The sequence below is a fragment of the Solanum lycopersicum genome, chromosome 2, assembly GCF_036512215.1.
Source record: "Solanum lycopersicum chromosome 2, SLM_r2.1".
Lineage (NCBI taxonomy): Eukaryota > Viridiplantae > Streptophyta > Magnoliopsida > Solanales > Solanaceae > Solanum > Solanum lycopersicum.
Genome location: NC_090801.1, coordinates 49,684,769 through 49,973,126, shown reverse-complemented (window position 1 = coordinate 49,973,126; position 288,358 = coordinate 49,684,769). Strand labels below are relative to the sequence as shown.

At 32.1% G+C, this 288,358-nt stretch overlaps 26 protein-coding genes, 2 long non-coding RNA genes and 1 other non-coding gene across 50 annotated transcripts; 17 read left to right on the top strand and 12 right to left on the bottom strand.

Moving 5' to 3' along the window:
- Positions 1-1,241: 1,241 nt before the first annotated feature.
- On the top strand, positions 1,242-1,836 carry LOC101250954 (auxin-responsive protein SAUR50). The gene has a single exon (XM_004233506.5). It carries the CDS (start codon positions 1,325-1,327, stop codon positions 1,613-1,615), a length of 291 nt encoding a protein of 96 aa, XP_004233554.1. The 5' UTR covers positions 1,242-1,324; the 3' UTR covers positions 1,616-1,836.
- Positions 1,837-22,815: 20,979 nt separating this feature from the next.
- Positions 22,816-24,350, top strand: LOC138341722 (L10-interacting MYB domain-containing protein-like). Of its 2 annotated transcripts, XM_069293353.1 has the most exons (3): positions 22,816-22,908; positions 23,315-23,659; positions 23,730-24,350. In XM_069293353.1, the coding sequence occupies exons 2-3, from the start codon at positions 23,315-23,317 to the stop codon at positions 24,165-24,167; spliced, it is 783 nt and encodes a 260-aa protein (XP_069149454.1). In that variant the 5' UTR covers positions 22,816-22,908; the 3' UTR covers positions 24,168-24,350. The 2 variants fall into 2 exon arrangements, with proteins under 2 accessions (XP_069149454.1, XP_069149453.1); XM_069293352.1 differs by lacking the exon at positions 22,816-22,908 and having other exon boundaries at positions 23,186-23,659.
- Positions 24,351-32,196: 7,846 nt separating this feature from the next.
- LOC138342150 (uncharacterized) lies at positions 32,197-33,312 on the top strand. The gene has a single exon (XM_069294345.1). It carries the CDS (start codon positions 32,197-32,199, stop codon positions 33,310-33,312), a length of 1,116 nt encoding a protein of 371 aa, XP_069150446.1.
- A 1,011-nt stretch (positions 33,313-34,323) lies between these two features.
- Positions 34,324-35,453, bottom strand: LOC104646071 (F-box protein At5g49610-like). The gene is made up of 3 exons (XM_069294344.1): positions 35,176-35,453; positions 34,911-35,088; positions 34,324-34,809 (listed from the first exon to the last, which is right to left on the bottom strand). Exons 1-3 carry the CDS (start codon positions 35,451-35,453, stop codon positions 34,324-34,326), a joined length of 942 nt encoding a protein of 313 aa, XP_069150445.1.
- A 2,747-nt stretch (positions 35,454-38,200) lies between these two features.
- LOC138342307 (uncharacterized) lies at positions 38,201-40,605 on the top strand. Its single transcript, XR_011215155.1, has 3 exons — positions 38,201-38,342; positions 38,415-38,525; positions 38,622-40,605. It is a non-coding gene; the product is annotated as an uncharacterized lncRNA (long non-coding RNA).
- Positions 40,606-42,938: 2,333 nt separating this feature from the next.
- On the bottom strand, positions 42,939-44,720 carry LOC101253057 (tryptophan aminotransferase-related protein 4-like). The gene is made up of 4 exons (XM_004233933.5): positions 44,379-44,720; positions 43,690-44,283; positions 43,307-43,587; positions 42,939-43,232 (listed from the first exon to the last, which is right to left on the bottom strand). The coding sequence occupies exons 1-4, from the start codon at positions 44,669-44,671 to the stop codon at positions 43,039-43,041; spliced, it is 1,362 nt and encodes a 453-aa protein (XP_004233981.2). The 5' UTR covers positions 44,672-44,720; the 3' UTR covers positions 42,939-43,038.
- A 28,893-nt stretch (positions 44,721-73,613) lies between these two features.
- On the top strand, positions 73,614-78,255 carry LOC101253354 (RNA demethylase ALKBH9B-like). Of its 2 annotated transcripts, XR_011214599.1 has the most exons (7): positions 73,614-73,904; positions 74,983-76,128; positions 76,689-76,774; positions 77,022-77,332; positions 77,406-77,477; positions 77,577-78,006; positions 78,163-78,255. XR_011214599.1 is itself a non-coding variant. In XM_004233934.5 (6 exons), the coding sequence occupies exons 1-6, from the start codon at positions 73,727-73,729 to the stop codon at positions 77,776-77,778; spliced, it is 1,995 nt and encodes a 664-aa protein (XP_004233982.3). In that variant the 5' UTR covers positions 73,614-73,726; the 3' UTR covers positions 77,779-78,129. The 2 variants fall into 2 exon arrangements, 1 of the variants encoding a protein (XP_004233982.3); XM_004233934.5 differs by lacking the exon at positions 78,163-78,255 and having other exon boundaries at positions 77,577-78,129.
- Positions 78,206-79,369, bottom strand: LOC101251248 (uncharacterized). Its single transcript, XM_004233507.5, has 2 exons — positions 78,938-79,369; positions 78,206-78,800 (listed from the first exon to the last, which is right to left on the bottom strand). The coding sequence occupies exons 1-2, from the start codon at positions 79,298-79,300 to the stop codon at positions 78,498-78,500; spliced, it is 666 nt and encodes a 221-aa protein (XP_004233555.2). The 5' UTR covers positions 79,301-79,369; the 3' UTR covers positions 78,206-78,497.
- A 5,376-nt stretch (positions 79,370-84,745) lies between these two features.
- LOC101253661 (chaperone protein dnaJ 11, chloroplastic-like) lies at positions 84,746-85,210 on the top strand. Its single transcript, XM_004233935.5, has one exon. It carries the CDS (start codon positions 84,746-84,748, stop codon positions 85,208-85,210), a length of 465 nt encoding a protein of 154 aa, XP_004233983.2.
- A 16,208-nt stretch (positions 85,211-101,418) lies between these two features.
- On the top strand, positions 101,419-104,225 carry LOC101253971 (pectinesterase-like). Its single transcript, XM_004233936.5, has 3 exons — positions 101,419-101,865; positions 103,002-103,390; positions 103,811-104,225. The coding sequence occupies exons 1-3, from the start codon at positions 101,430-101,432 to the stop codon at positions 104,099-104,101; spliced, it is 1,116 nt and encodes a 371-aa protein (XP_004233984.2). The 5' UTR covers positions 101,419-101,429; the 3' UTR covers positions 104,102-104,225.
- Positions 104,226-104,665: 440 nt separating this feature from the next.
- On the bottom strand, positions 104,666-104,738 carry TRNAR-ACG (transfer RNA arginine (anticodon ACG)). Its single transcript has one exon. It is a non-coding gene; the product is annotated as a tRNA-Arg (tRNA).
- A 3,220-nt stretch (positions 104,739-107,958) lies between these two features.
- LOC101251542 (uncharacterized) lies at positions 107,959-110,409 on the top strand. Its single transcript, XM_004233508.5, has one exon. It carries the CDS (start codon positions 108,401-108,403, stop codon positions 110,276-110,278), a length of 1,878 nt encoding a protein of 625 aa, XP_004233556.1. The 5' UTR covers positions 107,959-108,400; the 3' UTR covers positions 110,279-110,409.
- Positions 110,410-111,533: 1,124 nt separating this feature from the next.
- LOC101251845 (ferredoxin--NADP reductase, leaf-type isozyme, chloroplastic-like) lies at positions 111,534-114,927 on the top strand. The gene is made up of 9 exons (XM_004233509.5): positions 111,534-111,792; positions 112,000-112,234; positions 112,848-112,981; positions 113,256-113,334; positions 113,488-113,579; positions 113,688-113,765; positions 114,031-114,093; positions 114,177-114,411; positions 114,623-114,927. Exons 1-9 carry the CDS (start codon positions 111,688-111,690, stop codon positions 114,688-114,690), a joined length of 1,089 nt encoding a protein of 362 aa, XP_004233557.1. The 5' UTR covers positions 111,534-111,687; the 3' UTR covers positions 114,691-114,927.
- A 2,765-nt stretch (positions 114,928-117,692) lies between these two features.
- Positions 117,693-125,566, top strand: LOC101252142 (uncharacterized). 19 transcript variants are annotated; one of them, XR_011214595.1, is made up of 8 exons: positions 117,693-117,862; positions 119,412-119,524; positions 120,324-120,391; positions 121,182-121,254; positions 121,627-121,736; positions 121,888-121,936; positions 124,640-124,802; positions 125,156-125,214. XR_011214595.1 is itself a non-coding variant. In XM_069293348.1 (7 exons), the coding sequence occupies exons 1-7, from the start codon at positions 117,727-117,729 to the stop codon at positions 125,161-125,163; spliced, it is 498 nt and encodes a 165-aa protein (XP_069149449.1). In that variant the 5' UTR covers positions 117,693-117,726; the 3' UTR covers positions 125,164-125,566. The 19 variants fall into 19 exon arrangements, 12 of the variants coding, with proteins under 12 accessions (XP_069149449.1, XP_069149447.1, XP_069149448.1 ...); XR_011214593.1 differs by having other exon boundaries at positions 121,829-121,936; XR_011214596.1 differs by having other exon boundaries at positions 124,713-124,802; positions 125,156-125,198.
- A 579-nt stretch (positions 125,567-126,145) lies between these two features.
- LOC101252654 (vacuolar fusion protein CCZ1 homolog B) lies at positions 126,146-138,935 on the top strand. Of its 2 annotated transcripts, XM_004233512.5 has the most exons (11): positions 126,211-126,514; positions 127,711-127,913; positions 128,573-128,666; positions 129,942-130,122; positions 130,220-130,258; positions 130,363-130,472; positions 133,542-133,637; positions 134,735-135,190; positions 136,974-137,129; positions 138,113-138,342; positions 138,742-138,935. In XM_004233512.5, exons 2-11 carry the CDS (start codon positions 127,732-127,734, stop codon positions 138,767-138,769), a joined length of 1,572 nt encoding a protein of 523 aa, XP_004233560.1. In that variant the 5' UTR covers positions 126,211-126,514; positions 127,711-127,731; the 3' UTR covers positions 138,770-138,935. The 2 variants fall into 2 exon arrangements, with proteins under 2 accessions (XP_004233561.1, XP_004233560.1); XM_004233513.5 differs by lacking the exon at positions 130,220-130,258 and having other exon boundaries at positions 126,146-126,514.
- Positions 138,936-144,066: 5,131 nt separating this feature from the next.
- Positions 144,067-148,987, top strand: LOC112941090 (uncharacterized). Its single transcript, XM_026029944.2, has 4 exons — positions 144,067-144,837; positions 144,906-145,739; positions 145,836-147,437; positions 148,930-148,987. Exons 1-4 carry the CDS (start codon positions 144,227-144,229, stop codon positions 148,985-148,987), a joined length of 3,105 nt encoding a protein of 1,034 aa, XP_025885729.2. The 5' UTR covers positions 144,067-144,226.
- A 4,035-nt stretch (positions 148,988-153,022) lies between these two features.
- Positions 153,023-159,057, top strand: LOC101253155 (protein EARLY-RESPONSIVE TO DEHYDRATION 7, chloroplastic). Its single transcript, XM_010318944.4, has 4 exons — positions 153,023-154,088; positions 155,658-155,824; positions 158,033-158,117; positions 158,540-159,057. Exons 1-4 carry the CDS (start codon positions 153,181-153,183, stop codon positions 158,739-158,741), a joined length of 1,362 nt encoding a protein of 453 aa, XP_010317246.2. The 5' UTR covers positions 153,023-153,180; the 3' UTR covers positions 158,742-159,057.
- An 8,603-nt stretch (positions 159,058-167,660) lies between these two features.
- Positions 167,661-172,522, bottom strand: LOC138342149 (uncharacterized). Its single transcript, XM_069294342.1, has 9 exons — positions 172,086-172,522; positions 171,972-172,016; positions 171,391-171,830; positions 171,193-171,342; positions 170,722-170,913; positions 169,975-170,216; positions 168,119-168,144; positions 167,939-168,011; positions 167,661-167,849 (listed from the first exon to the last, which is right to left on the bottom strand). Exons 1-9 carry the CDS (start codon positions 172,520-172,522, stop codon positions 167,661-167,663), a joined length of 1,794 nt encoding a protein of 597 aa, XP_069150443.1.
- Positions 172,523-175,932: 3,410 nt separating this feature from the next.
- LOC138342148 (NAC domain-containing protein 96-like) lies at positions 175,933-176,727 on the bottom strand. The gene has a single exon (XM_069294341.1). It carries the CDS (start codon positions 176,725-176,727, stop codon positions 175,933-175,935), a length of 795 nt encoding a protein of 264 aa, XP_069150442.1.
- A 3,609-nt stretch (positions 176,728-180,336) lies between these two features.
- Positions 180,337-181,365, bottom strand: LOC104646073 (uncharacterized). Its single transcript, XM_069294340.1, has one exon. The coding sequence runs from the start codon at positions 181,363-181,365 to the stop codon at positions 180,337-180,339; it is 1,029 nt and encodes a 342-aa protein (XP_069150441.1).
- Positions 181,366-184,340: 2,975 nt separating this feature from the next.
- LOC101254272 (uncharacterized) lies at positions 184,341-184,961 on the bottom strand. Its single transcript, XM_004233937.2, has one exon. The coding sequence runs from the start codon at positions 184,959-184,961 to the stop codon at positions 184,341-184,343; it is 621 nt and encodes a 206-aa protein (XP_004233985.2).
- A 6,495-nt stretch (positions 184,962-191,456) lies between these two features.
- LOC109119478 (uncharacterized) lies at positions 191,457-191,942 on the top strand. The gene has a single exon (XM_019212027.2). The coding sequence runs from the start codon at positions 191,457-191,459 to the stop codon at positions 191,940-191,942; it is 486 nt and encodes a 161-aa protein (XP_019067572.2).
- Positions 191,943-212,197: 20,255 nt separating this feature from the next.
- On the top strand, positions 212,198-214,740 carry LOC101253750 (NEP1-interacting protein-like 1). Its single transcript, XM_004233515.5, has 5 exons — positions 212,198-212,744; positions 213,123-213,301; positions 213,982-214,065; positions 214,157-214,324; positions 214,417-214,740. Exons 1-5 carry the CDS (start codon positions 212,573-212,575, stop codon positions 214,537-214,539), a joined length of 726 nt encoding a protein of 241 aa, XP_004233563.2. The 5' UTR covers positions 212,198-212,572; the 3' UTR covers positions 214,540-214,740.
- A 242-nt stretch (positions 214,741-214,982) lies between these two features.
- LOC101254058 (premnaspirodiene oxygenase-like) lies at positions 214,983-216,800 on the bottom strand. The gene is made up of 2 exons (XM_004233516.5): positions 215,815-216,800; positions 214,983-215,735 (listed from the first exon to the last, which is right to left on the bottom strand). The coding sequence occupies exons 1-2, from the start codon at positions 216,712-216,714 to the stop codon at positions 215,124-215,126; spliced, it is 1,512 nt and encodes a 503-aa protein (XP_004233564.2). The 5' UTR covers positions 216,715-216,800; the 3' UTR covers positions 214,983-215,123.
- A 4,672-nt stretch (positions 216,801-221,472) lies between these two features.
- On the top strand, positions 221,473-226,053 carry LOC101254357 (rac-like GTP-binding protein ARAC1). Its single transcript, XM_004233517.5, has 7 exons — positions 221,473-222,084; positions 222,620-222,707; positions 224,109-224,218; positions 224,312-224,375; positions 225,195-225,259; positions 225,364-225,429; positions 225,522-226,053. Exons 1-7 carry the CDS (start codon positions 221,986-221,988, stop codon positions 225,621-225,623), a joined length of 594 nt encoding a protein of 197 aa, XP_004233565.1. The 5' UTR covers positions 221,473-221,985; the 3' UTR covers positions 225,624-226,053.
- Positions 226,054-234,871: 8,818 nt separating this feature from the next.
- On the bottom strand, positions 234,872-241,797 carry LOC104645982 (uncharacterized). The gene is made up of 2 exons (XR_740216.4): positions 241,384-241,797; positions 234,872-235,369 (listed from the first exon to the last, which is right to left on the bottom strand). It is a non-coding gene; the product is annotated as an uncharacterized lncRNA (long non-coding RNA).
- Positions 241,798-245,731: 3,934 nt separating this feature from the next.
- Positions 245,732-253,463, top strand: LOC101254660 (protein FREE1-like). The gene is made up of 10 exons (XM_004233518.5): positions 245,732-246,873; positions 247,109-247,195; positions 247,297-247,428; positions 250,319-250,450; positions 250,579-250,644; positions 250,740-250,850; positions 252,090-252,182; positions 252,603-252,636; positions 252,790-252,860; positions 252,983-253,463. The coding sequence occupies exons 1-10, from the start codon at positions 246,268-246,270 to the stop codon at positions 253,058-253,060; spliced, it is 1,410 nt and encodes a 469-aa protein (XP_004233566.2). The 5' UTR covers positions 245,732-246,267; the 3' UTR covers positions 253,061-253,463.
- A 5,715-nt stretch (positions 253,464-259,178) lies between these two features.
- On the bottom strand, positions 259,179-259,616 carry LOC138342146 (uncharacterized). The gene has a single exon (XM_069294339.1). The coding sequence runs from the start codon at positions 259,614-259,616 to the stop codon at positions 259,179-259,181; it is 438 nt and encodes a 145-aa protein (XP_069150440.1).
- A 16,612-nt stretch (positions 259,617-276,228) lies between these two features.
- On the bottom strand, positions 276,229-277,839 carry LOC101254969 (bZIP transcription factor 27-like). Its single transcript, XM_069293344.1, has 3 exons — positions 277,200-277,839; positions 276,853-276,934; positions 276,229-276,540 (listed from the first exon to the last, which is right to left on the bottom strand). Exons 1-3 carry the CDS (start codon positions 277,712-277,714, stop codon positions 276,463-276,465), a joined length of 675 nt encoding a protein of 224 aa, XP_069149445.1. The 5' UTR covers positions 277,715-277,839; the 3' UTR covers positions 276,229-276,462.
- Between the last annotated feature and the right edge of the window lie 10,519 nt (positions 277,840-288,358).

The window sequence follows — 288,358 nt, the reverse complement described above, 5'->3', positions numbered from 1 at the left end:
ACAAGTATAAACCAAAGGGTTCCACTTTATAAATTCAAAAGGAACATGAATCACTAAATTTGGCACTTCTCCTACCGACATTTCTTTATATCATAATCCTAATTCCTACACCAACCACTTTTTTTTTATATTTTTTTTTATTTTTAAGAAAAAAGAAATATCACAACTAACTATTTGTTTCTAAACATTCTACTATACAATTATTTCATTTTTATGACTTTTTACTGTGCAAGTTTAAGTTAAGCTAGTAAATTTACTATTTTCATATTAATTTTTTTAATGAAGAATGCTCAGTGTTTTTCTTTCACATATATTTTGATTGAATTAGCATGAAAAGAAAAAAAAAACTAGTAATTGGTTCTCTTACTACAAACTTCTACCTAGTTATGATGTCAAATAAGGAAAAACAATAACGGAAACAAGTGTGAAATAAGAAATTTTCACCTAAAAATTAAATTGCGGGGAGACTTTTTTTCGTCCTTTTGATGTGTGGTGAATATTGGCCTCACGACCTAAAATTAGATTAAAGTGATTGGTTTATAAAACAGAACATTTTCGTCCATTTAAATGAAGTGGTAACTAACGAGGTCGTGAATGTGGTGAAAAAAGAACTATTAATTTATTTTTAATCAGAAGTCTCAATTTTATCATTTTTCTTTAAATATCAAATCATTTTTTTTTATCTATCTATATGAGACTTTTCATCATGAATTTAAATTTGATCGAATTTAAATACATGAATATCGAATTTACACTTGCCATCCCTAACACTTCAATGTTTGAAAACTTTTTATAGTATCACTTTAAACAATGTAAAAAACGTACAAGCCCCTTGCCACGTCCCAATTCCCTTGGGTCAACGGCCCCTACCCCCACCCCCACCCCCCCTTCAAGAGATTACATGCATATTAGTCAATATTAATTAACTTACTCGATTTGTGCCATGAAAATCTCATTTGTATTACAAGAAAGTATATGGTCAAAACCACCTAAGCTAATAATCTTTTTATAATCTTTAAGAACGTTTTACTAAAATAATAATCAAATCGATCATTCTGAATTCAGATCGAATCAAATTCTTCTATTAAGTATATATTAAAAATTTAATATCTGATACAATAATATAGTTTTATACGCGTGAAATAAAAAAATAATTTTAAAAAAATATTAAAGTTGGACTTTTGAGGCTAAAGAGGGGTGAGTGGTCTATTTGAAGTTACCACCCCACACAAAACATCCATAGCCCACATGCCTTTGTTCTTCCAATAAATACACATCTATCTCTCTATTTTTTTTCCCAACACACAAATTAAACAATTCTACTATGGCTTTAAAGAAAGCAACTCAAACAGCAGCTCTTAAACAAATCTTGAAAAAATGTTCTAGCTTTGGGAAAAATGAAAATGGGCTACCAAATGATGTCCCAAAAGGACATTTTGTGGTATATGTGGGAGAAAATAGGAGTAGATATATTATTCCAATTTCTTGGTTGACACATCCTCAATTTCAAACTTTGCTTCAAAGGGCTGAAGAAGAGTTTGGATTTAATCATGATATGGGAATTACTATTCCTTGTCATGAACATGATTTCTGCTCTCTTATTTCTAACTTTTGATCGATCAGTGCACTAAATATCTCGCTATATGCACGGAATTCGAGAAGGGAAGAGAAGATCTAGCAAATCAAAGTGGATTTGCTAAAAGAAAATATAAGAAATAATTGTGAATACTAGAAATTTTGTATATTGGTTTTCATGTACTTTTATTGTTTTCGTCTGTGGTGTTGAATGTTTACACCCGTCGAATATTCTTGTTTATGAGAATCAAAATTCCTAAATTATTTCTTTCATTGTTTTTTTTTTGCTTATTTTTTACAAGAAGTAATTCCCAACCTAAAAAATTATTGTTTGCTACATTTACTCAAATATGGAAAATATATTGCAATTATAAAAATTAATTTTATTCATAAAGATTGTGAGTATAAATCTTAGTTATTCTTTTTTAATTTTTTTTTGTGATTCGAAGATTGTTAGTAGTGTATTTTTCAATTAGGATGATTTTGGACCTCCTTGAATTTAGTTTATCTGGATAAAAGGATTATGTGAATTTTATTGAAGTGTTTGATTGTCAAGAAGAAGAGTCTCTTTTTGTTTGACCAAAAAAATTAAAAAGATCATTAATAAATAAAAGAAAAACAGATGACCTGTTCAAAATTGACTAAAACCAGTACTCCTTTGTTTATTATAATTGTTATATATATGAGTGGATAATTGAGTGTTCAAATTAATTAATTAATTGATCAATAATTAAGATAAACAATGACGATGAATTGTGAACTTCTCTGAATTATTAGTTGGACCAAGTGGACAAGTTCAGACAATGAGAATAATCAATTCATGAACTCAGTAAAAAATTAAAATCTTATTTTACTTTAAAAAGAATAATGAATAAAAAATTTAAGGATTTTGTTTGAATAAATTAAAATCCACTTCTCAAGCAATTTGGAGAAAGTTTAGCGAAAGTTTGCTTAAGTTTTAAACATATAACCATGGTTAATTAATTCAAATTCACGTTACCTATAATCATTTAAGGAGAACAAAATATTTTCTTCTAATAAGAGTTTCTATGTTCTCCATATTTGAAACCCCAAATCACTAATATATAATTGAGAAAAATTTTCTCATGTACAAAACAAATAAAAAATATGATTCTTTTTTATTAAGATTGTAAGAACATGTATATTCTTTTGATCATTTCTCCAAAATTCATTTCGTAATTCAAAAATCATTAATAATATATTTTTCAATTTACGATATTTAAAATTTATTTGATTTTCTGGCTCCGTTATCACTAACCAATTATTAGTAATACAAATATAACCTGCAATAGTGAAAACACATTCTCTTGTAGCACATGGTTGTAGGACCAGAATGATGAGCATATGCCTAAACATTCTAATCACTAGATTTTGTATTAAAAAACACAAATTATCTCCTAGAGCTGTTAGTTGAAGACAAAGTTTGATTGTAATGGGGACAAAGGTGCACATGCAAACAGTGTAATTAACAAAAAGGCAATACATCTTTCTTCATTAGATTAAGCTTAATAAATAATAAGATAAATTAAATGTAGGATCTATTTTGTATTGATTTGAAAATTTAATGGAATAATATGTCATGCTTTTGGATTATCATATGGAAAATTTGAAGGCACAAACAGCTCCCTAAGTCGTTTGGTACAAAATATTATAACGCACGGATTAGTAATGCAGAAATGTAATATAGGGATTATTTTTTTATCAAGTGTTTAGTTTATTGTTTCTTGTCTAATTTTGTGTTTGAATTAAAATTTTGAGAAAAGGCATAGATTTCCCCCTTAAACTTATATAGAAAAGTCAGTTACACGCTTAAATTATCATGGTGACCTATGACACAACTCTGCTATTTAAAGGTGAATTTATTTAAAAAGGGGTTGGATTAGGTGTTTATGAGTCCGAATATCTTTCCATTTTCATATAAATGTTATGTGGTAAGGCCAAAATGACATGGTAATTCCATGTGGCATTTAAAAAAATGAAAAATGAATTGGATATGTCCAACATGACAACTAACGCTCATAAGGGCATATTTGGACCAAAAGTTGGACGGCGAGGGCATGAGTGAACCAAACTTTAAACGGAGGGTATATCTAGACCTTTTCGAATAGTTTAGGGGCATATTTGACCCTTTTCCCAAAATTAATCCATGAATTAATTATACTTATACATGGACCAAAAAACCTACCAATCGTAGTACTCCCTCCGTTTAAAAAAAGATGACCTAGTTTGACTTGAAACGGAGTTAAAGAAAAGAAAGAAGACTTTTTAATCTTGTGGTTCTAAATTAAAATTATGTCAAATATACCAAAATGCCCTTTAATCTTGTGGTCTTAAACACGCCACGTGGAAAGTTGAAGCTAAACTGTTGCCAAAAAAGGAAATGAGTCATTTTTTTAAAAAGAAACTTAAAAAAATAAATAGGAACACTCTTTTCGAAACGGAAAGAATATTAAATAATATCATGCATAATACATGAATCATTTCTCCTAATACTCCCTTGACAATTAATTACTTCTATTATGGTTTGCAATTGCCCGTTCAAACGCTTTATATTTTGTCATAGAATCTTTTATTACTTTTTCGTTTTAAAATATTTATCATATTTTTTTATTTATATGCTTCATAATTGAGAAAATATTAATTTAAAAAGATGTTTGAATATTTTATTTATTTGTCTTGAACTTTCAAAATAGTAAATATTATGAGATTCAGAAACTATTTTTAAATATTCCTTTTGTCTCAAATAGTGATTTCTAAAAATAATTTTCTGAAATTATCCACAAACCTTGAGAACATACTTCTTCTTTTCTACTTGAATCTGAAATTTATTTGATGATTGGATTACTAGGATAATCTTTTTTTTTCATAAAGTCCCACGTTAAGATGATAAAACTTTTTTATAAAAAATGTGACTCGATACTTGTTGAAAAAATATTTATCACTACCTGATTAGTTAAATGAAAAATCTATTCACCCTTTAATATTATCCAATCATTTAGACAGGTATATATAAAAATAAATTTGTTGTAACATTGTGGGTACCACATAACTTGTATTCAGTCGGGCCACTGACTAGATGGTGACCGACCATATTGACATTTGTTGATAGATAGATAGGCTGCTCGTATTAAAATTGAAAAAATGGTGATGCGTGTCAAATACGTATTCTATCACCTTATATTAATTAATTATAGGTGGGTCAATATGTGGTAGTACATCATTTAAGTTAAAATGTACTTGGTCTTGATGATTCATAGCAATGGGCAACAAGTGTTTGCATGAATTATCTCTATTTTTTAGGTGATTTTTGTTTTTGGATTATTTAATTGGAAATGATGATCGAAGTATATTTTTATATGTGAATGATTTTGGCTAGTAATATTGTGCTAATGAAAAATGATTTCGACGAGAGACTGATTATTGTGATTTGACTGTATTTTGATGTTGATATGTGACTTACTTGTTAATTGTAATTGATGTACTTGTTCATGTGACTGATTTCCTTGGCATTGAGATTGACTTACTTGATTCGTGTATTACGTATATTAAGCCTTGTGATCCGTGTATTGTAAAACTATTAGGTTGAGCTATTTCTGTTCAGGTTGTAGTTTGAGGAGTTTCTGTTGGGATGAAAAGAGTATTCAATTTTTAGCTAGATGTCTGATTTATTAGGTTGCTTGTTGGTTACCGTATTGTTGTTATTCACTCTTTGCTTCTACACTTGTATATTAGGTTCTGAGCCCAAGTGAGTAATTGCTTTTCTTCCCTTTCTGAGGGTTGCTGAAGGATTTAAGAGGTAGCTGCTTGGTGAAGGACCCTCATTTTCCTTGTCTTTATATGTTGTTCTATTTGAGAAACAAACTGTAATTATTTCAATTCCGCACTTCATGTTTTAATAGCTTGTAAACGTGACAACTAAATTTCGAGGGTTTTAATAAAAAGAGTAAGTTTTTCGGTTTATCTTGTTCTTGCTTTATATTTCCACATTTCTTTCATTTTTTGTTGGGTTGAAGCTAAATTATTTTGGTGGGAATAGACGAGTGCCCTATCACATCCTTTTTTGAGTCGTGACAAATGGTATCAGAGCCCCAAGTTCATAAATCTCACGTGTGTACAATTCAAATCTAAATAGAGTCTCAAGGATCAGTAAAAAGAAGTATGTACTTATCTTCAAGAGGTTATGAAGACGGTCAGAAAACTTCCTTTTATTCATCTTTTCTTATTGTGTGGTTACCTTCATTAGTGATGAGTTTTCTTGTTTTAATTGATAGATGTCGAGGACCAAAGGTCCAGAACTTCTGTTTTCACTGGTATAGGAAGGCAGTCCCTAAACTTATTGTTGAGACCCCAGCTAGGGTTGGAGGTCTGAGCTAGAGATCTTGCTCGTAAAATAGCGCCGATTAGAGGTCGTGCTCGTGGAGCGGTACCTTCTAAATGACTGTTGGTACATAGATTGCTCCTGAGATTGTTTTGACAATGGCTAATCAATAGTGTTATGAGAAGTTTCAAAAGATGAATCCACTCCAATTTCAGAGTGATAAGAGTGAGGATACTCATGAGTTTTTGACTTTGTGCATGAGATGCTTGAGACAATAAGTATGGTGGATCCCCGCGGTGTCCAGTATGTTGCACTTCAACTATTTAATCTTGTGGAGTTGTGATCATGTCATTTCTAGCTTGACTATATATTTTAGTAATAATAATAGTTTTAATTTCAATATTAATAATCTACATGGTTTTATTACGTTCAAAAGGATCATGTTAATTCTCATAATTTTTCACAAAATTTAAATTAATTCTATCAATTAATTACATTATTTGCTAAATTTCAAAGTCGATGGCATAGCTAGGAGTGTTTCTTATTAAAATACAATAAATCTCATCTTAACCACCAATAAGGGAGAATATATATTATTTTCCTCCATTTCGAATTCACAGTACACCATCTCCTTTTAAGGCTCACCCTTAAAGAAATCCAACATATGAATGATCTACGATCATAAAATTCTTTATTTAAATTAAAATCATGTCTAATCAATTTAAGACATGACTTAGATTGAATCTAAAGAGAAGTTTATATAGATTATATCAGTGGCGCCACACTAGAGTCATCCTATTGGACATTCTTTGTCAGAAAATTACGTTGTATATATATGTGTCAAATTCTACATTTAAAAGATATATATCTAAACACAATAGTAACGTGTGTCCATTTGAATGAATTAGTTTGTGGTTCGAACCCAAAATTGCACAATATATTTTTGTTATACGTTTGCCTCAAAGTTCTTGATTAGGGAAGGCATATTTAAGTTGATAAGGGTTACTATTGAAGATTTTTTTTTTTTTTTTTTAAAAATCGACAGACAGGTGGGCACGGAAACCAGACAGTATATTTTCCTGCTCATATGTATATCTTTTCCTTATTTTGCATGTTCTCTCAATTTTTTTGTACCACATAATTTGCTATGCCTGGCCAGCCTAGTCCAATGATCTTGCAACAAAATGGTACGTACTTTACTGTACTAACTAATATATGAGTATATTATTGGCTTCTTACTTATTGATATATATATACATATATATATATATATATATATAAATCTGTGATTATTCTACTTATACAATGGTCGAAAATAGCATCTATATCAAACCAACACATGTAATGGAAAATCACAATATACCCTTCTTTATCGGTAACATGTTTGTGAGCGTGCTCTATCATCTATGCTCGGAAACTTTAGTACATGAACTTTTTAGGTCATTTCTAATTATGATTTTCACATGTTTGACTCATGACTCATTCACTATGAATTTCACATGTCTAATTCATGACTCATTAATTATCTACGATTTCCACATGTCTAATCCATGACTAACTAATTACCTACGTACCCGGGGGGCCGGGACTCTGAGGTATTTGGGCCACAAAATGTTGGACAACTTATAAACTCACGTTTTTGTTGGTAGAGTCTAGGAGATCCAAGTGTTGTTAACCATATAACTTATAAGGAAGTCATGAGATAACTTCAAAAATATGCGTTTGTGCCACGGTCTATTAATAGGGGTAGTGTGTTAGGCTCGTGGCTGAATCACATGCAGGTGTGGTCCATTTATTTTCTTTTCTTTTGTGGCCAATTAATAACTGGATAAGGAGAACATATCAACTGCTGAATTATTTTTTTATAGATCTTTTATTTGTACTCTATACCGTTATTACACATTCCTTACACAAGAATTATTTTAGCATTGAATAGCTATATATATCTCCGTTTCACTTTGTTTGACATTTTCAAAAAAAAAGATGTAATTTATATTTTTCTGATGAAAATTTTTGTAGCCATGCAAATGCTATACAATGTTTGAAATGAGGATTATTCATAGTTTTCACGTAATTTTATACAAAATTGATTGTTTTTTCGATAGGATGCCCACGGTCCATCGATTTTGATATCTTGAAAAAATATATTTTTTTTGTAGTAAAGTTTTATAATTATATAATATTATGTCATATTTAAAATCGTAAGATAGTGTACAAGTTTTTTTCCCTTTGTTAAACTATGTCAAATCGAAACAAAGTGAAATGAAAGAAGTTATATAAATAAAAATTTGTTTCTATGTATTTTTTTTATATAAAAATCCTTTAACTAATTTAAAAAGAAGGGAATAGTTAAGTTTTTTGGTTAATCTCATTTTTATCAATGAAAGTAGAGTATCCTCATGTACTATTTTAGTTGATAAAATAGCTTCTTCTTTTTTCTTTTTTTAAATAAAAGATGATAAAATAGCATTAAGAAGAAAAAATAACTTTTTTTTTAAAAATAAAAGATGATAAAATAACATTAAGAAGAAAAAATAAATAAATTACTTTCCACCCTTTTTATCAGTTAAAGAGATTTTAAAATTAAAAAAATACGTAAATAGTTTTTTAAAAATAATGTTCACTGTCTTTTCTTTTTTGTTTCCCTTTTGATTCTCTTGGAAATTTTTTGGAGTTTTTTTTTCTTTTTTCTTTTTGGAGTAAATTGACAATGGCATGTCTCCACATATAAACCTTGCGTGTGATTAATGGTGGCAAATGAAAATTTAAAATAATTGAATCAACAAATGAGTTATTATTCAATTTTATTTTAAAACTTAATTAGATAGAGGTAAGTTAGGCTAAGATAAATAAACTAAATAATAATTTATAATCTAATTGATCACCCAAGTACTCTTAACCAATTATAAATTTTCTTTGTTTTCTTATAAATCATTCAAAGGCCAAATAAAATAAATAAAATTTTCTAATTATTATGTACAAGTATAAAAATATATTATATTAAATAAAAAGTTATGTAAAATATTTTAATAAAGTATTTTGTAGCCCAAAGCAATTTTACTTTTAGATAACCTAAATTTTAATCGATCAATATATATATTGAATAGATAAAAATTTGACGAATCATATTTCTCACAAATTAATTTGGTCACCACCAAATGTGACCCTGTCAAGAAGTTATAGGCAACAAACATAAAGCTAGCTGACAAATGATAAAATACCTGCAAAAAGACAATCTAAAATTAAAATGAGTACCAAATGAAATATGTCTTCAGCTTTGATGACAAGTTATATATGAACAATTCATGCTTTCCCATAGAGCTGCATTAAGATGTTACTTTAGCCCCAAAAGGGGCCGTTTAGTTCGAAGACAAGTTATATTAAGATTAATTATGATAATATAAATTATGTTGTGATAAATTATGATGTGATTAGTTATATGCATGACATAAATTGTAAGAGTAAGTTGTACATTTACAAATATGCTCTCTAAGAATAATTAGTTGTTTGTTTATAAAAGAAGGTTTAAGGAGTAATTTTGTTTTTATTTTACATTTTTATTCTGAAATTAGTATTTCACTCACAAGTAGGAATAACTTATTCAAACAATGGTTATTAATCATGAGATAAGTTATTCTACACTTTGTAACCAAACAAAGAATTGAGGGGTACTAAAAATTATTCCAGGATTATGTTTCTTTATCTATGACACCAAATGACCCTCAATGATTACTATCTTTTGACAGTTGACCTTCAGTTCATACTTAACACTTCATAGTAACTTTAAGTTCATATAACACACATTATATAACTTGTCAAAACTTAGAGTAAGAATTCTATTCCTCTTAATTTCTCTTTGTGTTGCAGTTTTATAGTTCTTTTCATATTAGTTATTACTATTTCTATTTTACGAGCGTTCAGTAAAGTTACATTATTTGTTTTGTCGTATCAAATTTTAGAGAAGTCATACATTTATTTTAGAAGCATTTTATTATTGGTTAAACTGAAAACCGAATCATTAAGGACCAAAATTGATAAACCAAAAATATCTTATTGGTTTAGCGCATTTAAAAACTGAAAAGTAATAAAGTAAATTGATAATACATAAAACCACATTGAACCAAACGATACACAACCCTAGTTCATACATTCTTATGGAGTTTCTTATGTGTTAATTCTCTCGAGGACGTTGTTGTCTAGTTTGAAGGTAAGTTATGCAAATATTAAATGTTATAAAATTGATAAACATATTTTCTAGTGGGTTAAGAGGTAAGTTATTCTTATATAAAATTATATGATGATCTCACGCCTCGAGCATACACTTGGATGTGACCGATACTCGAAAATCATTACTAGTTCCCAAGCGAATACTTAATCTGATTGACTATTTAGCTTGAGATTGACTCAAGCGGATAAAAGCTTTTAAAATAGATTTAAATTAATAGTCTCAAAACTTCTCAACTCAAACAATTCCAAAATGATCTAAAAACAGTAATAATTTGCAAAAATAGTTTGAAAAGGAAATACTGAAAGAACACTCAACACTATCTATCTATCAAGCCTTTTTATTTCAGCATGGATGTTGTTACATGACCTACGACAACTCAAAACTACTTAACTGAAAAAAACAAAAAAGGAGTCCGCCAGAATGTAAAGAGGGCTCACCAAAAGTTGTCAAGGAATGCAAAGTGATCTCAACGAAATGCCTATTGATGATTCTGAAGACATATATCTGATCATAAAAAGATGCGGGTCGAATGACATTAGTACATCGTACGTACTAATATGTAATATAATTGAAGATAAATAATTAAACTGAACCAAAGAGACTGAAATAATTCTCAATTAAATTCAAAGCATAAATAGAGATAAAATCATCTAAAACTTCACAAGTAAAGATATGATAACTCGTTGAAACGTATGTAAAAGTATAATAGAATTAGAATAAAAGGTACTCTTTACTTTATTAGAGAGTTTCTCTAACTGAACCATCATTATGAGCGTTGTGGTGATACAACATCTCTCAGGATGCCAAACTTGTCTCATACATTGTTGAGGTATAAAACAAACTCCACTCATGGATCCACTATAAAGTCCTACTCAAAGGCATCAGGGAGTCGCCTGAAATTTGGTGTGATTCTAGCCCACGTTAGCTACGTGTTTTATGAAAAATATGAGTTGTTTGAACTCTTCTCCATATCGGTGCTCAATATTGATTCCAAAATATATAACTCAATATTGCTCAAGCAAAAATATTCTCTCTAGATTGAAATATATTCTCAAAAGGGCCTCTTGAAGAGGTAACTGCTTTGCAATAACTCTGTCTGAAAACTCTTATTCTTTCATGAAATTAGTGCACTTTGATACATTTGACAGTTGTTTAGTTCTCTTAAATACTACGAAAAGTTATACTTTAAACTTTACTCTTGAACTCACTTTTAAATTCTCAAAATCAATTTAAGGAAAAATGTTTGATCAAAAGATTCTCAATGAAAATTCAGTAAACAATGATCATGTGGAATATAAACATGAACAACAACTCCATGATCTCAATGCAGAATATATAGAAACTCATATTAGAGCTCAGAATTTGATAGCATAACTCATATAAAAAATTCTCGAAACAAGGGTATAACCCTAGATTAAATTATTTCAGGATGAATTTAGATGGTTATCGTTGAGGACAAAATTAGTTTATCACTACGATTAGCCTTACATATCTAGAAAAATAAAGTTCTTGACGAAACTAAAAGAACACTTGCAAAGCCTAGCTTTCTCCCTTGGATCCATGATCTAAGACTTGAAAGCGTTAATGAGAGTAATAAGATTGATTAATATTATTTAGAACCTTATTTAGGTGCAAAAAATTTGAGGTTTAAACTTAGAAGGAATGTGAAAAGACTGAATTACCCCTCTTAAAAAGCTGACTTAAACCTTCCACGGGGTAATCTATAATTGATAGTTTTCTCTACGGACCATATATCTCATCCGTGGATTTCATACTGAATTAAAGCTCTAAACTATGAGTTATATAGAAGTTTATGTGGGCGATAGATTCCATCCCTAGAATTCATATTGAATCTCAAGGCTCAAATATTAATTATATAGGTCCAACCTATGGCTCGTAGAGGTTTCAACAACCAGTAGAAGGAATTCGTAGGTCCCTAACTTAGAAATGTGTTGTGATAGTCTTTGGTAAAACGGTCATAACTTTTTAGTTTGAACTTGAAATGAGAAAAAACTTAGTGACTTTGAAAAGAGGATACATAGAACTTTAATTTGGTAGGTCATAGGACACATAATTCATTATGTGCGGAGATATATGATTGTTTGAAGTTGATCTAAGTAGAGTTTTATATCAAAACTTAATCGGTAAGGAAACTTTCAACTCAACTTTGTGCTAGGAGATTCTAGTTACCTTAATTTATATCTAAATGCATTCTCACACTAAAGAATTGATCTTATTATCTAAGAACAATATAAGAATCACCCAATCCGACCTTACACACAAATGAAGAATGGTTGGGGTCATAGCTTAAAAAAATTGGGGTGTTATAGGTGATTAGCTTGCAATTTAGAAACCACATAGCTAACAAATGTATAATTAAGAGATATGAGGAACCTATGTATTATCTTATGTAGGATAAAAGGTGGAATAACTAATACAGGAATAACAAAACTTTGCATTACTAATACTTGCATAAACTAATACATATTTAGTTAATACGTACTTGCATACATAATTAAACCCCTAGATAACTCTAGTCGATTACCTGTCACTACAATAAAAACAGTTTTTAGCGGCAATAAACATGCATTTTAGTAAGAGTGTTAAAGTCTTTATTAATATTAGTTAATTGTCTTTAAATTCAATATTGTTAAAGACTTGAAAGACATTTACAAAGAGTGTTAATTGTCTCTAAAATAATGTATCTAGCAATAGTTAAGTTATTGTAATTAATTAATTATCGCTAAATATCATTTTTTTTGTATAGTGTGTGCATTACTGATTGCCTTAGTAAAATAATACTACCTTCATTCTAAGTACTTGTCACAATTTCCTTTTTGAGAGTCAAATGAACTTTGACCAAAATTTTAAGGTGTTTTTCATCATATATTGATTTGAGAAAAATTATAGCTTATAGTACTTTTAATATAATTTTTTGAGTATTTAAATTCAATTTTAAAATATCACATTAATTTAATCTAATTTAAGCTTTAAAAATTAATCAAACTAACTTTCAAGAAGCAAAATGTAACAATTATTTAAAAATGAATGAAGTACATTACTAATAAATATGTCATAGCTAGTAATTACTAGTAGGGACCCCTTACTGATATCCGCATTACGGATTCCTTTAAGTTTAACTGAAATCATTACTTTTTTAGTACGCGAATTATGTATACTACACACAAGAGTTGAAATGTATACACATAATATGTATCAAACACACAAGAAATTGATGTGTTACCTTTTGTAGAAGATAGCGATGCCATGTGAAGCCATGTTACTCGATTTTAATTATCTACAAAAAATATAACATGATGGCTGCTAAATCATATAACGAAAGCTCTCACTCGATGATAACCTACCTAACTAACGCCAACAATATTGAACAGCCTTATTACTTGTTCCTCATTGTCAATAATAATGTGTTTGGAAAGCTACATATCCTGCAATATGTCATGAAAGTTGGACTCTTTTATTTTCAACAATCTTTTCAAAGACATGTAAATTTACTGTTACAGTTACATCTACAAACAACTTGTTTATGATATTGATTATTGAGGATTCATACAACCGGTTTCGATTAGTTTTGAGTACAACAATAATGTAATGACCCGCTTGATCATATTTTGTTTTCGTAAAATTTACCGTTTTGCCCTCTTGATATTGACCCGGAGTCTTCTGTGATGAGTTTTGGAAGTTGTTTTGGACTTTGAGTTTGAAGTTGAGATTTGGCAAATTTTGAGTTTGAAAGGCTGGGTTATTAATTAAAAATGTGGTTTTCGACGTCTTTTAGAGTTTTGAGTGTGGGAATGAAATTTCATCGATCCCATCAGTTTCAAAAGATGAAATCTGATTTGTGAGACATGTCGGTTTCATATTAAGTATCTTTTTGAGAAATTGAGGTCCTAAGTTATGAATTTGTGGAATTTTAGCCTTTGGGTAGACTTTAATCAACATTCTGGGTTCAGATGCTCAGATCGGAATTTCTAGAGTTTCGTTGGATTTGGGGGATGATTTTATTTCTACATGAGATCTTTGTTGACTTTTGAGAGGTCCCGAGATCTTTTTAGCCTTTTAGGCGTTGAGTTAGTTTTTTTTTTTTTTTTATAGTTTTCACACTTATTGGGTCAAGGAGACCTCGAATTGGTGTTTGGCGGTTCCATTGAGTCTAGTTAGTCGAGTATAATTAATTTGCATATATGATTTATTTGCTTAGAGTTCCAAACAAATCACGAGGACCCTTTCGATGTTTTGAGACTTGACTATGTTTTTGGTGCTATAGGCTTCGCTTATGAGAAGTAACCGTCGCTTAAACGACCTTCACTAATTAAGCGAAGAAGACTTTGCTTAAGCGTATTCGAACTTTTAGCGGGGTTCGCAAATTGCGACTCTTGAAAGGGGTTTTGAATTGTCATTTTTGGAGTTAAAGCCCCATTTTTTTTTATTTTTGAGCTTGGAGAATCTTTGATGGCGATTTTGGAAAGGTTTTATTCTGCTAAATTTTTTGGGTAAGCTTTCGTGACCCTAAGTCTTCATTTTCCTATGATTATTTATGGTATTTAACGTCAAAATATGAGATTTTGACTGGTAAATGGTCATATTTTCAAGTATTAAATTTCGGACTCAAATAACCTTTTTTTTAAAATTGAGTTTTGAGTTGATTGACCCATTTTTCTAAGCAATTGATGTGGGTGTTGTTGTTTTCAGGTGAATACTTGCTTGTGTAAAAATTATGTGGCTTTGAAAGTGATTCAGGTGAAGACTCAAATCTTTGAAGTGATTTTTGATTGATTTAAGGCAAGTGATGTCCTAAACTTTGTATTCTAGTAGAATTCGTGTATCCCCTTCGTTGTTTGTGTGTTGTGAGTAATGAAAATGAGGTGAACGGATAATTATACATTTGGTAAATCTTAATTAAAAAATAAGGGGTTGAAATTAAAAAAGTTAAGTGATAAATATGATGATTGTCTTGTTGTAATCCTTATTGATTTATTGATGAAATGTTTGATAGCATGAATGTGAATTTGAATTGCATGAATTGTTGTTTCTTTCATGTGGTGTGATATTACTTGTGTGCATTGATCATGAACACAAGTGATAACTTGTTGCGGAGGTCATTTTCGATAAGTGTTTGTGAAGCCGAGGTCATTGTCGACGAGTGATATAAAGTTGATGGAAAATGGTTCCGGCTAGTAATATAAAGTTGATGGAAAATGGTTCCGGTTAGTGATATAAAATCGATGGGAAATGGATATGGCTAGCGATATATAACCGATAGAAAATGATTCTGTCTAGTGATTTGATATAAAGTTGATGAAAATTTGTTCCGCCTAGTGATAATTAAATCAAATGTGTATATTAACTTTTAAAACTAGTAGTATTATATGTTGGACTGTAACTTTAAAATTTAACGGTTCAAGTATTAAGAATATAAAGGTAAAATCAGTCAAATTTATATTTGAGATGCAAATTTCCGTAATAATGCAGCCATCCTTTCGAAATCCTGGATACGCCTTTGATGTTGGACTGAGTTTTGTGCAGGTTGTAGTTTGAGGAAGTTCGATGTGTAAGGATACTCAATTTCTAGCTAGATGCTTTGTTTATTAGGTTGCTTGCTGAATACTGTGTTGTTGGTACTCACCCGTTGCTTTTACACTTGTGTAGATTTCGAGCCCGAACCGGTGTGATCTCTTTCTCCTTATTCTGATTTCGAGGTTTGTCAAGGATTTGAAGAGGTAGTTTCTTATCACTTCAGCAGACCCTATTTCCCTTTCTTTGTAATTTGGGGCAAATTTTGTCAAACCCACAAAATTCTAAGCACAGCGGGCTGCCCCTCATATCATGTTTTCCTATTAACCCTCCCTGCCCCAAATAAACCCGCTCCACCTCGCCGACTTAAGTTTCTATTTTATTTTATTATTTACATATAAAAATATTTTAAAATTATCTAAATCACCATTATTATTGTCAAAATAATTAAACATTTGATTTAAAACTATTTTATAGGCTATTAGCTAGCAAAATTGATAAAATATCATTTTAGAAAGTGAAAACCTGGACAAATTTGGGGTGTGTTTGGTATAAAGGAAAATATTTTGCATGGAAAATGTTTTCCTAAAAAATATTTTCCGGGAAAACAAGTAGATTTTGGATTTATTTTCTCATATTTAGTTGGTGAGTAGAAAATATTATCCGTGTGTTTGATTTATGAATGAAATTAATATTTTAGGGGGTTGAGGGCGGGTGGGGGAGGGATCCTGTAAATAAATAAAATTTTAAAATTGAAAATATTTTTTTAAATTGATATTTTTCAAAAAAAAATGCAGTTTGAAATTAAAGGAGAGTTTTGGAAAATGTTTTCAATAATTTTTTAAGGAAAGTCATTTTCCTTAATTTTAAGGAAAATGAGTTCTTTTGGAAAACATTTTCCAAAACTTTTATTCCGACCAAACTTGAGAAAATTGAAAAACATTTTTCAAAAAATATTTTCCTTCGTACCAAACACACTCTTGAACATTTTCTTTTTCCTTTTAAATGTGTACTACTTAGAAAAATTTAATCAATAATTTAAAAGATACTCAAACCAAATCCCAATTTTAAAAAGTAAAAAAACAAATGTGCAGCCATCTAAGGCAATACTGGAGGAGAACCCCCGATCACATAATTTCCAAAAAGAGAAAATTAATTACGTGGGATGACAAATATCTCTAACTAATTAGTTAATAAGGGTATAGTTTATTATATTTACTCTTGGTAATTATAATTTCATTTTTTACCATAATTAATGAGATCACCACCTCTTGCTTCTTAGTTTTTCATTTTTTTTAAAAAAAAAATCCTTTTTTCTTATCAGATTATAAGTTCTTCAAAATTAGAATGGAAAATTCATCTTCATCTATGAGGATTATAAGAGGTATGCCATTACATGATAATATTGTTGATAATCCACCTTCGTTTTTAATTGAGCTAACTCAGGATTATGGGGTCAATGTAGGATATATGGCAAAACGTAAACAAGTTCAAGTTGAATAATCTGTGTAATTGAGATTAAAAAAAATGACCAAATGACAATTCAGAAAGTCATCAACAATGCGAAATTCGCGGTACTAACCCCCCCCCCCCCCCCCCCCCAACCTATGCCCGAAATCCAAGAGACACATTTATACTATACTAAGGTCCTATTTACCCCCTCACCCCCACCTCCCTCCGGATTTATTTTATAAAATATTTTCTACCCCTTTTCAACCTACGTAACACTAGCTTGAAAAAATGTCAGCACGCGCTAGGCCCACAAGATAGCGTATTTAGCGTTACAGTTACCATTCAATGAAAAAGTAAAATACAAATAAATTAAAAATAAAAAAAATGTTTTATACAAATTAAAATATACATACAAGCTAAAATAAAGACATAGAATGTAAATATGTACACTATTTCCATATAATATTATTTCATACATTACGTTTGCCATATATAAAATTTTCCTTTTGAAAAAATCAAGGCTCTGCCCCACCCCGCACCCGCTTAGAGATTGACCCATCCCACTTCACATAGCCTTTAAATCCATACCTGCACAACTCCATTGCCATCCTTAATCACGATGACCCATCAAAGAACAAGAAACTAATGTCTTACCTTTGTAGAGATAACGATGCCGCACAAGAAATTAATGTCTTACCTTTGTTACTTTTTAAAAGATAGCGATGCCACATATACATTACTTTGAATAACCTAACTAACTAATGCCAACAACATTATTGAACAATCTAATTACTTATTCCTCATGTTAAATGATGTTTTTTTCATGAATAGACAGACCATCGAGAGCACTCAATTTTACACAGGGTCCCTTGCATTAATTTTATAAAAAATATGTTTATAATTATATAATAAAATATTAGTGTGACATTATAATAAATGAAAATATATCATATGTCACATTATGTATCATGTTATGTTCATTGATGGACGTTAAATTTGTGCTTTTTTACTCTGTGGAAGAATGTGGTTATACTGATTGGTACTTCTTATAATGACTAACTCTTCATTTCACCATCATTCTATTTATATGTGTTGTAGCGTTTGTGTTATTCATTTAGCAAATTTACTATTAGTTGTCTTTCTATTTATTGCAAGAAAGATTCCCCCCCCCCCCCCCCCCCCCCTATAAATACCGAGGGTCTTCTCTGTTGAATGCCTTGAATCGGACCCGACGGTATACAATGTTGTTGTATTGGGCCCTTAATTTTCTGTCAATTCTGTATGTTGGGCCCAAGCCTGTTAGGGCGTGGTTTAGCACTATATATAGACGCTATGGCAAACCCTATTCTGTAACTCTGTTTTTGCCTCTCCATAATAAAACTGCTCCCTCTCTTCCCGTGGACGTAGCCAATTTATTGGTGAACCACGTAAATCTGTTGTCTTGTTTTTCTCGTTTATATATTTTCTCGTATTATCTCAAATTTCGCACAACATTCTCTATGTTGTGTACAACAAGTGATGAACAAGAAAATATAGGGTAAAAAGGATGAGTAGTATTGTATTGTGTTTATATTGAGATTACATTAGTGAAAGAGAGAGTTGAGCTAAAAATATTTCAAGTCTTCAACTATATATAAGAGAGTAATTATATGTTGAAGGAAGATATTCATTTTGTGGACTTTTAAACTCTTCAACTAATCAAGAGTGATACTACTGAATTTGTGCAGATTATGCTGGGCTTAAATCTCCTTAAAATTGTTGGTATTATATACACAATAAATTATAGTTGAAAATTTTTAAATGACAAAAAATGAACAGATAATAATTTAGGCTAAGAGCTAGATATTCACACATCAACCAGAAGAGATTTTTATTTTCAATTGTAATTTATAATCTTGTTATATATTTTCACCAACAAAAAGTTATGGTATGTAAATATCTTTGTTATAGTTCGATGATGTCTACACCCACTTATTCATTTACTAGTTCATGTTGGGCACGTACATAGCACGGACTTCCCCTACTAGTAAGAAAAAACGAAATTTTGTCGTGTTAATTTCTTCGCTCAGCAGTAAAAATCACGATACCCTCACAGGATTGGCCTAAAAAACTCCACCAAACTCAAGTGATGTTTAGGTTACAATTCTACAATCCAAAGAGACTAATTCTAGTATAACCTTTTACACTATAACAAAAATAACTTTAGCAATAATAAATATACACATTAATGTAAAGTGTTATAATTTTTTTACTAATGTTATCGGATTCAATATCGCTATAGGCTTTAATAACATTTATAAATAGTTTAAATTACCTTTAAAAATACATATTTAACAATAATTAAATTGTTATCGCTAATTAGTTGTCGATAAAGTTGTTTCTGGTGTAGTGTCACCTTTATAATCAACTAGGGGTGACAATTTCAGCACTTACAAGTGAAATAAAATTATTTTGCCCATATTAAATTAAAAGGATCACACATATTTTCTTTCCTTTTCTAAATGGGTTAGTACGGTCTTCAACTTATTTAACCTCATACAAATGTGGACAAAATGAGTTAACATGAGAGTCCATATTCAGCTCATATAATTGAAATGAAACAGATTTTCAAAAAAGAAAAAATTTAGAGGTCGATTGGTGGAGAGGGGGAGGGGGTAAATTTTTTTTTTTTAAAAAAAATCAGATTTTTTTAAATTTATTTTGAATAACTAAAACAAAGTTTAAGGGTAGGTTGTTGGAAGGTGGGCGTAATTTATTTATTTTTTAATTAAAAACAGATTTTTTTTTTGAAAATTAGGGATAGGTTTGTGGAAGGTGTAGGGGATTGGGGGGGGGGGGGGGGTGTGCCCTGGGGAGGGGGTAAATTTTTTTTGTTTTTGAGAAAACAAAAAAATTTGGGGATAGGTTGGTGGAAGGTGGGTGGGGGGGGATAATTTTTTTTTTTTGGAAAAATAGTTTTATTTTTGGAAAACAAAAAAAAATATAAAAATCACACCCTATACACATTTAAGGCTATATATATCGAGTTATAAACATACTTTTTAAAAATCATTACTTATAGCATATTATTATCGAGTTATAGCATATCAATTAAAAATATATTTAATTAAAAATAAAATATAATCTAATTTAAATACTAATTAATATGTTTAAATTTTTATTTTTAATTTTACAGTTATCTTTTTTAAAACAAAGTCTTTAAATTTTTAAACTAATTAAGTATTAATAGTTTACTATTACCTTTTTGAAATTAAATACTAAATTAATATTATTAGTTTATAGTTACCTTTTTGAAAATAAAAAATAAATTATATATTTTAAGGGATTTGATTTTATCACCTTCCTACTTTACCGTTAGCCAATCACAAGCCACCCCCATCACCAGGCCAGTCGGTGTATACACCATCATTATTCTTCTTGCCCAACACGTCTCACGTCTTGAAGCACTATCCACACAATCTTCCCCAATTCCCACAACTCAAGATCCACAATTTTTCTTCCACAACACTACTGAACAATATTTGAGCGTTGATTTCAAAAATATTTTCTTTTAAGTTCTTATACAATGTCGAAGAAAGTTAGTGGAACAATCCGTAAAAGTTCAAGATTTGTTGAGGGGACATCATCTGATGAATTTCATGTTTCTTCGTTGAATATTTTGACTCAAACTCCACTGCACAATTCCGCTAAAAGAGAGACGGGTAGTTGTTCTGTTAAATCGAAGGTTCAAAAAAACAAAAAAAAATGAGGCAAAGGAAAGAGGATCTCTAGCGAAAGGGAAGAAGAGGAAGGAAAAGTTATTCAAACCTCTTCAGAATCTGATTCTGACTTTGTTGATGAAATAAAAAAGAAAAAATCAACAAATGTTGAACTTGGTCAATCAACAAGAACATCATCAAAAAAGACAGAGTTAGAGATACAAACTTTCAAGAAAGTCAAAAAGTGGTTAAGGTAAGTAAAATGCTTAATTAAAAATTTGGGTAAAATGTTATATGTATGTGAGTATAGTTTTTGATTTTGTTTGACAATCCTATTATGTAGTAATATTCTATGAATTATGTAGGATTGATATAATAGTATTGTCTGAGTAAAATTTATTAGTTTGATAGTCACTGACAATTTTAATATGTATTACTATTGTATAATTTTTTATATATAAATTTGATGTATGAATTGACGTATTAGAATTGTATGAGTATTATTTTGTAGTTTGAAAGTTACATAGTAGATTTTTAATAATCATAATTTGTATTAATATTGTATGATTTCTGTGTGAATTGATGTATTAGTTTGTATGAATTGTGTATAAATGATGTATGAACTGAGATATGCACTGATGTATTAGTGTTGTATGATTTGTGTAAGAAAGTACATTAGAATTTCATTTTATGCTTTGTGTATGAATTGATGTTGTTGTCCGTTGATATGGCAGTGTATGAATGATATTTGTATGAAATTATATATTTCGTTAAAAATCTTAATTTAGTATTACCAATTTTATAGGAGAAGAAGATACACACTTATTGGTCTTCATGTACTAACATGAACGTGTTCGCTGATCTGTTGTCCTTCCTTAGTCAAGATAGGTTCCAACAATTTCTGCAAGAAACACCATTTGATTTTTTTATGAAATACAAAACATAAAAATTCAATGTCAATTGTTGCGTTATATTTTTTTTCTTGAATATGAATGTGTCAGAGATGACATGTTTAATATAAAGGTACTGAATAACACTTTGGTTTAAAAGAATTTGTCACTATAACCAGTCTAAATTCTTTCTTGCACGTTATTAAACACACTGTAATATCAATAGTAAATTAACTCATCATTATTCATTTTTTTTATTTTTCAGAAAACACGTATTAATCGAATTTTCAATTTTAATAAAACTAAGACGTCTATACTGTTCCATGCTGTTGCAAATATGATACCTACCAACACTATAAAAAATAGGTTGAAAATCGAAGGTTCAACCTAACAAATGATCTCGATTTTACTTTGTTAATTTTTTTAGTATGTCTTAAATGCGTTTTTAGTGAAAATAGAAATTTTTATATTTATATTTCTTAATCTTTTTGACTTGAAGTAGGATAAATATTTACTAATAAAAAAATATTATTATAAAAAATGAAATAATATATCTATTTGAAAAAAAATACGTTTTTGACCATGAAGTAACAATAATGACCATTTTACCAACTCATTGACAAAAGAGAAAATTATTAACATTTTTATATTTTTAAGTGATAATGCACAAGTACCCTCAACCTATGCTCGAAATCTCAGAGACACACTTATACTATACTAAGGTCCTATTACCCTCCTGAACTTATTTTTTAAATAATTTTCTGCCCCTTTTTTGTCTACGTGACACTATCTTGTGGGCCCAATGATGGTTGTCTTTTTTTTTCAAATTAGTTCCACGTAGGCTGAAAAGTGGTAGAAAACTACTTATAAAATAAATTCAGGAGGTTAATAGAAACTTAGTATAGTATAAGTGTGTCTCTTGGATTTTGGACATAGGTTGAGGGGTACTTGGGCATTATCCCTATTTTCAACTATTTTCCTTATATAAAACAAAATGGCCAATTAAGGAAGTAGATCAAGGAAAATGTTTTTGAGAGTTGTAAATATTTTGTTTACTTAATACTCCATTTAAGAAGGAAAAGTGGCGCCCAAGTTTAATTTAAAAAGTTGTAAATACAAACTCCTACCTTAGTTACAACACAGTAACTGTAATCTAGGGTTTTGACGAGCCACGTCTCCTCTCATTTCATCAAGGTTCGTCATTTTTCCCTTTCTTCTCACCATTTTATTATTTTTATCAGATGAAAATGTTGAATATATAAGTAAATTTCTTACTTATTTTTTCGTGTTTGATGCATAGAAATAAGTGTATTTATATAGGCAGAGCTAAGTTGGGATTCGTAGGTTCGGACGAACCCAGTAGCCTCTTTGTACATCCTATATTTGGAATAGAAAATTAAATAAAACTATATATGTATACTAATTTGTAAACCCCTAACAAAATTGATTGATGACTCAGTGGTACGGAAGGGGATGTGGATATGCTTTTCTGGCTAGAGTTGTGGATTAAAAAATCCAGAACCCTTGAACTCCTAGTTCTGGCTCTGCCTCTGTGTATGTATCCTTGTATTACTAAAAATTGGTATTATAATTTTTGTAGATGGTTCGTCGTCGCGTCCATGATCCTGCTAAAGATGTCTGGTCAAGTCCTAATTGGCCTCCGCGAATAGAAAAAATGTTTGTTGGTTCATTGGTAGAGGAAATGAAATATCATCTGGATGTAATGCCAAGTAATTTTCATGATCAAGCATGGGAAAATGTTGTTAAGGACTTAAATAGATGTAGCGGTTGGGATTTTGATAAGGCAGAGCTGAAGAAACATCTGACTATATTGAGAAAACGTTATCGAATCGTGAGGCCACTTTACAACCACGGTGGATTTGGTTGGAATAGTCGGAAAAAGATGGTTGTCGTTGATGATAGCGTGTGGGCTGAGTACATAGAGGTTTTGTCTTGACTTCCTTTTTTATTCCCTCCGTCTCAATTTAAGTGTCTTATGAAATAGTATCTTGCAGGTACATCCTGAGATAGCACCATATAGAAAATATGGCTGCCCTATATACAAGGAGTTGTGTCATATTTTTACGAGACCAAAAGCAACCGGGGAATTATCTGTTTCTTCTATGTATCCTCGAAGCAACCCTAGCGAACGAAACAAACGTAAATTGACAGAGCCACCAAAATCCGGTTCCAATAAGAGGAGTAGTGTTGGTCCTAACAATCCAAAACGATCAAAGAGCAGTGACATGGATCAGAATCAGAATCAGAAAGATGATCCGTATTCAATAGCTAGCTGTGTTGTGGCTCTAAACGATACACCAGGAGTTGATCGGAGGCTATATAATGCTGCTATGGACTTGTTTGAACACAAAAATTGGAGAGAAACATTTGTGACAATGAAAATGGATAAAAGATTGAGTTGGTTGAAGGCCATGATTCCTAGAAAAACATGAATTCAGCAAGGACAGGGCAGGGCAGGGTAAAGTTAAACTTATTAGATTTTTTATGTCGTTTTGAATTTTTTTGTTTTTAATTTAAACATTGGTTATCTGGAATGACATACAATTAGGGCCCCCATTGAGATGGGAGATTGAAAATCGAACGTTTACCAATAAGATAAAAATTCAGATAGTCAACGAATTGTGCTGCTACTTTTTTTCCTTACTATGGCTCGTTGCATGATAGTTGTGAATGGAATACACAGTTGATAGTTGTGGTAGAGTTGTATGAAGCAATGTGTTGACAACTTGTATCTATCTTACAAATATATAGCCCAAATGCTAAACTAATTGTGAGCAGCCCAATATCGCAGGATTCTGTAGTAACTAAAAATATATTGAAATGCTTTCATTCAGTTGCTTGGTGTTTCTATAATATTACAAACTCATTCCAAATTCTCTTATCAGTTAAAAGTATTTTAATTCTTTATCGACATCTCCAGTATTTGGTTTTTGCCTATGATTTTATGACCCAAGATAACAAAGTTTTATGTGTACATCTGTACTTGAAAAACGATAGTCTAAGGCATCCACGTTACTTTGTTGAAGTATACTCCGTTAAAAATCAATGTTGGAGAACAATTCACAATATTTTCCTGGTCCCTCTAATCCTTTGCCACCGCACATATACCATGATCAAGTTTCATTAAACGGTGTTATTCACAAAATAGCATATAACTGGACAATAAATATGGGATAAAACCGACATTATGTGCATTGGGTGATCGCGTCTGTGTTCTGGCAACTGTTGGAGACAAAATTTTGATTTGGTCGCTGGAGAAAGATAGTAAAACTGTCTGGAATTGTATCAACAAGTTCCCTACTTTACTCTCACTTATCGGAAAGCCTAGTCATTCGCAGGTAACTTCATGTGTGTTGAGGACATTGGGAACATATTATGGAGAAAGCTCGAGGGTCCTTTTATCGAGTATGACGTATGAAAAAATGAATATACTGAATTTAAGGTGACACAAGTTAGGGACTTTATTGCAAAGAAGGCTTTGTTGTATGTGGAAAGTTTAGTTTTCTTGAAGATTCTGTGGGATTAACAAATTCCAACATAATGATATATGAGTTTCTAGTTTTCCAAATGTGTTTATTAGATAGCAGTTTCTACTTTCTAGTATTGATTGAAGAACATTGCTATTGTTTCTGTTGAAGTATGCTATAGGAGTAAGATTTGAATTTGATGTGGATCAATTTTTCTGTAAAAATGTGATGGTGTATTTCTACGCAACAAGTCATAGTTATCTTCAAGATTTGGTCGCATTATTATAGGTTGATAGACAAGATACAGTCACCATAACTTAAATGTTATCGTGAAAAACTCTTTACTCAACGAAGTAAAAATCCACAACCTTTTCTCATAGAATTTGTCGAAAGAACAAACTCCACTAAACCCAAATGGCCTTTAGATTACAGCTATATAATCTTAGGAATTAACTTAAACACAATATTCTAATAAATTAAAACTTATATAATTTATATATATATAATCTTCTTATTCTCATTTCATAATCTTGACCTTTCAAATTTCTAACATAAATGTAAATAAAAATAAAAATGAGTAATTATTAAGAAATTAAAGTAGATTCATGTATCTTTAAGATTAAATTTCATCTCTATCTTTTTTTATATTTATTTTAACAATAATTCATGTGACTTTTCATGTTTCCATAATTTTGTTCTATAAATTTAACTTTTTCAAGAAGAACTTTTATTTACCACTCCTACAATTCTTGTATACAGGAACTCTAAACATGTGAAATAATGTCACAATTTGAGGTGAAAGTTGTGAGATTCCCTTATGCAGTTACGAGAATAGATAAGAATTCAATTACTGAAGCATCGGAGCTTGATGTGTTAGTTTTATACTTATTTGTAGTAAGAATTATAATAAGACTTTTTTGCCTCTCCCCATATAGTTGAATTCTTGTTTTATTAGCAAGTTGCTCTAAATTCATATTTGTATTTGTTATGCTCAAATGTTCAGTTTCACTATAGAGACAAACAAAATGAAATGCCTAATTATCTTGCTCATGTGTACCTTTTTTTTTTCTTTTCTCCGTACTTATAATTTTTACATATAGATTAATTTTCATCTTTAAGAATGAATGTGATAAAATAGGATGTTTACTCTTTTCTTTTCTTTTTATGGAAAAAAAAGATGAAACATATAATATTAGATTAATGGTGGATAAGTTATGTGTTGTGCGGAATTTGAGATAATACGAGAAAATATAAACGCGAAAAACAAGACAACAGATTTACGTGGTTCACCAATAAATTGGCTACGTCCACGGGAAGAGAGGGAGCAGTTTTATTATGGAGAGGCAAAAACAGAATTACAGAATAGGGTTTGTCATAGCGTCTATATATAGTGCTAAGCTACGCCCTAAAAGGCTTGGGCCCAACATACAGAATCAACAGCGAGACCCCCGTCCTTTCTGTTTGTAGCGGGTCCGATTCAAGGCATTCAACAAATCTCCACCTTGACTTGAATTCTCCGAACAGATTCTTCAGACGCACTATGATAGTGCCAGGCCTCCCCCTCTTCCTCAGAGTTGCCCCGCAGGGCAATTAACAGCTTCTGATGTTGAGCAAGTCCAAACAGTGTTGAAACTTGCTCTGTGGAACCGGCTTTGTAAACATATCAGCAGGATTATCAGCAGTTCCTACTTTCTTCACCTTGATTCTCTTCTCACTTCTCAGAAAATGATACCTTACGTCAATATGCTTGGTTCTCTCATGATGGACTTGATCCTTGGCTAGACAAATTGCACTCAAACTGTCACAATACACCGTAGCCTGATCATGATGCAGACCAAGATCACTAACCAGCCCTTTCAACCAAATCCCTTCTTTTGCAGCCTCTGTCAAGGCCATGTACTCCGCTTCCGTAGTAGACAAAGTCACTGTAGGTTGCAAAGTTGCCTTCCAACTGACGACAGATCCTCCAAGGGTAAACACATAGCCAGTCATCGATCTTCTTGTGTCAACATCTCCAGCATAGTCTGAATCAGAATAGCCAGTAACCAAGCACTGAGTATCACCTCCATAAATGAGACCAACGTCAGATGTACCTCTAAGGTACCGGAAAATTCTCTTCACAGCCTGCCAATGTTCTTTCCCTGGTTGTCCCATGAATCTGCTCACTACACTGACGGCATGTGCTAAATCTGGCCTTGTACAGACCATAGCATACATCAAACTTCCTACGGCACTGGCATAAGGGACTCGTGACATATACTCCTTCTCTTCTTCTGACTGTGGAGCGAACATGGCAGTGAGATGGATATTGGCAGCACTGGGGGTATCAATGGGCTTAGATGAAGACATGCCAAACCTCGCCAAGACCTTCTGAATGTAGCTTCTCTGTGACAAGAAAAGTTTCCTTCTCTCTCTGTCTCTAATGATCTCCATCCCTAAAATCTTCCGAGCGGCTCCCAGATCCTTCATCTCAAACTCAGCACTAAGTAAACCCTTCAGCTTCTGAATGTCATACTTCTTCTTTGCAGCTATCAACATATCATCTACATAAAGCACCAGATAGATGAATGAATCATCATTGAGCCTATTGTAGTAGACACAACAATCATATGAGCTCCGAGTATAGCCCAACTTCACCATATAGCTGTCAAACCTTTTATACCACTGCCTTGGAGACTGCTTAAGTCCATATAAGGACTTCTTCAACTTGCAGACGTGATTTTCCTTCCCTGGAACTTGGAAACCATCCGGCTGAGTCATGTATATCTCTTCCTCCAACTCTCCATGTAGAAACGCTGTCTTCACATCAAGTTGTTCAAGCTCCAGATTCTGATGTGCAACTATCGCTAGTAACACTCGGATGGAAGTATGTCTGACCACTGGTGAGAAGATCTCATTGTAGTCCACTCCCTCTCTTTGGTTGAAACCTCTGGCAACAACCCTGGCTTTATACTTGACTTCTTCTGCTGGTGATATCCCTTCCTTCTTCTTGAAAACCCATTTGCAAGTAATAATCTTTCTCCCCGAAGGCTGTATGACCAGATCCCATGTCTGATTCTTGTGTAGGGACTCCATCTCATCTCCCATAGCGGCAAACCATTTTTCAGAATCAGAACTTAAAATGGCTTCTTTGTAAGTAGACGGCTCAGATATATCTACCTCTTCAGCAACCTGCAGTGCATAACCCACCATGTCCTCAAAACCATACCTCGTAGGTGGCCGAACTCCAACCCTCCTTGGCCGATCTTGAGCTATACTCTGATGGATATCTGATGGCATAGATTCTGGAATATCAGTTTCTGTCTGTGGCTCTTGATCCTCCTCTTCAGGTTCCTTTAAATCGCTCTCGTTCTGAATGACTTGAAACTCCACCTGTTTGTCAAGACTCCCAGTTTCTGACGTAGTTGTAGGCTTCATAATGGTTCTAAGCAGAGAACTTTCATCAAAGACAACGTTCCTGCTCATAATAACCCTCTTTTCTGCTGGAGACCAGATTCTGAAACCTTTCACTCCATCTCCGTAGCCCACAAATACTCCCTTTTTAGCTCTTGGTTCTAACTTACCTTCACTGACGTGATAGTAAGCCGTACAACCAAAAGCTTTCAGATTTGAATAATCAGCAGCTTTTCCTGACCACATCTCCATAGGTGTCTTGCACTGTATGCCTGTATGTGGTCCGCGGTTAATCAAGTAGCAAGCTGTACTAACCGCTTCTGCCCAGAATCTTCTATCTAGCCCAGCATTAGAGAGCATGCACCTTGCTCTCTCCAGAAGTGTTTGATTCATCCGCTCAGCTACACCGTTCTGCTGTGGTGTATTTCTGACTGTACGATGTCGAGCAATCCCTTCATCCTTACAGAATTGATCAAATTCAGACCAACAGAATTCCAGCCCATTATCAGTTCGCAACCTCTTGATCTTCTTCCCTGTTTGATTTTCCATCAAAATTTTCCACTCCTTGAACTTCTGGAAGGCTTCACTTTTATGCTTCATCATGTACACCCAAGTCATCCTTGAGTAGTCATCAATAATGGACACAAAAAATCTGCAGCCTCCCAAAGACTCAACACGGCATGGACCCCAGCAATCAGAATGGATATAATCAAGTGTGCCTTTTGTTCTATGAATGGCCTTTGGAAACTTGTTGCGATGTAGTTTTCCAAAAACACAATGTTCACAAAACTCTAGGCTCTTAACCTTATGACCAGCAAGTAAATCCTCCTTTGACAGAATTTGCATCCCTCTTTCACCCATATGACCAAGTCTCATGTGCCATAACTTAGTCATATCCTTCTGGTGAAATTCTGACGATGCAACATGGGCTGAACCTGTAACCGTGGAACCTTGTAGAAAATACAAAGTACCACGCATGACACCTTTCAGAATCAAATTTGAACCCTTCCAGACCCGCAAGACTCCATCTTTTCCCGACCAGCTGAATCCCTTGCTGTCCAAAAGACTGAGAGATATCAGATTTTTCGTCATCAATGGAACGTGCCTGACCTCGTTCAATGTGCAGAAGCTACCGTCATGTGTCCTTATCTTGATTGAGCCTGTCCCAACCACCTTGCAGACAGAACTGTTGGCCATCGAGATGCTGCCTCCGTCTACCTGCTCATAAGTCGTGAACCACTCTCTCCTAGGACAGATGTGATAGGATGCCCCAGAATCGAGAACCCACACATCTGAATGATGAGTGTGCTCATCCGCAACTAGGGCAATATCTTCTTCAGAATTGGTGTCTTCTTCAGCAACAGCAGCAGACACTGATTGTTTTTCCGATTGCTTCTTCTTCTTCGGACAATCAAATTTCCAATGTCCCTTCTCCTTGCAGTAATTACAAACATCATCCGGCTTTGCACCCTTCGACATCGGCTTATTTTTCTTTCCGCCGTTTTTCCTTCCCTTTCCGCTACTGGTGAACAGACCGGAAGGCTGTATGTCCGTACTTGTGCCGTTAGCCTTATGCCGTAATTCCCTGCTATGAAGGGCCGATCTGACTTCTTCCAGTGACACAGTATCTTTCCCAACAATGAACGATTGAACAAAATTCTCAAACGACATTGGGAGAGATACTAACAGAATCAGGGCAGCATCTTCATCCTCGATCTTCACATCGATATTACGCAATTCTAATAACAAAGTATTCAATTGCTCTAAGTGTTCCCTGAGTTGTGTACCTTCAGCCATTCGTAAACCGAATAGACGTTGTTTCAGAAGCAGCTTGTTGGTTAGAGATTTTGTCATGTACAAACTCTCCAGCTTCAACCACAGACCAGCAGCAGTCTCTTCATCCGAGACCTCCGTGATGACGTCATCCGCGAGACACAGCATGATCGTCGAGTGCGCCTTTTCCTCCAGAATCGCCATCTCAGGAGTAACGACGGCGTTCTTGTCTTTCGACAACGGCGCCCAGAAGCCTTGCTGTTTCAACAAAGCCCGCATCTTGATCTGCCATAAACTGAAACTGTTCCTCCCTGTGAATTTGTCGATTTTCACGTTCAAAGCAGACATCTCGAATTCTCCAAGAACACCGATTAACCGAGAGGCTCTGATACCAATTTGTTGTGCGGAATTTGAGATAATACGAGAAAATATAAACGCGAAAAACAAGACAACAGATTTACGTGGTTCACCAATAAATTGGCTACGTCCACGGGAAGAGAGGGAGCAGTTTTATTATGGAGAGGCAAAAACAGAATTACAGAATAGGGTTTGTCATAGCGTCTATATATAGTGCTAAGCTACGCCCTAAAAGGCTTGGGCCCAACATACAGAATCAACAGCGAGACCCCCGTCCTTTCTGTTTGTAGCGGGTCCGATTCAAGGCATTCAACATTATGTATGACAGAATTAAATTTTATATAAAAATAAGTAGTTATTCATAAATATCCCGATTTTTAAAATATAAATGATAAAAACTTTTTACATCTTACTTTTAAATATTTATAGTTAACTAATTAGTTTAAAGTGTTTGTGGATAAAAATTTAATACAATACTTAAAAGACATTCATTAAAAAAGTTGAAAGGTTTTGTTTTCCTTCACTCAAAATTAATCTTACACTATCTAACATTATTCTACCAATAAAACGGAACTATCAAGAAATTTAATTTAGATAGTTGTTATTTTTTCTTTTAGCTTTGCAAACTTATTTTTTGAATTACAAACAAAGTTTATTTTATTAATTTTCATATTATTATCTCGATGCATTCACTTGGAGGTCAGAAAATTGAACTGTCACAATTAGTAGTAAAACAAAGTAAGAAATCTCAATTAGACATATTTTATTATTAAATAGTATTATCTTTTAAGAAATAATACACTCATGGGTTAACACGCGCAAAGCGCGTGCCCGGAAACTAGTCTATATAAAAACATGTAGGTTATAACTCAAGAACAAAAAGACTCGAAAAACTAATTGTGACCTGCTAAGGAGCAAGGCTTTTTGTCGATATTTGTCAATAATCAAAACAAATTTCAGCTCAACTCAACACTAATAGTGTTATGAACTTATGATATTGGCATATTTAGAGTCAAAAACGATAAAAAATTTGATTAACATTTCACGAATCATATTGAAATGCAAAAAAATTTACAGTAATTTTCATATAATTGTTTAAATTTAAATTTTTTTGTTTAAAATATTGAATTAATGTAATTTAATATAATTTTGAAAATAATCAGATTATTATTTTAAAAATGCATCATGACAACTAAAATAGACCAAGAAAGGATTATAATGGTCAAATTATAACTATTATTTGAAGCATTACTCACTATATTTTAAAACAATAAAAGTAAAAAATTATTTCAGATTTAACTCTATATTAGGTACGTGTAAAAGAAAATTCCAATTAACAAAAAGAAAAAGAAGTGTGTGTATATATAAATAGCAAGGTGGAGTATTCATTTTGTTTCTTCCTACAATATCTTCACTCGCTCTCTTCTTCTTCAACAAAAAATATACTCTGTTTCTTTTCTTTAGGATAAAAATGGCTGCGAATTATACTAATAAACAACTGATGGAGTTTCTTATCAAATCTTTTACCTTTGTGCCTTATGAGGAGCAAGTATTTGGACTTGCAGATTTGTATGGCAAGGAGAAGGTATCTCAGATATTGGGGACGAATAATACTGATCATTATGTCTTCACTCTGTTACAGAAAAAGAAAGAGGATGGTAAGTACTTCAGCAGGGCGATTGCAGGCGGCGTATGGAAAGAATATGGCACAGCTGAATCACTTGAAGATAGTGAAGGATCACAGATTGGGATTATGAAAAAATACCGCTTAGTTGAAGACAATTATGTCTGGACTATGAAAGAATATAGCCTTACTGAAAGTAAACGAAACGAGTTGAAACAAAAATATGAATATACAGCTCATGACGAATTTGTTATGTGTCACATTAGGATGAAGGCCAATTTTCCTGTCAGTTCTTCGTCACAATGTCAAGAAAATCAAGATTCGGCTCTAGTTCCATCTGATGACATGAAAGAATCCCAATTGCCTGCTGTAATTGAAGAAGAATGCTCTGTTTCTGTTAGTCAGAAGAATGCTCTGGTTCATCAAGAATCTCCCTCTGCAAAAGAAGAAGAATACTCTGTTTCTGGGGTTCATCAAGGAACTCCCTCTGCAAAAGAAGAAGAACACTCTGTTTCTGGGGTTCATCAAGGAACTCCCTCTGCAAAAGAAGAAGAACACTCTGTTTCTGGGGTTCATCAAGAAACTCCCTCTGCAAAAGAAGAAGAACACTCTGTTTCTGGGGTTCATCAAGAAAATCCCTCTGCAAAAGAAGAAGAACACTCTGTTTCTGGGGTTCATCAAGAAACTCCCTCTGCAAAAGAAGAAGAATACACTGTTTCTGGGGTTCATCAAGAAACTCCCTCTGCAAAAGAAGAAGAATACTCTATTTCTGGGGTTCATCAAGAAACTCCCTCTGCAAAAGAAGAAGAATACTCTATTTCTGGGGTTCATCAAGAAACTCCCTCTGCAAAAGAAGAAGAATACTCTATTTCTGGGGTTCATCAAGAAACTCCCTCTGCAAAAGTAGAAGACTCTGTTTCTGGGGTGCATCAAGAAACTTCCTCTGCAAAAGAAGAAGAATAAGCATGCTCTGTTTCAGAAGTTCATCAAGAAAGTCCCTCTGCAAAAGAAGAAGAAGAATGCTCTGTTTCATCAAGAAACTCCCTCTGTTAGTTACATCAACTTGTTCTGATTTCTCTCACATTTCTTGTTCATGCGTTAGGAAAATTTAGTTACTTTAGTATGTTTTTCAGTTAGTTAGTTGCGTGAAACTGTAATGGCAAATTCCAAGTCGGTTTTCATCTACAAATTATACTTTATGTTCGACTCACCCCTCCCCAAAACTGCTACACCGTTTTATACCCTAAGTCTAACAATAATGAATAATGCAAAGAAAATTGGAGTTTGGAAATTTTGATGAGTTGTGGTGACAAAATGAAGTCTTGTGAGGTGATCAAACTTATAATCACCAACTCCATGATGTACATAAAAAAAATCCATCGGGATAACAGTGGTGTCCGAGTCCGAACCAGCTTACATGACTAATTCTATTAGGTAAATAGTACCTCCCACCAACACAGGTGCTAGGATTTGAACCGAAATTTGCACCAAAAACTAACACGGGTTCGTTTAACTTGTAAATAAAAAATAAAGATTCAATCTTGTATGACACTACTTTTGTAAGCTCTTTAATTCATCCTGTTGCTGTAAGAGTATAAAGCAAATAAATAAAGGTTTTCTGGGAAAGAACTGAAAAATGACACAACACCTTGGTTAACATCAATTCATCATCATAGAGTTAGTATTGGCTCCCTGTTAGACTTTCACATCATTAGTTAACAAACTACTCTTGTTGACAGATTATATAATCTCTCCGCTGAAAGGTAACAGAAGAAATTGGACGACGCTTTTACATTAATCACCCCAGTATGGATTCACTATAGCCTATATATACACGAGTCGTTATGGTGATAGTCATACAAAATGACTTGTGGTGTAGAAATTCAACATCATATTTTTACATTCAAATCCATCATCCACAAATCAAACAGAAACCATGACAATATTAATATTCTTCAATATATTGCTACCTAATCAATCCCACGGAATCTTCAAAGAAACTAAGCTTTCCACGTACAAAGCCTTACTTGACACCAAAGGCGGAATTTGTATCGACTTAAACTCAGTATATTCATTTTTCCGCACATGATACTCAATAAAAGGACCATCATGATTTCTCCATAGTATGTTCCCATTCTCCTTAACAAATAGGAAGAGACCTACTGTGTAGGGTTTAACATCTGGCCATATAGGCATTCCAATGAGTGAGGGTAAAGTATGAAACTTGTTGATACAATTCCACCTATCTTTCTCCAGCGACCAAATCAAACTTTCCTCGCCAACCGTTGTGAAAACGCACATGCCATCCCCCAATGCATGTAACGTTGGCTGTTCCCCACATGCTTTTGGCACTGCCGTTACAGTAAATTTTTCGTCTACTAGATGGAATGATATAACTTCCCTGTTGTGTGACATCCTGTGAATGACACTGTTTAGTGAAACTTGATTACTGTGTAGGTACTGGTAATAAGAATCAGGGGAAACAGGAAAAGTATTTTGAATTGTTCTCCAACATTGATTTGATTTTTAACGGAGTATAATTCAACAACGTTACAGTATACGTTTATCAAGTAATAAGCACATATAACCTTGTAATCATCAGCCACAAAATCATAGGCAAAACCAAATATTGGAGATGTATCCGAACAACGACTTCTTTTCTTTCGACTGAAAAGAGAATTCGGAATGAGTTTGTATTTTCCAAGTGCAGGATTGAATAATATCATGCTATAGCCAGGACTGTATGAGGTCATAAAGACCAAGCCGCTACATGAAAACACTTGTAAAAAAATATAGTTAATTAAGAATTCTGGGATATTGAGATACACAACTTTTGAATCAGCATTAATCGATGCTTCCGTTGACACAATTTCAAATTTGTATGTACTTGGAGATGGTTTCAAGTGAACCAAGACAAATTTTTGACGACTAATATCAACAGATGAGTTACGTAGATGTGACTTGATGAAGTCGGCATCATCGATACAACAATGCCATGATTTACAACAACTTTTGAATCGTGAAAGAGATTTCACAGGAAGCTGTAATAAGATCGAGTTGATAATATCTGCAGGCAAATAGGGAATTTTTGAGCGGCCGTCCATGTTGCTGATAGTTTTTCTTATAAAAATTACTATTCCTTTATAATAAGTCTAATGCTATATAAGTGTTATTTAACTCCAACTCTAACTCTAACTCTAATTTGATGCTAAACAATTTAAGCCCTTATTCAACTCTAACTCTAATTCTAACTCTAATTTGATGCTATACAATTTAAGCCCTAATTCAACTCTAACTATAATAGTATAATTTAAAGCAACTGTAACTCTAATTTAAAGCGGCTCTTCAAGCAGTATAAGGTAAGTTGACTCTACAATCAACTTCTACCCAAATTATGAGCTTGATATTAACATTTAAAATATATAACTAAATTTATTTATTTATTTTCAATAGTTAATCATGTAATTAATACTTATTAGATTTATTTTAGCATGATTAAGTACTTTTAAATTATAATCATTTTCATTATGACTTATCAATTCACAATATTTATTTTATACGATTTTATTATTATTTTTATTGAATATTTTAGTATCATCATTCATCTCATATTTTGTGTTAGTTTCTTAAGAAACACCTCATATAGTTGTATTTTGATTGAATTAAAGTAATATTTGGAGTACAATTAATTATTGTTTGTACGAACTATGAATACTTTATCGGAAAAATTCAAAAACCCAAAAAACCTCGAAGTTTATTAGTTTGGTTTAATTTAAAAATTGAGAAACTTTCACATAGAACAAACATAAAAATCATATTTGTATGTTATTGCTATAGTTTGCATAATTACGCTCCATAACAAACTTTATGTTTGCTATGACTATTAATATGTATATTTCGTTATATCTATACAAAAGAAACAATTGTTTAATATGTTTCGGTATACATATACAAAATAATCAATCGTATAATTTGTGTTTGTATAAAGAGAGAAAGACAAATGAAAACTAGACAATGAAGGTCTATACTGGTATAATTATAAGTGGATAGAACGGAAATATATGTATTTGAATATGCATATACATTGCGTTTGTATAAAGTGAGAGAGACGAGTGAGAGTGATGAGCGAAATTTGGGTGAGGGGAGAGAGGGGAACAAAGATATATGTATACATACACAATTTCTCTCGCTTTATAAAAACACAATTACAATTGATAATTTGTGTTTGTATAAAAGCGAGGGAGAGACTAACGAGAGTAGGGAGACAGAAACTTAGGAGAGTGGCGAATGACAATAGTTTGCTACGGGTTACAATTAAATCAAAATGTGGTTACGAAACTTAAATCGAATTAATAGTTTGCTATTATATACAATTTTACCTTAAAAAGTCAACATAAAGTTTGATTTGATATTTGAAAAATCCGATTCAACTCGAAAAATCCCAAGGTTTATTTGTTTTAGGGCATATATTATGCCAAAATGAAAATTAAAGGTGATTTTGTTTATGATTGTTAATTACAATCAACGAAGAATAATATTATGTTTTAGCAATTTAGGTTAAATAAAGCATAAAATTCTTATATACTTTTCACAAGCTGAAAGCCTCAATATTGTAACTTAATCTGAACAAATTGTTTAATTACTCATTAATCGAATTGCTGCTTATTTTTCATGAATCATTTGTTAATCACATATAATTTTAATTTTATCTGAATAATTTAATTGTATAGACACCCTCATGTACTCATCACCCTATTGCAATTTTTTTGTTTTACATCTTGCAAAATTATATATTAGCATCAAATTTAACTAGAAGAGAAATATAATAGCATTTGGAAGGTCGTAAATTTCCATTAACATCTTATTCTATTTATATTATTTATTATAAGCATGAATAGAATTAGTACCCATTTAATAGAAAATTTCATTAAATAAGAGTATAAGACCCTACTTTGAATATTCATTCATAGAGTTTAGTCAAAATTTTGTAAATTGTTTACTGCCATAACCTTCGCATTTACTGTTTTTTTTTCTTTAAAAGGTAATTTCAAAATTGGTATGATATGATTTGAAGGGTATTTTTATAATTTAACTAATGAAGCCGTTAGTATCTTGATTTTTTCTTAAAATGAAAAAAGTTAAAATTATCCTACACTAGATTATTATAGCTTGCAATTTTTTAGCGTGTGGAGGATACATGTCAACCAACATGTGAGTAGAGAAGTGAAAGTTAGATGTCTCACAAAATGTAAAAGATAGAAAAATATCCAAATTATCATACATTCATCAACGTGAAAGGCAAAATTAAATCATTGATGATGCAATTCATATATAACTCTTTGTACAATAGATTATTATAATATTCGTATCTTCTATAAATAAAAAATAAAAGTGGGACTAGGAGATTTCTTCAAATACTAGTAAATATGAGACTCTAAGGTTAAAACTTAAGACATTAAGGGTGAAAAAGATATTAGAAAAACTATTAGGGGTGGCAGGGCAATTTGTTAAATTAGTAGATGAAGAAAACGTGATACTTGAAAAAACAGAATTTCCCACCAAAAGTTGCAGTGAGCTTCAATATTGAAGATGAGCACTCCAACTGATGGGAAAGAAGTTGTTATGGAGAAAGGAGAAGCCTCCATTGATGAGAAATACGATGATTGGATTGCAAAAGCCGATGAAATGGTGGAGTGGCTCTATGATTATTACTACATGCATTTCCGGCCAACTTTAGAAGAGAAAATCGCTGATATGGAGTACCAAATCGATATGTGTATCCACGCCCTCAAGGTAAATTTCTTTTATGGATTATCCAGAAAAAAAACGCATTCAATTCAATTTCTCAAGTAATCATGAGAATGAGTTTAGTTCGTGTAGAAAACAGGCAATCAGAATATGAAAGTGCAGTGTTTGAGCTTACAAAAGGAAGGTAGTATAATCCAATTCCTGGTTGTTACAAGGAGGAGGAAGAGCATCTTCTAGTGAATGCTGTGAGTGGAAGCAAAATTACATGGTTTGAACTTGCATTTGGTTTACTTCTTACTGTTAATTTTATCTTCCAGACTAATTTGGCACCATATCTGCTGGACGCTTGGGTTTCCCTTGGCATCTGCTTTGCCTAGAAAAGAGATTACCCTAGAGCTAAATTCTACTTTCAGTTTGTCCTGACAGTGGTAATCTCGATGCTTCTTCAGTTCTTAAATTTTCCCTTCTCAAAACTTTAAAAGTTACCTTTATTTCATAGATTCTTCATTTTTTATCTGATTTAGAAAGAAGACAGCATGACTTTACGGCAACTTGCAGACCTAGAATTGCTGTATGCACGGGGTGAATATAGTCCATATGGTGCGATGCTTTTGTCTTCTTTTACTTTTTCGTAATTTACTTTTCTCCAACGAGAATCTCAAGTGTTCTCACTTTTTAGTTTTAGTGGTTGTTGTTGATCTGTTCATCTGATTGTATATCCATTTAACCGTTGCTGATAATCCACCACATCATATTGGTGAATGCATCAAATATGCCCAAAGGGCACTCGCTCTGGATGACATGGATGGATCTTGTTTATGTAAGACTTGAGAACTGAATCTAGTTAGTCACTCTCAGCTTTGCCAATTCGCCAAAATGTTTTACTTAGTGTTTGTCAATAATTGAATTCACCCGTCCCTAATTGTGTATAGTTAGAAGTAGCATATGATTACGTTAAAGACAGATTAGGTGCAAAAATTACACATTTTGGTACATGGAACCATGACATAGCATATACGCAGTAAGTAGAATTTTATTAAGTGTATCCTTTACTTATGAAAATGTTCTAGTATCTGCAGTAACAAACATTATGATAAATCCAATTTTCAAGTACTTCACTGAGCTTTTTAATCTGGTTGTAGATATCTTAGGAAGTGCATATTTCTCTTCCTTTATTCTGGATGGAGGATGGAATCACGATAGTACTCTACGATCATTAGAAGCATATGAAAAAGCTGTAAGTAGTTCTTACAATCTTGTCTCTGTATATTTATTTCCTTTTATTTTAAAATGAAATTTAGATATACAGTATTAGCTCCCTGTGAGCCTGGCAGGCCTTGTTTTTTTATAAACTTCGAAGTTTCTTCTGATACTCTACCCCATTTCAGGAGAAAACTCATGAAATGAAGTCAAACCCTGAGTTTCAATACGATTGTGGCATTGTAAGTTTATGAAGAAAAACACTGGTTTTTACTGGTGAACTGTTCTATCATATAGGATATTTCTAAACACAAGGTTCTCAATGGTTGCTCATTATAGCCTCATATTTTTATGATTGTGTTATTAAAGAATCAAGAGTTAGGAAAACTAAAAACAAAAAAGTAAGATAAGAGACCTTGTATAAAGTTGTACGTGATGCAGCAAGGAAGGGATATGTTTGCAACTCTATGTTTTTTCTAATTTTATTGTTCACTTTTTGTTAGAATCAAGCATCCACCATGAAAGTGTGCAATGAAGTAACTAAGATTGTGTTGAGAAGAAGAAGAGGAAGAGAAAGAAGAAGAAGAAGAAGAATGAGAGGAATCAGAGAGAAAACGTGACTTGCTTTAACATTCATATGCTTGATTACTTACAAAGAAGGTAAAATGACTATTTTATACTAACTACTTAATGGTAATTAACTAACTAATCAATTTACTAACCAACTTAACTAACTAACAAAAAAACTAACTAACTAATCTGTTATATAACTAACTAATAACAATTTTGTAGTAATTCCTTCAATGCACTGCAATACAACTTGTCAATTCCTCAACACTTTTAGACCGACTTCTTGTGTGAATCACAGATAGACCTTCATTCTTCATCTTAAGTTGCAGAGAATGTCTCAAAATAAGCTTGGCTCTATCAGAATTTGAGAATCATTAGGATTTATGTTGATATATAAAGATCTAAAGGAATGAAACCACTCAAGAAGAAGACACTGGAAACTTAAGAGATAAACAAAAGTCAGTAAAATAAAGGAAAAACACATGATTTGAAATAGAAGAATTCTTTGTAAATAGGAGATACTTTCACAGGATGTACTAAAGGAAGCACACATAACTTAACAGAGAACAAGAAAGTCGGACGTGAAAACAGAATCTTATAATTACTCATTGAATTAATTACCTTTTTCTAGTAGTTAAGAATCATGTCCCCTGGAGAGAAAAGATCCCTTCAATAAAGATCAGTAAAATGACTATTACAAGATATGGAGATATCAGTGACATGTTGATTTTGTCTGGTACGAAATAATCTATCTAGAAGAACACGTGTGTAAATAGGGAAGTACAACTTTGAAAATTAGAAAGACGGTCTATTAAAAGGAACTGATTCAGCAGTATTTACCAGACTATGTGAAAGCTTTTTTTCTGTGCTTATTCTTGTCCAACTTTTTTCAGCTCAAAAGTTCATATGCCTAGTGAAGAAAGAACCAAAAATCTCTAAAGTAGGGTCACCTTTATTCATTTCACATTTTAAATTTGCATATATCATGATATCTTAAATATAGTCTTCACTTTCCACTTCTTTAAAATTCAACGACATGTTGAGAAAATGTGATATTTGTATATTCAGGTGAATACAACAAGTCGCTCATTTGTGTATCAGATGCTGCAATAACAGATCCTTCTCTTGATGTTTTAGTGAAAATGACGGTGCAGCTTCTTGACATATTAGAAGGATTAGTTCAGGTAAGATTATTTGATTGTGGTTATTTTATATAAAGGATCTGTAAGTGATATTCTGATCTGTTGCATTAGGAATGGCATGGTTGACGACATTAAAAATATGAATCATAAAGGAATTGTGTGTGATCAAAGGTGCATTGTTTCCAGTTATATCCAAAGTGCAGGCCAGTGATAACTATTAGGTATTCAAGGAGTCACACTCCTTGCTATTGCACATTAACTTGTCATACTCCCAACATGACATAGCGCAGTCCTTTGATGTGATCACATTTACCTGTTTAAACACTGATTTTATCATCAGAGTTACCAAGGATTGCTTTCTGTTTCCTGATATAACATAATGTATGATGAGGTAGTCCTTTAAGATGGCTTCTGAGATAATCAGTCAATATGTACAAATTTTGCACCGACAACCTTTAGGCAACAAGTACTAATAATAGCTAGGGGGACAGACGTAATATAAATTTGATTTTATGGTATGACAGGAATACCAAAAAATAGTCATGCTTTTCAATGATTTCTAACATTGACTTAATGTGTAGGTTTGAGGGACAGTTAATTGATCGGTTTTGGGAATATTTCTTAAATTAGAGGCTAGGAAACTGCAATAGGAAGCTATAATTATGTGGAATTAAGAGTTATTTGGATAGGAATATTGAAGTTGGGTGTCTAAGTTAGTAATTCAATTTGTGTCTGTGTTAAATAGATCAAGTGATCAACTTGGTAACTCTACTGTGGCTGCTGCAGAAAGCTTGGTTCAAATTCTCCTACTTTTGAAGAATTATCTTCTGAGTCCTTTCCACTTACTACTACATAAAAATAATTTTAACAAAGAGAAAAGGAAAACATATCACCGCATACAAATAGTTGCAGAAGGTCTCAATGCACAATAAAGGTATCGATTTGGAGAAAAATTTAACCATTGAGCGTAAGACATATCTAGAAGAAAAGTAGATGAGGTAATTACCATCTCATGTGCCCTTAAATTGTCCAATTTATTTGTCCAACGAGTTGGGTGAGCAGCAGCATAGCCCTGTATTGAATGAATGGTGTGTGGTGTAATATTTTAGTCGTTTCTTGATAAACATGAAAGATATGATACTGCCTTCTAAAAAATAATGCCTTTAGATTCTTAGTTTTTAAATGTCTTTCTTCTTTTGAGCCGTTAAGACATTATGAATGAGATTGTGAAGGATGAATTTGAATTATGTGATCCTGCTTTTCAGGGTAAGAGTAATGACAAGAGTAAGGGGTGTTGGGTTTAGGAAGTGTGAATGGGAAAAGAAAAGAGAGAATATGAAAAAAGAGGAAACTAATTTTGAGCGAAAATGAAAAGTCATTTACAAAGAAATTAAAAATCATTTCTCTCATATCGGCAAAAGAAAGGGAAATTGTTGTCCTTATATAAGGAAACACTTCCATTACTTCTTAAAGAGCTAAGAAGAAGATGTCTCTCGGCTTCAGATTTGGCAATTGATTGATAAATTTTTGGACAAAATTTATTTAATCAGTTTTTGTTAAATCAAATAAATCCTGTTAGTATTATCTCTTATAAATTTGCGAGTAAGGTAACGTAATATTCTGAAAAGTTGTTACTCTATTACCCTCTGAATTATTATTTTTTGTAATTTTGTGCACCTTTTTAACTTACGTGACATCCAAATATCTCTCATGCGTGGAGCCACAGAGTGTGTCACGTAAGACTAAAGGTATATAAAATTACATAAAAAATATTTAGAGGTAATAGAACCTTAATTTAGTTAGAGTATGTCTATGAATTTTGGTCATAGTTTATAAGATACTTGCGCATTTCCCGATTTAGTTTTAGAAAGTATAATGAATATGATTAGGTTAAAGTAAGATACAAAATGATAATGGATTTTTGGTATTACTAACTAAAGTTGAATCAACAAATTGTGTGTATATAAAGTGTTCCTCTCCTAAGATATAAAATGAATGATCACAGCGACATGACAGCATCGACGATAGATCAGTGTTTAGACACTAAATCTTGTAGTCGTTGCAGCAATAAATCGAAATCATCTCTGCTATTCACAACACTAAGACGAACATAACGATTTTCAACTCCAAATACAGCGCCTTTTCGACCAATAATATTAGCTTCCCTCAGCACGTTGTGACACTCTTCATCTTCTTCCGCTTCACATTTTAACCACGCAAAAGCTGCGTAAAAAAAATAAAAATGGTTAAGCATATTGAATTTCACTTAGCTTGTTGATGCTTCATTAATTAACTACCTGGAGAAGTTGGCCTAACTTGTTTGGAAAATGCACAATGTTGGGAGGGAAGTTGTTCCATTGAGAATAGTTTTGAAGTAGACAAGATCTCCGCGAGCTTTTCCCATCTAGTCTTCATAATTGTATGGGCAAATCGAAATATTTCTCTTCTATCTCCTTGTAACACAACGTTTAAGAGTTTTAAAGCTCTCAATTGAGTTTCACGCGGAATACCATAAGTGTTTAAATCTATGTATTCCACCATTCTTTCGTATACATCTTTGTCTTTGACTATAGCCCATCTACATGTGTATATCAAAGGAAACTAATTAATTTAAAAATTTTAACTCGTATTATTATTATTATATATGACTATGAGTAAGTAAGAGTTGTTGATTAAGTACCCAAATCTGCTACCAGCATGACCAGTGAGCTTTGAAAGTGTAAATAACATGAGATCTTCATCCATAGGACTTGGAATTGCGGTGTAATGTGGCCAATAGTAAGCTAAATCGTATACATGTCTTGCAAATTTTCCTTGAAGAACTGCCTTGTTTAAGTGCCCATCTGGATTGTTTGGACATGTCACAAACTCAATGAAATTAGTTCTACTACTCCTTGTTTTGTTTTTCCAAGACGATGTATCTCCACTAAACTTATACTTTTTCGAATCCAATAGCTCTGTTTGTGATTTGTAAACAGGATAGTAAGGGGCAGAAGCAACAACTTTGGTAGGCGATGAATTGGAGTTGTGATGGGAAAGAGCATACACCGCGGCATTAAGAAGTTGAGTTGAGCCAACGCCGAATACTATGTACTTGTTTGATGTGTTTGCATTTCCTACAGTTTCATGTAACTTGTGTATTACACTCTCCAATTGCTTAGAAATGAGCGAACCATCCTCAAATTCATAGCCCATTCTATGCCATCCAGCTACCATTACACCACTACTCCCTGCATTTTGCTTCCAAAATGGCTCTAAAAACATAGGGTTTCCGCTGCAACATATTTTTTTTTAAAAAAAAAAAATTAGATAACATTGGAAATAAATCAAGTGAATCGCGATCTATGTTTCCAATATATAGTAAATCACCTGTCTACATCAACCGCGCAACTGGGTTTAAAGAGAGAGCAATCAGGGCCAGTAAAGCATGCATTGCACTCACAAATCGGTTTTCCGTCTTCTCTGAGTACTAAGCCGTCTAAATAAGCTCTTCCATGTCCTGAACAACTAATAGACGCAACTTTCTCTGCTTCTGTAGCGGTTTTTCTTGTCCAGCTTAGGTGCGTCGTCTCACTATGAAATATTACCAACACAATACATGTAAAATTGACAATTACTGAAACGCTAAATAACACTTTCCACTTTAAATCTAATGACGACATATTTTAAGATTTTTGGAAACAAAATACCCTTTGTTATAAATGGTGTATCAACTCATCATGTTTTGTTGGATTTATTTATACCAGTCGTTAGGCTACTAGTTAAATCAAATTATGAAGTAAAAAACATGTTTAAGGATCGGGTTAATTTTTTAATAGCATTAGAACATGTAATAACTCCGCATTTCAAATTTATTGTACTTGTTAATGTATAATAATAAACATAGTAATTGAACCTCACATTGAAAACATGCATACGTACGTAATTATTTTAAAGACTATTAGATCTTTAAATATGTATAAAATTATTATACTTGCTAATGTACAATAAACATATTAGCTGAACCTCACATTAAAAAACACGAATACGTAATTATTTTAAAGACTATTAGATCTTTATATAGGTATTAAATTATTGTACTTGCAAATGTATAATAAACATATTAATTGAACCTCACGTTAAAAAACATGAGTACGTAAATATTTTAAAAACTATAGTTAGATCTTTATTTAAGTATAAAATTGTTTGTACTTGCTAAAGTATAATAAACATATTAACAGGGCCGGCTCTATCCTTTTAACAAGGCATTTGCCTTATTTGGGGGCTCAAATTCTTGACAAGATAAAATTATCGTTAAAAATTTTTTTATAGAAAAATTAATTATTTATAATAAAAAATATTTTTACATTTTTTGTACTTTGTTAAAAATAAGAAATAGCAGTGAAAGTGTTAAACAAAGTAAATTATAGATTCTTTTTTATTTCTTTTAAATTTTAGTTTCAAGCATTACTGTAAGTATATTAAAATGAGGTATACTAAGTCATCAACTTTTATAGTCAAATTCTATGATACTTATATCATTACGTTAATAATACATACAATAATTGTCTCAAAATGCTGTTTTTAATAATGTTGAGATTAAATCTTACTTAAAGCTAGTAACTGAAAGAACAATATTAAGTACTAATAATTTTCATCTAAATAGTGTAATTTTTTTATTAAATAAATACGTATATGAAGTATATTTATATTAATTTTAGGCCGTGAATTAAAATTAACTTCCCAAAAATATTTAGACATTCACTACCAGACGCTAATTAAATTCATTCTATAAAATGGACTTACTAATTGAACTATCCATTGAACCTCGCCTTAATATTTTGCGAAGTTTATTATTATTTGAAGACTACTATATTTGTCTTTTTATATATATAATTCTATTGCTTTCCAAAGAAGTTTCCTGGTCATACATAATAGTCTATGTTGTTTTTACTAGACGTAATTAAGTGTGAATTTTTTTAAAATATCAAACAACTTGGAATTAAAAATTATGAAACGCTACGTAGGCTTGATCTACGTACATGCAATTCTTTATTTTACTTTGAGTTCTAACTATGAAGTTTCCCGATCAATGATTTTTCTGTTCTTCAACAATTAAAGAACCACTTAACGAGTGAATACTTAATTAATATAAAATTAAAAAAAAAAGTATTGTTCATTTATGTTATTTCTATTTGCAAAGCAATTTTTCTATGTGTGGTCAATTGTGATTTGATCATATCATTAATTAAATTATTTTTAAAGAGAAAATGTTCAAATATGTTGTCAAATTTTGAGAAAAGACTCATCTATATCATTATTTAAAAGTTTGGTTCACTATGTCATTCAGTGAACAAATAATAGATGAATGAGCGTTTTCTCAAACGAAAATGATATAAATAAACCAAATTTCTAGCGAATGACATATTTAAGCCTCTAAAATATAATGGTTACATGGAACCGGTGACAAAATCAGAATTTTTAATAAAGAAATTTACAAATCTGAGAAATATACACACGAATTAGTGAAAGGAGATTCGATATTTATTATATTTTAACACTATATAATAATATTTTCTGCCGAAGAGATTAGGATGAACCTAACTAATTATATTCTGCCTTTGCCCCTGCATGGAGCACCAAAGTGCTTTCCTGAAGGTTAATTTATGGGGTTACACATAATTCGAGTTGGTTCGAGTTTTTAATTTATTAAATTTAATTAATTATGTCAATAGTCTCTATCTATAAATGATATCAAATTATTAGAAGTTAGATTTCTCATATTTTCAAACTTATTTTGTGGTTCTTTGTGAAGCATTTTAAGACAAAATTTATTTTATTTTTGTGAAATATGATGTAAATGTTATAGTAAAACCTCTATAAATTAATATAGATGGGATCATGAAATTTTATTATTTTATAGTAATATGATTTAATCGATAAATTAATATTTATTAATTTAAAGAATGGATTAAGATTTAGTGAAGGTTAATTTTGATTATATCAAAATCATTGTATCTTACTAATTTAACCTTATGATGCGTGGATAATAAGAGTTTTTAAGATGTACTATTGTAACAAAGTTTATCCTAAGATATTAGAAGACTATGAAGTAGGACAAACTAATCCAGCAAAGATTGATGTTTTGAATGCTATCAATTTTGCAGTCCTTACTTGGACAATAAATATTCAGCACGAGACAATATCAAATTGTTTTCGACACTGTAAAATTTGTTTGGGAGATGAAATCGCACAGAATTTGAAATGAACTCACTTGTGAAAACGTCATTCATTAACTTGAGGTCATGAGTAATGATCTCAGTCACCACAATGAAGTGGATGTCAATAACCTATTGCATTATTTGGGTGAAAGTGATACATGTTCAGAGTTCAAAAGTTTAGAAGAAATTGTGGATACTATCGGATAAAACAATGTTGACGATGAAACTGAAGATGATACTATACATTTTGGAACTAGTTACGCATAAGGAAACACGTATCGCATTCAAAACTCTTCACAATTTTATGGTGCAGTTTGAAAAGACAACATCAAAGCTCTTGGATGCAATAAGAAAAGTTTTGATGAACTTCAACTAGATTTAATTTTTTTTTTACAAAAAAACTAAACATAATAGAATCATATCTCACTAAATTGTCTTAAATACATTTATATTTTTAAATAATTATTAATTTATGATATTAATGGGACCATATATTTATATAGGGGTCTTCTAAAAATATATATTATCTTATCGAAATTGATGATTTTTTTCCATTGGCCCAAGTCGGGACTGGAGAAAAATATTATTCTAGAGAAATTATTAATTTATCAAGTATTAATTTATAGAGATTTTACTGTATATCATTTCATGCAATATATCGTAATTAATTAGATACATATTGAATTAGGTCATAGGTCTAACTCACACCCCAAAAGCTAACTCAAAGGTAGGAGGATTGTCCAAGCCTTATAAGGAGTCCACCAATCTCATTAACCACTATGTGGGACTTTTGTCATTCTTTAACACCCCACCTCACCCCCAGTGCTTAGCATCTGCTGCATAGGCAATTTTGATTTTGGGGGGTCCCAACATCGGGTGAGACGGACCCTGCTTTGATACCATGTTGAAATTAGGTCTCAGGCCTAACTCCACCCCAAAAGTTAGCTCTAAGGGAAGAGGATTGCATAATCCTTATAAGGAGTTCACCCATCTCATTAATCACCGATAATTTATAGAAATTTTATTGTATATTGTTTACATCCCTACTCTGTCAAAATAGGACGAAACGTCGCGGCAACTCGAAAATAATTAATTGATTCAATTTTAACAAAGTTTAAAAATAAACAAGTTTTAAAAAGAGTCGCCACCTAATTTTAGGAAAAAACTAGGAAACCATTAAATGATTTACGAAACCAGTTCGATTCTAGGTAAGGGGTTTAAATTATTCCGAAGGGAAGGGGTTAGGCACCCTTCGGAATCCACAAATATGGTTCCCGACTGAATTCATTTTTTTTCAAATTGAGGAAAGATAAAAAATAAACACACAATATACACAATAAAGCAATAGCTATCGGCCAAAAGTTTGCCTAACGTCAATATTCACAAAATAATGAATGAAATACAATTCAAACTTTTCGAATAATTTCAAGGAGAAGCATCTCCGGGTACCTGTAAAGACACTTAGTAAAAGAGTTAGTGTCAAAATAATATAAATAAAAATAAATAACTCAAATAATAACTAAAATAGAAATCCGTCTTATTAACATGGGAGGCCTTGGAAATCGACGGTAATTTCTTCATCGGCCAATTCCAACAACTAAAATTATATATAAACTTTAAATTAGATTTCCGTCTTTTGAAATGGGAAGGCCTCTAAACCCGACGGATAGATTTTTCATCGGCCCTTTAATAAATATATTTAACATAACCTGAACATCAACAAAACATAACAAACTTATCCCAAGAGAATATGGAAAACAACTACCAAACTAAAATAACATAATTAGAAATAGAAATAACAATAACGTAATATATAAAAATTAAAAATAACATTTAAATAGAATAATAACAAAACTCTGAAAAGTTAAATAATGCTAATATTAAAACTACAATAAACACAAATATTAATTGACTTTTAGAACTACATTAAACTAAAAAAACAAGACAAGCTACATATAATAAACAGAAAACATAAAAGAGCTCGATATTAAATAAAACAAGGCTAAGAAAAATAATTTACCTGGTTCTGGGCAGCGAACCGGAACTCCGAGTTTGAAAGAGACGACTCCACCTCCTCAACTCGAAAAACCACAAAAACACTTTAAAATTTTTAAACTATGGGAACCAAGAATTCTCAAAAATTTATGAGTATTCTTTTGTTTTCCCCTCCAAATCCTCTCCTAAAAATAGTGAATGAAGTGGGCTTATATAGAAACCCAAAAATCCTCAAAAAGGATGAAATACCGATGTGGGACTATTGCAAAATTGAAAATTGTTTGAGAGACAATGTGGGAAAGGCATTTATTTTTTTTTTGTATTTGACTCAAAATGTATGAATTTTAAAATCATCGGACAAAAATTTGCTATTAAATAAACAAAGCTTCAAAATCACGAATTTTTAAAATGTTAGGCCAAAATTGGGTGTCAACAGCTGTCCCTTTCGTTGTGTATGATTGATGAAAGAAATCGTGGACAACGAAAATTGACAAACCCAATTTTGACCGAACACATGACCTTTGTAGAGAAGTGCAGTTGCATTTGGTGGAAGTCAATCCCAGACCTGTCTCCAAAAGGTTCCATGATGTGTTGCGTCCTTGTTGAAGTAGTTTGCACCTATTTTTCTTTTTGTTTTTTTTTTAATTTTTTTTTTTCTTTTTTTCTTCTTTTTTTTTTGAAGGAATTCATCCTTTCAAATGCTCTTGACAAAGATTGAGATAAAACTCGTCAGCTTAAAATGCAATTTAAGTGGAAGACAATGTCTTCACCGTGTCGACACTCAATTTCTCTCCTCGGCATTAACGTCAGTTGACGTTGAGGGATAAATATTTCCTTTGAGATGCACGATTCTTTTTCTGGCAGTGCATGATTGCTTGCAGGGCATGAATATCTTCCCGCGATTTTCAAATTTTGCGAGGAATTGAATCTTCTCGCGATGCATGAAATTTTGCGAGGGATGAAATCTTCTCACGATGTATAGATATTAATCCGTGATGCATGACTATTAACTCGCAATGCATGAATATTAACTAGTGATGCATGAATTAACTCGCGATGCATGAATCAACTCTCGATGCATGAATTGACTCTCGATGTATGAATATTAACTAGTGATGCATGAATTGACTCTCGATGCATGAATATTAACTCTCGATGCATGAATTAACTAGTGATGCATGAATTTTCTGCGAGGTATGGAATCTTCTCGCGATGCATGGAATTTTCTGCGAGGTATGAAATCTTCTCGCGATGCATGAATTTTCTGCGAGGTATGAAATCTTCTCGCGATGCATGAATTTTCTGCGAGGTATGAAATCTTCTTGCAATGCATGAATATTAATTCGCGGTGCATGAATATTAACTCGCAATGCATGAATTAACTCTCGATGCATGAATTGACTCTCGATGCATGAATATGAACTCGCAATGCATGAATTTTCTGCGAGGCATGAAATCTTCTCGCGATGCATGAATTTTCTGCGAGGTATGGAATCTTCTCGCGATGCATGAATTATCTGCGAGGTATGAAATCTTCTCGCGATGCAGGAATATTGACTCGCAATGCATGAATTCTGCAAGGTATGAAATCTTCTTGCGATGCATACATTTCTGCGAGGTATGAAATCTTCTCGCGATGCATGAATATTAACTCTCGATGCATGAATATTAACTCGCAATGCATGAATATTAACTCGCAATGCATGAATTAACTCGCGATGCATGAATATTAACTAGTGATGCATGAATTGACTCTCGATGCATGAATATTAACTCGCAATGCATGAATTAACTCTCGATGCATGAATTAACTAGTGATGCATGAATTTACTGTGAGGTATGGAATCTTCTCGCGATGCATGAATTAACTAGTGATGCATGAATTTTCTGCGAGGTATGGAATCTTCTCGCGATGCATGATTTTTAACGAGGCCTGGATGGCTCGATAATGTTCCAACTGTAACGAGGTGTATGGCTCGAGAATGTTCCAACTGTAACGAGGTAGATGGCTCGATAATGTTCCAACTATAACGAGGTGGATGACTCGATAATGTTCCAACTGTAACAAGGTGGATGTCTCGATAATGTTCCAACTGTAACGAGGTGGATGGCTCGATAATGTTCCAACTGTAACGAGGTGGACGGCTCGATAATGTACCAACTGTAACGAGGTGGATGCTCGATAATGGTCCAACTGTAACGAGGTGGATGCTCGATAATATTCCAACTGTAACGAGGTGGATGACTCGATAATATTCCAACTGTAACGAGGTGGATGGCTCGATAATATTCCAACTGTAACGAGGTGGATGCTCGATAATATTCCAACTGTAACAAGGTGGATGCTCGATAATATTCCAACTTCAAATGAATTTTTGAGATCCTCTCAAAAATTCTGTCCCAATTTCCATTATGAAGAGAAATGAAAATCTTACTGGGTATATGACCGAGCCGTTGTGGCGCCTACGTATCCCATTGGAGCAGGAATCAGGTCAAACGTAGTTCCCCTCTTGTGGATGATGAGTGCTGCAAAGAATCTAAAAGATTATCAGTAGAAAATGCACAATATGAACATGATGGAGTATGCAAATGGTATCCTTTGCTATATTCAAAGCCTAAAACAAGACATATCACATTTTGGGGATGGACAATCCAATGAAGTAAAATAGGCATCTCACATATATAAGATTAACTTAACAACACCTTTTATAATGAACAACTCAAAAGACAATTTTTTTTCTTTTTTTTTTCAAAAAATAAAAATGCGATGAGATAGTCAAATTTTCACCACGATTGGTACCAACAGTTAAGATTGCAGGTAAATCTCTCATTCTTTTTTTTTTTAAGATTGAATTAAGGTAATTCATACAGCTTCAAGTGGTACCTCAAATATACTTAAGGATTGACAAGATCTGTTCATCTTGTTTCAAACAAAGATTTTGAATTGTATCAATCCTTATGTTTCAAGTGCCCTCGCGACAAAGGCTAGTCCTATTTCACACATATTTGAAACAATTGGTTATAGGACATTTTTCAGAGTGCACTCACACTCACAAGAATGTTCAATGCACACAACTGTGATACCATATGCTTGATCCTTACGTAAATCTCCACTAATGTGAGAACATTTGGAATGAGATCATGTAGGGCTTGTCATTGGCTTGTAACGTAGGGTTAGGGATGGGTAGGATATTTCTTTGAGATAAAAGTGACTGAATTCCTCCTTGAGTGTTACACAGAATTTGTGCTCTTAATGATTGGTACGCCTTTGGCGTTAGATCCTCTCCATTGTTCTCCCAGCTTTCAAATTCTTTTGAATTCTCATTTTGAACACTTTCCCCTTTTTTTTCTTTTTTTTTCTTCTTTTGATTCCTTATTCATTGAAGCTTGTCTTTATTCACTTCTTTATTATAATAATTTTTTCCTTTTTTGTTGGAGTATTTTCCTTCCAACCTTTCACTGGTTCTGTAAAGGAATTTTTTTGCCTTTCTTTATTTTTTCCACTTTTTTTTTCTCTTTTTCTCTAGAGTCTTTGCTTCCTTGATTTTGAGAGACTCAATATCTTTGCTTTTTGAAATTTCAAACATTAATCTCCTTTTATAATTTGCACATTCTTTGTGCACTCAAAAAGGTTGGGCCAAGAGAGGATAGCGCTCGTAAGCACTCAAAAGGGTAGTGGTTAAAATGTGGTTGTCCAAATGAAGGTTTCAGGCTCAAAATGGGAAAACTAGGGATTAATGTAATTTGGTAGGCTTTGAAAGGCACAATCGGGTAAAAAAAAAGGCCTACAATCCTTTCTCAAACCAAACATTACTCATGATTTCGCCTCGAAAAACATTCAGGTCAAGTTCTAGATCAACAGTGTAACACAATTGAACTTTGATCAAAATCTCACCACACAATGCACATGAAACATAAGGTTAGTTTTATTCTTATCTTGATTGCATGCAAGAGAATTTTCAAGCATCACAAAAGTACAGATAAGAGGTACCACGAGAATCTATGGTTTACCGCAAAGTCAGTCTTTTCCATCATATCGAATATATTTACATGCTCTTAACCATATAGGTCCCGATCGAGTTGAAGACATGACTCTAACAGTATGTACAAACAATTTTATTTTTTATTTTTTGAAAAATGATTACCGAACCCGAGAAAGGCTGGCTACGTATCTCATTAATATGAGAATCAGGTACGCGTAGTTCGTGCAGATATAACTTTAAAAATATGCACAAACTATTTTATAATTTTTATATTTTTTTTTATTTTGGAGAAGATAATACCGAACCCAAAAAGGGTTGCCTACGTATCTCACCGAAATGAGAATCAGGTACGCGTAGTTCGGCCAGATAAGACATATAATAATTTAAAGATTTAGACAACTCAAAGAAATTCCTAGGTCTAGCCACTAAAAATTTGTAGTCATGATATGTTTTTTTTTCGCACCAATATGTTTTATAGCCTCTTAATCTTCAATATTTATGTTGTCTGTTGAACGTAACCTATGAATTTGTACAGTAATGATTTGTTGTACTCTTTTTGGATGTTTTCTTGGACCTTTTTCTCCTTCCAAATTTCACGAGATCCAAACACTGTTATGACCATCCCCGACTGATGCCGGAGACGGTATTCCTACAAAAATATGAGAAATATGTGAGAGCAGGACCGTCATGCAAAATAATAATAAAAATAAGTGGATGCGACCTCATAGTCAAATACTCCCCTGATTTATCGTTTTGACTTGTTTTTAACGTCTTGTGAAATACAAGGACTCAAATTTTGTTATTCCTCTTGTCTCTTGCGACTTCGGACAAAAAATGATTTCTGAATTTGAACATAAATTAATTTTTCGCTGTACAGAAGAACAACTCAAAATGTAAAAGTGTTAGTTCTGTAAAATATCACACAAATAATGAATAAAACATAAACACATTTTTAATTAAAGATAAACTGAAATATATCACATAGCATACAAATAATTATTGCGCGTCCTATACAAATACGTGACCCTTTTATGCCTAGGGTAGGCCTATCGATTCGAAGGATGTATTACGCCTTTTGACAACTTTCCATTGTCCCCCAAAACACTTAGTACAATTTATGAACAAATTAAATAGAATTATGAAGTCAAAGGAAAAAGAAAGAAGGAAAAATAATTACAAATATTTAATTTCACGTAGGGGTACCATCCTATTCTAAGCCTTTGTCGAAGGGTCTTCCTCTTGAAATTCTTGTCATCTCCGATTGTCAACACCTTTAGATGGAATGATAGCTTCTGAAAACTCGAGTTTGACATAAGTAAACTATTAAAATAGCCTTCTAATTCAGATGGATTGTGGTTTGTCAAACGACGTATACATCCTTCAAATTACACACAATTATGGTCGTCCTTTTAGGCTAGAAGCCATTATGGACTCAAGGTGGTGTTTCTAATGGACTCAACACACCTTGGGTGTTGAGTCATTTTAGGTTGATGCTTAAATTCGGAATTGGTTTTGCTCTATCCTACGGTGAGTAGAATTGGTATAGAAGTGACGGTTACCCGAGTCGGACAGACAACGGGGTGAAGCTAATAAACGACGTTGGATGATCGCAAGCCAACTATTCGTTTATTACTTCCAAAGATTAGACTTGTGTTTTTCTGAAGGAAGCCGTGGTAAGCCACGTAACTTCCTTTGTCCTAATGCAAACTATTTGTCAATTAACGGGAACTATGCAATGAAATGCAATGATAATATACACAAAATAAAATAAATAATAATTAAATACAATATACAAATAATCATCGAAACATAAAAAACAAGGTATAATAAAACAAAAATTTCCTCAATTTGAAAAAAAAAACAAATTCATATTGGTTAAAACCTCTAAACTCCCCAGCAGAGTCGCCATTCTGTTTACATCTCTACTCTGTCAAAATAGGACGAAACGTCGCGGCAACTCGAAAATAATTAATTGATTCAATTTTAACAAAGTTTAAAAATAAACGAGTTTTAAAAAGAGCCGCCACCTAATTTTAGGAAAAAACTAGGAAACCATTAAATGATTTACGAAACCAGTTCGATTCTAGGTAAGGGGTTTAAATTATTCCGAAGGGAAGGGGTTAGGCACCCTTCGGAATCCACAAATATGGTTCCCGACTGAATTCATTTTTTTTCAAATTGAGGAAAGATAAAAAATAAACACACAATATACACAATAAAGCAATAGCTATCGGCCAAAAGTTTGCCTAACGTCAATATTCACAAAATAATGAATGAAATACAATTCAAACTTTTCGAATAATTTCAAGGAGAAGCATCTCCGGGTACCTGTAAAGACACTTAGTAAAAGAGTTAGTGTCAAAATAATATAAATAAAAATAAATAACTCAAATAATAACTAAAATAGAAATCCGTCTTATTAACATGGGAGGCCTTGGAAATCGACGGTAATTTCTTCATCGGCCAATTCCAACAACTAAAATTATATATAAACTTTAAATTAGATTTCCGTCTTTTGAAATGGGAAGGCCTCTAAACCCGACGGATAGATTTTTCATCGGCCCTTTAATAAATATATTTAACATAACCTGAACATCAACAAAACATAACAAACTTATCCCAAGAGAATATGGAAAACAACTACCAAACTAAAATAACATAATTAGAAATAGAAATAACAATAACGTAATATATAAAAATTAAAAATAACATTTAAATAGAATAATAACAAAACTCTGAAAAGTTAAATAATGCTAATATTAAAACTACAATAAACACAAATATTAATTGACTTTTAGAACTACATTAAACTAAAAAAACAAGACAAGCTACATTTACCTGGTTCTGGGCAGCAAACCGGAACTCCGAGTTTGAAAGAGACGACTCCACCTCCTCAACTTGAAAAACCACAAAAACACTTTAAAATTTTTAAACTATGGGAACCAAGAATTCTCAAAAATTTATGAGTATTCTTTTGTTTTCCCCTCCAAATCCTCTCTTAAAAATAGTGAATGAAGTGGGCTTATATAGAAACCCAAAAATCCTCAAAAAGGATGAAATACCAATGTGGGACTATTGCAAAATTGAAAATTGTTTGAGAGACAATGTGGGAAAGGCATTTTTTATTTTTTTTTTATATTTGACTCAAAACGTATGAATTTTAAAATCATCGGACAAAAATTTGCTATTAAATAAACAAAGCTTCAAAATCACGAATTTTTAAAATGTTAGGCCAAAATTGGGTGTCAACATATATCATTTCATACAATTAATCATAATCAATTACATACATACCTATAAATCACTTTAAATTTATTTTTCAACTCAGTTTAAAAACGTCTCATGACCTTGCTATTTATTTAAAATAGAGATGGGGGACACCTAATTATTTTTAAAATTAGGAAATTATTTTGAAAAAGTACGACAAAACATTATTTTGAAAACCAAAGGAAGTAGGTTAATGATTCAAATAATCTCCCTAAAAAGGTAGGAAGCATTTTGAAAAATCCACAAATATAGTTAATTGGTGAATTTAAATATTTTGCGGCTAAAACAGATATATCTTATTTGAAAATGATACTTTGAAAATAGTTTTGTTTATTTAGTACTCTTATTGTTTCACTAGTTCAACTTGTGAATCAACTTTATAGTTTTAATAACAATTTCTGATTTGATGGTTGATATTTAAAACTTCCCAATGTCTATTTAAAGACTACGATTTTCTTAATTGAACTTATTAATACAGGAGAAATTTTCATAAAAGGGTATAAGTGCATGCGTATATTATATTGTTCAGTGAGTTTTTTTGTGTTTTATATAACATTAGTATAATAGTATTCTTTTAATCCGAAATTTTAGTGTAATTGTATCACAGATGCAATTCAGATTGTTGTTATTGAATGTGCAATTCGTTAACTGAATAGAATAATTAAGGTAACAATGTTATAAATTACTTTGATTTACGTTATTGATTTGACGTAGAATTAATTCTAAACGAGATACCAGTAAGTGCCTAGATATTCAAATACAAAATTCAGTGATTCTTACTTCATTTTCTTTTTGTTTATAATTGAAGTATCAAATTTAGTTTATTGTGTGGTTTATCAACTATGTCGACCATTTAAGTTTTAATTCAATATTTCGGAATCTAAAACACAGAGAACAACAATAAAATAGATAATACAATTTGATAATATCATGATACCTTTTCGAATATATAATGTATCATGATACCTTTTTGAAATTTCATAATAGATCATATATCATGATACATTTTTAATACATTACAATATTACATAATGATATCTTGGTATATTTTCAATACATGATATATCATGATATTTTTTCGATACACGAGATATCATGATACAATCGATACATTAAAGCAATCAGATTTCTCTTTGATACTTTATGTATGGATGATTTCCTCTCATCAATAGTCTTGCAATTGGGAGAGGAAATATGTATAGATATACTTACTCTTACTTAAAATCTTTATATGATATAAATATATAACCACAAAAAAAAACATAAATTTAGAAAAAACTTTAATTTGAATTTGAACAAATTTAATGTAAATTGTGCTAAATTAATGTATCACGATGTTATAGAGAAATACTAATAGCATAGGTGAGAGAAAAATGAGAGAAAGAAATTAATGAAATATAATTTCTAATTATACGTGAAATAAGAAATTGGATATAAGATATAACCATATAAATATGTTACTAAAATAATACGTAACTTTGTTAGATAATAATTTTAAAGTAAAACTTTAAAAAATAAATTTAAAACTTATGTTTACCTAATTGTATGGATTTTTCCTATAATACAAACCTCCTAATGCATAGATATGTAGCTTTTTTAATAACTCGAAAGAGACAAATACATGCTTTAAATCATTTTAAGAAAAAGAGAGATATACATGCTAAGAAATTTATTTACAAAAAGTAACAAAAAGTTTTTAGTTGACAAAACATCTAAAAAAGAATTACAAAATATATATGGAATTTTTGCTCAAAGGCTTGAAAAGTTCGCTCAAAATTGTTCGTATAAAATATGTAGATTTTGGTTAATTATTATCTTTTACTATAATTGAAATTTGTATGCATATAATAAACATTTGTTTGTGATTCCTAATAAATTTACAATATATATATTAGTCCGTATTCACCAAACATTTTTTATACATTTATTTGACCTAATAATCAATATTCATTCGCATGTTCAATCAACAAACTATATTAATAGTTATTTTAATCAACAAACATCTTTGTATGGGTGGGATACAAAGATGGCTATGGAATGTTAAATCATTTCCCTAACAACTCTTGAAGTTGGGCCTTTAACTCCTTTAACTCAGCGGGAGCCATTCTATAAGGGGGTATGGAAATGGGGCGAGTACCCAGCTCCAGATCAATACAGAAATCAATATTTCTATCTGGTGGCATACCAGGAAGGTCTGCAGGAAATACATCCAGAAACTCACGGACTATAGAAACCGACTCAATTGAAGGTACTTGGGTAGTATCATCCCTGAGGTGTGCCAAGAAAGCTAAACAACCCTTACTAATCATTCTCTTAGCACGAAGAAAGGAGATGATACGAACTGGAGTGGGAGTGTAGTCACCCTCCCACACTAACGGATCTGTCCCAGGCTTGACCAATGTCACAGTTTTGGCATTACAATCTAAGATTGCAAAGTTTGGAGAAAGCCAAGTCATACCCAGAATTACATCGAAATCAACCATTTCTAAGATAACCAAGTCTACATGAGTATTGCTCCCCATAAAAGTCACAAGACAAGACCTATACACCTTTTCAACTATCACAGACTCACCCACCGGAGTAGAAACACGAATAGGCATGTCAAGCAATTCACAATGTAAATTAAGACCAGTAGCAAATGAGAAAGATACATATGAAAATGTGGATTCAGGATCAAATAATACAGAAGCCATGCAATCACAAACCAAAAGATTACCTGTGATAACAGCATCAGATGTCTCCGCTTCAGACCTCCCAGGGAAAGCATAACAATGGGTCCTATCACCTGTCTGTCCATTGCCCCTACCATGTTGTGCTGCAGTCGCTCCGGCTTGCCCGCCACTCCGGTTGGTTTGGTGACCACCATTACCTTGACCACCACGTCCTCCAGAATGGCGGCCTCTTCCATGACCACCTTTACCTCTGACTATTGGGGGTCTGTAACTCTGTTTTGGACAATATCTCTTAATATGTCCAATTTCCCCACATCCACAACACTCTCTGGGTTCAAGCATAGGTCTCTGTGAGAACGACGGAGTCTGGGGATAACCTCCAAACTCAGAGAAATGTTGATCGGTCTGCGGTGGACGCTAGCTACAGCCTGTAGTGAAGACTGAATAGGTCGGGCTGGATAACCTCCTGAACTCTGCCCTCTGGAGTAAGAACCACTAAACTCACCTCCCTTACGAAACTTCTTAGTTGCTGATGCCATGGTGAAGTCATTTGGCTTCACTCTCTCCACCTCTATCACAAAGTCTACCACTTCCTGAAAGGATTTTGCTGCAGTAGATACCTGTAAGACTGGAATCTGCAAATCTGACCTCAATCCCTTCACAAAACGGCGAATCCGCTCTTGTAGACTGAAGCAAAGCTGGGTGGCATACCTAGATAATGCACGAAATTTAGCCTCATACGCAGTAACCGACATCCTGCCTTGCTCTAGGCTCAGGAACTCATCTCTCCTCCTATCCCTCAAAGTTCGGGGTATATACTTCTCCATAAACAAGCTAGAGAATGATGCCCAAGTCATAGGTGGTGCTTGTGCTGGTTGACACTCAACAGACGATCGCCACTACATTTTGGCGTTCCCCTGAAACTGATAGGTTACAAACTCAACACCGAATTGTTCCACTATGCCCATCTTATGTAGCAACTCATGACAATCAACCAGAAAATCATAGGCATCCTCAGATTCAGCACCTTTAAAGACTGGAGGTTTCAATTTCAAGAACTTACTGAAAAGTTCGTGCTGATCACTTGTCATGATAGGCCCTGTAGTCAATCGAGGAAACGTGCCTATTTCCAATGAGGCATCCATGCGGGGAGCCACAGCAGCTGCATGTTGTACTCCCGGAACCTGAGGTGCTGGTGCAGAAAACATTGGAGGTGTCTGGCCTTGATCAGATAACTCGCTAAGATAAGCAAGAACCTGATTAATCATCTCTGGGGTAGGTTGGGGGGGGGGGGGTTAATTCCTCACTCTGCACTTGTTCATTCTCCCCTTCCTCACCCTCTCTTAATACTTCCTCAGTTGGTGGAGGAGTCACCGCCCTAGTACTAGCTGGGCCAGGTGCTTGTCCTCTTCCTCTAGAGGACGTCCTCCCGCGACCTCTACCACAGCCTCTTGTCACTGCTCCTCTTCGAGCTATAGCCTCAGTGGTTGGTTCAGACGCATCTTGTCTTGCCGGTGTTGGTGCTGGCGCAGTTGTTGCTCTAGTTCTAACCATCTGCGAAATAGAGTGAAGATGGTCAGATACCAATTTGTATCACCTAGATACCAATTGGATCCAAGTAATAGCACGAAAGAAAGAAAGAATGGGGTTTTCCTAAAGTCTTGTAGCCTTTCAAAGAAAAGTAAAGGCGTCCCCCTACCGTTCCTCAAGACTCTACTAGACTCGTTCTTGTGTGATGAGACCAACGAACCTAAGGCTCTGATACCAAGTTTGTCACGACCCAAAACGAGCCGCGAGTGGCACCCACACTTACCCTCCTATGTGAGCGAACCAACCAATCTAAACCCCAACATTTCAACCATAATAAACAGAATATAATGCGGAAGACTTAAAACTCATTAATATAACCAATAAATAACTTCTAAAATTTAATACTTATTATTCCCCAAAATCTGGAAGTCATCATCACAAGAACATCTATCCTCAAATTACTAAATGTAAGAGTATCTAAGAAGCTAAAATAAGTAAAAGAGATGGTCCATGTCCGAACTTCAAGACATCAAAACGCGAAGGAAAGAATCCAGTCCGAGCTAGGAACAATAGCTCACCCTGAAATCTGATATGCTGAAGATTGCTAGAGTTGCGGTTGAGTCGAAGTCGATGGTACGTTTGCTGCATTCCATAAATGACAAAGAAAGAAACATACAAGTAGGGGTCAGTACAAGGCACAAGTACTGAGTAGGTATCATCGGCCAACTCAAAATAAAAAGCAATATATATCAGAATATAACATAAAATCGACTACCATACTCAACAGATAACAACAACAAGTACCATAACCATTGGCCACAACCCAAGCACATCTATGAGGACTCGCGCCTCCACACCATGCTCGTTTGGGAAATAGGTTCTTTAAATTTGAGTATATTAACATAATTCAAGATTCATTCTTTTTACTATCCTGGTATCGGAACGTGACACTCCGATCCTTTACTACTATCCTGGTGTCGGAATGTGACACTCCGATCCTCTACTATCCTGGTGTCGGAACGTGACACCCGATCCTCTACTATCCTGGTGTCGGAACGTGACACCCGATCCTCTACTATCCTGGTGTCGGAACGTGACACCCGATCCACTACTACTATCCTGGTGTCGGAACGTGACACCCGATCCACTACTACTATCCTGGTGTCGGAACGTGACACCCGATCCACTACTACTATCCTGGTGTCGGAACGTGACACCCGATCCATTAACCTCATTCTTTTAGTTCATCAAGCCTTCTTTTATACCAAGGCATCATCATTAACAGAGAGGGTTTTAGGTTTAAGCTTCACAACCTTATCTTTCCAACCCTTTACAATTACATAATCACATCATGCAAGCATACAATTAAGCATATAGAAGACTTTACAGTACTACCCAATACATATCATTCGCTATTAAGAGTTTACTATGAAATAGCATAAACCATAACCTACCTCCACCGAAGAATCGTGATCAAGCAATCTACTTCTCAAATGCTTTGCTTTCCTCTTCGTTTCTCCCTCTCTCGTTCGTTCTCCCCTCTTTTCTCTATTCTTTCTATTTTTCCTTATTCAAACTTTTTTTCTTTTACCCTAATTACCATATAATTAAGTATAAAAGATGCTAAAAGTAACCCATTACTTATTTCAAGGTTATCTCCTTTAACCCCCAAGTAATTGAATTATTAACATTAAACCACTAACTTTATAATCATAAGCAGGAATAGTCGAAAACACCCCTTAAAACTTTTAACAGAAATCCGACCCAGTCAGGGTTACGCAGCCTGTGACGGCCCGTCGTGCCTGCGACGGACCGTCCTGCTGCTTCCGTCACAAAGTTCAGAGAGTCGAATTCATTAAAGAGTCTGTGACGGTCCGTCGTGCCTACGACGGTCCATTCTGCTCTTCCGTCGCGAAGTTCAGAGAGTTGTTCTCAGTACCCAATTTTCCAGAATCTAAGTGTTTTGGAACGAGACCCCCTCGACGGTCCGTCGTGCCCATGACGGTCCGTCATGGGATCCGTCGACCCAGATAGTTATTATCAGAAATAAACTCTGTCGTTACAAAGATATTCTAATAGATTTTTAAAAGAAGTTTCTTGTAAGCAAATATTAATTATTATTATTTCCTATTTAATTAATATATTAAACCACTTACACTCTAATAGTAGTTGTATTAAATCCAAATTTTCACATATACACACCTCTTCTTGATTTCTTGTATTCAATACAATCTTTCACCTTATACACCTCTTCTTGATTTCTTGTATTCAATACAATCTTTCACCTTATATTAATCTTGCTTATTTCGATGATCCTCGATACAGAAGAAAGAGTTCGGGCATTATTAAATATGGGACTATAGAAACGCATTCAGTCATCAAAAAAGAGGATTTGATTGAGTATCGAGGAGTCAAGGAATTTAGGCCAAAATACCAAATGAAAGTAGATCGATTTTTTTTCATTCCTGAAGAGGTGCATATCTTGCCCGGATCTTATACACCTCTTCTTGATTTCTTGTATTCAATACAATCTTTCACCTTATATTAAATGCACATCTTAATTCCTTCCAACTACACAATGTCCAACCTATACTATTGCTACATTTTCACAATAATTGAAGTCATAACATCATATATGAAAAATTGTTTGTGTATTCTAGCGATGTGGTAAACTTGTACTAATGACATTACAGTAATTTTTAGTATTTTTTTCAATTTTATTAATTTTTAAAGCTAAATTGAATTAAATTAAATTACACACACAAAAAACTGTAAAGTCATCTCATATTAATATGGTAATGAAATATATGTTGAAATATTGACTAAATTTCATGTGATTTGCTCTCAAAAAATGAAACATATAAATTATTTATATATTTAAATAAATCATTACTACACGACATATCAAAAAACTGTAAAGTCATCTCATATTAATATGGTAATGAAATATTGGCTAAATTTCATGTGATTTACTCTCAAAAAATGAAACATATAAATTATTTATATATTTAAAATAAATCATTACTACACGACATATCATGAGAATTGTATGTTTCCACTTTCCATGAGATAATATCCATATCTAAGCATATTAAACGTAGATAAAATTTAAATTATACATACAAAATTTTTATAAATAAATAATTAAAAATATAAATATATTTATAACTTTAATGTGGAAGGAAGTTATAATTGATAGTATATCTTGTTAATTATGTGCGGCATTTAAAATTAAAATTTAAAATTTTTCATAATTATATTTTAATATACTTAATCATCTATTGAAAAATATCATTTAACAACTCACTATAGACAAATTATCATTTTTAATCTCGATAAATATATAATATTGAAGGGTTGTAAGGTATTATATATAGAACAATACCTAAAACACTAAACATTTATAGTTTCTTACGATTGGATTGGTATTAAGTCTATTGACTCTTAATTTCATTTGTATTGTTCAATATATGATACCTTACAATTATATTGAATTAATTAATCAAAAGAAGAGTTCTACTCAAGCGTCATGTATAATGCCCAATAGCCAAAGTTTGAAAATGTGTCAAATAATATATATATTATTTTTGTTCCGGCTTAGGATATTTGTTTGATATACATATATATATATATATATATATAAATATAACCCTATTCTTTCCTTTTATTTCCCTTTTTCAGTTGGCGAAGATACAAATTACTTTTCTATCATCTTCGGACAATGAATTCTCACCTCTTTGATTTTTCGTTCGGTGATACGACCATTTAACAATCTCAATAATGAGTCAACAAACTAATATCCTTGAGCATCTTTTTTTAATTCATACGTGCTCACTAGCTAGTTTAATGTTTAATTTCTTTTTGTTATTTGTTATCTTCAATTTTAACATTTTCCTATTAAAATTACTTTTACTAATGTTATTGTAATGTTCTTTTATGTAATTTATTAATTTTTCAAGTCACAAAATTTCTAAGTAAATTCTCAATAAATAATTTTTAGCTGAATTTGTAAGAAAAAGTTCCTAAATATTTTGCAAGTAATAAAATTCTTAAGTAAGTCTCCGAATATTAATCCCCAGAAAATTACGCAACAAATTATTTTCCAAGTAATAAAATTCCTACGTCAATCCCCAAATATAAATTTCCAGCAAATTTTACAGCAATTAATCACTAAATAGTTTCCCAGGTAATAAAATTCCTAGTTAAATTCCCAAATATAAATTCCAACAAATTTCACAGCAACTAATGTCCAAATAATAAAATCTGCAGATAAATTTTTGCCAAAATATCTTCAGAAAAATCTTTAGGATAGATTATCTGGGGATTTTTCTATGGAATAAGAAAAAAAAATTAAAATACTTTTTTGGTTCATTTACCTGTGGGTTTAGGTACAGATAATTTACTTACCATTACTTTTCCTCAGGTAATATCGCAAATTCATGTTTGGCGCAAAATGACGCAAAATTTACCTGCGGAATTTGTTAGGAATATACATTTCGTAGGTAATATATTCAAATATTGAGGAATTTAGAATTTTTCCAAGAAATTCCGCATGAATTAGTTGCGAAAATTTTCCATAAAAATAATCTCATGTAATTTATAATTTTCTTGCAGTGATAACTTTCCAGAAATATTTAGAGATCTACTATCAAACGCTAACTAAATTCATTATATTTAATGAACTGATTATTTGAATCTCACATTGAAAATATACACTAGGTTATTTTAAAAGACTACGTTTCAGATTTTTATATATAATTATATATTAAAAAACTCTCTAACACTAATTAAACCTCGCCTTAAAACATTTTACAAAGTATATATATATATATATATATATATATATATATATATATATATATATATATATATATATATATATTAAATTCATACAAAAATTAACTTCCCAAAATATTTAGACATTTACTACCGAACGCTAATTAAATTCATTCTATCAAATGGACTTACTAATTGAACCTCACATTTAAAACATGCACTAAATTATTTTAAAAGAATATGTTCTAAGTTTTATTTATTATATTAATAAACTCTCTAACAACTATGCATTGAACCTCGCCTTAAAAATATTTTACGAAGTTCATTATTATTTAAACACTACTATATTTGTCTTTATATATATATATATATATATATATATATATATATATATATATATATATATATATATATAATTCTATTGCTTTCCGCAGAAATTTCCTGGTCATACATAATTTCTATGTTGTTTTTACTTGACGTTAATTAAGTGTGAACCCTTTTAAAAGTATCAAACAAACTTAGAATTAAAAATTAGGAAACGCAACGTAGACTTGATCTACGTACATGTGATTCTTTATTTTCTTTAACTTAAAAGGGTCAAAAATACCTTTAAACTATTTAAAATAGCTTAAATATATTCTTGAACTATATTTCAGCTCAAAAATATTCTTTCCCTCAAATTATAGGGTCAAAAAATACCCTTCCATTAGAATTTATGTATTTTGTGAAATCGTTCTAAGAAAATGATAAAATGAGGAAAAGGGGTTCTATGTTTTTTTAGTGAAATCGTTTCTAATATCTACGGAAAACGGAGAAAATTGAGGAAAATTAGGGTGGAACTCTATTGGCTCATGGGCATGCCATGTGACATCCACATGGCATCTAGGTGACGTTTAACCGATTCTGTTTATCAGAAGGGTATTTTTGACCCAATAGTTTGACGGTAAGGGTATATTTGAGTAGAAATATACTTCAAGGGTATATTTGAGCTATTTCTGATGGTTCAAGGATATTTTTTACTCTTTCCCATTTTACTTTGAGATCTAACTATGAAGTTTCCGGATCAATGATTTTTTCTTCTTCAATAATTAAAGGACCACTTAATGAGTGGATACTTAATTAATAAAAAATTAAAAAAAGACTCAAATGTGTTATCGAACTTTAAGAAAAAAAATTTATTTATCTCATTTGATTCGTTAAAAGCATGACTCATTTATGTCATTTCTATTAGAAAAAAAAGTTTATTCATGCCATCATTTGTTAACTTAAAAAAGTTTTGATTTTGCAAAATAGGTTTTCTACACAAGTCAATTATGATTTGATCAGATCATTAATTAAATCATTTTAAAAGAGAAAATGATCAAATATATCATCAAAATTTTGAGAAAATACTCGTTTATGTCATTCTTTAAAAGTCTGATTCATCTATGTTATTTTAGTGAACAAATAATAGTATGAATGAGTCTTTTCTCAAATGAAAATAACATAAATAAGTCAGACTTTTAGCAAATGACATATTTAAGCCTCTAAAATATAATAGTTACATGGAGTCAGTGACGGAGCCAGAATTTTTAATAAAGAGATTCAAAAATCTAAGAAGTAAACATACAAACTAGTGAAAAGTGGTTCAACATCTATTATACATATCTAAATAATAATTTTAATATTATATAAATAGTAATTTTTTCTACTGATAACATTTCTAATTAAGTATATGGTGCCTCCGCTCTGCATGGAGCACCAAAAGTCCTTTCCTGAAACTTAATAATACTCAATTTGCTTTTCCTATATTATTCTATAACTTTAATTAGGGTTATACATAAGTCGAATTGGTTTGAGTTTTTAATTTATCAAATTCAATTAATTATGTCAAGAGTCTTTATCTATAAATGATATCAAATTATTAGAAGTTAGATTTCTCCGATTTTCAAACTTATTTTTTGGTTCGATGTGAAGCGTTTTAAAATCAAATTTATTTTATTTTTGTGAAACATGATGTAAATGCTACATTAATTCATACAATTACACCTAATTTAGTTCACTATGAATTTATTTTCTCAACTCAGTTTAAAAACATCCCATGACCTTGCTATTTGTTGAAAGGGAAAATGTTTAAATATATCATTTAATTTTTAAAAAATGTTCATTTATGTCATCAGTTAAAAGTTTGGTTCATTTATGTCTTATTATTTAAGAAAAGGCTCATTCATGCCATTATTTTTAACAATGATTTTGCAAACCATTTTTGACATGTGACCAATTATAATCAGTTTTTTTAATAAAAAACATAAAAAAATTAATTCAATATTTATTTAGAATTTTGATTTTTTAAATCAAAAATCAAAAAAATTAATTCAATTTTTTATTAGAATTATGATTTTTTTAATTGAAAAATTGATGACATGCCCGAATTATAATTAGCCACGTGTCAAAAAATGATTTTGCAAAACCACTGTTAAAAAATAATGGTATAAATAAGTCTTTCCTTGAACGGTAATGACCCAAACTGTTAACAAATGACATAAATAAATCTTTTCTGAAAGTTTGATGACATATTTAAGTTTTGTCCCTTAGAAATAAAGGAAACCTAATTATTTTTAAAATTAGGAATTTATTTTGAAAAAATACGACAAAACATTATTATGAAAACCAGAGAAAGTAGGGTAATGGTTCAAGTAATCTCCCTGAGAAGGTATGAAGCATTTCGAAAAATCCACAAATATGTAAATTGGTGAATTTAAATATTTTGCGGCTAATATAGATATATCGTATTTGAAAATGATAGTTTGAAAGTAGTTTTGTTTATTTAGTACTCTTATTGTTTCACTAGTTCAACTTGTGAATCAACTTTATAGTTTTAGTAATTATTTTTGATTTGATGGTTGATATTTAAAACTTTCCAATGTCTATTTGAAGACTAAGATTTTTTTAATTGAACTTATTAATAGAGGAAAAATTTTCAAAAAAGGATAAAGTAAATTCAATTTTTTATATATATAATTTTTTTAATTGCAAATAATTTTGTTATGTTTCTAATTATTGACATAACCGATTAACCAAACTGAAATAATCCAAACCAAACAGAGAAAATCAAATCAAACCGAATTTATTTTGGTTTGGATTGGGTTAAACTTTTTCAAAATCAAAAATCAAAAATTCAAACCGAATAGTTTAAAACCGAATCGAAAAATCAAATACATACCCTTATATATTATATTGTTTAGTGAGTTTTTTTGTGTGTGTTTATATTGCATTAGTATTTTTTTAAGTATAAATTATAGGAACCACATATTATAAATACAAAATGACCTTTTATCCCTTTTAGAATTGAAATTACTAAAAATCCCTTAAAATTCAAGGAAGCGGGATACATCCAAATAGCACGGGATACATAAGTCCTGATACATCATATTTTGCATCTGCTGCTATTAATTAGGAGTAATTACCATGATTTTTGTTATTTGTAACTGAAATCACGTAATTAATGCTATACAGCTTGTGTAACTGATTAGTAAATTCAAATTTTAAATCAGATGATCTTCATAAATCAAAATTATTCTTGTAAAAGTTGATCTGCATACTAAGAAATAAAAAAAAGGTTTGAAGATGAATATCTCAATTCTGCTGCGGCATTCTGGAATTTGGGTAAGCGATGTTAATTATGAAGGTTACAAAGTTCATGGTATTGTTGTTGGCCATTCCATTTCATTTGTGAATCTGAAAACGTTGATTTTATCAGAGCTTGAGATCGACACTGTTACAAAGGATATTGAAATACGATACATTGTCGAGGCAAGCTCATGTCCATTGAAAATCAAAAACGACATGGGTGTGAAACTTTATTTCGAAGTTAAAAAGAATGCATCTGGAATCGGCATGTATCCGCTTTGTATTGATACAACTGATAAAATTTTATAAATAACTAGATTCAACAGTGGTGCGTTTTCAATGTAACAGTAATGCTATATGAGTTTGTTTGTGTATGTGAAGTATCATATACATGCATATTATTGAAAATATGTTATATGTTACATGTAGATTGTCTTTTTAGTTATTCAAGTGTACAAAAAAATTGACTTGTTCAATTGTTTACTATATGATTCGTGTATACAGCCTTATGAGTTATAAATTTGATATATTATATTCAACAGTGTTGGGTTTCAATGTAACAGTAATTAAAGATGAGTTTATTTATGTATATTATGTATCAGATACATTCATGTGATTGAAAATATATTATATTTTTCGTGTATACTCCCTTATGAGTTATTCTAGTGTCCCAAAACTTGACTTGTTCAAATGTGTACTACATGTTTCGTGTGTACTGCCTTATGAACTATAATTTTGATGTATTACATTCTAGTGGTGCTTTGCACTGTAATATTAATCTGTGATTAGTTTATTTATGTATATGATGTATCATATACATTCGTATAATTCAAGTTGCTAAATATGTAACTGCAATATTTGTACATGTATGTATTATAACTTATGTATCATATACATCATTTTTATAAAGTGAAAAATACTTAAAACTCAAACAATAATGTATCATACACATTAGATCTTAAGTGTCATATACTTCATTTTGTAAATTAACTGTCAAAAATATTTAAACTAAAACAATAAAATTTTGTACCTTAACGTTATAAAGCAACAAATGTGTCTAAAATAATAACTTGAAAACACATAACATTAATAACTAACAAACTATTGTAATACCAATAAGCTTTTAAAAAAACACAAAAGATAATTGTCTTCAACACAAAACAACATAAAAACTTGTTCATCCTGTCTCAGCTAATTACTAATCTATGTTAACAATGTCATCTTCAGTTGGTGTTGTGAATTACCATCTCCAGATTTACACTCTTCCATAATATTTGTAAACTCACACGATGAAGAGAAAGAAGGAGACTAAAATGTTTGCCCTTAAAAAACTTAGAAAATCTGGTTAGAAAGAAGGAGACTCCTACAAAATATCAAATAGATATGGCTGCAAATTTGTACTTGAATTCAAATTTTGTTAAACTGCAAACGTGTGGAATGGGGAATTCAAATTAGACAATTATACACCTAAAACGTAGGGAAATAAAAAAGGAATAAAAAATAATATGGTAAATTTTAATTGGGGCTGTTAATGGGGAAGTGGGTAGCTTGAAAATAGGATTTTGTTTTAGTAAAGTAAAACTTGCCAATTGGGTGAAAAAAGGGTGGAAAATCCTTATGTATCTTTCATATTTTTTTAATTGGGGGGAATAAGGGATTTTTGAAATTTTTATAATAAGTAGGGATAAATGGTTATTAAGATAATTAAAGGAGTGTAGTTAAGTAATTTTTCCTTTTTTTAATCCTAAATTCTAGTGTAACTGTATCACCGATGCAATTCAGATTGTTGTTATTGAATATGCAATCCCTTGACTGAATAGAATAATTAAGGCTACAATGTGAAAAATTACATTAATTTATGAAATTTATGTTATTGATTTAACGTAGAATATTGATGATAAACGAGATATCAGAAACAATCTGTGCCTAGATAAATTCAAAAACAAAATCTAGCGATTCTTACTTACTCCATTGGCTTCATTCTCTTTTTATCTATTGATGATTGTGAATTGAAGTATCAAAGTTAATTTATTGTTGTGGTTTATTAATTATGCCAAGTTGTCAACCATTCAAGTTTTGATTCAACATTTCAAAATCTGAAACACAGAGAAGAACAATTACATAGATAATACAATTAATGATATCATGATACCCTTCTGAATATATGATGTATCATGATATATTTTTGAAATATCACGATACATTTTTAATAGATCATATATTATAATACGTTTTTGATGCATTACATGATGATATCTTGGTATAATTTTGATACATGATGTATCATGATAACTTTTTGATACACGAGATATCATGATACAATGCATATATTTAAGTAAGCACATATCGCTTTGATACTTTATGTATGGACGGCTTTCCATCATCAATAATCTTGCAATTGGGAGAAGAAATACGTGTAGATACACTTACCGCTAATTAAAATTTTTATCTGATATGAATATATAACCACACAAAAGAACATAAATTTAGAAAATCTTTAATTTCAATTTGAACAAATTTAAAGTAAATTGTGCTAAATTAATGTCATCACGGTATGATGGAGAAATACTGATAGCAGAGGTGAGAGAAAAAAATTAGCCAAATATAATTTCTAATATGCGTGAATAAATTGGATATAATCATATAAATTTGCTGCTAATAATACGTAACTTTATTAGATAGTAATTTTGAAATAAACCTTTAAAAAATAAATATAAAACTTATGTTTACCTAATTGCATAGATTTTTCTTTAATACAAACCTCCTAATGCATAGATAAGTAGCTTTCTTTAATGACTTGAAAGAGACAGATACATGTTTAAATCATTTTAAGAAAAAAGAGAATCGTCGCTATATACGTGCTAAGAAATAGATTAACAAAAAAAAATGGATTTCAGAACATATAAAAAAAAATTACAAAATATGTATGGAATTTTTGCTCAAAGGCTTGAATAATTCGCACAAAATTATTCGTATAAAATATGTATATTTCGGTTGAGGATTAAAATTTTCCTCGTATTTTTCGTATATAAATCGATATAAAATATATATACACTTGCAATTTTGTTCTTTGTTATTGTTGACTTTTGCATATATATGTTTTGTATATATACATGTTGGTTAATTATTATTTTTTACTATAATTGAAATTTGTATGCACATAATATACATTTGTTTGTAATTCCTAATCATTTTACAACATACATACTAGTCTGTATTCACCTAACATTTTTTTATTCATTTAATTGAGCTAATAATTAACATTCATTTTACTAAAAAACATTATAAATTACGTGGGGATTTTCATGAGAATTAGAATGAAAAATCACAGAAACTTATTTTTCTATAAATTTTCATACTAATTACCAAGAAATCTCTATGTAACTCACAGTTTCCTTGTAGTAATTCTCACGTTCAATATCAACAAACAATATCAACATCTATGTCAACCATTAAAAATTAAAATATAAGCGTCTATATATAAGCTTTCAATTTTGAAATTTAATCATTTCAGAATGCTAATTAGAACATATGTTTTTTCTTGTGAAGATGCTAAATTCCCATTTTTTATTTTGCGAATATTTCTTTAGTTTTTTTCTAAAAGCAAGAGAAAATTGTGTAATAATTTCTTTAGGAGATTAAGTTGCATAGATTCCTAAATATTCATTCCCTCTTGGGCATGCCTATATTCGTATGGGTGGGGTACAAAGATGGCTATGGAATGTTAATTATTTTAGGCTTTCATTTTGCTACATAAATATTTGATTAAAAACATGTTAATTTTATCAAGGAATTATACCTAATTAAAATTGTCATAATCAAAATATCCTATGACAATTTCCCATAAGTTGCCACTCTAATTAAAACCTCTTTGGGAAACTCCAAATTCTATTCAAGTTCTTCATTACCCTTTTTTCAAAAAGCATCTTTTTATAATATGGAGTTATTTCCCTGTATTTCTTCACTTCTCATTTTCTATTTCACTATTTTTTATCATCGGTAGTGATTCGGGGAGTTCACCCGAGCCTCCTCGATAAAAAATTTACTATATTTATAAGATAATGTTGAATTTATGTAAGTATAATTTTGAGTTTTTTTTAAAAAATAAAAATTAAGTTATAGTGTAGTGGTAGATATCTATTTAGATTGTGATCATTTTTTTCTTTTACCTTTTAAATTCAAACGTGTTAAAAGATCTCTGCTAATAGGACTAAAACTTTTAATACTTATAAATTATAAGTACTTCCTTGAAATTATATTTTGTTGACTTATTCACACGTTTGTATTTTTATTTTTTAAATCTCTGAATGAAAATTTTGAATTTGTTATTAACGATAGTGAGATTGAATCTGCCTCTTTGAAGGTTTTTTTAAGACCAATTGAATTGAATCGTTATTATGATAATTAGGAATAGGAAACAATTTTTTTTAGGAATAGGAAACAAAAATCTGTTTTTTAAAAAAGAAAACTTCTTCAGAAACTTCGAAACCTCAAACGCCTCTGCGTGCAATGAAAAATCGACCCCTTTTTAGTATATATGTAGTAAATATAACAGACATTTATTTAATTTTTGCTAGAAATAGACTATTTTACTCCTATTTAAGCTGAAACATTAATTAATTGAATAATATTAAAAAATAGAATTTTCATTACAGGTGAGTCGTTCATTGCGTCAGTTCGCCGCTATGCTCGACCACCACCACCGAAGCAGCACGACCGATCGTTTCCTCCTCGATTACAACGCCGATGAACTACGAATCGCCGGTGAATTTCTATCTAACTGGTTCCCCTTTCTCTCCCGTGACTTCTGCAGCAGCTGTACACATACGCTTTCCCATCGTATCCGATCACTCGGACGACGTGGTACTCTCTCTATTTCTATCTTTCTATTAGCTCTCTGTATTAACATTTATGGAATTCGTAATGTTCTTCGCTTCTTAACTGATTAACACAAAGTGCATTCATTTCTCAGCTTAGAGAGGTTTCCTAAATGAAATAATCGAAGAATTTTGATATCTTATTACCACCCACAAGCTCGAGCAGATAAGCTTACGCTGTAAGCTGTAGTTTGGATTAGACACACTCCTATTCGTGAACTAGATTTATGTAGTGGAATTTAGAGCCAGTTTGGATCGACATATTTTAGGTGACTTTAAACAAAAATATGTTTGGGTAAAACAAAGAAGTGTTTTAAGCACTCTTTTTTTAATCAAAATAACAAAAATAAATCAAAAACAATCCGTTAGAATTCCTCATTTATAACTTTTGCACCTAAAAGTGTGACTTACTGGTCAATGGAGTGTGCCGAGCACCATGAGGTAGTATCTGATGCTGGTGGGAGGTATCTTGTGGAACTAGTCGAGGGTATGTGCAAGCTTGTTTGGACACTACGGTTATCAAAAAGGGAAATCTGTGACTATTGACATATAAGCCTAGCTGCCCTAATAGGTATCTTTATAATCCTAGAGTGTTTTAGTCAATTGGTGAAGTAGTTCAATTCATCTCAGTGTTTTTATATAATGTGAGACATGATGATATAATATCATATACTTCTTTCTTATAAGGGACATTGATATATTATAATGCTTTCTTGCATGTGTATCCCTCTTTCAATTATGGAACATTAGTCTTTATGTACTAACTAATGTTCACTATGATACTATATGGAAGAACGTGAACATCTAATCAGGAATCAACACAATATGTGGACTAACCCAAGGCTTTTTACAAAACCATTTTGGATGTCCATGTGGGAAATCATATGACTCAGAATGTATCTTCATCAGAAAGTTGTGAAAGCTAGAAGTTTTGTTGGTGGATAATGATGTGGCTTAACAACTTGATTTTTGTCTTTGACACTCTTATGCTGTGGATAATGATAAAGAAGAAACTATAGATTCAACGAGTTCTCTGATCAGAGAGTTCATTTGTATGACTGCAGAAGCTGTTGGTGATGCAGAACAACTGAAGCAACAAGAGAATTTCGTAGTTTTGACTCCAGAACTTCCTGATTCTAATGCCTGTAATGGTAATCATGACAATTGTTACGGCAATTCACTTGGGAGTTGGCAAGATTGTGCTGTCTTAAATGGTTCTGCAGATACAAACTCATTAGGTAGTTGGAAAGACGGTGCAGTTGTGCAAGAGCCTTTTGATGATGCATTGACATGCAGGAACAAATCAAATAGTTATGTAGGTGGTCGATCACTTGGGAGTTTGAAAGGTTATGCTGACTTAAACGATACTGCAGATACAAACTCATTGGGTAGTTGGAAAGACGGTGCAGATGTGCAAGAGCCTTTTGATGAGGCATTGGCGCCCAGGAACAAATCAGATTACAATGTAGGTGGTGCAGTTCACCCACTTGGGAGTTGGAAAGATTATGCTGACTTAAATGATACTGCAGATACAAACTCATTGGGTAGTTGGAAAGATGGTGCGGATGTGCAAGAGCCTTTTGATGAGGCATTAGCGCACAGGAACAAATCAGATAGTTATATAGGTGTTGCAGATCGCCCAATTGGGAGTTGGAAAGATTGTGCCGACTTAAATGATAATGTAGATACAAACTCATTGGGTAGTTGGAAAGACAGTGCAGATGTGCAAGAGCCTTTTGAGGCTGCATTGGCACCCAGGATAAAGCCAGATAATTATTTAGGTGGTGCAGATCACTCATCAAGACCTGTTAAAGAGGCATCGAGAAGTAAAACTTTCCGTTCATCGAGACCTACAGCAATCTGGAGGATGAAAATGCCATTGGCAGATGAGCTTGATGCTGTAGAGATTAGTGAGTCAAGTATCTGTAGTAGCCAGTTACGTAATGGAAATGGTATGAACAAAGAGGAAACTTCTGTACAGGGGGCTAAGCCAAAAATGGAGTTGTCTATGGAGCAGAGAGAGCACATTTGGTTTTGTAATGTAAAGAGGAAAAAGGACTTCATTTGTTTGGAGAGGGTTAATGGGAAGATTGTGAATATACTTGATGGCTTGGAGCTACATACTGGTGTCTTCAGCATGGCTGAGCAAAATAGGATAGTTAAATTTGTGGAGAAACTTGAGGAGATAGGGAAGAGTGGACAGTTAAAAGGTCAGTATTTCCTTATTAATTATGCAAATCATTTTTTTTTGTTCTTTCTGATAAATGTTACTGTCGTATTCGTGAGCTTTTTGATGAACTAGAGAAAACTTGCTTATGTCTCCTTCGATTTGAGATAGATATGAATATGACTAGTTGTTTTTCTTGTTAAACCTTAGAAAGTGTTCCTGATTGAAAAGATAAGATACCAGATAAGGTAATCCAGTATGTCATTGAGTATGAGATATGGGAAACAAAGTCAAATGAGATTTGAGGCATAAATTTAGGAAGACTTCAACTGTGTGGTTACTTTATTAAGGATCATGAATTTGCATAAATGATTTATGCTACGCCTCAAATTTCAATTCTGAATCTTAATTCAATTCTGGTGGTTTATCATTATGATTTAAGTAATTTTTTTCCCTCTTCAATTAGTTTGATGGGGTTAATATTTTTTGATTGATGGTTGTGGAAAGTAAATTTTCTTTCTACTATGTTTCCATACCCATATCTGTACATTTATTAACCTCATGCACTAGCATGCTCTAACCTAAATGCTTTGATTCTTTTAGAGCGAACTTATACAGCGCCACAGAAATGGATGAGGGGCAAGGGACGTGTGACAATCCAATTTGGTTGTTGTTACAACTATGCTACAGTAAGTCTTTGACATTCTTGAAATTATCCTAATCTCTTCCTCCCCCACCCACAGCCCCAAGTGGGAGGAGAGAAAAGAGGATACGCTCAGAATCATAGGCTGTATACTTTAGATTTTAGGCCATCCCCAGAGAACTTTTTCCTTCTAATTCTTACCTTTTTAAACAAGGTTGTGACTGATATGAGTCGATCATTGAGAAAAAGGGAATGTAGAGATATGATGATAATTGAATTATTTTTTATGGCAGGACAAAAAAGGCAACTCCCCAGGGATTCTCAAGAGTGAAACTGTTGACCCGTTGCCTGATCTTCTTAAGAGCATGGTTAGAAGGCTTGTAAGATGGCATGTATTGCCTCCAGATTGTGTTCCAGACAGCTGTATTGTCAATATTTATGATGTGGGAGATTGCATACCACCTCATATTGACAGTCATGATTTTTTTCGTCCATTTTGTACTGTTTCTTTCCTCAGCGAGTGCAATGTAGTGTTTGGATCAAACTTGAAAATTGTAGGTCCGGGTGACTTTGCTGGTGCAATTGCAATTCCCCTGCCAATGGGGTAAGTCTTCTGAGTTTTACCTATATCCTTACTAGATTTCAAAGACTATTAAATTGTGATAACTTTCCTCCAGGTCTGTACTCGTCTTGAATGGGAATGGAGCTGATGTGGCTAAACATTGTGTGCCAGCTGTTCCTACCAAAAGGTATATTGCTGAAAGTGTATTAACTTTTTTTTTGAGTCTTTGGTTAATCTTCCGTCAACTATTTACTTAAAAATGTCAACATCTCATTATGCACAACAGAATATCAATTACGTTTAGGAGAATGAATGAATCTAGAAGACCAATTGGATGTGCTCCTGAACAGGATTTACTAGGTCTTCAGCCTATATCCCATGAAGCAGATAGATATGAAAAATCAAAAACCTATAAACCATGGCACTCAAAGCAGTTGAGACAAGGACCTGAAAACAGTTGGGAAGACGAGAAGAGAATAAGGAAATAGTAAAGATATCATTCAAAGCCATATTTTCTATAAATAGGGAAAGTGTCAGGGTTTCTATAGATGATTAGACGCATGTCGTGACTATGCAGATTGGTCCATCATCTTCTGCAATTATGAGAAATTTTGGTATTGTTGTGCTCTCATTTTATTTTTCGAACCTGGATATCTTGATTTAGGCTCGATATGTGATCTTGCGAGTTTCCACGTTAATTTGAAGCTGAAATATTGGTGAAAATTGGTCCCATTCTTACTTTAAAATTGCAACTTTTGATTACTTTTGATCGTGTTCAATTTCATATGATGTAATTCTATCAGAAGAAATGCACAAATGATATATCGTTTTTGGTTTAACACATTTCAGTTATCTGAAATTCTACTTTTTAGAGCCTAAGGTTTTTTACATTATGGTGAAGAGACAAAACACAAATTATACTATCGGAGACATATTTTATTAAACATTCAATCGACATTTTAATGATGTTCCCATTGAATTACAAGCATTTAACAACAAAGCACTGTAATTTTGTTGAAGCAAATTCCCAAAGATACAAAAAAACATGGACTTGACAACAAATTATTCTGAATGGTCCAAATGAAATATGAACCAAAACTTACAGAATCAATGTAATTAAACCACAACACCTCAGTTCTTGGTGTCTTCGCAGAAACCACAACAGCAAAAAAAAAAAAAATTAAAATAGCCTTTTTCTTTAGGATGATTAGTCAATCCTTTCTGGTGAAGCTGCAGATTCATCCTCAACTCCTACAAATTCATCGTCACTATTGTACACAAACTTGGTTTTTTTGCCAGCAAATTTCTGTCCTCCTACCGTAACACTCATACTGCTTATTGCTTCACATAGTTCATCAATTTCTTTTTCTTCTTCTTCTTGGTGTATAAAGAAACCAACCGATGATTCTGACTTGTCACAAAAATCCAGCAGTAGAGATCTTGTAACACTCATCTCACTTTCAACACTCTCTTGCTTCTTCTTTCCCTCATACACAATCTTATTCAATATCTACAACACACCATAGAATGTTAGCAATTATTTTTCCCTTCAATAAACTGTTTCTTTCCCCCTTTTAAACCACAATTTGGTACATTCCAGGAGATTCAAAAGTTAGTTAATTAAATTAAAATCATACAAACAAATACCTGAGATATGACAAACTTGTCTTCCACTGGGGATGCTGGCAGCAATTCATTGGTAGAGAGGAGATCCATAAGAGGAGTATTTGCTGGAGTTGGGGCAACATGAAAGATATTAGTCGTTTCCCCCCATGAGATTTGAGCTTCTTCTTCAACCATTTGCAATAAATTCTTCACTTGACCTCTCAACAATGCTTCCCCTGAACCAGGAGTAGAACATTTTCTCCTAGACACTGTAGATGATGGGGTTTTCAAAACCCCTGTAGCTAGGCCAACAATTGGTGAACCATTTGTAATATCAAAAAGAGCTGATTTCTTCGCCATTTCCTTCTTTTCAGATTCTTTAATTGCAATAAGTGGAGTCTCCATTGTTTCGATCAAGAAAATACCGTTAACAGAGAAAGGTATCGTAATTGGGGGATTTTGCTAATATATATATTTATAGGATAAAAGGGGCGAAAATACGACCGTTAATACCAATGCTACAAAACTAGCCGTTGGGACCGGGAGGGGCTGCTATAAAGTCTACAAGCTTCTTAGGCCCATGTAGTTATGTGGGCTTTTGCAAGGGTCAATAGGAGAAACTATTTGGGAAAATTGTATGACATGATAAACTATGCTAAGTAATTAATTATGGACAAATTTTATATATAGCAAATATAAAATTAATAATTTTGTGCACTAGCAAAGTTTTCAAAATTGCATTTCATAGCAAAATTGTAGTTTGCTACGGATGTATTTTTTGTATAATTTATACATTTTCATTGTTCAAATTAAAAAAGGTAGCACTCTCGGTTGGATGAAAAGGGGAAAAAAATCCCAGCAATCACGTGGATTCTGTTTTAGTATAATTTCATTTCTTCTTCGTATCCTTCAACTGAAAGAACCCCATTGTAGTCAATTCAAAAAATCGATCAAGCTATTAAAACTGTCAGTTTATACGAATCGTACAAGTATATGAAACTGTCATGCATATAGATATATACCTATTTAGTGTTTTTTTGGTGAATTGTATAAGTATATAAAACTGTTGTATGTTTAAAAGAATTTTTCAGTTATATACATATACCTATTTAGTGTTTTTTCGTGAATTGTATATTTGTATAAAGCTTTAATTTGTTATATAAAGGCTGAAACTGTTGTATAAATGTATGAACCTGTTGTATGTTTATACGAATTTGTCAGTTCTATACATATACCTATTTAGTTATATACATATACATAAGATAGATTATACATTTATACAAGCACAATTGTATAAGCAGACAATATAAGAGATGAATCAACACAAACACAAAAACAGATACTAAGATAGATTATACATTTATAAAATCAAAATTGTATAAACATGAATCAACACAAACACAAAAAACAATTACTAAGATAGATTATACATTTATACATTTAAACAACCACAATTGAATAAACAGGCAGTATAATACACGATTCAACACAAAATATAAATATAATATATAATCGAAACGTATAAACAATGATTATACAGATACCTTATGATGCTCGAATGACCCAGAACCAACAACTTCATTTTTATCATTATGTATTGCATAAACGTCAGTTTTAACTTTCATTTTCTTACTTGACCCAGCAACAACTCGGCATGATCTTTCACACCTCCATCCACAAATCTAGTTGGGTCATTCCTCAATTTGGATATGATCTTTTGCATGGTGTTCGATTTAGACATTATACCTGAAATCTCCTCAAAATTCTGAATTAGACCCAAGGAAAACGATGGGTGTTCAACATTATTTTCAACATGCAATGGGTATATCTCATGAATCTCTTCGATGGAGATTGGGCATCCATTGTTTGAACCAAAAATCTGAAAGCATTATGAAGTGAAGTTAAAAATTAACTTGAAGAAATTAAAAAAAAATTAACAAAAATTGATAAAGTGAGATGAGTTTTTGGGCAACACCTTAAATTTTTGAAATACTTTAGTAAACTGCAAAGACGTGCTAGAGAAGTTGAAATTTTGAAATTGAATTTGTGGAGTTAATTAAAGAGAAATTGAAGAAAAGAAGAAGAGATTGTATAATATGAAGAGGAAAGAGAAGAAAAAAAAAAGGGTTTTGTTTTGGAAAGGGGGGGGGGGGGGGGGGGATTTTATACAATTCGGAGGGCCCTACTATAGCAAATTGAGCGATATTCCTTTAAAGGTAATAAGTGAAAGGGAAGTTACTGCATATAATTATTTTATTAGTTTGTCATTCCCTACAATTATCCTATTAATTATTAAGGGTATAGTTTAATTTATTTACTCTCAGTGGTTATAGTTTTATTATTTTGCCTAATTAATGGGATCCTCCACCTATTTGTATACAAGTAACAAACTTATTTATGATTTCTATATAATTTTATACAAATTTAATTTTATCTCTCCTATCCTTATTACATATCTTTCTCCTAAAATCACTCCTCCATTCTATTTTGAATTTCAAGGAAGATTTCACGTTCTCCATTTAGTCTTTCTCTCAATTTTCGTAGGTAATCGCTAAAATCAATCCATGAATCTATTTTTTTTAAGTAAAAAATTCCTTCATCAACAATTGTCTATGTATTATACTTCTTAGTTTTTCATATATCTTTTTTAATTTTTTTTTCTTATCAAATTACAAGTTCTTCAAAATCAGAATGAAAGATTCATCTCCATCCGTAAAAATTACATGCTTGAATATTGTGTGTATAGTTATTTGTACATCGAATTATTATATATAAAAATGATCAATAGATTTGTGTTGTTATATTCATATTTTAAGTTTTTTGTATATTCAATCAGTTATATATGTATATAAGTAATTACATTAAAAATTGATAAAATTATTTGTTTTAAATCACAAATTTTTTATATTTTACGTTATTATACACAAAACTGCTTGAGGTTGTATATAAAACTACTATATTCATATTTATATTTATATATATACAAGTGATATTCATTTTATTTACATTCATATATAACTTTGTTTATTACATATACAATTTTTTTATATTTTTATATTCATTTTATTTATATTAATATATAAACTTTTTTTATACATATACAATTTTTTGTATATTCAACTAATTATATTTGTATATAAATAAGTACTTTAAAAAAATCAATACAATTATTTGTGTAATAATTTTTTTTAAATCACAATTTTTTGTATTTTACGTTATTATATACAAAATTGTTTGAGGAATTTGTGTATATACAAGTACTATATTCATATTTTTATTTTATACATATACAATTACTTGTATATGTATATAATACTTACTTTGCAATTTGGTACAAATTAAACAATTGATATTTCCTTCAATTTATTTACATTCTTATATAAACTTTATATACATTAAAGAGTTTAGTTTTTCAGAAACAAGTTTGTATAGTCTTTCTTTCGTTATAGAATTCTTTTTGAGAAAATATTTGATTATGATTAGCTTAAATTATGGGATTATGTAAATGTTTGTTACGTATTTAGGGATACTTTTACTATTTAATGGAAAAGTAAAATATAGTATAATTTTTTAATAAAAAAAACATTTTATACAAATTAAAAGTCAAATAACAAACTAAACTATACCCATAAAATGTAATTATGTAAACTATACCCATATAATGTTATTTCAAAATTCAGTTTGCCATATATGAAATGTTCTCAAACTATTTTGGGAAACTTTGACATACAGCCACATAAAAATAGTTTAATTACTCTCTATAACTATAATTTGATAATTACAATTTGTACCAACATGTTATATGGTAGAGAGAGGCGAGAAAGAGGGGGGAGAAATAGTGAGGGAAAGGTGAATTGTATATTATATATATGTATTTGTATATATGGCAAGAGAGATTGAGAGAGGGATGAAGAGGCGAGTGAGACAGGGAGAGGGAGGAGAGAGGTGAGCAAGATCAGGAGAGGAGGAGAGAGGTGAGCAAGATTGGGAGAGGGAAGAGAGAGGTGAGCGACAGAGGGCAGAGAGTGGGAGAAAGGTGAATTGTATATGCATATAGGTTAAATATTTGTATATTATACATAATGTATTTGGATATACTGGCAAATTATACATACACAAAATTGACTAGTTATACAAACTCGAAGTCAGCCCACATACTTAATGTATAAAGTTAGTCGGGAGTGGTAATCATAATAAACTATAGATGAGTAATTAAATAGTATAAGTTTGTTTAACAACACAATTTCCCCAACTATTTAATTACACAAATATTTCTAAGGGGAATTTTCGCTTATAGTCACTCAAAAATAACTTAATTACACTCAATAGCTATAATTTGTTAATTATAATTCGTAGATACATTTTATAGAGAGGAGAGTGGCGAGAGAGAGAGCGTTGGAGAGGTGAAGAACGAGGCGAGCAAGAGGGGGATAAAGAATGAAGAGAGATGGATTGTATATGTGTATTTATCGAATTGTATATGTATATTTGTCAAATAAATGTATATATATACTAATATACATATGTATTTGTATACCTGGCGAGGGAGATTGGGAAATGGAGTAGAGAGGCGAGATAGATTGGGAGAGGAAAGAGAGAGACGAGCGAAAGAGGGCAGAAAGTAGAGAGGGGCGAACTGTATATGTATATCTGTCAGATAATTTTTTTTACATATACATACATGTGTGTGTGTTTGCGCGCGTGTGTGCGTGTGCGTGTGCGTGCGTGCGCACATTTGTATATTTAGCCAGAAATATGGGAAGAGGGAGGAGACATGCGAGGGAGAAAGGTCAGAGAATGGAGAGAGGCTAATCATATTTGTATGTATGTCATATAATTGTATATATATGTATAGAATTTGTATATTATATATACATGTGTTTGTGTGTATATATATATATATATATTTGTATATTTGGCGAGAAAGATGGGGAGAGGAAGGAGACATGCGAGGAGATTGAGAGAGGGAGGAGATAGGAGATTGGGAGAGAGAGAGGAGAGTGGAGAGAGGCTAATTGTATTTGTATATATGTCATATAATTGTATATATATGTGTATAATTTGTGTCTGTATATGTATAAAATAAAATAAGTGATGTAATTAAAACTAAAATTAAATTACGAGCCGTAATTAATTCAAGTTATACCTATATTAGCTGATAATTAGTATATATTTGTTTTTGTACGTAATTTTCCCAAACTATAATTTGTGTTGGACCAGCCTTTTCCTAATCCAGCAATTATCTCCGAAAAGTGATGTACGCATGTAGCCTCTTTTCTTCAATCATTGTTTTCTATATAACTGTTTTTAATATATATATATATATATATATATATATATATATATATATATATATATATATATATATTTGTTTATTTGTTAAAAGATTTAAATATAAATTTTTAAAAATCAACTTATTTTTCAACAAAAACATTTCTCAAAAATATATCCCCGTTCATATCAAATACTTTTGTCCCTCCGTCTTAATTTGTGTGACATATTTGAGATATTGTGATTTAAATAAATACATTTTTGATTATACATTATTCATTTATCTTTAAAATATTTTAAATTGTTAATTATTGTGATTTATAATATTTTTTTATGTAATTTATAAATATATAAAATTATTTAAAAAATTAAAATTTTCATAAATAAATCTTAAATCAAATTTAAATTATTTGAATCTTAAAACACGAGAATATCACATGAATTGAAACAGATATAAGTGAGTGAGAGTGGTACACCCTTAGATTGAAAATATTTTCTATATATAACCGCTTTTCACATTCTCATTTCATCACCAAATAAAAACACTCCTCCCTTCACTGTGCGGACTCCATTTCTACAATGATTTCTACCTCTTTCCATCAATCTCCACTGCCGACGCCGGCCGATCCGTTTACCTCCGGCGGCAACTCTATGCTATCAAAGTCGTGTGTCAGATTCCGTCAATCTGGTTCCTTCTCCGTTGCTGCGACCAGCTACAGTACTTCAGTGGCCACCTGCGTCCCAGTTTATGTTTCTCCTGCTTCGTTTTACGAAATTCTCGGAATTCCGATCGGCGCAACGATCGAGGAGGTCAAGGCTGCGTACCGGAGATTGGTTAGAGTTTATCATCCTGATGTGGCTGCAATTGATCAGAAGGACTCTTATGCGGATGAGTTCATGAAGATTCGTGCTGCTTACTGCACTCTCTTCGATCCCAATAAACGCGCCCAATATGACCGGTCACTTTACCCAAGGCGCCGGACCGGTAATTTGTATTCTGCAGCCCGTACTCGCCGGAACTGGGAGACAGATCAGTCCTGGTAGAAATTCCGGTTGAGTACTCTTTGTTGTAATTCTCGTGAGGAACTGAAGAAAAAAAAAATAAAGATTTAGAGAAAGAGACAAAAAAAGGATTCAGTTTTTGTTATTGTATAAGAATAATATTGAAGGTTTATAAGTAATGCATAATACTTGGTCCGTTTCATTTTATACGTCTTTTTCACAATGTAATCATATTCTTCTACCTTTATTTAATTTTCTTAAAATTCAAGTTTTTAATCAACGAATTTGAATTAATTAATTAAACTAATGAATATGAATCATTTACTTAGCTTTTCTAAGTTGGTTAAATATATATATTCAAGATTAATAACTTACAAAGATTTAAAAAAAAGAGGGTGGGAGGGGAGGGGGGAACAATATTCTATCCTTAATATTTTTCTTAAGTTAATTTTTCAATAAATGATGAATATGTTTAATTTAAAAAGTAAAATGCATTTGTTGACTATATAAATTTTTGAGTTATTTTTAGAGCCAAAAATTTCACCAATTGATCCAAAAAAAATTTAAATAATTTGAAACTTCAACTTTCAAGATTAATTTTGATTTTTCCTCCATATTTTACTTTTAGTTTGTTTGTTGAGATTTATTTGTTTGTTGATATTTATTTTTCAAAAAAAGTTTTTATAGAATAGTTAATGGAGAGAGTAATTAATCAACGTGTGAAGTATTTCAATAAATATTATTTAGTATTTAGTTTTTTTAGATTGGTCAAAATATATATTTTTAAAACTAATTAATTATTTTATCAAAAATATAATTTTAAAAAAATAATAATTTATACATTAATTTAATAAAATGACAAAAAATAGATTTATTTATAAAATAATTGACATATAAAAAAGAATGAAAGAAATAATATTATCTTACTATTTATTATTTCTTAATTAACGTATAAATTGACTGCAAACAGTTATTTACACTTACAGAGTCACACTGCTAACTGACTATTTATCACACGCTTTGAAAATGCAAATTTTAAGGAAAGTTAATTTCTTTTTTTCCATGTACACTTGTAGTGGCAAGGGCTGAATGCTTGCTTATTTGTAGTTTGTTATTATATTTTGTACATATACGATAATTCATTTCATTTTTACGGTGTAAATGGTGGGATAAATAATTTAAGAATAATTATTTAATATTTTCAATTACGCGCCAAATAAACTAGTCATATATTTTGTTCAATTATTATACGTTATAATTTATACCTCACGTATAACGATTCCATACATATCCATTATTTTTTATTAGGTTTCATTAAATCTAAACAAGATAATTAAAAGTAAGCGAAAGGAGTATCATAAGATACGGGAAACTTCTTTAGCTTTTTTAATATTCATAAGTAAATATATTTCACTCGTGAAATTTTATTAGATGTATTATTATTATTTATGAAAAATTATTTTAGTTTATGAATGTTAAATGATAATTTTATTTATTCATTAGATTTTAAATAATTATTTTTATATTGAATAAAATTTTACTATAATAAAAATGAATAAAATATGAAGTTGTGTCAAAATCATACTCATCGTGCTATGACTATCCCTAATTTTTTTCACTTCCCCTAACAAAGCATATGCATGTGTGCTAGAATTGATGATTATCACATGGATTGTCTCTAATTAGTGGGTATAATTTGGATGCTTAGGCTTCGCCATGAAGAAAAACGAGGTGAAAGCAATGTTGAGCACACTTTATTTTTGAATCACCAATATGTATGGGTCAATCACTATGCAAAAGTCGCCTCGATGTCGATCGATACCGCTTTATTAAAGAGTTTTAACTCTATATATTATTTTATTTTAATTTAATTTATTTTTAAATATCAACATCACTTATAAAAGTTCTTTGATGGCTATAGGTCAAAAGTGCAACATAAGCATAATTCAGAAGTATAAATAATGAAATTTGTAGAGTTTTTTCTTTTCTCTTATATAATAAGACAATATCGAACATAACACATATTTATGATCTATAATATAATAGTATCATTATTTATATATTTGAATAACAGAGTAAAATGAAAATCGACAAATCAATCAAATCGATAATGAGAGTTAATTTTAGAAAATAATCCAATTAATACTTATTTTGGTTTAGAATTTAAAATGTGCACTCAATCATAATCAGAGGAACAAAAGGTTAGTAATAAACATGAATATAATAGGGAAGGTTATGGAAGTGAAAGGTAACAAAAATAATGGTTATAAAAAGTGGAGGTTATAAAGATTACAGTTCTCTTCATAATGGAGATAAGGGGTGAGAGTAACTTTTTTGGTGTAGTAAACATCCACACTATTATCTTTTATAACACCCCTTGGATGTTCATAGATAATATGTCTCGTTAAAACCTTACTAGAAAAAAATCATATGGAAAAATTCCTAGTGAAGGAAAAAGAGTACACATGTCTTCTAATACGCTTTGAATGTTGCCTCCTTAAAAATCTTAACAGAAAACTGATATATCGTGGTTTCACGGTATTATTAATATTTTTTTCCTTAAGTTTAGTGTGTCTAAAAGTTTTTTTGTGCTACTTTTTATGTAAGTTTCTCTTAATTCGCAGGAAATCTGTCTAAAAGATGATTGCGGAGGTTTTTGAGCAAGAAATACAGAAAAGTACCACCTACGAAGCTTGTGACGGTCCGTCATGCTCGTGACGGTCCGTAGGTGGCATCGTAGTGCAGCTGCTGAAGGAAGATGGGGAAGTCTGACCAAGTGTGGGGTTACGGAAAGCATGACGGACCGTTGTAACCATGACGGTCCGTCCTACTGGTTCGTCATGAAGATCAGAGTAGTCCCAGTACCCAAATTCCAAGAGTTCAAGTGTTTTGGAACGGAGACCCTCGACGGACCATTGTGCCTGTGACGATCCGTCATACCTGCCGTCGAGGGTAATGAAGAGAGCAGCAAAAGAAATTGCTTAAGTATGGGACGACGGAGTTCATGATGGTCCGTGACCATGACGATCCGTCGCGAGGTCCATCGATCCATCCGCGTTTTGACAGATTTCCAGCAAATAGAGTCCTTATTTAATTAGTTTTTATTTTTTATAAATAGTTCGAAAAACCTCGTTTTTGAGGTTAGACCCTTGATTATTTTTAGACTCTTGATTATTTTTTAGATTCTTTGTGAGATTCTTGATTACTTTGAGATTCTTGAATATTTTGAGACTTTTGTAATTGATTGTTGGTGACTTTTGCTGATTGATCAAGTGAACTTTCGGATTTTACTCTTTCTCATTGAAGTAATTGAATGAATTCGTATATCATATATTTGAATATTGTGATTATGACTATGAGTAACTAAACTCTATAACTAGGGTTGTGGGAAACATAGGCGAATAATGAGGTAAAACCTAACTAAAATAACAATTCTAGAATAGTGTCTTGCATGTATTGATAATTCTTTCGCTTAGAAGTCTTTTTAACGGATGCCCAACGTTAGAACTCGCCTTAATGCTACTTGCCGGACCAAGGAGGTAGATAATAGGAAAAGAATTATTAACATAGATTTAGTGTATACTATCTAATAGGCTAGTATTGATTGGTACAAGGTAATAACTTAGTCAAATATCGAATACGATGCTTAATATGAGGTAAAAATAAGGGTTAGTATAGCAACACACGTAGCCGGACCAAGGTGCGGAGTGAAATTTTCTAGATGCCGGACCAAGGATTTAGAAATACATAACTTATCACTTTGCATGCAAGATACTATGAAAGAATTGTTATAGTTAGAATTATCAAGTTATGAACCTGTGGGGAACACGTAAACCCTAGTTACTTTTATTAATTGATTAAACTCCAACATTTGAAGCTGTTAGTTGTCTCCTTCAATTTCGCTAGTTATTTTCATTTATTTAAAAATAGAAAACCCCCCTTTTATCATTTTTGCTTTCCAAGGAAGTAATTGACTGAACAATAGTAATAATAGATTGAAGTTAAGTCTAAACTATTTTTCTCGTGGGAATTATCCCAACCTCACTAGTTGGGTTATTTACTTGACACGACCGCTTTACTTCTTATTTGAGAAGTAAGTTTGAGTGTATCAAAAACCCCAATTGGGATAAAACCATAATTAAGAAAAAGAGTACAATACGTATTTTTCTCCCCTCATAAAAACTTTACTTGATATTTCGAAGACGATGCATTCAAATCTTATATCACAACTTCTCAAAATTGATGTTGGCAATCCTTAGTTGAATAAGTTTTCAAGATTATCACTTTAATGAGTCTTTGAACGTATATCTCACCATTTTGTTGAAGATCGTGTGTGAAAAACACTACTAAAAAAAGGCCAAAAAGAGACCTAGAAATGGAGACCTCAAAAATAGGTCAATAATAAGAGACCTCATGAGGTCGCTATTTAAATTAATATCTTTTAATTTTTTTTTAATGTAGGAGAGACCTCATGAGGTCAATTTAATGAATAATTTTTTTTTTTACCTAACTTATTTAAAAATTTTAAATTTTTAATCTAATTCTCATAAAATTGGAGACCTCATGAGGTCTCTAATTTTTTAACTATTAAATTAAATTAAAAATAATAATTTAATTTAATTAAATATTTAAAAAGTTAGAGACCTCATGAGGTCTCTTAGACAAAACCAAAAACCTAGCCAAAATTAAAATAGCTCTTTCTTCCCTCTCTCTTAATTTTTTTAATCGACTGCGCGCCTCTCTCTCTTTCTCACTGACCTCGTCGACCGCGCGCCTCTCTCTCTTTCTCACTGACCTCGTCGACCGCGCGCCTCTCTCTTTCTCGTCGTCGATCGTCGACCGCGTCTCTCTTTCTCGTCGTCGATCGTCGACCGCCTCTCTCTTTCTCTCTTTGTCGACCCTCTCGCTCCGCCGCCAGGTCTCGCGCCGCCAGCTCGCCAGCCGCCGCCAGTTGCAGTCGCCTCAGCAGCGCCTCCATCTCCAGGTAAATTTATTTATTTTTGGTTATTGAAACTAAATGTGTATTGAAACTAACTAAAATAACCTCAATAGTTGAACCCAACTCTCTAACTTCAATCATAGGTAATTTAATATTGCTACAAGATGTTGAAGGCATGAATTTCTTTGAATATAACTTCCATAGCACAGTTGCTATTAGCATTGAAGATCGTTTGTCTTAGACATTCAGGAGCTTTCATATTCAGCTACCAGATATAAAGAAAATTAGAAACCTTTGCAAGAGACAGGTTGTAGCACTCCTAGCTTTATCTTACCAGTTTTTCTATTTCATTCCTTTTTTTGGACGAGTACCATAGATCTAATCTAAGCATAATCCCCATCTGTTCCTCACAGTATACTAGTTTGTGAGTGGATATCACCTTGATCATGATCCTCTAAGATCATTCAAGGAAAACTTTCATGAATCAGATCGATCAGCTGAAAGAAACCACTTCCAATTGGAAGAAATCATATTTATCCCATTTAACGGAGATTGGGAGATTGTTCATGTCAAGAATGAAGAAACCAGGAATAACTATAAAAAGAGTTTTATAAGCTGACTAAAATTCCTAGTTAGAGTGCCTTGGACTAACTGCAATTTTCTTAGAAGAATCAGATTTGGAGATTGTTTTTTTTTCAATTAATAAGAGTTGGGATGACTCATTTACTCTAAATTAAATAAACATTATGAGATGTCTAATCATATACATATAATAATAGTTAGATGTAGAATGATATACATATAATAGAGATGTGAACATGAATCAACAACAATTCCCCAATCCCTAATATTAATCTACATAATTATAAGTCATAATATACTACAAATGAGAACCAAATATCACAAAATTATTTGTTTAAGCATAAGTACCAACACTAGTTGATCCTATTGATGACAAAATTGATTTTCTTTGAAAATTAATTTGTGTCCATCTAGTGTTGACACTTAGCTTTAAATTTAGAAATAATTATTTGTTAAGCTCAAGAACCAACACTAGTTGATCCTATTGATGACAAAATTGATTTTCTTTTGAAAATCAATTTGTGTCCATCTAGTGTTGACACTTAGCTTTAAATTTTAGAAATAATTATTTGTTAAGCATAAGTTTCAACACTAGTTGATCCTATTGATGACAAAATTGATTTTCTTTGAAAATCAATTTGTGTCCATCTAGTGTTGACACTTAGCTTTAAATTTTAGAAATAATTATTTGTTAAGTTTGTAACTATCGTGTTAGTATTAAGTTAAACTAAACTAATTGAACTTAGAAATTTGTTAAGTTAGTTAATAAGTTAAACTTGTTACTATAGTATTAGAATTTAGTTAAAACTAGACTAATTAGACTTAGAAATTTGTTAAGTTGGTTAATAAGTTAAATTTGTAACTATTGTGTTAGTGCTTGACAAATTTAATTTATGATTCTTATGTAGATGGATCGTAGTTGGATGTATAATATGACTAATTTTGGTCGAATGGGGCTAAGACCTGAATTTGTAGAAGGTGTCATTGGTTTTGTGGAGTATGTAAAGACATTAGAGTCCATGTAATAAATGTCAATGTTTGAATTATGAAAAACCAGATGTTGTTGAGCTTCATATCTATCGAAATGGGTTTAAAAAAGAATACACTGTGTGGACTAGTCATGGAGAAATTGATAATAACTTTGATGTATTCCAACATTATGTTCATGGTGAAAGTAGTAGCAATGTGAATTCTAATGCACAAAATTATAGAATTGATGACATGGTTCAAGATGCTTTTGGTGTGCATTCTGATTTTGATTTTGCTAATCAAGGTGAAGAAGCTCCTAATGTTGAATGTAAAATTTTCTTTGAACAATTGGAATCTGCTAGTCGGCCTTTATATGAGGGGAGTCCACACTCACAGTTGTCTATTGCGGTTAGATTATGAAGTATCAAATCAGATTGGAGTGTTCCTCAAGGGGCAATGGACTCTGTGATTGACCTTATTCATGATTTAGTTGACCCAAATCTAGAGATACCTGATAATTTCTATAAGGCAAAAAGGTTGGTATCAAAGTTAGGAATGTCATCGATGAGAATTCATTGTTGTGAAAATGGTTGCATGTTATACTATAAGGATGATATTGATCTAGAATCGTGTAAGTTTTGTGGAAAATGTCGTTATAAACAGACAGCTAGTGGGAAGAAAGTTCCTATTAAGGCAATGCATTACTTACCTCTTATACCAAGGTTAAAGAGGTTGTATGCGTCTAATAGATCTGCTCCTCATATGAGATGGCACCATGAATATAGAAGACCACCTGGAGTTATGTGTCATCCATCGATGGAGAGGCTTGGAAGCATTTTGATAGAACATATCCACAATTTGCAGCTGAACCACGTAACATTTGATTGGGTTTATGTTCAGATGGATTCACGCCACATTCTGTTTCTGCTGCACCATATTCTTGTTGGCCTGTATTTGTAACACCATATAATCTTCCACCCGAGATGTGTATGACCAGTCCATATATATTTCTCAATTGTGTCATTCCTGGCCCTCGGAATCCAAAAGTATTGATTGATGTATACTTGCAACCTTTGATTGATGAGTTGAAACAATTGTGGGTTCAAGGGGTTGAAACATATGATGTGTCTCTTAAGCAGAATTTTAATTTGCGGGCTGCCTTAATGTAGACTATTAATGATTTTCCAGCATATGAAATGTTGTCAGGGTGGATGACAGCGGGAAAGTTAGCTTGTCCTTATTGTATGGAAAATACTAAATCATTCACTTTGAAACATGGTCGTAAAAATTCTTGGTTTGACTGTCATCGACAGTTCTTGCCAATAGATCATGAGTTTAGTAGTATGAAAAATGGATTCAGAAAGAATTCTGTTGAACAAGGCTATCCTCCTCCAATCTTAACTGGAGAACAAGTTTGGGAGAGGGTTCAAAACTTTCCAAAGGTCGCAAAAGAACAACCCTATAAATTTGATGGATATGGTGTTGCACATAACTGGACAAAACATGGTGTTGCACATAACTGGACAAAACAAAGCATATTCTGGGAGTTACCGTATTGGAAGGACAATCTTCTTCGACATAATCTTGATGTCATGCATATTTAAAAAAATTACTTTGATAATTTATTTAACACAGTAATGGATATCACTGGCAAGACAAAAGATAGTGTTAAAGCTAGAATGGACTTACCTGAATATTGCAGGCGAAAAGAGTTATGGTTGCAAGAGAAACAGAACAACAAGTTCTTCAAGCCTAAGACTAGTTATTCATTTACAAGGGATCAAAAGCGTAAAATTTGTGAATGGGTCGAGCAACTTAAGATGCCTGCTGGACATGCTTCAAATTTAGAAAAATGTGTTGATATGGAGCATGGAAAATTACATTGTATGAAAAGTCATGATTGTCATGTCTTCATGGAAACATTACTCCCCGTTGCATTTAGTGGCTTGCCTGATAGAATTTAGAAACCTATGACTGAAATCAGTTTGTTCTTCAAGGACTTGTGTTCTAATACGTTAAGGAAAGACAACCTAGTTCAGATGGATCAGAATATTCCTGTAATTACGAATAAGTTGGAGAAGATTCTTCCACCTGGATTTTTCGATGTGATGGAGCATCTTCCTGTACATCTAGTGCATGAAGCACGCCTTGGAGGTCCGGTTCAATATAGATGGATGTATCCTTTTGAGATGTAAATATTTAACTATTAATATTTTTATATTAATATGTTGTTTAAATCAATGATAACAATGTATAATGTAGGACTATTGGAAAGTCTAAACGGTTGCATGAAACAAAATCATAGAGTTGAAGGCTCAATGGTTCAATTCCATCTTGGTAGGGAGATAACTAATTTTGGTTCTTATTACTTTAAAAGAAGTGTGTCATGCTTTCAAAATAGACCCAATTGCCATGACGATGGTGGTGAGACTATGAAGCCACTATCAATCTTCAATCAACCAGGCAAAGGTTCAAAAAAACGCACAAGGAGGAATCTTAGTGCCATTGAGTTGCAGTCTGCATCTACACATGTTTTATTGAATTGCCCACAAGTTAAACCATTTGTTGAATAAGTTTTTTTTCTCACTAAAATATGTAATTACAAGACAAAACAATTAACTCAACATCCATCTTCTTTGACAGTTACTTTGTGCATTTATATGGCAATGAAAGAGTATTTGAGAATTTCTCAAAGTGGTTTCAAGATTACGTAAGCCTTATAATATTTTCATAATAATATTATTATTAAATAAATTTATATTTAATTGATGCTAATTTCTTACTTTTTAAATATTTATGTGGCAAACACACTACCACATTAGTGTAGTTTAGACTTGTGATAGTTAACTTATGGATCATTTTGTTAACTTTATAATTTTGTGATGAGAATTATTTGTTTTGTGAATACATGATAACGTTGGAATGTATTATATAACTTATGGATATCATGGTTTTTGTTTAATATATAATTATTTTGAAGTGAGTTGCAATTGAGTTGATAAGAGAATATTTAGTCAATGTATTGCTTCAATTGAGTTTTTGAAGCTCTTTGAGTTTGATTTGGGTACTGAATTAAAATGACAGGTGATGAGAAGCCGCAGAAATAATAATTTTCTGCCAGTTTTTTACCAGAAAAAGAGACCTCATGAGGTTTCTTTTTTGCATTAATTTTCCAGATAAAATCATAATAGAGACCTCATAAGGTCTCTTTTTTGCATTAATTTTTCCAGATATTTCATAATAGAGACCTCATGAGGTCTCTAATTACCATTTTCTATTTTATAAATGCAGAAAAGAGACCTCATGAGGTCTCCAATTTGTATTAATTTTTTCAGCTACTTCATAATAGAGACCTCATCAGGTCTCTAATTAACATTTTATATTTTATAAATGCAGAAAAGAGACCTCATGAGGTCTCTATTCTGCATTATATTTTTCGTAAATTTCATTATGGAGACCTTACGAGGTCTCCAAAAATAAATGCAGAACAGAGACCTCATGAGGTCTCTACTTTAAAATAATATAAAATAAAATAAAATAATATCTTAGCGACCTAATGAGGTCTCTTTATTAAAATATAAAATTAAATAATATAATAAAATTGTGATCTCATGAGGTCTCTATATAAAAAATATAAAATTAAATTAAATAATACAATAGTGACCTCATGAGGTCTCTTTTTTGTAAAAAAATCAGATAATTTGTTGGTGACCTCGTGAAGTCTCCGTTTGGCGACCTCATGAGGTGTCTGTAAAAAAGTGACCTGCATTTTACTGACCTAGCGTTGAGGTCTCTTTTTCGGTCTCTTTTTTTCGAAAAGAGACCTCGTGAGGTCTCTTTTCTAGGTCTCTTTTTGACCTTTTTTTAGTACTGAAAGACTTTTAGTGAAATATATTTTATCCGATTCCTTTGATTGTATCCTCCTTTCAATTGAGTTGTATATTATTTTCATATATGGTGACTGGAATATCCTTTGCCAAAGGAAAATCTATTAAGAATCCTTAAAATAATAGATATAATTCTTTCATAAACAAATTATTTTCTTCTTTGCTTATCTTTGAGCAAGTTTCAAGCTTCTTCCTCTCCTTTTCTAATCAAATACCTTTTTTTTCTTTTGAATAAGTAACTTTTCATAATCTTTTACAAATATTTATCTAATATTTTTAATATATACAATATTCTTGGGTGAATTGATATTTATGAAGAAATCTTTTTTGTCACAATAATTCGTTTGTTGTCAAAACTTCTTCGAAAGAAGTTATCACTGTTTCTTGAGAAAAAAATTGTTTTAAAAAACAAATAAATCATTTTTTTCAATAAGTTATAATCTTGTTCTTGAAACAACTTTTTGAAAAAAATTATCTTGGGTTTGGATTATAAATTTTATTGATATAGTGCTTAATTCCTAATTTTTAAAATAAAGAAATTATGCATATACTCGATATTAAAAACAACCAATCTTAATAAATCAATGTTTAGACCTAGAAACTATATCTTAATATTCAGATGCACATTTAAATTCTGATACCTTAATGTCATATTTTAATATTCAGATGTGTATTTACATTCAAATATCTTAATTTTAATAAAAACAAATAATTTTTAGATTCTTGTCATTTTTATCATGACTTGATATATAACTTGGATCACATAAAATAAAATGCCTATAAAAGATATGTTTGGTAGGGGAATGGACAGAGCATGTGATGACAAATCCCACATGTTTCCGTTAAAAAGAAGTAAACATTATGTGATGACTATAAATTTGGATGCATTTATTCTGTTGCTCAGAATATCGATATTACTAGGAAGCATGTTTGGTAGTTGGTTTGGCCGTGAATTTAGTATAAAATTAATACATTATTTAATTCGTAATTTAATAATTTATATAACTATAATAAAAGTATAAATTATAAGTAAATTTATATATTATTTTATAAGTTGAAATAATTAATACATGAATAATTAATTTTTACATAAAATAATATATAAATTTTTTTATAATGTATTTCTATGTTTACTAGTGTAACTTTAATTCGCTACCGAACAATTTTTTTTAATTATAGTAGATAATAAATTTTATTTTAGCAAAAGTATTTATTATTCTCCTGAACTTGAAGTTTTTTATTCGGTGTACACATAAACTTTATTTTGTTTGAATTACCCCTCTGAACTTGTTTATTCATCCAACGCGTGCACCTTTTCTGTCCACCTAGAGTAGAAATTGAAATCACACTCTACTAGGCGCATGATGGAGTGATTTTTTGCCACGTCATAAAGCTACAACAGTAAAAAAAATGTAAAATCTCTATTTTTTTAGTATTGACCGGCCGCAGAAGACATCACCGTCGTCGTCGACATCATTATCGAAGCCCAAGGGCCAGTTCTTCGGGTAGCAAATTTGTTTCTCATCATTGAAAATAGATAAGGATTTCGATTCAGCTGATTGAGCAAGGTGAGAGGAGATGAAGTGTTATGTGAGCTGTAAAAAATCGTGTTGTTTTGCAGCGGAAAGGAGGTTAGAGTGAAGAATTGATTTTGCATCGGAAAGAGAGATGAGAAAAGGAGATACGGTGGTTAGTGGTGGAGATTGACGACGACCGAGAAAGGAGTTGGAATATAATACTTATTTTTTTTGCCATTTTAATTTATCTAGGTGGCTATTATTTATCCAGGTGGAAATCCACATCATCACTATTTTTGTCAACTGACGCGCGTGTTTAGTCACACTAGGAGCAGCAGACAAATAGGTGTACGTGATAGTGGAATAAATAAATTTGAGAGGGTAATTAAAAAAAATATAATTTAAGTATACACCAAATAAAAAGCTTCAAGTTTAGAGGGGTGATAAATAATTTAGCCTTTTATTTTTATAATTTAACTGTATATCTTTTATTTTTAAAAAAGGTTTATGAATTTCATTTGAATAATTTAATAGTGTAAAATAATATTTACTCAAACGATACAACAACAACAATGTAAACACAAACAATATACAAAATATAAGCTCACTTTTCATTTTTTAAGTTATAATATAGGTGCATCCTTCCTTATTTAATTTTATATTATGCCCCTTCCCTTATATACATCCCAATTTTATCATTATATTACTGGTTCAGGGAAGTTTAGTAATTTTTTATAAATTTTGTATGTATTAAAATTTTTATTAAACCTATTTTAGTGTAAACTTAATTATATTATATATTAATTTAAATCTCTATAGAAAATTATAAAATTCGAATTCTAGATTCACATTTTTTCTCGGCTAAAGAGAGTCAAATGGGGGCAGTGGATGGAGACCCAAAGGAACAATATAATAATTAGTGGAGAATTAAGCATGATAGAATTAGTGGAGAATTAAGGATGATAGAATTAAGCATGATAGAATTGTTGAGGAACAAGGAAAAAAGTTAACACTAAATATTATTTATGACGATAATTAGTGTAAGTTGTGCTAGACTTTTCAACAATACTAATATTTTCTTAGAATTAAACAAGTCTACGAACTCCACAAAAAGATGGAGAACAACAAAATTTAAATTAAAAAAAAACAAACAAACAAATCGGGATATGAAAACATTAGAGTATAATTATGTCTTTTGGGCCGACTAAAATAAAAAAAATTTAAAGTATCTAGAAAATTATACGGATAAGTAAAAATATATTAGTTAATTGCTTAACATAGCTATCGTCTGATAATTATGGGTCGCAGCTTAATTTTAATTATAATTACGTTGTCTCTCTCCTCTCTTTCTCTCTCTTGCGTCTCTCCTTTTTTATACATATACAAATACAAATTATACAAATATATATATACAATTATATGACAGAAATACAAATACAATTAGTCTCTCTCCACTCTCTGTCATATCTCACTCGCCTCTCTCCTCTCTTTCTCAAACTCGCTCGTCTCTCTCCTCTCTCCCAATCTCGCTGACTCACTCCTCCTTATTCCAATCTCGCTCGCCAGATTTAAAAATATATATGTATACTAGTTACATATATATAATTATCTCGTAGATATACATATACAGTTCGCCCTCTTAATTCTCTTCCTTCTCTCGACTCTCTTCTCCCTTTCCCAATATCGCTCTCATCTTTCCTCCCTCTCCCTATCTCGCTCGCCAGATATACACATACATATGTATATCCAATATATATATATATATATATATATATATATATATATATATATATACACACACACACACACACACACACACACACACACACGTAATTATCTGATCGATATACATACACAATTCATCTCTCTCCTCTCTATTCTCTCTCTCGATCACCTCTCTCCTCCTTGTCCCGATCTCTCTCACGTCTATCCTCCCCTAACACGTAGCTACGAATCGTAATTAGCAAACTATAACTATGAAATATAATTAAGTTATTTTGAATGGTTATATGCAAAAGTTCCCTTAAAAGTACATGATAAGAATGTAGCGAAGCATTTGAACTATATAAAAAGAAAAAATTAATTAAATACAAATCTTATTTTTATCATTATCTCTAAAATTTCTTTATCATTTAAATAAATTACAAAAATCCCTTCTCGGAGACAAATGATACATTACCTAATAGAGAAATTTAGAGATTATGATACCTTAAATTGTGTATTTATATAATTTTCTTTTATGAGAATTTTACACAAATCATACAGTGTTAAGAGCGAATTACATCATATGCATATTCTTTTTCCGAAAACAAAAATTTCTTAAATTTGGTGAAATCTGGATACATCCTAAAATGTCCTGATACATCATGTTTCAATTTTGGATCATCGCTCAAAGTCCTGATACATCGCGTCTAGGTTTTAAATACATCTCTCAACGTTCCGATACATTACATGTGTCCCGATACATCAAGTAAAGTAGAATAGGAGAGATCAATAGACATTTTCTAATTTTTTTCAAATGATAGAGACTTTTAGAGAATATGGTAAAATAAGTTGTGTACTTAGATAATATTTCTCAAATAGTATGCATACTAACAAAGAGTATTAAAGTTCTTATTGACATTAGTTAATTGTCATTAGATTTAATATCGTTATAGAATTTAACAGTATTTATAAAAAGTACTAAAACATAATAGTCACTAGTAATTGACTCTAAAAAATATATGAAGCGGCAATCTTGTTATATAACGGCGCTAAAAATCATTTTGATTTACTGCACTAAAAATCATATTAATTTTTTTAACATGCATTGTTTTTATAGATAATTACAATATATATTAATTTATTACCACAAAAATTTATTTTGATACAATATAAATAAGATCACATCCAATTATCCAAACACAAGTTACATCTTAAGGAGAGCTATGATAACCTCTTAGACTAAGATTAAACAATCTTCCAAAACGACTTGTCAATGATACATATGAATGCCAAAAATAAATATAAAATACATAAATATATTCTTTTAATTTGATTTCAATTTGTATATATGTCCTTTAATTTTGGTTGTGTACAGATAAATATTTAAATTTGTATGGAATTAAATAAGTAGACATATGTATATATGTTCTACGTGACACAATATACATAGGACTCTAAGTAGGACACAATTTGCTATGCATCACATATGTATCTATTTGTTTAATTTTATGCAACTTAAAGTGCATATTTATATACATCTGAAGTCAAAACATAAATATCAGATGATGTTAAATTAAAAAATACATTTATATATTATGCCAAAACGAAACGACTTTAGTTATACGTGCATAAATTAATTTGACTCGAGTAGTTTACTATCTACAGTTACAAACTCATCAATCAGTTGATGCATAAGTTCCTAACGAAGTTCAGAAAGTTCTAATTAAACAGATGAATTAATTTTATTTAATTATCTGTTTAGCTTTCATAAAAGCATATTATCTTAAAGTGCAACATATATCAGTATCCGTTTCCATTTTCCTGTAGGGTAACTGATGGTTTAATTAGTTAAGTTTCATGAATAAATATATTCTTAAATTAAGTAAGAGCAAATTAATTAGCCATGCTAAAAATGTTACTTAATTGTTGAATACTTGTATTAATTTTCTCCAGATATATATATACACACAGGTAATTCTATGTAATTGTCCAGGATATCAGATTTTGGAGAGTAAGAGATAATGATCCACAATTCCCAGGTAACTTTATTCTTTCCTAATTACTAAATTAAGGCGTTAAGTAAGTTTAACACTTAATTAATTAGGTTATTTTTCTTTTGGGATTGAACTTATATATATATATATATAGATTCTTATCTATTTTGAAAGCTAATTAATACTAGTTAAATTTAAATTTCTAAAGTACCATGAATAAGGATAATACTAAAATAAAATATATATAACTAATATTCTCATTAGCTATGAATAATTACTTGTTATCTTTTATTAAGTGAGCTAATTAATAATTTGGAAATAAATTATAAAAGTTATAAAACAACTCTTCTTTCTTCTCATTTTTCTTTTTTGGGAACATTATTAGTTTATTGAAATTAAATTGGGAGGGGAAGGCGATTGAATCGAACTCTCAACAAGTAAATAAATATTTATAGTCAAATAACTGAATTACTTAGCTCTTATCTGGTCATAGATTTTAATATTTCGTTTAAGAAAATATCAGAATTTCAAAATATGAACAAATTTACATGTCAAAATCGAATAGATATTTAAAGGAAAAAATAAATTCAACTAACTAATTAAGATTTCCTATATTAACATTTCTTTTATACTTTCTCATAAGATGTTTTTCTTTTTTGGTGTTTTTGCATGAAGGAGATACAAGGAAAATATTACATCTACATATATATATATATATATATTCAAAGAAAAGAGATGACACTTGGTTTATTAGCTTTATTATCAACACTATTTTGGGGTTTAGAGAGCCAACCTCCTCCTCCTCCTCCTCTTCCTCTTCCTCTTCCTCCTCCACCTTCGTCGTCGTCGATGATTTTCGATGCTATAGTTGCTCTAGATGGAAGTGGAAGTTTCATGTCCATATCAGAAGCATTGCAAGCTGCTCCAAATAACAGTGATAGGAGATACACCATACAGATTAAAGAAGGGATATATAATGAATATGTTTTTGTTCATAAAAATAAGACAAATATAAACTTTATTGGTGAAGGAATGGACCGTACCATTATTAGTGGATGTAAAAGCAATGGCACAGGATTCAAAACAAATGAGACTGCTACTGTAGGTTAGTAATCTTTCTGTCTTATTTTCAAGATTACAAATATTACAATTGAATAGTTATCTAACATATTTTATATATTCCTTAGAATATTTTTCAATTTTAAAGTCGATAATTATCGAAAGAATGTCCAAAATAGATCCTCATCTTTAGGTTAAGATTCAAAGTCGTCCTTAAATTTTCACATGGAGCATTAATAATCCTCATGTTTGTAATATTGATGCACTTTTAATCCTCCACTAAATTTTTGCCTATTTTTACATTAATTTTGTTCATAATTTTATGTAAGGAATGTCCCATCGTCTTTTAATATATTTAATAGAAATGATAACTCTATGTGGGAGAATGTGAGAAGAAGAACACCTTATTTTGTTTCGTGTAAATATTACTGCAGCTAAATTAAAAATATTTACTGCTTAAAAGAGAAATTTGTACTATTGTACGTGAAATTGTCGGGATGAACCTCTCGACTTTACGTGCAAAACGATTTCAACTAAACAAAATAAGGTGTTTATCTTCTCACAATCTCTCACATGAAATTATTATTTCTATTAAATATATAAAATGACGATTAAACATTTTATACATAAATTTTGAATAAAATTAATGTTAAAAAATATGCAAAATTTTGAAGGAGGACCAAAAGTACATTAATATTACAAACATAAGAGACTATTAATGTTCCATGTGAAAATTCAAAAATAACTGAGTCTTCACCCAAAGATGAGGGTCTACTTTGAGACTTTTCCTTTCATTTTGAATGATGGAGAAAGAAGAAAAAGTTAATTACTTTTTTTTGTTGAAAAAGTTAAATACACAATCGTTTGGAATAATTGTTTTTTTGTCCAATCAAATTCTAAAACTTACTACAATTTAAAGATCTCTTACGTTACTCATATATTTTAATTTACCATAAGTTGCCTATCTTGTTATTCTACAACTATCTTATAGGTAAGTAACATGTTTACGTAAAATTCTTCTCTTTTACACTAGGATTTTTCATTTTTTGTTTGCTCATCCATCAGAATTGATTATAGACGCTAGCTAGGTATACCAACAATATACACAATTGTATACCAAAATATACATCCTTTTTAGGTAAAATTGATACAATAATTTTTTTCGCTGTTGGTTCAAAATAGATATACATGGCCATGGATTCGTAGCACAAGACATTACAATTCAAAATACTGCTGGAGCATCGATGCATCAAGCGGTCGCGATGAGTATTTCAGCTGATAACGTTGCATTTTATCGATGCAAGTTCGATGGTTATCAAGATACACTTTACGTAAAAAAAGGTGTACAATTTTTCAGAGATTGTGAAGTGTATGGTACGGTGGACTTTATATTTGGTAATGCAAAAGTCATTCTTCAAAATTGTAGTATATATGTTAGAAAACCTGAAGATAATCAAAATGAAGTGACAATAATTGCCCAAGGAAGAAAACGTAAACATGAAGATACTGCTATTGTCCTTCAAGGTTGCACGATAAATGTTACACAAGAGGTGCGCGAGCAAGAACCTAAGGTAATATCAGTTAAATTGTGTGATCGTCTCATTTAAAATATAACATTTTAAGATGTTAAATTTTTAGTCAGGGGTGTTTGTTTGTGATTTCACTTGCAAAAATTGACATTTTGTGAGTTGAAGTTTTGTCTTTTTTACTTGCAAATATTGAATTCTAGTAAGATATTGAAATACTTGGTGGAGGAGTATTTCAAGTGAAATATTAATTTATTTTTTTAATTATAATAATGCACAATAGGGTTATAACATATTCATTTTGTTATACATAGTTTTATTTATCAAACCCCCTTTGATATACATAAGGGGAGATTCTACAAAATATATTGCAAGTCACATGACTAAATCCGATATATGCTATTGCATTTTTTCGAGTTCCCTTATATATATTACTAATAAATTTCTGACTCTGTCGCTATGTAGGTACGGGTGTTCCTGGGAAGGCCTTGGAAGAATCACTCGCGAGCGATCGTGATTTCGAGTTACCTAGATGATTACATTGATCCAGAAGGTTGGGTTGAATGGAATGGGAATACAGAAGATATATATTTTGGTGAGTATAATAACAGAGGACCAGGAGCTAATATGGATAGAAGAGTGAAATGGGAAAAAATACTTTCAGAGTATGATGTTACTAATTTTACTGTTCGAAATTTTCTACATGGAAATGAATGGATCCCCTATGAAATCCCAATAGCACTTGATCTACTTTAAAATATATTGTACTATTATTAGAGTATATATGATATTTATATACTCTCTTTTTTTTCCACTTAGAAAATAAATGTATTAGACATTTCTCTATGGCATGTTGTGTACCAAACAAAAATAATAGAAGTGCAAAAAATTACTTTCATCTGTTTCAATTCATTTGACACATTTTAAATTTCAAGATTCAAATAAGTCTATTTTTTACTGTAAAATTTTTAAATATCTTTTAAGTATTTTGAATTATCAATTATTCTAACTTATAGTACTTTTAACATAGTTTACATATATATATATAAATTTCATTTTGAAAATTTGAAGAGTCCGTGAGTAAATTCTCAATCAAACTTAAAATGTTTGACTTCTAAAAATAAAATACGCCTCATAAATACAGCACAGAATATCCATAGCCGATTTTCGTTGTTAAAAAGTTGCATGAAATAAAAAAGTATGATTCACGCTCTAAAAATTTGAAGATCCCATAAATAAGTTCTCGATCAAACTTAAATTGTTTCACTTTCATGAGAAAAAAAATGTGTGACATAAAATATTCTTAGCCAAAAAAGGGTACGACTCCGCTGGGGATCGAACCCAGAATCTCTGGTTTCGTAGACCAGCGCCTTATCCATTGGGCCACGGAGTCAACTTGTTGATGTTCTTGCTACGTTAACACTAATTATGGTAGTTTAGTTATTATATTTAAACTAGTTTAATTTTCTTAAATTAGTCACCAAGAAAAAATTATTTAAGGAATTTAAAATATTATTACAATGTGTAAATTTAAGTTGTAACTTTGTGTATAGTAACTGTAAACGTGTACTAAGAATTGGAATAAATTCTCTTATTCTATAAGTGAGAGTTAGTCTTTAGTAGGCAACACATCGTTAAGTGTGGGCTTCACCGGTCAGCCAACAATATTGTGATTCTAAAATATTTCACAATTACTATTATACAGTATCTTCTTTTCTGTCCATTTATTTTCATTTTTGACGCAAGTTGTATTATTGGGAAAATATTGATCTTTTTACTAAATAAAAAATACTTTAGATTTTTTCCCCTTCAAAGGTAATTACAAGATTACAAGTAAAAACTATATATAATGGTATATGTTAAAATTAATTTAGAAAATATGATCTAAAATGTTTTCTTAATACTAATTTTTTTAGAGATTATCTCAAGTTATTTTTGTATCTTCGTGATTGAATACAACCTAGGAAGAGTTGTACGCCCACATAACAGCCCTTCCGGCCCAAAGGAAAATGCCCAGATCATTAAGGATATTTTTATTTATTAGATTTTAAATAAAATCAAAATTATATTAACAAGAAATCGGAAAGTATAATTAACTTGATGATATAATGAGGAGTCAAAACTAGTGGAAACTTACCAAAGTTTGGTGAGTGTTTTCCTAATTTGTTCTCTAATAATATGGTTAAGAGGCTTATTCAATTAATTTAATCTAGGCCTTTAAATAATAAATATGACAGGTGTTAATTTTTTCAAATATAAACTTGAGGAAATAGAGAGAAGCTATAATGGAGATGATAAACAAAATAATTAATTCCTAATCCAAACTGAAATAGGAATACTTAGGATTTACTTTTCCTAAAATAGAACTACAACTCTATGCTTCTAAACAATATGATATGTTCAAATTATTGATCAAAACAAGACACAAAATTGATAGAGTCTTTATAACATTATTCGTGAAATTATCATAATGATAGAGCATTAGCACACAAGTTCTAAACGCGTTCGATGATTTGTTAAAAACACAAGTAAAAGGGGAAATCAAATTAAGAAATAATTATCAAGTAAATTTGTGAGATAATGCGCACATATTACGAATAATTTTCGACGACATAATGAATTAGAATTTTCAATATTGCCTTTTATATAATTATAAATATGACTTTATAATTAATGTAATTTATTTCTTAAAAAATATAAAATTTCAATAAATAAATGGAAAAATATGAAAAATAAATAAATAAATATACATCTAGAATTTTAAATTTTTTAATTATTTTGACCAACAGGGAAAACACCACAAATATTAGTCAATATTATTTTAGAGAATTATTTTTCTGAATTCAATTACTTGGAGCTTAAAAAAGTGAAGTTGGAAAAAATATTAATTCATTTCACTTTTTCTTAATATTTTTATATGTTCATTTTAATATTAACATACTTATTATTTAATATTTATGTAAAGTATTTCATTCATACAGATCTATGCATTATACAACATTACATTATTTTGATACGTAAGTTGATATATTTATCTAAAGCTATATATATACACATAATATTTTTCTACAACTACCCTTTGTACCCCTATTAAACATCTCGCTTGACTAACACAACATTAATGAGAAAAGACAGGATAATTTTGGGGATAAAAAACAGAAGTAAGAGTGATTTTTCATTTTTTTAAAAAAAAATAAAATTGATCAAAGTGACTAAGAGGGTGTTGGATTGGTTTAAAAGTTTGCCAAAATGAAAAGTCAGTTTTTAACTTCTAAAAGTATTTTAGAAAAATATAAAAATAAGTCAAAATGACTTAAAATAAAGTTAGAAAATGTTTGACAATGTTAAAAATAACTAAAAATAAGTTATAATAACTTCAAACAAGAGTCTGTTTGGCATTGCTGCTAAAAATTACTTATTTTCATAAGCACATGTTAAAAACAACTTTTCAAAGAAATGCTTTTGAAAAAAATAACGTAATTCGTTTTTAGCTAATTCATTTGATATATATTTTTATTAGCAAATTGTATTTGACTAATCTTTTTAAAATGACTTTGAGAGTCAAGTGTCAACTTACCATAAAAAAAGACAAGTATTATTGTACTTTTATTATTAAGATTACTTTATAGTGAGAAACTAGTTTAAATAATTATTAGAAAAAAATTAAATTAAATTAAAATATTCATATTTAAATTTATCAATTAATGTTATATATCTTTTGGAGGGTTAAATCCTTTTATTGTTCTTTCTTCTAATCTTGCAAAATTGTTGTTACCTTTTTCTTTTTTTTTTTCTAATTACGCAAAATAGTACGTAAAATAATAAATAATACACTAACAATCCATAAACCCTAAATAAAATATAAAATTTATTATAGCATAACAGAAAATAAAATTATTAAATTAAATTTACCCAGACATGTTAAAAAATATATATGTTAATTAATTAATAAGATATATTGATAAACATATAAATAAAAGAAAAAAAAATATTTTTCTACTGCTATTTAAAAAAAAAAAAAACAGAAAATTTTAATTTATTCCCAATAACAAAAAAGGTACTTCTGCAACACTCAAAAATAGATCTCCCATGTTTTTTATTTTGTACTTGAAAAATAATTTTTAAAGTCAATGTATTTTTCATCGTAGCATAAAGGGTTCCTCGAAAGGTTGTGGTAAAATATATGTTCGTCGCCTTTTGTCTTGTAGCGTTGGGTCATACCCACGAAGATGTTACGAACCAGATAGTTCGGTGACTTTTCGCTCATTAGTCCTTTCTTGTATATTAAGATTATTTTTTTTACGTTGAATTTAATCTTGTAAAGCCAATTGACTCTCTGATTTATAATAGAATAAATAATATTTTTCTTGTCTTATTTTATGTTACATATTTTTATTTTAGTCAAGAGTTATACGTATTATAATTAAAAATATTTTATAACTATACATATATATATATATAATATAATCGTTTTATACTATACATTTTAATTATTATATTTTGTTAAATTTCGTATCAAAATCGATGTCTCATAAAATAAAATGGGACCAAGAAAATATCTTTTTAAAGTTTTATCAGGATAAGAAACACTTTTTTTTAAGTCAAGTCACCAAAAGCTTTAACTCTTCCATATCCAAACGTCCAATAGAAGTTCATCCACTTTTTTTTTAGTACTACTATTATTTATTAGTCTTGCAAAACACCCAAGTCAAAAGTCTTCGTCATTTATATCCCTTTAAAATTTTCATTTCCTTTTTCATTTGATATTTGCTATAGTAGTACGTACGACAAATCACAAGTTACATCAATTACTACTCATTGATTTCTCATCATTTCTTGGTTTTTGTCGGCAAGATTCTTGATTTGGCTAAATAAAAACTTCATTTTTGAATTTTTCATCTAGCCATACTGCCAAAAAAAAGACCAAAAGTTCCTAATCATATATTGAATGAATGCAACAGAGTTCAATTTGCTCTAAATAAGGCAAAAGTAAGTTTTTTTTGTTTTTTTTTTTTAAAATTTGTGATATATATATAAATTGTTGAATCCCCTTTGATGGCGGATATAGTTAAGCAAATCTTGGCAAAGCCAATTCAATTAGCTGATCAGGTGATTCAGGCAGCTGATGAGGCAGTTTTATTCAATCATGAATGTGCTGAGCTCAAGTCCAAGACTGAGAAGCTGATTGTGCTGCTTCGTCAAGCAGCACGAGCCAGCAACGAGCTCTATCAACGACCCATGAGCCGAATTATTGATGATACTGAACAAGCTTTGGAAAGAGCTATGTCTATTGTTATCAAATGTTGCACTCAGGGACTAGTAAAGCGCGTATTTACCATCATACCTTCTGCAGATTTCCGTAACTTGTCTACACAGTTAGAAAATTCTATTAGTAATGTGTCGTGGCTCCTTCGTGTATCTGCCTCAGCTGACGAGGGTGCTGATAGGTATTTAGGACTTCCTCCTATTGTTACTAATGAGCCTATATTGTGTTTTATTTGGGAGCATATAGCGATTTTGTGTACTGGTTCGGTTAATGATCGATCTGATGCTGCTGCATCTTTGGTTTCATTGGCTAGAGATAATGACCGGAACAGAAAATTGATCATCGAAGAAGGTGGAGTAGGGCCATTGTTGAAATTGTTGAAGGAAGGGAAATTGGAGGGTCAGGAGAATGCTGCAAAGGCAATTGGATTGCTAGGATGTGACCCTGTAAGTGTTGAACACATGGTGAACGCTGGGGTGTGTTTAGTGTTAGTGAAAATCCTTAAAGAAGGTCTAATGAAAGTTCAAGCAGTGGTGGCTTGGGCAGTTTCTGAACTTGCTGCACATTATCCTGAATGTCAAGATGTTTTTCATCAGAATAACATAATCAGATTACTTGTTAGCCATCTCGCGTTTGAGACGGTTCAGGAGCATAGCAAGTATGCTATTGTTGGCAAATCCACGTCGATTGATGCTGTTCTTTCAGCTAGTAAAGTGCACAAGTTGAATGAGGATGATGATAATAGCCACATTCCACATCCTTTAGGAAATAAGAAGCCTACTCAGATGCACAATGTGGTTACTGCCACCACGGATATGCAATCGTCTCCGTTCAATGATGCAAACCAGACATATCATCAGCAGAGTCATTATGCTACAGGGGTCAGTAATAGAGGGCGAGAATCTGAGGACCCTACTACCAAGGCTTATATGAAGGCAATGGCTGCAAGAGCTTTATGGAAACTGGCCAAGGGAAATTCAACTATTTGCCATAGCATTACTGATTCAAGAGCACTGCTTTGCTTTGCAGTACTCTTGGAGAAAGGGGCTGAAGATGTTCAGTATCATTCCGCGATGGCAGTAATGGAAATCACAGCAGTGGCGGAGAAAGATCCTGATTTGAGAAAGTCAGTGTTCAAGCCTAATTCACCTGCTTGCAAAGCTGTTGTTGATCAACTGTTGAGAATCATTGAGAAAGAAGATTTGAACCTGCTTGTTCCATGCATTCGGTCAATTGGGAATTTGGCCACGACTTTTCGAGCTACTGAGACGAGGATGATTAGCCCATTAGTAAAGCTGCTCGATCAACGAGAACCAGAGATTTCAAATGAAGCAGCCATTTCCCTCAAGAAATTTTCGTGCAATGAGAACTACCTTCACCTGAATCATTGCAAGGCAATACTAAGCGCTGGAGGTGCAGGACATTTGGTTCAACTTGTTTGCTTTGGTGAAAAAGTAGTTCAGAATTCTGCATTGCTTCTCCTATGTGACATTGCATTGCACGTCCCTAATAGCGAAGAGCTTGCTGAAGCCGAGGTGCTTTCAGTGCTCAAATGGGCATCAAAGCAGGCACACTTGAACCGAGATGAAGAGACGGAGACATTGTTGCATGAATCCAAAAGCAAGCTGGAACTCTACCAGTCTGGAGGATCCAGGGGATTCCATTGATTGCATCAAAACTTGTATAAGAAAGACCTCAGGGATATGCTATGTAGGAAAAGGCAAAGTATCTGTTACTCTTGTAATATATGAATAATCATTTTTATTGGCTTTATAGTTTTTTCTTTCATTCTGCTCAAGGCATTTTCTGCTCTACTTTTTTTTTTATTAGAATGGTCCTTTCACCAATTTTGACAAGATATAGTAAGTAGTCTTCCAACAATGTTCGAGTCATGGAAACATACAACATATGTCTGCAGAAATAGACCCAATAATGGTCCGGCACTTCCTCAGACGCCACACATAGTGGGAGCTTAATGCACCGAGTCACCCCTTTTTGTATTGGCATAATACATATATTGGACGCTGAACTTGACTTTTTCTTCAAATTTTAACTTTGACCTCCAACTTTCATAATGCACAAACAGACGCTTTAACTATCCAAATTTTAAATAAATAAACGCATGAGTCCTACATGACACAATACACGCAGGACACCACGTAGGACATGTAGGACATGTGTGTCTATTTGTTCAACTTTATACAAGTTTAAGTGTCTACTTGTGCACACTCAAAATTAAAGGGCATAAATGTAATTCAAAACCGAATTAAAAGACATATATATTATGCCTTTTGTATCGGTAAAAACTTCTTGAAGCTTACTAAATGTCAGTGAGCATTTTATCCAACGTTTCATCAGTTGGAAAAATGCTAGTGTGCCCCTAATTATGTGCATATAATAGATATCAAATTAAAAATCTCAAAATGGCAGCCCATAATCTTGAATAAAATCATCTCTTTTTTGCACTTTATGTGACTCTATGACAATTTAGGACATCAACCAAGTTTTATTTGACTAACAACCTCTTAAAATATTTTGAATTATAACTATTACACTTATAGTACTTCCAAAATATGTAGATTTTGTTACAAAAAATTATTGGAAGAATGAAGTGGCGACAAAAAGAAAAGAACCAAACTGTTATTATTCTTGTATGGATCTCCTATTTGTTAACTTTAATGAACATTTAAAAATTAAAGTCGCATTTGTTTTATTTTTTTGTCATAAAAGGTAGTTTGGTGTACAAAATATTCAATAATAATAATATTTGGAGAAGGATCGCACCTCAAGGAGTGTGATATAGACAGTCTACCTTAATACAAATAACATTAGTGATTGCTTCAATAGCTCAAACACGTGACCTATAGATAACTTTTTATGCATTTTTCTTTATCCTCGCATCTTGATCTTCCAATCTCCTCCACACATTAATTCCAAAATCAACTCATCTCTCTAGAAGGATCCTAATTCCCTACCTTTCACCTAATTTTCTTCTTAACAACCTCACTCCCCCAAAAAAGGTTCTATTGTTCACCACTCTCAATTTATTCTACTATTTCTCAGCATCATAACCAATATGGCTGCTGCATTAAGTGCTTCAGTCTCTCTACAATCCTCTAATTCAACTTCTCTTTCAATCAAAACCATCTTCATTTCCCCTGAAAATATCACTTTCAACAAGGTAAATTTCATTTTCTTTTCCTTTTTTCTCGGTGATGATCGTCACACGAATATAAAAGAATTTTCACTTAAGATGTTGTAAAAGATTACTAAGCAGTTCACTTACTACAATTTTATTTACTTTTCTAGTGACTTATACTTCATAGTGTAAAATAATAATTCAAAAAGCTACACTCTGAGTGTACACAAGCTATATTTGTTTGAACAGGTTCTTTTATGCAACAGAAATGTATCAGTTAGTAGAAAAGTGTTTCACATTAGAGCCCAACTCACAACGGAAATACCTGCAAAGGTTGCGAAGGTATCGAAGAAACAGGATGAAGGTGTAGTTGTAAACAAGTTCAGGCCAAAGGATCCTTATATTGGCAGATGCCTTCTCAACACTAAGATCACTGGAGATGATGCCCCTGGAGAAACTTGGCACATGGTCTTTTCCACTGAGGGTATGGAACTTGTTTGTCTGGCTTTGACTTGGCATAGAAATTAGGCCGGCACCATGACTGTGCAGTATGTACCCACTGAAGAACAACCGGCTGATATTCTCACCAAGCCTCTCCCGAGCCGACTGCACGATTACCTCAGTTCCAAGCTTCCGTTCGCTTCCGCTCAGCTCAGCTTGAGGGGATAATAACATATAGTATTAAATAAATAGTATTAAATAATATTAGTATTTACTGTGTACTAATCCTAGTACTATTAGGATTAGTACTCCTTAATCCTAGTCCTATTAGGATTATTAGGATTAGTACTCCTTAATCCTAGTCCTATTAGGATTAGTACTCCTTCCTATCTCCTATATATATCTTCCATGTATTCCCTTAGGTTAATACTTCAATACAATCAATATTCCTTCAAATTGAAATGGAGGGAGTAGTTCATTTAATTTAGTGATTTGTTAAATGAACTTAACTTATATATACTGACAGTATCGAGTATATTTGACACTTCCATGTAATTGTTACTTGGTGGCATAAAGATTATTTTATACAGCTAGTGTATAAAAGTTAAACTCTTTGTAAGATGAGCATTTGAGGTTTTTGTGTTGGGGTTGATCAGGAGAGATCCCATACAGAGAAGGCCAATCTATCGGAGTGATTCCAGATGGTGTTGACAGTAATGGGAAGCCACACAAGCTCAGATTGTACTCCATTGCTAGCAGTGCCCTTGGTGACTTTGGAGACTCCAAAACCGTAAGCTATTAAACTTCCTATTCCTTCAAATATTATCCAAAACACTACATGATGCAGTGATGTAAACATTATTTTCTGTAAGACGTGTTGTCCTGTTGCTATAATTTGTCCTGTAAAGAGTGGTGTTGACCTGTTTGTATACATACATTATCTCATAGAATCGGCGTCCCTCTTAGTAAAGGTTGCCCTATTTGAAATTCAATAACATAGGTTGGTTAGCTAGCTATTATCCTCCGTCTAGTATATGAAATAACTAGAGCTAGGTTTCATACAGGTATCTCTGTGTGTCAAAAGGCTTGTCTACACGAATGACAAAGGGGAAATAGTTAAAGGAGTCTGCTCGAACTTCTTATGTAAGAATCAAGGACTCCCTAAACCTTCAAATAATGTTAGCTTATCATCTCGTGTATTTCATCTTTTCTCATGTACTTGACCTGAACATTTCTTAATGAATATAAGAATATATGCTTAGAGCCCTGCACCTGCTTTGGAATGTTAATATTCAGGTGACTTGAAACCTGGAGCTGAAGTTAAGATTACAGGACCTGTTGGAAAAGAAATGCTCATGCCAAAGGATCCCAACGCGACAGTTATAATGGTCCGCGCTAGCTCCTTTGTTATCACTATTAGGCATTTCTGTGTGATCCCCTTCAATATGACTAAGCATAGTTGTTAATTATTAGACTTTGATCTTTTCTTCTTGCAGCTGGCCACTGGAACAGGAATTGCTCCTTTCCGTGGATTCTTGTGGAAAATGTTCTTTGAGAAGCATGAAGATTACAAGGTAAACCAGAAATCATTAGTATTTTATCTTATCATGTCAATATGAGGACAGAACTGGAACTTATCAGATGAATGTAATGGTGAATCTACTATATGTGATGTATGTGTCAAAGATGAATAATTTCGACACTTTAAAGAGAGTTCAATCTCCATTAATCCAAAGCTTTGACTATGCACCTTTGAGTTTCGTGTTAATTATATGACTGGTAGTTTCTTTTCACTTTATTCATTACCTCCTCGAATGACATGGTTTTGGTTTTATGCAGTTCAATGGTTTAGCATGGCTTTTCTTGGGCGTACCGACAAGCAGCTCACTTCTTTACAAAGAGGTAATTGGAGTCCTCAATGCTTCTTGGATACAAAATTTAGTATTATGTCACAATGCAGGACTAAGATTTATAACTTGTTGCAGGAATTCGAGAAAATGAAGGAGAAGGCCCCGGAAAACTTCAGACTAGACTTTGCTGTGAGTAGGGAGCAGATTAACGAGAAAGGTGAAAAGATGTACATCCAAACCAGAATGGCTGAATATGCTGAAGAACTATGGACATTACTCAAAAAAGACAGCACCTTTGTGTACATGTGTGGACTCAAAGGCATGGAGCAGGGAATCGATGACATTATGACTTCACTTGCTGAAAGAGATGGTAACATAAGTTCAGATATCTCATTATATCATACATACATATGTAAAGGAATTCGACTTTTGTGCACTGTGTCGAGTTAAACTGTAAGGTAGAGTAAGTACTACCTACTACAGTTAAGCCGTCAATGTATATAACTTAAAATGCGTTATAAATGTCTTGATCCATTATACATATCAGTCAAAGCCTAACATTTTTGCATATGTTTTGAAAGGTATTAACTGGGCAAATTACAAAAAGCAGTTGAAGAAGGCAGAGCAATGGAATGTGGAAGTCTACTAAAGTTTTTGGTTTCTTTGTACAAATATGAGCAAAGAGTTAGTTTCTCTGCTCTGCATTCATGTAGGTTTGTAATTCTTATTTTTTTTTTTTTAAAGAAAAAATTCGTATTTTACTTTTTGTTGTGACAGTGTTGTGGGAATTAATGTCCCTTTGAAAGTTGGATTTTAAAGGGGTATGGATGATAAACATACTTCTGGATGAACCTGCATATATATGAAACGTTTGTCCATTTGATCATACTTGTGTAAAGTTGGATGGAAATGTATTTCCTATAATGGCTTGTGCTTTAGTGTATAAACATGTATATCAGGAATCAGGTGTAATACTAATTGAGACAGCTTGTTTGGATGGTTGTTACTTGTCTTATTGTATTGAATTGATTTGTATTGTATTTTTTTGGTTTTCCACCCGATGTTCGGTATTTCACTAGAGACTCGGGCCATAAAGTCCCAAACTGGGGGTCTTGTTTTTCCTTTTTGGTTGTCCACGTGGTGTTTGGTACCTACACCCTGGCCCAACTAAATCCGCATTTGTCCTTGAAAGTCCCACAAGAAGATAAAGCGCTCTCTAACAAATGTGATTTCATATTCAGTTCTTACAAGTCTATCACAACTCTTATTGGTATGCATTGGATTTGCCAATGCATGCTAGCAGAACTCAACTAGTTCAAATAAATTATTAAGAACTTAGTAAGAAGGAATTGGTGAATTTTCTTATCACTAAGAACTTAATAAGAAGGAATTGGTGATTCCCTTACTAAGGTAGTCAAATAAAATTGATTTGGTTCAATTTTTCGATTTTTAAGAAATTTAATGATATTTCTATCTCTCATTTTGTTTTTGGTATTGTAGAAAATATTGTTTTCGTCATTTTTTATATTATTGTCATTTTATTATGAAGGCTATAATTTTTTTGGATTATGGATAAAATGTCCTGGGAAAGTGAATAAAATTTATAAAAAAAATATAATTTTTTTAGGGTAGATCTCATTGTTATTTAGTTGAATAAGAGTTTGGATCCATGAATTTCTTTTAGAAATTGGACTTAAGATGTAAAGTTCAAAGACAAAAAAAAATTGGCGAAAAAGTAACTAAAGTATTTTAAATTATTTATAAAAATTAATATATACATGAATTATATATTAAATTACATTAATATAATACATGAATTACAAAAATTAATATATGCATGAATTATATAATACTAATAGTAATAATAAAGAATAGCAATAATAATAATAATAGTAACGGAAAAGGGTACAAATTGTCTCTAAATTATGTGAAATAGACCACTTATACCTTTCGTTATATTTTGGGTCAAAATGCCCCTGTTGTTATCCTAAGAGACCATAAATACCTCCAAGAGTTAACACCTCAATTTTTTATTGATGTGGCAAAGCACGTGGAACTAATCCGTCCACCTAAGCATTGTCAACTAGGATTAACTACAATAGAACTAGACCTTTAGCAGCGATAACAGCCGCCACAAAAGCCCAGAAAATCGTCACTAAAATTTTTTTAACATTAAATTCTAATTTTGTGTTTTTTTTTTCATTGTTTTAAAAATATCAAAAATAATATCGATTAAGTAGGAGTTTGAAGATAATATTCTTATGTCATATGTAAATGTATAAAATGTATAATGATGCATTATATAGTAGGAGATTTAAATCGAGAAGTAATTTTGATGATTTTTCGTAATAATATTGGATGTTTTTAATATTGATATCTCAAGTTATAAATTTTTGAAAAATTAGGTTGCAATCAAAAATTAATTATCAGATTTTTTTGTTGAAAAAATAGATTTTACTAACGAATGATTGTTGGAGCCTTAGTCGCCACTAAAAATCACTCATAACCTTTAGTGGCAATATTTGAGATTTTGTGGAGACTTCGTCGCCACTAAAGGTCAACTTTTTTTATAGTGAATCTTAGTTGGCAAAGTTTAGGTGAAGAGATTAGTCTCATGTGGCTTGCCATGTCACTAAAAATTGGAGCGTTAACTCTTGAGAGTATTTGTGGTCTCCTAGTATAACAACAGGTTTTTTTTTATCCCAAAATATAATGAAGGGTATAAGTGCTCTATTTCGCATAGTTAAAAATAATTTTGATCTTTTTCCATAATAATAATAATAATAATAATAATAATAATAATTAACTCGGGCCCATTTTTTTAACCATCACCATTAATGGACAGAGTGCAATGGAGTTATTTTTTCCTAGGTTCAAATTTAAGGTATGAAAAAACTTATTAAAGCACTTCCCTCTATTGGGACATACACGGCACAAACTCATATTAGATGTGGATACTATCAACGAATGAAAATAATAATAATAATAATAATAATAATAATAATAATAATAAGGGATAATGCATATGCATCCCTCAATCTATGTTCGAAATCTCACAGACACATTTATACTATACAAAGCTCTTATTATCCCCTGAACTTATTTTATTAATAATTTGCTACCCCTTTTTGGCCTACGTGGCACTATCTTGTGGGTCCAACGCTAGTTGACTTTTTTTTCAAGATAGTGCCACGTAAGTCAAAAAGGGGTACGTAATAGGACTTTGTATAGTATAAGTGTGTCTTTGAAATTTTGGGCATAAGTTGAGAGGGTAATTGTGCATTTTTCCTAATAATAATAATAATAAGAGTAGTTTTTCTAGATAGTCACCTACGTTTGGGAAATTACCAAGGAATATCACGTATGTTTGTTTTAGAACTGCAATATTACCCAATTTTACCTATTTTCCTCAAACTATACTTAACACATAAATACATTATCTTTTACCTACTAGGATGCCATGTCACATTATTTATTTTTTGATGAAAATAGACAAAATTGGATGATATTATAGTCCTAAAATAAACATAAGTGATATTTCTAAGTAATTTTCCAAACATGGGTGAGACTATTTAGGTAAATTACTCTAAAAATATTATTATTAATAATAATAATAATAATATTCTTTTACGTAAATGAAATATGAATACGTTTCTTTTTTTCTTCTTCTCAAAATTATGTGGAAATGTTTCTACTGTTATATATTTGTTTTATTTCATCTTATTTTCCTGCAATAAACCCCGAGTCCAGCTCCGGCGAGACCGTCCTTCATCCGCTCGGCAGTCCGGTTCCGGCTAGACCCAAGCTACCGGCGATCCTCTGTAAGTATCTTTACAGTAAACTCACAGAAGAAAAAGTAAAAGCCCTAATCCCAATTCAACTTTATTTTCTTGTACTGATAATCTAAGGTTCGTATATCCTTGTACAGTGATTTAAGGACTAAACTGAAGTGGATATTTCTATATAGGTGATACATGTTACTTAAGGTGGTATAACTTACTAATTTTAGAGATCACGGAGAAAAGAGCTTATTTTATGCAGGTCATTATATATTAATTACTCTATTAATGACTTTCAACTGAATCAAGCACACAATGCATTGTTATATAAATAAATCAAAGAACATTTTTTTTTTGATAACCAAAAAAATGATGCAAGAACTGTTTTATTGTTGCCTATGATGAAAAAAGAAATGAAACCTTTCATCTGATCATAGAAGCTATTGCCTCTGATGAACATACTGTTTTTTTTAATATAATGGTGGTGCCTGTCAGTTTTCTCTTTCATTGGATACCTGTTATCTCCCAGTACGTGATACTGGGCAACTCTACCCATGCTTTTTGGTCTCTGCTGAATTGTTCTGGTCTTTGGCAGTAGACGAGCACTAGATTCTGAAAGTTTCAGATAAACATAAAGCAAAAGAATTGAATGTAGAGTTAGTGTTTCTTCTTAACAAATATTGTTGCTTTATTGGTTGTACGTAAAAGTATTTTTTTCTTTTATTTTTTGTGTCAGTCATATTGTCAGTTGTACTACAAACTAATTTTTCTACCCAAAAAAGGGGAAGGATAAGAGGAGAAGAGAGACTATCTTTAAAAATTGGTTGTTATTCTTCGATAAGACTTTGAGTTTATACATAGTTTCCCTAGCTTGTAGTCAAATTCATTTATGCGTTTCAACTTCACGAGGAACCTTTTACATACCAAAGCTTCAGAAAAGAAGATGTTTAATACAGATTCAGAAACAAAGTTGTAAGCTCTCATTCTACTTTCTATTTCTTTCTTCTTGAAAAACATGGATTTGGCAGTGAACAAGGACAAATCCTTTAGGAAATCCAAAAACCCTCTTAACGAAAAAAGAGAAAGTTGATATGGAATCTGCATCAAATTAAGTGGATACCCAGATTTTCACTGGTAACTATAAAAATAAACCTTTTCTTTAGGTTTCTGTTTCTCTATGTGATTGGATCCTATACATTGACTAGTTCGTGAGTTGGTTTTACTATGAGTTCAAGACTTCAAGTGGGCCTTTTTGTTTGATTGGATTATGGTGCATTCATTATGTAGAGAAGTTGATCACTCCGTTAATCATCTTTAATTATTAATTTGTTTTTAATTACAAATATTTTGGATATTTGTGATTATTTAGCAATTGAAGTAGGAAAAATGAACGTTTAAATTAAGACTACGTACACTTCATTATTTCGTAATTTTATAGTGTGAAGATGCTAGAAGTGCATGGTAGAGCTAGATGGTTATTCTAAAATAAAGAAGAAACATAATCTGATGTGAGGAGTAGAAAATTTGCATACTTTTGTACAGTTCTGCTAGATTACAAACGGGTTTAGAAAGGTTTGATTTCCTTGATCAGCTATTGACAGAAAGTACCCTAGAGGGTGTCATGGGATGAGAAAAACCAAGGTGAACTTGAAGAGGTTACTTGTAACTGCACCACAACAACAAAATCAAGCAAAGCTTATACATGTATGCACAGGTCATTCAAGTTCAACTCTTTATAGAGAATTGATAGTTGCGTTTGCTTATTTTTCTTTTCATTCTTTCCTGCTCGGGGTTTGCATTATGTGAGACTTGTCGTAAACATGGTAAATTTATCAGCTCATTAATTCGATTGTGCTGGTTTTTTGGATACATATTAATTAAGATATTATATTCATGATTAGATGATTTTAAATTTTTAATCCTTAAACTTTGTGTTCTTAAGGTACATCTTTTTGCTTTGCAATACAAATTTTGTGTACAGTGTTGTACCCCACTTGCATGCCTTCAACTTATTTACCTGTCAATATGTTTCTTGGAGCAATAATATTTTTCTGATCTCGACATGGTGATTAAGATTAGTAGTACTGCAATATCACCATATCTAAGACCAACAGGGCTCAGGATGGCTCGTCCACCTACTGAATATTTCTAGTCATGGAGGATGAGAGATAAAGAGTCATAGTAATACCTCCTTGTCTTCCCTAATCTTCTGAACAATCATGCATCAACTGGTTTTTAATGCCTCTGGTGAAGCCTCTATATTTCAGGAAGCTGATCTTTGCCTTTTCCATATGATGTCTGACGTAGTTTTTATTTGTGAAAGTTGATAATTTTCTGTGCGCACAGCCACAAATTGCGGTATATGTTGTGTCTATGAAAAGCTTTTCAGAAATCATGGCATTGCAATTGCTTATGTTGGGAACTGTACAGTTTTTTTCATCTGATAATTTTTCTTTCAATGGGAATATGCATTTACTTTTTTCTTTTGGTACATCTTTCACAGTATGTTGCCACTTTGAGGGAACTGCTGGAGCAGTTGGCTAAAGAGAGGAATCCTGATGGATTACCAAGGTTTGTATGCTTTATTCTTTTTCAATTAGTTAATTTGAAGAAAATAACATGTTGCTACAAAATTTCCAGGCTTTTGGTTTCCATAACGATGTGACTGTTCTTTATAAAGTCCCTGCCTCCTGTTCGTTTGATTGGAATATCAATTAAATTTAAACGTATGCTTCCTAGACATTTCACTTTACCTGTTACATAAGTAATAAATTGGAAACCTCTTATCATGGTCGATTAGATGGAAAATCACCCTCATTTGATCTCAACTCCACTTACCCTCCTCCTCATTGCACGTATTTTAGATATATTTTTATACAGTGGACTAATATCCTGCCTATAATGAAAAAAACATCGCATCCTGACAGTATGACTAGTCTATCTTGTCTTCTTCTATGGAGGAAGTCATGATGCTAGTATTAGTAATATTTGTACAGACCGTTTGGTCATGTGTGGAAGTAGTTATTTTCTACAGTTTTGATGCGTTTGTTATCTGTGCAATGGACAGGGATGGCATAAAAGGAATTCTTATCTTCATGTGTTTAGATTATAACTTCAGCATATATACTTATAATAACTCCAATTTTTTTCTTTACTGTATGAGGAAAACGTTTTGAACTTCTATAAACAGTCATGTGAGTTTTTCCTGTTTTTTTTTTTAAAAAAACTAATTTAGATTGATTTAATGCTTGAAACATTTTGCTTGAGGGTGTATGTTCTTATTGGATCTCTATTTTTTAAAAATTCACTAGATGCTTTCTTCCTGATGTGTGTTCCATTTTCATGTTGTCTCCCAAAATAGGATTTCAAAAGCCAAGGTGAATGAATATGCTGAGAACATTGAATATGTTGCTGCCAAGTTAGCCGTGCCCACGGTATGCACGTGCTAGTTTCATTTCCTGTTATTTACCATTCAGATTCACATTGCTTTCGTATACGAAAACATATCATATTACAGTATATTTACTGATTTTAACGGAATATGAAAGAGCTGACTTTTGTTTTTATCTGTAGACTGCCCGTAAAGTTTAGTACCTCATTGTTTGCTTTTAGTCCATATTACTGTTACTTTTGTAGTCACACTTCTTTCCTTTCGATGTTTTTAACGTGGTTCAATCTTCTCTTCTGGAGTCACCTTTCAACTTATATTAGATCAACTTATTGTAGACACATGCTAGTAGTTTTTCGAAAATATTTCTTGCTTCTATTATATGATTAACAACAAAATTATCTTCACCCACATCCAGTCTGATATGCATACATCCAATGAACTTGAGGGTGAGATTTCCAGCAGTGGAACTCCTAAAGCAGAAGGAAGTTTGAATTCTGCTTCTGAAGGATTGAGAAGAAGATTTGGGTACTTGCATGATCTTTTTTCATGCATAGCCATTGCAATGTGTCATTTTATATTTATCTCTCTTGACCGTTGTTCTTTGAAATGAAACATAGTCCATTCAAACAATGAGGAGCAATCCCAAGATAACATTGATTTTCTGATCATTCATCAGCTGCAGTTAAACTGGATGACGCTGCACGGACACATATTGAGAAGCACAGGTGCTCTAGCTGTACTACTTTTCTGTGTTAATATCTATAGACAGTTTTGCTTGTTGACTTCTGTTCCACCAAGGGCTTCCCTAATGTTTATATGTTCCTGAAAAGGTACAGCTTGCCATGTGTGACTAAAAGTGATAGTAGATGTGTGCTCTTATGGTGTAGTTGAGCTAGTTAAATAATAATAAGCAGAACAGTGTAAGAATACTCCCCCCCTCCCACACACACAAAAAAAAAAAACTCAAAAAACTCAAGAAGTTTTATGGGTGTATCTTTATGGATGGCAAAGGTAGTTGAAAAGTTGAAGTTAATATTTATAGAAGTAGCTCGATTTTCCATATGCTTCTGTGAACGGAGGCAGATAAATTGGACTAAAGAAGGAGACAATGAAAAATAGGTGTCCATTGTAAATTAGATATAGAGAAAGCATATGACCATGTGAAGTGGTTGATTTCTCTTTAAAGAGATGGATTTTGATAGAAATAGAGGAGTTGGTAAATTATTACATTTCCTAGTTAAGTTTTCTACATTAATAAATATGAGTTATGTTGATTTTTCTTGTCTCGACTCTCGAGGCAGGCAAATCTTCTTCCTATTCCTGTTACTGAAATGTCTTGGTAGAGTATAGGACTAGGCAATGGAGAAATGATGTTTAAGTGGATTTAAGGTAGGTTCAGAGGACAATAACTTAACATCTGTCTTTTAGGAAAATAAAGACAGTAACATAATAACCCACATAGTTTCTATGCCAATGGTGCATTGTTAGTGTGTGAAACAAGGAAATACATATGGTGTTTCTTAAAGTGGCCGACTGGCTTTTAAAGTTGTTTCAGGTTTGAATATAAACCTAAGCAACGTCTGATGTATGGATGACAAGGCAATAAGCTAATACTTGTAAATATATCTGGGTGCAAAAGTAGGAGAATTCAATGCATTCAGGGCTCCTTTTAGGAGATGATCATAATTCTATTGAAGTTTTGCAAGTGTAGGAAAAGTTTGAAAAAGGTTAGCAACTCGAAAGAAAAATAATTTGTCAATATGGGAAAGATTAACTCATAAAAAATTGATTAGACATCATTTGATTAAAGTATAGACAGTTGATTAGACATCCCTCCCTACTTTATGTCTTCATTTCTTGTGCCTGATAATTTTTAAAAATATTTGAACAAAATAAGAAAGAGCATTTTGTGGGAAGGCAATTACAACACAAAAGTTGTCTTAATATTGAAAAAAAGGAAGAGGTGTGTGTGTGTGTGAATGTGTGAGTTCTCTGTAGATGTTTGCTATGTAAATGGTTATGGATATAGAATCAAGAAGATGAAACTTCGTCGGGAAGGTTGTTAATGCAAATTATCGTATGCAGATGAACGTTGGTGCACAAAGGCTATTGTTTCCTCCTATAGATAAGGCTTCATCTGTAGAACTCAAAATTAAGGTCTATTTTAATAATTTTAGAGATGATAAGATAAAATCCTAGACTGGGCATACTCTTTTAGTCCATCTCCAACCCAAAACGAGACTTTACACCAAATCCTGTTTTGGTGTAAAATTTGGTGTTATGGGTCGGAGATGCCCTTATAGGAAATAATTTCTTCAGGTTTTCACTATTGTTACCACGTAGGAAGAATGGAGGATGGGACCTTAAACTCAAACTGCATTGCTTGGATTGGGGAAGTAAAATCAATCTTGTTAGGGATGCTGGAAAGGTAGAGTATATCACAGCGAAAACTGGGTACACTCCACGTAGGAAGAATGGGGGATGGGACCTTAAACTCAAACTGCATTGCTTGGATTGGGGAAGTAAAATCAATCTTATTAGGGATGCTGGAAAGGTAGAGTACATCACAGTGAAAAGTGGGTACACTACCTGAGGAGGTCAAGAGACTCTTAGATAAGGGTGTTAAGGGGCTGCAATAAGTTAAAAGATACTAATCTTTGTACTTACATTGTGCAGTTGCTTTGCGAAGGTGGGACATGTCTTTGAACTTCTTTTGGATGCTAAACAGGTTTAAGTTTGCATATCTAAGCTGGTATGTAAGAAAGATAGGAAAAGCTACCAAGAAGATCCGAAACACCATCCGTTACAATATTGTATGGAATTTGTGGAGGGAGAGAAATAATAGATGCTTCGAGTTCATAAATCTGAAGTCTAATTGTTTGCTGTCTTCGGTTTTTTGGCGTAAGATGAAACATTGAGACTTGTAATAGTGCAGATGAACTAATGAATTGTGTAAGCAACCTTCATTTTTTACAAGGACACAAGTAGGGATCTATTTTGTAAAAAGGGTTGTTCTGAAACATTTACTTGGTAATGATCCAAGTAAAATTGCGTATCTACACTTGTGAGGCCTACTTTTATCACTAAGCTGAGGCACTGCACAGAAGCCAAGGTATTGTGCTTTATCTCCGCAACTAACACATGTGGATAGAGAGTTGTTTGGAAGCATATATTTGAAAATTGAAGATGAGAGATTGGAGATACTCTCTGAAATCAGGGATGATAGTTTGGGGCTTTTAGGAGGCCTAGGTCTCCATCTGGAGTGATGTATGTATATGTGCCTCAACTAGATGTATGTTCCCAACTGTTCTACTACATGATCCATAGTACATCTTCGTCACTACCATATGTTTGTCCAGTCTTTTTCATTGTAGTAGAAAAGTAACCAGAGAAACTAATCACTAATTTATGCAAAAAAAATTTCTCAGAGGGGTGAGATTTGTGAGGTAGAGTCTACTTGATAAACTATCAGATGTGCTCATCTTTTGCAAGAAACTTCAGGAGGATTTGACTGATGAAATGGTCGTTTTGGCACGGCAGCTCAAAGAGAGCAGTCTCATGATGAATCAATCCATCAAAAACACCAAGAAAGTAAGTCTTTGTTTCGTTTCATTTTGCTTAAATTGTTGCGACTTTGGAACTTACTCTTAACAATTTTCGCTTTGAAAAATGATTTTGTGTCTCCAATGTAAACTATTTTGCTTGTTGGGAGGCAATTGAGGCCATTGGTAGCCTACACTATATTTTCTGACACAACAATATTGTATCTATTTATCTCTGATATTACTACATGTTTGAAGATTCTTTACTAATTCAGTGAAAAAAGAAATAACTGGACTTCTGATTCATCTTGTCTGGTTACAAACTCTTAACTTCAGTCTCGGATTTTACTAGTCTCTTTATAAATATTGTCCTCAAAGTTGACATCTATAACGTGGATGCAGATACTTGATTCAACTGAGAAAGCAGTTGAGCATAGCCTGGCAAGTACATGGCATGCAACTTCCAGAGCAATGGATATGTATTCGCGGAGTTTCAAGACAACTTGCTACCAATGGCTTTTGATCTTTGTCATGGTTGCATTACTTATTCGAGTGACTTTGCAGCCAACCCTTTGTGTAACTGAAGATATAATAGAACTCTTGTCTTTTTCTATCTTTTTATAGTATTTACTAGAAGATAACTCATTTGTAGGGACATGTTTAGAGGATAAAAAATTCTATAGATACTGAAAGAGAAATGTAGAACTTTTGCATTACTTTCCTTTCCTTGGTCTGTTTTGGTAGCGGTTGGGAGGCCAAAAATATTTTTTTTAAAGAAAAAAATACTCTTTTTTTTGTTCTCTGAGAAATGAGGTATAAAACTGTTTGTAAATAGAAGCAGAAATAGTTCTTATGCGAAGTAAAAGAATTATTTTTTTGAAGTCAACAATGTCATACCATTTATATACATTTACTATATATCTCTTATTAATTATTAGCATAACTCATTAGTTTTGTTAATTTATACGCATGTGTTTTTTATTTTACATTTTAAATATTATTATTCATAGTTTTACCTTTGCAGCTAACAAATTCTACTTATATTGTGGTGAATATTTCATACTGATTTAATTTGTGAAATAGTCTTAAATATTTTTTTGGTTGATATCTTTTGGTGTAGCTAAATCTTCATGTTAATAATATATCACTATTTAATTATTATTTATGTATTATAATGTATTGAAAATTTGAAATATACTTTTCAATTAATAAAAGTAAAATATTATTAAAGTCTTTTATAATAACTGTATAAATTAATTTTCTTTCAATAAAATAAATTTTATAGTAAAATTCTTATTTGTGATTTAACTTTTTAAAATAATATTAGTTAAACATAATATGTTTATCAAAAGTATTTTTAAAATAAATTAATCAAATGCAAATACTCATAATGAGGAATTTTTAATTACTTTGGACAAAAGAGCTCTTAAGTACTGATTTTTTTTCAAAAATTTATTATATAGAAAGTATTTTTTCAATGAAAATTGGATACTAAATTTTAAAAAGTTAATTTTAGGAAGAAATTGTTAGTCAACAAATGTAATTGCGTTCTGGGTTCACATAAATCCTGAAGCAAAAATTGAACGAACACATAGAGGCATAGAAGAGAGGAAGTTCAGTTGAGTGTCCTTCTTCTTCCTTTTCCTTGTAATTTCCTAATCTGAACCCTAAGCAATCGCAAAATGTCAATCACGACCAAATAATCACTTCCGTTTGTGATCAATCACCAGTGAAAACAACAAGAATATGAACCGCAAATTGGTGAGCTTCCTTCTCATCTTTGATTTATCTTATGGGTTTAGTAAGATTCTTTCTTTTTACCATATCGCATCTGGGTCCTCTTCAATTTTTCCGAATCATAGCTCTTTTTTTTCCTGTTTTATAGTAATATTTTGGTTTTGGGTAAAGTTCCTCAATTTCAATGATAATGCCCTTTGTTATAAAAATTAGGTATGGTTTTTTTTTCTCTCTCTCAAAATTTGGCCTTGTTGATAAATTTTATTTATTTCTACTCTAATATGTGATACTGGGTAACTATTGTTCTGGACTTAAGTAGTTCACGAAAACTAAATCCTGTGAATTTCAGATAGATTTAGTGCTTTACCATATACTGTCACTTTACTGGTTGTATGTTACTGTTTTTTGTTTTTTTCACATTGACATTTTCACAAATATCTCTGAGTCATCATTGATTCCACCATTTTCACCCATCATCGATTCCAAGATTTTCAGTCCCCATGTTGTTTGAGCTAAATAATTTGCCGATTCAAGAGTTCGTACAGAGAGATTTTTGAACTTCTTCTGCTGGGTCCTTACAAAGGTTGAAAATTCGTGTTTTTGAAGTTTGAATTTTGATTGTATGCACTTTTTTTTTGCTACAAAACTTATTTGAAAATTCTTCTTGTGGGTTAAGAAATGAAGTTGAAACTCATTCAAGATCTTGGTTATAGAATTATAGCAGTTGGTTCCTTTAACATTCGAAGTTGCGGTTGATTCCTTTCTTGGAACTGGGACTTTTTGTGTTGAGTTCGATTGCTGTTACTGATTGGAAGCTTGAAAACCAGATTGAAACAGTGGATCAATACCTTGGTTTGAAAATTTGAGTTGAACCACCATAGAAGAAGGGTGGGATTTGTTTGTCTTGGGGAAGGAGATTGCTTTTTTTGTTAGATAAGATACTATAAGTGGTCCATGCACCCGCCCTTTTTCGGTGTGGAATATGCACTTGCTACGTAATTAAAGAGGTGTTTATTAGACACACGTTTGGTTGGTGTGTAAAAGTTCATGTGGAACTCGGATGTGTAAAAGGGATTTGGCTAAAAGCCGAGGGGTTAACTATGTAGAGGCAATGCATGCGTGTTGTAAAATTACATCAATAAAATCTTGTATGATAATTATTCGCTGTGTTTTGTTTGTGAACCTAGTCTAATTTGTGATTTGGAAACTTGGTATCTCAGTCATAGGAAGGAAGCAGATACATGGGAATTTCGGCTGCAAGCTCTGTTAGTGAAGTTATGAAATTGTGCATATTTGATTTGAGAAGGGGTCAACATGAAGGGCAGGAGTTGGACAAGATTTTATATTTCTTTCCTGCTGATTTGCCTTTCCCCACCCAACTCTCTGTGATAGGGCTTAGTGAAGGACTCATAACATTCACCAGGTTTGTTGTAACTGGCACTCACATATCTACACTTGTATCTATTAGTGAGTAGAAATTCATGTGGCTCTTTACCCATCAAAAATAAATAATAAATAAAAGATTCATGTTGTTCTTCGAAAAACTCTTGCTTAAAGATGGGATATCTCGATTGGTTGCTCTGATTTTATATTTTTACATTACTTCTTTAATGCTGTTTCGATAGCTGATCTGCAATGTGATTTTAAATCTGTATTCCTGGATATAGCTTCAGTTCTTAGCTTTAGGGATATGTTTTTCATTGTTCATCTCCTTTCATTAATAGTCATTCTTATCCAAAGGATTCTTCAGCCATATCATTAAGTAGAAAGATAGCTGTGCTCATGTATTCTCATATTAGAGACATTAAAGATGTTTTAAAAATAGAGCTTGATGATTGTTCCTAAATTGAAATTAATTTTCTTAATGAAGAGCAATGGGATTCTGACGTGGCTGGGTTATTTTAAGACCAAGAGTAGTTCTTCATCTTATATTTATCTTCATTTTCTTGCTCTGTAAGGTAGATATTCCTTGAATGTGAACTGAGCCATCTGGATGCTGTTGTCAACTTCTTGCAGTTGTATGCTAGATGGCTCTTCTATGTGATATGATTATCTTTTTTATATTTTTTTCATTCTGTGCAGAATATTCTCTCCAGAGGCTCCATGTGAGGTTATAGAAGCAGAGATGCACTCCCATGTTTTCTATGAGGCAGAGCGTGATATCTGGATGGTGATGGTATGGCCTCTTGCACTCATAATCATTCTTTTTATTCAATTAGTGAACTTTTCTGGCATTTCATGTTACCTGTCATGGTTAAATTGTAAAGAATTTTTTGGTGAACTGGATGAAGGAAAGTTCTGCCAACTATCAGATTAAATAATTACATGCGGTGATCACTGATTATCTGAACTGGTTTTGAGAGATTATATGATGTTGGGCTGTCCTTCTACCTGCTACAATTTGAAAGTATGATCACTATGGAGGCTGGCTATAATCTCATTGATGTAAGCTTTGTTGGATATAAGTGGATATATAACTCACAAATTTCATAGATCTGATGCTACATCCTGCACCATCAGATTTATATAGCATCAGATTTGACATCTGTCAATGCGAACCGAAATTTACTTTTGAATTTGAATAATTTAAAAGGCTTGTTAGAATCTGAATATATAGTGGAAACAAGTCCCGCTCTTATTATTTTCTGAAGTACCATCTTGGTACTGTTTCTAAATAAAAATTTACTTCATCCAACGAAAAAAGTAAAAAAATCTGCCAGTACATCCTGACTTGCTTCTCGGTGTTGTCCTTGTTATACTTGAATAATTTTACTTATGAACAGTTCCAAGACTGTCACATGCAGTGAACTGAAGTCTAGAAGATTGAGGACTAGATTAGGGAGGAGGAAAAGAGAACTAGAGAAGTGGTAACTCAAAAGGAAATTTTGTTCCACAATACTTCTGGTTGAAGTCTAAATAAACTGCCAAACATTATAGTTGCAAAACTTCCGTACCGACCATGGCAGGTCCCTACTTCTTGGTGTGCTCAGACATGTCATAAACGGTCTAAGAATGGAGTAAGGTTGGTCTCGTGCTGGACATAGACATAATAACCTTGAGAGAAACCAGTGCTTTATGGAGTTTATCAATATTTTCTATGCTGTCTATGAGTATAATATCTCTAAAATCATCAGGTGCTTAATGCAATACTATGATTTGTATATGCAGTTGGCTGTGAAATAGATTTCCCAGAAATTCTTTAATAAAATTTGACTGGACAAGATGGAATGAATTAAGCATGACTATAATTTCTTGTTGGTGAAAAGATGAGTATGACTTACCTCTTTTTGATAAGGAAGCTAAGTATGACTTTTTTATGAAAACAAGAAAGGCTTAATGCACACATCTTTTGGACTAACTCAAATTTCCTCATGTTTTATTTTTATAGCAGAAGAAATTTATTATGTTTTATGACGCTTCTGTTATATATTTACTTTTCTGGTGGTATTAGGTGGTGGAAAAAAGTGAATCAGAAGCCATATGGCGGACTGCTGCTTTACGAGATGTTCTTAAAGAAGTTCACTCTCTCTTTGTGATGTTTCATGGGTCCATAAGAGCATTACTTGATAGAGAACCAAGTGGAGGGCTTACCCGGACGCATTTGTATTATTTCATCATGGATTATTTAAGTGGTGAGGCATCATTAGCTACCTTGAAAATATGCATTTTATCACTTTTATAAGAAAATATTCCTCTTCAAGTTATTTCATTGCAAGCCATGATTGTCAGCATTTGAAAAGCGGCCTTCATTGGAATTTAGCTGCTGGGGTAATACTGTAGCTTCTGTATCTAATAAGTTCATTTCAGTTTGTGCAATTTGAACATTAGATTGCATCTTGAATGCTTTGCCTATTAATTTTCCTCTGTGGCAGATTTTCTTTCTGGGAAGAAGCTTCACTTGCCAAATTTCCGTGACTCTTTGAAGGAGCGTGGAATGGTACAGATGTTGACTATTGGGAGGGAGGCAGCACTTGAAGTTCAGGTTTGTCTTGTCAGTTTATTGATTACACTGAAGGCCTGTCCATACTGGGACGAATAGATAAATCATAAATCTGTGGATTTATTTGTTTTGCTCGATTTATTCATTATATTGCTCAGTTCTGTGTCTGTTCTGCTCGTCTTGTTGACAAAAATTGATCAGGTTTGCACGGTTGCTTTGGTTTTCTCTAGTTAGGAGCAAGTTCTGACTTCTCTGTGGTCTAATCTAAAGCCACCATAAGTCACTCTTTTACATGATAGCTTCTGCCAAAAGGTCATGTCATCTTGATGTCCAAGAAAATCCCAGCTACTATCTTTTTAGAAATTGGTGATGTCATTACTGAAACACTTGGTGCTGTTCTATTTTATGAATGCCTTAATAAAGATTAAGTGTTCCAGTCCACGGTGGAAGGTTACTTGGGCATGCCTCTGGGTAGCAATCACAAGGCAGTGGACATCTGGGAGGTATCCTGGAAAAGACTGAAAGGAAATTAACTAGGTGGAAAGCTCAGTATTTATCTTAAGGTGGAAGACTGATCTTAATAAATTCTGTTCTGGACTCCTTACCCACCTATGTGATGTCTTTATTTTCAATCCCAGCAAAAGTTGTAGAAAAGTTAGACAGGCTGAGGAGGAACTTTCTGTGGCATGGAAATAAAGAAGGGAAAGGTTATTGTCTAGTAAACTGGAAGACTGTGCTTCTCAGCAGAGAAAGAGGTGGTCTGGGAATCAGAAATCTGAGGTTGCAAAATGAGTGTACACTGGTGACTGGTGAGAAAAGAGCTCTATGGAAGGAGGTTATAACAGCGAAGTACGGTGAATTAAACCCCTGGTGTACAGAGAATGTTTCTGAACCTTATGGTGTGGGTGTGTGGAGAACAATCAGAAATCTTTGGCCACAGACGGAAGCAAATTTATTTCTCAAAGTGGGGAATGGAAACAAAACAAAATTTTTGGAAGAATGGATGGGTTAATCAAACCTCTCTCAAGGATCTTTTCCCAGATTTGCTCCTCATTTGTGAAAATCCCGAAGATAGAGTGTGTGATTGTTGGATAGAGCAGGGATGGAACATATCATTTAGGAGAATGATTAATGTTTGGGAAATAGAGAGGGTGGCAGCTCTGCTGGGAACATTAGGTGGAATTTCCATTACCACAACAGCTACAGACAGGGTCTTATGGAAACTCAGCACAGATGGGGTTTTCTCAGTCAAAAGTGCTTACAACAGCGGACTACATGAGATGACTAGTGGAACACAGTATCCTTGGAGGTACTACTTTATGAAATGACACAATGATCTTCTGTGAGCCACACGAGGAGCAACTTAGATTCATCAACAATTTTTTTTTTTTGAAGCATCTGTAGGCTTGAACATTAATTGGGGAAAGAGCAGTTTATATCCTATCAGGAATGTGACAAACATTAAGAGGCTAGCTAACATTTTGGGTTGCAAAGTGGAGAAATTTCCCACAATCTACTTAGATATGCCTCTAGGCAATAAACACAAAGATTCGAAGAAATGGGACAGCATAGTGGATAAGACTGAAAAGAGACTAGCCAGATGGAAAGCACAATACATATCCTTTGGTAGTAGACACATCATTATCAACTCTGTCCTAGATTCTTTCTCTCCCAACATATGTTATGTTTCTTTTTCCTTTACCTGCAAAGATGGCTAAGAAATTGGACAAACTTAGGAGAGATTTCCTTTGGCATGGCTGCAAAGAGATCAAAGGATACAATCATGTCAAGTTGGAAGACAGTTTAGCATAGAAAAGATAAAAGTGGTTTGGGCATCAGAGATTTGAGGAAGTATTACAACTACCTTTTGATAAAATGGTTGTGGAAATATACTGAGGAGAGGCAAGCTTTGTGGAAAGGCCTGATTAAATGTAAATATTGGGAGGATGGATTCTGGTGTAGTAAGGTAAGAATTGATGCTTATGGAGTGGGGGCTAGGAGAGCTATTAGAAACTTATGACTCAAGCTAGAACCAAATTTACATATCAAGGTGGGGGATGGAAGGAAAACTAGATTCTAGTGGGATTTATGGATCAAACAGGCGCCCATGAAGGACCCATTTCTTGATTTTTTTATTTTGTGCACTAATTCTGATGCAATGATCAGTGATTGCTGGATAGAACAATGTTGGAACTTTTATTTCAGAAGTCTACTAAATGATTGGAAAATAGAGAGTGTAGCCAAATTGTTGGAGGAAGTGGGGGATTTTTCAGGTACTAATACAACCAATGATGCAGTTAGATGGTCTCACAGTGAGGATGGGATCTTCATAGTTGGCAGGGTATACAAGAAGGAGGGCAACCAGCAAAAAAGCAGATAACAGAGTTTATGGAAATTTTTTTGGAGGAATTCAGCACCAACAAAAGTTTAGTGCATAGTCGGAGAAGGAAAGGAAGGATCATACTTCCTGGGTGCTCTTTATGTGGGAAGATAGGGAAAACTACTAGTCACCTATTCTTATATTGTACTTTCACATCACAAATATGGTCCATGCTTCTCAACTTTTCAGAAGTGAAATGGACTATGCAAGAACATACAACTGATTTCATGAGGTGCTGGATTAGAATAGGAGCTAGCAAGAGGCAGAAGACCTAGTGGAATTTAATTTTACATTGCATTTGGTGGACAGTGTGGAAAGAGATGAATAATAGGAATTTTGAAGATAATATCGAATTTCATTTTCAAGGTTGAATAGAATTGCATTGTATCTCTATATTTTTGGTGTAAAGAGATAGGATTGGAGGATTCGGATCAATTTTTAGAATTCTTAGGATCGTTGTAAGTATTACTTTTTGTTCTTTTCTGATTTTCTAAAAGGTTTCCAGCATTCCCTTAATGCCAAAGAAGATAATGTTATCAATTCACAAAAATAATATATGGCCTAACTGATGATTTGAACTCTATTTTTTATGTCCCCTCTTGATTGAGGTGTGTATGAATCCAATGCCTCAATATAGATTTTGCTAGTAAGGCTAACGTTATTGTGCACATGCCATCATCTTTTGATCTATTGCCATTCTAATTACAGTTTCTTGCATTTGGCATTCGCAGTCACTTGTAAGAGTGCTAGAATCATGTGCTGGCTGCAAACAGAGCTACTCACTGATCATGTTCCAGGATTTGTTGGTGTCCACAACTCTTTCTCCTGTAGGCTTTTCTCTCTCTCCTCTCTCTCTCTCTCTCTCTCTCTCTCTCATTTTTATTTGAACTTTTCTATTTATACTTTGGTCTAGTTAGACCTGGCAGTTGGATCGGGTTAGCTAGGAAACTGGCCCAGAAAATAGACCCAGGAAGGTTAATTGGGTCTGGCTAGTCCAGGCTTAGGTTGGGGCCAGTTTCAGGACTTCTAGGCTCTAGCCCATGAATTGGGTCAAAGGGGAAACTACTTCCAAATTGGACAGTCTGTGATTGGCAGGGAAAAGAACACTACAAAATACAAATCAAAAAATAAAAACTAAAACTGGTAATTCCAGTTTGTGCCGTTGCATCTGTACTGGGACAAGTGAGCTTACTCTCGGGGAATACACCAGAGGTTCTTGTTCACTTAAAAGGTTGGGTTAAAGCTGAACTAAGAAAGTAAGTGGTCAAAAATGATTCTAACACAAAAGAACGAATATGAATGTGCTATCTCACTATATTAGATTGAGATTTCTTTTGTTAACTTTTTGTTTATGAAATTATTTTTTAAAAATTTGTACTTTTGTTAAATCTAATAGTGTAATAGCTACAGTTTATTTTACTTATTTTTCCTCAAGTATTCCGTGTTTTAACTTACAAACTATAAAACAAATACAATGTCACATTTACGTTTTTCAATAATATTTTTTAAAATAATAGATTAATTTAAAAGTTACTGTTTACATTTTTCAAAATAACTATTGCCAAAATCTATTTAAATAGGTACAATGATAAAAGTTTAAATAACTCCCGGCCCTGCCCACCAATGGACCGGTTCAATCGGTTAGTGGTCCTGGTCCGAGGCCGGACCCAAACCATAAGAACTTTTGCCAGCCCAGCGCTAAGTTGCAACCAACTTGGGCTGTTTCAACCCGGACTGGTCCCAACTTAACTAGGCAATCATCCTGGTCAGGTTATGCCAGTTCCCAGATTTATCTTTAGTAACTTTGTTATAGAAGCAGTTGCAATTCAAAACTTATAATGTCTGCAGTGACCAGCTATATATGTAGGATCCTTTAAATGCACGTTTTGCTCTAATCATGAATGGTCACTATTCATCTTTTCAGGATGACCTGATTAACCTATTCACGTACACTGTCATGAGGTTGACCCCAAATGCTCTGTCTGCTGGAGCTAGCTCCTGGTCCTATTTACGCAAAGGAAGTAGTACTTCTAATGCTTCCGCGTCTTTATCGACAAGCTCTAACTCTGTTCTGAACCGGTACAACAACTCACAGGATACTTCTCCAGTTGGAGTTCGTAGCTATCAGGTTGTTAGGCCCTTACAGCATGAGAAATGGTCCAAAGGGAAGGATGCTTTCCTTGTTACTGATATTTGGGGCACAGAAGTTGGCAGCTCGAGTCCTAGCAGTCCAACAATTTGGCTCAAGCAAACAGAGGAGAGGATGTATCTTTGTGCTTTTCAGCATAAGAGCCTCACCATAATACTTCTCATTCCTGTCACATCTGTACACAATGGGGAGCAAGGGTTGTCAGTGGTGAAGCAGCAAATTCTGGAGAATGTAAGTCAATGCAACAAATGGTCTTATTTTCTTGAAAACAAATTGGTCCTTCTTTAACTCACTTCTTGTTGTAGGCCGTTTATTTTGACCTTCACTGACTTCCAAATTAGGAACCTTTGTTTAGGACATCATTCTGTAAATTGGAATTTATAGCAGCAGTGCTTGAAAAGGGTTTAAATTTACCTTTATATCTTAAAACTTTTCTATGACCTCTTTTGAAACATTGAAAGATAAAACTTAGTGGGTCAATTATAATCTTTTGTCTTAATTTTACATTGGCTATGGATAAGGGTTTCAGAAAAAACATCTCTATCCACCAGGTAGTGGTAAGGTCAGCGTACACTCTACTCTCCCCGAAGCCCACTTAGTGGGATTTCACTGGGTATGTTGTTGTTATTGTTCCTATGGATAAGGGTTAGCCTAGTAATATCTGCCTGGTTCTTGTTGATTTTCTGCATTTGGTTAATGTTAACATGGTGGATGTGAGAAGAAAGTAATTGCATAAAGAACTTACCAGTTCTCAGAAAAGAAAGTAATTGCATAAAGTCGCTAGGGAGCTTGGACCTCGTTATACCTCACATCTTCTATATAAGGAGGAAGGTTTCCCTATTTCCTCTTCTTTTGTTGGGGATATATTATATATACAATGATAGATGGTTAGCAAGGGTGGAGGTGGGAGGATGTTGGAGTAGTCGCTGGCAAAACCTAATTTATCTGGTGACAGAATGGACAATCAAGGAAATAAAAGTTTATTGTACTGTTGCAGCTGGGATGAAAAGAAGAAATGAGAAATGCCAATCTCTTATGAGCAGGAAAGTCGGAACTTTTTTCAGTTTATATTGGCAATAGATTAAAAGTTTTCCTTCATGGCGATCTACAGCAACTCCCAGGCCTGTGTATCTCATGGAAGTTTGAGCTGTCATGGATGTAAATCGTCCCACCAATTCTTCATTTTTGTTTCAGTATGTGCAATCTGGCATTTTATTATGTGTCAGACTCACACATTAGGTCAATCTGACTGCAAATATAAAACGGAAGAAATCTATAATATACCCTTGTCAAAATTAGAAGTTACAAACTACTAAATCATTCTGACGTAATTAAGATTGGTTATTAACTCAAATCCTTGGTGTACAAAAGTAGAGTCAGTCGTAGACATTTTGTATCCCATGTTTTTTCTTTAGTGAATTCTTTTGACTAGGTAAGGAGAATAATTGCTTATGCCTCGTCTAAATTTTATTTAGTTGACAAACTTAAAAATTGTATCAACTTAATTTTATTCTAAACTCGACATTTCCTTACTAAGAAGCTCATTGTACTGAGTCCTGGGTTTCTTTCCTTGGTTGTTTCATGCCTTATTTAGTTGACAAATACATATCTGATCTGTATATTAACAGCTTTAGGTTCTTCAGGCCTTCTTAGAAGACTTCGAATAGTGGCTTGTAGTGGTTACTAACCAAGCTAGTCTTGGTTTGACTCCTCATAAGTCGAGTGGGCACAGGTAGAAGTGATAACCACTTGATGCAAGAAGATTCTGCCAAGTTCCCTGTGAAGAAAACAGAAAACAAAGATACGAGCTCAAGTGAAAATAACTGAAATAAATATCAATCATAGTTCTTTTTATCAAGATTATGTTTCTTTGTGTTCTCCGTGGGTTTTCCCTTCCCATTTTCATTTGCTGAAAATATTCTCTGCTTTTGAGATTAATAGTCCACTGGCGAGCATAATTGTGATAGAATGAATCATTATATTGGTCGGTTAATGACATATCTTGTAATTGTAGGCCTCACCGAAGATATTCAAAGTTGAAGAGAAACTATCCCGAGGATGGGGTGGCGAGAACGCATATCATGTGAGTGGTTACCGCTACTTACTTGTGGATGGTGATAAATACATCTCTCGGGCTTCCCCACCTGGAAAAGTAACAACGCTTACGAAGGTTAGATCACTTCCTTTTTCCTTATTTTGGTTGTCAAAGCTTTTAGAATCTCAGTACTATCGAAATTTTGAAGATAAGACATTTATTGGAGTTATAATTGTTATGGGCATAGCTGAACTAAATTGCATCTTTTTGTGCTTGCTGTTGGAAAGCTTGTACAGAATTAAGTATTGGTAAAGTGAATTTACATTAATTTTGGGGTTCTGTATTTTTGGATAATTTGCATTTCGGAGCCATGTAATTGATATGTTGGAGACTTCTTGTTAGCTTCCTTTCGAAGTGAGCTGTTTGTTGTTGCTTCCATGATGCTTAGGTTTTTGCATGTGGCTCATAATGAGTTTTTGGCTACCTTGCACTATTAGTATGAGCTATCTACCACAAGCTAGTAACTGAAAATTATAATAAAAATTAGGCTACCACACAGTCCGCATATTTCGGTGCTTGGTTGCTTTTTATTTTGAAGACTCTCATCCACTTATTGCACTATTAGTATGAGCTATCTACCACAAGCGAGTAACTGAAAATTATAATAAAAATTAGGCTACCACACAGTCCGCATATTTCGGTGCTTGGTTGCTTGTTATTTTGAAGACTCTCATCCACTTATTGGCAAACATGTATTTGGTAGCTTGTTTTAAAGATGTATAGAACCAAAATCTGCTCCTAGAGTTCTTGTATTAGGTATCCTATTAAGCCCCAATTGCCTTTCAATCAATATTTTTGTCAAAGTGATTAAATACACAATCTCTGTACATGTTGAATATAACTTCCTGACGTTTTGCTTGTTGCATGAGTGCCTGTGTTACTAAACATTTACCAGGTGACCAGTTCCTTGTTAAGTTCACAAACATTTGCTTAATGAGAGTTAATCATGAATTGGTAATGTTTTTTTCTCATAGGATGATTTAGCCATGGTGATCAGGTTTGTGTACTGTAATATTAGACTTTAACTGTTACTCAAAAAATTCTGTTTACGTGGGCAGGATTCTTTAGTTTCAATGAGTAAGCTTCGAGAAGAGGTTGACTTAGAAAAGAGCAGAGCTAAATGTGATGTCTCTGGCTGCGAGAAAGACCAAGAAATATGCATTAGAGCAAAAAATGGTGCTTGGGTGATTTCTCGGCTGACACGAGGGAAGGAACTTTATATGGTACTTGAGAAAGCCAATGAAACCCTTCTTTACGCTTCTGAGGCTGTTGAAAAGTTCAGTGACAGGTAAAATCTCCACCAGCAAAGTTTCCAAGCCAAAATCACATTTACTGAAAATTTTCACTTCTAAGTTTCTAACGAACTAGGATTATTTGAACCTACATGTGCATCAATAAGTTCTGTATGAGCTCCCTGTTTGCTTATGTTTCCAATAGGATTTAACTTGCATATATATATATATATATATATATATATATATATATATATATATATATGTATATTAACCTATTGTAGCAGGTCAATCTCCCTTGTTTTTTCAGGTTACGAATTTCATTGAAATTTCTTTCGCGCACTGTGTATAGAATTAGAAGTTACAGTTCCCAGTAAATATATTGCAGTGAAAAGGGTTTGTACCCTATTTTTGGAATATTGTTGATCTCATGTTAACTTTCTTAATATTCACAGGTATTGCAGTGGCGTTTTTTCTTTGTAATAGAACTGGGTAGCCAATTCTTTGTTTTGCAGAGAGACAGAAAGCTATAGCTATCATTTTGTTGTTAGTCCAAATGTGTGTACTGTTTTGTAAGTAAATAAACTTCACTTGTATAATGATGCATTTTTTTGCCCTGTAATTTAAAGTATCGATTTTACCAGTCGAATCTGCACCTTTTTCTGGAAATCAGAGAAGCATGAAGAAAAAGAAGAGAATAAAAGAATGTGGGTTGTCTGCTAGAGCCGGTTGGTCTGATTTTGATATGCTATAATTGAACCCGAGGTACTCAGGAAACATTCTTTTTACCTCCACGAGGTAGGGTTAGGGTAATGATCTATTTTGTACACTCCACCTCTCGAGAATTTCTAGTAATTATGTGATTTTGCAAGTACTTTGCAAATTGGCTAATAATGAAGATGTTTTTAGTACTAAAACCAATTATAAACAAGTTACAATTATCATATTTTACTAATTGAGAAATTCTTTTGGTCCTTTATTGAAAAAAAAAATTGAACCTAAATCATAATTTAAGGGCATAACTAAGCCAGTTGGCTAACCCTGAGAAATATTTTAAAACCTAACTTAGGTAAATCATAAAAGGATGTCATTAGTCCTATTTTTATTAACTGGAGAATATTTTGAAAAAGAAAAAATATCACACATAATTTAAATTTGCAATTTAAATATTAATAGGGGTCATTAGGTTTAATCTCAAAAAGCCTCATCCCCATAGGATATTTTATCGGATATCTACCCTATAAATAGCATAAGATCGTATAAACACAATCTCTAAATGAATACAAGTAGTAGTAACTAAAACTCAACATTTTTTTTTTTTTAGAAATAAAAATGAAAGTATGCACAACTTATTTTATAAATGTTATTTCAAAATTAACTAGTCAAACTAAATATGGTAAAAAGGCCAACTCAGCCTCACCCGACCAAAGGAATTTGAAGGACTAGGGTAGGCTGACTGACTGTTCATTTGAAAGGGTCTGAAAATGCTCAACCCTACCAATCCTAGAAGGGTTGAAGGCTGAGGCGGGCTTGATTTTTTTAGAAAAAACTAATTTTTTCTTTTCAAATTTTAAATTTTATGATGTAATTTTTTTAAAAAAAAACTATTTTTTTTTTCAAATTTTAAATTTTATAACATAAAAAAGATGACAATATTTTCAAATCAAATATGACAAATAATACTAATAAAAAGTTTAGTATAATTAACATGTATCTATAATACGATACACGAGATACATGTATCTAAATCTCAGATACACGAGCCGAATAAGACAGTGACAATCGAGATGGAGGGAGGCGAGGGGGCATGGTTTATATATCCTAGATACAAGCAAATCTGCTTGGACATAGTATAATTGGAACATCCTTAAGTAAATAGTTTTGACCGATAGATCGACCCTGACACGACCTCAATAAAACCTCAAGGGTTAAGGTTTTATATGGATCAAACTTATAACCCCTAGTTTTAAATGGGCTTGAAAAATTATATTTCACCCAAATAACGGGTTGGGTTAGGCCAACCATCACAAATTCTATTTCGGAATTATTATAGGAACAATTATTTGGATGAATATCATTTAATAAATAATTATAGATTTTAACTGTAACGATTCAAAAAAAAAAATTTATAAATAAGAATAAATAAGTATTTAAGGGCGTAATTGTCCTTTCACGTTTTAAATGAATAAATAAATAAATAAATAAAAAAAAAAACAGATTTGTATTTATTTATTTCAAGTGTTATTTGACTAATTCTTGAATTAGTCTCCTAATCCAAATAGTCCTCTCTCTCTCACGCTTCTTAACTCCCTCTCTCACGTTCTCCATCTTCCTCACATTATTTCTGCCATAATATCAACAGTTTTCATGTTTGAAGAACTCACAAAAAAATTTTAAGCAAAAGAAAAAGTAATCAAAACGTCAAGGCTAAGAGAGGTTCGTCGAGAGAGGTATACTTTGAAGTGAATTGGGAGTGGTTTGGAGGAGTTTTCCGGGCAGCAACGTTAAAGTTTGAACATCGATTAAGGTATGAGTTTCTCTCATGGAATTCTTTCTCCAAGAGTACTTTCTTTCGGACGTTTCTTAAACTCTTGAAACTAAGGTTGTTCCCCTTCGTATGCCCTTGTCCTTAGCTCCCTAATGAATTTGTAGGATGGGTATGTTGTGCTGCTAGATTTTTGCATGAATGATGTGTTTAAATTAAATATGAATGTGTTTATGTGCGGGAAATCGCGATAATGATCATCAAAATATGACCGGAAAAAGTTGATGTATGGGTGTGTATAGGGCAGTGTTTTAGGCATTGTTTTGGGGTATATAAGTTGTTTATTTATCATGTATTTTATGTGTGAAATGGGTGTGCAATGTGATGTTCATTTTGATGAAGCATAGTGAAGTGAATGAACCATGAAATCTCCCTAAGAACTAATGTGAAACTTGATGAAAAAGTGCAGAAAAATAGTGGAATAAATTTCCAAAAACATAGAAATAGGTTTAAAAAGAATCTGGAAATTTTTGGATGTCAAAGAATTAAAAAAAAACGTTTTGAGGCCTGCAGGGATCGAACCCAGGACCTCCCTGCAGCTGCCTTAACAAAAAAAAGGATTTAAAAAGGGAATGTTGGGGGCGGGGATCGAACCCGCGACCCCCATTCGCGAAAAAGAAAAAAAAAAAATTAAAGAGGGAATGCTGGGGGCGGGGATCGAACTCGCGACCCCCAGCTATGGGCGGAACGAATTAAAAGGGAGAAAAGGAACGCGAGGCGTGGGAATCGATCCCACGACCTCAGCGCTGAAGGGAGGGCGCAAATAATAGCGTGAGGCTGTGGGGATTCGATCCCACGACCTCACTGCCACTCCCCTATTAAATAAAAAAAAAAATAGAGGGGCTGTGGGGGTTCGAACCCACCACCTCACAGCCTCCTCTTCAGCGAAAATGAGAGGAAAAATAAGGGGGCTGTGGGGGTTCGAACCCACAACCTCCCTATTCAAGCGAATTTAATTAAAAATAATAATAATAGTAAATTAAAATTCTAATTAAAGTTGGAAAATTAATTCTCTTATGTAAACATTGAGATTTAATTTAGAATTTTAATTAAAAATAGAATATTAATTCTTTTATGTAAATATTGAGATTTAAATTGGAATTCTAATTAAATTAGAAAATTATTCTTTCATGTAAATGAATGAAATTTAATCTAGAATTCTAATTAAAATAAAAAATTTATTATTTCACGAAAATGTTGAGACTTAACTTAGAGTTCTAAATTTATGAATATTAGAACTAAAATCAATGAAAAATATAAATGATATCCAAATAATTCAAAATTTGGGTTCTCGTGTCCAAACCTCCGTATTGATACATAAGTCATACGTGAGTGAAATATTCAAGAATAATGTCATCTACTTAGATCAAAAATCAAAGATCTTGGCATATATACAAGATACATAAGTCTTGTAATACATAATCTTAGAAAAACAAGAATTCACTTAACGAACTATAAATGAAGCCTCATGGCTTGTATGTATAGATATATAAGTTTAACATACATTCAAGAATAAGTGAACCTAAGATATACGTAATGAAATGAAGAATGTGGTGACAATCATGATGTGAGGTTAATGCATATGATGAGAGCAATTTTAAATGAGCTTAAGTAAATGTTACCGATACATACTCACCAATGAGAGTGTAAGATAATGAAGAGACCAGTCTCTATGAATACTCTAATAAAAATATTGAGTTTAAAACACTTAATAATAATGATGAGATGAGAAATCATCTATTGAGCTATGATGTCTTCATACTAGAAGCAAACTTCTATGATGTATGAGTTGCATGTAATGGAACTTTATACCGAGCACCGATAGGCTAGCTATGAGTGGTGATGCCTTCTTTCGGGAAGGGCGGAGGTTCACGTAATTCTCATGAGATGAGACTGTCCGGCTTGCCGGGTATGGGTCTCCATACATCTCCTAGTCTTTGAACCTATATTGCCACTATAGGGATCTGGCGGGGTTAAATTCCCATATACGCTAGCATGTTATTGAATCGCTTTGGCCGGTGATTCCACCTCTTTTCGGTGTGGGGAAGACACTGGATTTCATGATGCTCACATGAACTATGTCGGTTAAAGTTAAAGTTCCCAATGAATGAATGAGGCCAGCCTCAAACGAATCATATAAAGAAATGAATGATACCGAAGGTGTTAGGATAGGATAATCAAGAGGTGAGCTAGATTCAGGTAATGACATTAGGTCATTCCTGATCATTGCACAGCAAACCCGATGAAAGTCTTAAACTACATCCTAGGTATAGCTGGTGTTCGCACTGGCCTATGAATGAATTGAAATGAAATACGAATGAATGAGTGAAGCAGACTCTGTGTTTGCTAAAGAAGGCTCCCTAGTTGAGGTCCCATATGTTGAGCCCTCATTTTGGAAAGTCTTAAAGTTAAGTCTATGATAATAAGGTCTCATGGTATACGAATGAATAATATGAAAGAAAGTATGTGTTATATGTTATGTGTTATATGAATATGTTATGTTTTGTGTGCTATACGATAATTATAATGATGCATGTCACTCTCATGGCATAACTTTCCAAATCTCAATTTGGCAAGTCCACTGACTTGACTTCCAAAAATCATGTTGTTAGGAAAGAGCTATTCTTCCTCATGCATGTCCCTGGTGTGTACTTGCATATACTCATACTTAGTACAAGTGTGTACTAATTCCATACGAACATCTACTTTTAGGTGCAGGCACAGGTGGATGCTAGAGCTACAGGTTCGTTGTTGCAGCTATCCGGACATCAGTATTCATCCGGAGTTTGGTAGGTCCTCATGCTTTCGAGGATGCTACTGTTTTACATTCTAGCGTAGTTTTAGAGTTGAGCTAGCGGAGCATGTTCCACTAGCGTTTCTTTCCTGTTTTGGTTCAAACTTTGTATTGGTGCTATTTTGGCCGATATACAATTAATACTTAATGAATTATTCCTTTCAGTTGCTTATCTCTTAAATGTTAGATGGTTGATGATGAACGATTACGAAATGTTAAGAATGTTCAACAAGTATGATTAAAGAATCAAAAATTTCAAATTTTCCGCAAAAAAATTAATCTATGTAAAGCAAGAATGACGTAAGCAGGCTTGTCTGCGACCTCTGAGAGGTCAACGACGCCGGTCTCGTCTGGGGTCTAGATTCCGGTTGTGACAAAGTTGGTATCAGAGCGCTAGGTTAAATTCCTCGAATAATGAGTTCACATCAATCACATTGAGTAGTTTCTAAGTCATGGTAGTGAAGTGCACCACTATCCTGGATTAGAGACTGCATGATGCGTAGGAAAGACTTCCCTTCTTCTTATCTTATTGTGCTCTTCCTAATGTTTAAATTCTTGGTGTTACGAACGTGTCTAACATCAACCTTGCTGTTTTCAGAGAATGAATACCTGGGGAACTAAGGGTCTGAGGACGGGAGCAGCAGCAGCTAGGGGTAATCAGAATCCACCCCAGGCTCCAGCTGAAGGAGTGGCCATGCCAGTGAACCCAGCTGGGTTGACTGATGCGGAGGTGAGGGCATCTCTAGCCCAGATGGCACAGGCCATCACGATGCAGGCCCAAGCTATGACTGCCCAAGTCAACCGGCAGGATGTTCTGAGGGAAAACCCACCGGCTCGCAGCATAGCTGACAGACTGCGAGACTTCACGAGGATGAATCCTCCAATTTTCACAGGGGCTAAGACTTCAGAAGATCCCCAGGAATTTATAGACGAGTTGCATAAGATACTGGTGGCCATGGGGGCCACTGATATTGAGAAGGCTGAGTTGGCTTCCTACCAGCTCAAAGATGTTGCACAGACTTGGTGCAAAATGTGGCGAGATAGCCGTGTCCTAGGAGGGGTGCCAGTCACCTGGGAGCTGTTCAAGACAGCATTTTTGGAAAGGTTCTTCCCTAGAGAGATGAAAGAGGCCAAGGTTGAGGAGTTCATCAACCTCAAGCAAGGATCCATGACTGTCAGGGAGTATTCCCTGAAGTTTGTGAAGTTATCAAGGTATGTACTTCCCTTAGTATTTGATAACAAGAATGATGAGAGTACTTAACTTTGTTGAAATCATCCAGGTATGCTACTCCCTTGGTTTCTACCAGCAGGGAGGAGATGAGCAGATTCCTCACAGGAATCAATGGAGACCTGGAGGAAGATTGTCGGGCTGCGATGCTCCATGATAATATGGACCTTTCTAGATTAATGATGCATGTCCAGCAGGTAGAGGACAGCCGAAAGAGGAGAGGTGTACGTGATGTTAGGAGGCCTAGGCCTCAAGATCAGGCAGGTCCCAGCCATGGAGGCCATAGAAACAATTTTGGCGTCCGCGAGCAGCCCAAATTCAAGAAGGGGCAACAGAGTGCTGGAAATTCTGACCCTCAGAGAAATACAACGCCTAGAGGAGGCAGACCCGAACCCAAGAGGGGCAATGGAGGTGAGATGCAGCGTCCAAGGAAGACTTGTACTAAGTGTGGCCGAATGCACCTTGGAGAATGTAGACAGGGCACTAATGCCTGTTTCGGTTGTGGTAAGAGTGGACACATGGTCAGAGACTGTCCCCAGAACAGAGGTCAGGCTGGGGGTAATGCTCAGCCTAGGCCTACCCCACATAATGCAGCAGCAGCCGAACCTCCGAAGAGGAACAGATTTTATGCCTTGAAAGGTAGGGAGGAGCAGGAGAAGTCCGCTGATGTGGTCACAGGTATGCTGCAAGTATTCTCAACTTCTGTTTATGCTTTACTTGATCCAGGGTCTACGCTTTCCTTTGTAACTCCTCTGCTTGCCCTTACCTTTGAAATACTACCTGAAGTTCTGCATGATCCTATAGTGGTTAGTACGCCTTTAGGAGAAAATGTGAGAACCGAAAGGGTATACAAGAATTGCCCAATAGTTGTGAGTGGCAAGGCTATGTGTGCAAACTTGATTGAGTTACCCATGCATGATTTTGATATTATTCTTGGCATGGACTGGCTTCACAGCCATTATGCTTGCTTGGACTGTCGTAGTAGAGTGGTGAGGTTTCGTTTCCCTAATGAAGAAGAGTTAGTCTGGGAGGGGTACAATCCGATTCGTCCTAACCCCTTGATTTCAAATCTTAAGGCCAATAAAATGATGGCCAAAGGGTTATTATGTCATCTAGTGAGTGTTAATGATTTAGATCATGATGTTCCTTCCATAGACTCGGTGCCTGTAGTAAATGAATTCCTAGATGTGTTTCCTGAAGATTTGCCTGGAGTCCCTCCCCTTCGAGAGATTGACTTTGGTATCGACTTAGAACCTGATACTAAACCAATCTCAATTCCTCCTTATAGAATGGCTCCAGCAGAACTCAAGGAGTTGAAGCTGCAGTTAAAAGATCTCACGGATAAGGGTTTCATTCAGCCGAGCATATCCCCTTGGGGCGCTCCAGTGTTGTTTGTAAAGAAAAAGGATGGGACCCTTAGAATGTGTATCGATTATCGGCAGCTCAACAAAGTCACTATAAAGAATAAGTACCCACTTCCCAGAATTGATGATTTGTTCGATCAGCTCCAAGGGTCTAGTTTCTTCTCTAAGATTGATCTTCGTTCAGGGTATCATCAGCTTAGAGTTAGGGATAGGGATGTCCCAAAAACAGCTTTTCGTACCCGTTATGGTCATTATGAGTTCTTGGTTATGTCATTCGGCCTCACGAATGCACCTGCTGCATTTATGGACCTCATGAACAGAGTTTTCCGTGAATACCTTGACTCTTTCGTCATAGTATTCATTGACGACATTCTCATCTACTCTAAGACCAAGGAAGAGCATGAACAGCATTTGAGACTAACCTTGCAGGTACTTAGACAGCATCAGCTGTATGCCAAATTCAGCAAGTGTGAATTCTGGCTGAGATCAGTGACCTTCCTGGGCCATGTTGTGTCCGATCAAGGTGTAGAAGTGGACCCCAGAAAGACTGAAGCAGTTAAGAAATGGCCAAAGCCTCTTACACCCACCGATATCCGTAGCTTTCTGGGATTGGCTGGTTACTACCGCAGGTTCGTGGAGGGATTTTCTTCCATTGCTGCCCCACTTACAACCTTGACAAAGAAGAAATCCAAGTTTGAATGGACGGACACTTGTGAGAAGAGTTTCCAGGAGCTCAAGGACAGACTCACTTCAGCCCCGGTGCTTACTCTGCCTAAGAGTGGCGAGAATTACACTGTCTATTGCGATGCATCTAGGGTCGGTTTGGGATGTGTTCTTATGCAGGCTGGTAAGGTGATAGCTTATGCTTCCAGACAGCTCAAGGTTCATGAAAAGAATTATCCCACTCATGACTTGGAGTTGGCAGCTGTGGTGTTTGCGTTGAAGTTATGGAGGCATTATCTATATGGAGTACACGTGGATGTGTTCACGGATCATAAGAGTCTCCAGTACGTGTTCACGCAGAGGGAGCTGAATCTACGGCAACGCAGATGGTTGGAGCTGTTGAAGGATTATGATATGAATGTGCACTATCATCCAGGTAAGGCTAATGTTGTGGCTGATGCTTTGAGCAGGATGAGCATGGGGAGTACAGCCCACGTTGAGGATGAGAAGAAGGAGCTAGTGAAAGAGGTACACAGATTGGCCAGGCTGGGTGTACGGTTGGTTGACTCTACTAGTGGAGGTGTATCAGTTCACCCTAGTTCTGAATCATCCCTGATAGTGGAAGTCAAGAAGGGTCAGCATCTCGATCCTGTGTTGATGGAGATGAAGGACTCAGTGTTGTTAAAAATGAATGAGTCTTTTGCTTTGGGAGATGATGGCATACTTAGATACCAGAACCGGTTGTGCGTACCAGATGTAGATGATTTACTGACCAAGATTGTTACAGAGGCCCATGGTTCCAGATATTCCATACATCCAGGTTCCACAAAAATGTATCATGATCTTAAGCAGATTTATTGGTGGGATGGCATGAAGAAGGATATTGCAGACTATGTGGCTAAGTGTCCTAATTGTCAGCAGGTTAAGGCAGAGCATCTTAAGCCTGGTGGTCTGACTCAGATTATTGAGGTTCCGACTTGGAAATGGGAGGCCATTAATATGGACTTCGTTGTTGGTCTTCCGAGGACTAGGAGGCAGCATGACTCTATATGGGTTATTGTGGACAGACTGACTAAGTCTGCCCACTTTATCCCTGTGAAGTCTACTTACAGGGCCGAGGATTACGCGAGACTTTACATTGATGAGATTGTGAGATGGCATGGGATCCCTTTGTCTATTATTTCAGATAGAGGAGCTCAGTTTACTTCGCATTTTTGGAAATCTTTCCAGAAAAGCTTAGGCACGCAGGTGAAACTTAGCACTGCCTTTCATCCTCAAACAGATGGGCAGGCAGAGCGCACTATTCAGACATTGGAGGACATGTTAAGAGCGTGTGTGATTGACTTTAGAGGTAATTGGGATGACCATCTACCTTTGATAGAGTTCTCGTATAATAATAGCTATCACTCCAGCATTGGGATGGCACCGTTTGAGGCATTGTATGGTAGGAGGTGTAGATCTCCAGTTGGGTGGTTCGAGGTTGGAGAGTCATCTATTTTGGGTCCAGAGATCATTCATGAGGCCTTGGAGAAAGTTAGAATGATTAGAGACAGGTTGGCTACCGCTTACAGCCGACAAAAGTCATATGCAGACAACAGAAAGCGACCCTTAGAATTTAACGTTGGTGACCAGGTTTACTTGAAGATATCGCCTATGAAAGGGGTGATGCGATTTGGTAGAAAAGGGAAGCTTAGTCCGAGGTATGTGGGGCCATATGAGATCCTACAGCGCGTGGGTGAGGTGGCCTATGAGTTAGCATTGCCTGCGGAGCTAGCTTCTGTTCATCCAGTCTTTCATGTCTCTATGTTGAAGAAGTGCCTAGGTGATCCAGCATCGATCCTACCTGTAGAAGGTTTGGGGGTTGGTGAAGACTTGTCCTATGAGGAAATACCTGTTGAGATCTTAGACAGACATGTCAAGCGGCTGAGGAACAAGGAGATTGCCACAGTGAAGGTGTTGTGGAGAAACCATCTTGTTGAGGGTGCTACGTGGGAGGCTGAGGCCGACATGAGATCCCGATATCCACATCTTTTCAACTCTTGAGGTTAGGCTTCCTACTCGTAAGACTATAGTTCCTTATCTCTTCATATTTGTTGCTATTGGCTGATTGTACATAGCAATTAAGTTATGATCTGATTGGCATTATGATGTGTAACGGTAGTGTCATTCGGGGACGAATGTTCCTAAGGGGGGGATAATGTAACGATTCAAAAAAAAAAATTTTATAAATAAGAATAAATAAGTATTTAAGGGCGTAATTGTCCTTTCACGTTTTAAATGAATAAATAAATAAATAAATAAAAAAAAACAGATTTGTATTTATTTATTTCAAGTGTTATTTGACTAATTCTTGAATTAGTCTCCTAATCCAAATAGTCCTCTCTCTCTCACGCTTCTTAACTCCCTCTCTCACGTTCTCCATCTTCCTCACATTATTTCTGCCATAATATCAACAGTTTTCATGTTTGAAGAACTCACAAAAAAATTTTAAGCAAAAGAAAAAGTAATCAAAACGTCAAGGCTAAGAGAGGTTCGTCGAGAGAGGTATACTTTGAAGTGAATTGGGAGTGGTTTGGAGGAGTTTTCCGGGCAGCAACGTTAAAGTTTGAACATCGATTAAGGTATGAGTTTCTCTCATGGAATTCTTTCTCCAAGAGTACTTTCTTTCGGACGTTTCTTAAACTCTTGAAACTAAGGTTGTTCCCCTTCGTATGCCCTTGTCCTTAGCTCCCTAATGAATTTGTAGGATGGGTATGTTGTGCTGCTAGATTTTTGCATGAATGATGTGTTTAAATTAAATATGAATGTGTTTATGTGCGGGAAATCGCGATAATGATCATCAAAATATGACCGGAAAAAGTTGATGTATGGGTGTGTATAGGGCAGTGTTTTAGGCATTGTTTTGGGGTATATAAGTTGTTTATTTATCATGTATTTTATGTGTGAAATGGGTGTGCAATGTGATGTTCATTTTGATGAAGCATAGTGAAGTGAATGAACCATGAAATCTCCCTAAGAACTAATGTGAAACTTGATGAAAAAGTGCAGAAAAATAGTGGAATAAATTTCCAAAAACATAGAAATAGGTTTAAAAAGAATCTGGAAATTTTTGGATGTCAAAGAATTAAAAAAAAACGTTTTGAGGCCTGCAGGGATCGAACCCAGGACCTCCCTGCAGCTGCCTTAACAAAAAAAAGGATTTAAAAAGGGAATGTTGGGGGCGGGGATCGAACCCGCGACCCCCATTCGCGAAAAAGAAAAAAAAAAATTAAAGAGGGAATGCTGGGGGCGGGGATCGAACTCGCGACCCCCAGCTATGGGCGGAACGAATTAAAAGGGAGAAAAGGAACGCGAGGCGTGGGAATCGATCCCACGACCTCAGCGCTGAAGGGAGGGCGCAAATAATAGCGTGAGGCTGTGGGGATTCGATCCCACGACCTCACTGCCACTCCCCTATTAAATAAAAAAAAAAATAGAGGGGCTGTGGGGGTTCGAACCCACCACCTCACAGCCTCCTCTTCAGCGAAAATGAGAGGAAAAATAAGGGGGCTGTGGGGGTTCGAACCCACAACCTCCCTATTCAAGCGAATTTAATTAAAAATAATAATAATAGTAAATTAAAATTCTAATTAAAGTTGGAAAATTAATTCTCTTATGTAAACATTGAGATTTAATTTAGAATTTTAATTAAAAATAGAATATTAATTCTTTTATGTAAATATTGAGATTTAAATTGGAATTCTAATTAAATTAGAAAATTATTCTTTCATGTAAATGAATGAAATTTAATCTAGAATTCTAATTAAAATAAAAAATTTATTATTTCACGAAAATGTTGAGACTTAACTTAGAGTTCTAAATTTATGAATATTAGAACTAAAATCAATGAAAAATATAAATGATATCCAAATAATTCAAAATTTGGGTTCTCGTGTCCAAACCTCCGTATTGATACATAAGTCATACGTGAGTGAAATATTCAAGAATAATGTCATCTACTTAGATCAAAAATCAAAGATCTTGGCATATATACAAGATACATAAGTCTTGTAATACATAATCTTAGAAAAACAAGAATTCACTTAACGAACTATAAATGAAGCCTCATGGCTTGTATGTATAGATATATAAGTTTAACATACATTCAAGAATAAGTGAACCTAAGATATACGTAATGAAATGAAGAATGTGGTGACAATCATGATGTGAGGTTAATGCATATGATGAGAGCAATTTTAAATGAGCTTAAGTAAATGTTACCGATACATACTCACCAATGAGAGTGTAAGATAATGAAGAGACCAGTCTCTATGAATACTCTAATAAAAATATTGAGTTTAAAACACTTAATAATAATGATGAGATGAGAAATCATCTATTGAGCTATGATGTCTTCATACTAGAAGCAAACTTCTATGATGTATGAGTTGCATGTAATGGAACTTTATACCGAGCACCGATAGGCTAGCTATGAGTGGTGATGCCTTCTTTCGGGAAGGGCGGAGGTTCACGTAATTCTCATGAGATGAGACTGTCCGGCTTGCCGGGTATGGGTCTCCATACATCTCCTAGTCTTTGAACCTATATTGCCACTATAGGGATCTGGCGGGGTTAAATTCCCATATACGCTAGCATGTTATTGAATCGCTTTGGCCGGTGATTCCACCTCTTTTCGGTGTGGGGAAGACACTGGATTTCATGATGCTCACATGAACTATGTCGGTTAAAGTTAAAGTTCCCAATGAATGAATGAGGCCAGCCTCAAACGAATCATATAAAGAAATGAATGATACCGAAGGTGTTAGGATAGGATAATCAAGAGGTGAGCTAGATTCAGGTAATGACATTAGGTCATTCCTGATCATTGCACAGCAAACCCGATGAAAGTCTTAAACTACATCCTAGGTATAGCTGGTGTTCGCACTGGCCTATGAATGAATTGAAATGAAATACGAATGAATGAGTGAAGCAGACTCTGTGTTTGCTAAAGAAGGCTCCCTAGTTGAGGTCCCATATGTTGAGCCCTCATTTTGGAAAGTCTTAAAGTTAAGTCTATGATAATAAGGTCTCATGGTATACGAATGAATAATATGAAAGAAAGTATGTGTTATATGTTATGTGTTATATGAATATGTTATGTTTTGTGTGCTATACGATAATTATAATGATGCATGTCACTCTCATGGCATAACTTTCCAAATCTCAATTTGGCAAGTCCACTGACTTGACTTCCAAAAATCATGTTGTTAGGAAAGAGCTATTCTTCCTCATGCATGTCCCTGGTGTGTACTTGCATATACTCATACTTAGTACAAGTGTGTACTAATTCCATACGAACATCTACTTTTAGGTGCAGGCACAGGTGGATGCTAGAGCTACAGGTTCGTTGTTGCAGCTATCCGGACATCAGTATTCATCCGGAGTTTGGTAGGTCCTCATGCTTTCGAGGATGCTACTGTTTTACATTCTAGCGTAGTTTTAGAGTTGAGCTAGCGGAGCATGTTCCACTAGCGTTTCTTTCCTGTTTTGGTTCAAACTTTGTATTGGTGCTATTTTGGCCGATATACAATTAATACTTAATGAATTATTCCTTTCAGTTGCTTATCTCTTAAATGTTAGATGGTTGATGATGAACGATTACGAAATGTTAAGAATGTTCAACAAGTATGATTAAAGAATCAAAAATTTCAAATTTTCCGCAAAAAAATTAATCTATGTAAAGCAAGAATGACGTAAGCAGGCTTGTCTGCGACCTCTGAGAGGTCAACGACGCCGGTCTCGTCTGGGGTCTAGATTCCGGTTGTGACATTAACAATACTTTTTATTTTTTTCATTTATAACAATACTATGTTAAATTTGTAATATTTCTAAAAATGAATTAAGTATGTAATATATATGTATTATAACTGTTTTTAAAAGTATATTATGCTTGTTTGGTAAGAGTTGACATATTATATTATAAGTGTATTAAAATGTGTGATAAATATATTTATCCATTAATAAAGCTTGTATTATATATAAACAACAAATTATTTTTATTAATACGAATTAAAAATAGTCAGGTGAAAAAAAAGATAATATTATTATAAATAGTAAATATTTTTTATTTATAATATATTAATGTAAGTTTCGATATATTATTATATTGTCTCCGAATACATATAGCGGGAAATTCCCAAGACAGGTAATTTGGCCAACTACCAGTGACGCGTACTTTTACGCGTTTGGCCAATAAGTACTTTTCTGTTTACCTATTTTTTCTCGAAAAATTTCATCTTCAACTTCACTTTGATCACTTCAATGGCTTCCAAAAACCCTAATTCCTCTTCAATGTATCCACAAGTAGCAGTAGTTGACCAAAATGTCCCTTTCCCTTCATCTACTTCTCGCCAAAACCTTTACCCAACCATTGACATGAACGACCTTGTAGAAAATCTCTTCCCTCAAAATGACCAAACTGCCCCTGAGCGACAACATTATTCACCATCTGCCCCTCCTGAAATCCTTGAAGAAACCCTTCTCGTTATCCCCGGTTCCATTCTTCATTTGATTGACAAGCACTATTCCGTTGAACTCGCCATCGGCGATTTATTCCTACATCGTCTCCGACAAGGGAACAATATCGTCGCAGTACTTGTTCGTGTTGGAAATGAAATCCAGTGGCCGTTGACTAAGGACCTTGCCGCGGTAAAACTCGATGATTCACATTACTTTTTCTCATTTCAAGCTCCTAAAGACGATGAATCGGATAAAGAATCATCAGTCAGTGACTTGGCAAATGACTCGTTGAATTATGGTTTGACGATTGCTTCCAAAGGACAGGAGAAATTATTGAAGGAGTTGGATGGCATTTTGGAAAATTACAGTTACTTTGCCGTGCAGAAAGTGGAGGAAAAGGCCGCGGTAGCATTAGGTGGACCGGTGGCGAAGGAGTTGTCACCGGCGGATTTAAAGTCGGAGAAGAAGAAGGAGGTGTTGGAAGAGAGATGTGCGGTTTATTGGACCACATTGGCGCCCAATGTGGAGGAGTACAATGCAACAGCGGCAAAGTTAGTTGCTTCGGGCTCAGGACACTTGATAAAGGGGATTTTGTGGTGTGGAGATGTTACTGCAGATAGATTGAAGTGGGGGAATGAGGTTCTGAAGAATAGGTTTAAGACAGGTTCGAAGACTGAGGTCAGTCCTGAGACGTTGAAGAGGATCAAAAGGTATGTCCTTTCTAGGATTTTGGCGGACTTTTGCTTCTTTTTCTCTTTGACCGGCTTGATGATTAGCTAAATATATCGACTGTTTTGCAAAGTAAGGTCAAGTATAGTGAGACTACCTGTTGAATTAGTTAATGGGCTATGAAGGTAGAATGTGAAGATAAGTGCTTCAGTTCGTTCTCTTCAAATAGGAAAGCAGGCAAATTGAAGTAGAAGAGATTTTTTGTATCCCCACATCAATACATGACTGCCTGTAGTATTTTATCGATTGGGATGAGTCAATGTCAGTTGAAGGTGTGACTGTGAAAGTGTTGAATCTAGAAAAATTTAGCTTTTTTCTTTCATGCACACAAGGCTTTCTCTTTTTGTTTTCTTGTGACAAACTTTCATTGAGTGATAGGATATTGATGTAAGAGATGGTTGTTTGATATTATGTCATTTGGAGTGATATTTCTAATCTTAGTCATTACAAGGTAATATCGACTATGCCTCTTTTATACATCACTTGACGGATTTACCAAGGTAGGAGTAAGGTCTGTGTACACATGACCCTCCCCTGACCCCACATATGGAATTACATTGAATAGAGAACAAGAAACACGAGGATACAATGGTTTCTAAGTTTCTGAATGTGGAAGGGAATGCAATAATCCACTTTCTAGAATAGGATGATGTGAAATGTTTGTGGTGTTCTAGAGATTTCGCTAATCCAAGTGAACTGTTGAGCTATGAAAGCTTATGTGTGACTTTGTTTACTGTTTTAGCGATAATGTGTTAAAACTACAAATTTGGTTCATCCGAGGGTAATTAGTTTGTATTACCGATGATGTTTCTTGTTACTACAAATACCTATAAATTCTATAATTTGGTATACTAAAACCGTAGAATGAGAAACTGCCATGTTAAATTTTTAATGAATGATAAGTACGGAAATAAGCAGCTCAAAAGATTTTCTTTCGTCACTTCCACTCCTTGAAAGGGAAATTATCATAAGCCTGCTTTGGTTGGTTAGCAGCCAGGGATACTTGTTTAAACCAAAATTACCTGCAAAGGAGAGACTATTCCATGTGCAGCAGATGTTTTTACTGTAACAGGGAGCAGGAAACAGTTGAGCATTTTATCCTACTTTGCAGTTCCTTGAGACAATGGTGGGAATTGTTTTTGAACATTATGGGCGTCTCGGTTATACCACAGAAGATCACTAGTCTGTTGGAAGTTTGGAGAGCTCAAAGAGTAAAGAGAAGTGTGAAATAGATATGGAGAACTATTCTCATTTGCATATTTTGGACTGTTTTTTGGAAAGACACAAGACATGCTTTGATGGTAAAAGACCACAGATTGCTGGAGTAAAAACTTACGTGTATCGATGACTTGCTTTTGGTGTTATGGCAGTACTCTAGATAGGGTGGGATCAATATTTGGATATTTTAGGGGAAATTTGTAGTATGAATGTGGTGGAGATGGTGTAGCTTTTCCTTGTACTTGGTCCTGTACCATCTCGGTACTATATGGATTTAAGCTTTTACCCATAAAAAAAAAAGACCGACTTATTCTTTTGAATGTTTTTTTCAGGGTTAAGAGAGTGACAAAAATGACAGAGAAAGTGGCAGTTGGAGTCCTATCTGGAGCTGTGAAGGTTTCAGGATTCTTTACTAGGTCCCTTGCAAATACCAAAGCAGGAAAAAAGTTCTTTAGCCTCCTTCCAGGGGAAATGGTTCTTGCCACTCTTGATGGATTTAGTAAGTCACGTCTTTTGGCTTCTCTCTGTTCTGACCAATTTTGTGGAATTTGCATGTCTATAAGTTCTGCTTTTTGCTTTTCTGCCCTTTTCTTCCCCAGCTGCTTCAGGTCACAGAAAAGAAATTCAAGTGTATCTTTATAGTACCTATATTATCATTATCACAGTCAAATGGATTAGCTTAGACGTCATGTTTAGACGTATAGGGCCGTTCATAGCTTCAAGGACATGTCTGATGGGAAAGGAATAAACCTTACTAGATTTTCTTGATGTAAATGAACTAAAGTTTAACTGAAAAAACATTTATTAACATTATCATTCAGCAAAATAGCATAGTCAGTGCATATACATCAGCAACAATGAGTGATATTATTCTCCTTTCATTTTTCTCATAATTCTTTTTTTCCCTTTACTCAATAAGCGACCCATTCTTGAAAATTTTAAACCATAATTTAACCTCGTCTCCTAGGAAAAAAAAAGTTAAAATTAAATGACATGAGAAAAAAAGTCCTGTATGCAAGCAGTATACCAAAAGTAGAGACTCGACTATAGGGCATGTTTCTCTACAAAACTTGCACAATCATATTATACAAGCATGTGAACCAAAAAGAAGTTAGAAACAGGAGACTACCTCAAATATACAAAGTAATTTTTACTCCCTTCAAAAGCTTTCCTACTTCTCTCCTCCCATATAACCCATGTAAGAGCTAAGGGGGCAAATCAAACCAACAAGAGTTGGGGGTTTTCTGATCTTGGATTTTTTTAGGTTTTCTTTGGCAGGATTTTCGGTGTAGTCTCCGCAAAACAAAACATGTTACTAATACTTCCAGATATGGTGTCATTAACCACAAAGATGATGAAAACCCATTAAACAAGTACTGTTGATGAGAGATAGTGAAAATGAACATGGTTTGACTTGGGTTTTATTTGAGTTACTAAATGTTTATAGGCTATAATTATATAAAAACTTATTGTGCCATAAAAAATTGTAAGTTAAACCTTGAAAAAATATGTTAAGAAACATGAATTTTGAAAAAGTGTAACAAGTACTTACAAATGATATTGATGGACAAAAGAAAGTTACAGAAGATTAGAATGAATTGTATAAGCCTTTTGTTTTTTTGGTGTAAACAAAATCTGATTGTGGAGATTAGGGGTGCCAAAAATGAACCCAAACATAGGTAACCTGCCCAACCCGCCTATAAGTTTAAGGGTTGGGCTCAAGATAATTTGAATTGGGTTCAATCTCAACCCATTCAAGCTTAACCGATTTTAAGAGAATCCTCAATTGAGCCCAATTCAATCTTCAATTTCAACCCTTTTAAAACTCTTTACTAAGATATGTTCCTACATTGGAAGTATGAATTATTATCTATTTTATACTCCCTCTGTCCCTTTTTACTTGTCCACTTTTGAATTGGCACACCTATTAAGAAAATAATTAATGACGTAGTGAGTTTACTATTTTACCCTTATTAATTATGAAGTGGATGAAAAGTTCTACATTTTTCAAAGTAATTAGTCATTTAATTGTGGGTATAATAGGTAAAAAAATTGTACTTTCTTAATTTATCAAAATGGATAAGTAATTAGGGACAACTATGAAAGGAACAGTGGACAAGTAATTAGGGACGGAGGTAGTATCTTTTAGGACTTACCTATGCATTTGTTTACCTTTTTTTAAATTTTTTTTGAGTATAATTCATTGATATAAGGGGGAATTTCAGTTCATTATACATGTCTCTGGATTCTTGTGGTTTTTAAATTTTTGTCCTCCATGGCAAGAATGAGTTGATCACCCATCGACGATTTAGGATATAATGAATAGCTTGGTGGATGCACTTTTCTGCGTGAAAAGGATGAAGTCAGCCCCATTTGGGCTGTCATACAGACTACTTTGAGTAACTGTTTTATCTTTGGGTCACTGGGGGCTCCTGCTTCCTCCCCCAACCCCTCTCATTCAGGATGCCAGGTGGCATAAGGGTGACAAGAACATTAACTTTATGCATCTTGCTTGTGTTTTAGTTAGAGTACAATATGTATGTTGAGACCCGAAAGATGACGTTTGGTGGTTTCAACATAAGTAAATGTGCTGGTTCTCACAACAATGTAATTTGTCTTTCACAGAAGTAGATGCAATTTATTTGTTTTTTGTTTAAAAGTCTACTTAATTTGGAAGAAGTCTAATGCAGATAATACTTTTTAACAGGCAGAATATGTGATGCTGTTGAAGTAGCTGGAAAGAATGTGATGTCTACATCAGGCACTGTGACGACTGAATTTGTTTCTCACAGGTGAAGCTTAGTTATCTTAGAGTTCTACATATCAGCAAAATTGCCAAAGAAAAATAGATCGTTCAGATGGGTAGTATATGAAATGCGATCAAAGAAAAACTTCTCTTCTCCTCATTTTTCCTACTTTAGCATTGCTGACAAGCTAGATTAAGTTGATCAGTTATCTTGCTAGATATGCTTTTTTCTGTTATTTACTAGAAACCAAAACCAGACATTCATATGGTAATAGACCTCCATCTTTCAATAGCAATCCATTATCATTTATTTTGTCATGTTCTCTTACTCTTCATGATAGTATGGGCATGAGGGAAGGACTCAACTAAAGTGCTATTGCACACTATCAGTGGGGTAATAGACTAAGACAAAGACATGAAGCTCTAATGGTTCAGTTCTGAATTAAAAGTGAACTTTGTGTTTTGTAGGTATGGAGAAGAAGCAGCTAATGCAACCAGTGAAGGGCTTGATGCTGCAGGGCATGCTTTTGGGACTGCCTGGGCTGCTTTTAAGATCAGAAAGGCACTGAACCCTAAAAGTGCCTTGAAGCCCACTGCCCTGGCCAAATCTGCTGCTAAAGCTGCTGCTACGGCTGCTGCAGCTGATAAGAAGGCTAAGAGTTCCAAGTAGTCACTTATTAGTCTGACCTAACCATTGAAGGTGACTCAAGATAACATGCATTGCCTCTGACCTCTTCATATTTTCATGCGTGTATATATACTAGTGAGAGCATCAACCACCTGCTGTTAACTGTAGGCTTCCTTTCTTTTTTAAGATTAAGATTTGGTTATTTGTTATAGTGAATTTGATGAATCACTGGACTCGTAAACTGTAGGTTTCCATTCTTTTTTAACATTAAGATTTGGTTATTTGTTATAGTGAATTAGATGAATTGCTGGACTTGGTGCAAGTAACAACAATTCACATCAGTCATAGTTTAACAAGACTTCCATCTCCTCAGTGCTTCCATTCTAGTTCATATTGACCAGAAGTCATCAAATTTACTAACTCTAATTTTCTTGGTGTTTTTGTTATAAATATGTAGTGTAGCAGATCAGTTAGCCTTAAGTGGTATTAACTACTTGTGGATGAAAACCCATGTGAAACTTGTCCTTGGTGTTTCATGCAGCTAACCATTAATAAATTATTTTTCAAACAATGTGGTTTTATTTTCATGTACAAGACCTTTTCAGAAATATTTTCATAAAAGATTACTTTTCAAACAATGTGGTTTTATTTACATGGATAAGACCTTTTGAAGAAATATTTTCATAAAAGAATAATTCTAAACCAAATTAAGAAACCACAGTGTTAAAAGAAAGATGAAAGTACGTTGATAAATAAAATTTTAAATACATACAATCTGGTAAAGAACATTGTAAGAGTTGAGTTGTATCAACTATTACCAATTCTTAAGCCAGAGATCTGTATAACCAATATAAAAATCTTCATACAAAAGTGGGATAGAATCAATTTCGTCTTCTTGCGGTGGTTCTGGAATGTAAGGAACCATTGTTTTGAGTACAGAGACAGCATGTGCATCAAGTTGTTTGTAGTAAGTAGCAATGTCATAATCAGGAGGAGTTTCTTGATGAACAGAGCCTTGAGGCAATTTTGATTCTTCTGTGACTAAACTAACTTGTGTGATGTTCCCATTTGGAATTACATTAGCAGCAGCACTGATTTGTCCCAAATCTGGAATAAAAACTTTCACAGTTTATTGTGGTCGTGATAAAGAAATTGGAACAAAATTCGACGAAGAATTGACACTCCTTGTAATGCGACATACAACAAATTCCTCCTGAATACGACCACTTTGTATTAATGCGTTTTGTGCTTTATCACAAAGACGATATTCTTTCATAATCCAAACATGATTATTTTCCTCAAAACGGAAAGTTTTCTTGGAGCCAATTACTGATCTTTTCCAGTCATAAACTGATTTACTATTGTCAATTCCTTTCCATGAGCCACCACCACCAACAATTCCCCTGTTGAAGTTCTTACCATTCCCTTTTTTTTCTTTAACTGAGTAAAAACGTGATATTCAACAAATTTATAAAAACACACGATGCTCTGAGACCTTTGCGTTATTAGCACTGACACTCTAACCAAGCTAATGGGCCTCAATATTGATTAGCAGCTAACCATTAATCGCATTTGTTTCCAAACAGAGCAGTTTTCTTTTCATGTATAAGGAAATATTTTTATAAAAAAAAAACCATTCTAAACCACAAAGTATAAAAAGAGAAGTGAAAGTGCATTGACAGATAAAATTAAAAACATATACTATAGGGCAAACAAAATTTTAGGACTTAGAGTTGTATCACCAATTCTTAAGTCAACAGATGTGTATAATCAATATTAAAATCTTCGTAGAAAAGTGGGATAGAATTGGGTTCATCATCTTCTTGTTGTTGCGGGATGTTAGGAACCATTGATTTGAGTTGAAAGGCAGCATAGGCATCAAGCTCTTTGTGGTAAGTAGCAATGTCATAAACAGAGCATTCTACAGAGGGAGTTTGTTGATGAACAGAGCATTCATCTTCTTTTGCAGCAGACACATTTGATTCTTTGAAGACTAAAGTAACTGGGCCAACGTTCCCATTCAAAATACTGTTCGACCCATCAGATGGAATTCCATTAGTACTACTTAATTGTCCCAAATCTTGAAATTGATTCTGAACAAAGGATTCTTGACATTGTGATGAAGAAATTAGCACAGAATCAATAAAATTCTCTATATTATTATTATCCGAAGGGATGATAACCTTAGAAGAATTCACGCTCCTGGTAATGCTACATACAGCAAATTCCTCCTCATGTCGAATTTGACCACGTAGTCTCAAGGCCTTTAGTATATTATCACTAGGACGATATTCTTTCATAATCCAGACATCGTTTTCTTCATCAAAACGGAAGGTTTTCTTGAACCCAATCTTTAATCCTTTCTTGTTGTGAACTGGTTTGCCATTGTCGATTCCTTTCCATGAGCCGCCACCACCAACAATTCCCCTGTTGAAGTTCTTACCATTCCCTTTTTTCTTCTTTAACTGAGTGAACACATGATGACGATCAGTAGTGGTCGTCTCGAATAACTGAGATGGCTTCTCTTTGCCTAATGGAATATGTGCGTCAACTATCAGTCAATGGACCAGGTCTCTTGACACAGCAAAAACAGTGCAGAAGATTAAACAATATGAAGAACACAACACAAGCAGTTTACGTGGAAACCTCCTTGCTCAAGGGAGTAAAACCACGACCTGTTGCACAGGATTTATAACTGTCTTCACTAATCTTCTCAAGCAAAAGTGAAACCCGGTTACAATCAATGTGAGAAAAAGTTATTAATCTCACAATCAAGTAATACCTATTACTTGAAGAGCCTAAGCGGATACCACACCGCCCACTAAACCACCTAACTCTAGATGACTTAGAATTTGACTAAGCAACAAAACAATGTTGCCCACTAAATCAGTTAACCTTAACTGATTTAGACTTTTACAAACCAAAAACAAATATCTAAATCCTTTATAGATTAGGAACAGATTTACAATGTAAGTACATAAACACAAAGCTCTAAATACAACAAAGATTCTTCTTTACTCTATCAGGTCCTTCTGTTGAGTTGAGCAATGTTCTTCCTTGAAGATGGCCTTCTGTTCAAGCTTGTGAATTTTCAGAGAAAATCCAAATTTAATTTGCCAAGTCTTGAATTTGTGTTTGTTGGAAAGAGATAATATAATTTTCCACAAATTCGTTGAAGTCATCCCATTGGCTGAAGGCCTCCTGTTGGAAAAGCTGTGCACCTACCGCATCAGAGATGACAGCTTTTCTGACAGCTGTCTTTTCGTCCTTTTCACGTCACAGTCTTGCGGGTACCAGGTCCCTTGCTTTTGGGTACCAGGTCCCTTACAAACTTCTATATGAGTTCTTGAAAAGGCTTGTTGGCTGACTTCCTTCTTTGGATGAATGAATATAATATGGTGTTTGTCATGCTAAAAGTATCAAACATAAAGAGTTATTATCCGTTGGACAAACACCCTCCTCCATTCTGATTGGTGTAGTACACTGACGCCTTACCAACCTCTGACGTGACAGCTTTACAGCTGTAACCAATTATGTATCTGATGGAGGAAACTCTGCCTGGTACCAGGTCCCTGCATTTGTGAGATACTGAAACATACAATCTCGTCCGCTCTTCTTATTGGTGTAGGATACTTCACGTTTCACCTACCACCTGACATGGCAACTTTTATGACTGTACCTCATTTGTATCTGGACGAGAGCACTCTGTCAGGAACCAGGTTCCCACATTTGTGAGGATCATCAAAACACCTAGAATATAACATTTTCCCCCTTTTTGATGATAGCACACAAATATACCTCACACTGAGTTTATCATTCATCTTATTGTCAGCAGTTCCAATAACAAGGATTTGGTTCCTTGTTAGATCGGTAAGTTTGTTAAATCATCAAAACTTCATATCATGTTCGAGCTATCATCTTAACTCAACTTCGAACTAACATTTTCTCCCTTTTTGATGATAACATACTTATTCACCAGTTCCCCCTATCAAAAAGAATTCTTAGGGTAACTTGAGTTTCATCATCTCGAAGTTTGTCAACTCATCAAAATATCAACATAGCATTTTCCTTCTTTTTGATGATGACATACTTATTCATCAGTTCCCCCTATCAAAAAGAATTCTTGGGGTAACTAGAGTTTAATCATCCCTCAAGTTTGTCAAATCATCAAAACATCAACATATCATCTTCCCCCTTTTTGATGATGACAAACATCTTCTTCCCCCTATCGATAGGACCAGGTCCTCGTCAGGTAGCAAGCATTTATTCCCCCTATCAGCAGGACCATATCTTTTCAAGTAGCTACCATTGATTCCTCCTATCGATGTGACCATGTCTTCTTCAAGCAGTTATAACACTATTGATCTCATACCTTACCTTAACAACTTTCCCCCTTTTGACATCATAAAAAAGGGTTAAAGCAGTAAACCAAGTTGACAGAATTATAGTTCTTACAAATTCATGGCCACTTGGGCAACACAGAGCATGAGTAAAAAGGCATAAAGTAATGAGACAAGTCAGTAGAAACAAGACATTTAACATTCATAAACAAAAGATCAGTCATCAAAGCATTGCATGTATGATTACAGATGAAAACCAGAACAATTGTCCAAGAGATAAATGAGGACTGACATAGAGAGGTAGGAAGAGAAGGGATGGTTTAGAGGCAAGGGATTGAAAGAATAGAATTAGTAGAGCATATCCCTAGCATAAGATTTCAAGAATTTTCTCTTAGCCTACAACATGATGTGCAGCCCAACCTGTATGTTTAACCTTTAGGGCTGCCAATTTTTTTTTTTTGCACCTGGTCCCTCTGATAGTGTTGTTTCAGAAGCTGGACTTTTAAACAACCCATTTCAGTATTCCAGTTAATACGATCAACTGTCATAGCTTCCAACATCAGCCTGAGTTTTTCATAACAGAAAGATTGGTAACACAAACAACTCAAGGCCTCCGAGATGAATAGATCAAAAATTGAGGAACCAAGAAGATTTTCTTTCTTTTTTTTTCTTTTTTACACACCTTCCTCTTCAGAAAACTTTGAGTTCTCAGAATATCAACTTCTCCCTTTTTTTTTAGCATCATCTTTTCCACTTCTTCATTTTTCATGGAGAACCAGATCCCTCTTCACACTTGAAACATTTTCATCAAAGAATTCTCCAGCAAGAATCAAAGGGTTAACAATTTGAAGTGTGTTTAAAAAGAAGAGAAAAGAAAATTTCGAAGCACCTTGATATTTGGAAGGCAACTTGATTTTTCTAGGGAAATAGAAAGAAATATGGAATATAAAGAAAGAGAAAATAAGGTATCATTTTGGCACTCAAAAGATGAGACAACAGTCAGATTCTTGAAGGACAGACATGTGGAAATTTCAATAGCTCTCATGCATAATTCAAACTGCAATGTTAAGATTTCTAACCTTCGAGAAAGGACCAGGTCCCTCTCTGTTGTTTGAATGTCATTGCCTAGATCTATCCTGACCTCCCTTTTTCTTCATCCCCTTTTCCATGTGTGTATACCTACAAAAGGTATGAAACAGAATTTGCTAAAACATACATAACTGAAAAGCAAGGATACCTGCTCCCTTTTCATAGTCATTGAAAGAGTTGATTGCTTCAGGTAGGATCCATTCAAGAAGGTTTTAGCATTTCCATCATCATCTTGATTTATTCAGTCAGATCTTTATGAGCTTCAAGATGTTTCCTGATCCACAAGAGTTGAACCCATCAAGCTGCACTTGCTACATTTATTGCCTCAGTTGATGAAAGAGCAATTTAATCTTGCCTTTTAACAAAGCTTCTCTTCACACAACACCTCAAAGATTGCCTCAAAGATGACATCATTAATATGTACCTGAATGATCAGCAGTTCCTTGCATATTGAATTCAAAGAAAAGAGTTTTTGACATTTTTACCTCTCTTGAATACATTGCTGAGAAACTTGGACAACCGATCAGTTTGTTGGGGAACCGACTATCAGAGTTTGCTTCTTTCAAACTGAGCTTGATTAGCTTCTTCATTCTCCCTTTCAAAATTCACATTATCAGTTTGAACTGCATCATCTTTGTTCAGCACTATCTAGAGAACCAGGTCCCTCATCAGGTTAATCATCTGCATCATCTTCTTTGAGATTGTTGGATTCATGAGGATGTTATTCAGCAAACTCACTATTTAAACCACCTCTCTGATTCTGAAGCAACTCTTCTATCTCAGAAACTTCTTTCCTTGCAACTTTTAAAATCTTCTAGACTCATCAATAAACGCATGATCATTTTTAGTATACCCCTGATAAGCCTGAAGGAGGTCTGATCTGCTTCTCCTTAACATCATAGTCACAACCTTTGTCATTTGCAAATATCATTTTATGCATACTTGGACTAGGTCCCCTGACACAGGTTTGTGCAGAAAAGCAACACTCATGAGCACGTCTCCTTACTCATACCTCAGCATTCATACCTTGAGCACTAAGTTCAGTGAGACTATCACAATGAGCAGTAAACAGATCAGCAATATACATGTTCTTGCATCTCTTTTCTATCAAAATCATCGACTGAGAGAGCAAGTTTGTGACAAAACAGTTATTTGATAAGAGCTTAGCTTCATTTCATTCATCACAAATCTACACCAATAATGTAGCGTTTCTTTCCATTCGCCAAAAGAGACACCTCCACCTTGAAGTGTCTTGAGAGAGAGGAAGTTCAGTGCTTTGAGCATCCACCATTCATGAATCGACACTGGTTGTTGTCACTTCCTCACACAAGAATGTCATATCACGTGTTAGCCTTGGGAACCCACTTCAGTTGAAGTTCCCAGTAAGTGGATAAAGGAGTGATAAGAGAATTCTTTGTCCAGTGAGGCAGATTGATATTTTTCAACTTAGGAACAGAAGCAAGACCAGGTCCCTTATTCTGCAAGTTCTTTTGTTGACCATACACAGGACCAGGTCCCTTCTTCAGTCTATTCCGTGGTCTGGAATAGTTTGATGATCTTTCTCCACAATCTTTAAGCGCAGGATAGTCTCTTTTGCAGCTCAGTTCTCCTTTTATGTTGTTTCCTTGACCGAGTATATTTGTAAGGATCTTAGAGGAATTGGTCCATTTGAGAGATTTTTTCAGTTCCTCTTTTACACGGACCAGGTCCCTCTCTAACTCAAGATTTCTTTCTAATGCAATTTTGGTCTTCATTTCAGCAGTGTGCAACTTATTTTCAAGCTCCAGCTGCAAGCTGCTTGCCTCATTCTTTCCTTTAAAAGTTTTATTAGTTACCCCTTTCATCCTTTTCTTCAGTTCTAGATTTTCAGCTTCTAGAACAAGCATTTGACTTTTAATATCAGATATTTGGGCAACTAATGCAATTTTTCCATCTTGAGAGATATCTAGGTTGTTGTTTACGAGATCCTTCTCATCTTTCATCTCACTTATCAAATCAAGTAATACAACAGCCAACTTTCTCAACTTACTAGTAGAAAAGGTATTCAAGTTTTTCTTGAAATAAGATAGAGTTACCTTTTCATCAGAATCTTCCTCGTCTGACTTTGCCATAAAACCATTATCTGTGTTTTCAGAATCATCAGAATCACTTGAGGATTTTTCCCATGCATTCATTTCTCTTTTTACTGCCCTGAAGAAAACTTCTCTTCTGCTTATCTTGGAACAGACCTGGTCCCCTTCTTTGTCTTCACCATCTGCAGTCTTGACAATAGGAACAGGTTCTTCAAGGAACATGTGCTCATCTATGATGTTGGAGAATCTGGTGCGCATTTCATGAATGAGTTCACCATCATTCATGGTGAAATCTTCAAACTGAGTAGAAAAGAGATCTAGCTTAGATTTCCTTATTTCCTCAGTGCCCTCATAAGTTGTTTTTAACAGATCCCAAATTTCCTTGGCTGATTCACAAGATGAAATCAGATCGTATTCATTTATACTAAGGCCACACATCAATAGTTTCCTTGCTTTATGATTTTTCTGGACTAATAGTCTGTCAGAGTCATTATATTGTTTTCTAGTTTTGGGAATGACTCTTGTGACCTCTCCATCTTTAACCTCCATAGTTGGCACATAAGGACCTTTACATATGACATCCCATACTTCACTGTCCTCAGCCATGAGATAGTCTCTCATCTGAATCTTCCAATATTTATATAGCTTACTATCAAACAGAGGAGGTCTTGCGGGAGACTGATTTCTTTGCTTATCCAGTAGTGACGCCATTTCTCGCAAGAACTTCTCTCTTGGTGTTAACCAGATAGAGAGCACCTGCTCTGATACCACTTGATGGAATATGTGCGTCAACTACCAGTCAATGGACCAGGTCCCTTGACACAGCAAAAACAGTGTAGAAGATTAAACAATATGAAGAACACAACACAAGCAGTTTACGTGGAAACCTCCTTGCTCAAGGGAGTAAAACCACGACCTGTTGCACAGGATTTACAACCGTCTTCACTAATCTTCTCAAGCAAAAGTGAAACCCGGTTACAATCAATGTGAGAAAAAGTTATTAATCTCACAATCAAGTAATACCTATTACTTGAAGAGCCTAAGCGGATACCACACCGCCCACTAAACCACCTAACTCTAGATGACTTAGAATTTGACTAAGCAACAAAACAATGTTGCCCACTAAATCAGTTAACCTTAACTGATTTAGACTTTTACAAACCAAAAACAAATATCTAAATCCTTTATAGATTAGGAACAGATTTACAATGTCAGTACATAAACACAAAGCTCTAAATACAACAAAGATTCTTCTTTACTCTATCAGGTCCTTCTGTTGAGTTGAGCAATGTTCTTCCTTGAAGATGGCCTTCTGTTCAAGCTTGTGAATTTTCAGAGAAAATCCAAATTTAATTTGCCAACTTGAATTTGTGTTTGTTGGAAAGAGATAATATAATTTTCCACAAATTCGTTGAAGTCATCCCATTGGCTGAAGGTCTCCTGTTGGAAAAGCTGTGCACCTACCGCATCAGAGATGACAGCTTTTCTGACAGCTGTCTTTTCGTCCTTTTCACGTCACAGTCTTGCGGGTACCAGGTCCCTTGCTTTTGGGTACCAGGTCCCTTACAAACTTCTATATGAGTTCTTGAAAAGGCTTGTTGGCTGACTTCCTTCTTTGGATGAATGAATATGATATGGTGTTTGTCATGCTAAAAGTATCAAACATAAAGAGTTATTATCCGTTGGACAAACACCCTCCTCCATTCTGATTGGTGTAGTACACTGACGCCTTACCAACCTCTGACGTGACAGCTTTACAGCTGTAACCAATTATGTATCTGATGGAGGAAACTTTGCCTGGTACCAGGTCCCTGCATTTGTGAGATACTGAAACATACAATCTCGTCCGCTCTTCTTATTGGTGTAGGATACTTCACGTTTCACCTACCACCTGACATGACAACTTTTATGACTGTACCTCATTTGTATCTGGACGAGAGCACTCTGCCAGGAACCAGGTCTCCACATTTGTGAGGATCATCAAAACACCTAGAATATAACATTTTCCCCCTTTTTGATGATAGCACACAAATATACCTCACACTGAGTTTATCATTCATCTTATTGTCAGCAGTTCCAATAACAAGGATTTGGTTCCTTGTTAGATCGGTAAGTTTGTTAAATCATCAAAACTTCATATCATGTTCGAGCTATCATCTTAACTCAACTTCGAACTAACATTGCCATACAAGTCTACAAATCGAATTTGATGGCATTCAACAAGCATACCAGTAACAAACTTGAGAAGATACCTAAGGAGTTGTTCCTCATCAATATTCATCATCCCCATATTTTATGGAAACAGAGGAGTAGAAAACAAAGAAGAAAAAGAAGAGAGATTATTATATATAGAAAGAAAATTAAGGAGAAACCGTGTAAACAAGAAATATTTTTATAAAAAAAATCAATTCTAAAGTGAAAGTGCATTTGACAGATAAAATAAAATTGAAAGAGTTGAGTTGTATCTTAACTCCAGAGATTGTGCGTAACCGAGTTTTTTTATGATTGGAGTCTAATTTTAGAAACTCACATATAAATTTTTAGTTAGTGACCGTTATATGCCTTTTGTTGTTTTAGTATTAGTAAGTAGTATTATTTTCTTTAGTTAGTGTTACCATAAAATACTGAAGTCTAAGAATATATTAATTATTAGCTAAGTTTTATCCTCTTCTTTTTATTTAGTTTTTGTTACTAAAAATTTGATTACATAAATAATTTATTTTTTATTTCATTTATATAAATAAAAATATTCATTGGAGAGGTTGATTTCTCCGACCATTAGGATGTGAAAAAATCGAATCGAATTTTTTTTTATTGAGTTATTGTTATTAGGCTATTGGGTTATTGGTTTTTAATGGGCTTATAAAAAAAATTATTGGGTAATTAGTTAATTCAGTATCGACTTTTACGATTGAGTTATTGGGTAAATCGATAACCCAAGAAGAATGTAATAACTTACTATTTTACCCTTACTAATTATTAAATATTAATAATTTAATATATAATTAGACACTACAATTATATATATCAAATTATTAATACACTACCCACTTCACATATAGACCGCTTTACTAGTCTTTATTGCTTACTCAAAACCTAAAGACTAAAGTAAGAGTTCACAATTGTAGCTATTCAATTTAGTTATAGTTTTCGTCTTGTTGGAGTATGTGATTTTAGTTTTAGTTTGTAATTATAGGTTGTAGCATTTGCAAGTTCGTAAAGGTCCGAAATTTGATTAACATAAAAACTTTTATGTTATGTTTTGGTAGTGACATGTAATTATAGCCTTTATACTATATTTTTTCTTACTGGTGCAATTTCAAATTATCTTTTTTGTTTCACTATGTCAAAGCATTTAGAGAAGAGAGAATTCATATAATATTTTACGAACATTTTTTTATTGGGTAAATAAAAAATCGAACCGATAATGACCAGAAACCGATAAAGAATATCTTATTTATTTGTTATTGGGTTAACATATATAAAAATCGATAAATCAAACTGATAATACATAAAATCGAATTGAACCGACCGATACACACGAGTCCTACATGGAACACATCCCAAACCCGTATCCAACTTTTAAATAAATAAACACATAAGTTAAAGGACACATTTATGTATTATGTTTAAAAATAAATAAAGACATGAGAGAACTTATAGAATTGCTCAAAGAAGCTTTAAATCGAACTCAAGTTGAGTATCTTTGCAATAAGTTGGGCATGATCAATATTTATGCTCCAACTGGAAGGAAAGTTACATCCCAAAACTTACATGTATTGTTGCCTGCATAAGAACACATCCCAAACCAACCCTAGATGCATCACAATAGACAGTGTAATTCTCGCCACTCTTAGGCAGAGTAAGCACTGAGGCTGAAGTGAGTCTATCCTTGAGCTCCAGAAAGTTACGGATATCGGTGGGTGTAAGAGGCTTTGGCCACTTCTTAACGGCTTCAGTCTTTTTGGGGTCCACTTCTACACCTTGATCGGACACAACATGGCCCAGGAAGGTCACTGATCTCAGCCAGAATTCACACTTGCTGAATTTGGCATACAACTGATGCTGTCTAAGTACCTGCAAGGTTAGTCTCAAATGTTGTTCATGCTCTTCCTTGGTCTTAGAGTAGATGAGAATGTCATCAATGAATACTATGACAAAAGAGTCAAGGTATTCACGGAAGACTCTGTTCATGAGGTCCATAAATGCAGCAGGTGCATTCGTGAGACCGAATGACAACCAAGAACTCATAATGACCATATCGGGTACGAAAAGCTGTTTTTGGGACATCCCCATCCCTAACCCTAAGCTGGTGATACCCTGAACGAAGATCAATCTTAGAGAAGAAACTAGACCCTTGGAGCTGATCGAACAAATCATCAATTCTGGGAAGTGGATACTTATTCTTTATAGTGACTTTGTTGAGCTACCGATAATCGATACACATTCTAAGGGTCCCATCCTTTTTCTTTACAAATAACACTGGAGCGCCCCAAGGGGATATGCTCGGCTGAATTAAACCCTTATCAGTGAGATCTTTTAACTGCAGCTTCAACTCCTTGAGTTCTACCGGAGTCGTTCTATAAGGAGGAATTGAGATTGGTTTAGTATCAGGTTCTAATTCGATACCAAAGTCAATCTCTCGAAGGGGAGGGACTCCAGGCAAATCTTCAGGAAACACATCTAGGAATTCATTTACTACAGGCACCGAGTCTATGGAAGGAACGTCATGATCTAAGTCATTAACACTCACAAGATGACATAGTAACCCTTTGGCCATCATTTTATTGGCCTTAAGATTTGAAATCAAGGGGTTAGGGCGAGTCGGATTGTACCCCTCCCAGACTAACTCTTCTTCATTAGGGAAGCGAAACCTCACCACTCTACTACGACAGTCCAAGCAAGCATAATGGCTGTGAAGCCAGTCCATGCCAAGAATAATATCAAAATCATGCATGGGTAACTCAATCAAGTTTGCACACATAGCCCTGCCACTCACAACTATTGGGCAATTCTGGTATACCCTATCAGTTCTCACATTTTCTCCTAAAGGCGTACTAACCACTATAGGATCATGCAGAACTTCAGGTAGTACTTCAAAAGTAAGGGCAAGTAGAGGAGTCACAAAGGAAAGAGTAGACCCTGGATCAAGTAAAGCATAAACAGAAGTTGAGAATACTTGCAGCATACCTGTGACCACATCAGCGGACTTCTCCTGCTCCTCGCTACCTTTCAAGGCATAAAATCTGTTCCTCTTGGGAGGCTTGGCTGCTGCTGCACTCTGTGGGGTAGGCCTAGGCTGAGCATTACCCCCAGCCTGACCTCTGTTCTGGGGACAGTCTCTGACCATGTGTCCACTCTTACCACAACCAAAGCAGGCATTAGTGCCCTGTCTGCATTCTCCAAGGTAAGTTCGGCCACACTTAGTATAAGTCTTCTTTGGATGTTGCATCTCACCTCCATTGCCCCTCTTGGGTTCGGGTCTGCCTCCTCTAGGTGTTGTACTTCTCTGAGGGTCAGAATTGCCAGCACTCTGTTGCCCCTTCTTGAATTTGGGTTGCTCGCGGATGCCAAAATTGTTTCTATGGCCTCCATGGCTGGGACCTGCCTGATCTTGAGGCCTAGGCCTCCTAACATCACGTACACCTCTCCTCTTTCGGCTGTCCTCTACCTGCTGGACATGCACCATTAATCTAGAAAGGTCCATATTATCATGGAGCATCGCAGCCCGACACTCCTCCTCCAGGTCTCCATTGATTCCTGTGAGGAACCTGCTCATCTCATCCCTGCTAGTAGAAACCAAGGGAGTAGTATACCTGGATAATTTCAACAAAGTTAAGTATTCTCATCATTCTTACTATTAAATATCAAGGGAAGTAACATACCTTGATAGCTTCACAAACTTCAGAGAATACTCCCTGACCGTCATAGACCCTTGCTTAAGGTTGATGAACTCCTCAACCTTGGCCTCCTTCATCTCCCTAGGGAATAACCTTTCCAAAAATGCTGTCTTGAACAGCTCCCAGGTGACTGGCACCCCTCCTAGGACACGGATATCTCGCCACATTTTGCACCAAGTCTGTGCAACATCTTTGAGCTGGTAGGAAGCCAGCTCAGCCTTCTCAATATCAGTGGCCCCCATGGCCACCAGGATCTTATGCAACTCGTCTATAAATTCCTGAGGATCTTCTGAAGTCTTAGCCCCTGTGAAAATTGGAGGATTCATCCTCGTGAAGTCTCGCAGTCTGTCAGCCATGCTGCGAACCAGTGGGTCCTCAACTAGGGAGCCTTCTTTAGCAAACACAGAGTCTGCTTCATACATATTTCATTTCAATTCATTCATAGGCCAGTGCGAACACCAGCTATACCTAGGATGTAGTTTAAGACTTTCATTGGGTTTGCTGTGCAATGATTAGGATTAACCTAATGTCATTACCTGAATCTAGCTCACCTCTTGATTATCCTATCCTAACACCTTCAGTATCATTCATTTCTTTATGTGATTCATTTGAGGCTGGCCTCATTCATTCATTGGGAACTTTAACTTTAACCGACATAGATCATGTGAGCATCATGAAATCCAGTGTCTCCCCCACACCGAAAAGAGGTGGAATCACCGACCAAAGCGATTCAATAACATGCTAGCGTTTATGGGAATTTAACCCCGCCAGATCCCTATAGTGGCAATATAGGTTTAAAGACTAGGAGATGTATGGAGACCCATACCCGGCAAGCCCGACAGTCTCATCTCATGAGAGTTACGTGAACCTCCGCCCTTCCCGAAAGAAGGCATCACCGCTCATAGCTAGCCTATCGGTGCTCGGTATAAAGTTCCATTACATTCAACTCATACATCATGGAAGTTGACTTCTAGTATGAGGACATCATAGCTCAATAGATGATTTCTCATCTCATCATTAGTATTAAGTGTTTTAAACTCAATATTGTCATTAGAGTGTTCATCGAGACTGATCTCTTCATTATTTTACACTCTCATTGGTGAGTACGTATTGGTAACATTTACTTAGGCTCATTTGAGATTGCTCTCATCATATACATTATCCTCACATCATGGTTGTCACCACATTCTTCATTTCATTACGTATACCTTAGGTTCACTTATTTTTTTGAACGTATGTTAAACTTATGTGTCTATACGTACAAGCCATGGGGCTTCATTTATAATTCGCTAAGTGATTTTTATTTTCCTAAGATTATGTATTACAAGACTTATGTATCTTGTATATATACCAAGATCTTGATTTTTGATCAAAGTAGATTACATTATTCTTGAATATTTTACTCACGTATGACTTATGTATCAATACGGAGGTTTGGACACGGGAACCCCACTCTTGAATCATTTGGATATCATTTATATTTTTCATTGACTTTATTTCTAATATTCATAACATTAGAACTCTAAATTAAATCTCAACATTTTCATAAAATAATAAATTTTCTATTTTAATTAGAATTCTAAATTAAATCTCCATATTTACATGAAAGAATTAATTTTCTATTTTAATTAGAATTCTAAATTAAATTTCATTGTTTACATAAAAGAATTAATTTTCTATTTTAATTAGAATTCTAAATTAAATCTCCATATTTACATGAAAGAATTAATTTTCTATTTTAATTAGAATTCTAATTCAAATCCTTTTTTTTTTTAATTTATTCATTAAATTCGCCTCATTGGGGAGGTTGTGGGTTCGAACCCCCACAGCCCCCCTTATTTTCCTCCTTTTTTCGTTGAAGAGGAGGCTGTGAGGTGGTGGGTTCGAACCCCCACAGCCCCTCTATCATTAAATTATCTAAATGGGGCGAGCAACAGTGAGGTTGTGGGATCGAATCCCCACAGCCTCACTTCTTTTCTTAATTAAATTCGCCCCTCCTTCAGCCTTGAGGTCGTGGGATCGATTCCCACGCCTCGCGTCTCCTTTTTCCCCATTTTTCCTTCCTTCGCACGTAGCTGGAGGTCGTGGGTTCGAATCCCACGCCTCCCACTTATTTTCTAAATTAAGTTTCTCCTCCTCCTTCCCCCCAGGTCGCGTGTTCGATTCCTGCCCCCAGCGATTTTTTTTTTATTTTTTTTTCTCGCACGTAGCTGGAGGTCGTGAGTTCGATCCCCCCAGCCCCCTCTTCTTTTCCTTTTCTTTTGTTTTTTTCGCGGAAGGCAGGGGCGAGGGTTCGATCCCCTCCTGCCCCATCTTTTTTTATTTATTAAAGCCTGCTGCAGGGAGGTCCTGGGTTCGATCCCTGCAGCCTCCAAAACCTTTTTTTTTATTTCTTTGATGCCCAAAAATTTCCAGATTCTTTTAAAGGCTATTTCTAAGTTCTGGAAATTTATTCCACGGTTTTTCTGCACTTTTTCATCAATTTTCACATTAGTTCTTAGGGAGATTTCATGGTTCATTCAATTCACTATAATTCATCATAATAAATATCACATTGTACACCCATTACACAAATAAAATACACAATAAATGCACAACTTATACACCCCAAAACAATGCCTAAAACATTGCCCTATGCACACTCATACATCAACTTTTCCGGTCATATTTTGATGATTATTTTTGTGATTTCCCGCACATAAACACATTCATATTTAATTTAAACACATCATTCATGCAAAAATCTAGCAGCACAACATACCCATCCTACAAATTCGTTAGGGAGCTAAGGACAAGGACATACGAAGGGGAACAACCTTAGTTTCAAGAGTTTAAGAAACGTTCGAAAGAAGGTACTCTTGGAGAAAGAATTCCATGAGAGAAAACCATACCTTAATCGATGTTCAAACTTTAATGTTGCTGCCCGGAAAACTCCTCCAAACCACTCCCAATTCACTTCAACATACACCTCACTCGACGAACCTCTCTTAGCCTTGACGTTTTGATTACTTTTTTTTTCTCTTACTTAAAAATTTTTGTGAGTTCTTCAAGCATGAAGAACTGTTGATATTTTGGCAGAAATAATGCGAGGAAGATGGAGAACGTGAGAAAGAGAGTTAAGAAACGTGAAAAAGAGAGAACTATTAGGATTAGGAGACTAATTAAAGAATTAGTCAAATAAAATTTAAAATAAATAAATACAAATTTGTTTTTGATTTATTTATTTATTTATTCATTTAAAACGTGAAAGGACCATTATGCCCTTAAATACCTATTTATTCTTATTTATATAATTTTTTTTGAATCGTTACAAGTTATGTATCTGATACATAACTTATGTATTGTTTGTTATGTATCGAGTAGAGGAGCAATATTTCTGCGCTTTTTTTTTTGAAGATTAAGATTTGGTTATTTGTTATAGTGAATTAGAGTGAATCGCTGGACTTGGTGTAAGTAACAACAGTTCAGGTCAGTCATAGTTTAACAAGACTTCAATCTCCTCACATTGACCAGAAGTCATCAAATTTGCAAATTCTAATCTTCTTGGTGCTTTTGTTATAAATATGTAGTGTGGCAGATCAATTAGCCTTATGGAACTTGCCCTTAGTGTTTCATGCAGCTAACCAATGTGATTTTATTTTCATGTATAAGACCTTTTAAGAAATATTTTGTGGTTTTATTTTCATGTATAAGACCTTTTAAAGAAATATTTTCATAAAAAATAATTCTAAACCACACTGTTGAAAGAAAACTGAAAGTACATTGATAGATGAAATTTTAAATATATACAAACAATCTGGCAAAGAACATTGTAAGAGTTGAGTTGTATCAACTATTGCCAATTCTTAAGCCAGAGATCTGTATAACCAATATAAAAATCTTCGGAGAAAAGTGGGATAGAATCAACTTCGTCTTCTTGCAGTGGTTCCGGAATGTATGGAACCATTGTTTCGAGTACAGAGACAGCATATGCATCAAGTTGTTTGTAGTAAGTAGTAATGTCATAATCAGGAGGAGTTTCTTGATGAACAGAGCCTTGACGCAATTTTGATTCTTCTGTGACTAAACTAACTTGTGTGATGTTCCCATTTGGAATTACATTAGCAGCAGCACTGATTTGTCCCAAATCTGGACTAAAAGATTTCACAGTTTGTTGTGGTTGTGATGAAGAAATTGGAACAAAATTCGAAGAAGAAGAATTGACACTCCTTGTAATGCGACATACAACAAATTCCTCCTGAATACGACCACTTTCTAATAATGCGTTTTGTGCTTTATCACAAAGACGATACTCTTTCATAATCCAAACATGATTATTTTCCTCAAAACGGAAAGTTTTCTTGGAGCCAATTACTGATCTTTTCCAGTCATAAACAGGTTTACTATTGTCAATTCCTTTCCATGAGCCACCACCACCAACAATTCCCCTGTTGAAGTTCTTACCATTCCCTGTTTTTTTCTTCTTTAACCGAGTAAAAACGTGATATTCAGTAGCAGTAGCAGTATCGAATATCTGAGAAGGTTTGTTATTGCCATACAAGTCGACAAATTGAATTTGCACAGAAACACCAGTAACAAATTTAAGAAGAGAGAGCATGAGTTGTTCATCAGTAAGATTGATCTTCATATTTTACCAACAGAAAGAAAATTAATTTACCCTTTGCCTATGTATGTACATATAGGGAAACTATTTCCCACTTCTTTTATGATTAGGAACTAATTATTTTGTGTTTTACTATTTAAAATGAATAGTTTAACTCTTAATTATAGTAATTTCTTACCAAAAATAGAAAGGATTAACGGTTGGTCTTCATGGTTATTTGTTTTTGGTATCCTATTTCCAACAGGAGAGTATTTCCTCTCATTAATTAGTTGGTGACTATGATAGTTCTATATAGAAAATAACATATATACAAGTGTTGAATAATATTTTGAACTTTTAAACTTAATTTATCTTCTTAATATATAGTTGCTGTTAATTAATTTTATGCCTGTTTTTTTTTTTTGGTAATATAATTGTACATGCTATATATATATATATATATATATATATCGATATGAAAGTGCTGATGTGACAGCCCTCATAGGCCAGCATTAGAATTTATATATTTTATCTTTTCTTAAAGATCTTTTTTCTCTTATTTTTCTCTTGATATATTAGTTAAACTAAATAAATATCCTGATCATTTCTCTTTAAATTCCTCCATTAGTTTCTTTATTATTTTAGGTATATATACGTTATAGTTTATCCCTTTAAATATTTCAACATTTCTCTATTCCTTCTTAAAAGTATTACTAAATTATAATTAAGACATCAATGACCAATATAAGTTACAATTGTAGGTATTGATTACTCCATTACTCTTTTTAATTTATTTATTCAAATGTTAAAAGTTTATAGATTACTATAAATACTAAAACCATGTTTATCTTCACCAATGCAAGAATTTTTTATTTTATTTTTTCTTTCTTCATCATATTTATACTAAAGTACATCACTTTGGTTATGTCTAATTTTATAATATATAGTTTATTTGTTACTAACTTTTACAATGTGGAAGATAAGATGAGCATATGACAATCTTCGGAATTCAAATTCAATGAGAACAATATCTAATTTGTGTTACCAAGGTACGTCACTTTGTTTATGTCTAATTTTATATATATAAATTCTTTGTGACCAACTTATATTGTTAAAACTTAAAAGTGTGGATGAGAAGACGAGTATATGACAATTTTGGGAATTCAAATTCAATTTTGATGAGTACAATATTTCACTCATGTTACTCTTTTTATTTCAGTTTGTTTGATGTCTTTAATTTATAATATTTTTTATTGCTTTTTTCCTCATTATTGATGATTTTAGTACTTATTATTTTGCGCATATTTTTTTTTAAATAATCTTTATTATTTATAATGGAAGACAAGATGAACATATGACAATATTTAGGTATTTAAGTTTAACTTTCATAAAACTCACAAGGAAAAGGAACCCTACATTAATGTTTATGTCCATTAATCTTCAAATGGTGTAGGGAACATTGAGAGTGTGTACAAATTGAATAATTAGAGACTAGGATAATTTTCTTTGGTATTCCTACAAAGATTATTTTGTTTATTCGTTTAATTTTAATTTATTTTAATTTTCTTTGGTACTTCAACAAGGATTATTTGATTAATTTATTTAATTATAATTTATTCCTACACTAAATAGTATTATTGAAATTTCAGGTATATTCATTTTAACTTTGAAGACTTGAATCGTTTTGTTCATTATCTTTCAATTTTTTTTTATAGTTTCAACATTGTATACATTTTATTTTGAATAATGAAATCAATTTTGAGGATTAGGAAATTTCACAATTTTTATTTATGTTTACCTTTTAGAATAATTTAGAAATAGTAACTAAAATATAGGTAAATTTAAAGTTGTATTTTAGTTAATACATATATATAGTTTGGGTTTAATTTATTTGAGTACTTTATATTATTTGCATAATTGAGACTATTTATCTTTCAATCTATTCATTTTTATATAAATAATAGGCAATATATTATAATCGTAGTAAAATTAGTCAAGATAGAAAATGATTTACAAACATTTCATAATCTAAGATTAGTGAAAGATGGAAAAAAAAGTTCATTACTAAAGGAAAGAATAATAACTTTTGAAGGAAAAGAATAAATATTAGAAAAAAAACTGTATTTACATTAAGCTTATTATATTATTAAATTTACTTTTCTTATTAAAATAAAGATAATAAATTTAGGATTTGTTTTCTTCATAATTTCAAAAATTCTTAAGAGATTTCAAACGAATAACTAAGTTGCCATACAAAGAAAAAAATACAGAGGAGTAGAAAAGAAAGAAGAAGAAGAGAGATTATATATTACCGTGTAAACAAGAAACGCTCAACAATTCACACGTTGTAAATATTAGGACTAAGTCTAGTTCTATATATGTACCTTTTGTAATAATGATTAATGAATGTAGTATCTATTATCACCTTAATTTATTGCTTAAACATGATAAATTAATGTGATTTTGATGCACACACTACATGTTTTTTCAAAGAAATCTTTTTTCTCTTTGGTTCTTTTTAGATACTACGATCTTTGTCTCAATTTATGTGACATTTTTCATTTTTCGAGAATCAAACAGTTTAAGTTTTATTGAGAATTTACTTATGGAATCTTCATTTTATTAAAATAAAATTTATATATTTGTGAACTCCGTAAAAATTACTATAATCGTAATAATTGACAATTCAATATATTTAAAACATATATGATTAATTTAGGATCAATGATAGACTTGTTTGAATCTCGAAATTTGAAATGTGTCACATAAATTGAGACAAAGAGAGTATTGTATATTTTATCCCTTGTTCATTTAATGAGAATTATTATGTCTAAGAATCTTCCATTTTCATATCGTTTACGGGAAGCTGGTTAGGATCTTTTGTTTGCTATGGAAGATAGTCAGAGTCGGCCATTTCTTCATTAAACAGGCATGATTGTCTTCAACTGTAACAAAATAATACAAAATGAATATCGGTTTGGGACATGACTCAAAACCTTGAAGCGACCATAATCTCAAACCAAAACTCACTTGCACAAACCAAATTGAGATAATATGCCTACACTGATTGGCACAAAAGAAGTCGAAAATGGCATTCAAAGAGCTTGAGTGAAAGGCTAACTGAGCTTTGATTGTAAAAAGTTCAAGTATGATTCTTTCCATTACCTAAAACCTCTAGTAGCACAAAATGCAGCAACCTCGGGATCATGGTTTAGAGAGAAGCAAAGGTGTCATATATGACCTGCCACGGCACAATTTCGTACCCCCTTAATCTCATGAATAGTTGTTTACATAGTCATTTGCCTTCCCTCGACAACTCGTTTGCTGATAGTCGTGGAATCAAATTGATGAGGAAGAACACATTAAACAAGAATTGTTGAACTAACAAAAGGGACCTCAAACTCTACATTTCAAGCTATTGAATATGCTATGAGGTCTGGAAGGGACCTAATAGAGTTAAAGTTCAGTGATGATAACTTCACAGTGGCCACTTGGAAACATTGTTCATATATCGTCTTACCACTAATCGCGCCAAAAATTAATCAGAAACCACAAACTAAAGGAATGGTGTAAAAGAAAACTGAAATGCATTGACATATAAAAACATTTACAATTCCTTAAAGAATGAGCTGTATCAACCATCAGAGATTATTCTTAACTCCACAGATTTGTATGACCAATATAAAAATCTTCGCTGAAAAGTGGGATGTCATCCTCATCTTCTTGCACTTCTGGAATGTAAGGAACCATCGTTTCGAGTATAGAGGCAGCATACGCATCAAGTTCTTTGTGGTAAGTAGCAATGTCATTATCCGGAAGAGTTTCCACAGGAACAGAGCATTCTTCTACTTCTTTTGAAGCAGACACATTTGATTCTTTTGCGACGAAACTAACAGAGGGAATTTCTTGATGAACCACAGGAACAGAACATTCTTCTTCAATTGCAGCAAAACTAACAGAGTGTGTTTCCGGATGAACCACAGGAACAGAGCAATCTTCTTCTATTGCGCCGAAACTAACAGAGGGAGTTTCTTGATGAACCACAGGAACAAAGCATTCTTCTTGTATTGTAGCAGGCCATTGGGTTAGATTTGATTCTTTGAAGACTAAAGTAACTGGGCGAATGTTCCCGTTCAAAGTACTGTTTAACTGATCAGATGGAATTACATTAGCAGCACTGGATTTCACAGTTTCTTGACATTGTGATGAAGAACTGGCAGGAAGATTCTGTCGAAAGTGATCCGAATTGACTTTCCTCCTAATGCTACATAAAACAAAATCCTCATATCGAATCTTACCATGTAGTCTCAAGTCCTCTAGTAATTTATCACAAAGACGATATTCTTTCATAAACCAGACATGATTATTTTCATCAAAACGGAAGGTTTTCTTGAACCCAATCACTAATCCTTTCTTGTCGTAAACTGGTCTACTATTGTTAACACCTTTCCATGAGCCGCCACCACCAACAATTCCCCTTTTGAAGTTCTTACCATTCCTTTTTTTTTTCTTTAACTGAGTAAAGACATGATGATGATCAGTAGTAGTCGTATCGAATAACTGAGATGGCTTCTTGTTGCCATACAAGTCTACACGTCGAATTTGGTTGCATTCAACAGGAATACCAGTAACAAAATCGATAAGATACTTCAGCAGTCCTTTATCATCAAAATTCATCCCCATATTTTATTGGGGAAAAAAAAAAGAAACAGAGTAGCAGAAACAAATAAGAAGAAGAGAGAAAATTATCAAGAAACGCTTCAGGATTCCTTACCTATATATGTTGATGGCACTCTTAAATGAGCTTTCAAATAATATTGAGTGTTTGAAGTAGAAATTTAAAAGGGAAAAAGGTCTGATATACCTCTCAACTTTGTCATTTAGAAATATATACCTCTTGTTATGAAAGTGGCTCATATATACCCTATTTGTAAACAAATGGCTCACATATATCATTTTCCTCTAACGGAAATGAAAAAATAATAATTTTCAATCTAAATTTTTATTTTTTTTCTAAAAAATATAATCTCATATGAGTAAATTTAATCATCGTCAAACATATTTTTTTGTTTCAATGACTAATTTATAATTATTATTTTGATAATCAAATTTATTTATGTTTCACTAATATTCTTGTAAAACTTATTGTAGATGACTAAATTTTTTTTCGAATACGAAATTAAATTACAATACACACAAAAAAGTAGTTTAATTTTTTTCTCTTTAAACTAAGGAATGAAAGAAAAAAATAAAATAAGAATAAGAAACTCAAATAATTATAATAAAAGAAGTCAAAAAATAATTTATGTATGAAAAAAAATTAAAATATACCTTGAACTTTTATAGAAGAATCATATATACCACTAAAATAAATTTTTTTAAAAATTATAAGTAATAAATATAAATTTAAAACTAATTATTTAAAATTCCGTTAAATGAAGGGTATATGTGAGCCATTTTGTAACGGCAATGGTATATGTGAGCCGTTTGTATAACGGTAAGGGTATATATGAGCCACTTTTATAACGAGAGGTGTATCAGCTCCAAATGACAAAGTTGAGGGGTATATCAGACCCTTTTCCCAATTTAAAATGATCAAAATCTTGGTAAAATAAAATAATTTCTTGGACTACACATTGAGGATTTGATAAATAGAATGTTTATCCATCAATTTATATACACTGAAATGTTTTAAAGTGTCTTTACATGAACAAATTACATCCATTGAATACACAAATCATTGTGAAATCACTTGATACAAATAAAAATTTCATTATGACATCAAGAAAAAAATAAAAAGCTTTTTGGTGAAGAAACTTTATATCTCGAGACATTAATGTACCTTGCCTGTAATACATTTGTTTTACAGTAAGTTTTATTGGCGAGATTCAGCTTCTCTCCAACAAGAAGACATTGAAAAGGTATTAAGAATATATTTAGATATCTTTGAGGAACAATTGATATGAGATTGTGTAGATGTGAGATATTTATCAAACCTACATAAAACCTGATCTCAACAAACTATTTATTTACATATAGACGTACATTTATATCATGATGTTCGATGAAACAAATAATAATTGTCACTTTTCAAAGAATGCAGAAATAATAGGCATAACACATAAAAGGCCATTACAATTATGTAGTCTTTCTTCAAATTGTATGAAGATAGTTTACTTGCATAGTTCTTTTTCCACACGTGATCTTCAACAAATGGTGAAATAGCTATTCAACATATTTGTTCAAGTGATAATCTTGCATATTTTTATTGGTTTGGTTCCAAGGGAGAGGACAAATTATATATTGAAGGAGCTGGATGACAAGGATATTTTGTGGTGTGGAGATGTTAGTGCTGAATGCAGATAGATTGAAGTGATATGGCTTTTCTAGTCATTTATACATAATACAGGCATGTGAACCAAAAAGAGGCTATACCATTGTTTCAAGTACAGAGGCAGCATACGCACCAAGTTGTTTGTGGTAAGTAGCAATGTCATAATCAGATCATTCTACAGACAGAAAATGGTCAAAAATATCTTTGAACTATTCGAAATAGCTCCAAAATATATTTCGGCTCAAAAAATACCCTTCCCCTCAAACTATAGGGTCAAAAATACCCTTCCCTTAGAACTTATGTATTTTGTGAAATCGTTCTAAGGAAATGGAGAAATGAGGAAAAGAGGTTTTATGTTCTTTGGTGAAACCGTTTCAAAATTCTACGAAAAAAGGAAAAAATTGGGGAAAACTAGGGATAAGTTTATTAGTCTACGTGGCATGAGTGGAACTCTATTGGCTCATGTGGCATACCATGTGACATCCCCATAGCATCTAAGTGACGTTTAACCGCTTCTGTTAATGAGAAGGGTATTTTTGACCCAATAGTTTGATAGTAAGGGTATATTTGAGCCGAAATATACTTCAAGGGTATATTTGAGCTATTTCTGATAGTTTAAGGGTATTTTTGACCCTTTTTCGTTCTACCGATGGAGTTTGTTGATGAACAGAGCATTCCTCTTCTATTGCATCACAAAATTTTGATTCTTTGAACACTAAACCAATGTTCCCATTCAAAATACTGTTTGACTCATGAGATGGAATTACATTAGGTGTACTTAATTGTCCCAAATCTTGAAACTGATATTGAGCAAAGGATTGTCCCAAATCTTGAAAATTGATTCTGAACAAAGGATTCTTGACATTGTAATGAAGAAATTAGCTTGCATTCTTTTTCTTCAAGTTTAAAACTCGTGTTAAGATGCATAAAACGCTTATGCAGTTTTTGGGAGGGGTGATTACGATAGGCTCAAGGACGATATTTGAAGTTGAAAAAATTTGTAGATGTAAACCTTTATTAAGACTTGGAACTTGCCCTTACAAACAGTTTAACGCAACTAACTGAAAAATGATGAAAAAATCAGAGTACTAACGTAGTAGGTGCAACTAAACTCTCCTACAGATCGATAGCAGTGAAGAGACAAGAAATGTGAGAGAAAAGGGCATAATCAGAAAAACTCGAAGTAAGTAACAGAGGGAGGAGTTTCTTGATGCCCCTCAGAAACAGAGCATTCCTCTTTGTTTGCAGCAGTCACATTTGATTCTTTTGGGAGTAAACTAACTGAGGGAGTTTGTTGATGAACCACAGGAACAGAGCACTCATCTTATGGTTTCGGAGTGTTCCTAAACATTGAATCAAGTAGAGGGCGAGTATACGCATTGCGAAGAGTTTCTTCATCAACAACTTCTTGTGGAACAAAACACTCATCTTGTTTTACAGCAGTCATAGTTGATTCTTTTAAGTCATCAGATTGAATTAGACCCAAATCTTGATTTTCTTGACATTGTGATGAACAAGTGTCCTTCCTCATAATGCTACATACAACAAATCCCTCATGTCGAATTTGACCACGTAGTCTCAAGTCCTTCAGTTTACTATCAAAAAGGCAATATTCTTTCATAATCCAGATATGATTTTCTTCATCAAAGCGGAATCTTCTCTTGAAACCAATCACTGATCTATTCTTGTCGACAACGTCTTCACTTGCGCCGTATGCTCTCCATGAGCCGCCTCTGCCACCAATTCCCCTGTTGAAGTACTTACCTTTTTTCTTTAACTCAGTAAAGACATAATGATGATCAGTAGTAGTCGTATCGAATAACTGAGATGGCTTCTTGTTGCTATACAGTTCTACAGTACGAATTTCATCGCATCCAACAGGCATACCAGTAACAAAATTTATAAGATACCCAATGAGTTGTTCATCTTCGATATTCGACACCATTTTTTTTTATCGAAACAGAGGAGCAGAAAACAAACAAGAAGAAGAGGAGAAGAGAGCGCGAGTGACGATTTTTTTGCACAAAGAAAGTGAACACTCACTCCACCTTTCTATCTCTATATATAGAGTGTTTTTATATATATATATATATATGTTTTACCAAATCAGACGTACCTAATATATATATTTACCTTTAACTAATTTTATCTTTTATTGCTATAAAATATAGTAAGTAAAATTTAATTATTTTAATGCTTCAAATAATAATGTTATAATTTGACTATTATAATAAATAAAATTCGAGTGAGATTATACGTGAAACAAAGCCAACATATGCTTCTAGACAGAAGTTTGAAATTATGGACAAAAAGCGGAAGAAAAGATTTAGCTAACATTTAATTATAGATTTTTAAATATTCTTGGTAAAATTTTATTTGATTGAAAATTTGGGCGAAATCAAAAAATATGATTTATACACATAAGTTTCAAAAACTATCAAAACTAATTATAAGTTTGTATTACAAGTTAATTTGATCTTCGTTACAACAAATAACTAGTGTCCATGATACTAGAGCAATGTGGTATTTAGGAATGAGTGCAACAAACATCATTTCATACATCGTGAAATGGACAAAGCATATAACTTTGTTATCTTGAGCCGATTGTTCATCATTTTCATCGATAACAATATCATCACTATCATATTCATTGAATATTTCATCACTAGTTTGGTGTTCACGTAAAAAAATTATGTAATAAAATACAAACTACTATATATAGATGGTGTTTTAGTAAAAGATAAAAGTTTGGTGTAAAATTTCAATTTTTAAAAGAACCAAAGTAATGATATTTGAGCCAAATACTAGAAAAAATTAGTATTTGAAAATTTGGGATATTTACAAAAAATATTTGTCAAATAATAACAACTTATATGGACAAAAACTATTTTTCTCCAAATATTAATTAAAAAATCTATGACTAAACAGATCCTTAGGACGTGAGTACTTGGGATAAGAATAATAACTTTGATGTTAAGATTACATTGCCTTAGCTTTACACATCTAGTATTTTATCGACAAAATGATATAACCAGAATATCTCGATGAAACTTGAACAAAGTCTTCATATAAATCAAACATGATCAAGAGATGACAACTCAAGTTGGCCCATGTTACAATGAACCACTACAACAAAAATATCTTTAAGTGACAATAATATATACATTAATAAAGAGTGTTGAAATCTTTATCAGCATTAATTTATTATTATTGGATTCAATGTCGCTAAATATTTGATAAGGGACATATTAAAAAAATGTTAATTGTTGCTAAAAGTACACATTTCGTGACAATTAAGCTATTATCAGTAATTTAATTGCCGCTAGAAATTATTATTAATGTAGTGACCTTTGATTGATTAGCTTCGAAATAACCTTGCGCAACTCATTAAATCTAGTTTTTTCATAAGAAAATTTGAGAATAATTGCTTGATGTAGTCCTTCCTAAATGGTGAATTCATTAACTTCATCTATTGTGAATTCAATGCCTAACTCTCCATGAATGAATTTCATTAATGGTAGATGAATTGGTTTGAAGTTGTAAGACATATGTTGGTTTATGTGTTGATGAATATTATTTTGGAGATGTTGTGGTGGTGTTTTATCCCCATCAGGATGCTGGGACATGGCTAAAACAACCATGAGAGTTATTGCCCTCAAATCTACATGAGTAATGAGAAGAGAGCGTATGTTCATTGTTTTGGCATAATACATAAATGTGTTATTTAATATGGTTTCACTTGACATCTATGTCCTTAAATTTTTAAGTGTGCACAAGTAGACACTCAAATTTGTATAAAATTGAACAAATAAATACATATCCTACATGACATATTACACGTAGGACGTCATGTAGGATGTGAATTGTCACATAGGGCGTCATATAGGATGTGAATTGCTATATAAGACATCGTGTGTCTACTTGTTCAATTTTATACAATTTAAGTGTTTGCTTGTATACACCCAAAATATTAATATATTGGTGTAATTTGTATTAAATAAATTATAAATAGTATCTCATATAGAAGATGAGATATATTTACTTATCCTCTCCCGTATACCAAACAAGTGCTTAAGAATTTTCATAACACTGTCTTGTCTTTGAGTAAGCTAGCCTAATTAACATTTCGGATTAACCTTAATTTAAGTTTTAAGTCCAAGTCTAAGTCTAATTCTATACATTAACCTTTTGTATTCATTTATGACTAATGAATGTATCTATTATCACCTTACTTTACTGCTTAACCATAAAAAATGATTTCAGGAGTTAGTTTTGGCAAAAAGAATTTATTAAAGAACAGAAATGATCTCCGACATAACTCAAAACTCGAGCCTTGAATTTTACCATAAAACCAAGACTCAAGACCCAGTCTTTGAACCTAACTTAGGACCTGACTCGAGGTTCGAGCTCTGATCCAGATCTAGGAGTGATCTTGACCCAGAAGCTGAGCCTTAGTCCTGAACATGGACCCAGTCCCTACCTTGACTCGGAACTCGTGATCCGAGACTCAATTCTAACTCAATAAACGACCTTGATTTGAGACCTTTAATTTGAGACTCAAGACGATAACTTTGACTCATACAAAAATCAACATAAATATCAAGTAATAAATTCAAATTAAAGTAAATCTTAAATATGGATTAGAATTAGGTTAGTATTGAACTAAAGATCACATTAAAATAAGTTATGTTGGGTTGGACTAAAGTGAGTCCAATATAAAATTATTTGTGCCCAACCCACAAAAGAAAAAATAATAAGAATAGTATATCTCCTTCTTTGAAAAAATATCCTCTCAACTTAGAAACTGAAGCACAAATTTGTAAAATTATTTTAGAAAAATTGGGTGCTCTAGAATTAGTGCTTGGTTCATCACTTTCAGTTTTAACATATGTTCTTCTCCATTTTCCTCCACTATTTTATGTGTATCTGTCTTAAACATATGTAGTACGTAGGGGTGTCAAAAATAAGTTTAATTATAGGTAATTCGCTCAATTCATTAAGAATTTTAAGATTTGGCTCAAGATAAAATAAATTGGTTCAATTTCAACTTATTCAACTCTTAATTAATTTTCAATTGAGTCCAATTTAGTCTTCAATTTTAACTCGTTTTAAGAGTTTTTCTTTTGTAATGAGGTAATGTATGTTTCGATATTGAAGGTATTAATTACTATCTATTTCATATCTTTTGGGATTTATCTATCTATTTTTAATTTCTTTTTTAAAATTTTCTTGAGTTGAAATTTAAATTATGGTTATAAAACTTAAAAAAAATATAATAAAATTATTGAGATTAAGCAGATCATACTGGGCGAGTAAAGACCCAACCCATTTGAGCCCAAAATAAACTTGAATTGGTCAGCATCCAATCCAATTTTTATTTCAACCATTTTAGTATTTCTAATTTCAATCTAATCCGTCTATTGTTTGACACCCCGAGTTATAAATATAAATTTGTTTTTAATGCATTCAATGTCGGGTAATTGTAATATTTGTGTATTCACATGATTATCGTGACTGCATCTGCGCAACTTTATTCATTGATATTTTCATTTTTTGAGTTTCATAATCTAATTTTCTAATTGATTATTATATTCATGTATTATTAATATTTTCCATGTTTAGGATATAAATATAATTAGCATTTTGAATTTACAAGAGAAAATGACGACACAAACTTTAAAATATATTTTTATTTCAAGATCTTCTGTAATAAAAAGGTAAGAAGAATTCTCCTTGATATTGGTTGTCTCCATCGCTTTTTGAAAATGTATTTGAAAATAAATTTGCCAAGTACGTACAGAGAACTAGTACAATTATTTTGTACATTTCTGACATTTTACAGTAGGTGCACCTATTTTGAATAATTGAATGACAAAAGAAATAAATACACTTACTTTGAATTATTGAATTACAAAAGAAATAAGTCCAACTACACTTAATTTTAAATACAGTTGAAACAAGATAAATTCTAATATTGGCAACCACCAACTTCAACTTCACTTCAATGGCTGCAGAGAGTGGAGGAAAAGGCCGCGGTGGGATTGGGTGGACCGGTAGTGAAGGAGTTGTCACTCGGCGGATTTAAAGTCGGAGAAGAAGAAGGAGGTGTTGGAAGAGCGATGTGTGTGTATTGGAATGTTATTAACCTGTATTTATAAGAAACAAAAATAAGATAAAGTAGACAGAATACAAAATAATTCGAGTCCATAAAAATTACTGTCTCTTTAATAAATTTAATCCTTTCACTGTATCCGAGGTTATGGATAAATTTTTCTCAATATAAAATGGATTAATCCTGCCTCGAACTTCTTTAATTTCAACGAACTTAAGAACAATAACAAGTCACAAAGACTCAGCCGATCGACGCTTCAATTTTGAGAGAAAAGTATGTGTGCAGAGAAGGAAAAATTCAGTGTTTGAAAAAATGAAATAACTTCCTTTTATAGCCATTTTCAACAAGAAACGTGTTTGTTCAGAGAAATCTGTTCAGACCCGTTTTATCCAAAAAGATGTGTCTTTTGGAAAAAATAATAACTTTTCGGAAAATGTGTCTATTAGAAAAATAACGACTTTTCGAAAAGTATCGATTTTTCAGAAAAAGTAACAACTTTTCTTTTCCCATTCACACTTTGCTAAATCCAACATGGACTGCATTGGCACCGAATATGGAGGAGTACAATGCCAAGGTGGCAAAGTTAGTTGCTTCAGGTTCAGGACACTTAATAAAGGGGATTTTGTGGTGTGGAGATGTTACTGCAGATAGATTGAAGAGGGGGAATGAGGTTCTGAAGAATAGGTTTAAGACAGGGTCGAAGAGTGAGGTCAGTCCTGAGACGTTGAAGAGGATCAAACGGTATGACCTTTCTAGGATTTGGTGGACTTTTGCTTTTTTTGCTTGGCTGGCTTGATTATTAGCTAAATATCTTTGTTTTGCTGTTGTTGTTTAGCTAAAGCTATCTTTTGAGATCTTGACTGTTTTGCAAAGTAAGGTCTAGTATAGTGAGACTACCTGTTGAATTCTTAAATGGTCTATGAAGGGAAGTGCTTCTCTTCACATGGGAATGCAGTCAGATTGAAGTAGAGGAGAATTTTTGTAGCCCCACATCCACATTAATAGGTGACAGACTTAAGTATTTTAATGATTGGGATGAGTCATTACAAGGTCATATTGACTAAGTCTCTTTTATATATCACTTAGACTGTTTTATCAAGGTAGGGATAAGATTTGTGTGCACATCACTCCGCCCAGACCCTACTTGTGGTATAGAACAAGAAATACACATAGCATATAGTAGGAAATTCCCAAGACAGTTAATTTGGCCAACTACCAATGACACCTGTATTTCCCGAAGAACAATATTCATCTAGATCGTCTCCGACAACGGAACAATATCGTCGCTCTACTTGTTTGTGTTGGAAATGAAATCCAGTGGCCGTTGACTAAGGATCTTGCTGCTGTAAAGTTTGATGATTCACATTACTTTTTCTCATTTCAAGCTCCCAAAGACGATGAATCGGATAAAGAATCAGTCGGTGATTCGTTGAATTATGGGTTGACGATTGTTTCCAAGGGACAGGAGAAGTTATTGAAGGATCTGGATGGTATTTTGAATAGTCACGCAAGCCTGCTTGGACTTATGAGATTTTTTGTGTGCATTATGGGCCTCGACCCCTTGGAGTTCTATGGCTGAGTTGTCTATATTGATTATAAGTGATATAAAGTAAGTGCTACTCGCAATAGTTAGATGTAATTACTTTGTAGAATCTAGATGTCCATATTTAGGCTTCTGCATATCAGCTAACCTAACTCCAGTTCCAACTCTTTCTTGTGTGAATGTTTCATGTGGTGCCATCAGGAAAGCTGTGTTTTTATTACATGGAACTCACTGTGTTGTCTTTGCTTTTCTCTTCCTTTATACACGTTATTGAAGATAGTAGTTATTTAACAATTAGTTGTATAATTAGTTGTTAGTTGAGTAATTAGTTACTGCAGAAAGTTAGTTAGGAATATAAGTTAGTTATAACTGATTGTAGGATTAGTTAGAATCATGTACAAAGTGTTGTATATATATGTGTAAAGATCTGAAAGTAAACTCAGTAGTGAAGATTACATTTAACAACATTCTGTTAGTCTTCTTCTTCTTCTCTGCACAATACTTCCTTCTCTGCACGTAATCTCCATTAAAGGAGATAAGCAGCTAAGTACTTGTGCAGCAGAGTCACCATTGAAGGTGCTAACATGGTATCAGAGCGAGGTAGTAAATCAACAACAATGGTGGTTGATCTTGTCATTCCTTACACACATCCTCTTTATTTGCATCCATCGGATACTCCAGGGTCTGTCATTTGTCCTGTTAAGCTAACAGGATCAGAAAATTATGGCTTGTGGAGAAGGTCTATGTGAATTGCTTTACAAGCAACGAGGAAGCTAGGTTTTGTGATGGGAACTTGTACGAAGGCAAGTTTTGAAACTAAGTATCATGATCAATGGGATACCTGCAATGCGATTGTTCTCTCATGGCTTATGAATACTGTGTCTTCTAATCTCTTGAGTGGCATTGTGTATGCGTCTGATGCATCACTAGTTTGGGGAGATCTGAAGGAACGGTTTGATAAGGTTAATCGTGTAAGGATTTATCAGCTACATCGAGAGATTGCTACAATTGCACAGGGGATCGATATTGTTTCAGTTTACTTTACAAAGTTAAAAGAACTATGGGCAGAGTATGATGCAATGGTGATATTTCCAAGCTGTGGATGTTCGAAGTCAAAGGATTATGTTGAGCATTTGCATCAACAACGACTAATTCAATTTCTTGCAGGATTAAATGAATCACACTCGCAGGCTAGGAGGCAAATACTCATAAAAACTTCTGAACCAACTCTTAATCAGGCATATGCCATGATTGTTAAAGAAGAGAGTTAGAGATCTGATGTAAATCATAGTTCTATGGGAATGAAAGCTATAGCTGAAGGAAATGATATTACAGCTCTTTGGACTGCTAAGCATACATCAAAGATTCGATACAAGTCTCAAAATGCTTTTTGTGATCATTGTCACACAAAAGGCCATGTAAAAAATGATTGTTTTCAGCTTATAGGTTATCCACCTTGGTATAAAGGGAAGAAGAAAGATGGATCTAATATGCAACACAATGTACCACCTGTGTTTAAATCAGAGTATGATAGTCGTAATGCAGGGCCTTCTTATGGAAATTTATCATTTTCTCACAATCATAATTCTGCAGGAGAGGTTCACAAGTCTATTGGAGGAAATAGCCAAACAGAAGTTGGAACACATGCTCATGGCTATGTTGGACTACATGGATCTCATAATTGTTCAGGATCCAATGTTACTGCTGATAGGTGTGCACATGGATATGGATCTACTGGACCTTATAATCATGGAGGAACTGGTATTAACATGGCTTTCACAGGCAATCAACTAAATCACCCTAACTCAAATTCTCCTACAACTAATACTGCAGGTATTGTTAACTGCTCAGTAATGCATAATTCATCTAGTCATAGATGGATAGTTGACACAGGTGCAACAAATCATATGTCTTCTACTCCAGATTTGCTTCATGAGACTCAACTTCTGCCTACAACTAAGTTCAATAAGGTTCATTTGCCTAATGGACAAAAAATACCTATTGTTTTTAGTGAGAAGTCTAGACTGACACAGGGAGATATATCTCATGTTCTGTACATTCCAGATTTCAAATACAACTTATTGTTAGTGTCTGAACTGACTAGAGAATTGCATTGTTGTATGGTATTTTATCCTGACCATTGCATATTGCAGGACCTTCACACTGAGAAGGTGAAGGGGACTGGTAGCATGGAAAATGGTTTATACTACTGGTCACACAGTGTTTCTCCTACTATAGCTTCTTCTGTTTCTCCTTCAGCTGCCTTGAGCAAAATGGATATTGTTGACTTGTGGCATAGACGACTAGGACATGTTCCTCACAAGATTCTTCAACAGATGCAAATACCACATATCTCTAATTCTTCACAGTTGACACCTTGTTCAGTATGCCCTTTAGCTAAGCAAACTAGGTTGCCTTTTCCTCAAAGTTCCACTAGATCAAATAATGTGTTTGATTTGATTCATGCTGATGTTTGGGGTCCATATAAGTTTCCTACTTATGATGGAAATAGGTATTTTCTTACTTTGGTAGATGATTGTAGTAGAATGGTGTGGATTTTTCTCCTTAAAATGAAAAGTGATGTATTCATTGTATTGAAAGACTTTCTTCAGCTAATTCAAAGGCAGTTTGGTGGTTATATCAAGATATTTCGAAGTGATAATGGTATAGAATTCTTTAATTCACATTGTAGTGAATTGTTTAGAACAGCAGGCATTGTTCATCAAAGTTCTTGTGTATATACACCCCAACAGAATGGGGTAGTGGAGAGGAGACACAGGCAGATTCTGGAGGTTGCTAGGGCCATTAGATTCCAAGCTAGTTTGCCTATCAAATTTTGGGGTCTATGTGTTCAAAATGCTGCTTATTTGATCAACAGAATACCATCTACTGCATTATCAGGAAGGTCTCCTTTTGTTGTGTTTTTTGGCAGAGAACCTTCTTTACATCATCTTAGAGTTATGAGATGCTTATGTTTTGCTGTTAATCACCACACTAATGGTGATAAATTTGATACAAGAGCTATCAAATATGTGTTCATGGGCTATTCTACCACACAAAAGGAATACAAATTATATAACTTGTCTACCAAAACTTTCTCATAAGTAGAGATGTTATATTTAGAGAAGATCAATATCCATTTCAACACATTCAAAATGAGTTTTGTGACTTTTCTTCTTCTGAGAAATCTGATATGTTTGTTTATGATGATCCTCCTCCTATCCCTTTGCATGAACCATCTGTTATTTCTCCAGATTCAGCCTCTACAACATTTGATCCAGCTTTTTCATCATCTACTCCCATCTCACAACCAATTAACACCTCTACCAATACTGATCTTAAAAGGTCCAACAGACCTTCTAAACCTCCTGGATGGCTTCATGGTTTTGTCCATACTGCTACACACAATCCTGTACATTCCTCTACTTGTTCTACTGCTCATCCTTTGTCCTCATACATGCCCTATGCCTCTATTTCTTCACCTTATTTTCAATCACTATGCAATTTTTTTGCTATAAAAGAGCCTGCTTCTTATGATGAAGCTGTACAGAATTCACATTGGCTTCAAGCAATGGCACAAGAATTAAAGGCATTACATGATAATCATACTTGGAATTTAGTTATATTGCCTCTTGGAAAGAAGGCTATTGGATGTAAATGGGTATACAAGGTCAAGTTTAATGCTCAAGGTGAGGTAGAGAGATATAAAGCTCGACTTGTAGCTAAGGGGTACACACAGCAAGAAGGTTTGGATTATCAAGAGACATTTTCTCCTGTTGTCAAAATGGTAACAGTAAGGGTTGTCCTTTCTTTGGCTGCTATGCATGGCTGGTCTCTACATCAAATGGATGTCTTTAATGCTTTCTTGCAGGGTGACTTAGTTGAGGAAGTGTACATGATTCCTCCACCTGGTCTACTACAACAGGGGGAGTCTGCAGTTTGTAAACTAAACAAATCACTATATGGTTTGAAATAGGCTTCTCGACAGTAGAATTTGAAGCTTAGTGAATCACTTATTGGATCTGGCTTCACTCAAAGTCACCATGATTATTCCTTGTTTACCAAGTGTTATGGTTCTGATTTAGTTCTTATCTTAGTTTATGTGGATGATCTGTTGATTACTGGTTTTTCTTCTCAATTGATTCAAGCCACTAAACATATGTTGAAGACTCATTTCAAGATCAAGGACTTGGGGGAGATGAGATACTTCCTTGGTCTTGAAATAGCAAGGAACAAAGATGGTATTATGGTGAGTCAAAGGAAATTTGCCTTGGATCTTATCTCAGATTTTGGCCTTGCAGGCACCACACCAGCTAGCACACCTTTGGAAGTTAATCAAAGGTTCACTAGTCAAGATTTTGACATGAGTTGTGAAGCTCAGGATGCACATGAAGATGTAGCTCTTAGTGATCCAGCAGGCTATCAGAAACTGGTTGGTAAGCTATTGTATCTCACTATGACAAGGCCGGATATTAGTTATGCAGTGCAGAACCTCAGCCAATTCATGCATAAACCTAAGAAGTCACATATGGAGGGTGCATTAAGAGTAATAAGATACTTAAAAAATGCACCAGGTCTGGGAATTATGCTAACATCAAAGGTCTGCAAACAACTTTCAGTTTACTGTGATGCTGATTGGGCTACATGTCCTATGACAAGAAGATCAGTTAGTGGTTTTGTGGTGAAAATTGGAGATTCATTAATCTCATGGAAGTCGAAGAAACAGAATGTTGTATCAAGAAGCTCTGCTGAAGCAGAATATAGAAGCATGGCTAATGCTGTATCAGAAGTTGTGTGGTTAATAGGCCTATACAAAGAGCTGAAGGTAGAGTTAGAACTACCAGTTAGGTTGTTTTGTGATAGCAAAACAGCACTCCAAATTGCTGCTAATCCTATCTATCACGAAAGAACTAAGCATATAGAGATTGATTGTCATTTTGTTCGAGAAAAAATACAAGAAGGACTCATTCAGACATACCATGTGCCTTCAAGAATGCAACTAGCTGACATATTAACAAAGAGTTTAGGGAGGACTCAACATGATTTTCTGTTATCCAAGCTAGGTGTATACAATTTGTTTGCACCATACAGCTTGAGGGGGAGTATTGAAGATAGTAGTTAGTTAACAATTAGTTGTATAATTAGTTGTTAGTTGAGTAATTAGTTACTGCAGAAAGTTAGTTAGGAATATAAGTTAGTTATAACTGATTGTAGGATTAGTTAGAATCATGTACACAAGTGTTGTATATATATGTGTAAAGATCTGAAAGTAAACTCAGTAGTGAAGATTACATTTAACAACATTCTGTTAGTCTTCTTCTTCTTCTCTGCACAATACTTCCTTCTCTGCACGTAAACCTCCATTAAAGGAGATAAGCAGCTAAGTACTTGTGCAGCAGAGTCACCATTGAAGGTGCTAACACACGTAAAGCAGTGTGTTGTGGTGAGGAAAGCTGCGTCTCTTATTAGCAAACTGATGTCGTCATTGTGGGTGTTGGAGACAAGCAGCTTACTCTAACTCTACAGATTTGTATGACCAATATAAAAATCTTCCCAGAGAAGTGGGATTTGATCCTCATCTTCAGTTTTGATTCTTTTGCAACGAAACTAACAGAACCACAGGAACAGAGCATTCTTCTTCTTTTGCAAGTAAACTAATGCTCCCATTCAACTTATCCGATGGAATTACATTAGCAGCACTGAATTTCACTGTTTCTTGACATTGTGTAACTCTGAAGTCTTGATCATCTTAACAAACAATGGGACCTGGTCCCGTGAGTATCGCATACGGAACAGCTGTAAAAGCTGTCAACTCTGTTATGGTTGGTGAGCACGGGAAAAAAGGACACAACTCTCAGCCAATGAAATCACACTAGGTTGTTTAGCTCAGAGCATATAATCGAGAAACTAACACACACACACATCTCAGAATTTTGGCACTAGCAGCTTTCTCTCTCTTGAGCAAAAGAATAAGCTTTCAAGAAACCTAATAGAGTTATCATGTGAGTCTTAAGTAACTTAGATCGTATTACCAGTTAAAATGATTGGTTACAATGATAAAAATTCTCAAGAGAAAAAGAGAGAAACAAATGATAACAAGTTGTAAAAGATGGAATCAAAATAAAATTGTGGTTGACAATATTTTTAGTTATAATATTATTTTTGAAACAATGCAACAAAATGAGAATTTGAAATCAAAATTTGTCGATAAAATCAATGAAGAGATTAAACAAACGGTCAATCAGAATTTTTTTCATTCAATGAATACAAAAAGGGCCAGCTCTTAAGTCAATACATCTGTAAAATCAATATAAACATCTTCGCAGAAAAGTGGGATAGAATCTCTTCTTGCTGTTGCGGGATGCAAGGAGCCATTAATTTTCGTTCAGACGCAGCATAGTTATCAAGTTGTTTGTGGTAAGTAGCAATGTCATAATCAGGGCATTCTACTTCTTTTACAGAGGGAGCTTGTTGATGAACCACAGAAACAGAGCATTCCTCTTCTTTTGCAGCAGATACATTTGATTCTTTGAAGACTAAAGTAACTGGGCCAATGTTCGACCCATCATATGGAATTCCATTAGTACTACTTTATTGTTCCGAATCTTGAAACTGATATTGAGCAAAGGATTCTTGACATTGTGATGAAGAAATTAGCACAGAATCAATAAAATTCTCTATATTATTATTATCCGACGGGATGATAACCTTAGAAGAATTCACGCTCCTGGTAATGCAAATTCCTCCTCATGTCGAATTTGACCACGTAGTCTATTATCACTAGGACGATATTCTTTCATAATCCAGACATGGTTTTCTTCATCAAAATGGAAGGTTTTCTTCATCAAAATGGAAGGTTTTCTTGAACCCAATCTTTAATCCTTTCTTGTTGTAAACTCGTTTACCATTGTCGATTCCTTTCCATGAGTCGCCACCACCAATATTGACGTATAAATATTCTTAATAATTTTTTAATTTATATGAGTCGATTCAATCATTATTTGTGTATTATTTTACTAATATTCCTTAGTTATCTTACTCAAAAGATCCTTCTTTTTGTGTGTGCATGTATTTTCACTTTATTTATTGGTTTTATATTTTAGTATAAGTTTTTTGGGTTACAATTATTTGATAGATTTTTTATGATAATCTCTGGTATAAACTGAACAAAAAATATAAGTATACTTCACTTTATATTTCATCATCTTATAATATAAATTTATGTAAAATCAATTTATTAATCATTTTTACCCTCATTAACAATGATTAATATGTATTTACTCATTATCATGTCTTTAATAAGTTTGTTATATATGTTTGCGTCCATTTCTAAAATTTAGAGCAAGAGTTCACCACTATGATACATACTATATGCTATAGTATCTTAATTAGTTTATATTTTTTAACATTTTTTATTTTGCAAATAAATTATCAAAATTAAATGAAAAGAATTAATTGACACTGTTAATTTTGCATAAAGTGATATATACAAAAGAATAATATAATTAATAATTATCAACGTTAGATTAGGCCTATATGAATTTATATAACAGTAAAGAATAAGTGTGCAGCGCACGTTCCATACTAGTAAGTGAAATAAAGCCAACATATGCTTTGTATAATATTTTGAGTTTGTTGACCAGGTGGATTAAGGATAATAACATCATTGTGTTACGATATGTCCCTTTAGTTGGATTACTATTTCATATAAAAAGTAGAATATTTTACTTATTTCATCGTGTGTATCAAACAACTGCTAATGAATTTTCAAGACACTACCTCGTCTTTGAGTAAGCGAGCGTAATTAACACTACCGATTAGTGTAACTTTAGTCTAATTCTATACATGTCCCTTTTGTACGAATCGTGATTAATAAATGTATCGATTATCCCCTCCTTTATTAGATGGGCATTTTCTATTTTACACAATAATTAGATTGATCAATTTGACTATTCTATTTTTTATTCATATAAATGCACATAAAATAAGAATGAAAAATAATACAAAGAGTATAGGAGTAGCTATAGTATTGAGAATTGTTCAAATTTTCAATCGTCATACTAATTATAGAGATAAAAAAATTTTAAAAAAAGTTAATCAATTCTATTATAATTTAGTGAATGATCAAATAATATGAGCAATTGTTTTTAATAAAATATCCATCCGGGGACAGAAGGAATAGCACTTTAATTAGTGCTTAAACATAATAAATTAATGTATAACATATTTTTTTCCAACTTTTCTTGTTGGTCCTTTCTAAATACTACATATATTATCACCTTAATTTTGCATACGAGTAGTAACCCTTAATATATAGAGTTAATAAAAATGAACGAGGGTTGTGGTAGAGTGATAAATACTCTTTTATTTTTAATATATATTTGTTTTAAAATAAGTTTATTGGTAAGATTTAGCTTCTTTCCAACAAAAAGACATTGAATAAAACTCAGAACATGAATGAAACGTTCACCAACTAATATCTCATCACTCTTATATCTTTCATATTTAATTTCACTTTCCCAAACCATATATTTATTAACTATCCGATTAAACTCAAAACAACAAAATTGATTCTTAGTCGAAGTCCTCTTTGTTGAATCAAAGAAGATGAACACGATTTGAATCTTTCAATTTTAATTTGATTTGTTGTAAAAGAAAAGAAGATGAAGATTGAGAATCACGTTAGGGAAATTGATTGGCGTGATTTAAGGGATTCAATTTTTTATTCCCGTTTTATATCCAAACTTTAATTAATAATGTATCTGCTCCATCTTTTTTAATGTATCAAATCCCTATTATTATTGTATCCGTGTTTATATTTTCCCTATTATTATTATATCCGTGTTTTATATTTTCGAGGGACTTTTGTCATTAAAAACTTATAAGGGACAAATGGTCATTTTGCCCTGAAAGTATATTATTTCGGTCCTTTCCCCTAATATATTGATTGCCCCAATAACGGGTTGGTCTGGGGGCTAAGCCTGTTTGACGACTCTAAATATCATGTCAAGTGTTTAACTAGCTAAATATGATGATGTATCAGCGGGCTTATTCAGGCTGAACTGAAAAATCTTATTAAGGCTTCCGGTGAAATTGCTCTTGCAATACAGGTCGGTTTCAAAATTCTGGCTTGATATAATATCTAGCCCTAGATTTATCAAGTCGCATCTCAGTTTATAGACGGAAAACACTAACGATAAGTTCGTGAATGGATTGATTTGTCTAACTTGTCGTGTTGGTGAGAAAGAAGACTTAGTTATATGGAATCCATCTATTAGGAAGTGCAGGAAATTGCCTAGTTTTGAATCTGAACTAATAAATGTTCGCTATTATTATCGTTATGGTTTTATATATATGATGAGTTTCATGATGATTATAAGATAGTAGTCATTATCTTTGACCATACGAGATCAAATCGAGTTGAGTTCAAAATATATAGTCTAAGGAGTAATTCTTGGACAAGTGTTGATCATAGTTGTCCTCCAAGTCGGGTTTTTTTAAATGTTTGTGAACCGGAGACTTCATTGGACTACTCTTACTTCTGGTCTCGGATATAATACCAAGGAAATCAGTCGGGACATCGTTTCGATTGATTTGGTTGGGTTTTTATGAAGTATCAAGATATACAATCCAATGGATGACTCGTTCAGTCTAAAAATTATTAACTTTGTTTCTTGTCGAGAGACTGCGGAAATCTACATTGAAAGCCTAGTTTCTCCTTTTCCATCAGAGGACCGGAATAGTGATGCTACAAAAATACAGGTGAAAAAACCACAGATCAGGTAAAGAATTGTAGTAACTAGTAAGTGTTTCACTATGTCCATTTTCCATTTGATTATATTTGTTATTTCAACAACAGAAATTGCATATGTAAAGGACATTTTTAGACCATATAACTTTTGGATTTTGTTAGTCATTTTACCTTTATATGTACTGTAATTATAAGCTATTGTTATATTCATACTGTTTCAGAAACTGCTGTGCTTTAATCAAGTGGTAAGAGTTCGGCTTGTGATGTGTTGAGCGTTAGGCGCACATCATATGTTTGAACCCACTCGTTGACAAATCTTTGGTATTATACACCGAGTTTTCAACTATGTGCAATTGGCCCTCGGATTAATCGTTTCACACTAACAGAAATTTTTTTAAAATCATGAATCTATAACCTTGAAAACAGAGACGGCTGCCCAACAACAGGGCTTGTTTATACAGAGGTGCAGATGTAACGTTGCAGATTACCGGACTGATTTGAACTTGTGAAAGCAATTGTAACAGAGATGCAAATGACTAATAAATCATGAGATGTTCTTCTCTATTCCCTGGTTTTAATGTGCATTAGACTCTATATATATATATAGTACATGTGAAGGCTGTTGATTCCTTATATGACCTGCCACGGCTCATTATCTACAACATTTGCTACTCCCTTAATCTCATGAATAGTTGTCATTTGCTGATGAGTGATGACTAATAATCGTGGAATCAAATTCACGAGGAAGAACACATTAAACAAACAAGTAATGTTGAACCAACACAAGGAACATCAAAGTCTCCATTGTGGAACACGTATTGCATGGAATTAGTGAAGGTGTGCATACGGCATCACCATTACAATTAAAATAAAAAAAGAGGGTCTGCGTAAGGGACCTGGCTACAATAGAGTTAAAGTTTAGTGATGACAACTTCATTGTGATACATGGTTCAAATCTGTCTTACCAAAGTTAATCTAAGAAATCCAATTTGATTTGAGAAAGAAAACTGAAATGCATTGACAGATAAAAACATATAGAATTCTTCATAGGATGAGCTATCACAGATTACTGTAACTCCACAGATTTGTATGACCAATATAAAAATCTTCGCTGAAAAGTGGGATAGAATCAACTTCTTCTTGCGGTGGTTCTTCTGGAATGTAAGGAACCATTGTTTCGAGTACAGAGGCAGCATACGCATCAAGTTCTTTGTGGTAAGTAGCAATGTCATAGTCAGATTCACTAACAGAGGGAGTTTGTTGAGGAACAGAGCATTCCTCTTCTATTGCAGCATATAATTTTGATTCTTTAAACACTAAACTAACTGGGCCACATGGAATTACATTACTAGTACTGAATTGTTCCAAATCAGGACGAACAGAGCATTCTACTTCTTTTACAGAGGGAGTTTCTTGATGAACCACAGGAACAGAGCATTCTTCTTGCATTGCAGCAGGCGGCAATTGGGTCGCATTTGATTCTTTTGCAAGTAAACTGTTTAACTCATGATCACATCGAATCTCAGTTTCTTGACATTGTGATGAACAATTGCCAAGAAAATTCCCTGAATTGACTTTCCTCGTAATGCGACATACAACAAATTCCTCTTCAAGTTGTTTGTGGTAAGTAGCAATGTCATAATCAGGACAAACAGAGCCTTCTTCTTCTTTTGCAGCAGCCACATTTGATTCTTTTAAGACTAAACTAACTAGGCCACATGGAATTACATTATTTGTATGACCAGAATCAATTTCATCTTCTTGTTGCTGCGGAATGTAAGGAACCGTTGATTCGAGTACAGAGGCAGCATAGGCATCAAGTTGTTTGTGGTAATTAGCAATGTCATTATCAGAGCATTCTACAGAGGGAGTTTGTTGATGAACAGAGCATTCCTCTTCTATTGCAGCACACAGTTTTGATTCTTTGAACACTAAACTAACTGGAGCAATGTTCCCATTCAAAATACTGTTTGACTCATGAGATGGAATTACATTAGCAGTACTTAATTGTCCAAAATCTAAATTTTCTTGAAACTGACTCTGAGCAGAAACAGCACCGAATTGTCCCAAATCTTGAAATTGATTCTGAGCAAAAATATCTTGACATTGCGATGAAGAAATCAGTAGAGAATCAACAAAATTCTCTACTTTGTGATCCGAAACCTGCGAAGAATTGACGCTCCTCGTAATGCGACATACAACAAATTCCTCTTCAAGCCGAGTATGACCACGTAATCTCAAGGCCTTGAGTATTTTATCACAAAGACGATATTCTTTCATAATCCACACATGATTTTTTTCCTCAAAACGGAAAGTTTTCTTGAACCCAATCACTGTTTTCTTCTTGTCGTAAACTGGTCTACTATTGTCAATTCCTTTCCATGAGCCGCCACCACCCACAATTCCCCTGTTGAAGTTCTTACCGTTCCCTGTTTTTTTCTTCTTTAACTGAGTAAAAACATGATGATGATCAGTAGCAGTAGTAGTATCGAATATCTGAGAGGGTTTATTGTTGCCATACAAGTCAACAAATTGAAATTGAACAGAGTTACCACTCACAAATTTGACAAGAGAGATCATGAGTTGTTCATCATCAAAATTCATCCCCATATTTTACCAAAAAAAAATGAATGGATTAACACTCCAATTCGCCCTTTGCTGTGCTTTCTATAGAGAGACAAACCGCGTTTTTTAGGATTGGAATCCATTTTTAGAAACTCACACATAATTTTTAGTTTGTGACCGTTGACGAAAAACATCTCTTTTCTTGTTTTAGTATAGTAAGTAATAATATTTTCTTTAGTTAATATCACAGGATAAATCGTGAAGTGTACGAATATATTAATTAGCTAAATTTTATTTTATTTTTTTTGGTTTTTGTAACTGAAAGGTTTGATAACATAAATAATTTATTTTTCATTTCATTTGTATAAATAAAAATATTGTCTTTGAGAACAAATAAAAGAATTGGCTAATTAACTGTAAAAGAGTCCAATTAAATTAAATTTGGGTTAATGATATTTTTAGACAAAAAGTAAAAAGGAGCTTATGAATTTGACATATTGTACACTAACCACGCTCATACTCGTGTTAAGTGTTTTCATAAAATATTAACTGGATTCGATTCAAAATTTATAAAAGACCTATTATTGTCTATTGTTTCTTTATAAGAAGGAATATAGTATTGTGAAGGAATAAGAAGCGTCATAATATTTTGATCCAATGCAGGATTCTGAGTACAAAAATATTTGGTAGTCTATGTATGAGATTATCTAGATACATCATCTTTTAATTGAAATTGAGTTGAAGCATCATATATACAATGCCGATTAAACTTTGTGTGATAAGCGATAATCAAGTTGCTTTAGTGTATTATGGAAAAATTACACATATTGAAGTTGAATGAAATTTATTCATGAGAAGAACCAGGATAACTTCTACTAGTTACGTGAAGACGGGAGAGCAATTGATAACATTGCTCACAAAAGCTTTAAATGAAACTCGAGTTTAGTATCTTTGCAACAAGTTAGGCATGATCAATATCTTTGATCCAATTGGAGGGAGAGTGTTAAAAAATAAATGTAGTTATATTCCTTTTAATATACATTGACACGATATAAGATAACATAATCTCTAAAAATTTCTACCATTTAAATTAATTACAACAATCAATTTTTCCCTCCTCTCTTTCTTTAACATCTGGATACATCGATGCACCTCTATCAAATTAATTACAACTTTATTCTTGAACCCCCGATCACTAATCCTTTCTTGTTGTTAACTGGTTTACTAGTGTCCATGAGCCAACAATTTCATCGCATTGAACATGCAGGCATACCAGTAACAAAATTGATTAGTTGTTCATCATCGATATTCATAACAATTACTCTATCCGTTTCACAAAAAATGACATGGTTTGACTTTCCACGTAGTCTAAGACTATATAAAAAAAAATTGAATCTTGTGGCCCTAAATTAAAGTTAGTTCAAATGTACAAAATTGCTCTTTGATCTTGTGGCCTTAAACATGCCACGTGGAAAATTAAAATTAAAATGTTACAAAAAAAAAGATAATTCTTTTTTAAACAGACTAAAATAAAAAGGAGATCATTTTTTTTAAACAAAGGAAGTAATTTTTATCGAAAAGAAACAAAATAGAAGAGTAGAAAACAGAGAAGAAGTGAGCCAAAGTGAGAGTATTAACAAGAAACGTTGAAAAATTCACACGATACCGTTAACTGACTAATTTTATTGTTAAAGTATAGTAGGTAAAATCTAATTATCTTAATGCATCAAATAAAAGTTAAATAATTTGACTATTATAATGAACAAAGTTTAAGTTAGAGATAAGGACATAAATGATATGTACTCCATGTTTTAAGACACTGTCCTTGTATTAACATATCTATTTTATCTATCAAACAGTAAAATTATTAATGGTGGAATTACTATCTCATATAGAAGGCGAGATATCACTGCTAAGAATTTTTAAGACACTACTATGAATTTGAGTTAGCAAGCTCAATTAGTATTATGGATTGATTTAACTTGGCCGAACTCATAAACAGATATCTAAATTTGTTGGGTTTTTTTTCTTCAGTATTTTAAATACGTCATTTTTTAATAAATCATTGAACCACTCATAATTTGTTCCTTTTAAATAGTGTTGGCTGATTTTGATAAGTTTTTCTATTGTAAATGTCTTTAATTATGGTCGTATTTTAATAATTTTGATTGAAGGAATGAAGACAAATTGTGTGTTAGTTTTATTTGTTTTCTAATGTGTTCAAATGACTTGAAGTAAAACACAATTATTCTCTAACATTTTCACTATCAATTGGACTAATGAATTTTGGAACAACATATGTAACATCTATCAGTAGCCCTCACAAAATTTGGTTCCACATCAGCCAACGGTGTTTAAAAGGAACAAATTATGGATGGTAATTATTCAATAAAAAAATAACATAGTTAAGATACGTGAGGAAAACCCCAATAAATTTAAAAATATGTTTATGTATTTGACCATTTAACTTTAATCTAATTCTATACAGGTGTCTTTGTACTAATCATGATTGATAAATATATTTATTGTATCACCTTAATTTATTGCTTAACCTTTATAAATTAATGCAAACCCTCAAATTTACGGTTAAGAAATAATTGTCTTTCGTATGGATCGTATATAAATCTAATACTCACCTTTCACAAATTATTGTGTTAATCCTAACAAACGATCTCTTTTCCTATCCCTATCCCAATGAGCCGAATCTAAATTTATTATTTTCTATTGAACAGTAGTTTTAGTAAGCTTTGAATGAGCCCCTCGAAAGCTTGATGCAAATAAATGAATTTTTATTCTGTCTCCTTGTTTGAATCTGGTCATTAATTAAATAAAAATATGACGAATAATTAGTTGACTGCTTTCTTTCTGTTACTCTCTCCGTTTCACAAAGAATGACCTAGTTTGACTTGGCACGGAGTTTAAGAGTATAAAGAAGACTTTTGAATCTTGTGGTCCTAAATTAAAGTTAGGTCTACGGGTGGCAATTTCAGCCCATATTAATAAAATGAGCCTATTTTGTCCATATTTAATCGCTTGGATTACTTATATTTTAATTGGTCAAATATGAGTTTCAAAATATTTTAAGAGACTCTACAAATATGATCAAAATGAGTTTAATATGGGTATCCATTTTATCTATATTAGATCACATATTTTCACTTTAACTCAAAATTCTTAACTGTGCTAAAAAAATTAATATTAATTTTTCAGAAATTTGAAACTTAAATGAAAAAACAAATTTTGGTGGAAGGCTAGGGAAGGGTGCCCGGGCGGAGGGGGTAATTTTATTTTATTTTTTTGCAAAAAACATATAATTTTTTTTTGTTTTTGAAGAATTAAAAAAACTTGGGGGTTTAAGGGGGGGGGGAATTTTTTTTTTTGAAAGCAGATTTTTTTGTTTTTGAATAACAAAACAAAAAAGAGAGGGTAAACATATTTTTTTTGCAAAAACAAAATATTTTTGTTTTTGAAAAATAAAAAAAATTAGGGGGTAAGTTGGTGGGAAGGGGGAGCAAAAGGTGCTCGTGGGAGGGGGTAAATTATTTTTTTTTGCAAAAAATGATTTTTTTATATTTTTGAAAAATAAAAAAAATAGGGGTAGGTTGGTGGAAGATGAAAGGGGAGGGGGGGGGGGGGGGTTGGAGTAGGGGGTGCCCGGTGGAGGGGGTCAATTTTTATTTTTATTTTTAAAAAATAATTTTTTTTTGTTTTTGGAAAACAAAAAAATTTTAGGGGGTAAGGGGGTGCCCGGGGGAGGGGATCATACAAGTACCACTCGTTTCTCCACCCTTGCTCTTTCTTACAACACCCTCAACTTGTACCAATATACTTTGATTTCTAACCATTTCTCCTTCCCAACTGCTAACGCTTCTAGTTATATTAAGTCATAACCTAAACATTGCTAATTACATTACTATTAAGTCATAGCCTATACATTGCTAATCACATTACTACTAAGTCATAGCCTAAACATTGCTAACCCACATTAGGTAATCCCACCACCGCTAACATCCTTTCCTACCAATCAATCTTGTCAGATCCTTAAAGTATCTTCACCTTATCTACCCCAACCAATATGTTTTCCCATTGCCTCAATCTCTAGCCATTGTCACAATTCTCCTTAGAATACTTACCCCAAAAAATACCTCAATAAATCACTGTTTTTCGACAAATACACCTCATAAGATATCTACATATCACCCCACACACTCACATACATGCCCATATTTCCATCCAAACTAGGTCATCCCTAGATAGGAACACAATCATCGCAAATATAACCATATCACAATACCAAAATATAATGTCTTCCACATCAACTCATCATAAGTAGTTGATCCTCTCACGGAATCCAAACTCAAACTGATAGTGCACCTACGTGGTACCCGATCTCAGTTAATTTGTCAAAACGTGGCAATTCGAACCAATATTTATGCCGAAATATGGCAATTCGATCCAAGTTATCTTGTCGGAACGTGGAAATATGATCCTCAATCACACACAATCACAATCACAAGTACATCATCAAGATCATACAATTACATCAAAATTTCATGGCTACATCATTCATCGATCTCAGTTACAACCACGTGATCAATCTTGCAACATTCATATACATACAAATATCATAATGAAGCAAGAACATGCATGCATCACACAAATCATGAAATCACAACCATCACTACTAAATTTTCCCCAATTCCTTATCACACAAAAGTCCAATTTCAACAGGGTTCGTCATTAAGGTTTTTAAACCTAACATTACTAAACATTCAACAACTAGTTACTTCAATAGGTTAGACCTAGTGTTGACACTCAATTTTAACCCTCTCCGATAATAATTGAGTTTCGAGCTTCTTAATTTTCAAAGGATTTAGAATAGTTTGGCTTTATAATATTCAAATAATTTTAAAGGTTGTTTCAACTATTTTTGTGGATTTTATCGTATTTTAAATAATAAATATATTTCGTATAATTATATATGTACGTGATTAGTATATTCCATAAATATTTGGAAATCATATTATAAGATTTCTACATTATGAAAATAAATATTTTTGTTAATTTAGTTTAGGCTTGAATTACAGTTTTAAATTTGAAGTAATTAGCATGTATTTAAATCAATTATTTTATAGTTAAGTTAATCATTTTGTTTCTTTAAAATTGAGAAGCTCCTAAAATGGTTGTATTAATTCATCTTAATTACATTTTAGCAACAATAGCAAATTAAATTCAATTTGACTAGATTATTAATTCACTTATCTATATCTTACTTAAGTCAATTCCCTGAATGGTCCCCCAAGTTAAGAGAATTGTCTTAAAATATCATTTATCTTTTTTTAAGACGAAAATATCACTCAACTATCACTATTTCCTCCAAATATACTTGACATTTCAAAATCATCACTCTTTCCTAGTTGGCATGACATGTCATTATTTTTTTTAATAATAGACTAATTTAATTCATTGAATCCATTTAACTAAAATAATGATCATATATTTTTAAAAATTTTTATTAGTTTATTAAGAATAAATTTTCATACTTAAAATCCTTTATTATAATTATACTTTTTATTTTTAGGGAAAATGCACAACTACCCCCTCAACCTATGCCCGAAATCTCAGAGACACACTTATACTATACTAAGGTCCTATTACCCCCCTGAACTTATTTTATAAGTAATTTTCTACTCCTTTTTAGCTTATGTGACACTAGTTTGAAAAAAAAAGTCAATCATCGTTGGGCCCACAAGATAGTGCCACGTAGGCTAAAAAGGGGTAAAAAATTATTAATAAAATAAGTTCAGTGGGGTAATAGGACCTTAGTATAGTATAAATGTGTCTCTGAGATTTCGGGCATAGGTTGAGGGGGTACTTGGGCACTATCCCTTATTTTTATGTTACGAAGAATACATTTTAAAATGTACTATAATTTTATCAATTTTGAATACTTATAAACACTTACATTCAAAAAAAAATATTGATATACAAATCACTCATGAACACTAATTTACATCATATTAATCATATGTTGTATGATAAATCAATAATATTAAAGGTCGATTAATTATTAAAAACATAATTATCTGGGTGTTTTGAAATCCATATATACATACAATATCGTTTTTAAAAAGAAAATAAAGCTTCAGGCTTCCGTCTGTCGCTCAATCCTGCTCTCCGTCCAGCCACAAGACGAATAATTCTATCTGAATCTAAAATTGGTTTAATCGATTAGTCTACTGAGCATTAGAGACAATCTGAAATTTGGAGATTTTGATGCACCAATACTATCTTCATTTAGGTAGTTAACAAAATTTTCACTACAATTAACGAATAATGTAGTATTTGATTGGTTACTAATGGTACGACTATGATTTATAAGCTAAACTTAAAATAAAAATAATGAAATAAGACTGAACTGTATTCTCGCGAGTGGTTCCTCTGACTTGTACCAACTAAACAAGGGCACTCATACGCTTCCTATGGGTACAGTTGATTATATCTTACTTTATGTCAGTTTTTCACAATAGATATACATATATACACATAAATTTTTTTTAAATTAACCAATACACGTACACCCCTATTAAATCATATAAATCCACCTCTGCTTGACATACAATAACCCTAATTCCTAGATCCGCCTTGATATATAATACGTGTATATAACATGAATATTAAAGTGAGATTTTGAAGGCAATAAGAAAAGTTGAAGTAGACAGATGGAGAATATTGGCAGTACGAGGATTTCTCTTTCTTCTTCTGATAAAATAAAATAATAATTATGGAGTATTATATTATATAGTCAATAAATGAAAAGGGGCACGTGGTGCTTTGTGTTCGTTACATGACCAAAAAGAAACAATGCCTTGTTTTGATGGACAGAATATTTGATGGACTTTGGATCATTAATAATTAAATAAAATACCTAACTTTACTATCACCTATCTACCTCCTTCACAAAATATCTCTCCAACTATAAATTCCCCATAAACTATCTGCCCTTCACCAACTCAATAGGGACTTCATATTTGGTAGCAGTAAGTTTTTTATAAATAATATTATAGTTAATAATTTTATTTTATTGTGTATGAATTATGAAAGTAATATTATGTTTAATTTACAATTTGGAAAGTTTCATAATTAATATTTTAATTATGAGTATATACGTATATAAATGAGTAATTGAACGATATTTCGTTGAGATTTGTTTCAACCTTTTGATGAGATTACTCAATCATCCATAATACTATATATCTATCTATTATTGTGATATCATTGAGGTATGTTTCAATTCTTCAATATTATAATTTAAAAATAGTTTTAAAAGGTGTCATAATTTAGATACATTTTTTTAAAAAAAAAATAATTGCAAAATGAAAAAAGTATATTAAAAAAATTCTATTAATAAATAAGATACTTTAATAAATTTCTTTAATTAATACTTGTTTATTTCTTAAAAAAAAAGAGTCCAATCCAATATGATGCTGATAGGGTATCAATATACCAACAAAGTATCACAGATGATTGAGCTCAGTCTTGTATAGTCCTATATGATACTGATATTGTATCTATATACCTACGGGCTATCACAGATGATTAATTCATAGTAGTGATGCTAACGTCATGCCCGAAACAAGAAAGAAGAAAATGAGATAAACGGGTAAACAATTCGGGCCATGGGTCCATTAAAATAAAAAGTTTGAGTTGACTTCAGTTTGGATAAATAATTTTACAATTTGATATATTTTATGTAGTTTTTTCTTAAAACATAAGTAACCACACAATGAGGAAAAAAATATTAAAATAAGGACGTGATCAGTTGATGAAGTGGCACTAAGCATTCTTAGCGGTACGAAAAGAGGGATGGTGATGATATGATATAACGTTAGTATCACTCTTCATGGATTATATCCCGCATCTAACTAAGTCTTTGACTAGAGAATGAGAGAATTTTCACTACCGCTGGAAGACCAGTCATGCTGTGAGCGACACAATTGGAGGTGGGCAAGATGGTGATGAATTGCGATTGGTCTAAACCTTCGACTAGCGACTTATTACGGCCTGTCTGGATGAACCAATTTCTTCTGATATGGATGATCAGGTCGGTAACATAAAGATGGAGGACTTCTACATGGTCTTCTCGTGTGCTCGACTAGAAAGGTGGTTTTGTAGGTGAACGAAATACATTTTTGTAGGCGAGCAGAGTGAAGCAATGAAATTGTTTAGGTAAAAGAAAAGAAAATTGGTTATTATAACGAATGAAAATTTTTATGGTTACCTAACAATGAATTCAAATGATAATATAACAAAAATTAAAATAACGTGATATAAACTAAATGTCCTTAGACTATGTGAAAGGAATAAAAATGTCCCCGTTTATAGTTTGCCTAAAATTGTCCGTACCTTCAATACTTTGGTTCAAATGCCCTTAAGCTATGTGGAAGAAATAAAAATGTCCTCCGTTTGTAGTTTGATCCAAAAATATTCTAGCGGTCAATACCTTGGTCCAAAAATGTCCTTATTGTTATTTAATGGGTCAAAATGCTCATATTCTAAATAAATATATTATTATTTTCTCTTTAACACATTTCAGGAAAAAAATAAAAAATAAAAATATTTCTTATTTTACTATCATTATTTTATCATTATATAATTATAAATTAATGATCGATATACTATGATTTTATTTATATGATATATATTATCTCTCGAAAGGGAACATGAAGTTATTCTATTTTAATTGATAAAATGAGATTAAGAAGAAAAAATGTTTCCTATATTTTTATTTGTTAAAGTGATTTTTGAAGAAAAAAAACAAGAATGATATTCTTTAACAATATTTTAATTAGGAAGAAGATGTGTTTAAAAAGAAAAAAAAATTATATTTATTCGGAAAAGGATATTTTTTATCCATTTTGTGACTATAAGGCATTTTTAAACCAAAGTAACGACGATAATGACATTTTGAAGCCAAATTATAATGGAAGATATTTTTGTTTGGCATTTTTTTTACCATTACTCCTTAAATAATACCTCCCTTTTATCTCTCTGTCAATTTTTCTTTTTTAGTTGTCTCAAAAAATTTTATTTTGACAAATTAAAAAAGAAAATTTTAGTTTTAATTATTTGTCTCAATTAATTATTATTTTCTTAATATATATATATATATATATATATATATATATATATATATGAAAAGTGAAAGAAATAATTAGAGAGTGAATACTTTACATTGGTAACAACCATGGAAAAAGTATGAAAATTACAACCTATCATTTTTGCATTGTTAGCTTATCAAAATCACAATTTATTGGAATAGAAGTTATGTCTAACCTCAAATTGATTTTATGACTTCCTTTAAAGCTTTGGCATCAACAAGCAAACATCTTTTTCTCTATTTTCAAACGAAGACTAGCTCCACTTTTTTCTTGAAATCTTTTGAAAAAAATGAAGGCAGAAAGACTTTTTATTTTCGTCCTTCCTTGTTGGAAGAAATAGAATGGAGTTCCCTTTAGAATAAGTAGTTGATTTATGTAAATCAGAAAAGGCCAAGTCTTTTGTTGTTGATCGTTCAAAGAATCCATGGAAATGGAATTTTACGCATACCCATCTCATGTTTTCCCTCTTACCTCTTCTATTTGTTCGTTTTGTATAAGGGATTTGGTTGATAGGGCTAAAGATTTCATTAGCGTTGCGGTTTCTGCAATCATTGGCAGCGTCTTATCTGCTATCTTCACCTTCTTCTTTGCATTAGGTGGGTATCCGGTATTTCTTTGATTCTGTATTTTCTTCCACCATTTAATTTGTGTATATGGGATTTTCCCAGAGATAGCTTTTTGTATGCCCGGGTTTGCACATATTTGATCAGGGGCGTCTGTTTCCTTGTTGAGATTGTTTCTCTGACTTGAAAATTCAGGGTGTTTCTTCTTAATAGCAGAAAAAAGAAACTTCTTTTGGCGTTTCTATACCTTTTGATTACCAACTCTGTTTAGGATTTTGGTGAATTGATTGACTGATAGATATGTTATTGTGTTCAATGTTTAGGGGCTTGTTTAGATTTAAAAATATGGTTGTTATCTTTCTCTACCTATTGCTAGCTGAAACTAATCAGATATGGATTGGCTTCTTGCAGTGGGCACTTTATTAGGAGCATTGACTGGAGCTTTGATTGGCCAGGAGACGGAGAGTGGATTTGTCAGAGGTGCTGCAGTTGGTGCCATCTCTGGTGCTGTTTTCTCTCTCGAAGTCTTTGAGTCATCTCTGTTACTATGGCAGTCGGATGAATCTGGAATAACATGTCTTGTTTACTTGGTAAGCAATATAGATTCTTTTTCACTAATAATGCTGAGAGTTGGTTCTGTAATATTATAACTTGAGTATATGGGATAATAATAGATGGGCAAATCATGTCCTGGTCCAATATTGGCGTCAATCTACATCCCACTCACGCAAACCAACTACTTACGACACCATAGTCCCAAACTAGTTAAGCTTAGCTATATGACCGCTCTCATTACTATTCAATAATTTTATCTTATAGCAAAACTTAGGTGTTTGCTGACACCAAAAGTTCTCTATATCTCAAATCTATCCATATACTGAAATTCAAATATCTAGATAATGTAGAGGACTCTTCACAAATATGGATCTAATGCAAGTGTACCAACCTGACTAAAAGCTAATCCCAACTAGTACTTTTGCTTCCATTCTGTTATGTTCTTCCCTAGTCTATATGGATTCAGAGGTTGTAGATCTCTAGAGACAACTCCCCTTTATGTGGTTTTAGGTCCCAAAATATTTCAAGTGACCTTTCATCTACTCCTCTATGTCTGCTATTTTAGCATCCACATTTATATGACACTCGTCTTGTAGAATTTCCCTCACATCAACTGAAGAATCAGAGAGACGAGAAAGCATTATTACAATCTTAAGATCATTTTTGTGGCTCTAAGGTATATACCCTTGATTGATGAAACTTTTAAACTAAGCAGATTGATGTACTCACAAGCCTGTTAAGTGGTCGATTGGTTCGTGAGAGGATTGGCCCGGCAATGCTAAGTGCAGTCCAGAGTCAGGTAGGCATATATGCTACATGATTGTTGGCCATCTAAAATGTTGACAGCAACTTACTTTCCCTTCATTGGCTGAGTCTTTCTTGTTGATTAGATGGGAGCTGTTGAACTTGCATATGACGAGGTCCCTAACATTTTTGATACGGGTGTGGCTAAAGGCTTGCATGGAGATTCGGTTGAAAAGATCCCCAAGATTGTAATCAAAAAAGGTAACAACTTGGATGGTTCTGGAGAGAGAGTCTCTTGTTCCGTCTGCCTTCAGGTGAATAACATTTTACACCTTTTGTTTGCTATTTGTCCAGATACTACATTAATTGTTGATCCTGAGTCCATTTCGCTATTATATGCATACAGGACTTTCAACTTGGAGAAACTGTTAGATGTTTGCCACAATGTCATCACATGTTTCACTTGCCATGTATCGACACATGGCTGTTGAGACATGGCTCTTGCCCAATGTGCAGAAGGGATCTGTAATTGCTCCATAAACTATAACAAGGTTAAATAAGTTCTTCATACTTGCTTGTATGGTTTCCTTAGTAGTCTTTCTTCACTTGCCCAAGTTTTCAAGGAAACCTGTGTATTTAGTGGCAAGTATGTGCTTTTTCGAGTTTGGTTGTTGTAGACTATAACTTACCTGTAAATTGAGCTATAATAGTGTTCACTACTTCCACTAAATGGTATTCTCTATCAATGTGTCTCATGTTTGCAAGAAAACTTTTGTCCTGAACCTGATGGCTTAGAAACATTCATGTGCTTTCTGGATTAAGTACATCTTGCAATTCCAGTCAACCGATTCACCGTGAGTATAAATAAGTTGCCCTTGTAAAAACAGAACAACAAAATAAATCATTCAACAAAATTTCCTTTAGCCATAAATAGAAGAAGGTTAGTTGATGCTATAGGCTGCAGTAAATGAGTTCTTGATAAGATTTTTTTTTTTTCATTCAGAAGTTTGTCTTATACAAACACTTAAATACATCATGTAAAACTGGAAAACCTTTATTTGTACTATAATATAATACCCCAGTCCCCAGACAATTACAACTGTTTCAATGTAGTCAAGGATCATAAGGAGTGGCAATCAAAACAAGATCATCCTTTCTTGTCGCAGAAATTCCAGGTGACTCTGTCAAGTCCAAACTTTCATGACTTTGTCCGTTAGGGAGTTTCCAATCGAAGTGATAAAGCAATTGAGCTAAAGGTTGTCCAACATTCGCTAAACCAAATAACATTCCTGGACAAATCCTTCTTCCTGCACCAAACGGAATAAATTGATGATGACTTCCAAGAAAGTCAACGGAACTATTCTCAAATCTCTCTGGTGAAAAGCTTTCAGGGTCATCCCAACTTTCAGGATCTCGTCCAATTGCCCATGCATTAACTATGACTCGAGTTTTGAAAGGTATATTGTACCCATCAATCTTTGTATCCTCCATACATTCTCTAGGGACTAACAAAGGAATTGGAGGGTGCATCCTTAAAGTTTCTTTGATTACTAACTTCAAGTACTTTAACTCATCAAGATCAATTTGTTGAAAACCTTTCTTCTCCTTCAAAACTTGTCTCACTTCAGCTTGTGCCTTTGCTAAAACACTCGGTTTCTTCATCATTTCTGCTAATGCCCAAATTATAGTTGTCGATGATGTCTCAGATCCCGCGGAGAACATGTCCTACATGATAAAAAAAATTAAATAAAACAACTACGATATCATTCAGGTTACCATATCAAGTTTGATATAGAATACTTACGACTAATATTGATTTGATATTGTCATCCGTGATGGGAATTTGAACTTCTCCGCTTTCTCTAACTCTTAACAAAACATCGATCAAATCTTCACCTCCAAATTCACCATTACCCTTTTTACCATCTGCTCGATTCTGTTTATGCTCATTCACTACATTTTCCAAAATTTCATCGATTTTACGATGTGCCTTCAATAATCTAGTTTTCGAACCACCAACGTCATGTAACATTTTCCATGTAGGGAAAAAATCAGCAACACTAAATCCACCTGCCAATGATATTATTTCCCTCATAAAAATTATCAATTTATCTTGGTCACAACATATTTTTCCTAAAGCTGATCTACAAGTTACTGAACTAGTAAACCAAAATATTTTATCTGTAAGGTTGACCGGATGATTATTTGGCATCGTTCGTATAGACGAAACCATCTTCGATAGCTCGTCTTGACGAATCGAGCTAAAGAATTTAACCATCTTGGCACTAAGGAGTTCAAGTATGCAAATTTTACGAATCTGTCTCCAGTATTCACCATAAGGAGAAAATGCTATGTCACTACTATCATAGTGGACTATGTCGGCCACTACAAGTTTCGGCCTCGTTGCAAAAACTAGGTCATGAGTTTTTAGTACTTCCTTAGCCATACGTGGCGAAGAAATGATGACGGTAGGAATTTCTCCGAGTTGTAAGTACATGAGCGCCCCATAGCGTTTTGCTAGATTTTTTAGACCATGATGAGGGAGTGGACCTGCCAGTGCCAAATGATGTAGGCTTCCAATAAATGGTAATTTCCATGGACCAGGAGGCAAATTTAGGTTTTGAGTCTTCCATTTTTTGAATAGAAGAAATGTTGTTGAGAGAAAGAGCAAAAATGCAACAAAGTTTGTGAATTGAATCTCCATTATTTTTTAGTTTGAAGGAAGGAATTAATATTGATGGATATATTGTTGCATTACTAAGTGATCAAGTTATATATATAGTGTCTTTTGTCTCGTTAAATTCAAAATTGTTGGGTTAGCTATTATATTATGTGGCTTGCCAGTTTATTTTGAAGTCTAAATTGTTATTCTATTGAAGTTTCCAATTTTGAAATTTTCTCGAACTACAAAATAATATCACTCAACTCCGTCTACTTTTACTTGTCATGTTGTTCATTTTAAAAGTTAACTTTCAATTTTAAAGTTAAATTAAATTATATTAATTTAATATTTTAAACAAAAAATAAATATTTAAAATTATACGAAATATATTATAAATTGTAATTTTTTATATATCACATTATAAAATATTAGTTAAAATTTTGACTTAAAAAAAACTATGATAATTAAAAATTGATAAATGAAAAGTGAACAGATATAGTACGAGTTAAAGGTGGATGTGTTAGTGTCACCAAATCCGACAAACTTCAAATAGAATATTGATGGCAATAATACGTAGTTGCCTTAGAAAAACTGCTAGCTAGCCATACATATAACTTGGCTAAATATTAGATTGGGGTGAAAAGTAAGTTTTATTAACATTTTTTTTTCAACTTCACGTGTATATAATAATAATAATAATATATTCGTGGAAGGTAAGATGTATGAAGTAAGAATAATAATGTGGTTCAAAAATTTGAAAAGTTGATATAATGATATTAAAATTGTATTGCACCGATTCAATATAATTTGATTACTCATTGCAATACTTATAGTTTTAAGGACACCAAAAGCAAATTTTGATGTTTTTGTACAGATAATAATAGATTTTACAGAATGCAAAAGGTTTAACTAGTGATGTATAGAATCAAATTGAGAATCGAATCTAACCGTAAATCGAGTCAAATTAAAAAAAAAAACTCCTAGAAAACGAGTCAAATCGTTTGCAATTTATATTTCATTGCAAGGACACCAAAAGAAATGAGCTTTCCTAAAAAAAATTAACTTCCAAAAAAGCAATGAAAAAACGTCTTTTTTTTAAAAAAAAAAATAACTTCCAAAAAACAAAAGCAATGAAAAAACGTTTTTTAAAAAACAATAAATATTAACTTCCAAAAAAAAACAATGAAAAAAGGTTTTTCTTAAAAAAACATTTTTCTTTAAGAAATTTGACTTCCATAAAAAATGCGAAGAGAAGACGGTTTTATTTTTAAAAAAAAAATCTCCAAACAAAAGCAATGAAAAAATATTTTTTTTAAAAAAAACTTTACTTCCAAAAAAAGGCAATGAAAATATTTCTTTTTTTTTTTTTAATTTTAACTTTCAAAAAAGCAATTAAAAAAACATTTTTTTTTAATTATAAGGAAGGCTCAAATTGTATGCGCCTTCTAGGGCGCAACCACCATGGGTCAAGGATGTGCCTTACGAGGCAGGCGCAACATATTTGAGCATTATTCAATTTGACCTAATTTTAAAATAAAAATAAATTTAAAAATTTAGACACTTTGTCGATAATTTATTTTGAACAAAATATTAACTTATAAACAAATAAAATTATTTTAAAGAACTTAATTTAGATTGCCTTTTGATAGATTACACAGCCACCTAAACCAAATACCATGACTGTGAAAGAGACAAAATGCATTTTTTTCATGCTAAAGTAAAATAACATTAGGCCTATAGTTTATCAATTAGTTGAACAAGACATGTTTGCAAGTTATCATGGTCTCAAGCAAACCATACTAAACAAACATGCAAATTGCAATCATTTATATATAGGTAGGTATATACAGGTTTACGGTAAAACCTCGTTAAATTAATATTGGTAAAATTATAAAATATTATTATTTTATATGAATTATTTAATTAATAAATTAATATTTATTAATTTAAAGAATATTTTGAGATTAAATAAAGATCAATTTATATCAAAATCATAATATTTTATTAATTTATATATCATAAGTTTTGAATTCGATAAAAAATAAATTTATTATATAGAGAGTACAATGGATACATCAAAATTTGTATCTTACTAAATTAGGTGTCAAAATTATTGAATTCGCTTATAAAAAAATTATTATACGTAAAATACAATGCATGTGTATGATTCATTATAATATATTTTTACCTTAGGAACCAGTTGCGCATAAGGAACACTTATTATATTTAGAACTCACAATTTTATGATGCGGTTCGAAAAGATAATATCATAATTTTTGGATGCAATAATAAAAGTTAGAGATGAGAAACAACTAGAGTTAAATTCTAACAAATAAAAAAAAGTAGAATCATATTTTACTATATATTTATAGTTTTAAAGAATCATTAATTTATAGTACTAATAAAATCATATATTTATAAAGGGATCTTTGGAAAATATATTTCTATCTTATTATCTTATTAAAATGAGTGATTTTTTCTATTATCCTAAGTCGAACTGAAAAAATAATATTATTTTTAAAAAATTATTAATTTAACTTGAGTTCCTATTGGAATGTTTTAATATATTTGTTTGATAAACTAGTAGATTCCTATAAAGGGAACTTTTTCTATTAAAATAACACAGATCCTAGCACATGAACGAAGCTCCTGACATAAATATTAAGTTACACAGAAAACTCATAAAATTTAAATTAATTATAATCATTCATATCTAAATCTAAAGTAATTCCTAATATGTTTATTCTCTCATAAATAATTGCATGTCATATCCCCTATTAATTAAAATAAGGTTGATGATTTCTCTTAACTAATACTAAATTAGTATTATAAACTGCATTGATATCATTAAGGTTGATACTAATACAGTATATTTACTGATTTAAGATTAATTAAGTAAAAATTATCAACCTTAATAATATCATAAAATTGATACTAATTTAGTATCAATTAAAGTAAAATTAGTTGAATATATATAATACAATTATTTAGTGGGGTGTGAATATAAAGAAATACATATTAATAATTATTTTACTTTTACAGATTTTTGCTTAGTTTTCCCCAAGTTATATATAGACTCATATACCAACGGTTAGTATCAAAACTCTTCAAAATAAAAATTGTATCTTTCTCATAATTAAAGATATGTAAGGTAAAATCATCAAGGATTTAATAATTAATGTAGAAGTATATATCGTTAAGTGTGTGGTTATCTCATTTAAAAATTTAAGCTATTAAAAGATTATATTTTTATTAGTTAATGATATTCTTAACACATCCCCTCACGTGCAAACCTAAAATAAGAGACTTTTTTTCATAAATCAAGCATATGAATTTTTTTAATTTAGACGGCAATGAAGTTCTATTTCAGGACCTCTGCCCACTTTAATATCACATTAAAGTTCACGACTATTTTATTTAAAAATTTAAATAATTAAAAAAAATATTTTTATTAGTTATTATATTCTTAACATATATCCAAATATACGAGCATCGTGTATCTTTTCTCATGATTATCAATTATGCAAACCAAGACATAAATTATTCTGGTCTTTTTAATATTGGATGCTAGCTAAAAAGAATAATCTTGTGGCTGATTTGTCGACCATATATATTACTCTATTATTTTATACATATAAGAGGCTGAAAAGTCTAGGGTCAAGCAGGTCGTTGAGTTATTTCTAAACATATTATTTGTTTGTGCAATAATGATTAAATTTTATTTTATTATTTATATTTTATAATGTTATTTTAATTTATTCCTTTTTTTTAGCATGTTATATTTTTAATTTATGAAAAAATATTTTATGAAACTACAATAATTAAAATTTAATTTTTTTAAAAACATATTAACAAAATTATTTAGGCAAAATGGATAAGCTAGAGATACACTTATACTATACTAAAGTCCTATTACCTTCAAACTTCGGCCCCTAAGGTCCCGGAGACGTGATAAGAAACCACTTGGGTTTGTGGGAAAAGGGTTTTGCAGAATACACCCCCCTTACCAACCCCATCAGAGCAAAGTTTTCAAGCCCTTCGGAGGGTCCTGTCTATTGCTACAAAACTTCAATCTTAGCCCGTTAAAAATCTAACTATGATTCCTCTGAACTCATCAAAAGGCTTAAAAATGGCAACTTGCTCTATGATGATCTAATCACTGAATGCATGTCACTAATAGTGAGGCTGTTGAATATATATTACAAGGCTGGAGTACATTTTTCGGGAGCAGAATAAAGTTGCGGATAGGGCTGTTCATGGTTATGATTAACAACCAAGCTAAATCGCAATTCGAATTAAATCGATTAAAAAAAATCCTTTTTGATGATGCACCACTATGGTGAAGGATGAACTTCAAGCGGACGCCACCGGAACACTTTACAATAGGGTTATAAAATACCCGCAATCTCCAGGGTCGGGATGTAACCCAAAACATTAACAATGAAACGCCCATTACCACGAGATAGTCCGAACAATGTTATTACTATTACTATTTCCATTTTAATATAAGTAACATTTTGATTGAAAAAAGTCCTATTATCTCGAATTTATTTTATAAATAATTTTTTATTCTTTTCGATCTACGTGACATTCTCAATCACATACCTCTGAAAAATAGTCAACACGCGCCGGCCCCATAGATCAAAAAGGGGTAAAAAATTATTTATAAAATAAGTTTATGGGATAAACAAGCGCCACATTTTGATCGAACTATGCATTTGAGGATTTAACAAGCGCCACATGAACATTGTAGAGGATAATAAAAGTGATGGTAACAAATGATAAAAATAATATAACAAAAAATAAATATAATTTCGATCGAAAATAAAGAAATAATAGAATATCTTTCTTTATTTAATAACACTAATCTTTAATAAATGATTTTTACTAACTCTAATTTACTTAACAAGTAAAAAAGAAAAAAAGTTTTTGAAATATGATTAGTCGGATGGATTCCATAAAATAAGGATTCTGGTCGGTGTGTGAGGCGGAGAGAGATGTGAAGAACGGTTCAACGGCATAATTTTGCGGCTAAAAAATGCGAGCCATAATATAATGGCATTACAAACACTAGTCATGTCATCATCATCTATTTCTCTCTTGCATCTTTCTTCCCTTTTCTCTTTTACCCATTTCTTCCTATTTTAGGGTTAGGGTTCCTCTTTCTCATTCTTCTTGTTTGTTTATCTTCATTATTGTATTGTATGTACAAATGTGTGATTGAAATCAAACTCCCATCAATCTCTATTTTCTCTGTTTATACAACAATCAGGTCTTCTGCAGAAGATCTGAGAGAGAGGGATACCTACCAAAATGAGCGCATCCAGGTTCATCAAGTGTGTCACCGTTGGTGATGGTGCTGTTGGAAAGACATGCCTCTTGATTTCCTACACCAGCAATACCTTCCCCACGGTTTGTTTTTTTTTTCTTTTCAAATTAGTGTTACAAATTGCGATATGTTGTTGTGTTTCCAATTGTTTATACATGACTATAATTGTATCCTCTTTCCCATTCAAGGTGAAATGAACAAATTGCGATATGTTGTTGTGTTTCCAATTGTTTATACATGACTACAATTGTATCCTCTTTCCCATTCAAGGTGAAAATGAACAAATTGATTTGTGGTGACAATAATTCATGTTAGATGTTATGGCTTTTGCTTGTTGCTACTTTATATTATTGCAGCTTGTTATCCGGGGGCGAAAAATTATATTCTTTATACATGGTTAAAATAATTTTATATGTTGAATCCCTTCGACTACTTCATGTGTATTTCTACAGATTTTGAAACCCCTTATTGAAAATCCTGGCTCTGCTTCTGCTTGTTATCACATAAAGACATCACTTGCAGTGTATCTTTTTTTTCTCGGGGATTCAGTTCACATGATCAAAGCTTTGTATATCCTAACATCAATTTCTTTGTCTCATCTATTACAATGTTTGACAGGATTATGTGCCAACTGTGTTTGACAATTTCAGTGCAAATGTGGTTGTCAATGGGGCTACTGTCAACCTAGGGTTGTGGGATACTGCTGGTAACTACATTAAAAACCAATTAGTACTCCTTTTTTTCTTTGGCAGAAAGCTTATAATTTCTATTTAGGCCAAATACATAGATAGCCTCTCAATCTTGCATGAGATGTCACTTGGACACGATAACTTTAGCTATGACCAATTGAACACTTTTACTTTTCCAAATTGTGTCTCTTGGACACTTCAGTCATCAAGACTTAACAAAATCAAATGTGTAACTTTTACGCTATAAAAGTATGATGAATGACCATAAATATGGACGCATCTCATTTTGAAAAACATACATGTCATCCAAATAAAAAATTAAAAATGGAATATTTCCCTTATCCTAACGTCTTTATCCTACCAAAAACAAACCAGGTAACCAATTGCAAAGGAAATCTTGTGCGCGAAATTCCTTCCACGCCAAATGCTTAATTTAGAGGTTTCGACTGGTTAAGTTGTTTGATGAAATCGGTTGTATGACTTCATATTAAAGTCACACATTTTCGTCCGGCATAATACATAGATAGACACTTCAACTTGACCTCTACTACCTGTTGAACAGCCCAACTTTCATTGTGAGCCATCTAGACACTTTTAAGGGGGGTGCATTCTCAAAATTCGGGTGTTTATGGGGACACTTGAACCAAGTTAAGCTGTCTAGATGTGCATTTTTTTAAGTTGTGTGTTAGTTGTCAGTTGAGGTCAAGTTAAGGTGTCTATCTATGTGTTAGGCTATTTCGTCCTTTAGCAACTGAAAATTGGGGTTAAGAGCAATACCAACATCTTTTCTTGTGATTTCAATCATAATGATCTATTTTTCATAGCTAACATTCAAAAATTTACTTTATTGGGAAAAATTACCACCTTTTTCCATCTAATTCATCTATGGCACAAAAAATCACATTTTTAACTAATCTAGAAAATTCTTGCTGGAAGATGGAGACTTCCTCACAAGCTCTTATATCCTTTGTTGCCTCAATCTTTTCCTTTTCTTACACTTAACTCTTCAACTTTCTGCTATTTTGTCTATTATATTCATGCTTCTTCTGTGCTTCTTGCTTCTCTTCTTCGTCTCCAAGATTAGACTTTTCTTCTTCTTCCATCAATGATCCTCTTACCATTTTATGGACACCCTTTTGAGTACTTTTACAGAGGGTGTATTCAGAAATTTACAAACAGTTCACGTGCTCGAGGCTGAGGTCGATACACATGATGTGCCATATCAGCATCTTGTATCAACAAGATACATTTCTGTCAACTAAAAAGTGTTCAATTGGTTATGGCTAAAGATTCAAGGGGCCATTTGTGTATTTAGCCTTCTATTTATTTGCAGATGTATTCTTATGCATATATTTGCTACTGCCCTTATGTTTGTATTCAAATTTATATAATGTCATCGTAAATTATACATATTACAGGACAGGAGGATTACAATAGGTTAAGACCTCTGAGTTATCGTGGAGCTGATGTTTTCATTTTGGCATTCTCTCTCATCAGTAAAGCCAGTTATGAAAATGTTTCCAAGAAGGTAGTGTAAAATTTCCTTTTTCTCTTTGTTTTATTTTTCGTCTTTGTTAATCGTTCATGGAAATTTATTTTTGCTTTGTTGATTATTTTCCAGTGGATTCCTGAGTTGAAGCATTACGCCCCTGGTGTCCCTATTGTGCTTGTTGGAACAAAACTTGGTAAAGTTCTATTTATACGATATGATCTTGGATTTTTTCGTATATCTTCATGAGGTGATGATCAAGTGGTCTCTGTGATGTTTCCATTTTACTTCTATTTTCTCTGTGATTAAAAAAGAATCTTTCAGAAGGATCTGATCATCTCAGTATAATAGTGGATCAATCTTCATCTTATTTTATAGTGCTACTTCTATCTCCTAATTGGCTCTGATAATGCTCTGATAATCATGTATGTATACTCAAAATCCATTGTGGTAAAAGAAGTCTTGCTGCTCTCTGAGTAGAAGGTACTTTGTTCCCTGTCACAAATACAAGATTTTTAGGAAACTGCTAAAGAGCAAACAGAAGAAATAGTAGACCTTTTGGGCCATGGAAGTAGAAAATGATTGGTGGTGTGGGGTGTGTGCAGCACATGTTCTTGTCCTGTGTCTCTTTTATAAAGTTAAAAGAGTGAACTTTCGTCTATACAAGGACACGTTAATATCGTTGGAATTAAGTTCTCTTTGCCAAAGAAAAAATAGAAAACGAAATACAAATGGCTTTCCTTGAAGTGTACGTCTCTTATCTTTTACTTCGAGTTTATATTCCTATTCAGGTTGAAGGTTGTAACACAACTGTTTTGTTTATTCTTCAAATTGTGATTTTCCTCTTTTAAGAATATATATTCTTTGTTCTGGTTGTACTCATGTTCTAATGTTTTGTTCTTGAACTTTTAGGTCTCATCTTTTTCCAGTTTTACTTTCCCCGTCTTTTTTTTATCATTCAGAGAGGATTATTCATATATTTAATTGTCCTACTTTCCTCTTGCATTGAATTTAGATCTTCGAGATGATAAGCAATTCTTCATAGACCATCCAGGTGCCGTGCCAATTACTACTGCTCAGGTAAGGGTCATTGCGGCTATCCACTCTTCGAGTTTCTTTAGTGGAGTACACTGTGCACCTTGCTTGTCATTAGTATTTAATTTACTTCTTCTTCCAACATTAAGGGTGAAGAGCTGAGGAAAACAATTGGTGCACCTTCCTACATTGAATGTAGTTCAAAAACACAGGAGGTATATTTTGTCTTGAGCTTCTTGTTTCTTGTGCTCAACATCTTTTTGATGCGTTTCATTGAAGTATATGATTTGAAATGTTGTTGCTTCAGAATGTAAAAGGAGTATTTGATGCTGCCATTAAAGTTGTGCTCCAGCCACCCAAGGCAAAGAAAAAGAAAGGGAAGTCCCAAAGGGCCTGCTCAATTTTGTGATCAACAGTTGGTCCGGGGTTATTCCTGGTCACAGTTTTCACACGTTGTAATCTGTCCCCTCACATCTGTTTCTGTTTTCCTTTTTGCGGAAGAAGTAAGAGGTCATTGTATGTCTCACTTGAAGCTGCTGGTGATCTCTTGAAGTGTCAGGTGGCTCGATCTCTTGTTGTATTGCTGTGATCTCTGATTACTGAGTTTCACAACACGCTCCAGGCCACTCTATTTTATCCTCGCTGTTTTGATTTGTTTTATGTATTACTGACTGAAAGATCAATTTAGGAAAACAAATTTTCTCAGCAATGTTGTTTAGCATTTCTTACATTTTTATTTTGATTTAAAAACTTTGGAATGTTGAACACCCTTCCTAGCTGTAGCTGTTCAATTTTTTTCCCCAAAGATCAATCAAGATTCTTCTGCTTTTGCATTTTCATTTTCTGTTGATTGCAAATTCTTCTTTTAAAGTAATTTTGTATTCAGAAACATTCTTTGATTGGGAAATGAATCAAGTTTTAAAAGCTAAAAACGATAGTCATTCATAAGAGGTGATGTTCTTTTTCTTTTTCTATAATGAAGTGTTGTTGATTTAAATTAAATGGCAAGGAGTGACAAAATGGATTGTCTGTTGTTGATTTGATTCTCCTGTCATTCATAACTCAGCTGGATGAGATACAGTGCATGTTTTTATAATAGAGTTCAATGTGTAGCACTAATCTATCTTTTCAAATTACATTCTTTCTCCAAGACTCAGTCATGTTTCATGATTAAGTTACATAAAGTGCTTATGTAATAAATTAAAGCCCCTAAATGAATGCGAAGTAATAAATTAGGTTGAGATGTAGATATCTCAATACTCACAGCTAGATACTAGGCGTTGTGCAATGTTATCATTATGTGTCACGCTTATAAAGAATGTTGTAATAAATGTGGAATATGTAGTTTAATACGATGCAAAATAATGAACTTGGAGTTTAACATGTCGTGAATCAGAATGTCACTATGCAACACGTTGATTTGAATAATTCTGTGATGATTTTATCTTGATTACTGCAATTTTTCATTTGGACAAAAGTTACATTTATTGGTAACTATAAATCAAATTGTAGACATATCATTTAGTGATAAGAATATGATTCGTTCTATTATCCTTTTAAATAATTAAAAGTCCCTCGATTGTGACATCAAGTGCTTAATAATAAGTTAAACAATACCTGCCAAAGGGACGTCGTAGGCTCGTAGCTCTTTGTAAGGGTAAGTCAGAATGCCACTATGTTTGGTTGTTTGAAATTGAAAATTAAAAGGTAGTGATTTTTATTTATTTTTTCCTAAAAACTGTTAAAGATCCCTCAATTAACTAAGTAATTAATTAGGATCCAACCTATTTAGCATTTATTATTTATATCAAGATGGAATCAAATAACCTATCTTCTTTTTTTAAAAAAAAATGACTTTCACTTCTTTGTTTGCCCCCTCAAAATTCCAATATGATTTTATATGTTTGCATTTTTGTTTGATTATATTAATATAGTTCAATCGATCATTTTGAGTTTAACTCATAAAGACAAATTAACAAATAAATCGTGTTCTAACATTTTAAAATTTAAGTGAGTTGAAATAAATTACAAAAAGAATGATTGAGAAAATACATTATAACAATTGGAACTAATGAAGCTAAAGGGTTGTAGTTGCACACTACATGTGCATCCTATAACTACATTCTTGGGATGGAAAAGTAAGGTATGATTAACACACATAATAATAGCATGGTTAAACAGAAAAACATCCACAACACCAACAATACTGTTAAAACATAGCAATAGGCTAACTAATGTGAGGAGCCTGTAGAGTTATACCATCGTCATCAGAAACCGATGTATGAACCTTGTCCATGTTAGCAGTAGTAGTAGCAGCAACTGATGGGTGGTCCGTATGAGTATTTGGCGGTGAAGAAATTGCTCTACGTACACCCTCAACAAATATAGGAAGCATGTGATTCATCAGAATAAGAATGAGCCTGTGTTTGCGGCTCTAATATTTCTTGAGATCGTTCCTGTAAAAGAGTTCAATAATTAATCAGTAAAGAATATTGACCACTCAGTTTACAAAATAAAAGGAGACATGAAAGTCAATATAATTATAGGAAATTGGACATACATGTACTATAGGGGGGGGATTGCTCTCTGATAAAAGATTTTCCAGTATGACCCTGTGTGTGGTCATGCAAATGTTTCTCACTCGGCTTTATATCTCAACCCTTTTCCACAGCCTATACAAAACACATTTTCAAACTGAGGATAAATTGCAAACAAGTTAAATTGTGAGTAAGCCTAGATCCAATAGTGAGACACTGATTCCAGGATCAAACACTCTTAGCAGTATAAACAATCTTTCCACAATTTAGCATCAGAACATGCTCACAAGTCTTTTGCAATGTAGACATGAACTTACAAAAGGATAAAGCTATATCATGTAACTTTCAGATAATGACCTTCCAGTTTCTTAAATGTGTGTGGATGATTCTAAAAGGAGCATTCATGCTAAACTTTTTTTTGGTTGACAACATGCATGCTAAACTTATTAAAGATACCGGAATTTTTTGTCCATGCGACCTGTGCAAGGGAACTAGAGTGAGTATTTAGGGTGTGTTTGGTACGAAGAAAATGTTTTTCAATTATCCCATGTTCGGTTAGTTAAAATGAAGATTGGTAAAAGAGATACAGCAAGGATTCAATAATTCTGACTTGGGAAATCAATGCCATCATAGATAAATCGTTAAATCCAACCAAACTTCACTATCATTCATTTATAATAATATAAGTAATATTAATAATCTGCCAACTGAAGATTTCTCTGCCGTTCCCTTTTCTTGACGCTACCTATTTTATTCTCTCCAACTACACAAACTTAAGATAATTGATTTTGAAGGATATGCATGGTCTGTTAGTAAGGAGTATATTCTTGCCTGTTATTCAGTTTCTTTACTAGTAACACCTAACTACTAGCATTAAGTTTGCAGTTGATTGGGGCAATAGAAACAAGAAAAAGGTAACTAAAAGAAAAGGGAAAGGCGAAAATGAAAGGAAAGATCAAACTGGTCCGAAAAGAAAATTTGAAGACCATCACAGTTGCTTCATGCACTCCCTGTGACATGTCTTGTATCAAAGGGGACCTGGCTATAATGCGACTGCTGAACGGTACAACAATAATGTCAATATGTAACCAAGTAGAGGGAAAACAATTGTAGTATTAAGTTAGAGTTGCAAGGAGGGTAGGCTAAGAAAATAGAGATGAATAGCATTCATCAGTAGCAGGATAAGGAACTGGAAAGCGGACAGATAGCTATCTTATTATATGGGCTACATGTTTTGTGTATAACTCATCCATTGAGTAGTCACAACTGATATATTTTATTTTATCAGTAGCACCTATTTTCATTTGGAATGGAAGATTTATGCTATGCTATTCTAGAGGGAAGAACAAATTGACTTTAAGACCATACTTAAAAGAGAATGTCAAATTAAAGTCTTATGGTGGTGGTGACAAGTAACTACATCAAACATTTTCAAGACCTTTTATACTCTCAAACCGAATTTTAACTTGCACCTTTGGCTCCAACCTCAAACTGGTATTATTCAATTTGCACCTCTCACTTTACAAGAGAGTAACTCAATGGATCATAATAAACATGCAACTAATAGTTGCAGGTAGTAAATTGAGATTGCAATGTCAAAAGATAGAGAATGAAAAAAATCTAATAAGTGTACCAAGGAAAATATATACATATTTTCAGAATGTGAAACCTATAACTGCAATATGCAAAGTTTATGTTAAAGTTGTTCTTCTCCTGATAAATAAACTAGTCTTTCCTAGATCAATAAGCTGTAAGACGATATCTGCGTGAGAGTCATAGCATTGCAAGGATACTCAATGATCTGATTAACGCAGTAAAATTTTAATACATATTTGGGAAAATGGAGTTGTTTCCAGCTACAGAATGGTAACAAATAATACATCCATTCACAGAAAAAAAGGCAATTTACACCAATCCTTCATAATCTAGAGACTTAAAGACAACCTAAGCTTCTGAAATTTAGTTGTACTAATAAGAGCAAATTAGATAGGCCACCTACTTAAAGGCAGTAAGTAAACACAGAAGCAGTCTTACATACTTCGCACCTGATGATATAAACTTTAAAATCTACCTCTAGCTCTTCTAAGATGCGAGCTAAGAACGAACAAATCTTAAGATGAACTGAAAAAGGATTAGATCAAATTTAATTTAAGTTTCAAAAAATTTGTATAACATGCTTATAGGTTAAAGAAAGGATAAAGTCACGAGTCCAACTTTTCTTTGTTCTCTCCTATTTTTTTTTTATGACAAAAGGGAAACTCGCAGCCGCTACCCTTTGGGTGCGCACAAGGTAAAACCACCGGTCCTATGCAATAGTTTGCAAACCACATAAGAGAGATAACCCGCACTAAGCAAGCCCGGTGCAACGAGCTCGACCCAGAAGGCAAACCCCTTACTTTCGTTGGCAAGTGATTTCGAACTTGAGACCTCCCATCCCAAGTCCAAACCACTAGGCCACCCCAAAGTGTCTCTGTTTTCTCCTGTTAGGTTCCCAACCTAAAAATTAGTTCACTAGTTTGTCTTTTCAGTCATAATTTGTGCACCATCATAGTTCATTCCAGTTCTTTACATTCTTGTCCATTAGTTTGTATACTTTGAACCTACAGTTTCAATTGTGCACCTCATCCAGGGAGCTGGAAGTTGGCAAAGTTACTCTTAACTAATTTCTCACCTCCGCATCATGTAAAACTTGGTTTGAATTTCAACATTTTGTTTATCTAGTGATATCGCAGGGGAATAAGATATTGTCATGAATGAGGTAATATAAAGTCAGTTTGCAATCAATACCAACTCTTTTGTACTGCAACTGCTTTTTTTCTTTTACTTCAAGAGGCACATGTAGCTGCTAAAAAATTCACTATTTCCCCTAAAGCTAAACACACATATTCGCAATTTGTGAAATAAACAGGAAATGTATTCTCAGCGATGAAACTACAACTACTGAAGCAACAGCAAAAAATATCATTCTCTTATATACAGAACAGACAGAAATCAGATAACAGTAAATGGCCAAAAATCTTCAGTCTACATCTGTTGAAATTAGACATAATACATATATTGGACCCTAAACTTAAATTTTAATTTTAACGTCCAACTTTTATAATGTACAAACAGACACTTTAACTATTCATCTTTTAAACAAATAAACACATGATACAGTACACATAAGAGACCACGTAGGATAAAAAAATGACATGTTGGACAAGTGTGTCTATTTGTTCAACTTTATACAAGTTTAAGTGTCTATTTGTACGCATCCAAAGTTGAAAGATATAAATATGATTTGAGGGTAAGTTATTATGCCTTTGAAATTATGTCATCTTTCAAGTTACTGTACATTTCAAGAATTGCATACTTAACCCTAAACTAGATCGTTGTAACACACAAGTATCAAAACAATAGACCATTTTAATAACCGGGAACTAGCAAAAATTCGATGTTAGAGTTCTGAAAGGAAGGTGAATTTCAGCAATCAAAGCAAATTGATAAGTATAATGCTACTCCAGAAAATTTACGGAGAGCGTGCAAGCAAGCAAATGTTGAAGAAGGTACCAAAATCACCTGTAAAGAAACTAAATTGAATGAAACAAAAAAAAATATATATATATATATATATACACAGTACCTGCAATGGAAGGTATTTAAATCATAATCGGCGACGGAAAATTGCTATTATACACTTTTTGACAATTTTGTTTTTCTAAAAAATAAAAAAAACTTGTCTCCATTTGATATGTGCAAAAGTTACATTGTGCTTTTTGCTAACTAAATTTTGTACATGATCGTGTCCCTATAACTTAAAAAAGAATTAAGTAGCAAAAATGTGTATTTCTTCACTGTTTCTGAGCATTCCACCACTAACATATAGTACAACTCTCATCACTGTGGGGAATTTGATCCATTGCACAACTCTACAAGTTCAGTGCTCCATTCTTGTTTCACATGTTACTCCATAAAATATGCTTTGCCAGTCTTCACCTGTTGAGTCTGGAACCTAAATACAACAAAAACAGTAAAAGTGATAAAAAATAAGTCACTTTAAGGAAAGAAATTACTCCACTTTATCTAATATGTTAAATAGTTTTCGTTAGTCCCATAACATATTAATTTAATATATAATGAAACTATTTATTACATTTTATTAAGTATAATTTTTTCTTACATTTTGTTAAGAAAGTCTTTTCTTACACTTTATAAAGTAGAAGAAAATTTTATAATTGGAGCAACATTCCTATCGTGCTGAGGTAACCGCTACAAAATATAATAATAATAATAATAAAATTAAAAAATCATATAAATTAATAATTAATTGACAAAATCAACAAATAATTATCGAAATAAAAGTCATTTTTATTGATAGTTTCGTTCAAATGAAAATCATATCGATCGATAAAAATATTTTAATAATGAGTCATGTTAGAAAAATTAGTAAATTGAGTTATCGGAAATTCATCAACACTATTATGATATTCTAATCGGGGATGGACATCGAACGATAAAGGAGAACGTTGCAAACTAGTCTTAGACTCTTTTCTAGCATAGATTTTAAGTATTGTCAACTTGATTTAATCTATGTAGTCATTTGGAACCATCAAAAAGTCTGTCAACAGTTCGTCATTATAAATAGTTCACTCTCCAAAATTTACTTGTCCTTGTGATAAAAATGAAGTGGGGTATTTTCTTACTATAATCAAATTATAATCAGTACTATTTATACTCATTCTTTTATAAATTGATAAAAAAAAATTATGATATTGGACATTGATTGAATATTTAGCATTATGTTTGAGAGAACAATTATGATAAACGGTATTTTCATAATGTATAATTTCGTCATTCCAATAAATCGAAACTCTGGCTTTTGAGGTAGAAGACATTTTTTGTGATGAAATGATGAAAAATAGAAGACTAAATATTTTGAAGATGCTATGTTTGAATGTCCTTAAATAGAGTTTGGAGGAGTTTTCGGAAGAAAAAAAAATACATAATGTAATAATATTTTCCTGTTTTTATGATATGTCAAATCAATATAATTATATGACAAACACTGCAAAAACTTCATAAAGCTTCAAAACGTAAAAAATCTCTCTTTGTAAAACATAATTTTTTCTTCCACTTAATAAAGTGTAAGAAAAAATTCCACTTTACAAAGTGTGACAAAAACTTACACTTAATAAATAGTTCCGTTATATATATATATATATTAAAATATACACGTTATGAGACTAACTAAAAACGTTTAGAATGTTAAATAAAGTAATTTTTTTCTTCCACTAAATCTATTTTAATTACTTTCTAAAATAGTGACTTATTTAGTTATTTTTATGGCTTATTTAGGTTCCAATTATGATTTCATCTCAAAACAAGCCCTTGACTTCCGCAAAATTTCTCTCTAAAGTATGTGACAAGATTAAAAACAATTTAGCATTGATTCTATGAAAAAGAAAGTGTGATGATTTCAATTTTCTTTACTTAATCACAACGTCTTTAATTTAGTTGTGTATCGGACAAGGAGACCTGAAAACTATTTTCATTCTTATTTTGTTCAATATATGTTATCGTGTCTTCGGAGTTGGCCATAACTTTCATGGATTTGGTTCGTATAATTTATATAACATTACATTTGTCATGTTTTTTCATAATCTCTCCTACTACTGTCCACTGTGTTGGTAACTGCAAATAGAAGTTTTTGATCTGGACATAAGATTCCTAAGTACAAGTTCTCCTACTAAACTTCACACAATCTTCATTTTTTGAGTGCTTACAAGACTTATCCGAATTGAAAAATAAACACCAACAACTCCAGCTTCACTAAATAATATATTGTGAAAGGTACGTCGTCATGAATGAAAATCTATAAAGGTACATTCTTTCTTTTTACTTAATAACCTTGGCAAACAAAATATTATGCGTTAGAACTTTTATATGTAAGCTAACAATTGTTCCTGTTCGCTACATGCATTATGTCTTTTTAATGAATTATGTATTTGTTACCAACAAAACACTCTTTCTCTTTAGGTTCGTGTAGTTAGGGAACTTGCCTCCTAAATGGCTTTCACTTAACTCGAATTTGAAAAATCCTTTGTCATCTTATTTCATAGAGTTTTTATCGACTCTTCAAAAATGTCAATGGGTGCATGTCAAATTCATCAAAAGTAAGGTATTTTTGATGAATCCAACACGAGTACGGCATCAAAAGTGAAGAATCAGCACAACTAACTATGAATAATATGTTTGGATGAGAGAATCTGAACTTTTGTCAAATGGCTTTTTGAATAAAACAGGTCTCCCTGATTTGAGTTTATTGAAATGTGATAGTATGTTTGGGTGTTTCAATTTCCCTACAGTATGATCTACTATTTTCTTTCAAGAGAAAAATTATGTCTTCATTTTGCATATGACATGTTTAATGAAAGTTATGTTCAAAATGTTAAAAGAATGATCTATTGATTCTTAATAAATATGTTCTCAACTTCTTTAATTGACATCCTAAGCAATGAATTACAAGTGATTGAGAAGAAACAAAATGAATATGACCTCTTCAACAACAACTGAACAAGAAAGGGTAATAGTAGTAACAAAACCTGAAACTTCAGGCAAGGTGCTGAAATTAACATGGCTGACCCCACTTGGTTTCAGCTTATAAAGTTTTTCTTTTCATGTGTGTGTGTTAACCTCTAATGTAGTCATATCCTTGGCTATTCTTTGTTCAGTATAATTAATAATAGACATCCTTAGTTTTCTAGCTATTATTATGACAACTAAAAATTCATTGTCCTTTGTGAAAATTGGAGTGCTCGAATAAGAAAATAGCTCCAAAGCTAAAAGAGTCCTAAGGTATAGGATAATAAAATTTAAAGAAGTTCAAAGGATAATGAAAGAACAAAGCTCCTCTAAATATACAATAAAGTTTTGCTTATAGTTTCGTCCATTTTCATTCTCAATTCGTAACATTATCAAGTTATTTTTTTGAGTTTGGTGTAATTTTATGGTAGTGATGATATTTCCATATATATAACATGATTTGAACTATTTATAAACCATATACATGAATGATTAAACACTCATATGTTCTCTTTTTGATGTTCACTTTGGTAAATATGGTGAGAGCAAATGTCACTGACTCTTTTATTTCAAAAGAGACATTGAATTTATTTGGTAAATACAAAACTAATACAAGATATTATTTGACAAGTCTACATCATGATTCTATACTACTATAAAATTACCTATGTATTCAACGAGAATATATCTTTTGCAATAAAAATTTCCTACCCTTAAATTCTTTTTTTAGTATTTGAGTCATGCACTTGCCGAAGAAGTATTTGACCTCCTAGAGAACGTGAGAAGTTTCAAATATAAATTTATCATAAGCTAATTTAAAGATAATATTTTTTTTAGAAGGCCAAAAGTAAGGGACAAATAAAAGAGAGGTGTTTTGTGTGTTCAATGTTATATGTTTGGATGTGTATTGCTTTAAAGTATTTGTGAAATACCATTACTGAATTTATCTTCTACAACATTTACGGATCCCAAGGGCGGGCATAACCAAGTACCTGCAGAACAGCTTGAAAGATCAGTCTCTCATCAGCTGTCCCATGGTAATGTAAGGAATCATCTACATGGTTATAAAGAAGTGGCGTTAGAGACGGAGGCAATACTCTGCTTTCTTTGTTTCCATAGAGTACTAACTCATCATGGTTGCCCATGCAGATTGGTATGATCTTTCATGAGATTGACGATTTTAACTGTCAGGTATATCCAAAGGCTGAAGGGATGGTGGAAGTGTCCGCTTTAGAGTTTGTTGCATAAAATGCTTCCTACTTAAATAAAGGTTTTCTTTTGTGGGGTCCATCCCCATGTGTCAATTTCAAAGTTTGATAGAGTTGGTAAGCTATGAAGAAGAAAAAATTGTTTACATGTTAGAAGGATTCGATAAGTAGCAGAATCTCTAAGAGGAGATTCATCTGTGTAGTTGTCTATTTAACACAAGTCTGAATCATCTAAAGAGATATCAATTGGAGAGAATGTAGAACCAATCTGTATGGAAGGAGAGATGATTAAGCTTTTAGTAGCTGAATCCAACATTAATTCTATGTTTTCATTCAATTTTTATCATAATGGAAGACACTCTTAACTTAAAAAGTCACCGTTGCTCCATTATTACAAGATACTCAATTACATGTGTTTATGCTCAAAATTTGTCTATCCATTGATAATATTGACTCTCGTCTTTCGTCGCTCTGCTTATATTAGTTTTTTCTTGTTACTGCTACTTATATAGTGAGGAAGATATCATGAACAAAAACACGCATCTAATAATTACACGAAAATTGATCTAATCTGTGTAATGGCTAACATGGGATATATAAGAACGTACTTAATTATATAGATTACAACTCACACACAAATGCCAAATGCAAGTTCCCGTCATGCTAGACACACATTCTAACTGTCCTTCCGTCTCCATTCTCTTCTTCCATGTCGAATGCCAAACACATACTTATTGTATAAGATAGTTGAGAGAAACAATTTTGCAGCAGAGGTCAGTTCCTCTCCTATTTTCCTTGAATTTTTTGGTTCATGTTATTCTATAAAATAATTCTTCTACTTCTTCTTTTTTATTTTCTTTGATTTGTCGATTTTCTTTACTTAGGGCCCGTTTGTCCATAAATTTTGCAAGTAAAACTTGAGAAAAAACTTGGCAAATTTTGTTTGTCCATACACTTTTTTATTATTTGGCAAATTTTTTTGGCAAATTTTCCAAATTCCCAAATACTAGAAAAAACTAGTATTTGGGCCAAATTTCATTATTTGGAAAGTTTTAGAAATTCAATTTTTACCCTTAACTTTTTATTTTACAAAAACAATATATTTATCGGAAAAGGGCCTAAAATACCCTCAAAGTATTGGAAATGGTACAAAATTACCCTTCATCCACCTATTGGCTCCAAAATACCCTTTCCACCCACCTATTGGGTCCAAAATACCCTTGTCATTCACCTTTTGGTTCAAAATTGACCACTTATTTAACGGTTTTATATTTAAACAATTTAAATATTTTTGAAAATACGTGGCGCTCAACTATATGTTATAATTTAACTTATTAGTATAATTTATAACTCAATCCACTACCTACCCCATTAATAATTAAATCCCTCTAAATTAATGAACCCGTCACATTATTAATGCAAGCTACTGCCAATTGAGTGTTTTCAAAAATTATAGAAGTAAATTATCATACATTCAAGTGGCTAAATAAAAATCACCAATAAACATACAAGTCTGACTATGTTCATCTTAATTATTCTTACGGCTCAATTATGTGATGTTACTTCATAGGTAACTGTTTTTCAAAATAATATATTAAAGTTTTAAAACAAATCATAAATATTTATAAAATTATATTTAAAAAAAAGTGTATAAATCTATTCAGAATGTATTACTTCTTTACCTTTAATTATAAATTTCTAATTCTATTTTGAAAGAAAGTGTCCTCCTAAATAAGCGGCTCAACCTAAATTTAATTGGGGCTCCGATTCAGACTCGAATAATTTTGAATGTCATTTTCAGAAATCTATAATTTCATCTTGTTTTAGTAGTGTTTATGACGATTTTGATATTATAATTGAATTATTAATTGGGTGAGGTTTAGTTAGTAATGAGTGGGTAGTGAGTTAGTTTATAAATTATATTAATAAATTATAATTATAATCAATAATTGAACGCCAAGTATTCTAAAAAATATTTCAAGAGTTTAATTTTAAAACAATTAAAAAAGTGGTCAAATTTGAACACAAAAGTGGATGACAAGGGTATTTTCGAGCCAAAAGGTGGATGAAAAGGGCATTTTGGAGCCAATATGTGGATGAAGGGTAATTTTGTACCATTTTCAATACTTTAAGGGTATTTTAGGCCCTTGTCCGTATATTTATTGACACCAACCAATTCAATTAGCTCCCCATCTGCCAACATTATTTAGTCTTAATGAACTAGCTACTAAATAAAACATGAATTGCATTTATTTATTTTGGTAGATAAATATTACGTTGTTGATGCTGGTCTACGGAACACAAGAGGATATTTGGCTCCATTCAAAGGAATGCGCTATCATTTGCAGGACTACCGAGGAAGTGAAAGAGAGCCTAAGAATGGAAAAGAGCTATTTAACTATAGACATGCTTCTCTGCGCAATGTAATTAAAAGAACTTTTGATGCGTGGAAAAGTAGATTCAGAATACTAAGACAAGGCATGAACAACTATGATAGTGACATGAGAGTGAAAATAGTAATTGCTTGCGCTGTATTGCATAATTTTTTACGTGAACACCAAAGTAGTAATGGAATATTCAATGAATATGAAAATGATGATATGGTTGTTGATGAAAGTGACGAACTATTGGCTCAGGGTAACAACATCGCTTCATCTTCTCGATCATCTGATTCGAAAATGCAAGCTCATCGAGAAGAGATTGTTCATAAAATGTGAGAAGATTATATTAAAGAATAGGTTGAACTCTTTCAGATGAGAAAGCATAGGTTCTTCAGTGATTGCAATATTTATTTCCTTTTGTTTTCTTTTCTTTTTTTTCTCCCAAATTTATATTAGTTGTATTTTTATTACCATGATTTGTACCAAGACCTTTTCACTATACGAATATTTATTGTAATGATTCTTGTTGATTTGTTGCGGAAGTCATAAAACTTGTTACATGAGATTTCTATTGTGCTATGTAATACAAATTTATGGTTAGTTTGATAGTTTTAAAAACTTATGGGTATAAATCATATTTCTTAAAAAAATGAAATATGTTTCCCAAATTCTATGGTCAAACACATGGTAAAATTTCACCCAAATTTTCATCCAAATAATATTTGCCAAAAATATTTGAATATCTATGGCCAAACGCTAGCTTACATTTGCCTATTTTCTTTACTTATAATTTTTCTTTTTGGTGATTACCTAATTTGGTTGATATATGTCTCAATTCTAGCATTCACACTGTTTTATCGAAAATATTATTTTTTTCGTAAGAATTTTGACTTTTCGATCTTTAGAGTCGCCACTTGATTTTTTAAAAAAAATTAAGAAAACTAACGTTTTCAAAAGACTTAAACAGATAAAGTTATTGAAAACATTTAAGAGGTTCGGGAATTCATATTAATATTCTAGGAAGGCGATCACTTTAGCAGGGATATTCAACTACTTGCGATTCATTCCTTATACAAAAAAAAACATACTAGAAGGGCTGTAAGGAATCGGAGTGAAATATGGCATAATGCCTCTCAAAACCTTCTGTAGGAAAATCATTTGCAACTAAACACGCTGAGCTTAATCATAAAGACGATAACAAGATAAAATATATAAAAAAAAAACACAGAGAGGATGAAAGGGGCACAACAAAATGGAGTCCGAAACTTAAAAGGTACAAAATATTAACAAAAATTTCAAAATGATATATAAAATTTTATATTAACCAAAATGGTAAAATCGCTACATCAACAGCGATTTACCTCACCTAAAAAAGCAAAATCGCTGCCTCTACAGCGATTTTGCAAAAGTTGTTTTTTTTTTTTATAAAAAAATGAAATCGCTTTTTTTTTCTTAAAAATCGCTGCCTTTTTAATTTTTTTTTAAAAAAATAAGGTACATCGTTGCTGAGGCAGCGATATATAAAAATATATACATATATATATGTAAATCGCTGCTGGGGTAGCGATTTAAAGAAAAAAAAAATTTTAAAATGAAATCGCTGCCAAGGCAGCGATTTAACATTTTGTAAAAAAAATTAATTTTTTTTTATAAATAAGGCGATTTTGTAAAAAAAAATAATTTATAAATCGCTACCTTGAAAACGATTATATTAAAAAAAATAAATTTAAATCGCTGCCTAGGAAGTTATTTTTTTAAAAAAATGTTAAGGCAGCGATTTTATATAGAAAAAAAATTTATAATATTTTTTAAAATTTAAATATATAACTATAAGAAAATATACATTATTTTAAAATAAATAAATAAATAAATATATTTTCTTTCTAAAAAATGATATTATATTGAATTTAAATTTTTTTAAATTCAAATAATTATATTTTTTAAATAAAAAATTAAAGCCAGCGATTTTATTGAATTTTTAAAAAAAAAATGAAATAGCTACCTCCTGCGATTTCCTTGATATATATATTTATATATATAATTATATTTTTAAAAAATTCAAGATAATCACATGTAAATAGTGTAGATGGATTGTTTGATTCACCTGTAAATAGTAAAGATTTTGTTTTATAATAAATTGTTGAATACAGAGTTCACGTGTAAATAGTATCAATATTATAAATTGTTGAATTATCATTCATATTGCATTCTACTTTTTCAATTTTCCAGCAATCTTAAAATTCTTGTTATTTTTCTAATTCTCTAAAGTTTTTAAAAGCTTTTTCTTTATAAGGTGAGTTTAAATTTATTTTATACTTTTATATAATATATTCAATCGTTTAATACTTATATTAATGTTAATATTTTTTTTTATTTTTTGTGTATAGATATTCATCCGTCAAATGTATACGTACATCCTGATCCAGTAGAGCATGATGTATTAAAAATTCAAGTTCATCATCGTTCCGAAGGAATTTGGATTGGTAGCATAAAAGAAAAGAGGTCTTGCTTATATACGCGTCGTACTGATATTGAATTTTAGCAACATATAAAATATCATTTATTACATTCTCGCATCCGTCAATATTTTGAAAATTGTAGATTTAAAGAAATTCTTGATGTAGGATGTGTGTCGTATGACTCCAGATTAATTTCTGCTTTAATTGAAAGGTGGCGTCCAGAAACTCATACTTTTCACATGCGAACTAGCGAGACTACCATAACTTTACCGTTTTGATTAATATAAAATTTTATATACCGTTTTAAAATTTTTGTTAATATTTTATACCCTTTTAAGTCTCAGACTCCAACAAAATGAATAAATGCCTAACCAACAATATCTAACATGATAAAGTACTAAGTTGGGAAAGAATGATCCCATGTAAATTAAAAAAAACAAGATACCGAATAAGACAGTGACTTCACTATAAAAACTAGCCAAGACTTAAAGGCAAAACTCAGTTTTGACTAAACCATAAAATCATGTCACAACGCAACTTAATAAACTACCCCAAAAGAAATCGAGAACACATTCAAACTGGATCGAAACAACATTTTAAACGAAGGCAACGAGATCGAATGAACCCTAATAAAAAATCAATCAAACTGCGAGACAACTTACATGAAGTCAGATCTTAACAACCCCATCAAAGGTCGATCTAAAACTCTAAAAGAAAGAGAAGGATTTCGAGACATTCAAAACAAGCAATGAGTACCACACTATCTCGGTAAAATGAACAAGTCAATGCCGATTCGGCCAACAATACCCAAACAAAATTAGGATAAAACTCGAAGAAGACTTGAACATAGAACAAATACTAAATCACCTTGACTAGGGAAACAAATATTCATCAAATTTTAACAGATGGGAAAAGATCTAAGACTTCCACCAATATAAAACCTTTAGAACTGGAAGAGCACAGAAAAACGCGATTCGAGTATAATAAATTCAAACAACTGAAAGAATCACGGCTGTTTACCTTGTAGTGGGCAGCGAAACAGGGAAAACACGAGCCAAAGCGAAAAAAAACCAGGGTAAAAATGAGAATTCAACTCCCCTTTTGAATTCGAAAAACCCCTAGGACGAAGGAGCTCCGTAAGGGATTCGACCCAAATCCCGCGATATCTGGAAAAACAAAGAGCGCTGGACGGTTTGGATCAAAGATAGCGTCCTTGCGTGGCTTGATCTCACGCTTGGAAAGACGATTCCGCACTGCCATAGCAGCTGCTCTTGCTGCTGCTGAAACTTGTATGAAAAAGGTGGAGATATACGTTGGGATGCGTCAGTCTTCACACGAGGAGGGCGACGCGCATGCCGCTACAATCTTCTCACTCGCTCGCTGATGCTGAAGACGCGCCTTCTGGAGAGTTGTCCTTTAGAAGTTGGAGCGGACGCGCGTCCTGGATATTTCTCTTGGAGAAAAAGACGTGGCCGGGTTAGGAAAAGGACGGGTTATCGGGTTTAAGGGAAGAGTTGGGCTTGAAGGAGTAGATGGGTTACTGATTTGAATTTGGGCTGGGCAGCTATGGTGGGCTAAATGGAAAATTGATAAAAAAATAAAAATAAAAAAAATTAGTAAACTAGTCAAAATAAATAACATATTTAGTCATACTTTATAAATATTAGCAATAATGTCAAAAATGTCATTATTTTTAAAAATTTATGTGTCCCAATTTTCTTCCTATTTTATCTCTCTTTTTCAATTAATTCTATGTATCCTTTTTTTAAAAAAAAAATTATTCTCTCTCATATTTATCTTTTCAAATTGTTAATTCTCTCTCCCATTTAATTTTTTTTCTCTCTTATGATTATCTTTTCTGATTTTTCTCCAACATTCGTTGCAAATATTTTTTTGCCATATATTTTTGTTGTTTTTTTAATCCAAAATTGAATCAACAAGAATCCCTTTGATTAAGGTATCTCTAATCTTTATCCTATTTTCAGATTTCTTTTCTAATTTTATTTTTGTTTAAATCTTAAAAAAAATGTTGTTTTTATTTTTCAATTTCCGTTATGATTTACTCTCCAATGGCTGAATCCAAGAGGCTTACTAGAGGTATTCATCTCAATCAACCAATTTCTGGTGATTTTTCATCCTTTAATTTATTTATTACTTAACAAATAGTGTATAATGTATGATTCGCTGCTAAAATGAGGGAAGAAAGAGGGTAAGAACATTTACAAGACTCATTGGTGTGCAAACCTTCCTCAAATTCAGAACGCAAATGTAAAATCTTTGTCTACTCGTGAGGATCTTGAAAAAGACGACGAAGATCGCGAACAATTTTCTATTAGTTTGTTTTGTATTTATAGTTCTTTTTTAGAATTTGGTATGCTTTCTTAATTTATATTCAAATCACTATGTATACTATCAATATTTGTATTTATTAAAAATTTCATGTTGTATTGTTTATGAATCTTGTATTTGTCCCTAATTTGTATTCATCTAAATATATGTCAACTAGTTATGTATTTTATTTATAAGAAGAACAACTTTCTATTAGTTTATTTATATTCGAATACAAATACAAATAATAGACATATTAGAATGAATACGACTTAGAAAAGGAAACAAGATTTTGAAAAGAAAAATAAATACACAGTGAAAAATATATACGAATACAAATGTATTTCTTAAATAGCTACATTTTATTTGACATACATATTGGAATGAATACAAACTAATAAAGGTATGTCAACTGAAATTGATATTTTTTTCTAATTTGTATTTATTCTAAATGTATTTCAACTAGTTATGTATTTTATTTAAGAATGAGTACACCAAATATTCAATTATTTCTTTTCAATTTTATATTTCATTCACTTTTTCATCATACTAATTTTTTGTATTTTATATATTATTATACAAAATTCTAAATAAAAACTAGAATAAATAGAAATACAAATAAAATACATATTGAAATGAATACATATAGGATTTTTTAAGAAAAAAATAACTATATAGGGAAAAAATATATAAAAATACAAATATATTTCTTAAATGACTATATAGATAAATTCGGCATACCTATTGGAATGAATACAAACTAATAAAAAACTATAATAAATATAAGAATATATTGTGGAATGAATATAATTTTAAAAAGGTAAAAATTCTGGAGAAAAAAAATTTTAAATTTTATTTGAAAATATAACTGATGAGAAAATTAAGGATGCTTGCCTTTTTTTGAAATATTCCCCTCTTAATTTTCTCCTTTTTGTTATTAAATAATTATATTCTTTAAATAAAAATAAATAATAAAAACATACATAACAAACTAAAATGACATTTTTACTAAATATTGAAGTTGTTGGTAATGAGTCATCTTAAATGCTAAAATATTGACATTTTGAAAAATTTCCCAAAAAAAAGGGCCCAAAATGGTCTTCTAATGGGTTTAATAGATGATAATTAGATGAATGAATCAATATAGATTAATTAGGTAAGCTTCTTGATCTTAACGAAATAAAATAATCAACGTAATTATAAAAAAGACTAACCCGAAATGGTGAACTACTATATGACTAACATAAATGTAAAATATTTTTAAGAAATAAAAATAAAATCTTTTTTTTCAGAAAGATTTTGAATAAAATAGTATACATACATATACACATATATATGTATATATTAAACAATTTAAAATAGTAAAAATTGTTTTAAAATAATTTGCAAAAAGATATTTTGAACTTTATAAATACTAATCATTTTAAACCGTCTTAGAATTAAGAAGCTCGTCAATTAATTTATACGAAGGAGGGTCAAAATTGGGCGTCCACACATGCTATATATTACACTTCCTTTTGCATCTCGCTTGATCTATTTTATAATTTTGCATATGGTCATTGTTTAAAAGTGGAATTTCTAAATAAAAAGAGATTGTATGATTTATATCCTCCATTCGTGTGGTCAATTGCTTTCTTGGAGCTTTATCTATCCAACGACTTTTGAAAAATTATTTTTTTAAGATGTAAAAATATAGTAATCATCCTATTTGTAAACTTATAATTTGGCACTTTAAGTGTGTTCTATCAAAATATCTACGCTTTTGGTTTCTCGCATATGGGAAAAGAAAGCATTTTATTGTTCAACTTCAATACAAACTTTTTTTTCAATATCATAAGCCTTTAACGTTGGGCCCGTGCCATGCCCATCTAGTTTTTATTAGAAAAGAAGATATAAAATATTTTTTCCGATCACTTTTAATTGCTATATTGGGCATCTTAAAAGTCAATTTGATTAATTTTTAAAGTTATTAGATTGCATTAATTTAATATTTCAAACAAAATATTAAGACAAAAAATAGTATAAATTGCAATTTGAAATGTTAGTTAAATTTCTTATCTTTCGACACCTAAAAAAAAGGGCAAAGGACAAATTCACATACTTTCAAGGAAAAATTACCATTTGTCCCTTATAAGTCTATAATTATAAAAATCCCTCAAACTGATACAATAATATAAGCGCTGATACACTAATCTGATTAACGAGATACATAAATTGTTAAGTAAGATACATTATACTTTATACATGATACACTAATCTGATACGTGAGATACATTAATCGTTAAGTAAGATACATTATATTTTATACATGATACACTAATTTGATGCGCGAGATACATTAATCTGATGCGCGAAATACATAAATCTGATGCATAATATACATTAATCTGATGTGCAAAAAAAAGAAACTTTGAAGATTTGTGAAACAAATAGGGGATAATCATACTTAGAGAACTTAAAAGTGGCTTACTTGTCATTTTTCGTAAAAGAAATTGTGATCATTAGAAGTGGACAGAGGAATAATGATAATTTAGATAAGTATTAAAAAAAGAGAAAATTGTATATAATGGCAAACTAATAAATCAAAATTATTGCTATAACCACCCTTTGATTTAATTGTGTCCTTTAGCAAACTATTTGCCAGTCACCTCTCTCCCTCAAACTCTCGCTCGCTTTCTGTCACTTTTATGCAAACACAAGTGTATAAAATCTATTTCTATTGGTATAAAGCGAGAGGAATTGTATAAATACATATATTATTGTTCCCCTCTCTCCCCTCTCCCAGATCTCGTTCGCTACTCTCCCTGATCTCGCTCGCCACCCTCGCCTCTCTCGCTTATACAAACAGAAATAAAATGTATAAATTGTGTTTCTGTTTGTATAAAATAAGAGAAAATTGTATAAACACGTGCAAATACATATATTTTCGTCCTATGCACTTATAATTATACAATAAAAATACTCCCCCTGCGCAGCTTCTTTTGTCTTTTTCTCTTTCTCGTTTTATACAAATTCAAATTGTATATAATTTCTCTCTTTCTTTTTTTTTAATTCGATTCAGTTGTTTATTCCCTGCTCAAGTCTGTTTTGCCTTTCTCTCTTTCTCATTTTATACAAATTCAAATTATATATAATCGTTTGATACACTTATAATTATACAATTCTTTTTATTTCTCATTTTATACACTTTATTTTATATAATTCACTTCAATTGTATATATAGTAAATTATACATTTATATGTTTGCTATGTAGTACAATTATCAAATTTTGCTATAACATGTAAATATGAATTTTATGTTTGATATATGTGAAAGTTGTCATTGAAAAAAGTTAGACAAAATAAATGTAATTATTAAGACAAGTGATGCTATTTCGCGAAAGTTCCTCATATCGGTAACCCGGTCGGCCGGTCCAGTCCAAATTCCATCAGGTGACGCTTACACGCTATTCCTTTCTGTGTCGCCATCTCAACAAACTTAACTTCCCTTTCAATCCACCATTTCTTCCTCTTTTTTCATCGTTTCTTCAACCGATTAATCTCCATCTTCTTCTCCGATCTGTAAATTCTCCAGTCATGCATAACGGCGATGTTGGCTCTTCCTACTACCACCAACCTTACTTACACAACCCAAACCCTAGCTCTACTCCCCCTGATCATCCCTACAATCCCTACGCCTCCGCTCCTCCTGAACCTTCTTCCACTTACTCTGCCTCCGACTACTCCACCACCTTCCCACCTTATTCTCATCAACAACAACCTTACACTTTCCCTCACCTTGATGCTCATCGACAGAATTATTATTATCCTCCGTATGATCAAAATCAAACCCCTACGAGTTACGATTATACCACACAAAATTATGGTTCCTCTCCTCATCATGCAATTGAGGATTATGGATCGTATGGTGATTCCGGTATTTACAAATATAATGGTAGGAAAGATGAGTTGTATAAAGAGAGTCGATCTGAGTCGAATGTTGGGGTGATGTTTGATGATTATGGGAGGCCTATTAATGTTCAAAATCAGAGGGAGAAGCAGGGATATGAGAGTAGTCGTAAAATTGTGAAAGCAACCCCGAAGATGGAGGAACAACAGGATGTTACAGCTGGTGTGTTGAAGTTCCGCGTCAAACTTTTATCTGAAGGGATTGGTCAGAGTGACATGGATGTGCTTTGTCAGGTTAGGAAGTACCATTTTTGGTGTTTGCACAAATAATGAAGTTATAATTGGCCTGCTTCAATCAATAAACTAAACCACAATTACTAACTATTTTAAGTCGTCTATATGAATCCTCTGCATCTACTTTTATGTTGACTATCGTGCCTATGCTTTGGTCTGCATACCACTACTTATTTATTTACTACCTGTTAACCAATTATAAATTCTGAAGTTTTGTATTGAAATTCGAATTCAGATTGGTCTCGATGGGATTCGCTTACTTGATCCTGCTACGAGCCGAACTCTGAGAATATATTTGCTGGAGAATGTGACAAGATGCGAGGTGAGTTTGTCATTTTGATTGTATTACTTCTGGTATACGTTATATTATTTGCAGAGAAGATGCCTGTGAAATAAGTTCATTTATTATTCTTTCTTTGTCAGGTGTTGGATTCATATATATTTGCATTTTGGGCCAAAAACTCGGTTGACATGGAACCTAGACGTATCAGGCTGAAATCAAATAGCTATACGGTGAACAATATGCTGGACACTGTGACAGCCGCAAGTATTCAGGTTAAAAGATCTCATACTCTTAAAAATTTGATCTCATCTTTCTGTATGTTCGTGTTTGATAAATGTCTTGCTTGGGTCACTACATATAACTTTAAGCCCCACAGTTTGTGGAATGTGTTGAGTTACACAAGTTGCTGTCTTCTTTATCTGACTTATTATTAACCTTCTTTTATTTGGCATAAAGGTAAGCCTACTAAAGGGATATCTGACCTGTTAGTCTCTCTGGTGTTAGCACTCATATGTTGCTCTCAAGGTGTGTAATTCATGACCGAAAAATAGCATTTAGCACAAAATGAATAGGCATTACTGAATTTTTCGCACACTATTACTCTGGAGGTAAAGACACAATAAGTGGTGAATTTGAATGTTTAGTTTCTTCTTCCCATCATGGAAGATTTATATTAGTTGGTGTTATCCACCATTTATGCTACAAGAAGTTTTAGTCCATATCAGTGACGTGAGCTTTTAAATCTGAGAGATGTCCAGTTTAGCTACTTATTTGGCATTTGGGGATAAAGAATTCTGGAGGATAGAGACAGCCAGGCTAATTGGTTTGCGAAACAGATGATGAGGTTGTACCGTGTTGAGGTGAAGTGAGGGATGGGTACATGAGTGTGTTAGAGTACCTAAGTAGAGTAAAGGACTAGGAAGGAGGGAATTATGGGGGATTGGCAGGGGAATTGATGGGGTTAAGCTTTTGCCTGTTAGTATTTGACAGCCTATAGCGATAAAGATACTCTACAGTATAGCTGATTCAATCAGAGAGCAACATGGGGAATTGTTTATTTGATTGGTTCTGGATTGGAATGTTCCTGATATGAGGGTTTGATATCAAGTTAGGCTTGCGGCTTGCCACATAGGAACTTGAGTGGTTTATTGTAGAAAGAGGAAACAAGTGAAGATGCGGTGTTACTATCCCTTGTTATGGATCTACCTATGATGTTGTTTCATTACGAGAGAACCTGAAATCTCTTGAGTTTGGAGTACTCAAAAACTTGACTAGTTTTCAGCTTATCATTTCACTAAATGCAAATAACACTAAATACAACATCGGTGGATTTAACCACCCATCCTGCAACAACTGCTACACAGAAATAGGAGAAGTAAATAACTAAAAAGCTATAGTAATCTACTGCAAGCAACTGCTAGACAGTAAAAAAAAATAATTACTCCCTCCCTCCCATTTTATATGAAGTAGTTTGACTCGGTTAGGAGTTTAAGGAAGAAATGAAAGACTTTTAAAACGTGTGGTCCAAAATGAATGATTAGAGATTTGTGTGGCTGTAAATCATTTTATTAAGGGTAAAATAGACATTTTATAGTTAAATTGTTACTTAATATAGTAATGTGTTAATTCTTTTTGGGACTGACCAAAAAGGAAAGTAAGTCGCATAAATTGGGACAGATGGAGTAGCTTATAAGTGAAGTAATCTACTTTCTAATTTCCTTAAATCTTCCATGTGTAAACCATTGTTAGACTAAAAGGGTGCCAACATGCGTCAGTTCCAAATTTGGAAAAGAATTATGCTCGGATACATATAGTAAGGAAAATTGAATGGTGGATATGAGATCCCAAAGCAACAAGAATAGTTTGGATTACTGCATGGCCATTAATGAAATAACATCATCTTTAGGGATGGAGAGCGCAAGACAATCTTTCAAGAGTATAGACTGGCTGAATGAGCCCAACATGAGTTAGCACAATATGTTAGGAGATCTGTAATCAGGACCCGTTAATGGGGCTGCTGGAAATAATACAGGGTATATGTAACTGGGATTTCGATTATTTCTTTATGGCAATATTCAAAGCCTAGAACCTAAATTTGATCCTTAGGAATTGTAAGTATTTGAATTTTTTCTCATCTTTATGGGAAAATTTCATGGCCTATAAACTTGCCCAGTACAATAGAATTGGAAAAGCACAAGAGATTTGGTCTCATCAACGAAAAAGGAGCTTGTGAAGGCTACAAAGTGGTTCTCTAAATCGCTATGGACCGGCAAAATTGGTGTAGCAGGGATGACTAATTTTATTAATCCATAATATTCTGCCTCCCTCCTGTTAGCTAGTGGTGGATGGAGATTGATTAAGTGACCACTTCCATCCCTCCATATCTTTGAAATAACTTTGGAAGTTTGGTCAATTTCATTTTCACTTGAAACAGATATTAGTTCTTTGCTTCCTGGTAGTCTGATTTGTTGGGATATATTTTGGATATGTATGACTTTTGGAGTTAATTGATTAGGTATCTCTTAATGGGTTTGGGGTAACAGTAGAGGGATGATACTGATGTCTGATATCATTTACTTTGGTGGGTCAAGAAAATCCTACCCATAGAGGAATCAGATAGGTGTAAGGTTTGCAACCCCCCCGTCCCCAACCAAGCAAAGCAAAGAGCCACAGCCATTGCCATCTTGGTTTTTAATTGGAAGGGTGTAGAAATTGTACTTCTCATGTAGTACCTGGCTCGATTTTATATGTCAAAATAGGTTAAAGTGGAGTTGATTCTGGACAGTTTGGTTAGCCGTACTAGGTTTTATCCTGTATTTACACAGCAGTAGATTGAAGACTTGAAGTTACATTTGATTGTTCCTCATATGGATGCTTGCTTATCTACTACATTGGAATTTCGATTAGATTTGTAGCTGATGCAACTACTATAAGTAACTGTAAGGTTAATGGATAATTCTTCTCCCTGTTCCGTGCATATTAAGTTTAACTGGTGTTCCTACTCTTCAGATATCGTTCACTTAAACTATTGGATACAATTGAAATTGTTTTTTTTTTCTCAATCTACTGTTGTTGCTCTCAACAAGACATTTAGATAAAATTTTCCTCTGAATACTTGACTAGTCATAACCAATGTACACATGCTTCTATTATGGGATTTAGGTCAAGGAGATGGGTGAGAGTAATAAATCTTCAGATTCAATCAAGGGATCTGAGCAAGCTGCTGAGAAGAAGAAAGGTTTTGCTGATTTGATGAAGTTGATGAGGCCACTAAATGAAGAGAAAGATTTCTGGGTTAGATTTATGGTCAACAAATGCATTAATTTAGTGGTCCTGCTTTCCATTTCTTTCTGTTGAATTGACTACTGCAAGTAGATATTAACAAATTTGTGGCTCTCTTTTACCTAATTATTCTCATGTAGGTTCCTGATGAAGCAGTTCGAAAGTGCACTGCTTGTGCGACTGATTTTAGTGCTTTCAATAGAAAGGTACATTTATTTTGACCAGTGGGGTAAATGTCACATTTTTCGTAATCCCTGTTTTAATTTTCTCTTCTCATATGTCTTCTTTAAATCTGTATCAGCATCACTGCAGGAATTGTGGGGATATTTTCTGTGACAAGTGCACGCAAGGTAGAGTTGCCCTCACTGCGGATGAAGATGCACAGCCAGTTCGAGTTTGTGACCGATGCATGGTATGCGCTAGTAAAATAATGGTTTAATTGCAGGTTTATGGTTTTCATTTATAAAGATATGTTAAATGTGACTTCCTTTTTTTTAATTAATGGGATATTAAATGTGACTTTCCATGCTCTTATAATACTAAAGTCAGACTTCAGTTTGAGTATAAAAATGCTGTTAACACTTCTCACCTCAGATTTTCTCTAACTGGTAAAAACAGACCTATTCCGGATGCTTTTCACTCTTTTTTTAGCACTTGGGGATTTTAGATTCTTGTTTGCAAAATCCTTTGACCATATTACTGCATCTAATAAATTCTTTTTTGCATGAGATCTCAATTTTTCTAATTGATATAAATTTTACACTTCTCTTATCTGGAAGCTAGGATGGGAGCTTTTACGGCATTGGTAGTTGCAACCAAAAGAGTCAAATATGCTATCTTACAGGAAAGAATATAAAAAAATAAAACTAGTGTCCTACTGGACAAACTTCATTTAGGATTTTCCCAATAAAATCGACCTTAATATATATCATTCAGCTCAATATCTCCTAACCTCGCCCTTAAGTTTGTCAGACTGATATGTTTTGAAGCAAATACAATTGCAATTACTACTCGTACAAATTGAATTGAGGTGGATGTGAAAATGCTTTGGGGAAAGAGGCACATAAGGAAGTTTAAATTAGGTCTTAGGCCTTACTCATACCCCAAAAGCTAGCTCAAATGGAGAAGGATTGTCCAAGCCTTATAAGGTGTCCACTCATCTCATTAACCACTAATGTGAGATTTTTTTCATTCTTTAATAGCCCACGTCACGCCCCGTGCTTAGCATCTGGTGCGTGGGCAATTTTGATTTATGGGGCCCCAACATCGGTTGAGACAGGCCCTGCTTTGATACCATGTGAAATTAGGTCTCAGGCCTAACTCACACCCCAACAGTTAGCTCAAAGGGAGAAGGATTGTCCAAGCCTTATAAGGAGTCCACCCATCTCAATAACCACCGATGTGAAACTTTTGTCATTCTCTAAAGAAGCTAATGAAGCTATGGACTCTTAATATCTGATAGTTATTGTATTCTAAAGCTTTTTCAGTCTTTCGTGACAGTGTCGTTCAATGTATTACATTCTTTTATCTGTTATTTTGTTCAACGATTGACCTTCCATATTTTGCATTCCCTTGTGATCTTATGGGTTGCGATAGTCTTGAAACAGTACTTCATAAGATATAACAAGATTGAACTTTCCTCATTTTGCAGGCAGAGGTAACTCAGAGACTCAGCAATGCCACGGAAGCAACAACAAAAGTTGCTGCATTACAAAGTCATGAGGACCTTACAAGAAAACTCAAGGTGAATACTGACTTCTAGGTTCTTTAAATTGTTCATCAGGGCTGTTCAGAAATGTTCTGTTTAGATAGGTAATTGGAAGTGTGTCTTGGAAATCAATTAGCTTAGTCGACAATTATGGAAGTTACATTACTTTGAACATTTGAAGTATGTATTATCAATTTTGAGATGAGCAGTTGGATGATTGAATTGGAGAGAGAAGATGTAAGCAAACAAAAAATTATAATTTTTGCTACTTGAAATTCACGATGTGCTTTAGAAAGCTTCGTGTTAGGGTTGACATAATATTTATCGATGGATTATAAGTTGTTCTTTTTTATTATATTCTATTACTTCTATATATTCGGCCAGTGTGTACTTTAGAAAATTTCTATTGCATCTTCATCGGCATATACTAATTTCTACAATTGAATTCATAAACAGGAGGTGATGGAAAAAACCCGCAAGACTTCAACAGGTAGTATCCACGGCCGCAACAGTTTCTTGTTTAATTTTCTTGAATACATGTTTAGAATGATTGCTATCTGGAATTAGCATGCAAACGTTCCTATGAGTAGTACAAGTTGGTGAATGTTTTCTGTAGGAGCTGATGATGTCTGATCATTTTCAGGTCTTAGTTCTCAAGGATCTAATAAGGGGATGAGAGAGGTAGAATGTCCAACTTGCACAGTCCATTTACAGGTTCAGTACCATAGACCATGCTTTTCTTCCTGTCTTCTTATATTCGTCTCTGTTCCTGGAAAACCTTTTCGATTCTGTCAAACCCAAGAATAATGATTTTTTTACGGAATTTGACTTTGCAGGTTGAAGTGCCAGCTTCTGGATCAGAAACGATCGAGTGCAGCGTTTGCCAGCATCCGTTCCTTGTTAGTGCCCATTGATCTGCAGAGTTTGTTTTTTTATATCCCCGTGTTAAAAGCCGAAGTGTGATCGTCCTTTACTCATAGTTTTGAAAGAGTATCATGGTCTTTATTGAGTGATACTTGTATTGTTCTCTATTTCATAATGCAGATTTATGTACAAAAAAGAAGTGCGGGGGGGGGGGGGGGGGGGTTACAGTAATGTCCTAAACTCGAACCGGGAAGTATAATGATCTATTCATAGGTGCTTAGGGTCATGAATCTAAATTGTTAAGAGTTCATTGTACAATGCATTTGTTTTTTAAGATTCTAGCACTTATCGGGTCTTAAGACATCTGAATCGGTCAGATTTGAAATGGAGTCTGAAATCTTTGGTAATGGTTTATATTTTATATATCTCTCTCTTCACGGATCCAACGACAAAGTGGGAATGGAATGATTTATATTTTATACACCTATGTTTGATGTCACTTAAACTGACAATTATGTTGTCAAAAACCTAATTTGATATGCTTCAATATAGTTGAGCTGCAGAGCTAGTATTAGGAGTTCGGGATACTAAATTTCCTTCTTCTTTATCATGGAGTTGTCAATCTGTTTTGTTAAAGAATCAAAGTTATTGTACTTAATTTTCTAATACAAATATATGGTCTGCTGAAAAGCTACTAGATTTGTTCAAATGTAACTCCGCCCTTGACTTAGCTCTCACTAATGATATTCCCTTCTTGTTCTCTGTTTAGATCTGCTTCAATTAGTTGAGCAACATTTTTCTAATTATGGTCTTTACTTTAAAAAAATATTAAGTTCCCCTCAACCTTTACCTGAATGAACACTAGATTAGTGGCATAATCTTTTTTTTTCCTACTGCCATCCTATATATTTTTAGATGGCCAACAAATGCGTCCCAAAATTTCTAATTTCTTGATCAACGTAATTTAAGGAGACTTGTGCAAAAGATGTATTATTTTGTATAAATAAAGTTGATCATGCCTTCTAAATTCTATTTTAGACTGCAAATCACTTGGATGTCACCTTTGATTTTCTGATAGAGTTCTTTAATTTTATGTGTGTTGCATCGGTAAAGTTGATGTAAATATAAAGTGTAGATTTGGAGTATCTCGGTCAATTTTATGGGACATTTTACCAGATCAAATATCAAATAATTTTTTTCACTAAGGGTTCGAGGGTATGGGTGAAAAGATAGAATTTTTTAAGGTTGAAATTATTTTGTAAAGACAAACTTAAATTTTTTTTTGGAGGATGGATGGGGGAATCGAGGGTAGGGATGAAAAATGAAATTTTGAAGTTGAAAATATTTTTTAAGAACAAACTCAATTTTTTTTTTAGGATGGGGAAAGGGGTATCAGGGTGAAAAAAATAAAATTTTAAAGTTGAAAATATTTTTGGGTGACGGGGGTGGCGGGGGAGGGTGAGGGTAAAGGTAAAAAATATAAGATTTTAAAAATAAACTTAATTATGATAAATTAGAGATAAAATAATTTATTTATTTTTTTATTTTTTTGGGATGAGGGAGGGGGAGGGGGGTTTAAGGGTAGGGAATAAAAAAATTAATTTTTTGAACAAACAAGAATTGTAATTTGAAGTTGGAAGAGAGTTTTGAAAAATGTTTTCCTTAAGTTTCGAAGGAAAGTCATTTTCCTTAAATTTGAGAAAAATTGAATTGATTTGAAAGATATTTTTCAAAACAAAGTACCATAGAAATGGACAAACATGCTTTTTCAGTTGTTCCTTTTATAACCATTCTGAGTGAAGACAAAAAAAAAAGGATTACTATATAAAAAAAAAGTGAGATTATAAAAGTTGTATATGAGTACATGTAAAAAGAAAAGATTTTTATGAAATATATATATTCTTACCTCTTATGCTTCAATAACTTTTATTATATAAAGGAGCAGTATACTTCATTTGTTAAGGAGGACCCCAGTATTTCCATTATTAAAAACCTACAACTGTTCTTCGATATTTGCTTTATGCTACTCCTATTTTCAAAGGGTTTTAAGTATTAAGGTTTTCTATGGATTTTTAAGTTTGATACTCGTATATCAAATAGTATATCTACGGTATAACACATTTAGTAATCGCGTATGTAGGTGTGAAGTATAAGACGATTAAAGAAAAAATTAGCAATATCAATTCTTTATGCACTTAAACTAGACAATGTTAATGGTTGAAATTAGGGGTGTACAAAATTGAATAAAATCACAAATTGAGTTAACTCGGAAAAAAATCTTGACTAGTGATTTGGTATTGGGAAATAAAATTCGACTATATTTGGGTAGGTTTGGTTTTAACTAAAAAAAATCTAACCCGAGACCAAACCAACCCGACATTATATATGTTATTTTAAAATTTATTTTATACATAAAAATATTTACTTTGATATAATATTTCTTATGCTATTTCATGGTTGTGTAAATTAGGTAATAGCATATTATGTAGTCATATTCTCAAGTTATGGCACAAGATTTTGATTTTCATTATATAACATATAATATATCAACTTATAGCATTTCTTTTAATTAAAAATATTGTAAATATTTATTCAGTTAAATTAGGAAGAAAAAAAGAATTTAAAAGTGAGTAATTAAAATTGGATAATCCGTGAATGTAGTTACTGTTTTTAAGTGATAACCAAATGTGCACCTTTTAAGGGAATTTAAAATATATTAATTATAGATATGCTCCTTAATTATCTCAATCAGTTTTTAATGGTAATTTTTATTGATTTTTTATCCTAAAAAAATTCTATTCTGTTATCTATCTTTCCATAAACGTGTTTCATTTTTTTCCCCAGAAATTGGACTATATTCATATATTCAAATTCTGTCATATTGTATCGTTTTTTTTTTTGAAAAAACAATTAAAATTGAAGGTTGAAAAGGTTTATATTTGATTTGATGGAGAAAATTGTGTCAATTTTAATTAAACATGGTGGCAAATGGAATTCATCAGGTTAGTTTTTTTTAATATTTTCGTAATGTTTTTTTCCCCTTGTTATATTGCATATGTTAAATTGATATAATTTTTTTTTGAAACATTAATTCAGTGTTTCTACTAATAAAAATTTCGTAATATTAAATGTATTTTCATGTGTAATTAAAACGAAGAATGATGGTAAATGTGATTACTAGTTAAAATTTAAAATTTTAAAGTTTTTGATAAATTTAGCAAATTTTTTGTTTTTGAAACATTAGAACAAATATCTGACATTTTGTATTAATAATGTATACATTTTGTATTCTAATGTATATAAATAGTGTATGAACAATATATACGAAAATCAATGTTTATAGTTGTACGTAGCTATTATTGATTTGTAATATATATATATAAATTCTATATAAAAAATGAATTAACTGTATATTATTTTTTATATTAAATTGGATAAATTGAGTATGAAATTGTATTTTAGATTGTATGTAGTATTTAGTTGTGTATTATGCAGTATGTATAAAAATTGTTTTGATTTTGTATTAATTTAAAATTCTGTTATTGTATATATAAGTGACTTGTATATAATTTTGTGTGATTTGTGTATTGATTTTTGTAGTAAACAATGTATTAATTGTGTATTAATTAAAATAGTGTATAAACAGTGTGGTAATTGTGTATTAAAATATGTATAAAGTGTGTATTATTTTTTGTACAAACTGTATGAAATGTGTGGTAAAAAGTGTATGATTTGTGTATTAATTTTGTATGAAGTGTGTATTATTTTTGTGAGAAGTGTATGAATTGGGTGGTAAACAGTGACTTGTATATAAATTGTGTATGAAATGTGTGTTAATTATGTACGAATATATTTTTAATTTTATTATGGGATGCACTGAATGTAATTTTAATGTTGTGAAACAGGGAAATACGTCGATGTGATGCCATCAGGTTGGACACAATAGGAAGACAAAAAACACATGCAGTAGATGCCATCAGATTGGACACAATAGGAAGACTTGTTCAAATTATCCTGTACAAAAACAATGATGTCGTAATGTTAAATCTGTGTTTTTGAGGCATTACATTGTTATAAAATGTTTTTTATTGAATAATATTACTATTCATACAAATGTCATACAGTATTCATACAGTTTTCATACATTATTCATACCAGTAATATACATAAATTTGTTTCTGTTTATATTTTGAAAAATATATTTTATAATTTGTCATAATTCATATATTTTTTCATACAGTATTCATACCTGTAATATAATTAATATCTGTTTCTGTTTGTATTTGAAAGTGTATAGTATTCATGCAAAACAAATTTATGGAATAATTTAACATTACTATGTACTATATATCAAATTTTAATATGACATTCATAATTCATATGATTTTCATACATGATTCATACAGTTTCATATATGTTAAATTGATACACATTTAGTAATAATCAGTAATAATTTATATAAAACCATCAGTAGTCATAATAAAAATACAAACAGAAACAAATTGTATGTATATACTGGTATGAATGATGTATGCAAGATGGTGATACACATTTATTAATGTATAATTGTATGATATAATTCATACATTTTTCATACAGTATTCATACCAGTAATATAATTAATATATGTTTCTGTTTGTATTTTGAAAGTGTATAGTATTCAAGCAAAACAAATTTCAACATTACTATGTACTATATATCAAATTTTCATATGACATTCATAATTTATATGATTTTCATACATGATTCATACAGTGTTCATATATGTTAAATTGAGACACATTTAGTAATAATCTGTAATAATTTATATAAAACCATCAGAGTATTCATAATAAAAAAACTGGGAAAATACATAAATTGTTCATAAGTTAAAAAAAAAAAGTACTATGTGCCATGAAGATTTCTACTTCCTGATACGAAATTTTGGAGTAGGATAATTGGTGGGTGTCCATAACTTGTTTTTTATGAGTTCGAGGTCCACCCTTCTTGCTAGCAACTGTTCCTGTAACTTCACTTTCACTGATTGCACCTTCATCATTCTTTGATTTTCCATAATGCCAAAGTAATGTCGCATGTCTTTGACGATGATATGTTGAATCAATATCAATATGTGACATATCAAAAACACCATTGCTCATGTATTCGGCAAATAGAGATGTGTATAAACCACAATCACTGTAATCAAATTGAAAAAAAAAATTAATAATGAATATATAGCAATTTCAATTTAAAATGAATAAAAAATAATGTAAGAAATATACATACTTTGAACTTTCTTCTTGTTGAGGAACATGTGTAACATTCTTGATGCTTAGAGGTTCAGAGTGAGACTTCTGTTGATAATCAGGGAGATTATTCGCATACAAATCAAGCCTTTTGCCATAAAATCCTGTGCTCGTCAGAAATAAAGGAATCATGGTTGCAAGCTTATCAACGGCTTCTTTGACTTTTCTTGAATGAACAGATCCTCCCATCATAAATAAGTGTCTCAACAATTGACATTGGATTTTAATGTGATGCAAATTATAAAAAAATCCAAAAGGTGTTTCATCTAGGAATTGTTGAAACTTATCTTGACCTAAAAATGTCAACAAATCCGCAAACACATTCATGTTAATACATGAAGACAGATATGTTTGTGTCTTCTTCTCCTAAAAAAATTGTAAAAATTAAATACATTAATCATACACATATTCATACACATAGTATACGAAACATAATACATAATTCATATACATAGTATACAAAACATAATACAATATAATCATACACATTTCAAACAAACTTACAACATTCTTTCATACACAATATATTGAACACCAAAAAATACAACTCAAAATATAAAGTATAACTAATTATGGATATTACTAGTAAACAGTACCCAAAAACTTGATAAAAAAAATTCATACACATTTTATATATACAGTGAATCATACAGTGAGTCATACAAAATTCATACGGTGAATCATACACAATTCATACAGTTATCATACACAATTCATACAGTGAATCATATATAAAAAATACATTATTTATAAACAGAAATTTCATACATGGAATCATACACAATTCATACATTTATTTATTTTACACAAAAATTGTATTTTAACTATTATATACCCAAATAACAGAAAATAAAAATAACAGAACATAAAAAAAATTAAAAAATTAACTTTTACTAACCTTTGAACTTTTTTTGGGTTTAACTGTTTCATCTTCTTCTTGTAAATGTGAAGTATCGATTCCAAATGCTCTTGGTTTTTTGGATTTTGATTTTATCAATTCTTCCACAAAATCAGATTCAGACTCTGATGATTCCTCGATTTCTTTTCCTTTCCTTTTCATTCCTCTTTCTTTCGTTGTTTTCTCAGATTCATCTTCTTTTTTCTTTTCTTTCCCTTTTCTCTTCTTCTCATTTTCCTTTGGATGTTTGTTTGTTTTTTTTCCTGTTGTTGATTTCACTGATCTAGATTTAACTTTAACAGATGAAGGTTGAGATTGTGTTTGTGATAAAATTTTGAAAGATGGAGCATGGAAATCGTCTGAACTTGCTTCTTCATTCAATCTTCTACTTTTTCTCGGGGTTTCGTTGCCTCTTTTAGACATTGTGCGGTTTGTTTATTGCAAGATTTGAGTGCTAAAAATGAAAATTTGAATGCAACTATTTGAGAAATCTTGAAGAAGACTGTTAAGAGAGATGAAAATGGTGAAAAGTTAGTCGTGCGAAAATGGAGAAAAGTTTAGGCGTGCGAAAATGGTGAAAAGTTTTGATAGGTGTGCAGATGTAATGATTTTGAAAAGTGACGGGGAAGAACAAAAATTTGGGGAATATAATTTTTTTTTAAGATAACGTTTTACAGTTTTTTAAACATAAAACTGTAATTGTTTTAGATTTTGATAAAATCCCTATAATTTTGTAGTTATCTTAAAAAAGGTAACTAAATAATATTTAATTTAAATTACTTTAATTAAGAGTTTTGTTTAAAAAAGGTAACTTAAAATAATAAGTGTAATTAACTACATTGATTTAAATATGGTAATTGAATTATTTAAATAAGTTAATTATTATTTTTAAAAATTAATGAGATTAATATATTATTTCTTGATATGCTATAACTTGATAATAATATGCTATAAGTAGTTTATTATTAAAAAGTTTGTTTATAACTTGATATTTAACATCTTAAATGTGTGTGTAGTGTTATTTTTATTTCATGGTTTTATCTTTTAATATATTTTTTCAAGTTTAAAACTTAGAATTCGGAATGGTCCAATAAAAATTATAGTTCATAGATGTTGATAATTATAATAAAACTTAAATCAAAATCAAATTAATACTAATGCAAAAGAAAATTAATTCAACACTAAGAATGACAATAATATTGAATATTTGTTCTTTAGTTTTTACATTGGTTTAGATAATTAAAATACATAATCTAATTTTAATTTTCGTTAAATATTTTGTAATGTAACTAATACTTATTAAACTTATTTTTGCATGATTTATCTCATATTTTGTGTTAATTTTTTTTAATAAACACCTTAGATAATTGTATTTTGGTTGGACTAAAGAAATATTTGAAGCACAAGTTAATTATATGTTTGTATGCAGACTTTCCGAAAAAATCCAAAAATCTGAAAAAGTTCGAGGTTTATTATTTGGTTTGATTTATAAATTTAAAAATTCGACACAATGATTTGGTTTGATATTTGAAAAATTCAAATCAACCCGAGGTTGAAAAATCCAAAAAAATATGAATTTTATTAGTTTGATCTGATTTATAAATTTTAATTTTTTATACAAATAATTTAATTTAATATTGAAAAATCCGAACCAATCCAATCACATACGCCTTAGTTGAAACAAATAAAATAGTGAGAATCGAAGATAATTAAAGATTAATTGTTACTCAATTTTATTTTATTATTTTTTTAATTTATAAGACTTTTCTGATCTACTAATTTGAACATAGTATACTATAATAAATAATACATTCCAGGCAAATATCGACTTTGCAGCCAAGCTGGTTGCCTCAATTCACAATCTATTACTGCTTTATAATATTTGGATTCCTCTTGTTTTTTTTTACTTTATCATTTTTTATTTTTTATTTCGTGTTTGTTGTCCATTAAAATTTTATTATTTGAAATTCATGTTATGTAGGTCTCATTTAGAGAAAAGTATTTGCTATGAAGAATTCTTTTATATTCAAGGTTTAAATTTAAAATTTTTGATTAAAAAAGAAATAATTTTATTTACTGTTTCACGCCTATTGAATTTTTTCTGAAAGTATCAATCTTGTGTTAGTTGTGGTACATTAAGCTTGACCATCTCCAACCCACACCAAATCCAAATTTTACACCCAATTCTTAATTTGGTGTAAAGTTTGATATTTTTGAGGTGTTATACCAAATTTGGTGTAACACTATTTATCACACCGAATCATTTTTGAATATTTTAATATTATTTTTATTATATAAACTTTTAATTAAACACTATATAAATGATACGTTTTAATTAAATCTCTTGTATATTTAATTATTTTTTATGTAATATTTTTATAATATTAATTTTAAATATAAAATTTAGCATTTTTACAAATTAATTTTTTTATATATGACCTTTTTAAAAAAAATTATGTCAATTCTACTAAAAATTATAATTAGATATAAAAGAAAATAATATGTTTTATATATGGCAAATGTTTTAGAAGATTTACAGAAAATATAAATGAAATAAAAAATAATATAATAATAAAGAGAGAAAAAATATTTCTTTTTGGTGTAAAATTTGATACAGTAAATTAGAGTTGATTACACCAAAAATAGTGTTAGATCAAAGATGCTCATATTTGATAGTGATAATTATATAGAATGTCAAACTAATAATATAAAATAAATATAGTAGCTACCCTTTGATTTATCTGTGTTTCATAGCAAACTGTTTGTTAGTCCCTCTCTCCCTCATATTCTCGCTTGTCACTCTCCCTTTCTCGCTTGCTATCTGTAGCTCGTCTCTCTCGTTTTATACAAAAGAATTATATAAATTGTGTTTTTTAATTGTATAAAGGTTGAGAAAATTATATTAACGCATGCAAATACACATATCTTCATCTTATACACTTATAATTATAGAAAACAAATATTTCTCTGTCCAAGTTTCTTTTGCCTTTCTCGTTTTATACAAATTCAACTTGTATATAATTTCTCTCTTTCTCGTTTTATACAATTCGATTTATTTGTATATTCCTTGCACAAGTCTCTTTTTGCCTTTCTCTCTTTCTCTTTTTATACAAATTCAAAATGTGTATAATTTTTCTATCTCGTTTTATACAATTCAATTCTATCTTTCTGGCTTTCTCATTTTATACAATTCAAATTGTATATAATTTCTCTCTTTCTCGTTTTATACAATTCGTTTTATATAATTCGCTTCAATTGTATATATATATAGCGAATTATACATATATAGATTTGCTATTGCAATTATGCAAACTTTGTTATATTATACAAAGATAAATTTTATAGTTACTATTTGTGAAAGTTGTCCTATTTGATATCCATCGATAAAACACTATAGAAAAAGGTCAATATGCCACCAAAATTGGTGAATAGACATGCTTATTCTGGTATTTCTTTTATACTATAATTGTGAGTGAAGAAAAATTTAAAGATGATCTCTAAAATAAAAAGTGATATTACAAAAAGTTACATAAAATATATATTCTAACCTTTTAGGCTTTGACACCTTCATTATATGCTTTATTAGTGTAGGAGGACCCCAATTTCTCCATTTAATAGAAAACCTATAAGTATGCTCTTGGAAGATGGGACAATAATATGCTAACATCATTATAAAGTTTCCTCCACTCCCACTCAAGAGAGCTCACCACTATTATCTTGTCTTCTACTTATAATTTGTTCAATTTTAATGTTATATTTGTTATTTTTGATAAATTAAAAAAAAGATAATATTTATCATTTATTATATTATTAATTTATTTAAAAGTCAATTTTTTGAAATTACATCAATTAGTAGAGGTAAAATGATAAATTTTTATATCAAATATTATTTTCTTTATAGGTGTGTCAAATAAAAAATAAAAAAATAAATAAGGATAAAGGACGCATTTCGCATCTCTAAGATTTATTAGTTGCCTATATTTGTTTTACATTATTCTATCTATCTCAATTGTTATCATTTATTTTTTATTTAGTCGATTCGATTCTAAAAAGAATGACATATTTTTATATTAAATAACAATTTAATTTTAAAATATCTATTTTACTCTTAGTAAAATAATTTATAGTTGACCTCAATTTTAAAAATCTTTTTTTTTTAAATTTTTTTATATCAAGTTAAATTACCTCACATGAAATAGTAATCAGGAAATACTATTTTCAAAGGTGTTCTTATCACTCATTTTCACTTTTAAGCCAAGCAAGCATAAGTATCTGCGAATCTGACCAAAAATTTGTTACTAATTCTTCTCTTGTTAATTATCTCAATATACCATTTTTTTACTAGCAATCAAGATAAGTTATGATGAAATTAATTATGATAAGATTAATTGTGATGAAATTAATTATTTTGATATTATTTCTTGGTGAATGTCTTATTTATTGAATAAAAATTGATATGTATTATAACTAGGACAATTCAAAATTAAATTGAAAGTAAACATAACTCGAATAAAATTATTAATTATTGATAATGACTTATTGGTTTATTGATTTTGACAATGTTTTTTTGTGTATGTGTCAAATTTTAATAATAAAGCGATAACAAACTGATAATCATCAATAACCAATAAATTAAAAGTAAATTTTAGGTTTAGCAAACATAAAAATCATATTTGTATGTTATATACATATTAATAGCCATAACAAACTTTATGTTTGTTATGGCTATTAATATGTATATTTTAAATATACATACATAAAAAAATGCATGTATTTGAGTATATTTATATATTTCGGTATACAAATAAATCCTACATTTGTATATTTTGGTATACAAATGGGTCCTGCAGTTGTATATTTTAATATACAAATGAGTTCAACATTTGTACATTTCGATCTATTTATATATATTGGTATACAAATGTGTTCTACATTTGTATATTTTAATATACAAATGGATCCTATATTTGTATATTTCGATTTACAAATAAGATGACAAAAAACATAAAATATTTGCTGTAAATTACATATAAAAGAAACTATGACTATATCATTTAATTAAAATTAATAATTTACTATTTCATATCATTATTTCATAAATTAATATATTAATAATTTTATAACATTTTAGCACATTTATTATTTCATACCTTTTTTCATAAACCAATAGTCATTAAGTCAAACTAATAAACGTGTGTTGATATGGATAACAGAGGTAATAAAATGTTATCTTCCATATTGTAATTAACTTGTTAAAGAACTTTGTTCTACCGATTATCAAGAAAACAGCTACATGTATTTCCATATTGTTTTTTTTCCTTCCATTCATTTTAGTTATATTAATTTATTATGGTACTAAAAATAACTAGTTTAAAATATAATAAATTTATATTTATTTTTTACTTTTATTCCTACTCAATAAATATGAGGAGAGATCAATATTTTAATAGTAGTATTGAATTAAAATTAAAGAGTAAAACAAATTAATACTTAATAATAAAGATATATTAGATATAAAATAATGTTATGTTTTAATTTTACAAATTAAGAAAGTACACATAAATGTATATTTTTAATTAATGAAAATATAAAAATAGAAGGTGGGAGTATTGTTTTGATTCAATTTGTCGTTAGAGTGGAATATGAAGAAAAAAAGAAAAAAGAAAAAGAAAGATAGAAAGAAGGTTAACAGGGCTAGCCATAAAACATCAAAATTTAATTTATCGATTATCGAATTACTACTAAAATTTAAAAATATAATATTAATATTTACTTTTAACTATCAATTACTGAATTATTGAATTTAAAATTCAAAAATATCAAACTACCACTCATATGTGTCAATGACTTAGTAGCACAAGAACACGATAAAAGTAAATTGTGAGATGGTTTATAGTAAAAAAAAATTCATGGACCATTGTTAGTGTTGCACTTGTTTGAAACGTGATTGAATTAGAATATTGAATATTGGGGTACTATTTTTTTTTAATTATTACTATTATTGGATTACTATATTGAGAGTAACTTTTTTTTTTTTTTTTAAAAAAAAGAAACTTACTTTATTCTCTTGTAGTCTCTATAAATTGCAGAGAAGGAGAAAACCAACATTTTCCTAGAAGGGATTGTTTCTTGTCAACAAACATATCTAACACCAGATCATCTAAAAGTGAATTATATTCCATAAAAGTAATATAGTATTAAAAATATATTATATTATATTTTGATGAAAAAAATATTACATTATGCATTGAAAACAAATTATGCATGTATATAAGTATATTACACTATGCATAAAAGTTAATGCATGCATTATCGAGTGTCTTAAAAGGGTAAATCATATAAATGTGCAATATTTAAAAAATATTTATCATTTATGTCAATAAAAATTTTCTAACTAAATATAACAATTTTTAAGAATTAAAAAGTTATAAGGTTTATCTTTTTCGCTTCTTTTTATGCCTGATTTCTCTTCCTCCTCTTTTTTTTTTCTTCTTCGTCGTTTCTTACTGTGTCATCTTTCTGATTTTTACTTTATTCTTCTTCTTCTTTTTCTAATTTTTGTTTAAATAATATTTTTAAATCAGTTTTTTTTACCATATTTCACTAATTTATTAAAAAACATAACGAGAAAAGTAATAGAAAATCGAAAAATTCTCAAATCGAAATTTCAAATCTTTAAAATTATAGAAACTAGTGTTCACCATTGATGGTCATTAAAAAGATTCAAATTTTGAATTCATTATTATAATTTTACAAATTTGTAATTAGTTTGGATAGGTTGTTTCTACAAATAATTGAAAATGTCATTTGGAGTTTATATCCAATTTTAAGAGGATTTCGTTAAAGTTTATAATTGATTTTGGAGAAATATTAGATTGAAACTCGAAAAAGGTGAAGTTTATGGAACGGTATTGCGATGTATTAAAGTTGTATTAGGTATGTTTCATAATTGTATTAATATTGTATTAAAATCACGAACAACGCATTTTTTATACATATTACAAACTTCACTCATTTTTTTTAGTGATATCAACAAAAATAATTTAAGTAACACACTTGTAATACATTTATAACATATGCACAATATATTTGTAATCATATTGCAAGCATCACTCATGTTCTTAGTTATACAAACTAAAATAATTTATAAGACACATATGTTACATATATTATTTATGAATAATACAAATTTAATTCAGTCTATTGTCTTGTCTTTCTTTAGTTACGTTTTTCATTTATTGTTAATTTTCTCTTCTAATTCAACTTTAATATGTGTGTAATAAATTTTTATTCATGTTTAATTCATTATTGACAATTTATTATGTTTTTTCATTTGTTACAATTATATTACTTATCTAATTATTATTGATACAAGTTTTATTCAATTTACGAATCATTGACTGTTTTTTTGTTTGCGACTAGTTTAGATAGGTTGTTCCTACAAATAGTTGAAAATATCGTTTGGAGCTTATATCTCAATTTCAAGAGGGTTTGGTTAACTTTAGAATTGATTTTAGGAAAATATTGGATTGAAGCTCGAAAATAATGAAGTTTAATTTGTATTAAAGTTGTATTAGATAAGTTTCATAATTGTATTAAAATCATGAACAATACATCCTACGTTTAATTTAGGGATAATGCACAAGTACCCCCTCAACCTATGCCCGAAATCCCAGAGACACACTTATACTATACTAAGGTCTTATTACCCCCCTGAACTTATTTTATAAGTAATTTTCTACCCCTTTTTAGCCTACGTGGCACTGGTTTTAAAAAAAAGTCAACCAGCGTTGGGCCCAAAAGATAGTGCCACGTAGGCCGAATAGGGGTAAAAAATTATTAATAAAATAAGTTCAGGGGGGTAATAGGACCTTAGTATAGTATAAGTGTGTCTCTGGGATTTCGGGCATAGGTTGAGAGGGTACTTGGGCATTATCCCTTTAATTTATAATACATATTGCAAACTTCACTCCCTTTTTAATAATATCAACTAAGATAATTTAGGTAAGACACTTATAATATATTTATGTAACATGCACAATACAATTTTAATACATATTGCAAACATCACTCACATTTTAGTGATACAGACCAAAAATAACTTATAAGACACATATAATATCATGAATAATACATTTATAATACGTATTGCACATTTTCCTCTTTTTTACGGCTACCAACAAGGATAATTTAGGTAACACACTAATAATACATTTATAAGATATGCACAATACATTTTTAATAAATAATGCAATCATCGCTCATTTTCTTAGAAATAAAAGCAAAAAAAGTAATTTATAAGATACATATAATATAAGTTTTATTCATAAATAATATGAGTTTAATTCAATTTATAGATTGTTGTCTTGTCTTTGTTAGTTACGTTTTTCATTTATTCATAATTCTCTCTTCTAATTCAACTTTAATATTGTGTAATACAATTTAAAGCAATTAAATTTATTTGCAATTTTTTGATTTATTCGTTATTATTGAATTACTTATTTAATTCATTTTAATACAACTTTAATATGTGTGTAATACATTTTAATTCAACTTTGATATGTGTGTAATATATTTTTAATTCAAGTTGAATTTATTTTGTAATTTGTTATGTCTCTTTATTTTTACGATTAAATTATTTAATGAATTAATTAATTATTGATATAAAATATATTCATTATACTATCATTGACTACTCTATAAAAAAAATTAGAGAAAGAAACAAAAGAAAAAACAACTAAATGAGAGAGATAGAACAAAAAAAAAAAGTTAGAGCGAAAGAACAACAAAAAGAAAAGAGCAAGAGAAAGAGAATAAAATTTAAAAACCGAGAGAAAAAAAAGGAAAAGAGGCGAGAGAGAAAATCTAACAAAATATACAATATACTTTTATATTGCTATAAATGGTAATAATTAAAGAGTATATCTAAAATAAGTAATTATTTTTTAAAAGGGATCCACTCAAGTAATTAATCGGTCTTTTAAAATGTATTCGACTTCATTTTGTAAAAAAAATGCACTATATATTAAAACTGATTATACATGAAATATAGATGTATTAAAATTATATAACTATCAATAGTAAGTATTTTTTAAATATGATATATTTAGGTAAGTTTTTCACATGGTATTTAGTTTATATTTTAGAAATTCACATAACATGTTATAAGATCGTATAAATATTATTTTATGCTGAATAGAAAGAAATAATTAATATATGAATAACTAAAACCTCCATTAGTAATATCTACATAAAATAATACTTAAACTTCTTGATAACTAATTCATATGTTACTAAACCAACTACCAAACGATTCCTCAGAGTTGTTTGATAGTTGATTTGGAGGTAGTCAATATTAAATTCTACACAAGTAATACAAGGTTTGACAAGTTAGAAGATAAATTACTCAGGTATAAAATTAATATCATATTTAGTTTGTAATTTAAAAAGTTTGGATAACATATGATAGGTGTTAGTGAAAAAACTTACAAGATAATAAAATTGCAAGATTACAATTGAAAATAAAATGAAGAAAGTAATCTCTTCAGGCTGAGGCGCGGATATCTCGCTCTCTTTAAGGAGATTCAAGCCCACTGCAGCAAATGTTTTCACCGGTCCAGCAGTAGTCCTCTTTGACTTGTCCCCTCCAGGATACAACAGCCTTTACAAAGTATAACTCAACAACTCTGGACAAGAGTTGAGTCCAAAGCTCCACAAAAAAAGAACACCTCCCTTCAACTAATAAGAACTCTCTTTAGACTAACTCTTTCACTCTTTCTTTCTCTTATGAATTGTATGTCTCTAAAACCAAATGAAGACTACCACTATTTATACTACAAGAAGTCTTCCTAGCAATGAATAGGAAGATAATGGAGGTAGTAAATAGTGAAGATAATGACCTTAGGAGTTACATAGGTTACAATGGGAGTTACATAGGTTACATAAGTTACAATGGGAGTTACATATGTTACAAAGGGAGTTACATATGTTACATAGGTTACAAAGGGAGTAATGGAGGAATTAAGAATGAAATACATTGATGGATAACCAATGCTAATGGATGATGTAGAAGTCATCCATTCTTATAACTCCAAAATAAAGCAATTTAATAGGTTAAATATTAATATTAAAATGCTAATAACCTAACAATCCCCCACTCATTTTAATATTTAGATAAGAGAGTATATCAGCTGAAGGAAGACTACTATGCATAATGAAGGTGTGCTCTGCATTGAACCTCCACTTAGTGAAACAATAACTTTTACTCCAGAGTCGTAGTGGTCTCAGACTTGAACTATGACTGCTTAAGGGAAATAAAATATCACTGCTCACACATAATAATCAAGGTGTTGACATGAGCTTTAACAGCCAGCACGTTATGGCCATGTGCTATCCCGGTTTCATGAGTGCATTTGAGAATAAGCCCCATTCTCATAGGAAGCGACCTACTTCCACACATCACATAGGTGAAATCTGTCGAGAGTGCTCCTGTAAGATTAACACTACACCCATACGGGCTACAGATATTCATTAAGAGTTTTATCAACTCAACCTTCACAAACTACAGGAAATAATGCACTCACATCATAGGGAGGGAAAAAAAATAGTGCATTTTTCACAACAAGTCATCATATGATTAGTTTTTCCCTTTGAACCTGGTTATAGGATCTCTAGTCCCCAGGTTGGGTTTCCTCATATATGACTCAAGAATTTGTAGGCTTCAATCCCATCCCCCTCGATGTGCTCCAAACCTTTTCTCTTGTTAAGGCCTTTGTAAGAGGATCGACAAGATTATCACAAGATTTGACATAATCAACATTAATGGTACCATTTTTCAGATACGATCTTACATTACTGTGTTTCCTCCTTATAGGTCTGGATTTACCGTTGTAATAACGGTTTTGAACTCTATCAATTGCAGCGGTGCTATCACAATGAATTAAAATAGGAGGATTGGTTTTTCAAAATAAGGAATTTGAAACAATAAATCTCTTAACCAACTCGCTTCCTCACTAGCTGAAGCTAAAACAATTAGTTCAGCCTCCATGGTAGAGTTGACAATTATAGTTTGCTTTTTTGATCTCCAACAAACATCACCACCACCTAAAGTAAAGACATAACCAGTTGTAGAACAGGAATCACCTGACAAAGTATTGCAATCCGCATCACAAAAGCCTTCAAGTACAGCAGGATATTTTTTATAGAACAAACCACAATTTTTCGTTCCAATTAAATATCTCATAACTCTTGTTATAGCATGCCAATGTTCATTACCTGACTTGCTTGTAAACCTGCCAAGTACTCCTACTGCATATGCAATATCAGGCCTAGTGCAATCAGTCACATATCTCAAACTTCCGATTATACTAGCATATTCCTTTTGATTTATTACATCATTTTCACTTTCAACAGGAAATAAGTGAACAACTGAATCAAAAGGAGTAGCAACATGCTTGCAATCATGAAAGTTATATTTTTTCAAAATTTTCTCAACATAATGTGACTGGTCAAGGAAAATCCCCTCACATGTTCTTGTTATTTTTATTCTAAGAATAAAATTTGCCTCACCAAGATCTTTCATATCAAAATGACTTCTAAGAACATTTTTAGCTTCATCAATAACATTCATGTTAGAGCCAAAGATCAACAAGTCATCAACATATAGGCAAATGATCACATGTGAATTATTCCAAGACTTATGATATATGCACTTATCACACTCATTTGTCTTAAAACCATTTCCAATCATGCAGGAATCAAACTTTTCATGCCATTGCTTTGGTGCCTGTTTTAAGCCATATAGGGATTTAGTAAGTTTACATACTTTGCTTTCTTGTCCTGCTTCAACAAAACACTCGGGTTGGTCCATATAAATTTTTTCATTTAGGTCTCCATTTAGAAAAGCAGTTTTTACATCCATTTGATGAAGTTGCAAATCAAAAATTGCAGCCATAGCAACTAAAAGTCTAATGGTTGTAATTCTCGTTACCGGAGAATAAGTATCAAAAAATTCTAGGCCTTCTAGTTGTTTAAAACCTTTTGCAACTAGCCTAGCTTTGTATTTATCAATAGATCCATCCGGTTTCAATTTTTTCCGTAAGATCCATTTACAACCAATTGTTTTACAACCCGGTGGTAAATCAACTAACTTCCAAGTTTTATTAGAAATTAGAGATTCCATTTCATCATTTACAGCCTCTTTCCAAAAAATAGAATCATGTGAAGATAATGCTTCTTTCAAAGTTAGAGGGTCATTTTCAACATTAAACACATAAAAATCAGGACCAAAATCTTTTTCTACTCTAGCTCTTTTACTTCTTTGTAACTCAAAATCAACAACTTCTTTATTTTTCAAAGTTGAAGTAGAAGAACTAGGTAGTGACAAAATATTTTGTTCAATCCTTTGACCCCCACTATTTTTAGTATCAAAAGGAAATTTATTTTCATGAAAAATAGCATCAGATTCTACTACAATATTATCTTCAAGATTAAAAAATCTATAGGCTGTACTATTTGAAGCATAACCAAGAAAAGCACAAGTAGTAACTTTCTTACCCAACTTTGTAATCTTGGGATCCATTAGCCTCACAAAGGCTAGACAACCCCAAACTCTTAGATATCCCAAACTTGGCTTGTAACCTTTCCACAATTCAAAAGGTGTCAATTTAGACTTTTTATGAGGCACACAATTCAACACATAACAAGCAGTTAAGATAGCTTCACCCCAAAAATTTAAAGGTGCATGTGACTCAATTAGCATGACATTAGTCAATTCAACTAAAGTTCTATTTTTCCTTTCTGCTACTCCATTAGATGAAGGAGAGTAAGGAGGAGTAGTTTCATGAATTATTCCCAATGATCTAACAAAAGAATTAAACTCATTTGATTCATATTCACGGCCTCTATCACTTCTAATTCTTTTTATTTTTCTTCCAAACTGATTTTCAACCTCATTGAGATAAGTTTTGAAATTTTCAAAAGCATCACTTTTATTATTCATCAATTAAACATATGTAAACTTAGAAAAATCATCAATGAAAGTGATAAAATATTACCTCCACGAGTTAGAATTCCACCAAGTTCACAAATATCAGTATGAACTAATTCTAACAAATCAGTTTTTCTTTCAACTTGAAAATGAGGCCTTTTAGTGATCTTGGCTTTACTACAAGCCTCACATTTTTCAAAATTCTTTTTAACCATTGGGATTAATCCTAAACTACTCATAATTCCAACATAACGATCATTAATATGACACAAACGAGCATGCCAAAAATTAGTAGAAGAAAGCATATAAATAGAAGTAGAAGTTTTATTCATTTCAACATTCAACTTAAACATCCCATCACATGCATACCCCTTCCCCACAAAAATACATTTCTTCACTATTACATATTGATCAGATTGAATAATTTGTTTAAAGCCTGCTTTATTAAGAAGAAAACTAGACATCAAATTTTTTCTCATAGAAGGAGTATAAAGTACATCTTTCAATGTTAATATCCTTCAAGAAGTAAAACACAATTCAACATCTCCCTTCCCAAGCACTTGAGTAGTGTGGGCATCACCAAGCATGATAGTTTTGGGCTCCTCAAAATGAGTATATTTTTTAAACTAGTCTTTGTCATAACAGACATGACGGTTTGCACCAGAATTAACCCACCATCCATCAACATTCTCAACCATGTTTATGTCAGTAATCACCGCCACAAAAGGTTCTTCGGTAACGTTTGCCTGAGGGTTAGGACCACGTTTCCGGAATCTGCAAAATCGAGCAATATGCTCACTCTTGCCACAAACAAAGCATGGCCCCTTTTCTTGAACTTGTTGATTTTGTGCTTGGTGATTTTCACCATTATTTTTCTTGGGAGGTCTACCATTATTTTTCTTGAATTTTTTCTTCTTAGGCTTTAAAGAAGTATTTTTGTGAGTTTCAGGAGTAGCATTATTCGAAGTAATTAAATTTACTTTCGATGTGATGTTGTTCTCTTCTGTTTGTAAAAGTGCATCTTGGCCTCTTGCTTCTTCTTCCATGCGGATTTTCATTATCAAGCTTTCAAAAGAGGTTTCCTTTTGTTTGTGACGCATAGTTTTTTGAAATTCCTTCCAAGAAGGTGGAAGTTTATCCACTATACCACAAACAATAAGGTTATTTCCAATTTTAACCTCTTCGGACCTAAGCTCTCCGACAATCATGATGAAGTCTTGAGCTTGATCTACCACTGATTTGTTGTCCACCATTTGGAAACGAAAAAATCTACTAGCTGCATATTTTTTCGCTCCAGCCTCTTCGGTATCATACTTACTCTGCAATGCCTTCCAAATTTTCTTTGCACTAGAGTAAGTTCTATCATAATTATCATAAAAATTATCAGATAGACAATTAAGAAGATAATACCGACACTTATAGGAATCACCATCGTACTTTTCCACTTTCTCTAGATGAGAAATAGTTTCATCATCATTCATAGTGGTGATGTCTTCTTTATTTGGATTCTTCTCGGTTAAAACGTAAGAAACATTAAGAAGACTTAAGTAGAAAAGTACTTTACCCTTCCATCTTTTGAAATGGTTACCATTGAACCGAAATGGCTTGTTAAGATCTCCCATCTTGACATCCGCGGTTTTTTCAATTGTAGCCATGTTGAATCTCCTTAAAATTGTTAGTGAAAAAACTTACAAGATAATAAAATTGCAAGATTACAATTGAAAATAAAATGAAGAAAGTAATCTCTTCAGGCTGAGGCGCGGATATCTCGCTCTCTTTAAGGAGATTCAAGCCCACTGCAGCAAATGTTTTCACCGGTCCAGCAGTAGTCCTCTTTGACTTGTCCCCTCCAGGATACAACAGCCTTTACAAAGTATAACTCAACAACTCTGGACAAGAGTTGAGTCCAAAACTCCACAAAAAAAAACACCTCCCTTCAACTAATAAGAACTCTCTTTAGACTAACTCTTTCACTCTTTGTTTTCTCTTATGAATTGTATATCTCTAAAACCAAATGAAGACTGCCACTATTTATACTACAAGAAGTCTTCCTAGCAATGAATAGGAAGATAATGGAGGTAGTAAATAGTGAAGATAATGGCCTTAGGAGTTACATAGGTTACAATGGGAGTTACATAGGTTACATAAGTTACAATGAGAGTTACATATGTTACAAAGGGAGTTACATATGTTACATAGGTTACAAAGGGAGTTACCAATGCTAATGGATGATGTAGAAGTCATCCATTCTTATAACTCCAAAATAAAGCAATTTAATAGGTTAAATATTAATATTAAAATGCTAATAACCTAACAATAGGAAAATCTAAAAATTAAATATTTCATGTAAAATAAAAAATGAAATAAGAAATTTGTGAATATTAAACTCCATACAAAATAATATACAAAAATTCTCTTATAATTAATCTAAATATAATATATAATTAATACCTCACATAACTTTTGACGAGCAACGAAACCTACCATTCTAAATAAACTTTTAAACTCACTAACTATCATCACTATACTGCTTGATGGACATTTACTTTACTAAACATCATTGATTAATGCAGATTGATAACACAAATATTAAAAACTCAATAAAAAATATAATTTTTCACGAAAATCACAATTTGTTCCTAAAATCATCACTAGTATCTAGTGATGTGTCATTATTGGAGCAACCTACCTCTTTTTCTTAATGTGGAAAAAGTGTTACAAGGTAGAGATGAATGTACACTCCTAGCCCCTAGGAAACTTGGTAGTACTATAATACCCCACTGGTCCATACATACATTCATTTGATTGGTTTTTGTCCAACCAAAACTTTTTTTGTCGTATTTGAAGAAACAAGATAGGATACAATAGGAGACCCACACAAAGGAACAAAATGAAGAAAAAGGAAAACTCCACCACACATGAAGAAAAAAACAATTACTATTTATAATATCAAATCACACCATGGTCTAAGGTTTCAAAGGCATTTCTTCTTCTTGTCTAGTACACCTTGTCTGTGTTTCCTCTCTTATATTGCTATCAATTATTCCCTCTTATCCCTGATTAATTTTTTGGTTGTTTTTAATTATTTGTTTATTTTGATAAAAAGAATAAAAATGAAAAAAGTCTTAAATATATTTGTACTTTGATCGATATTGTTATAATATATCAAATTTTTAAAATGATTTTTTATTTCTGCATCATTTAATAGTGTATTTTAAAGGTATTTATGTATTCACGTGAACATTATAAATATTGCATAATTACAAATAGTAATGTGTCCATGCTGACACATATAGACCTTTAAAATACACTATCAATAGTGCAAGAGGGTAAAAGATCCTCCATAAAATTTGGTATTGTAAAGACAATTTCAATTAAAGTTGAAATATTTTTCAGATTGTTTTTCCAAAGAAAAATAATTTTTTTTACCTATTATTACCTTCAATTAATCATTTATAAAAATGTAGAATTTCTTGAAACTCTTAAGTTTTTAAATTATTAACTTCACTATTAATAAGGGTAAAATGATACTCTTTATGTCTAATTATTTTCTTAATAGGTTTGTCAATTCAATAATGATCAAGTAAGAGACATATGTATTTACATGATACTTAAAATAAAAATTAAAATGAGTTTTAAATTTTTTCATATTAAAGTAAAGATATAAAAAATATATCAAAATGTATGTTAATCTTGTAATCTAAAGCACGTGAAAAAATAAAAGAAATAAAAATTATCAAAAAATATATTTATTTTTAAATAGAGTAAAAAACAATAAAATAAATAATTTAACTTCAAAATATTTATTTTATATTTAATGAAATTATTTATAGTCGTATTAACATCTATAACTTATTCTAAATCACAAATTTAACAATAGTTTTATTTTAAATCAATTGAGATGTAACTCACTACATGCACAAATGCCCTTTGTAATAGAACAAACGAATGAAAGAAGAACAAAACACAAGGCCATCCCTATCAATGGGTAGCATTAATAATAAGGGCAGAAGAAATTGGCCACGTGATGTCACAACATAATGAAAGTGATGGGCAACAAAAAGAAGATTCTTACTGTTCATTGTCCAAACAAAGTCTCTCAACACAAACATTAAATTAATTAAAACTTAGCTTACAAGAACTAACCAATAGGGTTTTAGATGAATGAAGACAAAACACTACTACAGAAAAATAATCACTTTCTGTCTTCCAAATTTGATCAAAATGCCTAAATCACAAAAAAGATTAACATATTAGACATATTTCATTGTTGGAGATTCCTCAAAATGGGGCTGTTGATGTTCTATTGAGTGACTTCTTTTTTGGAAGTTGAGCACCAGCTGAAGAAGCTAAGCATAACTGACCACATGAAGAGACAAAAAAAATCAGTTTTTTTTATACTCCAGTAGACTTGGAACTCGATTAGATTGGATTAAAAAAAATAACTTTTAAGTCAAAAATAAAAAGTTAAACTGAAATGAAAATAAAAAGTAATGAGAGGTTTACTTTTAGTTTCTGACTTCTTTTAAGTCATTTTTACCTTGTCAAACACTTGGTAAAATAAATTATTTTTTATATTTATCAAAACATTTTCAAAAATAAAAAACCGACTTAAAGTACATTTGATCAATTAGAAAACCACTAAAAACAGCATGTTTTGGAAAAAGTAACCTGTTGCTGCTGCCTCTTGAGCCTGGCATTTTCTTCCATCAAATTAGCTATTTCCATCTCTAATTCATTCGTGTAAGCCTGCAAGTTACATGAAAAAAGGAAATCAGCAAAAAATTCATTAGTTTGTACAGCCCCATTATAGCACAATGTTTCGGTCTCAAACAAGTTCGGATCAATTATATGTATACACCCTTTTCTTAGGCCAAGAATTAATAATGTGACATGTCATGTTAAAAAAAATTAAATTGTTACAAGGATAATGAAGTGTAGCTTTGGAGTATCTGTTGTTCATCCTGTATTCCTAAAGAATAATGCATATTATAAGAAGAATATAAAAACTTTCCTGCTTTCGAGCGCGGGATCGAGCAGCAGACTCACGGTTCTTGATCATCCTCTTGTTTTTCAGTTCACTAGAATTATTATTATTATTATCTGATTCAGAATGTCTCTTTCTTCCTGGAGCTGGTGAAGCCAATGCGTCATTAGAAATATGTTTTTGTTGATTTTGTCTAATTGGGTTTAAGTTGCTAAAGAAATGAAATTCAGGGACAGAGTTCAATGTCAACATGGTAACAGGGGGAGGAGGAACAGGGGAACCATAAGCTCTTGTTACTGCTGCTGTGGAAGGGTCATTCGCAAAGGGTCTTGCCAATAAATCTTGCAAAACCATACCACTTGTATTTTGTGCATCTCTAGAACATGAAAGATTAATGTCTTTCCATACTTCTTCCATGGTTTTACTAGTTATACTCAGTATAGGATTTATTGGATGATTATAACTACAAGATGATGATGATGATGAAGAGTTAGTTGCAAGGTTTTGGTGGTTCTGGTGATGTTCTTCACTACTTGATGACCACATAGTGGAACACTCTTTAAGAGCAAAGAGGATACTGTTTGTATGTACTCTTAACTTGTTTTTATGTTGTACTACAACTACTAGTGAATATATATATATATTGATTGCTCCCTCCGTTTCAAAAAATATAATTTAGATTGATTTCAAATGGAGTTTAGAAAAGAAATAACATTTTTTAGTTTTGTGATTCTAAACTAAAGTTATATCAAATGTATCAAAATGTCCTTTAATTTTGTGATCTTAAAATATGCCAAGTAAAAAGTTTAAATTAAATTATTACCAAAAAAAGAAAAAAGATTAACTTTTTTGTTTAAGCTGACTAAAAAAAAATTAAGATTATTCTTTTTAAAACGAAAGAATGTATAAGATATCTTGTCAAATAAAGAGAGTGTGAACAGTGGAAATGTTTTAATTTGTGAATTGTCATGTCTAGATAGTACGATGAGCCACGCGGCCCAAGTTTGTGAGTCTTTAAGAGTGGACGCTCCATTTTCAACTGAACTTAGATTTACCAAGTTCAGTCAATAGATACGGTTTTTTCTTCTTTTTTTTTTTTGTTCTGTGTGTATGGTAACACAAGTTTTCTATTTTAGTACGATGCTAGGAAGGTGAGCAAATTTGTCCAATTATTGTCAAGAAAGATACAAAAATTGTTCATTATGCTTGAGATAGATTAAAATCATTCCTTAAATTATTAAATTAACGTTATTTTTGAATTTCATATTTAAATGTTTTGGTGTTTCTACTTATTCGACCTATTGTTTTCTTTAAAACGAAAAAATTTCGATTTAATAAGTGATAAAATGTCGAAAAACTTACTAAGAGACGTGTAAAAGAAAAAAAAGTCGTTAAAATGAGTTCACACGTTACAATGAATTCAGTTTAGTTCAAGGGGGTGTTGTGAGTATTTAATAGTTTAGGTATCAAAACTCTCAAAATAATAATGATAGTTTAATTTTTTTTTTAACGTTTTCACTCTTTTTTTGTAAACGTGTAGTAATCACTTGGAATTCATTACGGATATATTGAAAAATTTTATCATGGTAGAGGCCTATCCAACAAAAATTGGGTGAGGCTTTATCAACTTTTTGACATATGTATAAATGAGTCATTTATGTACTTTAAAAGTTACTACTAACGAGAGAGAGCAAGTGTATTTAGAGTAAATTTGAATGGACTTTTGACTTACAATTTATAAGTCAAGTTATAAGTACTTTTGGCTTGTTTTTGTTATTTTCTCTTTAAATAATATTTATAAGCATTTTTTAATTTTACTCAAATATTTTAAAACTGCTTAAAAACTATTTTGATTTAATAACACTTAAAATAAGTCAATTCAAACGGACATTTACACAATAAATTGAGTCGAACATATAAAAGATGCAAGAGTAAAACATGAATTTACTTCTTCTTCATTTTAATATTATATTGAATATATTACGTAGTCATATGTTGATTTGCCAAAATTATTTCGATATGTTATATTTTATACGTAATATAGTTTGTATTACTTTTCTACCTTTTTAAAAAAAAATATAAAATAGTACTTAAAATTTTGTGAAATACGTTTAATTTTTTTTATTTTATTTTTTGTTAATTTTTTTAAATAATGATTTATTTAAGTTAAAGATGGATAGATTTAGAGAGAAAATCAAGATCTGAAAAATTAATCGTTAATTCTTTTTCAATATTGCTGTAACTTTTCTCTAACATCAGCAAAAATATTTTTAAAAAATAAAAAAAAATTACAAATTCAGTTTGAACGTCAAAATATGTAATTTTGAATTACCATCCTTTGATTTTATAAAAATATTAGGAAAGAAGATTCAAAATTTAATTTTTCAATACAAGTTCAAAATGTGGATCCACAATCATTTTTATTTTATTATTATATATTTAGTGAAATGTATTATTCATAATGGGATTGGGATTAATTATAAAATTTATTTATTTTGTTCAGGTCTATAAAAATTCTTCAAACTAACATAAACTGTAATAATAATAATATATCCAATATAATCTCAAAATTAGCATAATATTAACAATTAAAATAAAAGGAGCAAATGCACATACAATTTCTCTTGCATTTTTGTATATTTGTTCTACTCGATTTATTGTGTAAATATATTTCCTCTCTTGTTAGTGATAACATTTTTTCTTTAAAGTAGATAAATGACCCACTTATCCATGTGTCAAAAAGTTAATGAAGTTTTACCCACCTTTTGTTGCTTGAACCTCTGCCAAGTTAAAATTTTTCGAATATACTTCAAAGAGATTCTAAAAACACCCAAAAATTTAGATATGGAACTAGAAGACAAGTATAGTTTAGCATGTTTTAACCTATTCACTCTTAAATTTACATGTGATAAGCATATTTAGCCTTTTGTGTATGTCCAATATATACCATCAGATGATGTAACACAACCATATGAATGTATAGCAATCCAAATTAAGAGAATATTGGGAAAACTAACTTTATATTGAGGTGAACATCAAATTTATAATTGATTTCTATTCCGTAAACAATGAAGATGATTTGTCTATTAAACTAATCCAAGGATTTCAGTAAATAAATAAAATTTAAAAAGTATGTATAAAATTTACAGTAAAAAATAAACATATTTGAATTTCAAAATGTTATTTTAACTCGTTAGATTGATTATTCATCGAAAAGAGCTAAATGAAGATAGGAAAGTCGTATGAAGCTATTGATATAATATCGTTAACGAATCGGTATCCAATGTAAACACTCATTATCAAAGTAGCGTATTGATTAATATTCGATTTCTTATAATTCTGTTAAAATGATTATAGTACACATAAAAACATTGTTAGTGGTGTCAATTAATATTCATCTATTATCGTAAAAAAGTATCTGTCCTTTTTTACCATGTCATCGGAACAAGGGTGCTTCCCTCTCTTCCGTCTTTGGGTCATAATTTTCCACTTCTTTTTCGATGACGCTTACTTTGGAAGCTAATATTTTCTTCTGAACATATTTTTCGATACAAGTCCATTCCAATATTATTTATAAAAAAAAAAAAAAAAAAACCTACAACCAAATAACTAAGTAATTAACTAATTGAAACTTATACCGAAATTTCATGTAATTAAACAATGCATTATTATTTATGTAAATCATTATATTTTTCATACATCAACACAAACTAAGTCCATAAATTGTTGTATGACTCACAACATGACACTAAGTCGTAATTACAAGAAAATTGGACGTGTCAAGGTGGGAAAATGGGCAATGTTGAGAAGAAGACGTTCCAACCGTTTGCATTGTCCTTAAAACAAGAAAATAAAGTCATTTCCTATCCTACTTAAAATAGGGTCTTTAGGCCTACCAAATATATATACTACTATATGACATAGTAAATAGTACTTTATTCGTCTCATTTTATATGACACTTTTCGTATTTTGAGATTTGAATAAGTCTATTTTTTATCGTAAGTTTTTCATATATCATATTAACATTTTGAATTATTAATTATTGTGGCTTATAATATTTTTTACGTAGTTTATAAATATATAAATTTTATTTTAAAAAATTTGAAGATTTCATACGCAAATATCGATCAAAGTTAAACTGTTTGACTTTCAAAAAACAAAAAGTGACACATAATATGCGAGAGTAATAAAAATACAAGAGACAACCAAAGAAGGGAGGGACATGTTGATGTACAAAAAAGTCTATACAAGGTTTTTCAAAAATTACTGACTGACTTATTTGATTAAGCTAATTTGCATGTTGACCGCTATTTGCTTAAGCTACTTACAAATTATATGTCTTTTATAAATTTGAAGAAGCTACTTAAAGTTTATATGTTTGATTTCTATAAAAAATAAAAAATAACTATGTATTTAAAAGAACATTTATGAAGAGGTTTTTATTTTTTATCATTTTCACAATTATTGGCGCTACATGAATTGAGATGATCATTACTGCTTAAAAATTGTCCTTGAAAGGCTCATAATGTAAGCTAGGACTAGTATATTGTCTTCTTACACAATTAGATGTATCCAAACGCAACAATCACTAGACTAGAGAGGACTTGCCTCTATTTTCTTATTTTCGACTTCCAACGAATTTTTTTTTTCATATTGAGGATTCAAATTTAAAATATCTAATTAAAAATAGAGTAATTCATTTACTACACCATAAATCACGTTAATTTCGAGCCTCCTCTACTTAAAAGCAGATACTCTACCTTATATCTTGGCTGTTTGTGAAAGCAAGTGATAAATCAATACCCAAAAAGTTTCTTTTATGTGTCTGGTAGGATGGGAAATGGCTTTCTTGAAAATATTATTCTGGTAAATAACTATGCTTTTTATTTTTTTTATTTTTTAATGTTTAATACGTAAATATTAAAAAAATCATTCCAATGTATTTTTGTATGATCTAAAAGATACTATAATAAGCAAGGCTGAACTCAATAAGATTGGGAGTCAACAGCGGAGAGACTCTAATATTTTTAAATTATATATATATATATATATATATATATATATAAATCTATTTTTGTAGCCTTTTTAGTGGAGATATCATTACACTACAACAAAAATGATCATTAGCGGTATTTAATTCTTAATTGCCGTTAAATATGTATTTTTAGCGGCAATTGTCACTCTTTATATATGTCCCTAAAGCATTTACTGTCATTGGTTCTAATAACACTTAACTAATGCCAGTAAATACGTTAAGACTCTTCATTAGTGTCAATATTTAATGCCGCTAAAAGTTATTTTTGTTGTAGCGTTAATATTTGTTTTATAATCGATTTGTTCGAATAATTTCTTTTCAATTGATAATATAGTTAATTAATTCAATATCTCTTGAGACATTGTTGACCTTAAATAAGATTTAATTAATTTTAATTTCAAAAAATTTGATCAACTGAGGCAACGGTTACAAGAACTGTTAATATTATTCAATAAACAATACGTGTATTTGGAAATGAAACAAGTTTTTTATTTGATTTAATATTTCCATTAAATTATTATCTTCTACTTGAATTATTTCTATTAATGAACTTTTGATCCAAAAAATAGATCTGAAGCATCAATATCAAAATAATTATTAGTGTTAAAAAAAATTTAAGGTTAAGACTTAAGACAATATAATGCATGCATTAGGTGTGTATTAATAGTAATTTATTTGATACAATTTTTCATGTCATTTATAACTAATGATTTAGGGGTGTGCAAAAATCGAACCGATCAATAAATCGAACCGATAAAATGTTATTGGGTTATTGTTATTGGGTTATTGGGTTTTTAATGGGTTTAGAAAAAATAATTATTGGGTTATTGGGTCGGTTTCGGTTTTTCCTATTAGGTTATTGGGTAAACCGATGACCCAATAAGACGATAGTTATTTACTACTTTACCCTTCCTCAATAATTTAATACATGAATAGATTCAATATTAGCTTTTCAGGCTATGTGATTTTTTGGTTAGGAAATTGGTGAGAACTTTGTTGATTATCTGGTGGATCAAGCAACTGTTCAAGATTGTCTCATTAAAATATTTTATTTTAGTTTTAATTCTAGTTCGTAATTGTAGGCGATAGCTTTTGCAAGTTTGTGAATGTTAGTAATTTGATCAACATTCAAAGTTTTCTATTATGTTTTGGCAGTAAGTTGAACATGTAATTATATCATACGTACTATTATATATTATTTGATCGACATTTTCTTATTGGGTTAACCGAAACCGAACCGATATCATCAAAAACCGATAAACCGATAAAAAATTTCTTATTGATTTGTTAAAATACCGAAAATCGATAAACCAAATCGATTATATGTAAAACCGAACCGAACCGACTGATGAACACCCCTATAATGATTACCTAATTACCAAGTAATTTTAGATATTAATAATACATAATATTTTAACACTTGTATTAAATTAAATAATTACAAAACTATCCTCAAAGCCCTTTTGGAACATTTCATAGCATTTTCTCACAACTCTAGAATCTTTTCATTTCCTTTCTTTGTCATATATTTTTATTTTTCAGTGTTTTTAAATTTGTTGGTGTCTTAATAGGTTTTTTTTTTTGGAGGATTTGATTTCATTTTATTTAATAAAAGGGTCTGCCCCACTATTCATCCAAAAAAAAAGAAAAGAAAAGAACTACTGTGTTTGTAAGGTTCCAAGTTAAGGATTTGATATGAGCTTGTAGAATTCTTAATGGTGGATAAAGTCCATTTTATTAGGCTACCTCTTAAGTATCTTTTTTAGTATCTAATTTCAATACGGTTAAATCAAATATTTTATTATTATGGTGCAATAAATTTGATAAAAAATCATTTGTCTATTTTTCACAAAAATATTTAGATGCAACATTATAACTATTTAGTATTATTTTTGAAAAAAGAAAAAGAAGAGTTAATAATGTTTTAACAAAGAAATTTTATTTTGATGTTTCAACAAAGAATTGTAAAAGAAGTGTAAAAATATATATAGTGTGAAAGTTATTTTTGTAAACGTATATTTTAATATGAAAATTATATTATTTCTAATACATCAAATCAAGTAGCGTATAAGAAATAATGTTTCCATAACTAATTCAAACAATATTAGTGCAAGCACTATTAGTGCACCCTATTTTATATTGTACTTACACATTCTACCAATAATTTGTGACCTCAATTTTTTACCACTAAATAAAAAATTAAAAATATTATAATATGATTCAGTTTGTTCACATTTATGTTATATAGTATTAATTTGATGACACAATTTGCTATCACCAAAAAATATAAAATTTATTTTAATCACAAATTTCAAAATTTTATTTTCATCCGTAAATTTCAAATCTAATCAATTAATAATAAAATTGGGACGTAAGGAATAGGAATTTTTCACCTCTAAATTATGTAGTTTTCTCGTTTATTTTGAATAGACAGAAAAGAAAAAGTAACTTTAACTTAATAGAATCTTTAACGTGCTATTTTTTCTATTTCAATTTATTCGTCATTTCTTCTTAATTAACTGAAATGTCTCTTCTTATTTTTCTTCTATCAATTTTTACATGATATGCATGTTTGAGAGTAGAAAATCTATACTTTTTTAATCTAAGATTAAAAAAAATTAATTTCTTTTATTATTTTCTAAAACTTAATGCTAAATTAGAATATGATAAATAAATCAAATCAGAACAAGTAATAGAAGGAACCAATTGACACTCAGTCACAATAGAGAACAGTCTAATCATTGATTTCTAAGTAACTATTGAAACTTTAATTTTATGTAGTCCAAACGTACACAATGTGTTAAAAGATCTCGAAGTCAAATTGCAAAGATTCTTCAATATTTTATGAGTTCTATACATAAATTATTGGATTGGATGTTTCTATTATCTCATGGATTATAATTTTTTGGATCAAAGAAATTTTATTAAATATGTGATCAAATATTTGAAATAATTTTTTCAGATTATGCGCGAGGAGTGTGAGACAAAAATAAATATCTGAAAAATGATTTTTTTCAACTAGCATAATAGGGCGGGGGGAGGGGAGGTGGAAGGTTACGTAAAAGTTCAATAATTTAGATATGAAATTTACAAAAGGATGATAGTTTAGAGGTGGGGGTGGGTTGGTTATACTGTATAACCAATTAAATAATTTAGATATATGAAATATACAGTATAACCTATTCAATCAATATTTCTACATGTATCGCTCCTTTGAAATTCTTTTAGGGTATTTATAAAAGCATGATATTTACACAAACATGTTTGATTCCTTCAAAAGCTATTCTTATGAATTTATAGTAACTAAAAGGTGTGTATATGAACACCCGGGGCCGTTCGGTAGCTGATTTGAAGATGAGTTATATAGGTGTTAAATTTTGCATAAGTAATATTATGTTTAATAGCTAAAAATATATCTGCATGAGTTATGTAGGTGTTAAAAATATTCTCTCGGAATTAATCTCTACATTACTAATAAGACACTAATATCTGTATAACCATTACCAACATCCAGACAAGCACTTAAGAATCAGTTGATAATTGATTTGGACGTGAATTATATTTACATAAACAATATTATATTAGTTAGTAGATAATATATATATATATATATATATATATATATAATAGGATATTTGATTTGTAGATAAAAAAACCCCATATTATAGGTATAAATTATTTTTTTAAAAAAAGGTTAAAAACGCAATATCCAGTTAACAGACAAATATTGAACAAAGAAAGAAATTAAAGAGTACACATAGAGACAAATGAAAATGTCCATATTTAATTTTCAAGAAAGAAGATACATCCAATATATAAGTTAAAAAGTATGCAACAGTAGCATTCCCGTACTAACCACGATCATTAAATAGAATAGAATATATAAGAATAATATTGAACAAAATATATTTATATATTAAATAGAAAAGGGTTTAAAATATCCTCGAAATTATGGAAATGGTATAAATTATTCTCCATCCACCTATTGACTTTAAAATATCCTTCTCACCCACCTATTGACTCCAAAATATCCTTATCATTCACCTTTGGATTCAAAATTGACCACTTATTTAACGGTTTTAAATTTAAACTATTTATATATTTTTTTAAATACCTAACACTCAACTATTTGTTATAATTTAACTTATTAGCATAATATATAAACCAATTCACTACCCACTTATTACTAATTAAACCGGCAAATTAATAAACACGTCATATTACTAATGCAACAACAGAAAAGCTACTGTCAATGAGTGTTTTTAAAAATTTGAGACGAAAATATTTATAGAAGTAAATTATCATATATTTCAGTGTCTAAATAAAAATTACTGATAAATTTAAAAGTCTGACTATGTTCATCTTAATTATGTTTTCATCTCAATTATATAATGTTACTTCATAGATAACTTTTTTTAAAAATAATATATTAAAGTTTTTAAAACAAATCATAAATATTCATAAAATTATATTAAAAAAAGTGCATGAATTAATTTGTGATGTACTACTTCTTTACCGTAATCATAAATTTTGAATTCAAACTTGAAAAATAATTCTATTGATAGTATCCTCCTAAATAAGCAGATCAACTTAAATTTTATTAGGGCTTCGATTAGGACTCAAATAATTTTGGATGTCATTTTCAGGAATCTATCATTTCGTCGTGTTTTAGTAGTGTTTATGGCGATTTTGATATTATAATTGATTTATTAAGTGGGTGGGGTTTAATTAGTAATGAGTGGGTAGTGGGTTGGTTTAAAATTATATTAATAAATGAAATTATAACCAATATTTGAGCGCCAAGTATTTTAAATAATATTTAAACAACTTAATTTTAAAACTGTTAAATAAGTGGTTAATTTTGAATCCAAACGTGGATGACAAGAGTATTTTGGAGCGAATAGGTGGAGGGAGGTAATTTTGTACTATTTCCAATACTTCATTTTAGGCCCTTTCTCGATATATTAAAATTAGTTATATTAATATCATTTTATCCTATTTTATGTGACATTATTTAACTTAACACAATGCTTCTTTTTAAGTTTTTTTTTTTTTTTAAAAAAAACACTTATGATCTAAACAATCCTAAATATTTTTGGAAACAATCTTATAGATGTCTAAAAATCTAAGGATTTTTATAAAAATCTATATATAAATAAAATAAGTTTTGAGTTGTGTAAAGGAAATGAAAAGAAATAGGAAAATTACTTAAATACACAGCTTATTTTATCATATTCTTTAAAATTGTCTATCTTTAAAAAAATTTACAAAATTCCTAGTCTCTCGTATTCACAGATATATCACTTAACGCGATTTATTCGAATATTGAGTGATGCATTCAAAACTGAAACACTAGTATCGAGACATGAGAAATATATCCGAAATTGAAATACGATGTATCGAGATATTTTTAATATATTCGAATTACATTAAATTTAAGAGATTTTGTAATTCAGAAAAGAATCGATGTTAAAAAAAATCCCCAATGAAAATGATAGCTACTCCGTTGTGAATAGAAGAAGCACTACTAAATAAAAAAGTGTAAAATCGAGATCGAAATTAACGAAATTTCTCAAATATTTTTTAACGAAATATTAATGTCAAATCGATGGATTGTAGATCATTAGTTTGATTAGGGTTGGTGCCTAAAAATTAGTGGATAGGATCGGTTAAAATTGAGAGACAACTGAAAAAGTATGTCTCTACTAATAAATTAAAAATTAACATGCATAGAACTTTTTTTAAAATAATAGAAGGATTATGTTAGTTTTTTAGAAATATATATAAAGAAAATGTAATTACTTGGAATAAAATCCAAGCATTTACGATGACATTGAACAATTTTTTATACTACTAAACCACACATACTCTTTAATAGAATAATTTCATTGTTTTTGTTTTAATTTTTAAATGCAATTTTGCGCATCATGAACTTATGGAGTCTTTAGGTTTAAAGTAAAAAATATTGAGGGACTCTCATTGATTTTCTTCCAAAATAAAATTAATTTTTTTTATAGTTTTTGTGCGGGTAAAAGTCGATAAAGATCTATCTCATTGTATTATGATAGTGTTATTAAGCAAAGACAAAATAATTTAGATTACACGTCAGAAAGAAATTAATTAAACTAAAACTCAAAAACAGGATCTACTTAAA

What these genes read in the sequence shown, in the direction of transcription:
- LOC101250954 (XM_004233506.5), top strand. Translation starts at nt 1,325, where the DNA reads ATGGCTTTAAAGAAAGCAACTCAAACAGCAGCTCTTAAACAAATCTTG.
- LOC138341722 (XM_069293353.1), top strand. Translation starts at nt 23,315, where the DNA reads ATGGTTCGTCGTCGCGTCCATGATCCTGCTAAAGATGTCTGGTCAAGT. An exon ending in TGTGGGCTGAGTACATAGAG is followed by an intron (nt 23,660 to 23,729) that starts GTTTTGTCTTGA and finishes AGTATCTTGCAG; the next exon opens with GTACATCCTGAGATAGCACC.
- LOC138342150 (XM_069294345.1), top strand. Translation starts at nt 32,197, where the DNA reads ATGGCTGCGAATTATACTAATAAACAACTGATGGAGTTTCTTATCAAA.
- LOC104646071 (XM_069294344.1), bottom strand. Translation starts at nt 35,453, where the DNA reads ATGGACGGCCGCTCAAAAATTCCCTATTTGCCTGCAGATATTATCAAC. An exon ending in AATGCTGATTCAAAAGTTGT is followed by an intron (nt 35,089 to 35,175) that starts GTATCTCAATAT and finishes GACCTCATACAG; the next exon opens with TCCTGGCTATAGCATGATAT. An exon ending in GTGCTTATTACTTGATAAAC is followed by an intron (nt 34,810 to 34,910) that starts GTATACTGTAAC and finishes TCTTATTACCAG; the next exon opens with TACCTACACAGTAATCAAGT.
- LOC101253057 (XM_004233933.5), bottom strand. Translation starts at nt 44,671, where the DNA reads ATGTCGTCATTAGATTTAAAGTGGAAAGTGTTATTTAGCGTTTCAGTA. An exon ending in CATGCTGGTAGCAGATTTGG is followed by an intron (nt 43,588 to 43,689) that starts GTACTTAATCAA and finishes ATACACATGTAG; the next exon opens with ATGGGCTATAGTCAAAGACA. An exon ending in AGTTAGGCCAACTTCTCCAG is followed by an intron (nt 43,233 to 43,306) that starts GTAGTTAATTAA and finishes TTTTTTACGCAG; the next exon opens with CTTTTGCGTGGTTAAAATGT.
- LOC101253354 (XM_004233934.5), top strand. Translation starts at nt 73,727, where the DNA reads ATGCTCGACCACCACCACCGAAGCAGCACGACCGATCGTTTCCTCCTC. An exon ending in CCGATCACTCGGACGACGTG is followed by an intron (nt 73,905 to 74,982) that starts GTACTCTCTCTA and finishes GTATGACTGCAG; the next exon opens with AAGCTGTTGGTGATGCAGAA. An exon ending in GCAATTCCCCTGCCAATGGG is followed by an intron (nt 77,333 to 77,405) that starts GTAAGTCTTCTG and finishes ACTTTCCTCCAG; the next exon opens with GTCTGTACTCGTCTTGAATG.
- LOC101251248 (XM_004233507.5), bottom strand. Translation starts at nt 79,300, where the DNA reads ATGGAGACTCCACTTATTGCAATTAAAGAATCTGAAAAGAAGGAAATG. An exon ending in ACAAGTTTGTCATATCTCAG is followed by an intron (nt 78,801 to 78,937) that starts GTATTTGTTTGT and finishes GGTGTGTTGTAG; the next exon opens with ATATTGAATAAGATTGTGTA.
- LOC101253661 (XM_004233935.5), top strand. Translation starts at nt 84,746, where the DNA reads ATGATTTCTACCTCTTTCCATCAATCTCCACTGCCGACGCCGGCCGAT.
- LOC101253971 (XM_004233936.5), top strand. Translation starts at nt 101,430, where the DNA reads ATGAAGGAGATACAAGGAAAATATTACATCTACATATATATATATATA. An exon ending in AAATGAGACTGCTACTGTAG is followed by an intron (nt 101,866 to 103,001) that starts GTTAGTAATCTT and finishes GGTTCAAAATAG; the next exon opens with ATATACATGGCCATGGATTC. An exon ending in TGCGCGAGCAAGAACCTAAG is followed by an intron (nt 103,391 to 103,810) that starts GTAATATCAGTT and finishes GTCGCTATGTAG; the next exon opens with GTACGGGTGTTCCTGGGAAG.
- LOC101251542 (XM_004233508.5), top strand. Translation starts at nt 108,401, where the DNA reads ATGGCGGATATAGTTAAGCAAATCTTGGCAAAGCCAATTCAATTAGCT.
- LOC101251845 (XM_004233509.5), top strand. Translation starts at nt 111,688, where the DNA reads ATGGCTGCTGCATTAAGTGCTTCAGTCTCTCTACAATCCTCTAATTCA. An exon ending in CCAACGCGACAGTTATAATG is followed by an intron (nt 113,580 to 113,687) that starts GTCCGCGCTAGC and finishes TTCTTCTTGCAG; the next exon opens with CTGGCCACTGGAACAGGAAT. An exon ending in AGAAGCATGAAGATTACAAG is followed by an intron (nt 113,766 to 114,030) that starts GTAAACCAGAAA and finishes GGTTTTATGCAG; the next exon opens with TTCAATGGTTTAGCATGGCT.
- LOC101252142 (XM_010318937.3), top strand. Translation starts at nt 117,727, where the DNA reads ATGTTTCTACTGTTATATATTTGTTTTATTTCATCTTATTTTCCTGCA. An exon ending in AATCCTGATGGATTACCAAG is followed by an intron (nt 120,392 to 121,181) that starts GTTTGTATGCTT and finishes CTCCCAAAATAG; the next exon opens with GATTTCAAAAGCCAAGGTGA. An exon ending in CCAAGTTAGCCGTGCCCACG is followed by an intron (nt 121,255 to 124,712) that starts GTATGCACGTGC and finishes AAGAAACTTCAG; the next exon opens with GAGGATTTGACTGATGAAAT.
- LOC101252654 (XM_004233512.5), top strand. Translation starts at nt 127,732, where the DNA reads ATGGGAATTTCGGCTGCAAGCTCTGTTAGTGAAGTTATGAAATTGTGC. An exon ending in CATCATGGATTATTTAAGTG is followed by an intron (nt 130,123 to 130,219) that starts GTGAGGCATCAT and finishes CATGATTGTCAG; the next exon opens with CATTTGAAAAGCGGCCTTCA. An exon ending in TGTCCACAACTCTTTCTCCT is followed by an intron (nt 133,638 to 134,734) that starts GTAGGCTTTTCT and finishes TCATCTTTTCAG; the next exon opens with GATGACCTGATTAACCTATT.
- LOC112941090 (XM_026029944.2), top strand. Translation starts at nt 144,227, where the DNA reads ATGAATACCTGGGGAACTAAGGGTCTGAGGACGGGAGCAGCAGCAGCT. An exon ending in GTTGTGAGTGGCAAGGCTAT is followed by an intron (nt 145,740 to 145,835) that starts GTGTGCAAACTT and finishes GGACTGTCGTAG; the next exon opens with TAGAGTGGTGAGGTTTCGTT. An exon ending in TTGGCCAGGCTGGGTGTACG is followed by an intron (nt 147,438 to 148,929) that starts GTTGGTTGACTC and finishes TCTTGAGGTTAG; the next exon opens with GCTTCCTACTCGTAAGACTA.
- LOC101253155 (XM_010318944.4), top strand. Translation starts at nt 153,181, where the DNA reads ATGGCTTCCAAAAACCCTAATTCCTCTTCAATGTATCCACAAGTAGCA. An exon ending in ACGTTGAAGAGGATCAAAAG is followed by an intron (nt 154,089 to 155,657) that starts GTATGTCCTTTC and finishes TGTTTTTTTCAG; the next exon opens with GGTTAAGAGAGTGACAAAAA. An exon ending in ACTGAATTTGTTTCTCACAG is followed by an intron (nt 158,118 to 158,539) that starts GTGAAGCTTAGT and finishes TGTGTTTTGTAG; the next exon opens with GTATGGAGAAGAAGCAGCTA.
- LOC138342149 (XM_069294342.1), bottom strand. Translation starts at nt 172,522, where the DNA reads ATGTATGAAGCAGACTCTGTGTTTGCTAAAGAAGGCTCCCTAGTTGAG. An exon ending in AAGTTTGTGAAGCTATCAAG is followed by an intron (nt 172,017 to 172,085) that starts GTATGTTACTTC and finishes GAAATTATCCAG; the next exon opens with GTATACTACTCCCTTGGTTT. An exon ending in AGCAGGGATGAGATGAGCAG is followed by an intron (nt 171,831 to 171,971) that starts GTTCCTCACAGG and finishes ACGTGATGTTAG; the next exon opens with GAGGCCTAGGCCTCAAGATC.
- LOC138342148 (XM_069294341.1), bottom strand. Translation starts at nt 176,727, where the DNA reads ATGAAGATCAATCTTACTGATGAACAACTCATGCTCTCTCTTCTTAAA.
- LOC104646073 (XM_069294340.1), bottom strand. Translation starts at nt 181,365, where the DNA reads ATGGGGATGAATTTTGATGATAAAGGACTGCTGAAGTATCTTATCGAT.
- LOC101254272 (XM_004233937.2), bottom strand. Translation starts at nt 184,961, where the DNA reads ATGGTGTCGAATATCGAAGATGAACAACTCATTGGGTATCTTATAAAT.
- LOC109119478 (XM_019212027.2), top strand. Translation starts at nt 191,457, where the DNA reads ATGGGAACTTGTACGAAGGCAAGTTTTGAAACTAAGTATCATGATCAA.
- LOC101253750 (XM_004233515.5), top strand. Translation starts at nt 212,573, where the DNA reads ATGGAAATGGAATTTTACGCATACCCATCTCATGTTTTCCCTCTTACC. An exon ending in TAACATGTCTTGTTTACTTG is followed by an intron (nt 213,302 to 213,981) that starts GTAAGCAATATA and finishes TAAACTAAGCAG; the next exon opens with ATTGATGTACTCACAAGCCT. An exon ending in CTTGTTCCGTCTGCCTTCAG is followed by an intron (nt 214,325 to 214,416) that starts GTGAATAACATT and finishes ATATGCATACAG; the next exon opens with GACTTTCAACTTGGAGAAAC.
- LOC101254058 (XM_004233516.5), bottom strand. Translation starts at nt 216,714, where the DNA reads ATGGAGATTCAATTCACAAACTTTGTTGCATTTTTGCTCTTTCTCTCA. An exon ending in ATATCAAATCAATATTAGTC is followed by an intron (nt 215,736 to 215,814) that starts GTAAGTATTCTA and finishes TTTATCATGTAG; the next exon opens with GACATGTTCTCCGCGGGATC.
- LOC101254357 (XM_004233517.5), top strand. Translation starts at nt 221,986, where the DNA reads ATGAGCGCATCCAGGTTCATCAAGTGTGTCACCGTTGGTGATGGTGCT. An exon ending in ATGAAAATGTTTCCAAGAAG is followed by an intron (nt 224,219 to 224,311) that starts GTAGTGTAAAAT and finishes ATTATTTTCCAG; the next exon opens with TGGATTCCTGAGTTGAAGCA. An exon ending in GCTTGTTGGAACAAAACTTG is followed by an intron (nt 224,376 to 225,194) that starts GTAAAGTTCTAT and finishes CATTGAATTTAG; the next exon opens with ATCTTCGAGATGATAAGCAA.
- LOC101254660 (XM_004233518.5), top strand. Translation starts at nt 246,268, where the DNA reads ATGCATAACGGCGATGTTGGCTCTTCCTACTACCACCAACCTTACTTA. An exon ending in ACATGGATGTGCTTTGTCAG is followed by an intron (nt 246,874 to 247,108) that starts GTTAGGAAGTAC and finishes ATTCGAATTCAG; the next exon opens with ATTGGTCTCGATGGGATTCG. An exon ending in TTAGTGCTTTCAATAGAAAG is followed by an intron (nt 250,645 to 250,739) that starts GTACATTTATTT and finishes AATCTGTATCAG; the next exon opens with CATCACTGCAGGAATTGTGG.
- LOC138342146 (XM_069294339.1), bottom strand. Translation starts at nt 259,616, where the DNA reads ATGTCTAAAAGAGGCAACGAAACCCCGAGAAAAAGTAGAAGATTGAAT.
- LOC101254969 (XM_069293344.1), bottom strand. Translation starts at nt 277,714, where the DNA reads ATGTGGTCATCAAGTAGTGAAGAACATCACCAGAACCACCAAAACCTT. An exon ending in GCTCGATCCCGCGCTCGAAA is followed by an intron (nt 276,935 to 277,199) that starts GCAGGAAAGTTT and finishes TTCATGTAACTT; the next exon opens with GCAGGCTTACACGAATGAAT. An exon ending in TCAAGAGGCAGCAGCAACAG is followed by an intron (nt 276,541 to 276,852) that starts GTTACTTTTTCC and finishes TCATGTGGTCAG; the next exon opens with TTATGCTTAGCTTCTTCAGC.